At 41.6% G+C, this 288,358-nt stretch overlaps 2 protein-coding genes across 5 annotated transcripts; one reads left to right on the forward strand and one right to left on the reverse strand.

The window, feature by feature from the left end:
• Positions 1–20,419: 20,419 nt before the first annotated feature.
• rnf152 (ring finger protein 152) lies at positions 20,420–41,391 on the forward strand. Its single transcript, XM_061713424.1, has 2 exons — positions 20,420–20,511; positions 39,554–41,391. The coding sequence occupies exon 2, from the start codon at positions 39,718–39,720 to the stop codon at positions 40,336–40,338; it is 621 nt and encodes a 206-aa protein (XP_061569408.1). The 5' UTR covers positions 20,420–20,511; positions 39,554–39,717; the 3' UTR covers positions 40,339–41,391.
• A 49,164-nt stretch (positions 41,392–90,555) lies between these two features.
• Positions 90,556–211,172, reverse strand: LOC133423172 (cadherin-20-like). Of its 4 annotated transcripts, none has more exons than XR_009770808.1 (13): positions 210,872–211,163; positions 130,109–130,421; positions 124,844–125,138; positions 122,956–123,075; positions 114,907–115,074; positions 108,626–108,813; positions 107,142–107,395; positions 101,737–101,873; positions 97,594–97,715; positions 96,766–96,883; positions 94,420–94,671; positions 92,463–93,305; positions 90,556–90,840 (listed from the first exon to the last, which is right to left on the reverse strand). XR_009770808.1 is itself a non-coding variant. In XM_061713318.1 (13 exons), exons 3-13 carry the CDS (start codon positions 130,325–130,327, stop codon positions 92,785–92,787), a joined length of 2,394 nt encoding a protein of 797 aa, XP_061569302.1. In that variant the 5' UTR covers positions 130,328–130,421; positions 210,872–211,049; positions 211,135–211,172; the 3' UTR covers positions 91,550–92,784. The 4 variants fall into 4 exon arrangements, 3 of the variants coding, with proteins under 3 accessions (XP_061569302.1, XP_061569300.1, XP_061569301.1); XM_061713318.1 differs by lacking the exon at positions 90,556–90,840 and having other exon boundaries at positions 91,550–93,305; positions 210,872–211,049; positions 211,135–211,172; XM_061713316.1 differs by lacking the exon at positions 90,556–90,840 and having other exon boundaries at positions 91,550–93,305.
• Positions 211,173–288,358: the final 77,186 nt, after the last annotated feature.

Here is a 288,358-nt window from a genome sequence, read left to right on the forward strand (position 1 = left end):
TTTTTTTTACAAAACAACAACAAGCCCAGGACATATCTCACGTTGCTCCACCGGTGGCAGATTTCTAAAAGCCATTAGTCTGAATCCTCGTCAGCTATTGTACTCCTCCATTATTCTCATCCGCGGAGACTCGGAGGAGCCGAGGACGCTCCTCACAATGTAGATGGCAGGATAAAAAGAGAGAGAGAGAGAGCGGGAGGTGCAGGATGAATGAGGGAGGGGAGTGAAAGGAACGGGAGAAGAGATGGAAGGCGAAGCGAAAAGGCCACGGAGGGAGGATAAGCCATGCCTCCCTCGTCTTGACATTTCTCTCCGTCTCCCCCGAGGATGAACGCTCCGGTAGAAATGTTTCAGCCTGACGACGGAGGAAGCAGAGGCGCGGAGGACGACTGGTTTGATGTGGGTTAGTTGTCACGGGCCGAGCGTATCATTCGGTCCAGGTTGATGTAATTAAAGCTTCGGCACTTTTCTTGGGACTAATGTGTTTAGGAAGTGATGAGGGCGCCACGGCGACGGCGCTGCAGCTGCTGCTGGTGGCCATGGCAACAGGAGAACTCACAGGTGCCTACATTGATATCTTAGTTGAGCAAGCTGCAGCCGCCCCCCCCTTAACCCCCCTAGTGAGTTGTATTTGTATTCAACACCTTTCACCAGGTGTTGCTGCTCCTCGCTGTGGGAAAGATGTGGGTAGGATCGCATTTATGGTCTGTTACCACGGATACGTAGGAAGCTGAGTGGAAACCAGACAGGAGGCCGAGGATTAATCTCTCTCTGGCCTTTTAAATGTGGAGCTTGACCCGGTGACCTCCATCACCTGGCTCTCCTCCTCTCCTCCACAGTTCAGTCGTCACTTCTTCTTCTTGATCGGGTTTTCAGGCGTGGGTTTTAGAACCGGTTAGTAAATGACTATTGATCTTTACGAAGACAATGACGGAGTGGTTTGCGCTTCCACGTTGAACCCCACTCCCGCTCCCGAGAGGTTCTAGTTAACAGGCTTGTTTTCTGCAGAACATACTTCAAATCCGAGTTCCCACACGGACATCTTAAGTTGCGGACTGGAAGTTTGTAGTCAGAGTTTTTTTTATCCGCTAGCAGCCGTCATGGCTGATACAAACAAGAAACCGGGGGTTGAAGACCCTCCCTCATCTTTAAGGGCTCCTGTTTGGGAACACTTCGGTTTCCCGGTGAAAAACTACAACGGACAACGGCAAGTACTGTAGATGAATGAATGAAAAAAAATTTATTGGTCACCACCAAGCATATACACTTAGGTCACGACCAAAGGGGCAGGGCTGAAGCCTCGGCTTATGAATGCCCCCCCTTCTTACATATAAATATAATGAATACAACAAATGAATAATAGCTAACAACAACAAAAAACATATGCGTATTTACATGCATACCTAACTACTTACGTACGTACATACGTACCTACACATATATCCATACATGTACATACATATATACGAGCACATTACATATCCACATACATATGTACACTACACATGCATACACTTACATACATGCATGTATCTGCACACACACATGTTAAAAAAAAGGATTATTTAAATTATTATAAAAATGATACTCAATATACCCATCCTTTTGTTTCCTTTCTTTATGCCATCATTCCATTACCCGGGAACAAGTCTGTACTTATCCATCATCATGTCTTTATACCTTTTTTTAAAATTCAACACATTTTTGCTATATTTTAATTCTTCTGGTAATGCGTTCCAAGATGAGAGCGGCATGCCGACGTTGTTCACCAGCAACTGGATATGTTTCTGAGAACCTCCAAACGAATTTGAAACGGCACCACGTGAATGTGAATATCGTTGCTGCGAGGAAAGAAACCAGCACCGTGTCCACCCTTCTACCTTTGGCATCTAAACAGTAGTGTTGTTTTTGTCAGCCTGTTTCAATTCTAGTTTTAGTCTAGTCTTTGGGTGAAGCTATCATTTTAGTTTTTATTAGTTTTAGTCACGTTCATTCTATTTTTAGTCGTGTCAAGTTTCAGTCGACTAAAAGTCTGACCATTTTAGTCTTATTTTAGTCAGAATTGTCCAGGACCATTTCAGTCTAGTTTTAGTCAAAGATTGTATTTAGCCAAACCCATTTTACAATTCCAACAAGGTTATCTTATTATTATATTATTGTTACCTTATAGACCCAAGAATACATTCATTCCAGATACAGAAGACTCTAATTTGAGTTTACAACATATTTATTTTTCCGCATTTTTCCCCGTCTTTTTCTTTTTCCGCGACACATTGGGTTTTCTTTTCCACATCTATGTAGGAAAGTGTATCCAAAGATGGTTCTTCTTCTTCTTCTCCAACCCCAGAGCAGATCACTGCGTTTCTCTATGTAACTTAGTTTTTAATTGACGTGAACCTAGAGCTCTGCGTTAACGGCATCAGCCTCTAACTCTGCAGCTGCATCTTCTGGATCTGATTCCCCGCTGCAGCGACTGGGATGGAGGACGTGACGTCACCCAGCAGCAGAACTAAACCAGTGGAAACTACTGAAAACATGAACATTAAGGATCTTTGGTAGAACATTTAGTCTCGTTTTGGTCAACGAAAATGAAGACACATTTTAGCAGAGTTTTTATTTTGTAATCTACATTATAGTCTTGTTTTTATTCGTCTGCGATATTGCCTTACATATTTAATTATCGTTATCGTCACATGACCATTATTTTCGTTGCGTCTCGTCTCGTTTTCCTCAGGTGATAAAGGTTTCGTTGACGACGATATTTAGTCATAATTTTCGTTGACGAGAGCAACTTTAGTAAACAGGCTTTTCCCAGTAATTCAAATCAGACTAAAGCTATATAACTCATTGGTGTTTTTATAATGGCGGATTTGCGACCACTGAGTTGTTGAGAACACAGGTCTTACACACATGTTTTAGGTTTTAATTTAATTTGAGAATATTTTATTTATTGGAGGACTCGGTAATAGATTTAAGCAATATTCTTTTTTTTTATTCATATACAGTAATCCCTCGATCGAGGGGGGTTACGTTCCAAAAAGTACCCGTGAAGTAGTTACCTTTATTTTTTTTTTACAATTATTATACAAGGCTTCAAATTGCGGAGATCAGCACAGCGACCCGAGTTACTGGATCTGAACGGGAGAATCGGTGCAGAATGTTCTGTCGACATTATGGGTTTTGGAGAAAATTTGCAAACTTAAATTTGCCAAGCTGTTTTACGTACATGTACATATTAAACCGTAACGTTATTGACACACAGGAAGTGAAGAAGCGGGGAGACTGTTTAGCCAATCAGAATGCAGAACACAATGCAACAATGCAAATCTGTGATGCAGCGATACGTGAAAGCTGAAGCGTGTTATAGCGAGGGATTACTCATTTCTTTTTAATGTTTCATTTTTATAAGAAAATGTATAAACAGTTGTTTGCAAAAGTTGAAAATTAAACGAAAAGCAGTTTTTATGTTTTGTTTTTTCCCTTACTGTACCAAAAAGAAACCGAACCGTGACCTCAAAACCGAGGTACCGAACTTTACCTTACCGAAGTTTTTTGTGTACCATTACACCCCTACGACCTTGGGTGACCTTTCAGGTACGACTGGCTCCCGTGAGTTTACTTTTCCTCATGTGGTGAATTGGTTTTGTCAGGAGGAAGTCTCGGTTTCTGTTTGAAGCTCCAGATTCCTCCCGAACGATCGGGTTGTTCCAGAAAAAGCTCCGCACTTTGAAAAAAGGGCCCTATTTGAAAATTTCTACCATTTGCTTCTCTTTTAATTTAACTATTTTGCTAAATTAAGTCTGACAGCTCTGCTGCGCCAGGCTGTAGCTTCAGGGATTGGTTTTCTCTGTGTGGTGTTAGATAAGAAGAAAAGCTTCTCTGCATTCAGAGGCCAGACCTCGGCGGGCTGAGGACTGATCCTGCAGCTCTGCTTCCTCCCAGACGGCCCGTGATAATCTGTCAGCTCCTCAGGTGGGCTGGGTGGAAGCGGGAGCTGGCTTTCACATCAAACACACCTCCCCTTTTCATTCCCCTTCTCACTTTCTTGAAAAATAATTTATTTTCTTTCAGCTTTGATGCTCACAAAATGGGAGGAAAAACAGTAGATAACAAGGGGTGGGTGGAGTTTTCATTTTGCAGGGTGCAGGTTTGAAAAATCCCCGAATCTCTAAGTGGTATTGATTGTTTTTCTTGGATTTTATGGCAGGATGTTCTTGGATTTCCTCTAAGGAGGCACAGTAATGCCAACGTGCCATCTGTACCGGCTGATAAGAGGCTTTAAAAAATTTAATATTAGTCCCAGAATGAACATTGATATAGATAAGGTTAAATTGCTCCTGTTTTCTGCCGTCTCATTACCGAACCCGCTCAGGGAGAATCACCTTTACAGTTTTTTGGGTAATATGTTTATTTTCTTGCAGTGAGTCTGCACTTTTTTGGAGGCACCTTCAAATCTCCAGCTAGTGGTGTGGCGTCTTTACGAGAGCAGAGAAGCTCCAGCACGGGGGGGGGGGACTTCATGTGATGATGCATGTAATCTGCAAATAATGTTTCAGCTAAAAATCAGCATCCTGTATCTGTGATCAAGTCGATGGATATCAACCTTCGGCTCTGAAATGAGTGTTAATGCCTCGGGTTTTTGTATTTACTTGATGTCTGAGTCACGATACGATATTGCGATATCCAAATTTTGCGATATATTGCGATATTGCGATATATAAAGTTTGCTGAAAACTGTAAAAAGCTTTATAGATCTTAAAATCCGAGTTGCACGTTCATCAGATTATAGTGACAATTCATGGGACAAACTGAGTCAAAACAATGTTTTATTATAACTATACAAGCTAAAGTTACAACATATTTGTATATGTTTTTCATATTATTTACATCATATGAAATTAACATTACATTTAGTATGAGGTTGCTTTAATTATGTGGCAAATGATAATAAACACAAGAAAGATGGGTACTTCGATGAAAAATAGATATTTTATTCAACTTTGCCGCTGTTCATACAAAAAGTAAATAAAATGTCCTATCTAAAACCAAGGACAGGCACAGTGATCAGTCAGTATAGATATAAATCCATAAATAAATAAACCTCTGTCCATTATTTTTTCATTTTTTTAAGGACAGGCAATTGTGTTATATAAAAAATAAATTATAAAATGAAATAAAACGTGAAATAAAACCTGAGCTCAGTGCAGGGCCCTCCCGGGGTTGGTAGAGAGTGACAATGCCCAGGACTGTCACTTACGTAGGAGCACTGGGTGATATAATGGGAATAAATCGGGGATAAAAAAAATTTAAAAAATCGATATTCAAATTTTGAATATCGATATTGAATCAGCTGGAAAGGTATTGCGATATATTGCCATATCGATATTTTTGCCCACCCCTAGTCAGACCCCTCCTGGCTGACGTAGGTGGCCTGGTCGGCCCTAAATGTTATGTGTGATGCATCTATCTTAAAGCTCTCCTTAAGTTAAAGGAGGCGTATTAGGCCCTTTTAAAATAGCTGGTAGGATTTATAGTGTCTTATTAAATGGGGTTCAGTGCAAAAACACCCCTTTTCATGCATATTCCTGCTTCAGCCCTCTGATTGGTCCCAGTACCGTAATAACCTGAACCTTCAGCTGCTGCAGGTCCATCATTCAGCTGCTGCAGGTCCATGCTTGGGGTAGACCCACTGCTCCTCCACATTGTGACAAGCCAGCTTAGGTGGTCTGGACTAGGGATGGGCGGTATGGACTAAAAAATGTATCACGATAATTTCTGGCCTTTATCCCGATAACGATAAAAATGACGATAAAAAAATACCAATTCAACTCCACCTTTTTAAGTATAATATAGTATATATATATATATTTATATAAGTATATATAAATCTATTACCACATTCAGTCTTTGGAGCCCCCAAAACACTGCTCTAAAAGAATACTAAATGCTACTAAACTACACCAATTAAATTGAATTAATAAAAACCAATTAAATTAGTACACCTGTACTGCAAAACTGTGATGACTCAAATGAAACAAGTTTGAAATGTAACAGATTCAACATTTATTCAAACTGTATGGCTTAAACAGTGGGATAACAGTGCAAACAGCAAAAGTACCATTGTCCTTCAAGTTTTCTTAGCTTATAAAATCACAAAGTAGAAAAAAATACAATCTGATAAATAAAGAAAAAGGACAAATAAAAAAAAGTTCACTGAAAATAAAATCCAATCAGTGATGACCTCTTCTAATATAAATAAAATGTGCAAATTAACCTGTGGTTGGAACATGCCACAAATTAGATACTATTGCAATTTTTTTTCATAATAGTTAAACGTTATATCAAAATGTAACAACCATTTCCTTCTGTTTTTGCAGACACTGCACATAATAGATGATGTTTGCTCCTCGTCACTCTTTTTAAATCCAAACCAGTTCCAGAGCTGGAGCTGGAGCCTCGTTTAACAACGAGCTCCTTCCGCCATGTTTGTTACACAAAAACATCATCAACAGGAATTAATCGTTTTTACCGCGAGATGAAAAATTCTTACCGTGGGGAATTTTTTTGACGATATATCGTGAACGGTAAAATATCGCCCATTCCTAGTCTGGACTTCTTCTTTGCAAGGCACCCGGACACCCTGGGACCCCCAGACGGGTTATATGTCTCGTCTTTATCGTTATCCCACCAGAGAAGCCGGAGGAGGAGGTCTGGGTGTCTCTGCAAAGGCTGTTAGTCCCATGACCCAACGAATACATGGACGAACCTGATAACTCGTCTTCATAAGGCCTTTTATTCCTCTCCATGTCCTGTCCAACATTTAGGGCCTTATTTGTAAGAATGTCCCGAGCTACATCTGCTGCTGGTGTCAGGGTTATTTCCAACGGTCATCGCAGAAATGCCACGTGCTTTTGACAAATTACAGTGTTTGACCCCCTGTGGAGGCAGGTGTCCTTTGTTTTAAACAGTTAGGGGCTAAACCGTCTGCCAGGAGTGCACCATCTGTGATTTGTTTCTTGTTTTTTATTCTCTTTTTAAAAGTTTTTGTGGCTCTCGAGTGGCCAAGTGAAGACTTGGAGGATCTGGACTGTCACGGGTTTCATTCTTGACTTTTTAGTCGCGTCACACAAACATCTTGTATTTACGTTGTACTCAGATATCTGAGTCCGTCTGCTTCAGAATGGTTCAGATGCATTTCTCTTTTTATTCAGTGCAGTCCTCACTTTATGTCTGCCTCATTTTGTGATAACGTCACTTTGAGGCTAAGTTCAGGCTGAATGAAACTGCCAGCTATCAGCAAACTCCTTTCATTACCTTGGGAGCGACTCGCCGAGCCTCTTCTCGGAGATTCCTTTTTCCTAACAGTGAGATGCATGTCTTTTTACCTCTGTGTCACATTTCAATCAGCTTGCCCAGGTCCTCCGTCAGCGTGTTTCTCTGCTGTCAGGTTTCCCGCCGGCGCGTTGACCGAAACATGCCTGCAGTCGGGGACGTTTGATGCCCAGCAGCTGATTTATAGCCTCCGCTCCTCCCTGTGAGGGGATGATTTGCAGCCTTCCATATGACATCGGCCCCGCTCTAGTGGAGTTGGCTCCTCGTTGACTGCTCCTCTGTGTGTTGTCACACCATACGCCATCAGCAGGCTCTCGTTTTCTACTTGAAGAAGCAGTTTAAAAGTTAAAATTTCACCAATCGTTTAGTAGTTATTTAGTTTACGCTACTGAGAAGTTCATGTTGGTGAATCTTGTTCCTCCTGGAAGTAGGACTGGGGATCGGTTCAAATGTCGAGAATCGATTCGATTCCGATTCTTAAGATTCACAATCGATTATAACGATTTGATTCAATCCGATATCGATTTGGGTTAGTGTTATTGAAACTGTTTTTTGAGCTTTCACCTGAATTATGTCTATAGCTATGCAACATATTAATACTAGTATTTTATTGAGATTCAACAGCAAGTATTGCCAACTAATGATGCTGTAAGAACCAATCACCTCCCAGAATGCTGATATAATTGTTCAGAAACATTGTGTGGGTCAGAATGACCAAACAGATTCAGGGCAGCAAACAGAGGTGTTTATCTCTGCTGTCAGGACACTAACCTTATAAAAAATATGACAATATGAAGCTTATTTTTCACATTTTCTTTGACCGACAGGTTCATGTTTATCACCTCTTCAGAGAGACGTTTGCGAGACACCATAACGTAGTTTGGTTCTGTTACTTTAATAAGCCGTCTGAAGCCTCGTTTTAAACTACAGAATACGGGAGCATATCTTTGTAAATGAACCCCACAATCGCCTCGGTTATTTTAAAAGAACATGTAGAATTGGCTGGTAGTTGGAGAGTTTCCTTGGGTTTAATCTGTCTGTTTAATCTGCGGTGATCGGTTGTATTACCGCAATACTTCACTTCCGTTTGGCATTTCTTGCAAATCCCTTTGCTTTTGTCCAGCTCACTTCTTGCCGTCATTTCTGAACCCGAACTGGCCTCAGATACGAGATTTAAGCCTTTCAGGAGTTTTCAAAACCGGCGCTTTGTTAACCCTAACCCCTATTAGTGTTGTTTCTGTCAGCCTGTTTCAATTTAATTTTAGTCTAGTCTTTGGGTCAAGCTATCATTTCAGTTTTTATTAGTTTTAGTCACGTTCATCCTCCTTTTATTCGTGTCAAGTTTCAGTCGACTAAAAGTCTGAGAATTTTAGTCTTATTTAAGTCAAAGATTGTATTTAGCCAAAACCATTTTACAATTCAAACAAGGTTATCTTATTATTATATTATTGTTACCTCATAGACTCAAGAATACATTCATTCCAGATACAGAAGACTCTCGTTTGAGTTTACAACATATTTGTTTTTCCGCATTTCTCCCCATCTTTTTCTTTCTCGACGACACATTGGGTTTTCTTTTCCACGTAGGAAAGTGGATCCAAAGATGGTTCTTCTTCTTCTCCCAGCCCCAGAGATGATGTCTCGATTTTTAGGAATTAATATGAGAATCGATTTAGAATCGGAGAATCGATTTTGTTCAACACAGGCCTACCTGGAACCATTGGAAACTGCCTTAAATGTTTTCCACTTGTCAATAATCTTTAGTGTGTCCTGGTTTCTGGAGGCTCGGGGTTTGCGTGCCCTACGCCGCCGTCACAACTCTCACTGTCCGCGGCAGCTTTTACAGCTCTGTGACAACAGATAATTTCCTCGAGCCGTTCGCTGAAGCTTCACGGACGAGGGGCATTGCGAGGAAGAAGCAACTCTATCAGACAAACCTTGAAAGTACTTCAACATTTGCAGCCGCGCCCGTGTGTTTGGCTCCGGCAGACGCAGATAAAGGTCAGGCGTGTCATCGGTGTTTGTGCAGCGCGTCCGTGTGTTTTACGTTTGACATTTGTCGCCTCTCGGCAGCAGAGCTCCGGTCTCGTGTGTGCGGAGCTTCAAAGTGTGGGACAAAGCTCTGGGGATGATGCTGCAGAGGGAGGTGATCACAGGTTGGACGGCTACGGTGTCTGTGAAGTCTCTCCAAGTGGAAATGGAGACGATCACATGAGGCTTTTTTTTTTTTACACTTTCCAGCGGCTTTGTGGTCTTGACATTTCTGTGTAAGAAACGGACATGGCAGGCAGCAGAAACTCTGATCAGGGACCGAGACGATGATGTTGAAAGCAGTTTTGAGTGAGAAGTCAAGTTTGCAGCAAATTGGCCGTTATCGTTATATATGAGGTCTTCCTCATAAATGTGGCTCCGCCCAACCTTTTTTGGACCTCATTCCTATGCAGTGACCCATCATCGTTAATTTAAAAAAGTTTGTTTACAAAATTAGATCACAAAATTAGTCTTTATGCGGATGACGTACTACTCTTCTAATTTAAGATTCCTTTTTTTTAAGCAGCTCAATGTAAACAATGAACCATATGCATCACAAACATTGTACAAGAAGTGCATCGGTCAGTTAAATTTTCAATGTAATTATGTCTAAACTCATATGGAGGAAAATAAAAGTCTCCAAAAATATCCCCTTCTCCTAAGTGGGATCAAAACAGGGTGATACAAAAAATAAATCACAAATAAAGTGCACATGTAACAGCAGGGAGTGTAACTCAACCTATAAAGTGCAGTTGGGCTATAATTAGCTAATACTTCAGATTCTTTGGAACAGATCTCTCTTTACTCATCTAATATATTCAGGTGAGGAACCAGACTCCTTCCCTCACATCTATCCAGCGTTGTCTACTTTTGACGAGGGGGGGGGGGCACGCTCTGCATCGGTCGTGTGTTTGGCTGCAAGTGGTATTTGAGACTCGACGTACTTCGATGGTAATTCATTTCAAATTGACAGAACATGCAAATAACTTTAGTCTTGTCCAGCGAACCATCTGGCATCTTTTTGAATGTGAACTTCTGTTCAAAAGTCCCTTTTCATTCTCCATCTTTCAGTCCACCATACTTTTCCTCAAGCTATGGGTGCCGTCGCCAGAACATATTTTTTAACTTATTTTTTTTATCTTGCGCGTTAATCTTGCATATTTGTGCATATTTGTTTCAGCTCGTCATTTTAGCAGCTTCAAGGCTCACCATTGAGAATAACATAAAACTGTTATTCCTATAATGTTGCTCAGAAAAATGCATCACAAATGTATCCAGATCCAAACCTTTAATTCGTTTTGATTCAATGCTGAGTATAGCCAAGCTTTATAGCCTTTTTTCTGTCATAGTAGACCGCAAATAGGTCTTTATGAGCCTGAGAGTTGAAAAAACTTTGTTCCCAGGAAGCACGCGTTAGCTCTTGCTGTATTCAATGCATTTGGACGTCGGAGATTCATGTTCGTAAACTATTTCTTGATTCATAATTGCCAGCTGGGGTGGCAAGGCTTTTTTCTAGGGTGGCCGTTGCCATCCTATGCCACCCCAGTAGATCCGCCCCTGCTCAAGACCTCAACTGGTTCCTCGAATCCCAGCTTGTCGGTTGTGGAGGGGTTTGCAGGACTAATGAGAGTTAGATTGTCCAGGGACGATGCCCCTTGGGTTTAAATAACACTTATTTTCTTTGATCCAATTGTTTTTATTAATATAAATGGAGGAGGAAACGGCTTGAATCTATTATTTTAGATATAGCGGTAAGTATTATGCCATAAAACACAGGAAAGCTCTGGTTCTAACATTTGAGATTGCGGCAGAAGTCGGAGTTCCCCATCGATGCTGAATAATTGTCTTTCTGCAGCTGGTGATTAATCACTCTCTCTCAATAATTAAATAAATTTGTAATTAAGCGGCTGATTAGGAGAAATTTGGCAGCGTGAACAATCAGTCTGAGGGATCAAACTTCATTCGGTCTGACATGTTGGTGCTTTTCTGTCTGGGATTCATTATAGCTTCTCGACTGATTTGTACAAATTATTGGATTTAAAAGAAAAAAAATGTTGGTTGAGACCCCTGATTGTTTTAAGGGATTTAAAATTGCAGCTTTTTTGAGGATCAGTGCTGTGGTTCGATGACCAACACCTGACTCCAGCTTTAATCCTAACGTGGGTCCCACTCGAAATCCCTCCTATCTGGCCTCAAATGATCAGGTCCGAGGCTCATTCTGCATTCTGCTCCCTCCCCAAAGGAAGATAAGCCCTGCTCCTTTTCCTTCTTCGTGTACAACTAGGCGGCGGAGGTCATGGCAGAGCCGCGCTGTGTGTGTTTTTCTGTTTGGTCTGGTAACTGAGCTGATGAACCGCTGTCCTCGGTGAACCGCCTCGTATTTCTCTCTTCATGCTCGCGGGAGAGCTGCAGGGCTTTGATGGAGGAGTCGCCCATCATGGCAGCAGACAATAGCCTTCCTTCGAGGACGGCTAGCTTTCCCGGCAGGGGATAAGCCGTGCAGAAATATCAAAGCATATTTATTTGGCAACATTTAAGAACATTATCTCGAGGATGACTTGGGGAGAATGTTTAAGGCTGTCCTAAAAGTTGAGACTCGGTTCCTGTGCTGGTAATTCTCCCGCAAGAAAATTGCAAAGCTGATTAGCAGTCCCCTTCCATCACTCAGGACTAGTTTCTTAGTTCTCAGGCAGCCAGTAGTTTCACTTTCAGAGGAAGGTTGTGTTCAAGTGGGAAGTGAGGAACAAATGCTTAAAGGAATCGTCACGGCTGCGGCTCTAAAACTTTGTATCGTGGCAAGAAAAAGGTTTGCACGTTGCAAAAATACAGCCTCTAAAGACGTGCGATCAAGAGGAGATGATCGAAATAAGGCGGGAATAAGATCCAAAGCCACCTCAAAGTGTTCAGGGATCCATCATGGAGACGGTTTACTACCCAGAAGGAGACGTCCAACTAGGATAACAGAGTAAAACACAGGATCATCAGTGCAGTAAAGACGAACCGAGGTGGAGCAGATGAAGGCCTGAAGACATCACGAGACCTGGCAAACATCTGCTCAAGTTCATCAGTCTATTATAAGTAGGGGTGTAACAATATATCGTGCCATGAAATTTCGTGATACAAAAATGTCACAATACGTGTCGTGGAGGTGACAAACTGTATTGCGATATTGGGTTATTAATATTAATCTATTGTGTTGACTAGTAACGCGCATCCGACCACGCGTGCCGACCGCGCCTCGACCCGCGGACTATAGCGGGGTTTTGAGCTCTGAACCTTTACTTATGTAAGTCTGGTGTAGAGTTAAGCCTTACCTTATTAAATTAAACCTTTTTTGGGTCGAGAGTAGGATAAACACGGGGACAACTTCTGCTGAGTTCCAGTGTACTTTAATGTCCCTCAACAATGTAGGATTTTAGAACATCAACACAGCAGCTAGTGCCGTACTGTGGCGTATCACTCCGCCCAATCTAAAACAGACTAATCACTACAGATAAACTGACTAGTGTCATTATAGTCCCTGATTTACATCAGAATATATTTATAAAATAATGAACCCTGAATTACCAAAATAACCTTCTTAACAAAAATAAATCTCCTCTTACACTTATAAGGTGAGCATGAATCAATCTTTTTTATGATGTAAAATTGTATGTATTTATTTACTTTTATTTATTTATTTAATTTTAGTTGTTACATTTCTGGAAAAGAAAAAAGTCAAATCATACATGAGAGAAACTATTCATACTTTTAGTTCAGTTTGTGGAAAATGGTTGGCCTGGCTTTCTCTTTAAAACTTAAACAGTTATAAAGCATTACAAACTGTAACAATAGGGCAAACGTACAGTATTGTTTTGTATTTTGTGTCTTTCAAATAAAAGACCATTTTTTCCAGTCATATGTTCCTCAGTCAAGGTTGTTAAAAAAAATACTGCTATAATATCGTATCGTTATCGTGACCTCAATATCGTGTATCGTACCGTATCGTGAGATTAGTGTATTGTTACACCCCTAATTATAAGTCACTGTACGGATGGCGAGGAAATGATGTCACCATTAAAACATCCTCCCACTGGTGACGTTTGAGTTATGGTATTTAGCTCCCTTTACAAATGCATGACTGTGATTGGACAGGCATCCTGCTGTAAAGTCTTGTACGTGGGTGCAAAGCTCAATTTCTTTGCTTTGCAGATGTTTTTGAAGTTCCTAGGTATCATCAAACAGTAGAGGAGAAATATGCATGCCAAAGCCTGTTTGCAGCCACAGGGTTGTCATAAGAGGATTTTAACACTTATATTAGAGAGCCTGATATAACAATAGGGGAAGCCTGAGAACCTGGGGGGGGTGTCGTAATTTGGCCTTGCTTCGTTACTTGGCCGTCCCAGCGTTGTAATGGTGGCTGATGGAATAAAATCCATCATAGAATGGCTTCAGGAAAAGGAAATACACCTTTTGAAGTGGCACTAGACCTTAATACCATAGAGATGCTGAGGAATGACCTCAGACAAGCCCTTCACATCAAACAACCCGTCTCAGCTTCTGAAGGGCAGATATCCCCCAAGGTGCACTGGTGCGACCCTGCAGGTGAGTCAGAAGGTTGCTGTCCAAGTTCACCGGCTAATTTAGACGTCCTCAATCAAACTCAGGTCACTTTCACTACCTGCAGAGGTTGAAACTCAATCATACATGTTTGTAGAGCAGGGTTGGTCAACTCTGATGTGCCTTCGTCAGAGCGTGAACGATCAAATTTCCTCCTGCTTGCTACACAAGTAAGCTTGAAACCGCTGTGAAGTGGAAACGTTTGATATCAAAACGCTCAAAGTGAACAGACAGTGACGCTGGGGACTAAAGTTGCTCTTGTCAACGAAAATTATGACTAAATATCGTTGTCAACGAACCTTCATCCCCTAAGGAAAACAAGACACAACGAAAATGCTGGTCATGTGACGATAACGATAATTAAATATATAATGCAATATCATAGAGGAATAAAAACGAGACTAAAATGTAGATTACAAAATAAACTCTGCTAAAATGTGTCGAGATGAGACCAAATTTTCTACCAGAGATCCTGAATCTCCATGTTTTCAGTAGTTTCCTCTGGTTTAGTTCTGCTGGGTGACGTCACGTCCTCAATCCCAGTCGCTACAGCGGGGAATCAGATCCAGAAGATGCAGCTGCAGAGTTAGAGGCTGATGCCGTTAACGCAGAGCTCTAGGTTCACGTCAATTAAAATTAAAACAAAGTTACATAGAGAAACGTGGGGATCTTCTCTGGGGCTGGAGAAGAAGAAGAACCATCTTTGGATACACATTTCCTACATAGACGTGGAAAAGAAAACCCAATGTGTCATGGAAGAAGAAAAAGATGGGGAGAAATGGGGAAAAATAAATGTGTCGTAAACTAAAATTAGAGTCTTCTGTATGTGGAATGAATGTATTCTTGAGTCTATCAGGGAACAATAATATAATAGTAAGATGGTGGTGTTGGACTCCTCAGAGCAATGACCTCACCTTCACCTTTTAATAGCAAGTTGTTGTTGCTACAGGGACGAGCACAGGTGTTATACCACACCTCAGCGCACAAATAACTTTTTGAATTTTTTTGTTTATGTCCAAAAAAGGAATGTTTTATTGGACACCAGAATAACTAATGCCATGTTTTTGCCTTTAAATATGTTTGAAAGTATGAAAACATTAAAGTTTTCAGTTATAATTGCATAAGTTGTCTATATTTCATTACTTTATCTACTGTCTTGGGGTTAAATTTGCATAAAATGCTAAAAACCAAATTCTCAAAAATTAAAACCAGAAAAACACAGAAAAAAATGGAAAAATTAAAACGGATTTCATAAAAGTGATCTACTGTGGGATCTTTTTAAGCTTTTACCAAACCATGAAGAACTGAGACGGGTTACCGCTGGAGAAATGTAGGCATCCAGAACTTGACGGCCGACAGTATCAGTATGCGCTGCATCCTGATGGATTGGTCGTCGGAGGCCTGACCTGGGACTCGGGGAGCTACATGCCAATCACTGTATTGACCCATTTTGTGTTTTTACCCAGCGGAGTAAAGTGTCCAGGCCAACATCAGTCTGTGTGAAATATTCCTCTCCTCGGCTGAGAGTCGGACTTGTCCTCACCCTCGGCGCTGTCTGTCTTGCTAAGAGAGATGAACAGGCTGAGAGTGATGGTGTGAAAATAGCTGACGGAAGAATTCACGGCCATTTCTCAGACTCCGAACTGTACGAGCAGGTGGTCCGGCGTTTGCAGAACACGTCGTGCTTTTCTTACTTTGTTTTACAGGCTTTTATCCCTAAAGTGCCCAGTTAGTCCTTCAGGAAATTGCTTCTGTGTAGTGGTTGTAGGTATTTCACATCCATTTTTATAGTGTGTTTTACAACACAGCCCGGCTTCTTTTGTCCTTTCAGGGACAGTCCAGCTGGTACTGGATGATTTCTGCTGTCTGCCCTGCTGTTGCCGTGGTTTCCTCCTATTTAGGATTTTAATTTTCACTTCAAATAGGTTTTAATACTCTTAATTGGTTTATTCCCAAAAGGATTTGGAATTATAATAAAATATGTTAACGTGCTTGAAAGACCCTGTTAAAAAAAGCTGTTTTTCTGAAAGTAAAGGCATATCTCTAAGCAGACAGAGAAGTTTATTTAATTGTGGACAATATCTGTAACCTGCCTGCAGTCTCGGGGCAAAGCTATTGATTCCTAATTGATCATCTGGGCTCAGGAAGAATAAATTAAAATAAAGATTTTTTTTTTTCACCCTTTCCTTTTGAACAAAGCAGCTTTTTAACTAAATTCAAAGAGTCTGATTTTGGGCTCTGTAAATGTAAGATGTGGTTAGCTCATTATTCATAAATAGTAGGATGTCATCAGCAAAACAGTGAAAATGAGCCCAACATTTAATGATGCCGGTGCTCAAAGGACATCGGTAAACCAGTGTTGCACTATTTTGCAGTTGGAATAGACAGTTATGTGTCTATTGTGAAAATACATAGTAGTTGTGGGGCCTCTCTTGATCCCCAACATGCACTCAACTCCAATTCCCATGAATCCCATGACACATATATGCCCTGCTACATTAAAACCAAGAAAAATAAAGGTTTGCACATTTTGCAGGGGATAGAGTCTTTTACCTTGGTTAAAACAAGAGGACATGCACTGTGAAGGGAAAATAGAATGAGTCTAAGAACAGATCCCTGTGGAACACCATATCTAACTCTGGTGTATGCGGAGGACACGTAATTTACTCGCGCAAACTTAAATCTATCAGGACTTAGACCAGCACAATGCGGGACCATTGAGTCTGATGTTATGTCCAAGTCTTTCTAATAAGATGTTGTGGTGTCATAACATGACCACGGCCGTTATTGTTTGTTCTACAAAGGTGAAACTAGTAGTTTCCTAAAAATTTTTGAGGCTTTTACTAGGGGTGTTAACAATACGTTGATTATAGATTAATCACTATTCACAATGTATTTGCATATAATTCAGTTATATTTCAGTTTCCCCTTCCTCCTGGGGTCCAAGACCGAGACCAATTCTGGCCGTACGCCACTTTGGTCCAAAACTTTGTTTTCCTTTTGTCTTCTCTTGATAGATGCAACCTTCTCATTAAGGGAGTAATTTAAGTCGTCCCAAGTGAGTACTGAGGGATACGAAAGTGCAACAACACTCGGGTCATTTGTCAACTTAGCTACAGTACTAAAAAGAAATTAAGGCTTGTTCTTATTTTCCTCTATTAGTAATGAATTAGATTCAGTTCCAGCTCTGTTCCAGGCTATTTAATAGATATTTGAATTTATAATCATATCTTTAATTGTCCTTACAAGCTTAGTTGCGTTCTCAGTGTCTGTATAACAACAGAGGAGTCTGCCTCCTCTTAAGCCAGCGTTGTGGGATTTCCTTTCTTTAGTAATGCAAAGGTATCGAGTTAAATGCAAGAAGACTGCAGCACTTTCAAACCCGGCAGTTCTGTTGTGTGGGAGGAAGGTTTGGCAAGCTGGCCTTTGTAATGTTCCTGCATGGTGACGAAGGAAATAATGATGAAGAACAGTCTCTGCTGGACACCATATCACAACAATCCCGGAGTACGTGGTCTACGTGAGAGTTGTCACAGGTCCAGACTCTACAAACTTGGTCCCGAGCTGAGACCTCCCTCGTTCTTTTTGCTCTTGTGGACCATTAATTTCAATAAATGCAGTAGATTCATTATTTCACTACAAACCTTGTCTTATCATCATCTTCAAACCCTTCATTCACCATTTTTCTGGTGTATCTTGAGTGGGAAAGTATCCCAACTTGGTCTCACTCACCTAACAGTTACATCACGTTTGATTAAACTAAATACCTTTTATTTATATTGGTGGGAAAACAAAAGCCTTACCGATGCTTGGGTTGTTGGTGTTTGATTTTAAAAGCAATTAGACTACAGGGTTTTTCCTGGCTCTAATTGAGGCAGAGGTGGCACCATCCTGGTCATGTGCACACGCGTGCGGGTATACCGTGCCTTCAACTGGCTCAGGCAAACACTTTTTACAAGATATTTTGTATTTTGGGAGTTCTAATATGATTAAAAATGTATTTATTCTTTATTTCATTAATTGATAAAATAAATCAATTTAATATAAACACAAACCTTCCTAAATTCTGAATGAAAGAGAGCAGAAAGAAGAAGAATCTTATTCAATCTGCCCCTTTTTCCCAAGAAACCAATTTACAAAGAATGTAAATTATATGTAAAAAATATGACAATTATCATGTTAAAGCATTATTTTATTAACATAAAAATATAAATACAAATATAAGAACTCAATCTTACCAAAAATAAAAAAAAATAAATAAATTAAAAAAAAAACTGCCAATGGAACAAGAGAACATTTTCACTGAAATGAGTTTGAGTTTATTTCGATCAGCAATCATTGAAAAATGTCCATTCAACAAAACAAGAAAGGGTTAGGGCTGAAACTAACGAGCTTATAGATGCCCTAACTTTTATACCATCAAGACTGAAATGAGTGAAAATGGTTTTCTAGAACAAGTTACTTTTTAGGTGACTGTCTTATTTTAAATGTAATGATTTTTTGGGACTAGAAATAAAACATTTTGACTGGATAAGACAAGTAGTCCTTACGCCGTAGGTTCGGCGTCGATTTAACATAGAACCATAAATCAGGCTTAACATTATCCTCTCCTCGCAAATCGTCCCGTCCTGCACTCTGACCGTCGCTATCACCTTTCATGCATATTTGTTACCTATTTTCAGCCCTGACAAAATTGCTGCATCTCGTCGGTAACATGATTTATTACTTTTTAACTGCCTGTAACGTTAATTGCACTGTTTCACCGGCACTCTTGCTTCTCCTGGTCGCTTTTTAAAGTACCGTATCGGCCCGAATACAAGACAAATAAACAAGACATGCTAGGATGCAAAAGAAACAATATTTACCTGTTTGAACAGCCAGGGAAAACCAGGACGACGATTTTTAATACAACAAATAGCGGAAAAACACGGATTCTGGAGATTTCGTCTTCTTCTGCTGGTGCACTGTTGTCGTTACAGCGCCCCCATAGCGGCGCAATGCTGTAACTGCAGTCAAAATAAGGTCCATCCAGTGAGTCGAACGCCTGCCAGAAAATAACAGTTTTCATGACGACGAAGTTTTGAGAGGCAGGAAAAACCCTTATTCCAGAAAGAGGTGGTTTTACTGACGGAGGATGTTGGTTGTTGACGCAGCTATGATGGTTTGTTCCTTTCTTGCTGTTTTTAAAGGTAGGATGAGGAATCTTTACATGACTTCATGTCGACTGACTTGCTTCCTACCCCCCCTACTGCTCCCATGGAAAACATTACACATCATGAAGCTGGGCGTGGCCACCAGGTGTTTTTTTACAGTGTACTCATGCAGATATTCAGAGAATGTGATTGAAAAAGGTTCATAAAACCCCGTAGAATCACTTACCTACCTTTTTAAATGTGAGTAGTTTCCAGTAGCTGTAGGAGACAGAGCCTTGTTGTGGTGCTTGAAAGTCCTCCAGTCATCTCCTATAATTCAGAATAATGTCCCCGTGTCTAATTGCCTTTATAAGTCCTGATTGCAGTTAAGTGGAAAGTAGCTGTTATGTTTTCGGTTTCATGCGGCTTCAACTCGATCAAAGTTAATGGGAAGAACGTCGGTCCGAAATGATCCAGCGTCAGTGTATGAAGGTTAAATTCACTGCTGAATTATATAGGAGCTGTGAAGCGCTGCTCGGATTACTGAACCAATTACACCGTAGGTTAAACTATATCTGCAAGCTTATGAAAATATAAGGATGATTATTTTTACAGGGAGTTTTGCAGAACAGTTTTCCCATTGAATGTAATGTGTGTTTACTTGTTTGCTGTAATGTGGCGTCTTCTTATGAGGTCAACACTGATGCTAATGTTTGCCATTAGACCTGCCATTAGATTTCTAGTTCACATGAATGTGGGATGGATTAAATTAAGGCCTTTAAAGACTCGATTGGAATAAAAATAGGTCAGGAGCATCATCACCAGCATCATGCCATCAAAGTTATTTGATGGCATGTTTTAATGCACTAACTCTACTGTGGGCTGAGGCCAAACCATCTTTTTATATACAAATAAGGTTCTTTAAAACATTTAACTTAATTTCCTTTGAAATTTACCCACATTACAGTAAAAAAAACAAAACAACTAATAGCATAACTGCCGTCAAAGTTGGTTCATGGAAAACATCAAGTCAAGTTTTCTGTGTTTTAAGTTAAACATGTCTTTGTAGCGCCCCCTGCTGGGTGGAGTCCAGCATGTCTCTGCTGTGGAAAATTACAACTGTCCTCCATGTAAAGTTATTTGTTACTTAAGGGCAAAAAATATGATGGTTATGATTGATTTTTTCTTCATTAATTTTAAATGAAAATACTTCATTAATAAATCAAAGGTAATCAAGACATTTCCATGAGACTTCGTAGTTCTCCTTACACGTGGTCATTTCTTTTTACAGTTGTTGTTAAGCTGTTTGTCTTTTTTTTCTTCCCAGAATTCCCTTGGTGTCGTTGTTGAACCGACCTGAGCTGAGCTGAGCTGACCGGAGCATCACAGCAGATGAAGTCTGACCACTTTTATCTGGGTAGGTGGACTGTTGGAGGTAATCCATCCATCCATCAATCAATCCATCCATCCATCAATCAATCCATCCATCCATCAATCAATCCATCCATCCATGAATCAATCCATCCATCCATGAATCAATCCATCCATCCATGAATCAATCCATCCATCCATGAATCAATCCATGCATTAATAAATCCATCCATCCATCCATTCATTAATCCCAGGGGCGTCAATTGGGTATGGCAAGGTATGGCAGCCGCCACACCTTGGCTTCAAGGGAAAATGTACCCGTAAATGTTTGTTTTTTAAATACATTTATGGAATTACTCTGTGTCTATTTGTATTGATTATTCTATTACTTAATACATATAGAATAATAAGAATAACTATATATATAGAATATATATATAGAATAACTACAAATGCAAATCAGAACAACATGATCGATTTTACTAATTATATACTGCAAAAACTGAAAATCTTAACAAGAATATTTGTCTTATTTCTAGTTAAAATGTCAATTTTTAGTAAAAAAAATCTCATTACATTTAAGACAAGACTCAAAAACAACAATTTTCACCTGTTTCAAGTAGATTTTCACTTAAAATAAGTAGAAAAAAGATTTTTTTGCTTGTAATGAGAAGATAAAGCTTGTCCCACTGGCAGATTTTTCTACTTATTTCAAGTGAAAATTTACTTGAAACAGGTGAAAATGGTCAAATAAGTTATTTTTCTGGTGATGATTTTTGATTTAAGTGTAATGAGATTTTTTGACTAAAAATGAGACATTTTAACTAGAAATAAGACAAATATTCCTGGTAAGATTTTGAGTTTTTGCAGTGAGCGAGACTGCATTTGAAAAAGTTCCAATTTTCTTGACCACACAGATAAGCTCCATAGCAGACTTCTGTGATGAGTATTTGCTGGACGTGTTGATTGATATTGTAGTTTAGTTCTGTGACTCGTAACCTTGCCATACCTTAGCTTCCACTGAATTGACGCCACTGATTAATCCATCCATTAATTAATCAATTCATCCATCCATCCTTCCATAAAAACCAAACTCTGCATCTGCTCTGAAATACACTGCCTTACGAGACTTGAATGGAGTCATAACACTTTTATATTTAGGATTTAGTCAATTCTACTTTTCCATAAAACAGAACACATTTATGTTTTATGGAAGAGAAGCTGGAAGTGTCTGGATTAGAGTGTTTCCTGCAACGCTGGCGCCTCTACATCTTATTACTTTACCTTCTTGGGCCACATACAGAGAGGTGTGTGATGTATCTGCAGTTCAAGGTCCCGGTTGAAAAGAAGCCGATGCAACGCCTGAATAAATGATCTTTATTTCATTTCTTCTTTCCTAAGCTTTACCTCGTAGAGCTCGTTGTAAAGCTTGAGCCTTGTCTTTTTAAGCGGGTGCACTGGAAAGGCTGCAGATGCACGCTGACACGCCAGTGAGATTTTGAGATGCGTTCTCTGCAGCGACAAAGGGATGTAGTCCCGGGTTGTAACACACACTGAAGTGCACTGTAAACGATTGTCATGTAAATTAACAGTAAAATACTGGCAGCAGGGTTGCCAGTATTTTACTGTTAATTTTACAGTTCTCCTACTGTTATTTAGTTTACAGTATATTACTGTAATAATACCATGTACTGATTTACAGTACATTACTGTTTTTTCTTGATTTTACAGTAGACTACTGGCAGCAGGGTTGCCAGTATATTACCGTTTTTCTACAGTTTGCTTACTGTAAACCTAATTTACAGTTTATTACTGTTATAATACTATCTAGTAAAACACAGTATATTACTGTATTTTATTGGATTTACAGTAAACTAGTGGCAAGGTAGCCACAATATTGTTTTTTATATTAACAACCGAATTTTACCATAATCCCAAATAAAGTACCATCCAGTCATTTTTGTAAAGAGCATATTACTAGCAATTAGCAAATAAGCAAATTTAACGTGGTATTCTATACAATATACTGAATGATTCAGTTAACTTAAATGCAGCAATAAAAATCTATGGAAAAGAAGAGACTTAGAAAATATTAGATCAATTATATAAGTCAACATTTATTTGTAAAGAGGCAGTATGAACTTAAACAAACATTACAGTTGGAAATTTCAAATGTGCATAACAGAACAAGGCAGCCCATTCTTTCATCAACTGTGAACACAATGAACACTAATCAACTTTTTAATAAACTTCGAGGAATTATGCATCTTGCCATTGCAAGTAGTGCTGCCTTTTTAATACAAAATACATAAACAATAATTTTTCTGCAGTGCTCTACAGCATAAATAGCCACATCTTTTAATGTAGCAAATTCAGTAGAAAGGAGAAAGACAAAAAATGGGCAATGACCGTGGCTACACTGATGTGAAGTTCCTGGGTAGAGAGATCTCACTGACCTACATGAAATCCCACTCAAAGTCTATGAGGTTCTTCAGAAGAGAGGACACACGGGGGTTGACTGTGACTCTTCTGAACGACTCTCCCTGTCTTCTTGGAGACAATCTTGCCCCGGCTGGCCTTGGTCCCTTTTTCTGAGTTGATCCCAATGAAGCGCCTGAAAAACACAGTAGTCTGAGATTAGAGGTTGGAAAAAATAGTCTGCTGCTATATAAAATAGGGCTGGGTGATATGGACAAAATCAAATATCAAAATATTTTTTTTACCATTAGGGTGAGGAAAAACAATCAAGAAGCCTATAGCAAATCAAAACTCTAAACAAACAGTGCCAGGAACTACAGCCAATCAGATTACTTCAAACAAAGTGACAAGAACCATAATGGCTCATATCGCATGGAGATTTAAATTGTGGTTAAGTATATCCAAAAATGATAAATACATGTACGTTGAATAGATTTCTAATAGATATACAGAAAAAGTTAAACATTAGCTCTAAATGAAGATTATAAACCACATAATCTAAATATTCAATAAATTGACGTACTTTAGAAGACACTTCAGGTCATACTCTATATTCAGTCTGTGTCACAGGGTTTTCAGACAGTGTATCCAATGCATAATAGAAAATTCTGTGACCTCATGGATTGAATGAGTATAACATGAAGTGTCTTCCTTTAAGTACGTTGGATTATTGTATATTTAAATTATGTGGTTTATAAAGTTAATTTAGAGCTGATGTTTAACTTTTTCTGAATAACAATTAAAAATCTATATTTACATAAATATATATTTTTAACATTTTTTGGATATACTTAACCACAATTCAAATCTCTATGCAATATGAGACATTATGGTTCTTGTCACTTTGTTTGAAATGATCTAATTGGCTGTCGTTACTCTCACTGTTTGTTAAGAGTTTTGATTTGCTGTAAGCTTCTCGATTGTTTTTTTCACCCTATTGGTGGAGCATGATCTTGTCTAATCACCATCAGATATGTTATTAGGTATATTACATAATAGTGCCTGTGTTCCACTATTATTGATCTTGAAGATCTAAATAAGAGAAATGCATATAGAATCAGAGTGTGCAACACTTTTTTTTTGTCTCAACACATGCAATATCATGATATCGAAAATCCCAGACAAAATCTTGTCTCAAAACATGATATCAATATAAAATCAATATATTGCCCAACCCTAATATCAAGTGGTCATTAAGTTAAGGGTTTAAGATGCACATGAATGAATGTGAGAAAGAGATAAAATAGGACAATAGACCTTTTTCCGAGCAGCCATTTTGATATAAAATAGCAGGGAAACCCAGGTGTTACTAATATATTGTGGTTCCATTCCATTTAAGTGTAGCAGAGTCTTTCCACTAAGTTAACATTAACAATACCCGGACCCTGGCAGTGTAATGGAATGGAACCTTCATTAGGGTCATTAGTAACACTTGGGTTTAGCCTACAATTTCATGTCAAAATTAGTGCTTTGAAAAAGGTCTGTTGGACAACACAAGTCTTACCTTTGAATGAATTCAAGTGTACAGGCAGCCTCCTCTTGGTACTGTAGATTGCAGATGTAGTACACTGAAAACAGAGTAGCAAGACATGACCCTCAAGGCTGATCATCCAGTGTCCAGCAGTCACACGCTCTGTTCCACCTGAAACGTGAAATTAGAGTAATTTCAGAAAGCATCTTGACATGTATAAATATCTGTATTTGGAAGAACAGTCATGCTTTGCTGGGATATAGATAACTTTAAAAGCTCATCTGATATGAAAAATACAGTATGTCAATTCACTGAACACATACCGAGCAGTATTAGACGAGGAGTCGAGGGTAGGGTGAGGATCTTCTCTACATCAGCCACTGTTGCAGACATCTGTAGGGGACAGACAATATAAGTGTACGGAGCATATTAGTTCCATGAAATGAATTTTAAAATGGCAACAATTCAATGCAATAAAAATGAAGAAAGAAGAGAAACAAACTTACGTCTCCAAGAAGCTTGTGAATGAGAAATTGTCGGTCATAACATACTTTCAATATTTCTTAAACTTATGATTAAACTTGCTCTGCTAAAGTTAGTCTTTTGACGTTAGCTGTTAATGTTACCACTAAAGATATCCATGCAACTCAAACTCAACTCAACTTCCTTTTATTGCCACACGGCTAGGCCGGTGGAATTAGTTTCACAGTGCAGGTGGTAGCTGCAACAAAACACCACAGCAGTACAAAAAGACAAAACGTTTTCCAGAGGAAAAATGTCAATTCATGTGAAAATACACAGAAACAGAGGACAAACTCCAAAATCCCCAAAATAGAGGCACAATAATGCTTCTAGCTGCAAACCAACCAAACAAAAAACTAAACAAAAACACAATATGACTAACTTACCTACAATAATTATATTGTATACTAAACAACACTGCTATACTGTCCTGCAAGCTTAGGTCTACTGATCAAACACGGTTTAAAGATATTGAAATAATTGTACAAGAGTAATCACCAGACAGATAAAAGATATTTCAACTTACCGTGTGATTTGCTCATAAAGTGCAGGATTCAGATGGATAATCCTCAAAAAGAAAGTCCAGAGATGGCTTCAACTGTTCTGCATGTCTCCTCTAGAAATGCAGTAGCGTTCTGTTGATTCAAACATCACTCCCAGAATGCAACGCTATTTACGGTATATTACAGTATTTTATGGGAAACGGCAAACTGCCCATCGATATTGCCCAGAATGCATTGTTTTCTACAGTATATTACCGTTTTAATGAGAAACAGTATGCTACTGTCAGAATTTGACTGTTTTTTTACAGCATTTTGTTACAGTGTGGTAGAAATGACCGCCTGTCAATCATTTTTAAAAATACACAAGCTCGGATGCCGATTTCAAGCTTCATCAACAAGTTTAAGCAACTTTCTCTGATGTTTAAGAAGTGGATTTGTAGTTGACTCCATAGTGACATTTATTCAATTTAAAGATCTGCTCTGTGGTTTAAACAAAAAGTATATTATGGTCTGTTATCTAAACACTCCAACTTCGAGATACCCATCTTTGCTTTTGTAACATTGTTTGAACCTTTTAGGAGCAGCATGAAATGTTGGCAGTCCCGCTGCCCCCCAGTTTTAAATAATCCTCATTTGCATATGTTTCTGTAAACACCCCTTCCAGAGATGAGCTTAATTAGAAGTGTCAGTGGTGTTTGAAGTTTCGGCTCAGTTGCTCTGCTTTGCCTTATTTTAAACCTGCTGGATCTCTATTTAAAGCTGGAGATGGGGATCGAGCCTCTGGCTGCTGCAATCACAGCGTTCGTGGCTTTGATCTCCGTTTGAAGATTGCCGTTTCTCCGTGCAGAGATGTTTCTGTCTGCCGGTTTGTTTTCTGACTAGTTTTTTGGACTCTGTGTGACCTGGACAGCTGATGGAGCTCTGCACCGTCAGCATCATGGGTGGAGGTGTGTTGCAGAGAGTAACACTGGTCACCGAGTGATGGTCCAATGTGGATGTTACTGTGATCCATCATGTCCAAGTATATGATAGGGCTGGGGATCGATTTAAATGTCAAGAATCGATTCAATTCTGATTCTTAAGATTCAGAATCTTCAGAATCAGGATTTGATTCGATCAGATATCAATTTGGGTTAGTGTTATTAAAACAGTTTTTTTAGCTGTTGCCTGAATTATATGACTGTAGCTATGCAACATATTAATACTAGTATTATATTGAGATTCAACAGCAAGTATTGGCAGCTAATGATCCCTGTAAGGACCAATCACCTCCCAGATATAACTGCTTTCAGAAATATTGTGTGGCAGAATTATCAAACAGGCCGTATGAAATCAGTTTTATTTCTTCCCACATTCGGTTTTTAGTTTTTCCATTTTCTGTTTTTTCTCGCGTTTCTAATTTTTCAGAATTTGGTTTTTAGCATTTTACGCAAATTTAACCCAAAGAAAATAAATAAAGCTATGAAATATAGACAATTTATGCAATTATAACTGAAAACATTAATGTTTTCATTCAACAGTTATTTTTCAAAAGTTATTTGTATGAAATAAATAACTAAGAAATAAATAACTCAAATATGCCTTTCAATATCCATTTAAAGTGCAAAAAAAGAAAGAAATTGCAACAGCTCAACAGCGCATGTGTGAATTAAATGGCGTGACTACTGGGATTAAAGTTCACAGGGCGAAAATGTAATTATGAAAAAATTCGATCTTTAGACATACAAATCGATTTTTACGAATTAATATGAGAATCGATTAAGAATTGGAAAATCGATTTTTTTCAACACAGGCCTAGTATATAACTGCAGACCAAGCACCCCTTACCAATTATGTTCCATGCAGATCACTTCACCAAAGCTACACAGCTGAGACTTGGTCTTCCCATCGGATACGTCTCTCCGAGTCCTGCCAGAGCTGAAACTGGGTCTAACAAAGCTCCCCTGGGACCCCCTGAAATGATCCATCGTGGTTCCTGGTCCCCTCAGCTGTGGACCTTCTGTTTCAGAGGTTTTGATGTCAGAAATGACCCCTGCATTTAGCTTGGGTACAGACGTTGGCACGTTCCTGGTGAAAGTATAATTTTTTTTAAGCAAATACTTTCTTTTGCTGGATGTATTTCTTATTACTTATCATTTGGAGTTATGTTATTGCTCATCACTCCTGATATGATGGCCAAAAAAAGCTCTTATCTGCTAAATTAACTTGGAAAAGTGGAGAAAAACCTCCAAAATGCACTTTGCAAGGCACTTGCAGTGAGATGTGGGTTTGAACTCTTTTGTATGCCCACAGCTGGTTCCTACAGAGTTCATACCCTGAAGATATGCAGTCCCTTGTGGACCGCCGTTATCTACATGTCCCGGAGAGAATCTCCAGAACTGGTTGGTGTGAATTTATCTTATCACCCACCCCACAGAAATCTCATCCAACGAGATAGTCATATCTCATATTTTAAAGAGCCTTTTTTTCCACACTTCTCCAATTATTGTCTGAATGTAGCAAAAATTCAGTCTCTGGTAAAAGGGAAAGACTGTTGTCTGCACTTGTGTAAACGGATGTCTTCTTTGTGTTCTCCTTGATGTACTTGTCTGCGCTGAGTTGAGGAAAAGTTCTCCCATTGCCAAGTGTTAGGAATGGAGAATGACACAGAGTACCTGGAGAGATTACTGAATGGGCAGCGTCCCAACAGTGCAGGCGTTCGTCTGGCACGCCGCCCGTCCAGCAGTCCTGCCGACTTCAGCGCCGGCTGCTTCGTCAAGCTGGAAATGGTTGTAATGTGTCCTGCGGTGGTCGGGTGCACATGCATCCATCAGGAGCTCCATCTGCTGTGCCGACACACAAACGCATCCCACGTTGTGGCGGTGCGCAGAGACGAGCAGCAAGATGCACAGCAGTGTGCTCCATCAGCTAGCGGACAAGTAAAATACAAACACGGGAAGGTGTGTGACGGTTGAACATTTCCTTACAAACTACTGCTGGAGCACTAGAGAGGCGGAGCTGGAACATGTGAGTCAGTCTGGAAGGGTCAGGACCAGCCTGGAGGTTGGTTCGGCTAGAGGAGCCGACTGTTACAGCTGCTGCACATCTATTGGCCAACGAGATGGGGTTGTCTTCCCCTGTCTTTCCCCCTTTTCCACCAAACCGGTTCCAGGGCTGGTTCTGGGCCAGTGCTGAGTTTGGAACCGGGCTTTCTGTTTCCACTGACAAAGAACTGGGTCCGGGCCAGAAAAACCAGTTCCAAGGTAGCACTAACTCTTAGCTGGACTAGAGGAAAGAACCACTTACGTAAGCGGAGGGGGCGGAGTTTGTTAAGACCAACGGCAATAGCGGGAATGCGCATGACGTCACAGATGCAAGTGGCAGCGTAAACTTTCAGTTTGAGCAACGGGAAAACATCTCAAATGGGAAAGAGCTGTTGTGCGATCGACTGTACTCATAGATTTAGTAAGAAATCAGAGTTATCGTTTTACAGACTGCCGAAAAATAAGCTTAAGAGAGACAAATGGATCGCTGCAATTCGCAGAAACAACTGGATTCCAGGCACCGAAACGTGGATTTGCGAATCCCATTTCGTATCAGGTAATGTTGGATTTTTGGGTATCTAACGTTAAACGGTCACATCATAAAGTTCGGTGTCCTCATTACTTTAATTTCTACAACAAATCCTGCCTTGAAGTAGGACCAAGCATCAAGACTTTTGTATGCCTTCAAGCTTTGCTTCGTGTATTTCCCCGGCGTAGTAATTAAGTACAGATAAATATCAGGAAACTGGATTTGTGGCCAAATATTAATGTCCATGGACCACTGGTTGTTCAGGTAACTGTACGGGTCACTGTCAAGTCCAACTGCATTTAATTTAAGCCCATAATCAGCTGTTATCCCGCCTTTTCCACTAGTTGCAGCCATTTTTGCCACTCAGTGCAGTAAGGGGGCTGGTCCAGTGGGGAAGTGACGTCAATGCAGACCTTCTATAGCAAGACTGAGAGACGGAGACATTTTCAAATAAGAATGAATCTGGATGCAGTAAAGCATCATGGGTCTGAGGAGGAGACAACCTGTCTTTTAGAGATGTGTCCACGGAGGAGCTACCTGGACCAAGTCCTATTAGAGCAGATACCTTGTTGTTGCTTCAACTTTCATGCCAACGCAGCGACGTAACTGACGTTTACAGTGATGTAATGACGTGGCTCCCCTTAGCACCCGAACTATGGAAAAACAAACCAGTTCTCAGTCCCAGGAAACCAGGGACCTGTGGACAAAGGGATGGATACCAGGTGAGCGTCAACCCTTCCATATTATCTTTAAAAGAAGAACGATTATTCTCGGTTAGATCTTAAGTCACAGCTCAGAAGTCAACTGTCACTCAAAAAGCTCAGCCCCCTAACTATGGATACATTTTCAGCTCTTTGTTAACTGATGAGTTATATAAAAACTCACGTGCTTTACGGTTGTCATGGAGACTAAACCATTGTTGTACTTTGCTGTAAATATGTTTATTTCTACAGTAAAGTTTAACATGAAGGTTAAAGAAGGACGACTCAGTTTGGGAGTCGGCCCCTAGTGGTCATTTAAAGAAAATGCACTTCCTGGTTCACTTCAGAAACCAGACGTTGCCTCTCGGCGTAAACACCGGCTGTAATCAATTCCCTTTTATCTCTACGGTCTTTGTGTTTCTGAGCAGTTTCATCTCGCATCTCATTCGCTCCTTTTGTTCCTGCTGTGCCGGATCCTTTGGTCGTATCTTGAGTGTCTCTCTTGCATGTTTAATTTGCATTTCTTTCTTTTCTTTTGCATCTCTTTGTTGTTGTTTTGTGTCTGACTTCAGCTCAGTCATTAATTGTGGTTGATTGCTGTTATTTTTGCATCCCTCTGATTTTTCTGTTGCGGAATTCGGATGAAGAGGGAACTTCTTCGGAGCACTTTTGATCTGATAAGCAGCTCTGAGCCCTTTAAACCCATTATGTCATCTTCAAGCAAAATGTCGCCATAATGTCTGACTTGAAGGCATGAAAATGTAAAACGGGTCCTCACAGAGATGGTTATTACGGCCCAGAAAGCGCAGGCACACACCGCGGAGTCCAGCGCTCCTCAAGGACGGCGTGCTCTTCATCCTTCTCGCCAGTGCAGTTAACATGAAATGTGTATGAAAAATGGGCTGCAGTTTAAGTTAATTGATGAGTTCTGGATTAACACACACACTTTCACACACGGCGAGCTTTTTAAAATGCAGTGAGACGCTCGGTGGAGCAGCTGCAGTCCACCCTCCCTCCTCCGCAGCTCCTGCAAGACTGCTGTCGCGGTTAAACGTCCTCCGGAGGAGGTCTGACTCCGGGCCAGAGTTTTAATGTGCGTGAGGAAGTTCACACGCCAGCTCGGCCTCGGCCCGCTGCACGCAGACGGGTTTGTTGTTATTGGAGCTTATTGATGTTGCAGCCAGACTCCCGTGGGACATCAAGATCTGACTGTCAGGGAATAAAAAAACAAAAGATTCAGATCAATTTCGGATGAAAACTTGCGTCTTGGAGGACTTGTATCCTCTGGTCATTGTCGTGAAAATATTTGCGGTAAAAAAGGCTGAAAATTGATTAAAAGCGTCAGTCAGTCGTTTCTGGCACACGGATCCAGCGCAGATCAAATGGTCTGATTATGTAACCGGCGGAAATATTGGCAGCAAGGTCATAACAAAGACAGCCAGTCCATTTCCTCAGTAATGAAGGCAAAAATGTTCATTTTTCTTTGCTTTAAACCTAAAAATGGTTTCATTTTTTTAAAATGTGCTCGAGATCGTTTAAATACCAAACCTCTGACTTCATAACGCTTCAGAACGACAGATCTGGCAGGAAGTTGGAGCCCTGACACAACTTTTGGTCTCTTTAGGTTTCCATGGTATGCTGAAGGACATTTATGCACATTTCATACATTTCAAAGATTATAATCGGCAGATAGATGAGATTTAATGGAAGACAGAGTCAACCTTTCTTCTTCTCCTTCAACACTCCTGCAGTTGCTCGACTGGTTGGACGCCAGATTCTGAGCCAGATTCTGACTGATGCAGATCCACTCTGGTCGCATTAACGCCCCGGATCGATCAGACTGTAATCTTCAGATTGTTTGGCATCTTTCTGAGGATTGATCACAGGTTCTAAAGAGTCCTGTATCACATAAAAAAGGCTAGTTTTCATTTTCAGTCCCTCAACGGCCAATAAAGATATATAAACAACAGTACAAATTAAAAGCAATAACCTACTGATGCATGTACAGTAATTCATCTGGACTACATGGTATAGGTTAATATCTCTTATGAGGCCTGTAGTATTTGTTGTGTGCCTATCTTAATACTTAATTAGATCCAGAATGTAATCATGACATAAAGCTTCTTCTTTTACTTGCTTTATTATCTGACCGACAGTACAAGTGAACACTACCCGCGTCCGAGCTGCGGTCTCTATATTAACACACTTCCTGTTTACCCCCATCATGTGACCTACGTAACCCAATACATGACAGTATTGCCTGGTCAGGCGCAACCACTGCTGGGATGATTGAAAGCAGTCTTAGGCCCCGTTTACACATAGCCGGGTATTTACAAAAACTGATATTTCCCCCTCTACGTTTTAAAAAATTCCATCGTTTACACGAGATCGTTTTCAAAATCTCTTCGTTTACACGAATCCGCATAAATAGGCTGTTAACGTCATGCCAGCCAATCAGAATCCTGGAAAAAACATCAACAAATGACACGTGTAACTTCCAGTTAAGGCTGATTTATGGTTCCGCGTTACACCAACGCAGAGCCTACGGCGTAGGGTACGCGGCGACGCACACCGTACGGCGCGCATCGCCGTGTACCCTACGCTGTAGGCTCTGCGTCGATTTAACGCGGGACCATAATTCAGGCTTTACTTCCAAGACGGAACGAGAGTCTTTCGTTTGGAGTGACAGAGAAGTGGAGTTACTTTTAAGTGTGACGTTAGAATATAAAACAGGTAAAATACAAGAAAATATTGACGGTTGCCAAACTAATTGTAAACACAGGTCGCACACATGACGCTGGTGACGTGTCTGTTGCATAATGTGACGTTCTGAAGCCTAAATCTCCGTTTTCCTCTGTTTAGACGCAAACGTGAAAACTGAGTTTTTGAAAATCTCCACAGGAGTTTTCAGAAATTATCGTTTTTGGTGACTTTGAGCTCCGTTTTCGTGTAAACGAACGGCCAAAACGCATGAAAATGCCTCCGTTTTTGCTCCGTGTAAACGGGGCCTTAAATATGTTCCACTTGTGAATAATCTTTCTCCTTGTACAACGTTGAACTCCGATTTGCTTGGAAATGGGTTTTAATAACCCCTCCAGACTGAACCGCAGCCACGATTTCTTCTCTATGGTGCTTGTGTCTTTCCCTCTTGGCGTTGGGTTAACACACACTAATGGCCTCAAAATGCTGCTGATGACAGAAGACCTGACCGTGTCCAGCTGCTGCTTATCTCCGGCACTTTCTGGAAATGCTGCGCGCAGCAAATGAGCGGCGGCGCGTCCCCGCTGCAGCCCACCCGAGGGTGCGCGCTGCCTGCAGCTTCCACTTTCTTTGTCAGTTTATTTTTAACTTCTCTTCTCTGATTGTGTGAGGATGTGGTGAGGGTCTGCGTGCATGCGCCTCGGCCCGCGGACGTGCCTACTGGACCGATCCAGCGGCTCGTGTTGGTTCGTGTCTGAAGGTGTGCCAGAAAGTGGGTCAGCCAGGTTGCCCCGGTTACCGCTCAGCTGAAGCCATAAATCACATTTCCACGTTGCGCTCGTTCCTGCAGACGCGCAGCGATGTTTCGTGGCCTCGGAAACCTCGAGGAGCCGCTTTGTTTTCTAAGGGAGAAAACAAATGTATTATTGCTATTATTATTATAAATTATTATGATAAATTATTATTCATGGTCAGAAACTGTTAATAACACGAGCGACACTAAAACACCAAGAGATGATCTGTGCAGTGATACCAAACATTCATTTGTTTCTTTCTCAAAGGAAATTATGTTGTTTTCTTTATTTATTTTAGTAATAAAATATTTTTGAAACTATTTTCACAAACTTTTTGTAAGAAACTTTTTTTTAACTGAAAGCAACAGAACAGGAACTTTAGCTGAATATATATATATATATATATATATATATATATATATATATATATATATATATATATATATATATATATACACACACACACACACACTAAATCACTGCCAATGTTTTGTATTTAAACTGTTAAACTTAAAACTTAACTTAAATCTTGTGACAGTAAATTAAATAATTTCCTGTTAATGGAGATTTTGAATCTCAACTCAAAGCTTTTTAGCTTTTTGTCTTTTTTTGGAGACAATATTTATCTTTGGTTCATATAAATATTTATCACAATATGAGCCAGTCATGTTGCTGTTCTTAAAATAAATAATTAATCTGAAAGTGGCGCTGATACGTTTTTCAGAAAAACAGACTCGGGTTCATTTGAAGGATTATTCAATTGTAAGTGTCGTCATCCCTCATTTCTCTCAGGAAACAGTCAGAGTGGTCTTGTGTCCCCCTGCGATTGTTTGTGTGGCTTCATGGCACCACGTGACTCAACAACAGGGATGAGACCTGAAAACCATCTCCTCAGACACATTAATGACATCACAGGAGCTTCGCCTTCTTCTTTTACCATGTCTTCGTTCTCTTTGTCTTTTTTCTCATTCTTCATGTTCTTTGTCTCTGTCTTCCTCTTGTTTTTCATCTTCAGATTCTTCATCCTCTTCTTTTTCCTCTTCAACCTCTTCCTCCTCTTTGTCTTCGTCCTCTTCCTCTTCTACTCCAGCTGTCTGGTTGACGTCTCCCTCTGGATTCCTCAGACATCAACAGCGGAAACTCTCATCTTCTTGTTTGTAGTTTATTTCCTTTGGTCCTACGTCTCAGTACAGACGTACAAATAACATCGAAGCAAAACAAAAACAAAACTCTGACAGAAACATTGAAGCAACGGCGTCTTTAACCTTTCATACGCAACGGAAGAATAGTAGAAAATTAAACATTAAATGAACAAAACATGAATATGATATTAATATAAATGACACCTTAGGAAGATTGTACCATTTGTCTCTTTTGTGATCATTTTGGATCAATCAATCAACAAATATTAATGTGAGGAAAGGGATTTGAGTGTAACATCCTTTTGGAAAGTCATGTCGCCTGCGTTTGTCCTGCAGCTTTGTTTTTCATGCCGGCGCGTCGAGACGACCAAAGGAGCAAAAAGCAAGACTTCACTTGGAAAATGAAAAGTATAAAGTATTAATGCGGAGGAAGAAAGGCTTGGAAGTCGGAGGGGGAGAGCGAGCCGACTGTGTTCATGGGAATATCGAGCCGCGAAGCGTTTATGTCAGATCAAAGCTAATCCCCATCTTTGGGAGAAGCATTCGTTAAAACCCGGCGCTGCGTGTCTCCCTCAAGGGCAGGTCTCAGCCTTCGTCCCCCTCCGGTCGTCTTCCTCACTCATCCGCAGAGCGGTCCGGGCTTTTATGCACCTTTTTCTTTTTCACGACTTTGACTGGGTGAAGGGAAACTGGGTCATCTTCTGAGAGTGGAGGGAAGAGATGGAGGGAAGGAGGGAAAGAGGGAAAGAGGGAAGGGTCTGCGGTCGAGGAGAGACCGTCGTCCCCCGGGGACGTCGGAGCTGGACCAGGTGCAAACACTCGACAGTTGTTGAAATTTCTTGAATTAGTAGACTATAGTATTCTGAAAATTTTAAATTGTTTAAAGCTCATAAAAAACTTTACCAATCAACATTCAGAAAAGATTTGAAAAAAGAGAATGCAAGTATAACTTAAAGGAGCATGAGGCTCCTTTTAAGAAATGAGACTCTCTAGCGCCACCCTTCACCACGACGGCCGTCGGGGGTACTGCAGCCAACAGTGAAGCCGGCACGGGAGAACGGGGAGAACCGCTTCTCAATTCCCATCCCTAGTTCCTACTGATGTAGCACAACTGCATCGTATCAGTGAGGCCAGAAACAGCTGGAAACTCCAGCTACGTCACATCCAGCGCTGCCGAGGACGAGCAAATGTGCACAAAGCATTTCCATTACACTTTTGCTTATCCCAACACTGGATTACTGACACATGTTTTCGTGATATTTGGCAGTTTTGGGGGGGAATTAGAGGTGTTTCCATTACAGGATTTTCTAAGTTTTGCGCAGGTGTCGGGGTGATGGAAATGGGACTGTGCACCCTCTACTACTGGAAAGGCCGATTGACTGACAGTTGATTTAATTTATTTGAGTCACTTCTTATCACCAATTCCCTAATTACATCCAGACGGGGCCAAACCAGAACACATCCAGAAATATAAAGGCAAAACAGATCACAAAGATCTAACCCGGGACACTCTCTGTTTGCACTGCTGCCGTCAGGTAGACGGTACAGAGCAATAAAAACAACCCGCTTTAGAGACAGTTTTTATCCTACAGATGTAACAAAAAGGATTCAGTGGTTTTAATCAGATTTTATGTTGTGTGTAAATGTTTTATATACCACAGTATTTATTTATTTTTTTAGCACTGACTGATGATACTTAACTGAATAAAGATCTAATCTAATCTAATTCATCATCTTATAAACTCCTCCATCACATTTATTCCTAGAAAGGATGTATTTATTTCGTGGGGGTGAGGGAAAATCCTTGGAGTCTGATTGGGATTTTTCCAAGTTAAAGAGATTTTCTTGCTGGTTAATTTACACAAACAATCTTTATTAGTCTTTAACCCCCTGTCGCCCTGGAAACACTGAACCATTTAGATCAGGGATCGGCAACCCGCGGCTCTTTAGCGCCGCCCTAGTGGCTCCTGGAGCTTTTTCAAACATGTTTGACCTTTTTTTTTCCTTTTTTTCTTCTTTTTTTTTCTTCCTGTTTCCTTTCCTTTGTAATCTCAACATTTCAACTTTTTTCTCGAAATTTTGATTATTTCCTCGAAATTTCAACTTTTTTCTCAACATTTTGACTTTTCCTCGAAATTTTGACTTTTTCCTCAACATTTCGACTTTTTTCTCTAGATTGTACTTCAACATTAATCTCGACATTTCAACTTTTTTCTCAACATTTCGACTTTTTTCTCGAAGTGCATAATGAAAAAAAAATCTTCCCCTAGTTATAACTAATATAGCTACATGCAGCATGTGTTGCCTTCATTCTAAGGCTTATAAAAGACTTTTAATTTTTTGCGGCTCCAGACATATTTGTTTTTTGCATTTTTGGTCCAATATGGCTCTTTCAACATTTTGGGTTGCCGACCCCTGATTTAGATGAAGTTTTCCAGGATAATCTGTCGTTTCTTAAGCGTTATGGGCTGGATCCGTTAAACCACTGGCACCGTCTTGTGCAAGCATTAATTTATCTTCAGCCGAGGTAAAGCGGGGTGGTTTTTCTGACTCAACAAAGTAAACTAAGAAGAGCAGAAGTAAGGCGCCTTATCTGTCAGCGCCACATCAGGGCACCTGCCGGGCGCGTCGAGCAGCGTAATCGCTGAGATCTCGTTTTTGAGGAGGGACTGAGATGTGCGCTGCGGCGGGACAATCAGTGGTCACCTTTTCCATTCCCATCACCACCCTCCCCTCCATCTGTCTCCTCTCTCGCCGTTATGCCCGCGGGGACAGCAGCGTCGTCTTCCCTCCTCAGCAGTTCCCCCTCTTGGAGATGTTGACAAAAAAATAAGATACTGAAGTCGGCGGAAGCCCTGTTTTGTATTCATCGCCTCCACGGTGGTATTTTGACACGGTTTAATAATCTGTGAAAACGAACGATCACAGCGTCTGCATGAATTAACCAGGCAGATATGATTACGCGAGGAAAGCAGTAATCAAGTCTGTGGCCTGCAGGAGACAGAAGGATCCGCCGTACTTAACACAAATACTGATGCCGGGTGTCTGATGAGCTGCCGCTGCTGCAAACGCTGCTGGCTGAAATGTACGGCACGGGTGGACCGATGTAAAGACATCCTACTGTTTCCAGAATAGACGTGGGGGGGCTGCCCTGACCAACTTAAGTGTCAAGCAACAAAGATTTAGAACTGTTGAGCAGCTTCGGTCCTGTATCAGACCAGGATGGGAAATTACACCTCTAAAATCTCCTCAGCTCCCATTCGAGTCCCAGCAGACTTGGTTTGTAGTTTCTGTGTAGGGAGGGGCGATATGGCAAAAACATATCGATTTCTTTTATAAATAAAATCACGATTTCAATTTTATTAGGATCTTCAATTGGAAAAAGAAAAACAGACAATTTAGAGCAAAGGTTACTAACTGGCGGACCGCGGCCCAGGTCCGGACCCATTATAAAAATGTGTTGAGACAGTTAAAGAAAAAGGGAAATTCAATTCAAATTCAAAATAAAATAAAATCTATTTTATTTTTTATTGCAGTCCTTCTTTTATCTAATAAGAGAACAAAAAAAGTGTAATTCAAGTTACACATGTTAAGTGGCAAATACTTTTGAAATGTACTTTGTTTTATTTAACAGTTAGATGCAGATGTTGATACAACTATGAGATTACTTGAATATATATGGAAAAAGTATTTACGGCCAGGCAGCTACTTTAAAGGAGCTTGAGGCCGGATGGAGGCAGGATTTATGAAAAAAATTCATATACATTTTAAGTTTTCTAGTAATAATGTCAGATGAAGCGTTCCAAACCCAAAAGAATGATCCCTCTAGTGTATCTCTCCTTTGCCTTGAACAGACTGTGTGCTGCAAAATGTGCTGCAATTCGGAGGCCGAATTTCACGCGCTGTCCTGCGCATGTGACGTCACATGACGCTGCATGTGCGTTCTCCCCGTTCTCCCGTGCCGGCTTCACTGTTGGCTGCAGTACCCCCAACGGCCGTCGTGGTGAAGGGTGGCGCTAGAGAGTCTCATTTCTTAAAAGGAGCCTCATGCTCCTTTAAGCATGCGTTTGAACCCCTCGTCTTTAACGGTGCCATATCCTTTTGCGAGATAAAAGGTAACAGCTTCTGTTACGTCTTTCTATCGCTTGCTTGACTTGTCAAATGCCGGTTTATGTCGTCTGTTTTGGTCTCACGCTAGCTGCTGCCTGAGGTGCCACCGGGCCCCGTCTTTAGGTGATTAAACAGATCGTCGTGTTAGCAATCGACGTGTGAACAGTTTGCAAATTACATTCGCTAGATCTCGATCACTTGCTGAAAATCCAAACCAATTCCAGATAATTGAGGTGGAATATTTTCTGGGACCAATTCCGTTTGGATTTCAGCCATCGCTCTCCGTGTGCTACCGCTACACTCTATCAAGGCGGCAGGGAGGAAATCGCTTCACAGCCTGTAGTTTGCTATGATTGGTCGGTCAGGTTGACGACATCAGCATAGAACTACGATTTATAGAAAGTGTCCCAGAAGATCCCGCAATCTCTGCAGTTTGAAAGATCGTCTTTTATTGACATTCACGACAAGAGTTTACAATAATGATGAGATGTCGTATACAAAATTAATACACAATCATTATCAATCAAACCCGCCAGGGGTTGACAGCAGGACATAATAAAAGTAAAATTTACTCAGTAAAAGTATTGTAAAGCTTACATAAATCATATGTTTTAACAGCTTTTTTTATTGTCACAATCACAGAGGGAGGAGATATATTGTTTAATATATGCCGAAAGTTCAAAAAAGTTTGGTTTCTTACCAGAAAATTTAGATAAAATAATAAAAAAATTAATGAAATAAAACTGGGAATTCAGTTTATTATCATGTTCAGTGTAACCAAACAAAATATTGAAAGATCGTCATGATCCCGACGTTCTAATAACGTCATATCGCCCTAGTTCCTGTTGATGCATCTTAAAACAGAAGTTTCTGCACAGAAAACTCAAAGATTGTCGTCCCATGTTGTTGCTGTATCCTCCATCTTTTCAACAGCTCTCTCTTAGTGTGTTATTATTATTACTGTGTTATTACTTTTTCTATTGATGCCTCTTGTTTTTGCACTATCCACTTTGCTGCTGTAAACTGCAAATTTCCCCTCTGTGGGACTATTAAAGGTTTATCTTATCTTATCTTATCTTATCTTATCTTATCTTATCTCTCTCTCTTTCTTGCAGATGTGGGGCCATGCTGCCATCGACTTGTGACATCCGTGTGAAGTTGTGGACGGTTGTGGATCCCGCCGGGGCTTTCATCGCGTCGCTCGGAGCTGCAGACTCGTTTTCCTAGACCTCTTTCGTTGCCACTTCCTGTCGGTGAATACACCATTTTTTTTCCCAGGATGGAGACTCTTTCCCAGGATTCGAATCTGGAGTGTCAGATCTGCTTTAACTACTACAGCCCGCGCCGCCGGCCCAAACTCCTGGACTGCCGACACACTTGCTGCTCGGTGTGTCTGACCCAGATGCGCAGCACCCAGAAGGAGATCCGCTGCCCTTGGTGCCGCGGCGTCACCAAGCTGCCCCCCGGCCTGTCCGTCTCCCAGCTCCCGGACGACCCGGACATCGTAACCGTCATCGCAATCCCTCACACCTCCGAGCACACGCCCGTGTTCATCCGCCTCCCCAGCAACGGCTGCTACATGCTGCCGCTGCCCGTCGCCAAGGAGCGGGCGCTGGGCCTGCCGGGCGAGCTGGGGTGTCACATCCTGCCCGGCGGGCAGCACAAAGGGGTCACCGTGGTGACCGTGCCCGAGCAGCAGGATCTGGGCCTGGCCATGGGTCTGGAGGGCGGCGAGGGCGAGCGGAGAGTCACCGGCCCCCCGGGGGGGGTCAAGGGCTCCACGTGGTCCGGCGTGTGCACCGTGATCCTGGTGGCCTGCGTGCTGCTCTTCCTGCTGGGCATCGTCCTGCACAACATGTCCTGCATCTCCAAACGCTTCACGGTCATCTCCTGCGGCTGAGGGGGGGGGGGGACTAGGACCGCTGTGGACCCCCCTCCCCCTCCCCCGCTGGCCCTGCCTCTCCTCAGGGCCGGACTCTGCCGAGGAGACGGCACTGGACTCACATCGTGGAAACAACAGCAGCGTGACAGCGTTGGTGCCACACGCCGGTCTGCCATCGTGCTCCTTTACGTTCGGGGACAGAAATTAAAATAGAAAACATCCTTTCAAATCTTCACTTTCTTCTCCTCCGCTGGACCTCAGACTCTCTCTCTCCTCCGTTGTTTCCATGTTTCAAATACAGAATGTTTGAAAAATTGCTCCAGATGTGTTTTTTCGGTGGGCAGTTTGGACACTTTCAGACTCACAGTAGATGGATTGTCTGTATAGTCTGTAATTTGTAGAACTACATGAGTTATAGTGTTGATTAGCTGAGACGCCAGCTCTCCTGGATCTGCAGGACTTAACTGTGCCGGAGCTTCGGCCGGCTCCCGCCAGAATCATCCGGGTAACAGCTTTAATATTCTTGTTTCGGTTCAAGGAACCAGTTCACAACAAAACTTGTTTAAAAATGACGAATCTACATAGTTGTGATGTTCATCCATGACGGCATATTCGCAGCCGAACTGCAACACAGGTAGAAATGACTGTAAAAGATGCAGAAACTGTCCTGGTTGGAATTGATTTCATTGTTTTTTTCTTGTCGAGTAAAAAACTTTGTTGGTCCCAGTTTCCCGCGTAGAAGAACCTTTTTTTAAATGTGTTTTTGTCTGTTGGATGCACCCAAATAACCCTGAGCTGTGATTTACAGTTGGAGTTTACACAATTTACAGAAAGATAAACTTCTTTACCTCCATGTCTAACGGTTTAAGCGTGATGTGCAGCCCAGGAGCTTCTCACAAGATCCTATTATCCTTTCGGCCCGTTCCTCCTGGGATTGAGGTCAGGGCTTTGTGTTGGCCACTCCAACACCTTAACCTTTTGGTCTGCTCTGTATTTGCATCTCATTTGAAGGAATTATGACAGTATTATCCATTTAGTAGACCCATCCACGGCCCCAGTTTTCATTTTTTGGTCATTTATAGATGGTGCTTCAATGTTGTTGACTTCCTGCAGCAATGTTACCCCATATCATAATGCTTCTGCCCCCATGCTTCGCCATGCTGGGATGGTGTTTACACGAACTCCCTTGCTTTCCCTCCAAACATAAAAATGAATATGATTAAAGCGTTTGACTTTAATGTCATTATACAACCGGAAATGCCCCCAAGAATCAAGATCTTTTTCTCCATGTACAGCTACAAACTGTAATCTGGCATTGTTACAGTTGTTTGGGAGCAGTGGCTTTGTCATCAGTCAGTACGTTTACATGCACTAACAGAAATTAGTTTTAGTTTTAGTTTATTTGTTTGCACATATTAGAAACAATACAAAAATAGTGACAATACAATAATTAGTGCAGTGCAGGTGAGAAAAAAGAAACCCAAGGTGGGCTTATGAAGGATTCTCACCAGTGATAAATACAAATAATAAGTAAACAAGGTAATCAAACTTTACAAAAGCAACACATGAAGAGAGAGAGAAAAAAAAAGAAATGTAAATAAATAGCTAAATACATACAAATACACCATCAAATTTACAAATAAATGATTGCAATGTGCGTGTGTGGGTGCGTGCGCATACGCATACTCCCGAGCATGCACACAAAGCTACATCTTAGAGATTGTGTGAAAAGGGTTTATTCAAGAGGCTGGCCCTCAATCTAAGTTTGAAATTGCAGAGAGAAGATGAGGAGTTAGCAATAGTTATGTGTGAGTTCCATAATAAAGAACCTCTGACTTTAATGGAGAACTGACTAAGAGTGGTACGGCTGAAGGGAGGATGAATACTGTCAGATTGTCTAGTATTATAATCATCAACTTGAGAGTTAGTCTGGAAGTAATCTTTGAAAGTTGTAGGGAGGATATTTTGACAGTGAGTACATTAATAGATAAAAGAACAGGACTGAACTATGTTAATGTCGTAAATAGACAATACATTTAGAGCTTTAAAGAGGGGAGCAGATAGAGCCAAATAGTGAGAAGACGTAGCTGATCTTACAAATTTCTTTTGAATAATTAATCATTTGTGTAAATTTGATGGATATATACTTGCCCAGACAATATTGCAATACATGAGATATGGATAAATCTGTAATAAAATTTGAATTGTCTTAATCTGACCAATATCAAAGATTTAAAAGCCGTGTAAACACCTTAACTGGGCTCTAGTCGTACTGAACTGAAGCCCTTGAGCTCTTACTGCCAGATAATCCGAGTTATTCCAGCATGTATACCAACCCACGCTTAGCCGAGCTACTGACCGCCCCGGAACCCCCCCATCAGGAAGTGACGAGCCGCAGGAATAATAACAGTCACGGCATCACAAAAACACGGTAACAGAAGAAGAAGAAGACTTTGCTGCATCTAACCTCCAGCATTACCAGCTTAGTATGTACGACATTTACAGAGCTGCTGCATCATTAGCGTCCATTTTTTCATATGTTGTCCCCCTTCACTCTTGTTTACTAATTGTACTGGAAGAATGCCGTTATGTTGGCGCAGAATATTTTTATGATACTCAGGAGTCACAGAAGTCATCTCCTTCCTGATATGGAGACCCATGCGATTGATACTCGAGTATTATCGTGTGAACGGAGACACGTGGGACCTTCAGGCATCCTGTGAACATACCTGAGGATCAACCAGACCTCTGAAGGTCTACATTTCTCTTCTGAACATTTTAAAACAATTTCCCCATGATGTAAAGCAACAAGGCCCTTACATTTGATGGTGGGCTTTAAAGTTCATCGACAGCAGCGCCTCAAATCAATACCTTGCATTAATCCATCTGTCTGGCTGGAAGAATTGGAAATGTGTTGGAGTATGCTATAATATAATGCTATAAACCGGACCAGTCACATCTGTTGTGGTCCCCGTTAACTTGTTTGGCACTTACGTTTCTAAGAATTATGTCTTTATTCTGATATTTTAAGGAAAAGCACCACATGCTCACATGACTGCTCGTCTCTGCAGAAATCCCATTTGAAATTTGATCATGGATGTAAAGATCATATATTTGCACCTATTTATTTTTTTGCACAAAAGAAAAAATGAAGTCATCGAAATATGTTATTTGAAAAAAAAAAAGTGTGGGCACTCTCGGGGATTTGTGGTTCTGGCCTGAATAACTTCAGAACTTTATAAATAAGCGTATAGCAGCTGGGTCTGTGCTGTGATTGATCAGGTCTTTTAAAATGAAACGAGGCAATTCCTTAAAGCCACTCTATGTAGCAATACAACTTCTGAGCTCTTGGGGACTTGAAATCGCATCACAATTTATGTTTCAGCACCTGGAGTAAAGGAGAAAGATGTACGGAGGCTTTCGAAGTAATTTTTTCCGCCGATACGCCGCCGAAGGCGATTTCTGTCTCCTCAGCTGCACTGTATCCTTGGAGCCGTATCTGTCCAACTGATCCTGGAGAAACATCGCTGTGTTGAGGAGATCTGAACGGGCTTTCCGTCTGAACAACCGCAAAGTCCTCAGGTGTAAAGTCGACAAACTAATGGCGATACCATCTATACGGCTTAAATACAGGACTATCTCCCGGTGTCTTAAACCCAGATCAAAGTAAAACTTAATTAAACTAAACAAGTTGGTAATGTTTGCTTCCATGTTTGGGGTTACACTGAAAAACACGGTGGAAAAAATTACCACAAAAAAAAAGAAAATAATAACACTGAAAAACAGGATGGGAAAAATTACCACAGAAATCAGAAAATTACAACAAAAAAATTGAAAAAAATTAAAGCTTTTTCATTTTTTTTCCAAGTGAATATACGCTTCCATAAATAAGCGTACCTAGTGAGACAAGGTGGCATCAGAAAACGTTCCTAATTATTTATTTTGGGCTTTTAGGAAGGAAAATTCCCTTCAGCATGTAGTGATTGATGTTATTTCTATCTTTATATTTTAAAATCCTTCAATTTTATAACCCCCTGCAGATGAAAAACTCAGCTAAACTTTATTTTTATAGCATCCGTTCAAAACAATTTCATTTTCAGAGGAAGTAAGTTCAGAACAAATCCAATCTAAAACTGGGCCAGTTATGAACAATCCAGTCAAATTTCCATAATTATATTTATACAACCATAATTTTGCAAGCAGCCAGAATTTAAAAAAGGCTCACATAAAAATCTGCATTTTGATTTAATCCCGTGTCCTGAGTTCGTCCCACGTGGGAAGCAACTCCGGAGCTCCAGCAGAACCGGACGTGAGGCGAGTCGTCATCTGCCTCGACCCGTACGCAGCCGAGACGAAGACAAAGGCAAACAAACAAAGCTCGAGGCCCAGGATTCCTGCAAATCCCTAAGAGAAACGCAAAATTAATAAATCACTTCAACAGCAAATACATGGAGAACAAAAGCAGTAAATGTGCTGCATCTTGAGATGAAATGGGTACTTTTAGCAGCCTGGGTGTAAAGCAAACATGGCTCCGGGTCATCTATTCTGCATTTAACAAAGAGCCAATTAAGTGTAAGTTTAACAGGAGAAACGTCACCTCTTCTGTTTATTCTCATCAAAACTCAGTCAGAGACGGACCAGGGAACATTCAGGATGCGAAAGATCTGCATTAGTACAACCTTAAAAGGTACAAATACTTGCAAAAGTTGCATTACTGCATTACTCTGAGATGAGATGGTCCTTATTTTGGGGTTTCCGTCCTTTAATATGTGTCAGAATTTTATTTAAAAGGCAATCTGACCGCGTGTTCAAAAATTGGAAGAAGGAAGTGATCTGATCAAGATTCACCAGAAGTGTTTATTGTACAGAATCGTGAGCTCCAGGGTCCGACACCAACAAGTCTAAATGATCAAACACAGACTGTCATCAGATGCAATAAAAGACCCCGACCGCATGGCTAACATTTATACTGTAGGTGGCGAGGGCGGGGCTTAGACTTTGCTGCTCAGTGGTTGAGTGGTTCTGGAGGCTCGTCTCCTCATCCAAAAAATAAATATGTTGTAAACTCAAATTAGAGTCTTCTGTATCTGGAATGAATGTATTCTTGAGTCTATAAGGTAACAATAATATAATAATAAGATTGTGGCAACCTCGTGCCGCTGGGGTCGACCGACAGGACAGAGGACACAGGGTTTTGAGGAGGAAATGTTTTATTTTGACTCACCCAGACACAGCCGTGAACCAGCACCAGCTCTCCCTCAATCCTCTGAGCAGCCGCTGTTTAAACAGCCAGGCAGGGTGGAGAGATTGATTGGGCACAGGTGTGCCCGATCAGCTGAACCAGGCCCACCTGTGTGCCCAATCCTCCACCCTGCCATAAAGATTGTTTGAATTGTAAAATGGGCTTGCCTAAATACAGTACAATCTTTGACTTTGACTAAAACTAGAATAAAATGTCATCAGTTTTCGTTGACTAAAACTAGACTAAAATGGTCCTGGACAATTCTGACTAAAATAAGACTAAAATGATCAGACGTGACTAAAACTAATAAAAACTAATGACTATGATAGCTTGACCCAAAGACTAGACTAAAACTAAAATTGAAACAGGCTGACAAAAACAACACTAGCGCAGCTAGAGAAAAACTTATTGCCTACATGTATGATACAAAGTGAAGATGGCAGATGAGGAATAATTATTCAGACGTGAATATTGTATTTGACATGAAATATGAAGCTCTACTAATCAATAACACAATAAACCAAAGAAAATGGATGACATCAAAAGTTAGAAGATGGCATGGAAAGGTACTTTTTTCCACCCTAACATATGCCAGTAAAAGATATATCCTGGTCAAGACTAACTCCAAACTTGAAGTCCGTCTCTTTGGTCGTTTTAGTTCAGGCACAAGTGTGAGGGAGTCCTGTCTGCAGTAATAATTAAACAATAATAAAGTGAAACATAGTGGCTCGACTACAGAACCCTGCGGACTTCCAGAGCAAATCTTTTAGATAAATGAATCAGCCTAGTGGCGTTCTTGCATCTGTATGAAACCAAACAGAGATGTAACAGATCAACTAGCCCCGTCTGAGCTCATGATGTGGTTGTTAAAGAAGCCTTCTGGAGTTAAAACAACTCCACTTTAGTCAGGGATCAAAACAACAAGAGTCAACGAAGTTACGAGTGAGAATGGACACTTGAAACACTCAACCAACAGTAAACATTAAACCTCTAAGTGATACTGTGGATAAAGTCTCTAATCTACCTAGATCTCCAAATATGACTCTGCAAGAACGGCAATAGAGTGTCAAGATATTTCTTCATGACGCTCAGTTTGAACTTGAGCAGAGTATTTCATAAAGTCAGCACTCTTTTGCATCTTTTCCCTTGCTGAGCTTTTCCCACGGGGTCATTTTTCATCCAACGGAGCCTTTTCATCTGCACTTCACTCCGCTTTGACTCCTTCGTCCTCTTCCGCCGCGCCGCCAGCCCTGTCCACCATCAGCCCACACACTATCGACTCCTCGTCTTGAACAGGAACCGGGGAGGTTCGGCTCGGCGGTGAAGCGGCTCTGTGTGAGTAATGGATCAGGAACGGGTCAGCAGTGGGCGGCTGCCGACGGCTCCCTAATGAAGGGGATATCGATTTATTCGCCTGGGAAGATTTTACTTTTTCCTCCTCTTTTATATTTTGAAGCAAGCAATGTTGTGCAATATATCTCAACATTATAGATAAATAATAATAATAATAATAATAATGCATTTAAGAGAGTGCATGAAATTGCTCCATTAAACATTAGCATTGTATACAGTATTTATTTTACACACAAAGCTGTGAATCCAGTTAATTAAGGATGAAATTAGGGCATTCTTATCTTTTATTGTGAGATTTCTAACCCTAAAAGTATTTAAGCAAGCGCCAGAGACCTTTCTTCACTTGAAAATATCAGTTTCATCTTCAGTTTCACCTCCAACTGACCTTCAGCGATGCAGAAGTCAGGGCTTCCTCTGCAGATCCAGAGAGAGTTAAGTTGAGCCGAGTCGTTTTTTTGTCGTAGAGGCTGTTGGCTGAAACCGTGCTCAGTCAGATATTTGTTTCTATATTATTATATATTATATTATTAACTTATTTAGTGCAGGGCTGTTTGTCGATACAAAAAAGGAAGTTAAAGCACCACAAAGCACCTATGTTCACATTGAAATATTATCATCAGTGTCATTTGAAGAATTTTTGCTGACTTTTGAAAGCAACCGTGCAGCTGCAGTGATCTTCTATCTGTGATATTAGCAAAAACCAGCCCAAGTAAGTCCGAATCCGATCCTGCGCATCATTTTACAGCACTGCATCACCTTTTAACATGAGTGAAACCAGATCACAGACCTGCAGGGGACATCGTGTGGAGGTGACCGGAAAATGAGCTAATGTCGCTCTGCCACAAGGGCCAGGAAGCCTGGCCGACCTACAACTCAGAGCCTGGGCTGCTCAGGTTGCTGTGCGACTAAAACAAAAAAGAGGCATTATAGCACTCTTCAGAAAGCCTGCTGGTGACATCACAGTAAGTTTGTCCAGCTCTCTTCACACAGTCGATGCAGGAGACACAACAAAGTGCACCTCTAGTGGAGAAAAGTGGTATTACAGGGCTAGCCAGCGGATCAATGCGTTAAACGTGGCGTTTAAACAGTTTTTTGGATGATTTTTTATTTAATGTATTGTACTTTATTTATATAGAACCTTACAACAGCCTTTTGGTGAGCAGGAGTGCTTTACAGCAGGTAATAGATAAAAACGAGGACAAATAAGAACAATCAAAAACAATAAAATAACAAAATTCAACAAAATCTAATAAGACAAATGTGTCATCACACTACCGGGTGTTAAAAGCTATCTTAGATTTTCTGTTCTTAGTTCCCTGTTGGGGCGAACTATGCATGTTTTGGACAAATATTAAATATTATTTTAAGTGAAATAAAATTCTTACTGAAATGCTCTCCTTTTTATCAAGAGGGACCAGAGAGATACCCACCGAGATAAAAACGTTATTCCCCGTGGCTTTATTTGAATAAATCCCATATTTCACAGCTGAATACACTTAGTGGAGTGCAGCGTCCCTTTGTTTACCCTCAGGAATGTCTTTTCTCCTCAAATATTTATTGATATAGTGTCACCGAGGTAATTAACTCTCCCCGGGGGGCACTTGCAGCTAACTTTGCTGTAGTGAAACACTTGTGCTGCTCGCAGGCAGCAGCCGTTGTTAATGATGAGCCCTGCGCTCGAGTGCTGCACTGCTGCAGATACCTCTGCTCACTTTCTGCTCAGTTCTCAGCTTTAATGATCACAGAGTGCTTTTAACTCCAAGTGCATCCGTTAATGTTTGCACAGCTGTGCCATCAATCCTCAGACTTAAAGCTGAATAATGTTTCAAAGATTCCTTATTTTCCTGCAAATGTTGAAGACCATCCAGCCTTGTAACAATAAAAATCTGTGGCATATGAAAGGATGCACAACCTGTTCCACGCTAAAACTTCCCGTCATTTCAAGCTCAACACGTAAACTGTAGGACTTCGCAGCTTTAAAAAAATTTAAAAGGAAAACATTTAAAAGGAAAATCTTCTCAATGTCAATTAATTTTATGAAATCAAGCCATTTTGTTGTTTATGTTCAGAAAATATATCTACGAAAGTTGAATCATGTCCTAGCACACACCTAATGTTAGGCCTAGGTACAAAAAGCGGCTTTGAAAAGAGGCATTTAAAGAGTTGCATGAGCATTTTAAAGGTAACTGGGGAGTTTAATTTGCCATAGCCTCTGGCTAAGGCGAAAGGAATCACCGAAACATGTCAGGTATTTAAAAAACCTAAAAAAAGATGTCGTGTCCGACAAAAATAATTAGCAACTAAATTGTAACGCCATGGACAAAATTAACTTCATTAAATCAGTAACTGGGGAGGTTTAGGCACTGAAGACTGAAGTCACCTTCAGGTATTGAATTAATATGGTTAGGTTTAGTCATTGAAGACTGTGCTTACATCTGAGCATTAAAAATGTATTTATGTTTTAGTATTAAAACATTACTGGATGTCAGTGTTCAAGATTAATGGGTTAAGTTTGAGCAATGGAACAATAAATTAGATCGCGGTCCAAAAATATTGGTCATGTTTAGGCATTAAATTGTAATTGGTTAGGTTCAAGGATTGAATACTGAGCCTAATTCATAGAATAGAATTAGTTTAGTTGGATTTGGGCAATAAAAAGTATTTTGTTATGTTTTGGCATAGGGATGGGCGGTATGGACAAAAAAATGTATGACATTTATCCCGATAACGATAAAAATGACGATAAAAAAAATACCAATTCAACTCCATCTTTTTAACTATAAATCTATCACCACATCCAGTCTTTGGAACCCCCAAAACACTGCTCTAAAACAATACTAAATGCTACTAAACTACACCAATTACATTGAATTAATAAAAACCAATTAAATTAGTACACCTGTACTGCAAAACTGTAATGACTCAAATGAAACAAGTTTGAAATGTAAGAACAGATTCAACATTTATTCAAATTGCATGGCTTAAATAGTGGGATAACAGTGCAAACAGCAAAAGTACCATTGTCCTTCAAGTTTTCCTAGCTTATAAAATCACAAAGTAGAAAAAAATACAACCTGATAAATAAACAGGACAAATAAATAAAAGCCATCCTTTGCACTCACTGTTTTTTTGCAGACTCTGCATATAGTAGATGATGTTTGCTCCTTGTCACTCTTTAAATCCAAACCAGTTCCAGATATCGGAGCTGGAGCCTCGTTTAACAACGAGCTCCTCGCTCTCAGATCCGCCTTCCGCCATGTCTGTTACACCAAAACGTCATCAACGGGAATTTATCGGTTTTACCGCGAGATGACAAATTCTTACCGTGGGGAATTTTTTTGACGGTATATCGTAAAATATCGCCCATTCCTATTTTGTCATCAAAACAGTGCTTACATATCAGCATTACAAACTTATCGGTTTAGGCTTTAACACTTATCGGTTTAGGCTTTAACACATACATGACTGAAGGCTGCTGCTACATGGAGGCAGTACATAAATATTCAGTGTGGGCATTGGTTAACTGGTGGTCATGTGACACCTTATCCACCTGGCTTTCTGCTATCTTTACTACCCTCAACGGTTTGTTTGCACTATTTTCTGTGAGAATTCAGAAATGTCAGCTTTGTAATATCTCTGCCCTGCAAAGTTACTGTAAATGTTTGCCAGGGGAATTATTTTCTCATGTCACTGTATTCTGTGAGCTCTCTCAAGGATGTATCATGGGTTCTCAGCATAAGCTCAGCAGAGACTGTCATCCGTTTAAGCCTGGCAGCTGATCAGACTTCGTTTCCTCCTGCTGGAGGGAGAAAGAAAAAGTTATGGTTCCCATTTGTAGAAAGCAGCGTTGGGTGACAGTGTGCATCGAAGTGAATAAAAGCAATATCAATTTTTCAGTGAACACTCTTGCAGTATTTTTAAGCAGCTGAAAACTTAAATATTTGAAAGGATTAGAGGACAAAGTTCTCTGTTAACCCAAACAGAGACGTACGTGTTTAAACTCTGGAGGCTTGTTTCGTAAGTGAACGAAGTGTGAACTTGTCATGACAGAACTGCTCGAGTCACTGAACTCAGACACTTCAGCAGGAACTACACGGTCTCAAGACACTGGTATTCATGAATACAGTACTACAGTACTGTATACTCCCTTCATCGCATCCCTGATGTGAACGTGGACTACATATATAAATATATGTAAATATATATATATATATATATATATATATATACACAGATATAAATACATTTATTAGGGCTGGGTATTGCCAAGGACATCATGATACGATCTGATATTGTGATATATTGTGATGTTATATAGTTTGCTGAAGATTGTAAAAGGCATTATGCATCTTAAAATCCGAGCTGCACATACATCAGATTAAAGTGATAATTCATGGTACAAACTGAGTCAAAACAATGTTATTCAAATGATCCGTGCCATTTTATTGTAACTATAAAAGCTAAAGTTACAACATATTTGCATGTTTTTCATATTATTTACATAATATTAAATTAACATTAATAATAATATTTAACCCCATGTAAACAGTAGAGTTGTACTGAATTTACAATCTGTCTGAAACACAATTTATTATTTTGAAAAAAAAAAGAAAAGGATATTCATATTTTGAACATCGACATCAAATCAGTCAGTAAAATATCAAGATATATTGCCATATTGATATTTTTGCCCACTCCTAATATATAAATTAGGGCTGTCAAAGTTAACGCGTCAACTTAACCTCCTCTTCACGCCGACAATTTTTTTAACGCACGTTTAACGCGCAGAATAAAAAAAAGAAAAGCGCATTATATAATTTCTCTCATTCGACGGCACCTGTAGCCTGAGGAAAAGTATGGCGGACTGAAAGATGGAGAATGAAAAGGGACTTTTGAACGGCTAGTTCACTTTCAAAAAGATGGTTTGCTGGACAAGACCCGTCAAAAGCAGACAACGCTGGATAGATGTGAAGAAGGAGGTTCCTCACCTGAATACATTAGATGAGCAAAGAATCTGAAGTATTAGCTAATTATAGCCCAACTGCACTTTATAGGTTGAGTTACACTCCCTGCTGTTACATGTGCACTTTATTTGTTTGTGATTTATTGATTGTATCACCCTGTTTTGATCCCATTTAGGAGAAGGGGATATTTTTGGAGAATTTTATTTTCCTCCATATGACGTTAGAACATAGCATGGAACATTTAACTGACCGATGCACTTCTTGTACAATGTTTGTGATGCATATGGTTGATTGTTTTACATTGAGCTGCTTAAAAAAACAAGGAATCTTAAGTTAGTCTTTACAAGTGTAAAGTTGGGGACTACATTGTGTTTGTATTTATGAAGGAATGTTACATTCAGGTCAAAAGCTTTTTTTGTGGAAAGTTGAATAAACATTGGCATAAAGCAAGCATATTTGCCCTTTCTGATGTTGTTAACAGTATTAAAAACATTTAAAAAAATACCTTAAGGTAATTTAGAACAGCAAAAAATGTGTGAATAAATGTGCGATTAATATGCAGTAATCGCGAGTTAACTATGGACAACATGCGATTAATCGCGATTAATGGTTTGACAGCCCTAATAATAATATCAAAGCCCATGTAAATAATAGAGTTGTACTGAATTTACAACCTGTCTGAAACATAATTTATTATTTTGAAAAAAAAGAAAGGGATATTCATATTTTGAATATCAACATCTAATCAGTCAGTAAAGTATCGCGATATTTTGCCATATCAATATTTTTGCCCATAAATATACATAGAAAAAGAGACATGTTTTAACAAACCTATGATCAACCCTATTTTGAAACGTCTTTTTCCTCATATTGTTCCTTGTTATGAATGCATATGGAGGTCGATTTGTGTCTTAATTATTCAATCAAAAAAAGATTGCTTCAATCAAAAAATAAATTTTAAATTAAAAAAAATTTCACTTGAATCAAAAAAAAATGTTTCAATCAAAGAAAAAAAGTGGTTGAATGCAAAAAAATATTTGAGACACAAAAAAATGCATTTGAACACTGTTTTTCTTTGATTGGAAATGTTTTCTTTGATAGAAGTGAATTTTTTTTGTTTGAAGCAACCTTTTTGATTGAAGTAGTGTTTTTTTGTGTCTGGGCCATATTATGTGTAGGACATTTGTGTCTTTATCATTTAATTAAAAAAGAAGTTGATTCAAAAAAAAAAAATATTTTCAATAAAAAAAAATCACTTCAATTAAAAGAAAAACTTTTTCAATCAAAGAAAAAAAGTGTTTGAACGCAAAAAAATACTTGAGACCCAAAAAATTGCATTTGAACACTTTTTGGGGATTTAAGATATTTTTTTCGATTTGAAGTGATTTTTTTTTTTATTGAAGTGATTGAATCATTTTGACACAAACAAATAATATGATTTTAACTTTGCTTATTTAGCTTATTCTATGATTGACATTGTGATCAAATCTGTTCAATCATCCTAGTTTTAACTGTCAGTATCGAAACAAAATCTGAAATGTGCGCTGGCAGAGCTGAAATGAGGGCTAGTGAACCCACAACCACTGCTGCAGTCAAGTTTCACGAGATGATTGACTGCCAGTCCCAGCAGGCTGCCGTTGGAAGGACGCTGGGACCGACGCCTGCTCCTAGATAAACCTCGTCCTTGGACCCCCATGTTCTGTTAAAAAAAATTAACCGCCAAACACGCTCTCTTTAAAATGTGAATGACAAATGAGACGTCAGTACAGTGATAACAGCTAGCCACAGGCGAACCAGATGCCAATCAAAAGTCCATGCCCCTAATTATAGATAAATGTATTGCTTTATATAATGCAGTCAAAAGCCATTTTTTCAAAGTCCATCTGACAGCCTTCTTCCCTCAGCAGGGGAAGCATTATTAAAAATAATGTATATATTGAAGTTAGTGCAGCCGGCAAACGCAGACGACGTGAGGGCATTAATTGTGTTGCTTTGGAGCACAGGTGTGGGTAATGACAGGTTAATTAGTCGGCACATGTGAGCTGGTTCTACTCATGTGGCCGTCTGTAACTGATGGCTGCTGATTCTGAGACTACAAAGACGCTCATTTGCATTTTGACAGCCTGTGCAGTCAATCTCTGCTCATGAATTCATCTTTTTCTGTCCCATTAAAGGCCTGATTGAGGACCCGTATTTGGAGCAGTTTTCATCTCTGAACATTTACCCCTGAAGGTTTTACTCCCACTACGAGACCAGAATTTAGTTATATGATAATTTAAGTGGCCTGGGTGGTTTGGGCGATGATAGATGAACGAGTTTCCTTCCAAATTGAATTAAAAATGACACGAACACTTAAGAAATGACGGAGAACCAACCAAAACTGTTTCAACACCAGCAAATTCACGAGTTGTTTCGACACCTTTGCTTGTATAAGCTATCGATTATGACGTTTTATGTTGCATATTGACTCATGTCACTAAGGCCTCTTAAAATCCACGCTGGACATGACACATGCAAGGTACTGAATCATTTAAATTAGATCATCCGTCACCAGGAAATATTTCACACTCTGATTAGATCTTCCAAAATTACTTTTAGCATAATATAAAGAACTCCAAGGCAGCACTAACATAGCAGTTTTTTTAAGTTTCAGGTATAAAAGCCTCTGCTAACACATTTACTCCCACAGTTGTATCAGTGTGAGCATTAATTAGCAAGGATCCAGGATACAATTGGCGTCCGGAACTATAACAGAGCCAACTTCCTCCTTATCCCTTTTAGCCGTCGTGTTACAGTGTACTGTAGGGTTGCCACCTTTCAGAAATAGAAATAAGGGATGCCCTGATTTTCAGCAGCGCAGGAGCCAAAAAAAAAGCCCCAAAACTTCTAAACTGAATAAAAATGTGTTTATTTTATATGAAAAAACAAAATGCTTTGATTTAAAGTTTAAAGTGCTTTAATAGCATTGAACTTGCATGACTGTACAGACAGACAACCATATAGCAGCTGAACTAGCCTCCTATGCTACGTCCATATCAGCCCAGATGTAATATAGCCTACAGGTGAAGAATATGGTGTAAAAGTTAATTTATTTCAATAATTCAACTAGAATATGGTGTAAAAGTTAATTTATTTCAATAATTCAACTAGAATATGGTGTAAAAGTTAATTTATTTCAATAATTCAACTAGAATATGGTGTAAAAGTTAATTTATTTCAATAATTCAACTAGAATATGGTGTAAAAGTTAATTTATTTCAATAATTCAACTAGAATATGGTGTAAAAGTTAATTTATTTCAACAATTCAACTAGAATATGGTGTAAAAGTTAATTTATTTCAACAATTCAACTAGAATATGGTGTAAAGGTTCATTTATTTCAATAATTCAACTAGAATATGGTGTAAAAGTTAATTTATTTCAATAATTCAACTAGAATATGGTGTAAAAGTTAACTTATTTCAATAATTCAACTAGAATATGGTGTAAAAGTTAATTTATTTCAATAATTCAACTAGAATATGATGTAAAAGTTAACTTATTTCAATAATTCAACTAGAATATGGTGTAAAGGTTCATTTATTTCAATAATTCAACTAGAATATGGTGTAAAGGTTAATTTATTTCAATAATTCAACTAGAATATGGTGTAAAAGTTAATGAAAATACGGTACAAATCGTGTCCCGTATTAGTTCAATACGGGACGCAACATTTTTTTCTCCAATAAAGGACAATTCCGTATTTTAAGGGACGGGTGGCAACCCTAGTGTACTGGTAGGATCCACTGACTTCATACCACATGTGGCCGTAGTGCACCAGTTTTAATGTTTGTTAACCATTAATGAGTAAAAGAAAAGAGAGACTGCAAAGAAGAAGGAAACAAATGGAGATGAATATTAATTCACACCTATAGGCATTAAAAATGATTTACAAGATATACAGAGACAAAGATTGTGATTACATAAGAAGTAAAATAAACTATTTATGTCACAGTTTGGGGTTTTGTCATGGTTTTTGTATTTACATCCTGTTTTATTTTGAAATCCCATGTCCTTGTGTTTAGGTTTTGTCTTAACTTCCCTTGTTGCCATCTGCCCTGATTGTTTCCACCTGTGTCTCGTCAAGTCCTGCCTCTATATCTGGCCTTGTCTTTCTCCTGCTCCCTTCAGATCTGTACTGTTCTCCTTGCTGTGTGTCATGATGTGGGTTATGGGTTATGTCAAGTCTATACTCTTGTTTTTCTGCAATCCTGCTCAGCAGCATTTCCTGCCACCTCTGTCTCCTGCATCTGTTCTGAACCTTGACACTTTTTAAAAGAAAAGAAACAAGTTTCTTGCTTACATATCTTCATTTTATGAAATGACATGAAATGCTTTATACTCTAAACAGATGTAAAAACAATAGGTTTCTGGTGTCTTAGTTTCCAGAATTTTTATAACTGCTGAGCACAAATTACACTGAGACATTGCAACTGTGAATAATGCCAAGGCAAAGAAAACCTCACACCTAATGACTGAATGACTGTGAAAATCTCCCTGCTGTGGAAATATGTCTACCATGTTAAAATTGTTGGGTGTAGGGTCGGCGTATGAGTAGCCTACGTTTGTCAGACCACTCCAGATTTCTACTAAACCTCAATGGTTTAAATGGGGAAAAGAGTAGAGTGGGCATTTCTATGGATGGCAATCCTAATTTTTAAAAATCAGTCTGGTTCCTCTTTCCAGTTGGCATATTGGTCTAACCCGGGGGGTCGGCAATCCGCGGCTCTAGAGCCCTAGTGGATCCCTGGAGCTTATTCAAAAATGTTTGACCTTTTTTTTCTTCTTTTTTTAATCTCGACATTTCAACTTTTTTCTCGAGATTGTACTTCAACATTAATCTCGACATTTCGACTTTTTTCTCAACATTTCAACTTTTTTTCTCGAAGTGCATAATGAAAAAAAAATCTTCCTCTAAAATATTTTTATTTTTCTCCTGCCTATACTCTTCCATAGATTCATGTAACAAAAAGAGTCATGTGGAATAGACATTAGCAGCTACATTTGCAGCCGAGTACCCAGTTATAACTAATATAGAAACATGCAGCATGTGTTGCCTTCATTCTAAGGCTTTACAGATTGAAAAGGGTTAGAACAGGGGGTCAGCAACCCGCGGCTCTAGTGGCTCCTGGAGCTTTTTCGAAAAAGTTTGACCTTTTTTTTTTTTTTTTTCCTTTTTTTTTTTTTTTCTTTTTTTCTCTTTTACTCTTTTTTTGGTTCTTTTTTTTTCTTTTTTCTTTTTTTTTCTTTTTTCTCTTTTTTCCTTTTTTGATCTCGACATTTCGACTTTTTTCTCCAACTTTTGACTTTTTTCTCGACATTTCGACTTTTTTTCTCAAAATTTCGACATTTTTCTCGAAATTTCGACTTTTTTCTCGAATTTCGACATTTTGACTTTTCTCGAAGTGCATAATGAAAACAAATCTTCCCCCAGTTATAACTAATATAGCTACATGCAACATGTGTTGCCTTCATTCTAAGGCTGATACAAGACTTTTCATTTTTTGCGGCACCAGACATATTAGTTTGTTTTTGGTCCAGTATGGCTCTTTCACCATTTTAGGTTGCCGACCCCTGTTCTAACCGCTTGATCCATGATGGCATCTCTCCCATCTGGAGACTAAAAATTCTAGTGGCCTTTATTGAAAAAGTAGGTAGACAGGAAATGGCTAGAGAGAGGGGGGGCAGTGCAGTATAGAACGACAGGCTGGGAATCGAACCTGCGCTGGCCACACAAGGACTACAGTCTCTACAAATAGCACCCGCTCAACCCACTGGGCTTTCCAGGGCCCCAAGACTCAAAAACTCCAACGTTAGAATGTTGTACATCGACTTCAGCTCGGCATTCAACACAATCTTCCCCCAGCAGCTCATCCACAAACTGGACCAGTTGTGAAACTGACAGGGACAAATCAGGGACTCTAAATTTCACTTTCCCTTATTTGAAGTTCAAGGTTCAAGGTTCGCTTTATTAGTCTCCCGCGGGAGAAATTGGTCCCGGAGTAAAATGCTGCAGTACAGACGGCACATTAAAAACAACACCAATGACATTATCGGAAGCATGTGCAACACTTGCAATAACGCTGTGCAAAACAATAAATTAGTGCAAATTGTTACAAATGATGCTAGTATCAGTATTGTTAACCTTCCTATACATGATAGCAGCAGCAGTTTACCTGTTTTATATAGTATTTAAAATCCAAATACTGTAAATATTTATAAAGTCTGTCTTTTTAATTACTGTTTATTTTATTCTATTTTACTTGTTTTTTGGACCGTGGATCAGATAGGACTCTAATTCCATTGTGCTGCATGTCGAACATGCAGCATCTGATAATAAAACTTTGAAAACTTTTTGTATTCCTCTCTCTAACGCTCCCGTTAGAGAGAGGATGACAGTCACGAGCCACTTGAGGTACTTTGAGATGCCTCCTGAATACATCCCTAACTGTTGAACCATCCCAACCCCCTCACTTGTTTTTATAATTTTATTTTATTTAACCTTTTTCATTTATCCAGGAATTGTTGCATTGAGATACAAGATATCGTCTTCCAGGGAGTCCTGGTCCAGACAGCACACATAAGTTTCATATATCTATATCTTAAATGAATATTGATTTAAAAACAGCTACATGTTTCCTGAAGTTTTTTTAAACACCATTGTATGTACGTTACGTGGTAACAATTTCAAAAACAAACGCTTGGATTGTAATTGCAAGCACGCAGGAGTGTAAACACTGATTATATACCCGCCTTGATTCAGTTTCCTGCTCAGGAAGCCACCACCAGGGGAGGAAGCCATCACTCCCTTTTTATCCGCTGTGGAAACACTTGTGACGGTGCTTGTGGGGTAGTTAATGGTGGAAATTTCACTCAAACGTGCTCTGGGTGTGACCTCAGCCACAATCAGGCCAGGAGCCCAAACACATCCCGACCAGTTCCAGTTTCTGTCCTCCGGGGAACGAACGCCCCCCTCCTGCAGCTCTGCCAGCTCCAACACATCTCCCAGCCAAGACAGTTACGAGTGCTCTTTAGGGGATGGTAAAATGAGAGAAAGAGGTCTTTTAATTTGGATGCGTGTACTCGCTCCCATGTGTTCATCTTATTTTCTTCTCGGAGAATGCCCATGAGGTACCAGAGGAGGGTAAACAACAGATGGTTCAGTTTATCGACTGCGAGCACTCACCTCCTTCACTCAGCCCTCACGCTATTCTTTAAGCACCAGTATTGTTAACTTCAAGTGGCTTCCTTCCTCCTCATTCCCCCTCCCGTCTCGCTGCTGAAGTCCCTCACTGGTGCTGACAACAACCTGATTCCCAAGTACAAATAACTTGAAGGACGAATCCCTCTTTTTTTCCCCCCCTCTGAGACTCCTTGATCGACTCTCCTGCTCTGAAACGACATTTTATTTTCCCTCCTCGTTTGTTTCTCTCGTCTCATCCCTGAAAAGGGTGTCAAGGATTGCAGGCATCCCCCTTAAGAGGCGTCTTAATTACGAGTTTAGACAGCCAGAGTGGCTTGTTGGGACATTTCTTGGAGAGTTCTGTTAGTGTGTGTGCCATTTGCCCGAGTTCCTTTGGACCTGTTTTTATTAACTGGACCTCTTCGTACAACATTTGTCACCCACATCTTACCATGAGTAGACTAATAAAAATATATATAAATCTCATCCTATTATCACCATCATTTGAGTCATTTTTTTAATTATACATGATAAAATATTAATATTCAGCACAGCAAACAAAAGGGAAATGTTTAAGGTTATAAAGAGCATTTTTCTCTTAAAGGTAGGGTAAGCGATATCTGGATGATTTGGCAGAAAACAGTCCACTTAGATATTTACTGAATGTAACAGAATGAAAAGAACAAATAGTGAAAAAGACGCGTCTTTTGGACCGACTGGTTTCTAGTTCGATAGATAAACAAAAACAACTACTGACCAGCAGCTGCATTTTTTTTTTTTTTTCTTTTAAATCACAGGAACTTTGATATTAAAACATTGTTTAGGTTTTCACAAGCAGTTAGCTTTAGGCCATAAAAAGTAACTGGTTAGGTTTAGGCTTTAAAGCAAAAATGATTAGGTTTAGGTATTGAAAGCTGTTCTTACATCCACAAATTAAATAAATATTGACTGGCTATTCAAACAAAACTTAAACTTTTATATTTGATAGTACTTGGTACATTTCGTGGTAGACGTGGCACTACTGTTACACAGCATATAGTAATTTTACATTACGTGTGTAATCTTTAAAGGGGCATTTTAAAAGCAGTAACCTGTTAAACTTTTATATCTACATTCAAAGCTCTTCTGGCAGATGTAGATGGTTTAATGTCACAAAGGACACAAACGTAAGAAAAAGGATGAAAAAGATAAAACTGCTCAAACGGCAGATTCTCTGATCTGTGGACTCGAGAGCGGCTGCTGCTCGTCTTCTGGGGGGTATTCCAGAAAGCAGGTTCAACAAACTCTGAGTCTAACCCTAAACTCTGAGTTGATTTACCCTGGGATAGGAAACTCAGAGTTTTCAGTTCCAGAACAGCTGATATGAGTTAGTTCAATCCGCTCTGAGTATGTTCACCTTGGCTGAATTCCAATCTCCCCCCTCACAGACTCACACACTTACGTGCGCGCTCCCGGGACTTGCGTAAGGTTCAGGGCTGTCCCATTCCTAAAGTGCGCGAGGGCTCCCAGCAGACATTTTGAGCCCTTACTGCTCACATACCGTAAGTCTGCATCTCCGCAGACTTTTGGAAAGGGAATTACCCACAGTTCATTGCATTGTGACATAAAAGGATGTTACCAGGGAGAATGTAAACAAAACAGGATGGCGGAGGAAAAGGAACCATGTGCAACTGCGACTGCGGGACAAAAGAAGTTCACCTGTAAGTATAAATACATAGCTACGTGGCTGAAGGCCCGGGAGCCAGGCAGGCGGGCGAAGCCTTCTCCTATCCCCACCAGCTCATCTTCAGCAGGGAAATGGATGACCCTCTTCAGTATAGCCATCATGTTTTTAGCCACACGATGCACAATATCGAAGACTGTGCTCGTGGGCACGTTGAAGGCCTCCGACACCACCCTGTAGGAGGTGGCACTGGCCAGCCAATATAGGAAGATGGCCACTTCTATGTGTTTCCCCCAACCGTGCTCCTTGCTGTAGCCAAGGGACTGGATGAGGGCTCCCACACTTTGCCTTGACAGGCGGAAGTCTCTCTGCAGCTCTCCCTCTCCCAGGTAGAGGCGCATTACTGGGGTCTCAGCATTCAGCTCTGAGTAATGCCCTCGACGAGCATGCTGTTGGAGTGGGGGCAGTGTGTTTAATTAACTTTCTATTCTGTGTTTTTACTTTATAACTATACTTTTAGAGTTCACCTTTTCCAATAAACTGTTTTCTAACAAAGTTGTTTGTCACAGAATATTATTTACTGACTTATCTGACAGTATTTGGCTGTTAGCTTTGGAGTTTACTGCTTTACTTAGCCCTAATGAGATTAACCCTTAAAGAAAGTTTGATATACTTACATGGGAAACATGTGCACAAAGGATGGCCAACCTATATCGCCACCTGCGCCTCCTTAGGGCCACATTATAATCTGACATTTCTCTCTTGTCTCTACTCTCTTGTCTCTGTACTGTCTGTTGTCGCTACTCTCTCGTCTCTCTCCTCTGTCTGTTGTCGCTCCTTTATAGTGTCTACCCCTACTGTGCACGTGATATTAATTTTATTATGTTTTATACCAAGTACGTAGAGGTGCACTAAATAAAGACCCAAACATATGTAGCTTAATGACATGTAATAAAATGAAATTCGATTGACTGATGTGTTCATTTTAATACATTTATTAGAATTGTGACAGCTTTGATGTACCGACAGATCAGCGGCGCTACTTCTGGGGCGCCAGTGAAATCTTGAAGCTTCACTGGCGCAGTGATGCTCCACAGAGCTGCAGGTTTCTCCCCGGGACGGCGCCGTGGGTTGACCCGGCGATCGCGTCTGTTCTCCGGCCGTGAGCTGCTGATGCGGCCGGACCGGCGGCTCTTTTGATCCCCTGAACATCGGATCAAATTTCTTCACAGATTGACACAGTGAGATGTTCAGTAAATATACCAGGGTAATTCTGCATGTAACTGCAGAATTTAATGTCATCCTTATGTCATCTGGTTCCACAGTTACCAGTAGCTGTACAGAATGCATCTGATTAAAAAGATGGCAAAACCAGATAAAGAAATGTTATACTTGGACCGGCAGATCTGGAAATAGAAATACTCGAACACAAATTAGAGGTGGTGCATGGTCACAGGTGAAATATGTTGATTGTTGGAATAATACAGGTCTATGAATACTGACTGTTGTATTTGTAGGAAATAAAGAAGAAATTAAATGTTGTCTTTATTTGAAGCTTGTAGCTTAATCCCTGAAATGGTTGTGGCATATTGTGTCTCGGACCGCTCTTCCATCCTGGACATCTGCAGGGTGGATGGGCTGGTCTTCCTCGGGGTCATTCATTTGTATGGCAGGGTGTTGCCCTCCTCTAATTGTGGCAATATTATGGAGAACAACACATGCCACTATAATGTCACAAGCCCTCTCTGGGGATACCCTGAGTATACGCAGGCACTGGAACCGGGATTTTAACATGCCTAATGTCATTTCTACCCGGGCTCTAGTCCTGCAGTGGGCCACATTGAACCGCTGTTGGGGGCCCGGCTCAGGGTCAGGGTAAGGGGTCAACAGAGAGGGCATGCATGGGTACCCTCTGTCCCCAAACAGGTAGCCATCGAACTCTCCTGTAATTAATTATATAGTGAATACATTTTGAGTGTGTTAAGAGGGAGACAAGGGAATGATATTTGGACAAAGCTTTACTTACCATGTGCAAATCTGTTGCTCAGGGTACACTCATGATATATTTGTGAGTCATGCACGGAGCCGGGCCACTTGGCTTCAACATTTTGTTATGATGTGTGCTGCATCACATATGATCTTGGCAGTGCAGAGAATGAGACGTTAGTTGCAGTATATTGTGATGTAAAGGCTGAATTCCAATCTCCCTAATATCTCTAATAATCAGATGGTCATAACTCAGCTGGGATATTTAACTAAGGATACCATCAGTTTACGCGCTCTTACAAAACTAAAATTAGGCTACAACATGCTCATAATGGGAAATAATAATCAGATGGTCATAAAATAACTGAAATATAATGTCAATGAGCGCTTCAATGATATCTACTATAATTGTGGTCCAGTAATGGGGCCGTTATGTCGAGGGGTGCAGACACATGAGCGCGCAGCCTGTCCCTGATGTGCACTCCACTCTGCTCCTGGACGCTTTTATCCAGCTCTGCAGGGGGACCAGGTTCCTCAGGCTGTTCCTCCGGCTCGTCCATCACATCTCCATGTCTGAGGCAGATGTTGTGGAGGAACGCACACGCCAACACGACCTCGGAGCAGAAGTGGGGCCTCATCTCCAGTGCTTTGAAGAAGGTGGCACGCCACCTTGCCTTCATCATCCCAAAGCTCCTCTCAATTATGGAGCGGGCTCTGCTGTGCCTGGTGTTGAACCGCTCCTGAGTTCTCCCTTGTAATGGGTGCCTGTATGGTGTGATGACGGTGACCGGCAGCTCCAGACAAGGGTAACCGCCATCTGCCAAAAGAAAATAACCTGGTGGGGGGTACAGGGCATCAACATAAACAGGGCTGTTTTTAAAGATGCGGGTGTCATGGACAGAACCTCCATAACCAACAAAAATGTCCAGAAAGCTCCCATTGGAGTCACAGATGGCTTGAAACTGAATAGAGTAAAACTGTTTGTAATTAAAATAATCCGGTTTATTGATTTTGGGTGGTTTGATCCTGATTTGGCACCCATCCATAGCCCCCACAGCTTTATTAAAAGCCTCATGTTGGGCTAGATTGCCAAATCCTTGGTCAACTTCTTGGAGTGCGTCCGCACTGGGGAAGAAGATGGCTTTTGATTTGTTTCTGCGGATCGCTTTTGCGGTCCTGTGGACTAGGCGGCACACAGTGCTCTTCGGGACATCAAAGGCCTGCGCAGTCATTCTATAAGAAGTGGCATGCGCCAGCCAATAAACAAAAATGAGGAGCTCCAAATGAACCCCCCCATCCGTGGTCCAACTCCTGGGCCAAAAACTCGACGAGACCGGGGAAAGCCTGCCTTGTGAGGCGGAATACAGGCTTCATGTCCTACTCTACATCAAGGTACGTCCGGAGGACTGGCACTTGGCGATTGAGCCTGGCATACTGGATGCGCTGGTATGGGTAGATTGAAAGAAAGACAGTACATTAACAAGGAAATGCATATTGTACTGTGCGCATATTTAAAGTGTTCATTGTTGAATTGTATGCTCCTTCATATAGGCTACCACTTTGTTTTCAAATGTTAAATGAACTATGACTTAAAAGAATAATGGTTATTGTTATCATTATTAGTACTTTATTCTTGATTTCGGACCCAGGGGGATCCATATCACAATGAAAACAACGCCTCCGGGACCGACGCTTCCGGGACCGCCGTGACAAACCTCCGGCGTGGTGCCGGGGTGGGTCGCGCTGCGGGTCCCGCCGCCTCGGGAGCCGTCGCTAGGCGGCCTGCAGCCTCTGCCTCACGGCCTGCCGGCTGCTGCGCCACCAGCGCCTCCAGCGCTGCGATCTGCTGCTCCCCATGGCTGTGCAACAGGGCTGCCAGGTCGGCCTGCACCTGTGCCAGCGCCTCAAGGGTCCGCTCCCCGCATTCCTCCTCCATCCTGTCGTTCCCCACGTTGGGCGCCAGTGTAGCAAGGCTAGTGCTACGGGGGTCACCCGACAGGACAGAGGACACAGGGTTTCGTGAGGAAATCTTTATTTACACCCAAGGCACACGTGCCAGACTCAGCAGCTTCCTCCCAGCAGAGACCTCTTCAAATCAAATCAAATCAAACGTTATTTGTAAAGCACCTTTCATACAAAAAATGTAACACAAAGTGCTTTTCATAAAACACATAAACATAAAATGTACCTCTTGCTGGTGTGCAGCTGCTCTTTATGAAGCCAGGCAGGGTGGAGAGGTTGATTGGGCACAGGTGTGCCTAATCAGTTGAGTGGCTGCTCCTCCACCCTGCCACACAGTGCAAGAGACACTTTTCTCACGGCTCTACACACAGTTGCTTTCCCAATATGTTCTGTGTCGCCAATGTTGTATAGAAAACTGCCGTGCCAAAATAACGAAGCACAACACAAAGAATTTGCTCTGAACTGAGAGCACGTCCGCGGTTTGTAATGTTGGATATATATGGCTAGAGAATGTCGTACAGATAAAAAATAGTGTGACGAAAAACTGTAACGTTCTGTAAGGTACTCATCAGGGAACGAAAGTATATCTAATCTTGGTCTAAACATCCTGTCCTGACGTAAGGCATTGCAAATTAATTCAGCTTCGATGTCAATTGGATCCCATGTGGGATAGCCGCTTCAGGCTCTGCAGGAGGGATGAGACAGAGAGAAACTCAGGGTTTATTGAAGAAAACCTGCTAGCGAGCAGGTTAGGTTCACAGGGTCAGTTGCCATAGTAACAGATTTTGAGTTACATCGCTTTCTGGAACTGAAAACTCCGGTTTTCCCTCATCTCAGGGTTAACAAACTCAGTTTTCACAAAACCCGCTTTCTGGGGTGGCATCTCTTAGTGATGCATCCTCCTTCGATTCAACATCATCTCTTTACAGAGAAGCAAACAAACAGGACACAGCTTGGAGAGGGGACGCCGGGGCTCACGGCTCCATCTCGGCCTGTGATGTTTATTTATCATGTTTGACAAAGGGGAAAAAAGATTGAAAGCAAACACAAAGGACATCTGCTGACTACACAATTGAAACTCACTTGATGATCTGTCTCCGTTTCTCCGCTTTCTTTTTTTGTTTTGTTTTTTAATTGCAACATCAGCTTGGACCATTTGTAAATCTTTTTAGCTGCAGGGAGCTTTTGTTTCCATCACAGCTGCTATCAATAAATAAAAACCCAGTAGATGTTCAGCAAGCATACGTGGAAGGATGGCATCAATTGTTTTGACAACATTTAAAAGAATGTATGAACACAGAAGCAAAACTGCTTCTGTGTCTGATCCACTCGAATTTGATGACAAAGTGGACGCAATAAATTCTGGGGCCTGAAGTTTCTGTCAGCAAGAAAAGTATGAACCCAATAGTTTAATCACATCAATAACATGACTGTAGTATCCTGTTTAATATCTATTTAAGACACATTGGCAGCAAAACAATTGGTTGGGTCAAGTACAAAAACCCAGTTTATCTGTTTTTGCTGCATTTTTTCACAATACTGCCTAAACTGCAACATTTGGAGTTAAAAGTGCAATTTCGAGGTAAAAGTGCAACTTTCCAAGGTAAAACTACAACATTTCGAGGTAAAACTTCCACATTTCGAGGTAAAACTGCCACATTTCGAGGTAAAACTAGCTTTTTGAGGTGAAACGGCAGCGTTTTTGAGGTAAAACTGCAATTGTCATCATTGTTAAATCTGGTTGTAGTAATCTGAAACCTACAAATACACATAAAGCTGAAGCTGGACAGATTCAAATTTGCTGAATCTGAAGCAGTTAGTGTTTTAGCGTTTCATGAACTGAAACTCAGAAATTCCTACTTGCCAGTTCAAATGGACCAAAGTTCTTGGTTTTCCTCTCCTGAACAAACACCTCTTTCAGTTAAAAAGAAAGCTACCGCCGAGAGAGGGAAATGAAAACACGGGGGTGTTGTATCTCTCATCCCTCAAAATGATAGGATGAAGAGAGAGCTTCAAATTTGAAAACAGTGAAGATCGTCTTCAAAAGACTCAGCTATTGTTTTTAGGCCGAATATTTGGAGCTGGTACTTCTTCACTCTTCTTGTTTCCCTCCTCCTCCGCCCATCTGGGTGCAGAAATCTTCCTCAAATGCTTGATCTTCTATCCAGACTTTTGTCCACTTCACATGCAATGCATCCAGAGAGGCTCATTCTGCTGATCTGTGGTCAGTGTACTGTGTTTCAGCCATCGTTCTACCTGCCGGGAACCTGTTTTGACCAGGCGTTGATAAAAAGCCTCCCTCACATGACTTACATCAGACCTGACATCCATTATAGATTGTTTTTCTCGCCACATCCTATAGAGCCATCCATTATTTAAAGCCACAGACAACACATCAAATTTGGCTCTGCTAAATTCCCCCAAACCTAGTAGACTATCGATTTCCCATCTCCTGAGAGGACAGGTTTTTCTTTTCTTTGGTTTGTTTTTTTTATGAACAAAACACTTCATCCTCAATTAAGTTTGGTCTTAATTTGATCTGTTAGTTAAATCATTTGCTGTCAGTGGAGGCAGCGTCGCTGCTGCCCCTGAAACCACGCCGACGCCACACTTCCGTGTTTAGATTCATCAAAGAGGTTTGAACTGTGTGTCGTGCTGAAGCACATCACTTTTCCTCTCCCTTTCACCATTATTCTTCTCATTTGGCGATGCTTTTGCTCAACTCTCCCAGCCTAATTTATGCTGCTATTGATTCACATAGTTCCCAGCGATGCATGGCCCTGTACAAATTATTGGACTACGCTGGAATATTGACCGTTCAAACCTTTTATTGTGCTATCATCACAGCCAGTTTCTGCAAGTGGTGCATTTTTTTTATGCCCACAATCATAAAAGCAGACAAGCACAATTATATACACACACACACACACACACATACCTGCATGCCTCCGCCGTCACACCGTACACACACACCCCGCTTATTTCTTTCATCCCCTGTTGAAATGAAGCATGGAGTCAGGCTTGCTCAGTGAGAGACGGGACGCCTTTTTCCTTCGCTTCGGCTCATCTAATCCATCATATGTGAGGAAAACGCTGGGCAAGCCGTTTCCACTAAATCCTCAGCCGTCAACCTCGTCAGCCGGGCTTTCTGTCTGGCTGTCCGTCCCTCGCTGCCTGGAAGCGATTGCTCCGGTCACCTTCTCCCACTTTCTTGAAGTAATTGTTTCGATTTTCAACCAAGAAGTCACTCGAACGGTTCTCCATGAATCGCTCACCTCCAGTGCTCTTGAACCACGAGTTTGGTTTGTGTTCCAGCAGATGCTCCTGTTACCAGTTTTAGGTTTTTTTTGTGGAGAACATGTAGGTTGTATTGGAGAAAATACTAGCAATGAATCATCTTAGCCACTTTTGTAATTTCAGCGAGCCTGCTGACAGATTGCCACCAATCTGACCGGATCCTTATGTGTGAACAACTCAAAGACTCTCCAACACATAACCAAACCATTACTTATTGTCCACCTGTAGACGGGTGTTTTGGTCCACATGGACCCTTGTCCACCTGTAGACAGGTGTTCTGGTCCTCATGGACACGTGTCCCACTTCAAACGGGTGTTCTGATCCTCATGGACAAAAATAATAATTAAAGCTGCAAGCAGCGATGAACGAGCCCTCGCACCCTTGTGCACGTTCAGGCGTGCTGCAGTGGAAGCGCTTGTATGACTTGACTGAGAAAAGTAATGTGTGTCGTCGCAGGATCGAGACGCACATATTGATGTACAACACACCTGGGTGCACGTTACGGTTCGGGCCGTATTAACTGCCGAAGGAATGGCATAAATTGCGCCAAAATTACACGATTAATTCAAAATGGCCGACTTCCTGTTCGGTTTCGGCCATGGCGCCAAGAGACTTCTTTAAGTTGCGACATGATACAAGTGTATACCGATTTTCGTGCATGTACATCAGACCGTATTGTGGGGCTTGAGGCACAAAGTTTTCTAGGGGGCGCTGTCGAGTCATTTTGCCACACCCATTAATGCAAACCATTAAATATCAAATTTATCGCCAGGCCTGGCTTGCGTGCAAAATTTGGTGACTTTTGGAGCACGTTTAGGGGGGCAAAAAGGCCCTCCTTTTGTAGAAAGAAAGAAAGAGAGAAAGAAAGAAAGAAAGAAAGAATTTTTTTTTTTCAACACTGCATTTATTCGTCGTTCAATGCACTGTACAAAAAGACATATTACTTACACATTAACACAGTAGTAGTACCGCAAGGAAACAGTGCATCTAAACCAGCAGAAAAAACATAGGACTATACATTAATACCGTAGTAATACTGGTACTTACACCAGCAGAAAAAAAACATACCTCTACACAGTAACGCAGCAGTAATACTGGCATTTACACCAGCAGAAAAAAACATACCTCTACACAGTAACGCAGCAGTAATACTGGCATTTACACCAGCAGAGAAAACATAGGACTGCACATTAATACAGCAGTAATACTGGTACTTACACCAGCAGAAAAAAACATGGGACTGCACATTAATACAGCAGTAATACTGGTACTTACACCAGCAGAGAAAAACATAGGACTGCACATCAATACAGCAGTAACAGTGGTATTTACACCAGCAGAAAAAACCATAGGACTGTACATTAATACCGCAGTAATACTGGTATTTAAAGCAGCACGAGGCCAAACCTCAGCTGACCCTCCGTCACCGAGCAGAGAACCCCATTATAAGCCCAAACTTCCTGAAACGTCTCCAGTTCGTGGACCGCCTTGTAGAAACTAAACTCCAGCACCAGTCTGGACTTTACCATCTTTATAAAAACAGGAACCACGTCAACATGGAGCTCTTCTTCCTGCGACTCACGTACACAGCCATCTTTGCCTGTCCCAGTACAAAGTTCAGGAGCTGACACTTGTACTTGTGACGACGCTGCGCCCACTCAGTTTACCCTGATTCAGGGTTTTGACCATCAGCCGGTAAAGAGTCTTCCCTGAGGCGTCCCCCAAGGAAACGCCTTCAGGGCCGTCAGGTCCCAGTAACGGACCGGAACAGTTGTTGAACACAGGAACCAGTCCGATGGCCGGGTACGGGTCTGAAGGGTCGGGCAGCAGTGTACCGTCACAGAAGTCTGCCAGGAGAGAGGTCTCACGTTGGCTCAGTTGGTGTGTCCAATGTCGCAGGAGTCGACCAATCACCCGCGTGGACCTCACTCCCATCAGGGCCGCTAGTCTGACGGGATCGTCCAGCCGAGGTCCAGCCAGCTCCACCACCCGTCCCAGAGTGGACACTCCTGCGCTGTGAAGCCGTTTGAAGACACTGGCCCCCCCCCAGCTGGGACAGTCCAGGCGTCCCTCTAACAGCACGGGTTCCTCCAGGAGCCAGTGCAGCGAGTCCGCCTCTCCCTTCCTCTGCTTCCCCAGTAAGCTCCACACAGAGAAGGCACTCTTGTAGAACGCCGGCAGCGACGACGTGCTCGTTTTCTTCAGGTCCATGGAGAACAGAGACAGACCCAGTCCAACAAACCGCCGCAGGATGCAGCAGGACAGATGTCTCCACAGCAGGTCTGTGGGCCCGGTGAGTAGTCTCTGGACGAATTGAAGGCGGAAGGCAGCGCCTCTGCTGGCCAGATGGTTCAAGCCTTGTCCACCCTCCTCCTTCTGCAAAAAAACAGGACACACTGCGGCACCCAGTGCAGCCTGTCCCAAAAGAAATCCACCAGCACCCTCTGGACCTGTGATAGAAGGGAAGCCGGGGGATCTATACAGGCCAACGGGTGCCACAGAGCAGAAGCCACCAGGTTGTTGATGACCAAAGCCCGGCCTCGGTACGACATCTTGGGTGACAGCCACTTTCACCTTTTCTAACACGTCGTCCCAGTTTCTCTGTACGAAGGTCTGATTGCCCAGAAACACTCCCAGATACTTTAGCCCTCCAGTCTTCCAGACCAACCCTCCCGGCAACCTGAGCCGATTCCTCAACCTCTCTCCCACCACGACCGCCTCACTCTTCCCCCAGTTCATCCTGGCAGAGGAAATGCTCCCAAACTGAGTGACAATGTTCACCAACGCGTCGATGTCTTGTTGCAAGCTGACCAGGACGATGACATCGTCGGCGTACACTGACAGCTTGAAGGGGATGTCGCAGTGAGGAAAACACACGCAACTCAGGTCTTTCCTCAGTCTATGGAGCATCGGTTCTATGGCCAGAGAGTAGAGCATGCCCGATAAAGGGCAGCCCTGTCTGACCCCCCTCTGGACACTAAAATGAGCGCTCAGACCTCCATTGATTTTCAGAACGCTCTCAATGTCACTATGCATGACCTTGATCTTGGCTATGAACCCAGAGTTGAACCCAAAAGCAGCCAAGGTTTCCCAAATATACTGGTGTTCAACCTGGTCAAAAGCCTTTTCCTGGTCTATTGAAATCAGACCAGTATCTACGCCCAATGAGCTTGACACCTCCAAAATGTCCCGAATCAAAGTGACATTGTCAATTATCAACCTGCCGGGTACACAGTACGTCTGGTCTGTGTGGATGACGGAAGCCATCACCCCCTTGAGTCTGGTGGCCAGGACCTTGAACAGGATTTTATAGTCCGTGCAGAGTAAGGACACTGGTCTCCAGTTCTTCAAGTCCTGCAGGTCTCCCTTCTTGGGCAGCAGCGTGATGACGGCCCTCCTGCAGCTCAGAGGCAGCCGTCCCCTCTGCAGACTGTCTGTGACGACCTCCAACAGATCTCCACCCAGCACAGACCAGAAGGACTTGTAAAAGTCCACAGGGAGACCGTCCATGCCAGGAACCCTCCCACTCTGCAGGCTCATCAGGGCAAAAAACAGTTCAGGTTTGGATATCGGAGCCTCCAGCTTGGTGTTATCCCCAGCATCAACCTGAGGGAGACCAGTGAAGAAGCTCCCGCACTCCTCTGGGATCTCTGCCAGCTCGCTCCTGAACAGCTCTTTGTAGTAGTCGGCTGCAATCTTCCTGATCTCAGAGGAGTCTGAGATCGTCGAGCCGCTGCTGGATCTCACCGAGTGTATGATCTTTCTCTGCCCGTTTCTCTTCTCCAGCCCAAAGAAGAACTGGGAAGGTGCGTCAAACTGGGAGACGTGGAGGAAGCGTGACCTGACCAGAGCACCCTGTGCTGTGATGCCCAGCAGGTTGGCCAAAGTGGACTTTTTTGACTTGAGGGAATCTAAAAGCCCTCGATCTCCTGTAGACTCCAGCAAACTCTGAAGGTCTACCACCTGAACCTCAAGCTCCCTCAGAGATCTGGTTATGTCCCTAGTGACATTGCGAGTGAACTGTTGACACAGCTTTTTGATCTGTGTCTTCCCAAAGCCCCACCACTGCTGTATACAGTTAAAATGAGATTTGCAATCTCTGTGAATGCTCCAAAAATACTCAAACGCTACTCTAAAATTCTTGTCTTGAAGCAGGGCGCTGTTAAAATCCCAAAATGCACTCCGTACATGGACATTCTTGACATAGACGGAAGAAAAAACTAGGCAATGGTCAGAGAAGCCCACCGGGTTGATGTGACAACTCTTAAAAATGTTCAAATGGTGTTTAAAAGTGTAAAGCCGGTCCAGCCTGGCCAGGGATAACATTATCTTTGCAGCGACTCCAGGTGTACTGCCGCTCAGTTGTATAAAAACTTCTCCACACGTCTGACAGTTCATGTGCTTCAGTCAGCCGGCTGAACCGGCCTGACGAAGCAGGATGAGGCTCTTGGTGGTTTCTGTCCAGCTTCAGGTTCTCAGTGCAGTTAAAATCACCTCCTAAAACCAAGTACTAAGTTTTTGATGGCGTTGCATAAAACTTCCAGTGCTGCCATCCTCTCTACCGCGCTGTTTGGTCCATAGACATTTAAAAAGATAAGACATTTTCGTACTGGGCTTTGACCTTCAATAAAACCACCTGTATAATCTCCTCCACTTTACAAGAAGAAGGTAAGAAACCCTTGGAGAACACAATCCCCACCCCTCCACTACAGCTGGACTTATGGCTCAGCAAGACTTCCCCATCATGTCCTCTCCTCCAGTCACTTTTGTTTTCTGCGGTACTGTGTGTCTCCTGGATCAGCATCACATCAATTCCTTTCAGCTCCATCAACTTAAAAAACGCGGCTCTTTTGCTGTCATCTATAGCCCCATTCAGGTTTAAAGTGCCTATTTTGAACTTGCACATGGAGATGAAAGAGAGAGAGACAAAGAGGAGAAGAACAGATGAAGGAAAGAAAGAGACACAAGATCCCTGGTCTATTCGTCGTCATCATCATCAATGATTTGGGTTCGGACTCTGAGTAGCAGTTTCCTTAGCCGATAAAGGTCCTGATTGGTCAGGACATCGTCTACACAGCCTCCTGATCGTCTGCTCATGGGTTTGGCTGACTCAACGAACAACCTCAGGTCGGAGAAATGATCCTTCACCTTCACCAGCCTGGCCCCTTTAGTTTCCTGCAGAAACTTTTTAATGTCACCATGAGAGTAGTGGTTCTGCTGCCCCTCCTGTCTCATGTGGAAATCACTCCCTGACTCAGAAACACAAGCTGCCGCTTTTGTCCCCCTGTTCATTTTTATAGCCTTTGCATAATTCATCTCGGGCTCTTTTTGTTTCCTTTTCTGTGACAGTTTCAACAAGTCGTCATCATCATCAATCATTTCCTCGTCAATCTCACACATATCATCCGCAGCTTCTCAGTCGAGGTTTCTGCCCTGCTCGGATTCTCTGCCTGACTGTGCTCGGTGTCTAACGGTGTTAGACCCCCACCCTCCCCGACTCCTCCGCTCCGGCCGCTGGTCCATCTCCGTCTCCGCCACGAACTTCAGGCGTGGCGCCGGGGTGGGTCGCGCTGCGGGTCCCACCGTCGCTGGGGCCGCCTCAGGAGCCATCGCTTGGCGGCCCGCAGCCTCTGCCTCCCGGCCTGCCGGCTGCGGCGCCACCAGCGCTTCCAGCGCTGCGAGCTGCTGCTCACCCGGGCCCTGGAGCAGCGCTGCCAGGTCCGCCAGTGCTCGGGCCAGTGCCTCCAGGGCCCGCTCCGTGCCTCCCTCCTCCATCCTGTCGGGCCCCATGTTGGGCGCCAGTGTAGCAAGGCGAGTGCTACGGGGCCCAACCGACAGGACAGAGAGTTTAGTGCAGAATCTCTTTTATTTGCAATCACCGCAGACACACGTGCACCAACACCTTCACAGCAGACCCTCTTGCTGCTGTGCAGCCACGCCTTATGAAGGCAGGCAGGGTGGAGAGGTTGATTGGGAACACCTGTTCCCAATCACCTGAGTGGCTGCACCTCCACCCTGCCACAGTTTGTGTCAGTCGAATCTCACCAATTGTCATTTTCCAACGGCAACGTACTCGTTCAGTTCCAGCAGGCATGAAGATTTGGACGAGTGGTTAGTGAAGGTTAACAGCGAGCGATGCAGACTTGCAGCTTCACCTATGTTAGAAAAAAAACTGTAAGATGATTTTTCCTGGAGTTTAAGTTTCATTTGAATGTAAATCAGATGATGTGATGGATATTAGATGAGGGCACACGCATGCATAACTGCGGTAGCCATTGCTGAGCTCCTGAAAGAAGCGATTTCCTCACCTCATCCTCACCTTCACGCCCCGTTTCTCTAAAAACGCTGCAAAATCAAGAACTATCCCACCCGCAATACTAGACTGTAGAAACACAGTTCTCACCCACCTAAACATCTTATAAGAGACATATAATCACATAGTTGCATATCTGATAAAGATACACACCTGCTCGAGCAGTCGGCCTGATCTGTCAGCTCTGATCTAATCAGACCTGACTGTCTGAGAGTGAGCTGCTCTGACATTTACAGCACCTGATCACATCGGTACCAACTGTCAGTCGTGTGTGTGTGTGTGTGTGTGTGTGTGTGTGTGTGTGTGTGTGTGTGTGTGTCTGAGATAAAAAGGCAAGCGGAAGAGCTCTGCGTATTCAAGGTTTGACATTAACGGTTGACAGCTTGCCCGGGGCGGCTAAACTCTGTGGTTGTGCAAGTGGAAAGTTACAGCAAATGAATTCAAATGTCATAGCTCTGTGTATTCTCTAAGTTAATTTTATATGTTTCTTTGACACTGTGCATTCTTTAACAAAACTCCTGACGCTTCTACTGAAAGTTGGACCCAGAGCCACTGAGCTCGTAGCCTCTCCCAACGTCAGGTCCGTTGAGACCCCAGAGCAGGTCATTCAGAGGGGCTGCTGACAGGTGAAGGGTGTTGCCTTTGACTGTAAATACAATGAATGAGGCATCAATCACGGCACCCACCGCTTTTCTGAAGACCAGCTTTGAAGCCTTGTTTCCTCCATGTTGCCCGGGAAGCCGAACTGTCAATTACTTTGCTTAGCTTTATAGTATAAAGATGGGTGATGAAGAAGTGATAATGGGCTGGACTGTCTGTAACTCAGAAGTCCTTTCAGAATTGCCATGGAAGTAAAATCAAATAATGGAAACCAAAACGGTCTAAAGTTGGACATTTTAACATTGGAGTCAATAGAGATTGACTCACTTTCGTGGCCAGCCTCTAGTGGCCAGTTGAGGAACTGCAATTGTACACAGGTGAAGGTTTCATTCGCAGGATCAGAAACATATATATTCTTATACAATTGCATATATATTCTTGTACAATTCTTTTAACACAAAAGCTTGTCGTGTTACAAGCTGCACATTTATACTATCCTTTCTTTGACCATGAGCTGTTCACAAAAGCAAAATGAAAGCGGCCGACTATCCAGAAGTGAAAACCCAAGGTCCAGTCACTAACTAACTGAATCTGAACTAATGTCCAGATGCCTGAATATTTGGGTTCAGCCCTTGTTAATTTCTTATTATCATTATTTTTAAAATTAGGATTCAAATTTGAAATTAATTTCCTTTTGAACATAAGATAACGGTAAATCGTAAAAATCTTGATTTTTGGTTTACAGCGTTCGCTCGCACTGAGAAAGAAAAACCATTAAAAAATATTATAATAAAAATGGAAACAAATGGAGACGTAAAACGTAAATTTCCTTGTAGAAAGGCGCTTTATGAAAATAAGTCCATATACTTGTATTAGTTTACAGCGCAGTCTTCCACATCCAATATGGCGGCTTGTGACGTACGGCTCGGCGCTCGATGGGGCGTTTACTTGTATATGTCTATGGGTGTCGGTGCGCAGTGCAGCGCCGATTGGCTAGTCGGTAAGTGATGCAATGTGCTGATTGGCTCTCCAGAATCGCTTTGAAACCCGTCCCAAAGATCGCTGATTTGCTCTTATTATTGGCACGTCCAAACAGTGCCATAACTCGCCATAATTCGTAGTTGTTGTAAAAAAAGTTTGTAGCTTTTGTAAAAAAAGTTTGTAGCTTTGTATATCCAATGTTGCACACAGACAAATTAATTCCACAGCTACAAAAATGTTCTACACATGCACAAAATATTTCTACAAGTACAAATATTTTTTGCACATGTACAAAATATTTCTACAAGTACAAATATGTTTTGCACATGCACAAAATATTTCTACAAGTACAAATATGTTTTGCACATGCACAAAATATTTCTACAAGTACAAAGTTTATTTACAGATACAAAATATTTATGGCTTTAATTTGAGCCCATAGAGGAAGTGCTCGTCTGTGTACCGCTTGTACGTCAGGACAGGATCATGCAGCATGGCATAAGCTTTCATAAGTTTTCCTGGAGAAGAGAACACAATACATCAGCCATCTGTGGGGAACACGTGGCTTAAAGGCTTCATGTCAAGGTCAGGCATTCATACCCTTATATTATTCCACAAGGGGGACGCTTGTATTCAGAGAGGCTTCCTGTCACATGTATTTTTATCCGTTAGATCCAGCAGGAATCAAGTACCTGGATTCGGTTTTCCTTAGACCAGGGACGTCCTTACGTAACTTCCTTCCTCACACATGTTTCCTGAACACATGCTACCTGTTGTTTCACCATACGACTCACAACCAGACCACCAAGAATGTCATGAGCTCCATTCTGTGGAATGATAAATATAGTTAAAATAACTTTTAAGGTTTACAGTGAAATATCTTTTAACTCCAAGAGATCACACAAAATATGGGCAGTTGTTTCCACTGGAATGCAGGAAATGAACATTCAGGGTTTCCTCCCTTTTGGAAAGAAAAAACCCAGAGCACAACTACTTTTTCCAAAACTGTCAAAGTAGACCGCAATTATCCTTTGATCTGATGGAGCAACGGGAGATAACGCATGCAGCTAATGGCCTGCATAGCTTCCTTTGTAGATAAAGGCAGAGAGAGGAGGAGAATTATCCTGCCAACATTTGTCATAAAAAAACAAGCTTTAGTTCAGCTTCTGTAGCCTCAAAAACACAAAAATTTAAAGGAAAGAGACAGTAAATGTGGAAGCAGTAGAGATAAATGTGGTGTTAAAGTTATTAGGGATTCCTCTCCAGGAAGTAGGTTTATTCCACAAACGACGGCCTGAACGATGATGAAGAATGATGCTAAGTACTTGTGAGAACCTGGAAACTGCTTGGGCCAATTTGGGCTAATTGCACTGTTGGTTAGAGTTTAATCTGATGTTAACCCCATGTGTGATGGAAGAAAGCACTATTTGCCTGTCTAAATAGGCAGGCTTTCATTAACGGGGGTGCAGAGTAGTTTTACTGGCCCTCAAAGATGGTGCACTTCTCCATAATGTGGAGAAGCCCAGGAAAGATTATTTTCAGGAAGTTGTACTTGTGTGTATATGAAAAACACATCCCTGTCCTGGATTAGGTGCTAGAAATATCTAATTTCTTGGTGTCAAGTACTAACTGTCTCTTCATGCTTATTGCCACCACTGCAGTGTACGTAAACAGCAAACAGAAATGCATCACGCATCTATTGTGGAAAAACCCATCAAATGTTATCGAGGGACAGGGAGACTATTAAGATGGTCACCTGTGAGGGGAACCGAACCTTGAGGGAATTTGGTAAAGCAGAACATACATAACAAACTTTTTTCACGCCCAATTTACGAGCTGGCATCACCATCGTCCGGTACCAACTATCGCTCTGGTAAACTGTGTGACTGTAAGTGGCTTTCATTTCCCCGTCACTGGACAGAGGAATCAAATTTCTGGAACGTCTGGACAAAATATTTGGACATCCCAACAGCATTAACATTAACATAATTTTTATATTATATGAATTTTAATGTCTGTCTTTTATGTTTTGTATTTGTGTTTATTTATTTATTTGACAGCACAATGCAGTCATACATAGATACAAGCTTGCAGCTGATGTGATGCATGTAGATTTTAAAGCTAGTGCTAATTCTCAACTCCAGTCCCCAGTTGGGCTCTTCCACAACATTGCAGTACGATATAAAATTCATATACGTCAATTAAAAAGACCATACAATTCAATAATACAATAATGAAATATTGCATTTACATGATATAAAACCTTGCCTCACCCACTTTCCCACACAAATATACACAATATTTACAGGTGAGTACAGTTTTGATTTTTCCTTAACCAGGTTTTAGTTTTGGTGATGGTAACATGTTAAACTCTGAGATGGATTTAATTTCTGATGGCAGTGAGTTCCAGAGTTTACAGCTCTTATAGGAGAAGGCTGACTGTCTGAAAGTTGTCCTGCAGAACGGGATTTTGCAATTGTGGTTTGAGGAGGTTCTGGTGACTCTGTTGCTGTTTTGCCTCTCAACAAATTGACAAAGTGGCAAGTGTTCTGCTGCAAAATCTGCTGTTCTCTGTTGTTTAAATTGTGTTTTATGTTGTGATTGTTGTATGGCGACCTTTAGTGCCATGAAAGGCGCCTAACAAATAAAATGTATTGTTATTATTATAAACCCAGAAAATCATGAACACAATCCTTCTATGCCGAGCTTGTGGTTGCAATTTACATGTTTCTTTCTTTTGTTTAATGGCAGTGTAGCACTACCAGTACCAGTTGCTATGGGGCGGTGGTTTGCTAAGTCAGTGGATCCTACTGAGTCCATCACTTTTAATTTCTGTGACGAGCGCTTCAAAACCTCAGCAAGGACTGTCGGCCAGGACTGCACAGTTTGGCTGTTTTGAGGTTTGGTTGTCATTATTACAACTATAGCTTGTTGATGCTTCTTGAACCATGTCAGATTATAGTCTTGCATGATTTTAATTGGATAGAAGCCCTCCTGTGCTTAGCAGGGATTTTATTTTAATAAATGTGCATCATACCACTGCAGCATCGACCCATCCAACAGAATCACCATGAAAATGTCCCGTTGACAAATGCGGAAAAGATTTGAAAACAAAAGTAGGAGCTGAGAAAAAGGGTTGTAGCAAATGAATCGGACGTTTGACCTCATGAATACCTACAGCAGCATCGAAAAGCAGTTTTTGTGATGTAGCCCATTTATAGTGTCTGTGTTTGTGATCAGCAGCAACTCCCTTTGACCCCATTTGGGGAGTCGCGTCTACCTGTTCTGGAGCCATCGATCTGTTTACGCCTCTCGGCCTTAATGAATGCACCGGGGAGGCTGGGGAGGCGGCGTGACAGATTACAGGACGCCTTGCTCAGCCCAAAACTCAAAAAATGTGTGTAATCCGGGGAATATGCATTATGCAGCTGTGGCAACACGACGCCCTGGAGAGGCAGCTCCTCTGCGCCGTGGCTTTCTGCTCGCCTGACATCAGCCTGGCACATGCCAGACGCAGATTTGCTATGGACTGGTCTTTTAAGGTTATCTAGTCCGACAGATGGCGCGAAGCATCTCACGCTCTCACATGACTGTTGGAACGAGGAAGGAAATTGTCAGAAGTTGTGAGCTGGAGATGGCAGATTTCAGAGATGCAGGTCAGCCCAAACAGGCTGACATTCATCTCAGGTTGTAGTTTTGATTATTAGTCCTGCTCTCTGTAGTATTGTGGTTCTTCTGTAGAAGAGAAACTTCTCCACTGCTTTGGATGATGCAGCTCAAACGTCTGCAGCAGATGTTTCCGTTAATTACAGCCCTCAACAAGTTCACCTCGGAGGACCTCTTCATTCCTTGAATTGAATGAGGATTCATCAACGTTTTGTACCGCTCTTGATACTAATGTCTTGCTTTTCAAGCGTACAAGCATCAGCTCAGATCTGAGCACCGGCTGCATGAATCACATTAAGAATATAAGACATTGAGAAGGCTGATTTAAAATCTGATTCAAGGGTTATGGTTTTATATTAAAAGCTTTTTCACTAAGTCTTTTTTTTTCTTAACCGATAGGCCTATCTGAAACAAAAACAATGGTCTTGATAATCCTTAGTGTTTAACTCGCAGTGAAGGAGGATAAAATGTGACAAATTGTGCAGCAGAGCTGATCAACCCATCACAACATAACATCCGCTCCTTGAAATAGCACCATGATTTGTTGTTTTTAAAGTAATATCGAGGCCTAAATGTCCCCTGTTCCAGCATCTTCGGGAATCTGCTGTTGCCCTGAAATGCAAAAATTGAAAGAAAAAATGTGAATAAGATGCAAAATTGAAGCAAATGCATGAATCAGTAGCTTTTATTTTTTTTATTACCATTGTGAAAACAATTTATCTTTTGTGTACAAATGAAAAATAATTGCTTAAAGCAGCGCAGAGGCCTTTTTTCCCATGTTATGTTCCCATATTCGATTTGAATATTTAAATCAGTTTACGGATGTTTTCTCACCGTCTCCTGTCTTATTAACAAAAACCAGCTAAAGCAACTTCAGATTCATCCACAACGATGAGACGCTCTCAGAGCTTCGCTGGACATCGTGACGTCGGTGACGAAGACATTCACTGCTGGGAGGAAACCTCCACACCTGTAGGGGGCTCCACTGAGCTAAAACTGTGCACATTTTTTGTCCCGTTTTCAAATGAAATAAAATCCTGTGAAGTTTAACTTTTAGGTTTGATACTTGTTTAAATGATGCAGGCTGGCAGTTCCCGCCATGTATCCTGCATCTCCAGACCGACGGGGACGAGCCTCGCTCCACATCCGCCTCCTTCACGCCGTAGCCTCAGGCGTCCCCATCAAAGCCCCGCCGTCCTCCAGACCTGAGGACGGGGATGTCAGAGCTCATCACGGCTGACCTCTGAAGTTCTGCACCACGGAAAGCCAACGTCGTACTTTGGAAACCTTGTTGGACATGTTTGCTATTTGTGTAATTGTTTTCTTCTTCTTCTTCTTTTCCTTTCAAGGATCTCAAATGGGTTCATAATACAATTAAATGCCCAGGTAATCAAATGAGACGGGACTTGTATTAGTGTGAAGCAGCCGCAGGGCACTGCCTGCCGGACATCAAATATTAATGTGTTTAGATGCAGAAAGCAAATACAGGAGTCTTCAAAAATGTGCACCTGCTCAGAAAGTTATTTCATGTCCCAGAATCCTCCTGAAGACTTAATGGGTGGATGATAGCTGAGAAATCTCGTCTCCAAGGACAGAAATCGATGTGACTGAATAAAGAATCCTGTTCTAAGTAAATATGTCCAGAGATAAAGCTGAGGCAAACGGATGCAGAGCTGCAAGTGCTGTGTAATTATGTGTTTTATGTTCAGATTCTGGCGTAACGGTGACGCAAAACCCTGATTTCTGCCAGATACTATAACCGAATCATAATAATGGTAAATGAATCATGTAACTGTTAAGAAAGGACAGGTTTAGGACCTAAAATGTAGAGCACCTCTGTGAGGTTTAAAAGTTATTTACTGCAATGGTTTCTAGGAGACAGGAGACAACAGTCACGACTTGACATTTGATTTACCGGCTCGCAAATGTGACAACAAGCGTCCCTCTGGGTGACGACGGGGGAGAAGGCTGGTGGATAAAAACTGCACGGATGTGCAAAACCTCCCGAGGAGAAGCTGGAACCCGCCACACTGTTTTAAAGGAGACTGATGTCATCACAGGTTTCTGAGGAGCCTTTTTGAAGCCACTTTACAGAAGCTGACTCCAGCAAACCCAGTTTATCCAAAAAATAGGCCAATGAGTGGAGCCAACAAGCCTGGCAGTGAGATGACCGTTACCTCAGACCGCCGATGTCGACCTATGATGCTCATTAAAGCGGCGTCACATTGAATGAGGCTGAAAACTTGGACATTTTAACTAGGGGTGTCAAATTAGCACGTTAATTGCAATTAATTAATTACAGACATATTTAGCGCGTTATGTTTTTTATTCGCTTAATCTATTTTTTAATGTCCAACTTTACTTTTTCTGTTAGGGAGTTGCCTTTTGTGCTTGAGTTGTGGGTGGAAAACAACAGTCAGTCCCACCTTGAAGTGGACGTTGATTGGCTGCCCCTGTGTTTGGGCTTGTTTAGCTACGCTGGTAAGATTAAGATTGTCCTTTATTTCTCCCTCAATGGGGAGAACGGAAAGTTGTCGGTCCAGTGAAGGGGGAATTTACATTTCTAAAAAACCCTGATGGCACCATCGATAAAGGTAGAATAATTATGTGTTTTTTGTGGAAAGGACTCACCACCAAAGCAGCTCAAGTTTAGCCACATAAATGCAATCGCGATCGCAGCCACAGCTAACGTTAGCAGCAACGATGTTACCACAGCAACGGTGTTGCCACAGCAACGCTCTTCACCAAACTAAACCTAAAGGAGAGCACCGCACATGCGCACGTCTGCGACCGAGAAGCTGGCGAATGTTCTTGCCAAATGGATGCAAATGGCTAGGACTGCATCTGCTCAAGTCTGTTAAAATAATAAATAAATTACTTTATAAAGCCATTTTTTTTTGTTATACAAAAATCTTTTGATCTGCTACAATAATGTAATGAATTTAAAGGAAAACACCTCAAGTTGAGGGCTTTTCTCAGCAATGTTTAGATGAGATTAAAAAAGCGATTAATTAGATTAATTAAATACAGATCTTAATGAATAAATCTCAAAGTTTTTTTAATCGCTTGACAACACAAATTCAAGCGACAAATCAACTGACCCCTAGTGGTCAGTTGATGAACCGCAATTCATCCTAAATCCAGATGTTGACCCTCAAAAGCAACCTGAAAGTAGCCAATCACAGCAGCACATCCATCAAAAGACGCCCGCCAGGGGAAAGCCCGACAGTTAATTGATTAACTCGAAGCAGAAGTGTTTAAAAAGATCTATTGAGACAAGAGCTGTGTTTCCTAATTTCCCCAGTTTTACATTCGTCTTTGAAGATTTGCGACCTGAAGTCGTCCATTTATCATGTATCCTTTCAAAGTCCCCACAAAAGGTGGAGGTAAACAAAAAAAACATTGTTTTGCAGCCATTTATCCACGTGGAAACAAAATCTGTGGACGCAGCTTCTGCTCGCGCTGCGAGTTTGTCAACTTTAACTGATGAGAGCCGAGCAAAATGACTCAGAGCAAACAGAACTCACAATCTCTCGCAATCTGGGCCGACAGGCAGTCAACACGCCGAACATATGGGCGGTTTAGATAAGCTGACAAATGTCAGCACACGTGCCGCTTGTCTGAGAGTTTATTCCGTCTGCATCTGAATTGTTTAAGATCAATATAGCATGAGCTTGTACGGCTGTGATTTAGTGCTTTTACCGCGGCGGCGTTGCACAACTTGCAGAAACCCTCGAGCGCCGGTGGAGTGCTGCGTGGACGTGTGTGGATGGATGAACTGGGATAGTAGTTTAAAAGTGCTTTTGAGAGGTCAACGAGACTGAAAACATCACCCCATAGAGGAGGTCCTTTCAGCATTTTACCTTTCAGAGGAGTCACTTCTGAGTTCAACCGTGCCCTGGAGCTGAAAACGGTGCAGCGCAAATCCATCCAGAACAGATGGATGGATGGATGGATGGATGGGAGAGCCTTCTCTTCCGAGAGCTGACTGGGGTCACACACTCTGACCGAGTGGAGCTTTTTGAGCTCAGAGTTTCAGGTAATGCAGCGATAAAATACATAAAGATGTCTTACCCAACCTTTTAAAACTGAATAAAAAATAAAAAAAATGCAGTCACATGACACTTCTATTGGTTACCTGAGGAATTCAACCTGGAGCAGGATCAGTTTTGAAAGTAAACAACAAAAACGCTCACCTTCTTCCTTCTGACCTCCATCAAAACCCACAACACGTGGACACGTATGTACTTGTCATCCGCTGCACATCTGAAATGGGAGAAACACAGGAAAATTTCATCTTGTTTTGTAAAAATGGCAGGAGGTATTCGAATGAAGATGCAAATCTTTTTATCAATGACACAAAAATCAACCAAGTTTCTTCGACAAAGTTTTTAGGTATCATAGTTGATGATAAATTAAACTGGAAAGAACAGATTGATCATGTTTGTAAAAAAGCAATGAAGTCTCTAGGTATTATTAGGAAGGTGTGTACATTGTTAAATAGAAGTTGTTTCTTAATTCTGTATTATAGTTTAATTTTTCCTTACATATGGTACTGTAATATAATATGGGCTAGCACCTATTCATCCAATCTTCAAAAAATAATTTTACTTCAAAAAAGATTTGTTAGACTGGCTACCTTTTCGGATCGATTAGAACCATCTGCTCCTCTCTTCAAGAAGCTAAACATTTTGTCTGTCACTGAGGTGAATTCCTTGCAGATATGTTTGTTTGTGTACAAATGTATTTACAACTGTCACAACCTTCCAATTGGTTTTAAGTGTTTTTTTTCTTTGAATTCCGATATTCATTCATATCCCACTCGGCAAGCCAAGAACCTGCACATACCCTATAGTCGTACTTCTCTTAGGCAGTTCTCAATAAGACATCGAGGGTCCATTCTTTGGAATGCTACTGATCCTTGGCTAAAAACATCACCATCTCTGCTAGCTTTCAAAACAAACTACAAAAAAATGCTTTTGCAGTAGAATAATGTAAGGTCACTTAATCATATTAAGTTCAATAAGAGGTTATTATTATATGTATTGTAATAATCTGTACTGTGTGTATGTACTGGTATATTTGCATCTAAACATGTGAATCTACAACTGGTATTTTGATGTGTGTTCTTTTGGGAGAAGTTCTCGATAAGCCTTCTGGCTTCCAACTTCTCCTGCACAATATTAACATGTATGTATCTTTTTGTTTTTAACTTGTATGTGCGAATAAATAAAATAAAACAAAAACAAAAACACACAACGGGCACATCGACCTTTGGAGTCTGCAAGAGAAAAAACAAACAAACAGAAACGGGACCCGGCAGAGACACAAACAGCAACCATTCCAGGTCTCTAAAACTGGACTCCCAATATCAACGTTAATTTAAAAAAATAAAGTGAGCTTCATCAACTACCAACCTGGAAGAACGTTCTTTAAAGTCGGACAAAATGACGAAGGCTGGTACTCAGTCGGTCCTGACTGGATTTACCAGACCGGCAGCTCACACCGCTCACACTGCCCTCACACTTCAGTCTGCCTCGGATCAGCAGTCGGGGTCCCAGGTACCCAGCACTCCGGCGCCGGTGTCCAATTTGTCCGATTCGGTTTGTGTTCCCATTATTCTCCTTCGGGGACGAAGCAAACAATCAAATTGGTGGCTGTGAGGTGGATGGAAGAGGAAGTAGCGGAAAGCAGCGCTCCTTTAAATCTGTTTCCTGTGCCAAACGCGGCCAACACCTTCTGGGTCACCACAGACTCCCGGCTCGGCGCTGATGAACGAGCAGCCGGGAGGAGTCGTAGCGACAGAACTCCCAGCATGCAACAGGTCGATGTGTGGAGAGAAAGTGCTTGAATCTTTTCTGTTTTTCTTCTGTTCTTCTGTCGTGTTTCTGTCGTCTCTAAATACCTCACCGCCGACACGTTTGACTTCGTGCAAATGTGTCTTATTTTATTTATGAAGAGGTTGTCAGTTCTACTTTTTATCCGTCTATCTATGATGCAAAACATATTTAGCACCAATTAGAGGTGTTTTTACAGAATTACTAACTGTAAGAAACACTGAGGGACATTTGTGTCACGTCTGGGGTAAGGTGTGGACCCAAACGCAGGAGAGGAGGAGGCAGGAGTTCAACGAAAAAAGGGTTTATTTAACAAAAAAACTAACTAAAAGCGCTGCAGGGCAGGATGCAAAACAAGAACATGAACGTGGCTACAAAAACCTGACAAGGAAAACATGGAGGTAGAAACAGTACGGTCCGACAGGGAACAAGGGATTGACAAGACCAGATATACTCAGGGGATAACGAGACATGACGAGACACAGGTGCAGACAATCAGGGCAGATGGGACACAGGCGGGGCAAAACAGAAACTCAAAGACTGGGGGGGCAGAGTCAAACCCGGACAATTTGTGAAGCCATGTGACCTGGACAAAGATAAAAGGAATTGGAGAAAATGAAACACTTTCTTTCACCCAAAAATCTGAATTTGCTAATTGTGGTACCTCCCATCGGCCATTTGGGTTTGAAGTTGGTGAAGTCTTTCCAAATGTATTTATAAACAAGCCTATGAAGCCTCATACATTTTTAATTCCTGTTCGAAGCCCACGCTGTTTTGGAAATATGTGTAAAATTGTACGTTTTCTCATCCCGAGGTCTGCCGAGGTCAGCCAGCTACTGGTTTGTTGCTGCCTGAACAATTGTAGACCAAATTAAATACATTTCAAGAAAAAAACGGTAGTTGGAAGGATATCAGCTGCAGATGCGTGAGTCTGCAGCCGAGTGTGACGTTGCCGCTAACCTTTGAGGCGCTGATGGTGCGTGAAAACCGAAAAGCTCAGTTAATGTTGCAGAGGAAAAGCACTCGTGAACGGGGACGGGACGAAGGGAGAGAGTAAATGATGAAGATGTGGGCCTTTTTGAGTGAGTTTGAATGAAGCCAGGAGGAAATCGTAGCCTGGCAGCGGCGGTTTGCTCCGTCATGACTCCACGTGTCAGACGTCTCGCTCTTCTCTCCAGGCGCCTCAAGTTTTCTTCCCCCCCCTTTAATTTCCAGCCGAGCAGAGTGTGTTTTCCTACCTCGCGTTAGGGGATGATTCAGTGGGCCGGCCACGGTTTACCCTCAGCAGGATTAAAGCTGGAAGGCTTCTTATTATCCTCTACTGTTTGAGCTCCGTCGCCTGTTAGGAAGAGCAGTGGAGCTTAAGACAAATTACCCCCTCGGAGGCTTTGGGGTGGCGCGGCTCCCGCCTGCAAACGGCCGTGGGAGAGGCTGCTGGCGGGGCGACGGGGACGAGGAGGAGGCTGTGATGGGGCATCCGTGAAAATGAGAGGTCAGAGAGGCTGTTAAGGTTTAATTTATACGGCAGGACGGCGTGGAGAGGGCGGTGAGGAGAGAGGCTGGAGGACGGAAGAGGGATGCTGCTCGTCCCTCAGTGGGAAGAGAGATGCAATATAATGTTCACAGAGTGCAGGAAAGTGGAAACTCACGCCTCAGTGTGTATTTTAAGGCAAAGATGAGGTCCACTTCTTCGATTCAATTCAATTTTATTTATATAGCGTCTATTACAACTGAAGTTGCCTCTAGGATCTTTCCAGAGACCAGAACATGACCCCAGAGCAATTATTACATAAACAATGTCAGGTAAAAAAAACTCCCCTAGTGGGAGAAAAACCTTAAAACCTTAAAAAAGTGGCAAAAACAATCTCCCCTTTTGGAGGGAAGAAACCTTGAGCAGGACCTGGATCATAAGGGGGGACCCTCCTGCCAGAGGCCAGCTGCAGAGCAGGAAAAGAGAGAACAGACAGAGAGAATGAAGAACAGAGAAAGGAGAGACACAGACACAATGGCTAGTTGGTGCACTACAGGGATGACTATATGAACAGATGTAGACAGCAGACAGTGGTGTGGTCAGGGGGACCAGTGTCTACTTTTATGCCGCTGGTTGTTTGCAAACAACAACAAAAGTAATGCTACATGGTTTACAGAAGGTAAACATTAAACCAAGATGCTGAGGTCCTCTCCAGGGGGGTGAGGATTGACAGGCCATCAGAAAGGGTTTAACAGACACACTTGGTGACCTGAAGTCAGCTTTTGGTCCAACATGTATAAACTTGAAGCAACGGAGACGAGGACTTCCACTAAACAAGAACCCAAACTACCCCCTTCAAAGCTGAGGGAATCCTCAGGGCACCAAACTGGGCCCCCTCAGGTGCCCAGAAGCTCTGTCCTTATATAAAGGTTATGAACAGAAAACAACCCTGATGGACTCCACAGACCCTCCGAGTCCACACTAGTTTTGATTCTGTCCGCCTGTTTCAATTTGAGTTTTAGTCTAGTCTTTGGGTCAAGCTATCATTGTAATTTTTATTAGTTTTAGTCACGTTCATTCTCCTTTTAGTTGTGTCAAGTTTCAGTTGACTAAAAGTCTGAGCATTTTAGTCTTATTTTAGTCAGAATTGTCCAGGACTATTTTAGTCTTGTTTTAGTCAAAGATTGTATTTATCCAAACCCATTTTACAATTCAAACAAGGTTATCTTATTATTATATTATTGTGACCTTATAAACTCAAAAACACATTCATTCCAGATACAGAAGACTCTAATTTGAGTTTACAACATGTTTATTTTTTCCTGTGGTTCGTTGACGACGATATTTAGTCATAATTTTCGTTGACGAAAGCAACTTTAGTCCCCACTGGGAATTGTTTGTCAGTTCCCACACTCCCTCCGGGCCTCGAGGGTCCACGGAGTTATCTTCATGACATCACCGGGCCAGATGTTTCAGGTGTTACCCATCATGAAACATCTACGGGACTGCTTTAATCTCCTGAAGTTTGACCTCCAGCTGCATATCTGAGTAGGAGACCCGAGGTTCGCTCCCACTTCTACAGAGCCACCATTCAGAGTGTCCTCACCTCCTCCATCACCGGGTGGTACCCGGCTTTCATTCCTGCCATCCTGTAAATACTCCTGGTCATTGTACAAAATACATATATATTATATATTTTTTACTTACTTAATATATTCTTATTTCTAATTGTTGTTTTATTGCTCAGTGGTGCTGTTTTTACCAGGTCGAATTCCTGTGTATTTTGTACATTTGGCGAAAACATTTGGCGCTTTCGTGCAAGTCCCGTCTGTAAACTTTATTTATGGAAAAACATAACATGGCCACATTTCAAGTTTAACACATTCAAAGATATGTAAAATATTTTTGACATTTTTACTCCAAAAGATACCTGTGTGTTTGACCTCTAGAGGGCAGAAAAACCCCCAACAACAGTTGAATGATCCAAATCCTGATGAGGGAACTCAGATTTTACGCCGGATGAAGAAGCGAAAGGCCTTTTGTGAAAATGGTAAATGTTAATACAAAGAAGGATAAATTGGAGAAAACTCCCCGGAGAGTAATTGAAGGCCTGTGCCCTGCATGCAGAGGATATGAATCCATTTAAGTGAAAATTTAAATGCTGCCGGCTCATCCGCTCTGCAATTTCACTGTTGAATGCCACCCAGCATGGAGGCCAGCGCTGCTAATTTTACAAATATTTCTTCATTATTTGTAAAGACACTGGAAATGAAGGTTCAAAGTGCTGAAAAAAACCTTCTGGTGCAGACGGCCGGCCCTCTTCCTCCGTCCACCTCTCCACTTCTAATCCCGGCCCTGCTGTCGTTCATTGCCTTCCCTTCACCGGAGCACTTTGATTGACGTAAGCAATTAAGCAGCGAATCGCGTGTTTAATTGATTAATTCCCAAAGGTAATTATTCCGTCCGCTCATGTAAACATTACAGTGGAAGCAATCAGATGGAGGAATTTTGCGAGATATTACCGAGGCTGGAGGCTCCAGGTATGTCGGGTGGGGGGAGGGGGAGATGGGGCCTTTTAATCAATGCTGAGCATCAGCGCTGCAAAAAAGAGTCAAGCAATTTAAGCGCTTTGACGGGAAATTGTAATGAATACCGAATCATCTTCAATAACACTTTAGAGGACAATTTAGCATAAGATTGCTATTCGAAATAGCTATTTCCTCTTTAATATGTCTGCCGTGCTCCAGAGGGGCTGTTTACGCTCCGCGCTGATCAAATATGCTGTTTTGTTTTTTGTTTTTATTGCAAAGCGCACTTAGTGTTTTTTTTTCTTTTCTTCTACCAACTGCTTGAGGTATTTGCTCCTAAAAAAATAGTTTTTTAAACTCGTAACTGATGGAAAACTTCCAAAAACAAAGCTGATTAAAAAATTGTTCACTGAACTAGAATGACTAGAGAGTTGGCCTTTTGGATGGGTCACCATGGCAACAGATAAGTACACAGGAGACCCTTTTTTCTTGTCTTTTCACTGGATAATTGTGGTCAAGGCTGTTTAACCCTGATCAAATATGTGGACAGTGTTGCCAGGTTGGGCAGTTATCTTCCTAAAAAAATAACATTGGGCAGGTTGATAAAACTTTTTTCAACTTTTCAGACAAAATTTGCCCCAAAGTATTGACATAATAGATGCCAGCATGTGGCAAAAGGGGAAAAAACTGATACATTTCCTTGGTTATCTAATCATTTCTTTTATTTTGAAATGAGAGGATCAACTTGACATCATTATCAGTGATAATCAATGAAGTGGCAGCAACTGATTTTTTATTTTTTTTTGCAGAGATCTGGTTTAATCAGCTGATGGCTCTTGTAAAGTTCATTTTCTGTGGGTTTTTTTGTCGATTTTCATTGTTTTATTTTGAAGTAATACTTTCTGCACCTTGGTTTGATTTACTTTCTGATTTTATTTTGCTCTGTTCAGTTTTTCCTCGCCACATCTGCAGCGTTAATCCTCACCTCCGTCAGTGTTTAGACTCCAACGCTTCCTTTTTCCAGCTTAGCTCCTTTTGAACCACTTTGTCTCCATGGTAACTTGTCAACTGTCATCATGAATTGAAAAAGAGTGAAACAATGTTTTTTCTTTTATGTTTTTATTAACAAGAATACAAAAGTTATCTACATTCACATACCACCTCCTGTAGTATGACTGAGCACTTCACTCCCAGTTTCCAAAATCCTTTTTTCTCTTTTGGTGTTTGAGTTTTTTCCCCCCAACATTTTTATTTTGTCCTTTTTGTTCCTCTTTGTTTTGACATATGGCACTTAATGCAGATCATCAGCGTCTCCGTGGTCCCCAGGGTTGGAGGTTCGAGCCACTTCAGTGTGGCGGCAGAAAAGCAACACAGATCTCCGACGGGACGGATGGAGCCTCTGTGGTCGGACTCCGGTCGGCACGTCGGTGGAATCTGAAATGAAAGGCGACTCAGTCGTGTTCTCGTCCATGTGCAGACATTTGTTTTTCTTCCTTTTTTCTCTTTTGCTGCACATCTTAGGTATTTCTGCTGCGACTCAGTCATGTGCAAAAGTTAGTACCGCCTCTTTTAAAGTTTCTCTTTCAGGGTGAACACATGAAAAGCATCTGATTGTAGTGACCTCCTTACTGTTTCCATAGGATTTAAGGTACAGAGCAATAAAAACAAGAACAACCCGATTCAGAGACAGTTTTTATCCTAAAGCTGTAACAAACGTAATCTACTCAAAAACAAACTGTAAACTGACATGAGGGATTGTGTGCATGTATAGGCTATTTTTAATTATTTATTCTTTTAATCAGTTTGTTTTATTTTATGTTGTGTGTAAATGTTTTATATACTGTAGTATTTAATATATTTGTTTTTTAGCAGTGACTGATGGCACTTATAATTTAGACTGACTAAATAAAGATCTAATCTAATCTAACCTAAGATGGTAAACTGCTTCCAGGAGCTGATAATAACTACAATAAGGAGGTGTGCAGACTTATATGAATGCAAAAACATTGGTGATTTGCTGGTCTGATGCACACACAATGCCAAGAGGGAACGACATAATGAACATTCTTAGATTCAAACTATCTATTATTTTCAAACACTTCAGAGTTTAACGTTTGACGTTAATAAAGATTACCGGTATTCACAAGTGGACCAGGGCATCAAATGACCGGATCATTATCAGAGTCGTGTAATGGTGATTGGTTTATTTGAATCGGGGATTTTGGAGCAGGGAAGCGTCTAAAACCTGCAGGGCTGGGTCCATCTGGGACCTGAGGAGCCCTGGTCTAGAGTTTCTGTTATTCTGTTCTGTCGGGTCTATTTCTTTAGTTTTTTGATTTTGTGTGACCCTTTTTTTTTTTTTACCCTTTTTTGATTAAGACGATGCTACAAAGGTCTCAGAAATTCATGTATCAAATGACACATTATCGTAAACATCTGGCATTATATTATAGGGTTAAAAGGGTCCTTTAGCATTTCATCAGAATCTGTGCCTCAGTGATCATGTTGAAAGTCCAGACCTCAACCCGACGACGCATTCCTTATCAACCATTTAAGAGACTTGAACAGTAATACAGGAAACTGTTGCAGCTGTTGAATCATGGGAAATATGCTCACGGTGACGAAGACCCACTAAAATCAGATGATTTTTACAATTAAAAGATGAAGCGCAACGTTTTGCACGTGACTGAACATCCCGTTTTTATCAAAAAGGTCCTCCCTCGTACGTGTTTTGGGGAGATTATTGTGAGTTACAATACAAAGCGCTAAAAAAAAAGAAACATTATTACAATAAACACTTGGAAAAACCCACATAGGGTTACAACGTCCCCCTTAAAGAGGCATGAAAAGCTCCTCTCACACAGACCGACAGGCGCTTTACATCATGTATGTTACAACACATCCTTGAGCCAGACTTGCTCACGCGGCGGCGGCTTTAAGTACATCGTTGGTTTGAAGTACCCAAATAAGTTATCAAAACATAAATACAGCACGTGAAAGAAAGAAAGAAAGATATAAATAAAGACACATTTCCAAATGCAGCAACGGCTTCTCACTGATGCTGCCGTTTCCCCTCGGGCGGCGGCGGCTGCGCCGCGGGGTAGGTGGTTTCAAGTCCAGCTCAGATCTCTCAGAAACGCCGTGAGCCGAGGGGGCGGGGCCTCCGGCGGGGGTTAACGTGTGCTTTTGAAGTCGTTTCTCCGCGTGGCCCCCAGCGAGGCTCCCGAATCCGGCCCGTTTCGGAGTGGCGGGGCTAAAACCAGCTCACTCGAGGCTTCCACAGAAAGTCCATCAGTCACGGGTGTTGGGCGCCGGCACGTCCCGCCACGTGTGTTTTTAGTCTCTCTCTTGCGTGTCGCAGTTTTTAAAAACACCCTCCTACCACATGGGGGGGCTGTTCGTGTCCAGCACGCCGTACATCTCGGCGAGCTTCTTAAAGCGCGGCCCCCAGTCGTTCAGGTAGTCGTACTCGTGGTCGGTGTTGGACGTCCCCGACTGCAGCGAGCTGAGCGACTCGGCCACGGAGCCTTCGCCCTCGTAGGCGTAGGTCTGCAGCGAGTCGTAGGGCGGCGCACACGGGTCCACGTCGGCCTCCAGCAGCTTGGCCATCACGTAGCCGTGAACGTTGCCCTCGCCGCCGCCTCCGCCGCCCACGACGCGCGCCTGAGGAACGTAGCGGGACAGGCTCTCGATCTCCGGCAGCATGTCCTGCCTCAGCTTCCCGAAGTGGTGCACCTCGCGCGGGTTCCACATGGCGGCGATGTCGAAGGCCTCGGTGTCCTCCTCGCCGCCGCCCTCGTCGTCGTAGCGCACGATGTTCTCGTGGACGTTCTCCTCCTCGTCGCACAGGTAGGGCTTCTTACGGTGCGTCCGCAGAGACAGCATCAGCAAGATCATCACTGGGGGAAGACAAAGGTGAAGCATGTCGATGTTATTTCAACCCGGACTTCTGCACATCAACACTAAAGTTGCTTTCGTCGACGAAAATTATGACTTAATATCGCCATCAATAAACCTTTATCACCTGAGGAAAACGAGACGCAACGAAAATGCTGGTCATGTGACGCTAACGATAATTAAATATATAATACAATATCGTAGAGGAATAAAAATAACACTTAAATGTAGATTACAAAATAAAAACTCGAAACAAAATATGCTAAAAGATTCTTAATGTCCATGTTTCCAGTAGTTTCCTCTGGTTTAGTTCTGCTGGGTGACGTTAGTCCTCAATCCCAGTCGCTGCAGCGGGCAATCAGATCCAGAAGATGCAGCTGCAGAGTTAGAGGCTGATGCCGTTAACGCAGAGCTCTAGGTTCACGTACATTAAAAATAAAGTTACATAGAGAAATGGATCTGCTCTTTGGCTGGGAGAAGAAGAAGAACCATCTTTGGATACACTTTCCTACATAGACGTGGAAAAGAAAACCGAATGTGTCGTCGAAAAAGAAAAAGATGGGGAGAAATGCGGAAAAATAAATATGTTGTAAATTCAAATTAGAGTCTTCTGTATCTGGAATGAATGTATTCTTGAGTCTATAAGGTAACGATAATATATTAATAAGATAACCTTGTTTGAATTGTAAAATGGGTTTGCCTAAATGCAATCTGACTAAAACCAGACTAAAATGGTCCTAGACAATTCTGACTAAAATAAGACTAAAATGCTCAGACTTGAAACTTGACACGACTAAAAATAGAATGAACGTAACCAATAAAAACTAAAATGATAGCTTGACCCAAAGACTAGACTAAAACTAAAATTGAAACCGGCTGCCAGAAACAGCACCAGTCAACACGATAATAAGGTGAGAGAAGATTCTGCGGATGAAGTTTAACGTAACAGACACCGAAGTAAATAGTGATGTGTGATGAATCTGACTGTGATGCACCTTCTGTTTGAGATCACAGATCCATTTTTCAAATATTGCCTTTGCTATAATGTGAAAATGGGAAAATCAATCAGTTGTGGCCGCCGCCTGCTCGCCGTCTCCGCAGCAGCTCGTTACTCACCCAGCAGGACGAAGATGCAGGCCAGGATGGCGATGAGCGCCCCTCTGCTGAGGCTGGCCGGCAGGCTGTAGGCCTCGGCGTTGCACGACATCACGTTGCCCTCCTGGTCGCAGCTGCACACGCGGATGGTCAGCGTGCTGGTGCTGCTCCGGACCGGCTGCTCGCCGTCGGAGACGAAGATGGGCAGGTAGAAGACGCTCTGGTCCTGCTGCGACCAGCCGGCGCGCCGCGTCAGGATCCACGCTGTGTTGTCTAGACAGAGAGGTCGGGGACAGGGTGAGTCCGACAGGAGCTTGCAGAGCTCGTTAAACACCCGGAGTCATGGGATGAGGGTGAGAAGTCAGGAGGTGTGCAGCTGTGCAGGGGAAGTACACTCAGCAGTTTAACACCGTAGAGTCAGCGTTGGTCATCCAGAGACGTCAGCTGAGCATCTTATGACTTAAGCACCAACTTGCAGCTGGTTTGCGTTCAACTATGTGTCAATCCGTCTTTCTATCTGCCCCTATCTTTTAGTGCAAAGAAAAAAGCCACATCTACATACATACATACATACATACATACATATATATATATATATATATATATATATATATATATATATATATACATACATACATACATACATACAGGCCTGTCTCAGAAAATTTGAATATTGTGATAAAGTTCTTTATTTTCTGTAATGCAATTAAAAAAAAAAAAAAAAAAGTCATACATTCTGGATTCATTACAAATCAACTGAAATATTGCAAGCCTTTTATTATTTTAATATTGCTGATTATGGTTTACAGTTTAAGATTAAGATTCCCAGGATATTTAAATTTTTTGAGATAGGATATTTGAGTTTTCTTAAGCTGTAAACCATGATCAGCAATATTAAAATAATAAAAGGCTTGCAATATTTCAGTTGATTTGTAATTAATCCAGAATGTATGACATTTTTTTTTTTTTTTTAATTGCATTACAGAAAATAAAGAACTTTATCACAATATTCAAATTTTCTGAGACAGTCCTGTATATAATATATCTCACTCGCTCTGCTGCATTTTAAAGCCACCTTTCGTAGTAATACCACTTTTTTTCCACATGGGGGCCTCGTATCAAAAGAAGACAACAAATACCCCTTTTCCACCAAACCGGTTCATGGGCTGGTTCTGGTTCACAACTTATGGTTTGTGTTTCCATAGCTCGGGTGCTAAGGGGAGCCACGTCATTACGTCACTGTAAACGTCAGTTACGTTGCTGCGTTTGTATTGGCGCACAGCAACAACTATGGACGACCTCGCGGTTATACAGCTGCTGCTTCTTTACGCTACTCATTGTGATCAGAAAATAGCAGATCCAATGCCAAAAGACAAGTTGTCTCCTCCTCAGACCACTGGTTCTTTGCTGGGTCCACGTCAATTCGTCGCTTATTTGAAAATGTTGCAGTCTTGCTATTGCCGTTGGTCTTAATAACTCCGCCACCTCTGCTTACGTAAACCGTTCTTTCTTGTAGCCAAGCAAAGAGTTGGTGCTACTTTGGAACCGGAGCCAGTTCTTTGTCAGTGGAAACAGAAAGCCCGGTTCCAAACTCACCACTGGCCCAGAACCAGAACCAGAACCAGCCTAGAACCAATTTGGTGGAAAAAGGGTAAGAGTGCACCGTGTGGCCAGGACCGGTACTGCTACATAAAGAGGCTTTGATATAAATAATTTCTTAGTAAAGAAATTGTTTACTGTTTTCTCTCTTTTATCTGTATGAAAAATGAGTCTGGAAATGACGAAAAAGATGCACATTAAAGATGGACTAGATGAAAAGAAAATTAAGCCAATAGAAACACATCGGTTTTGCCAAAATTGCCCACTTATGTTTTTATGCTTTTTTTTCTGACAAATTGAACATTTTGTAAAACTGCAATGAGAGCATCTCTTCCAGATAATCTGGTCACATGATGCACCAAAAATATCCAGATTTTCTTGTGTGTGGGAATCAGCACAATGTAGCAGGCTCAACTACACGAGCTGATATTTTGCAAAACTGCAGAAAGATTGACACCCATCATAAGTTGCTCTTCCATGAAATCATGGACCTCTCTCAGATGTTCCAGGCTTCAAATATGAGGGACAAGTCTAGCAACGAGGTTGTAAGGAAAGGGAGGTACCCGGGCCAAAGTTAAAGAGGCTCTGGACATCAGTCCATATGTTCTTCCATCCTTGGGATAACCAGGATTCACCGCAGGAATCCCAAAAACCAGAACACGGTGGACTTCTACATCTGGACATCGTTCACCATGACGGAAATGTTGCGATAAAACCTGTGCAATACTATATTCAGCTACAACACTGTCAGTATTTAATCTAGCCTACCTTGGTTGTCCCTCAGTGTGAAGTTGGGGTTGTTGGCAGCTTCTGGAGCCAGACTGTAGTAGAAGTGCTGACCGCCCATCGGCTCATCAAGATCCACCGCCGTCACTGTCTGAATCAGCTGCAATACACAGGCCAACATATTTTATATGTGTATATGTATACATATTCACTTAGTACAGTTCTTCTCACGGCATAAAAAAACAAATCAAACAATTTTGTAGACTTTACTCCAGAGCTGTGATTTTTTGGGGGGTATACAAGGTTAATGGAATCACATTAGTTTGGTTTAGGTCATATATTTATGATAGATTCCTATTCGTCCATCTAAACAGGGAACATTCCTCACATACTAAAGTTACTCATGGCGTTCCACAGGGTTCTGTAATTGGAATGATAGTTTTCACTTCCTCTATGCTTAAATTGAAACGTACTTTCGATTTCTTGTATTTCATGTAAAATTGACAATAAAGATGACTTTGACTTTGACGCTGATGATACTCAACGATATCTATCCATGGTGGCAGGGACCTAACTATTAGCAAACTGAGCTTGTTTTATCAAATGTCTGGGGAAGAAAACAATCTATCAGGCTGATTTAAGTCATAATTGGAAACTTCCAAACGTCCAAAAACATCAAAAGTTCTTGTTTAAAGATGCATCAATTTACTACCGGTCATAATATCACAATAAAATTGACCACTATTGCCAATCCTTAAAAGTAAAATCTAAATTTTAACTTTTATCCTTGTATCCCTCAGCGATCATACAGACCACATGGAGTAAAGGCTTTTTCCTCTGGACTTCAGACGCGAGCAGCTGTCTCCGTACCTGTCCTGCTTTGGTGTTTTCACACACGTACGTCTCCAGGTAGTGCGTCAGTGAGGGAGCATTGTCGTTAACGTCCAGGACCTTCACAGCCACCAACACGCTTGCGATCTGCGTAGGGTTATCTGCAGGAAAACACAAGGCAGTCAGAGACTGTAAGGTGACTCTATTATTCTTCATTAGAGTCAGTAATTGGCATATGTTAACCAGCTGTGTGAAGGTAGACCTCTCTTTCAGGTTTCATCACATGATCGATCCATCACAGGAGTGACTTTGGCTCTGAAGGTCAGAGCTCTGTGGTCCGGTACCATGAAGTTTAAGCGTGAGAGCTGGAACTTCACTTATACATCAACGTTTCCATCAGTGGAGTAGAGAAATGTTTTCATGTTAGGCCACAGAAAGCAGCTCCATTAAAACATGAACGTTGGCTCAACGCGCCGACCAGAGTCTTTGTGAGCGTTTCGTGGGGTTGATAGTGATGAACTAGCTGCTCATAGATGGTTAGATGGTAGATATTTAGCATGAAGGATCTCCAGAAGGGGAGCACCATCATCCAATAACCAGCCTTTTGGACAACATGGAAGTGCCAGTCAGGCATCATGGTGGCCAAGATGAGGAATATACATGATGCCACACGTTAACAAGGCCAAGACAGGAAGTGGAGGCAACACTGGAGGTGATCATCAGCTACAATTCAATACCACACAAGGATGCAGGGACGTTTGGAGGACGTTAAGAACCTTCAACGAGAAACCCGGTTGTCAGGCCAGCGCCGTTGTGTATGGCAGCTCCGCCGACAACCGGTGTATGAATGTGTGCGTGTGTGGGTGAATGTTTGCAGTGTAAAGCGATTGGGGCTGTAGGAGTACAGCTGGAAAGCGCTATATAAGTGCATTTACCATTTACCATTTACCAAACACACCTGAATTGGTCGCTCAATGACAGACTTGTGGAAACATTGCTCGACGGAGGACCTGGATTGAGGACCACTTTTCTAAGAATTAAAATCCAAATCCATAAGTTACCATCAATAGTGGGATACATATATATATATTTAAATGATGCTCTGGTCCCACGGGAGCTGGAACCCCTCAGTCTTCTTCAGTCAGGCTGTGTACCACGAGTGATGCGTTGACTAATTGATCTATAGATAGTCATACTAGCTAAATGTGCTCAAACGGTATCAAAGAGCGAAACAATGATTGTAGACGAAGGGACTGAACAACCAGGAACATGATGATTTAACATTACCCATATACTGATCTACAGAGGTGCTGCTGACGGCTGACGTCAACAAAAAATAATGGAAGTGCTTTAGATGGTGCAACGACAACGCATCAGACATGCCCCTCACGGGGCCCTTTCCAAGTTGTCACTGGATAGTTGATAGTACGGGGGCCCCGACAGTAGGCAAATCTCGCTCCATATGATCGACACAACTCCAAACCCCCATAGACACTGCAATGACAGTGAGGAATCTCCCTAATGGGGCCCCCTTACTAGCCAGCATCGACATGCGGCAATAGTGATTCACAATTTGAGAAAATGAAGCGAACATATCCCTCTGGGCACACGAAAAGAGAAAAGGTGACAGTGGTAAAAAATTGTATTATAAAAAAGTAGTGCTGCTACTTTATCCCAAACTCCCAGTTATCCACCGAGCAAGTTTACTGCACATTAAAGTCTGTGTAAAGTGAATTCAGCCATTTTCTTTTAAACACATTCACAGCCACATGATAAGTTAGTGTGTATGTAAGGTTTGTGTAACAGAGTTTTGTTGTTGACTCCACTTGCCACCTATTACTTTTTTGGATAGTACCAGTATCGTTAGAGTTCATTGGTTGGCGTGATTTTCCTCCGTCTATAAATACTGGCTGTGACGTTGACACAGTACCAGAATGAGAGGATTGAGTTCACGGTAGGGTACACAAAGAACTGTGTTACGTTAACTCTGTCATAATCACATAATTCAGTAATACAACTGTCATGATATTATGTTTGTCTACATTACAGAAAGTGGCGACTGCGTTGTACTGTACTTGGTGCAACAAATTGGTTTATATCGTAGTTAGCTTCCTTAGCTTCTAAAGCTGAGCTAACTTTTCTAACTTCTCTGTAGGGCTGCGCCTCGTGTGTGTGCGCGCACGTGCTTATGACTGACCAGTGAATTCTCACGCTGTATGCAGGTATATATTTTTGTTGTGTACACATTTATTTTAATTTATTAATACATTGGACCAGAATGAGAGGATTGAGTTCACGGGCTGCGCCTCGTGTGTGTGCGCGCACGTGCTTATGACTGACCAGTGAATTCTCACGCTGTATGCAGGCAATAAATGTCAGGTGAAAAATCCAAGGAGTGTCGGTCCCTTACTAACACAACGCAGACGAAAGGAAGCTGAAGTGAACAACTGTTACATTTGCATGAAGGGAGTTATGTTATTTATTATTTATTTTATATGTTCATTGTTTAATAAATGATCTTTGGTCCTGGACTTCATTCATCATGATTCTGAGGGGCCCCATGGTCTCTCCTGCCCGGGGCCCCCAGGGGGTCTAGAAACGCCCCTGCTGATCTATGATCTATTTCTGGAGAGACCGTGCTGATCCGGCTTCTTCAAAGCAGAAAATCCTAATTTAAATGTTATACTGATCACCTAAACTGCAGAAGTCAACAATTTTTAATATTGTAAGTAAAAGCTTTTTCATACATAAAGAAAACTTGGTGTTTTAAAAGCTGAAGCCTGAAGAAAACCACTTATAAAAGGGACTAATTGAGGAGTATACTTACTGCGGAAAAGTTTGACTTATTTAAATGTCATTTTTTTGCCTCTTGGTTTCCTTCCTACCTGTGCCCTCCCCGTCTCCGTCACATGTTTAATTAGCCGCTGCACGGGGAACTTATTTAATTAGTCATTAATTCCATTAGCGTCTCCTTTAAGGTACACCGACCAAACAAAGACACAAACAAAAGCAAGCGCAGGAAGGATGAGGGAGTTATTAAACTTAGCCAGAGATCTGCAGGGCGTCTCCTGCTCTGAATTATCGTTGGGTTTTAATCTAATTTACCGGGTGCAGACTCAGCTGGCTGAACCGCCTGGTCATGGTTTATTAAAAGTGATAAACATGACATCAGATTGGTATTTGGAACTTTCTATTTCAGTAAAGTTTAATTAATTGATAATCAAAAAAAAGAAAAGTTTTAGCTGCAGGGCTCTTTTAGATTACTGCACCCCTGATTAAATCTTACTCTCCTAAAACGGGTGGAAAACTAGAAACAAATGGTGTTAATCATATTGCTGCCACCGTAATCCTTGAGGCTGAAACCAAGAGCATTCAGTTGAAAACAAGAATCTAATCAGATTTAAAAAGTTTTTTTTCTTGACGTAGTGGAAAGAAGAAAAAAAAAGGTCAAGATTTTAAGGTTTTCTGTGCTAATTTGCTGTAAAATGATCTGCTTTTCATCCCAAATCACCACAACAAAATGTAATAAGCTGATATGGGCCTAAAAATGATAATCCTTGTTCCTTTTGAGAACACAGGCAGTAACAGCTATTGTCCAGCTCACCGATGTGCACTTTGGTAAACATTAAGATGTACAATTTCATTAGCTAATTATTTTTTTCAGACGAATAATTTAGGTTTTTTTAATACCTGACATGTTTCGGCGATTCCTTTCGCCTTCATCAGAGTCACAAGAATGTGTGTGTGTCCCGTCATTTATCAGAAACATGTCTGGTAATTAAAAAACCTCAATTATTTATCTGACAAAAAGAATTAGAAAAGGAAATTGTAATGTATAGACAAAATTAACTTTATTAAAACATTAAGATGTGCAGCTAAGCGGCGGCTTCCTCGTGAACAGAGACGCTCGGGTCCAGTGATGTCTTGACGTCTCACCCTCTTCTAGAAAGACGCCTCACAACTAAATTGTCTCCTTTTTATAAACAGTTTATTTATAAACGAGTCTAATTAGTTCTCACTGAATTAATTAGTGGGGTCATTTGATTCATCCTCCAGCAATGTAAATTATTAATGGGTGCTTCAGTGTAAACATGGGAAATTGTAGTAATCTGTGTGCGTGTGCATGTTGTCTACATTTCCTCGCATAGCTTTTCCCGCCCGCTCTTCCCGAGTGAGACTCACTCATCTCCATGGCGAGGACGGTGATGTTGTGCCAGCCGATCTCCTCCCGGTCCAGCGGGCGCGCCGTCATCAGCAGCCCGGACGTGATCTCGATGTAGAAGAACTTGTCGGGGTCGCTGGACCTCTCTATGGAGTACCTGCGGGGAGGAGAGGAACTGAGTCAGGTGTTCTGGGTGCAGGTATTAGACCTGTAGTGAAGACCGCCTAAACCGAGACCAAGACCAGAGAGTATCAAGACCAAGACCAGTTCACTTCAAGACCGAGACCAAAATAAAACCTAGTTATTTCCTGATCCTGCGTGATTGTAGAACATCAGCTCCATCCTGGTTCAGCTAGTTTCCATATGAGCTTGTATTCAACTGCAGCACAATAACACAGAGAAGTGGATGATGAAGTTGAACTCACTATAAATGTTTTCATCCATCAGCTGAGATCAGATATGTGTGGCGACTGCACTACCGCTATTTCTACACTATTGCAGGATTGACTCCAGTGCTTTTAAGGATTGACACGACTACTAACTAGTCCCAAAGTCCTCTAGCAGAATAACCAGCTCCAACACCCCCCTCCACCTCAGAAAAGTCATGAATAGTAAATGTTACTGATTTAAATTGGACTTAATTTGTAGATGAAACCTACATTTTAAATATTAAATACTGAAATTACATTATTTACCATTATAGTAATCAGATTACACCGTATATCAGCATTACTGAAATCAATCACAACTATATGCAGATATTCATATATTTATTGAAACAAGACCATTATAAACCCAAAACTGTAATTTAATACAGACACATGCAGATGCACCAAAACATTAAATCAAATGCAAAACACAAATAGTTGACAATAACGATGATCTGAGCACCATCTGTCCCTGGTACCGAGGCTCCCATCAGGGAGAGTTTCATTTCTTGCAGCTAACCATTCAAATGGTGACTGGCGCTAAAAAGTAAGCCTCACTATAGTCTATATAGAGCAGGGGTGTCCAAAGTCAGTCCTGCAGGTTTTAGATGTTTCCCTCCTTCAACACATCTGATTCTGATTAAAGGTTGTCACCGGCTCATCATCGATGTCTACACAAGTCTGATAATGACAGCCATTAGAATCAGGTGTGTTGAAGGAGGGAAACATCTAAAGCTGCAGGACTGCGACACTCGAGGATTGCATAGCGTATTGATGCAAATGCAGACGACATGAGCAACGGTGGAGCTCTCCAAGTCTGGAAATATCAGAGTCTCTTAAATTACTGCTAGATTTCATACAGAGTAATAAAGAAAAAAATAAAGAAAACCTGTAATATTTCAGGCTGGATTTTGCTGGTTTCTTTATTACTGATGGTTTAGACCACCAGGGGTCTGCAACCTTTATCATCAAAAGAGCCATTTTGCCCCCACTTCTACAAAAAGAAATTGTTGGGAGCTACAAAAAATAACAGATTTTAAAAGTTGGAATTATTTTAGCTGTTACAGCCGCTAAATATAACAACAGAAGTGTATTTGTAGGCGTACTTTGAAATAAATGAAACTGTGAACTGTAGGCCTATTTAAGTCTATATTTGTGTAAAAGTTAAATAAAAACTAGCCCAACTTTAATATAAATAAAAAATGTAGCTGCAGCTTAGCAGCTTTAAAAATAAATATAAAATAATAGATGACTAAAAGAATAGATGCCCTGATATTTTTACGAACGAATCTTTCATATATTTTCCATCTGTGAACGGCTTCATCCTTTTGAAAGATAGTTGGCTCTCTTTCGCTCATCTTCGGTTGGGTAAGTGGAGGTTGGAAGTGTCTTTCAGCGTTAAATTTTTTGTTGTTCGATATCTTCTCGCCACATATCAAGCCCGAAAGTAAACCAGCGTCACTGGCGATGAAGGCAAACGAATATAACTGATGACGTTATGTGACTGACGTATATTTTCGTCGACAAATTAGAAATTAAAAATAGTTATTTTTAAAATTAGATGGCATCAACTCAGACTCCAAGATAACTGCCGAACAAAATAAACAATTTGAATCTAGAAATATCATTTATTCATGTTGGTTTTTTTTTCAAGGCCAAAGGGAGCCGCTACGATGAGGACGAAGAGCCGCAGGTTGCAGACCGCTGGTTTCGATGTCTTGAGTCGTCTGCTTCGCGTCAAAAGCATGGTGAAACCCTTAAAGAGGCGGCTTTAGCCCTGACATTGTTGATAAGACAGTACTCGAGTACTTGCACTCCACGTATCAGACACGAGAGCCTCATGTTGGCCGACTGTCTGTGGACGAGGGGACGGTCGTGACTGGCACATCCGCCGGTGGCCAGGGCCTCCCTCAAGGAGCTCTATTAATACCACCCGTCCTCGGCTGAAGGGGGGGGGGCTGCTGCACGTGTGTTTTATTCAGATATACCTGCCAGTCCTGCTGCAGGCGCTGCAGGACAGAAGGATGTGAAAGGGAAGCGAGGCAGACGGAGAAAGTGAAGGTCACCTGCTGCTCCTCGTTCCCCGTCATCTGTTGCCGCTGACGACTCAGCGATCTGCAGCTACATCGTACACGCCCTCCGAAAACATGCGAGGAGCTGACGCTTCCCTCCTCTGGGGATCTCAGTCATATTCGGGTGAATGTTCCAGCTGCTGTCATCTGTTTGTTTTTGTTTTTTTTTGTCATTAAGAAGGTGACGACAGGAAGGAAGGGCATCCAAATACAACTAGTTGTGGCTTCCTTTGCCCCATTCCACCTTAAAACGGTGCTGTTTTTAAACATTTGTTCATCCAGAGCTTTCCTGAACCCATGAAACAGAGTTTCAGTCCGGTTCAGGTCTGCATTTCGACCGTGACATGACATCGCCACTAGGGATGGGCGGTATGGACTAAAAAATGTATCACGATCATTTCTGGCATTTATCCCGATAACGATAAAAAAAATACCAATTCAACTCCAACTTTTTAACTATAAATCTATCACCACATTCAGTCTTTGGAGCCCCCAAAACACTGCTGTAAAAGAATAGTAAATGCAACTAAACGTCATCAATGGGAATTTATCTATCTTTCTTTCTTTCTTTCTTTCTTTCTTTCTTTCTTTCTTTCTTTCTTTCTTTCTTTCTTTCTTTCTTTCTTTCTTTCTTTCTTTCTTTCTTTCTTTCTTTCTTTCTTTCTTTCTTTCTTTCTTTCTTTCTTTCTTTCTGGCTCATTTCCTTCCTTCCTTCCTTCCTTCCTTCCTCCCTTCCTTCCTTCCTTCCTTCCTCCTGCTCTCTCCTTCCTTCTTCCCTTCCTCTTTTCTCCCTTCCTTCTCCCCCTTCCTTCCTTCCTTCCTTCTTTTTTCCCTTCCTTCCTCCTGCTTTCTCCTTCCTTCCTTCTTTCCTTGTTTTCTTCTTTCCTTGTTTCCTTCCTTCCTTCCTTCCTTCTTTTTTCCCTTCCTTCCTCCTGCTTTCTCCTTCCTTCCTTCTTTCCTTGTTTTCTTCTTTCCTTGTTTCCTTCCTTCCTTCCTTCCTTCTTTTTTCCCTTCCTTCCTCCTGCTCTCTCCTTCCTTCTTTCCTTGTTTTCTTCTTTCCTTCCTTCCTTCCTTCCTTCCTTCCTTCCTTCCTTCCTTCCTTCCTTCCTTCCTTCCTTCTTTTTTCCCTTCCTTCCTCCTGCTCTCTCCTTCCTTCCTTCCTTCCTTCCTTCCTTCCTTCCTTCCTTCCTTCCTTCCTTCCTTCCTTCCTTCCTTCCTTCCTTCCTTCCTTCCTTCCTTCCTTCCTTCCTATACGTTGTGCGTCAATTTAACAGAACCATAAATCAGCTTTACACCAAAACATCATCAACGGGAATTTATCGTTTTTACCGTGAGATACAAATTCTTATCGTGAGGAATTTTTTTGACGGTATATGGTGAACGGTAAAATATCGCCCATTCCTAATCGGCACCATGTTGTAGGCTTGCAGCTTCAGTTTGGATTCTTGTCTTGTTGTTCGTGGATGTTTACGTCTTTGGTATTTTAAGTGCCACCGTCCTTCAGCTGCAGGACAAACCCAGACCATCATCTTCCCACCACCATGCACAAACGCTCGGTCACCAAACCTGGCAAAGTGCATCACTTCAGCCCCACTGTGGTTTCCTCCTTCCAAAGTATCTCATTACAGATGTTTTGCTCGTCTCAAATATGATCCATAACATTTTGTTGCTAATATGAAGCTGTATTTATTACCTTTTAGGGGAACAGAGATCTGAGATCAGTCCGTCACGTTGCCTGGCACATGAACTAGTGTGTGTGATTTGCCGCCCCCGTGTGGACAGCAGTGGTAGCGCGACAGAGAGTGGCTTTAGTTTCACATCTTTGCATCTATATGAGACTAAGCAGCTGCTGGCCAGGCAGGAATAATGAGCTTTGGGCTGATAAAACAATATTGATCGAGTACAGAGCGGACTTCTGACGCAGCACTTGTGACGAACAGAGCACCACGCCACACAAAACCCCCGCTTCTACTCTCCGTCCTCGGTGCAGCTCGTGCTGCTGATGGCTTCAGATGATTAACAGTCTAATTAAAAGATTTTACGTCTAATTAGTTTATGAGAGGTGCAGCCCGGACAGTAAACCCGGTGTACATGTCTGGGATTGTTGGATGAGATCATGTGGGTTTGTCCTCATGTCTCTTGCTTCTATCAGCGTCTGCTGTCCTGCTGCAAACACGCGGGTTAATAAGCTGTCAATCATGAGTCTGTGCTGCAGAGGAAGTGTGGTGCCGCCCTCTGCTGGCGAAGCCTGGACATTACACCTGCCTCCTTTTAATCCCAGTAACTGATTCAGGTCATTATTATTCACTGTCAGAGGCATCTTTAGTTGATTTCTGTGTCCAGAAGTGCAGAAGTTTTTAATTTTTAAAGGGGACCTATTATGAAAAACAGGTTTTCTCTTGCTTTAACATGTATAAAGTGGTCTCCCCTCAGCCTGCCAACTCAGAGAAGGAGGAAAGCAACCAATTTCTGCAGTGTCTTTACAGCCGCCCGGATGAGCCATCCAGTGTGATGTGGATCTACGAGCTGTTCAGATTCTGCTCCCGTCGATACGTAACGAAAATGCGATTTACATCGGTTGGTCTCCGATGCGTGAAACCACGCCCACAACTAACTCCGCCGGCCGGAGCTTCCGCCATTTTTTCGTAGCGGTGTATCGCGTCATTCAGGCAGCCAATCAGCACAGAGCCTCATTATCATAGTCCCGCCCACTCAGAATCCCGCATAGATAATGAGGTTAGAGAATGGGAAGATAAATACATGGCTGAGAGGCTGAATTTCTCATTTATTTAGCAAAAACAATCAAAAGCTTGTTTTTAAGACATTCAAGGCCTGTTTAAAATAGGTATTAGGTGCCATAATAGGTCCCCTTTAATAAAAGCAACTTCGATCTGACCATGAAGCCAGGAGTGTTCGTGTCCTCACCTGACGGTGTTGTTGGCGGCGTCTGGGTCCCACGCCGACAGCGTCTTCACCACCGTCCCGGGCGCAGCATCTTCGGACAGCTCCACGAGGTACGCCGGCGAGTCGAAGGCCGGCGGCTCGTCCACGTCCTCCACGCTCACGTGGACGATGGTGACGTCCTTGAAGGGCCCGGTGTGGCGCAGCGCCGGGTCCAGGTGGGTGTTGACCCCCTCCACCTTCAACGTGTAGCTGCGCTTCTTCTCAAAGTCCAGCATCTGAAAGTCAGAGGATGGCGTCGTTAAAAATTATTTATGAACAGATCAGATTATCAATACCAGAACAGTCATGTACAATCCCTTTGTTGTTGTTTAAGAATGCAATAAAATGACTTGATCATAGTTAAATAAACAATGTCATGGGTGAAACATAATAATGATTATAATGTGACCAAAATTGATCGAGCTTTTGCAGTCCGGGCCCCCAAACTTTGGAACTGTTTACCTGCTGAGATCAGCTCAGCTAAATCCCCCACTGCTTTTAAACCTTTACTAAAAACAACAAACCGTTTTAGAAAAGCTTTTATTGTGGTGTGAATATTGTTATTAAATTTAGACTTGGTTATTGCTGTCTTGTGTTCTTATCCACTATGCTCTGTATTTTTATCTTGATGTATTTTATTGTTCTTGGGAAGCACTTTGTAACTTTGTTAAGAAAGGTGGTATATAAATAAAGTTTATTATTATTATTATTATAATGTGAGGAAGTATCCCCCATCCGAGGCCCCCTTGCCAGCCGGTGTTGTGCCAAAAAGTGATTGCCTGCCAGAATCTGATTTCTTCTGATTTCTGGCCGCGGGAGCGCGCACAGCAGCCCGTTGAACGATAGCGCTAAAACGTCAGATTTTCAGATTATGAAGCTCAAGAATGAGATCAAGTCATATTTAGGCAGAAACAACTTTTCATTAACTGTATTTGGCCTTTAATCAATTTTTGGCAGGTGAAAATGCCTATTTTGTGTTGTAATGGTCCTTTAAAAGAGTTAAAAGCAATCCTGTGAGCTCTAGTGTTTATATTATGAAGCTCAAGAATGAGATCAAATCATATTTAGGTAGAAACAACCTTTCATTAACTGTATTTGCCTTCAATCAATTTTTGGCACGACACCGGAGATCAGAGCTTTATAGCAGATGTGTGGCAACTTCAATGCCAAGAGGGAAAGATGTCAGCAACATTCTTAGAGGAACAGGTGTCAATCAATCTGAAAAACTATTTTCAAAATCTTGGAAATCCTGATTCAACAAATATTATTCACAATAGGAAAATGTTCCAGACCCGATGGACGAACAACCTTCCCAGTAGTGGAAACATGCTGTACAAATACCCTAAGAAGTGATGTTGTTGAGTGTTAAATGTTGAAGGACCGATGCGCAGCGCCGCTTTTGGAGAAACCCAAACAGAAGTTGTGCACAAACACCTGGTAAATGTTGTGTTTCTGACGTTCTGTACCTTTTTCACCATGATTACGCCAAAGAGGTTGGTGGGGTCCGTGGTGACGTCGAAGCTGTCCCTCCCGTCCCCGTCGATGATGCTGTACTTCATCTGGGCGTTGACCCCGATGTCCTTGTCCTTGGCCCAGATGCGACCCACGGCCGTTCCCACCGGCGCCGACTCCGGCACACTCATCTGGTAGAGCCCTGAGGAACGGGAGACGGGTCAATCACAACTCCTTCACCCTCTTACCCTCTAGAGGGAGCCAAAGCCCTTCCATCCTCTGCAAGCAGGGGGAACAGCTTTGCACCACCTCCCCGGTCGGGTCGGCTTGCATTTCAGATGCAGTTTAACCTCAAAGAAGAGGTGACGGACGCCCGGGCTGGCATTAGGGTTGCCACCTTTCAGAAATAGAAATAAGGGACGTCCTGATTTCAGCAGCGCAGGAGCCAAAAAAAAAAGCCCCAAAACTTCTAAACTGAATAAAAATGTGTTTATTTTATATGAAAAAACTAAATGCTTTGATTTAAAGTTTAAAAAGTGCTTTAATAGCATTGAACTTGCATGACTGTATAGACAGACAACCGTACTAGTAACTGAAATATCCTCCTATGCTATGTATGTCCACATCAGCCCAGATGTATAATATAGCTACAGGTGAAGAATATGGTGTAAAAGTTAATTTATTTGAATAATTCAACTAGAATATGGTGTAAAAGTTAATTTATTTGAATAATTCAACTAGAATATGGTGTAAAAGTTAATTTATTTCAATAATTCAACTAGAATATGGTGTAAAAGTTAATTTATTTCAATAATTCAACTAGAATATGGTGTAAAAGTTAATTTATTTGAATAATTCAACTAGAATATGGTGTGAAAGTTAACTTATTTCAATAATTCAACTAGAATATGGTGTAAAAGTTAACTTATTTCAATAATTCAACTAGAATATGGTGTAAAAGTTAATTTATTTCAATAATTCAACTAGAATATGGTGTAAAGGTTCATTTATTTCAATAATTCAACTAGAATATGGTGTAAAAGTTAACTTATTTCAATAATTCAACTAGAATATGGTGTAAAAGTTAACTTATTTCAATAATTCAACTAGAATATGGTGTAAAAGTTAATTTATTTCAATAATTCAACTAGAATATGGTGTAAAGGTTCGTTTATTTCAATAATTCAACTAGAATATGGTGTAAAAGTTAATTTATTTCAATAATTCAACTAGAATATGGTGTAAAAGTTAATTTATTTCAATAATTCAACTAGAATATGGTGTAAAGGTTCGTTTATTTCAATAATTCAACTAGAATATGGTGTAAAAGTTAATTTATTTCAATAATTCAACTAGAATATGGTGTAAAAGTTAACTTATTTCAATAATTCAACTAGAATATGGTGTAAAAGTTAACTTATTTCAATAATTCAACTAGAATATGGTGTAAAAGTTAATTTATTTCAATAATTCAACTAGAATATGGTGTAAAAGTTAATTTATTTCAATAATTCAACTAGAATATGGTGTAAAAGTTAATTTATTTCAATAATTCAACTAGAATATGGTGTAAAAGTTAATTTATTTCAATAATTCAACTAGAATATGGTGTAAAAGTTAATTTATTTGAATAATTCAACTAGAATATGGTGTGAAAGTTAACTTATTTCAATAATTCAACTAGAATATGGTGTAAAAGTTAACTTATTTCAATAATTCAACTAGAATATGGTGTAAAAGTTAATTTATTTCAATAATTCAACTAGAATATGGTGTAAAGGTTCATTTATTTCAATAATTCAACTAGAATATGGTGTAAAAGTTAACTTATTTCAATAATTCAACTAGAATATGGTGTAAAAGTTAACTTATTTCAATAATTCAACTAGAATATGGTGTAAAAGTTAATTTATTTCAATAATTCAACTAGAATATGGTGTAAAGGTTCGTTTATTTCAATAATTCAACTAGAATATGGTGTAAAAGTTAATTTATTTCAATAATTCAACTAGAATATGGTGTAAAAGTTAATTTATTTCAATAATTCAACTAGAATATGGTGTAAAGGTTCGTTTATTTCAATAATTCAACTAGAATATGGTGTAAAAGTTAATTTATTTCAATAATTCAACTAGAATATGGTGTAAAAGTTAACTTATTTCAATAATTCAACTAGAATATGGTGTAAAAGTTAACTTATTTCAATAATTCAACTAGAATATGGTGTAAAAGTTAATTTATTTCAATAATTCAACTAGAATATGGTGTAAAAGTTAATTTATTTCAATAATTCAACTAGAATATGGTGTAAAGGTTCGTTTATTTCAATAATTCAACTAGAATATGGTGTAAAAGTTAATTTATTTCAATAATTCAACTAGAATATGGTGTAAAAGTTAATTTATTTCAATAATTCAACTAGAATATGGTGTAAAGGTTCGTTTATTTCAATAATTCAACTAGAATATGGTGTAAAAGTTAATTTATTTGAATAATTCAACTAGAATATGGTGTAAAAGTTAATTTATTTGAATAATTCAACTAGAATATGGTGTAAAAGTTAATTTATTTGAATAATTCAACTAGAATATGGTGTAAAAGTTAATTTATTTGAATAATTCAACTAGAATATGGTGTAAAAGTTAATGAAAATACGGTACAAATCGTGTCCCGTATTAGTTCAATACGGGACGCAACATTTTTTTCTCAAATAAAGGACAATTCCGTATTTTACGGGACGGGTGGCAACCCTAGCTGGCATTCCCCCGCAGTCCGGCGTGAAATGCCTCCACATTGTTCTCATCGCAGCAGAGTCCCAGAAGCACTTCACAACCGATCAAAGCTCCATCATGTGACACCACTAATTGGTGAGGGACTAGTGACGGAGGTGGACGTGGGTGGTGGCTGCTCTCTTTGTCTGGGACTCAGACCGGCAGTCAGCCGGGCGGAGATGACCGCAGACATCCGGACGACCTCTGACCTCAGGAAGGGGGTAAAGAGAGAAATGGAAATGGGGATAATCAAAGCGACAGCGTGGGGTGTCTGCAGGCTGAGAGGAGGAAGAGGAGGATGTGGAGGAGGAGGCCAGGGGGTAAACGACTGGGGGCCGGTGGCTGGAAGTGGACAGCGTGGGCTAATGATCCAGGATGCTCGGAGGAAATGAGGTGCACGGACAAGTAATCGGTGTGATCCGGAGCCTCCGTAACCCTGAAACCCTGAAATACACCGAGGAAAGAAGCATTTGGAAATTTAATTACAGTCCCGGGTGATTTCAGTCCTCTCAGTTCGGGGTTTGTGGTGCATTGAAACCACTGAGTGCAGCTGGAGATTTAGCAGCGCCGTAAGATCAGACTCTAGTGCAATAAAACGTTTTAGAGTTCAGGTGAAACTTCTGATTATTTCTTGGATATACTCCTGATGGTTTCAACAAAGTGGAAAGAAACAAAGAAACTGAGTTCAGGGTTATAAAAAAGATAGATGTTTATCCTGCAAAGGAGAAAAAGCTTACAATGCTGTGGATAAAGAAATCTATCCAAAACATTCATCATACTGTTCTTTTTATCTCATTTTATAACTGAATTATTGCTTCCTCTTACTTTATAGTAATTTTTGAAGAGGATATGTTGCAGCAGCTCTTACGCTCGCCCGTGACTTGAATGTGTCCAAAAAGGTTCAAAACTCATTCAACTTGCAAACCAGCTGAGAACCGGTTTGTTTTTCCATAGCTCGGGTGCTAAGAGGAGCCACGTCATTACGTTGCTGTAAACGTCAGTTATGTCAGCAACGCTCGGCCCACAAATCCACATCCAGAGGTGGACAGAGTACTCGACCCCAGTACTTGAGTAAGAGTACAAATACTACTGGTCAAAATTTACTCCGTTACAAGTAAAAGTATCTCAGTCAAAATATTACTCGAGTAAGAGTAGAAAAGTACTTGCTTTTAAAGGTACTTAAGTATCCAAAAGTAAATGCTTTTAAATTTACTTTAAGTAAAAGTAAGAGTAAGAGTAAGAGTACATTTCTTATTTTCCACATCAGTAAATTACTATATTTTTTAATTTTAATTTAATTTTAATTTAATTTTTTAATTTTGTCTGTGGTTTGTCTGTGCCCTCGTTTTTTACTCGGTCGAACTCAAACATTGAGTTAAGATACGGCTCATTATCAGACTCAGACGACTCAGCGGATTGTCTTTCTTCTCCTGACGCAGGCGTAGCCATTGTTGCGGCTCTGTCTTGACAAACGCAGGCTACTTTGGCGGTATCGTTTTGAGGAGGCTTGACGTATTTCCGCTTTACGTACATCCCAGTGGAGAGCGTGCACTGTGATAGGTCTCCTCCTTTGACAAAAACAGCTTGTGTCCAATAGGATTTTAGGGAAGAAGAAGAAAGAGCAGACCTGAAAGTAACGAGTACTTTTCAGCCTTCCTAGAAATTTACTCGAGTAAAAGTAAAAATATTTGTCTTGGAAATGTATTCAAGTAAGAGTAATAAGTACCAAAGAAATCTAATACTCAAGTAAAGTACAAATCCTCTGGATATGTACTTAAGTACAGTACTCAAGTAAATTTACTCCGTTACTGTCCACCACTGTCCACATCCACCTCCGAGATTAGTCCATCAAAACCCCAAAAACTGCTTGGTCATTGCCTGGTAGAAGCGTAAACTTTCTGATGAAGCAAAATTGGATTCTTATTTGTCACAAAAACGTTGTATTTCATGAATTGACATGAATAATTGGGGGAAAAAACCCAGTCTTCAGAACCCACTGGGTCACATGACCGGATGCTTGGTCCATTGCTATAAAGAGTCTATGGTGGATAGAAGCCTCCTTGCCTCTGTGGATCGTTGTGGGTCAGATCTATCATTAACGATGACAAAAACACCCAAATTGATAAGGAATAAAGAGCTGGGCTGTCGAAAGAGAAGTTGTTTTCTTTCTTTATCGCTCTTCTTCTGTTGCTAAATCCATGAATTTCTGGTTCTCACATCGGTGCAATCACTGGTGTTTTCTTTGATCGCAGGTGTTTTGTTGTTGTGGCAGCTATTTACAGCTCCAGTTTCAAGAAACATCTACTTGCCGTTCTCTTTGTCTCATCTTTAGTGTAAAATGAGCATCTTTGGTCCGTTAATTAGGAGGCTCAGAGCCGTGGAAGAATAGTTGTTAACCCTTAATGAATGCAAGTCTTTGTGGTAGCACTCTTAACCTTGCTGTAAAGTGTTTTCCCGCTGCTTTGCAGAGCAACAATGCCGTGTTGTGCTCCTCGGCATTAATTGCTGCTCTTCAGAGCATCAGGAGGGATTAGAGAAGGTTTAGGAGGAGAGACGAGGCAAACACGAGTGGAGGGCGTCCAGAGCCGGCCCAAGGCATAAGCGGAATAAGCGGCTGCTTAGGGTCCCGTGACCACTAGGGGGCCCCAAAATAATATAAAAATAACATTATTTTTTTATGTGGGAGTGATGATTCATACATTATTATTTCAGAACTAATTATTTAACTTAATATTTTTTAAACAATTTTCGTTTCCTTGTTTCTGGTACCTCTGCTCATTTACATCATAATTTAAGTATTTGTTTGATTTTATGTGTTTATTCTATTTGATGATGTCTGTTTTTGTACATTTGAATTTATGCTTATATGGAGAACATATTGACGAGGTATTGTTTATCTAAGTTGAGGGATTTTAATTATAGTTCTAGTTTTTGAAGTACTCTATTGTTGCACTTAATTGTTGTCGTTCCACTTCAAATAGCTGTTGCACATTGCTGTTCCAGTTTATTTTAAATGTCTTTAAATGTCTTTTATTTAAAACCAAAAATAAAGTAGATAACGTGTTTACAGTAAATGGTTTATAAATTATCTATTTGACTTTTAGTAAGCCTACACTGTAGATGAAACTCAGTATCACACTTAGTACTACATCACTTTAAATATTAAGTGTAAATCAACCCCAGGCCGCTCTCGTAACTGAATTTTCTCCCATTTCAGATTAAAAACCATAGATGGTAAAAACATGCCAGGCTGACAGTAGGATGATGGAAACAACACTGCTGCAACTGTGCAGCTCTTTGACCTTTTACCTGTTGCCTCTCTGCGTGGCCAGTAGGGGCAGTTGCTGACTTCATGGTCTTAATCCCTATGCATTACAATCTAACTACAGCAAAACGTTCTTACATCTAGTTTTACAAGTGTATTTATAATGACAGGGAAGAACATGAAATAAGTGTATAGTGGGTGTGTGAATGATCAATAATCAGTATTATTGGCAGTAATAGAGGGCCCCGGCTTCACTTACTCTGGTCAAACACGGGCGGGTTGTCGTTGATGTCGCTGAGCGTGATGTTGACGGTGGTGGTGCCGGCGAGGCCCCCCAGCTGTCCGCCCATGTCCTTGGCCTGGATGACCACGGTGTAGTTCTCCCGGGTCTCCCGGTCCATGTCGGCCAGGGACACCCGCACCACGCCTGAGGAGAGAGGGAGGCCAGGCAGAGACGGAGGTTAAGACGGAGCCCGGGTGGTGAATTAAAGGTCGGCGACACGACCGGTGATACAGATTAGGGTCAAGTGTCTGAGTGATGGCGTCCTAAATGTCAACGCTCCGAATGGACAGAAGACCTTTCATCAAGGATTGAACTTTTAGGCACCGACAACCTTCACCCACCCCGGTAAAATACTAAAAACACCGTACTTCATTAAAGTCTGGATTCGTTGGAGTGGACCAATCTGAAGTTCTGGACCAAAAAGTGAGGAAGTCACAGAGCTTCTTCTGGTTTTCATGGTTTCAGATTTGTGACGTGACCCTCATGATGCGCTTGAATTTCCACTTTTCTTTTGTTTCGCTCTTGAGAATATAGGTTTGATTGTTTTTAAAGTGATAATCAAGTGAAAAAAATAGGAGAAAGCACAATCCTGTAATTCATTTGGATTTGAAGCGTGTTATCCATTTAGATCCTGAGGGTTTGTGACATCACAGATCCCGATCAGCAGGTTTATCTTATCTTATCTGATCTGATCTGATTTGATCTTCAAGGAGGAGGTTAAGACGGAGCCCGTGTGGTGAATTAAAAGTCGGCAACACGACCGGTGATACAGATTAGGGTCAAGTGTCCTAATGGAGAGAAGACCTTTCATCAAGGATTTAACTGTTAGGCACCGACAACCTTCACCCACCCGATATAATACTAGAAACACCGTACTTCATTAAAGCCTGGATTCGTCTGGTTCCAGCACATCCCACAAGCGTAGTTCTGGATCAACAAGCTTCTTCTGGTTTTCATGGAACCAGTTTCATAGCTGGATCAGCAGGAATCAGCATATTTTACCCGTTTTCATTTTTACCTCGGCCCGTTTGAGGTAGTTTCAGATTCGTGACGTGACTCTAGTCCAATGATCCGCTTGAATTTCCACTTTTCTTTCGTTTCGTCTTGAGAATATAGATTTTGGTTGTTTTTAAAGTGATTATCAAGTGAAAAAAATAGCAAAAAGCACAACCCCAACCCATCAGGGCGGAGGTATAGCTATATTTATACCCTCTAGTATAGCTCTGCTAAATAAATTATAGATGCATTATTAATTTCATAATCCACTAGGTTTGGTGTGAAGCACTTTAGGATCAAAGATTCTATTCATTGTGTTATGTTATTGTTTAGTGTTGAACTATACTGTACTTAATCGTTCTATGTCGAATTGTCTTCTATATTGTTCAGTTTTCTTTGTTTTTGACTATGTATTCTGACTGCCACAGATGCAAAACGAATTTCTGAAAGGACAATAAATTGAAACTAACTAACTAACTAACTAACTAACCCTGTAATTCATTTGGATTTGAAGCGTGTTATCTATTTAGATCCGGAGGGTTTGTGACATCACAGATCCCGATCAGCAGGTTTATCTGATCTGATCTGATCTTTAACTCCACCCTGCATGTTCTTTACCTCTGATCTGGATCGTAAAAACCTGCAAAAACAATCTTTGGAAGAGAGGGGAGGAGACAAGCTAGAAAGTTGACTCCACCTCCTTAAACCGGTTGCTATGAACAACACTGACGAGGTTGGATAAGGATCTGTGAGGAATTTTGACCAAAGCATGTCACATTTCATTAAGACCTCGAGAAATTGTGTCGACATATCAAAACAATTTCTACATGAAAGAGAGAGAAAATATATCTGAGAGAAAAAAGCATCTCAGATCCTGCAGTCTGAGTCCTTCACCTTTAGACAGCTGCGGCGTTCTCAGTTTGACTCTTGGCCCGCTCATTTGCTATTCGATTTTAAGTTTCTCCTGCTCAGGAAATTAAATCAACACAGGGAGCATCTCAACAGGACGGAAAAGTTTGGCGGATATATTCGTGTGTGTACAACAAACCGGGGATGTTTCGAGTCTTTTGGATCATATTTTGGTGTTTGCTCTGAATACATATCCAGTGATGAGAGCGCATGAATGTTGAAATATTCAATCACAACTTTCGACTGTTTAAAATGACTCCGGAGCTGGAATCCTGGAGAGATCTTTACACCTCGACCCTCCGGCTTTTTCCATATGTACCTCATAACTAAAAATACGACTTCATGTTGGCTCAATCACGCCTTTCTTTTTAAGTTTGGAGACGTCCGTTGTTGAGGAAAAACCCATTACACACTCTTTAATATGTTCTTTCCAACCAGGTAAACAGCTGGAGTGAAACTGAGTGTCTAAGTTACCAAGAATATTTCACTAGATTTAATTAAACAGTCCATGCAAAAGGGTCAGAACATATATGAGGCGTCTCGATGCAGAATGACGATGAAACAAAGGAAGAATAATGATTTTTAAGGCATAAAAGATGATCCATTCTTACGATTCGAGTAGACAAAAACATCCTTAAGGTCAGTTTTAATCTTTTTGGGACAGACTACCAGTTTGCACACTTAGCTGGGCCAAGGCTATATTTTGTTGCTCTCAGCAGTTTTGGTTTAATCAAGTGGCCAAAGCTGAGTTTTCCATCACAGCCGTGTTGAACCCTGAGTCCAATTCTCCAGATATCTCGTCTATTGGGCTGTATATATCCCGTCCTCATCCTGCCACGCTGTAGCTCCCCTGTTGTCTTGATTCTAGTTGCGCTGTCTGCTTCATTGGCGTCCCAAAGGGGGGTTTCTTAGGCCCTCTCTTTGGACAAAATATCATCTTCTTAAGGCGCCACAAAGGAGCTTTGGTACTTTCTAGCTCAGACGATCCCTGAAGGGATGAAGGTCAGTCAAGTTTACGACTCTGTCCCTCAGTCTGGTTTCCACTGTGGCCATTACTTTCTCTGTGCGTCAGCGTTGTTGTTGCTCAACTCTGATACGGCAGTTATCGCTAGAATCAACTGGGAGTTGATTGGGAGACCAAACTTCCTTCGGCTGGATTTTGCTGTTAATAAGGATGGGGGACTGCAAAAAGGGGGCAACACTTCTTATAAGGGTAGCCGCGGGTCCTTAAAAACTCTTGAAAAGTCTTAAATTCAAGTTTTGCTAAAATAAGGCCTTTAAATGTCTTAATCTGTTTTACATCTCAATCCAAGGGTCTTAATTTTAGAGCAAATGTATCTAGTCATCATTAAAAAGTTTATTTCATCGTTTTGAGGAGAATCTCCTGCGGAGGTTCTAAATCTTTGTTGCCAGGTTGGGCAAGTTTCAGCCCATTTGGGCTGAAAAATATATATTTGGGCTGCTTTTCCTGGTTTTTACTAAATATTTAGGAGAAATTATTAACAAAAAAGTTTCCATTATGGCAGAAAATAATAGAAAAGTACACTATAAACTCACTGATGTTTTATTTGCTTTAATCTACTCAATTTAATTGTAGTCTTTGTTTGGAGTCTTAACTTTCATTGGCTATTTAGTGGTGTTGTGGAGCTTGAAATTCATAACGCAATTAATCATTTACGGTTTTCACATAGAGAATGTATGATTCGGGCTGGTTTTTCATTATTTTGGCGGGTTTTACATAATGTCTGGGTTGGAACCTGTCAGCCAGATCTGGCAACCTCGACCTCAGCGCTGGATTTCTTAGTGACTTGTCTTTTTGGTCTTAAATTTAGTTTGAAAATGGTATTAAAAAGTCTTAAATTTAATTAAGTCAAACTTGTAGACACCCTGTGTTAGGAGTAATCAAATATTCCTGTTAAAAGTCTTTGGTGTGACGTCATGAGGATGTTAACTTTGACCAAAGTCCATTGGTTCAGGCAGGTGTGGGCGGGGCTTGTCTGGGCCGGTCTGAGCTGTGCCGGGAAGGCGTTAGGAGAGATAGAGAGGGGGCGGCTGAATCTTCATGGTTTATTCAAATATCAATAGGTATTACATCATCCACAGATTCCTTAACCCTTCCTTCAAATAACCTTTCATTTCAGGTTTTTTCTTCTGCTAAAATATCTTAAATATCACAATAATTTTTGGAGGCTTTCATCCACAGTTATATGAAATTGTCCCTCGCATTAAAAAGTAATATCCTGAATTCAATTTTGGTAAGAAGAAAAAAAAAAAAAGGATTTCGACAGCATCATCTTCACTAGTAATACAATGTCCTCCCTGTGTGAACACGTAATCCCCTGGAGATGGTTGTATTTGTGTATATGTGCCTGCAGGACTTAAAACTGAGAAAAGCACACATTTCTCAGTGAAACTGAAATGCAACAACTACATTTTATTTTCAAAAAGACAAAATATGTGCTCTGACATCCACATACTGGCAGTGGCGTATGGATCTGCACTGGAGAGAGTCTAATTTCTCAAAAGATATTTCACAGAAGACCCGAGAGGCAGTTTCTGCAGCAGCGATGGTGAAACAGTATTGAATGTGGGTGACCTTCACCCTTTGACTCAACCGGACTTTTGTTTTTTCATCCCCCCTTTTGTCTAGATCCTATCTGCACTATTTTATCAAAAACCCATTCTAGCCGACCAAACTCGTACTGAACCAGAAAATGTGCTGCAGGATTCAGTCAAGGTCAAGTGATGCTTTGTGCTGCCGAGGAAAAAAAGCATCTAATAAAACAATAACAGCACATATAGCAGCTCAGAGGCTCTGAGCTGTGAGTGCTGAAGTTTTACATCGTGCTGGCGCCCATAAAAGCCTCAGCGATGTGCTTCCAGTCGACTCGGGCAGGCTGATTGATAGCTGCAGAACGGCCCAAGAGAAGTCTGAGAGGTTTGGCAACATACAAGCAAGCAAATGAGACGCTGTGTTAAACAAAGGGCAGTGAAACTAATGTGTTTGTGGAAGTGGGAGTGAAATTATGAAGGTTGCTCCAGCATTGTTGCTTCGGTTACAATACTGAAGGTAAATAGTGTTATCTAACAACATGTGAGCTACTTGACTTGCTACTTGATTTGTATCATTCATATCTGTTTTGTTTTGTTTTATTTTTATTGGGCCATTCATCTGGACTCTTTTAGACTTTCCTCCATATAGTTGCAGAGACTCGCTCCCATATGTTGTCATGTTGAAACAAGAAATGGTACCTACCAAGTACCTTAAATATCCTCTCACCTCTTTTAGGGTATAAAGGAAACTCCCACAGCCTTAGTAAACATGTTCTACCTATTTTCTGAATATATAAGATCCCCAATTTAACAAAAACTCTGATCGCTTTGCAGAATACTACGGAAGAGTATTAGGGCCATGCAGGAGAAAAAATATTTGAGAGGGGAAGATTTTTTTTTATTGTGCACATTGAGAAAAAAGTCGAAATGTCGAGAATAATGTTGAAATACAATTTTGTGAATAAAGTCGAAACTTCGCCTTCTCAACATTTCAACTTTATTCATGAAATTTTGACTTTTTTCTCGACATTTCGACTTTTTTCTCCAAGTGCATAATGAAAAAAAAAATCTTCCTCTAAAATATTATTTTTATTTTTCTCCTGCCTGGCTTTAATACTCTTCTGTAGAATACAGATGCAATGACTTTCAAATCTTATAAACCTCTAAGTTTTTTTTTTTTTTTTCACAATAGTACACAGAAAACAAGTCAAACTGACTCATGTTATTACACTTCAAATATATTATGTATTATACATCGGCTCAGGAACGTACTGCTGCTAATTCAGTTAAACAGCAGCAAACCAGGGATATGTTTGGGTATAAAAAGGGGATGTCAGCAAGGCCGGTTCTCCTAGAAGTAAGGATGAGCTGAGGTCTACTCATCTGTGAACGACTATGTACACAAATGGTTCAGATTCACAATAATTCACCAACCCTTGGAGGCCCCTCACTTTCCAGGGTCGATCCCATCTATGTAAGCAAAGAAGCCGCTAGACATCCAAATGCATTAAACACGGTAAACGCTTTTGTGTCTCAGTGGGAGGCAGAAACCGTTTGTGTCGTCTCGAGCAGTGATTCTCAACGTTTTTGCTGTTGTACCTACTATGCAATATTTATCTAAGTCGAGTACATCTTAAGCTGTGGCATCAGCGTCTGGATAAACTCTCTAAACAAGAAATAATTTCTATCTTTTTTTTTCTTTTTTTAAATATTTGAACTTTTGACTAAATATGGAAAAGCTAAAATGAATGTGACTGAAAAAAGAAGTTTCAATTCCATTAAATGCAAAATGCAGATTTTGTGGCTTCATGTGATAACTTTGATTCAGAAGATTTTCCTCTTAAAAAAAAAACAATAAACTCAGATGGCTTATTAATAAGGTATCCATGCTTAGCGGTGATTTGTCGCTGGGAAACTACCGGCCTCTCGCTGCCATTGGATCATTTCTCCTCCTAGGAGAAAACAGCACAAAGCAGTTGATGGGTTGCACCTTGTGGACGTAAATCCCATTAAAACGTTCCCCAATATGAGTAAATAGAACAAAACCAGAGTTTGTACAATAATAATCCTATTTTTTTTTGGTTTATTGGCAATTTTTATAATAATAATATGAATAATAATAATAATAATTTTCCTTTATTAGTCACACAATGGGGAAATTTACTAGTCTAGATCTGGCTAAGTATTGGCTTAGACATAGTTGTTTATAGTTAGGTTACAACTAGTTGCTCAGTTTGTTGATGCGCCTCGTCTTTCGTGCATTCAGTTGCAGTCGGACAACAAAGTTACATTCAGGACATGAGCCTTTCGCAGAACTTGGACCTGTTTTCAAAAAGCAGTTTTTTGGTGTAAACTCAGAGTGTGTTGAACCTGAAATGAAGGAAACTCCTAGTTTTAAAGCGAGGTAACCTGAGCCAGAGAGAGAAGTTTAAGCCACGCATGTTTCAGAGACTGAGATCCCATGTTACCATGGTAACTGTGCACATAAACTGGTCAAAAGCAGGTCATGTTCCACAGATTCTGTACAGTCCACTTCATAAAGCTTAAAACTTATTTTGTGACGTCTGAACGAGGACACATCCTTTCATCGGTGAAGAGGTTAGAAAGGAGTCTTTTGTGTTGCCAAAGTAAAAGTTTATCAAGCGTATGAATATAAATCCTTGAGGGTTTTTGTCAGAGCGGGACCGTTTTTTACACATTTACATGACCTGTATACATGTTCGTCTCCATCTGTGCCACACAAATGGTAAAATAAGACCTGAAGACTTTTTCTTTCTTTATTTATCTGTGTGAGTTTTATTCACAACATGAGACACTTGACTGATGGAGCTCCTCGATTTATTCTCTCATCTCGGAGTTTATCGATTCTTAAGTTAGTTTTTTTAACCCGTTTTGTTGAGTCTGCCTCCTGAACTGGGCCCCTGGTCATGGCTACGTATTATTCTTTACTCCAAAGAGACTACACATCCTTCTGGACCAGATATTAAAGCTCCAGACTGCTTTTCGTCTTTCATGGCCAACTCGAAAGGAAATGGTTAACCGACTACTTGATAAAAGTGTAATTAAAAATGTCCCAACATACTTTTGCAGACACCCAGATGTTTAGGGACTTTTATATATTTATTTATTTTGATTTAAACAAGGTGTGAGTGCTGTGCTTTGGTAAACATCGGCCGGCGCGGCACATTTCCTGACTTTCATTGTCTTCTGTGTTTGCAGATTTCTGTATTGTGAATAAAATATGGTCCTCTGAGACTGGCAAGTCATTTCTTTCTGCTATTATTTACACTTTTTACACAGCGTCCCTGCTTTTTTTGGAAATGGGGTTGTAATTATTTATTTACTAGACCTGCATTTGTGTCGAAACGGGTTCAGTTCGTCAACTTTTCAGACTTTCTAACATCAGTCGGCTATTACAAATTCATCTGGAGCTCATGAAACCATTAATGTGGCTGGTGACGTTTCGGAGTCTCCAGCCTCAGTGTGGTGCGGATGAAAACTGTGGTTGCCGTGGTGACAGATGAGAGATATTAGACAGGGCGTTGGGCGGCATGTGTGGGGCGGTACCGGTCTTGGCGTCCACCGAGAAGTAGGGCTGGCCCTCCAGGACGCTGTAGACCACACGGGCGCTGTTTCCGTACGTGGGGTCGTCGGCATCTGTGGCGGTCAGCTGGAGCACAGATGTTCCTGGGCAGAAAGTGAGGAGGAGACGGCGCCGGTTGTCAAGCGAAGGCAACGTATATCAGGGTGGAGTGCTTTTTCTTTTTGTTTTCACGTGTGGCCAGGAATTAAGTAAGGGATAATGCCTGACGAGGTGTCCATTAACATAAATATATGGACGACACGCGCCGTTTTCCTCTGCGAAGTCCATATATTTATGTTAATGTACACCTCGAAGGGCATTATCCCGCTTATACCAAGGTCACTTACCAAAAAACATCAATATTAAATCAGTTATTCATGATTTAATGTGTTTTCAGTTGAAATCATTAGTTTTATAACAAGCCACAGCTGAGCGGCTGAGCGACTATTTAATCTCTCGTCTGGAGCCGTTGTAACCTGGTAAGTTACAAAGTTTTTTAGCAAGCCATAACTCAGTTTCCTTGGTTACACATGAGGGTTTGACTAACACCTGGAACAATCACTACCGTCCCATAAGGTCCTTATGCAATGGACACCGTGTTGACTTCTCCAGTAACTAGGACAGACCTGAGATATGACTTAGCAACGGGAGATATTCTAGTCCGCTCAGCTCCGCTCGCCTATGGTACAGTAACTAACAGTAAATATATTTGTTTCAAAGAATCAAAGTCAACAGATAGTTTCCTAAATCGTTTTATTAAGCTATTTTTATTTTGAAATTACAAAACCACTCATGTCACCGTCCTGCGGTAGCCGGCTCTGAATCTCCGTTGCCGTGGTTACCACCTGGCAGTTGATCCAGCTCAATGATATTAAAGATATCAGGCAATTTGACCAAACTTGTTTTCTAGGTGTCCATTAACACTTTTAATGGACCCCTGCTAGCCCAGGGGTCGGCAACCCAAAATGTTGAAAGAGCCATATTGGACCAAAAACACAAAAAACAAATATGTCTGGAGCCGCAAAAAATGAAAAGTCTTAAAAAAATCTTCTTAGAAAAAATAGTCTTAGAAAAAATATTAGAGAGGGGAAGATTTTTTTTTATTTTGCACTTCAAGAAAAAAGTCGAAATGTCGAGATTAATGTTGAAATACAATTTCAAGAATAAAGTTGAAATTTCGCCTTTTTTCTCAATATTTCAACTTTATTCAAGAAATTTTGACACTTTTCTTCAACATTTCGACTTTTTTCGAAATCGTACTTGAACATTGTCGACATTTAAACTTTTTTCTTGAAATTTCGATTTTTTTCTCGAAATTGTATTTCAACGATCTTGAAATTTTAACTTTTTTCTTATCATTTGTACTTTTTTCTCGAAATTTCAACTTTTTTCTCGACATTTCATCTTTTTTCGCGACATTTCAACTTTTTTTCCGTCATTTCGACTTTTTTCTCGAAGTGCACAATAAAAACAAATCTTCCCCTCTCAAATATTTTTTCTCCTGCATGGCCCTAATACTCTTCCGTACAATTATTTGTTAATCTTCGTTAAAATGTTGAAACGTAATATTTATTCTACAAATTTTTACAGCATTGGAAAACGTTAAGAATGTTTTTGTCATGTTTCTCCTCCTACAGAAACCATATTAAAACAAAAAATGTATTTCCCTCCCCCATCGATTTCCATTTTCAAACATTTTTTAAAAAGCTCCAGGAGCCACTAGGGCGGTGCTAAAGAGCCACTAGGGCGGCGCTAAATAGCCGCATGCGGCTCTGGAGCCGCTTGCGCGGGTTGCCGACCCCCGTGCTAGCCAATCAGAATCGAGTATTCACACAGACCGTGGTATAATGGAGTTTAACTTCTGCATCTTACCTATCTTGGACATTTCGGGCACCGACGCCTGGTAGGGCCCGTCCAGGAACTTGGGCTCGTTGTCGTTGATGTCCTGGATCTTGACGATGAACTGGGACTCGGGCTCCAGCGGTCTGTCGGTCAGGCGGTTCCGGGCCTGGGCACGGAGGACGTACTGCGACTTGACCTCGCGGTCCAGCCTCTGGATGGCGTGGATGTCCCCGGTGCCGTCGTCGATGGTGAAGGTGGTGCCGGCGCCCTCACCCGACAGGATGTACTTGATGGAGCCGTCACCTTTATCCATGTCGGAGTGGAGCTGCAACGTTTACAAAAGGTGTCAGTTCAGTAATCTGGGCATCTGGAAATACTTAAAGGAGCTTGAGGCAGGATTTATGAAAAACATTCGTATACGTTTTAAGTTTTCTAGTAATAATGTCAGATGAAGCGTTCCAAACCCAAAAGAATGAGCCCTCTAGTGTATCTCTCCGTTGCCTTGAACAGGGTGTGTGCTGCAAAATGTGCTGCAATTCGGGCCCAAATTTCCCACGCTGGGCTGCGGATGTGACGTCACATGACGCTGCATGCGCGTTCTCCGCGTTCTCCCGTGCCGGCTTCACTGTTGGCTGCAGTACCCCCGACGGCCATCGTGGTGAAGGGTGGCGCTAGAGAGTCTCATTTCTTAAAAGGAGCCTCATGCTCCTTTAAGTACCGCAGAAGAACGTCTTAATACCTGCACAAGGTGCAAGTGAGACACATTTAACATGCTGGACATTGTGCAGCTCAGTTGTTGTAAAACTGGGTACAATTTTTCATTTTACCCAAGTAATTGTGTGTTTTTGAAAAACATTATTGCATTTGCATCATCAGCCAGTAAGCCGACTCTATTATCAACGTTATTTCAGTAAGTGAGTATTGTCAAAAGCCTGGAGCGCCTAGTCTAATGTATAAATGGCATCCATATTTCTTTATTTGTTTAAAGATACCATTAAAGGTTCACCTTAATGCTGCAACAACTTATTATGTTTTTCTTTAATGATGATTATTAAAGATTGACCAACAATTGTCCATCAGATTCATTGGTCCACGCCTGATGTTACTGTGTTTTCAGTTTGAATCCCAATTCGGAGACTGAAAAATACATGTAATCGTTTACACTTTGATTAATCAGTGATAAGAGTTTTTTGAACGGGCAAATAATCCACAATCCATCAAAAGAAAGGTGGAATAAACTGTTAATCCGTTTCTTCCACCGGGAACCTTAAAATGATCCCACAGGAGTCCAAATCTCTGCAACCCCCCCCTCTGGCCACCTCAGTGTCCGCTCCTCTCTCTGTTCTTCATTCTCTCCGTCTGTTCTCTCTTTTCCTGCCCAGCTGGTCTTCAGCAGGAGGGTCCCCCCTTATGATCCAGGTCATGTTCCAGGTTTCTTCCCTCCTAAAGGGGAGTTTTTCCTTGCCTCTGTTTGGCTTAAGGTTTTTCTCCCACTAGGGGAGTTTTTACCTGCCAGTGTTTATGTTTATGTAATAATTGCTCAGGCGTTTATGTTCTGGGTCTCTGGAAAGATCCTACAAACAACTTCTGTTGTTATAAATAAAATTAAACTGTAATGAACTTGTTTGAACCACATAAATGAGCTTAACTGAATCAGACGTAAACATATCTACAGTGTTGATCATGCGGTACATGTGACATTTACACGTACATTACCATTAAAAAAGTTCTTGTTGCTCAAATAGAAAGTACTGAGAAGGCATTTAACCGTCAATAAGCCAAATGTTGAACCATGAAACTAAACTGCTCCTCTATATAAAGTAAATAATAATATTTTATATATTCCCTTCAAACTGAATCTGAAAGCACATTAATTGTAATCATCTGGGTGGATTGTGGTCAGATGTATATGACTAGTTTGTTGCTATGGCGGCAGCCCTGCAATCAGGAGCATTTTGTGGCCCCTAAGTGCAAATGTCAGCGTGATGATGTGCAATCAGCCTTCACTTTGCAGCATGAGAGTTTTTGCATACGGCGAGTACTTGCTGCCTTCCCGTCACAGTCACACTGAAAGCCCGTATTGGCGTCTGTCTTGCGAGCGCGACGTAACGCTGCGTGGGAAAAGAGTACTCAAGAGACTTGCCTGGCTTTTCATCATCGGCGGCGTCTGAGTGACAGAAGCGAGGCTTAAAAGTCTGAATATTTACCATTTAACAACCTCTTTAAACTCCATCTTTCATTCCCGAGCTGCACACAATGCAGCTTTCCTATCGTTCCCGGGCAACACGTTCACCTGAACTCTCTCCTGCAAAGCTCCCGCTCGGTCGCAAATAGATTTTTTTTAATCAAAACACCATTGAGAGCTTCAGACTCGTGTCTCGTGGTGATGCATCACAGGCTGGAGCTTTTCCTCCGCCTTCTCCTCTGATAATCCCTCCTTCCCTCCAAGGCCCTTTTGAAAGGAGAGAGTTTTACACCCGGGCTATCAATAACCGGCTTCATCTCCGGCCTAAATCCTGAACCTTCAATATCCCAGTGGCTCTGAATACGTCATTCCCAACCAGAGCAGCGGCGAGGGGGGAGACATTACGGAGGGAGGTGCTACGGCGGATCTCTCTGTCACTCTGTCATATCCTGCGGTGCTGCTCTGCTTTGTTCCTCGTCCTGGGTATCGGGTATAGCCCGGCCTGTCAGAGTCACTTACTCCATCCAGCCTGGAAAAATTAGGTTGGAAAGAATCCATAAGGGGGAGCTAAATTGGAAAGAGGAGGTAAAATGGATGCGAATACACTCCAGCGACTGAGAAAACGTTGATAGCAAACGAGGAGAAATCCGGCGGTCCTCCCAGGACTCGTCTGGCAGGTCGGGGAATTATCCTTTCAGGAATCCTGCATTTCCCTCAGTATTCCCAAGCGGAGGCGGCAAATTTGTTTCAGAACTCTAATTAAGCAGGTTTTCATCAGTCCCAAAGGGGATGGAGGGGATGATCTGTTAGTACAGCAGTGTTTTACAACCGAAGGCAGCGCCTTTTCTGTGTATAAGAGAAAACCTGCTTGATTACAAAAGAGAAGAGGCAGATTTTCAACTGCGAAAATGTAGGTAAAGTTTTCATCTTTCAGATGACAAGCAGAAACGATTTAGAGTTACACTTCACACACAGAAGCAGATCGACTACTGCTGTTGTTGCTTTTCTGCCAATATATAATACTCTTTTCTCTTTTCTTTACTCCTGTGGGAAAAATAAGATGCAATTTTCAATAAAGATTCATCTTATAGCAGTGAAGTGAATCCCGATTGATGAGAAATCGACCTTTTGAAACATATAAGCCCAGCAGCGATAGCGTGATGCTAGCAGGAGCCTGAAGACCATCAGTGGACTCCACTGTTGATGCACTAGAAGCCGTCACTGTTTGGGTTTCATCAATTTAGCTTGACAGTACATTATCGGGAAGTTCTCCAAGAGATCAGAAAAATTAGCCAAATGGGTACCAAAATACCATCGTGGGAATCGTTGTGGTTGACCTCGACCGCACGCCCTCATGTCCACAAAAAGATGTCACGGTTTGGTCAGTTCCTGTTTTATTTTGAAACCCGTGTCTGTGTTTCCGTTTCTGTCTTGACTTCCCTGGTTCCTGTCTGCCCTGATTGTCTGCACCTGTGTCTCGTCAACCCTTCTGTGCATGTCTGGTCTTGTCTTTTCTTGCTCCATGCTGTCCGTACTGTTTCTACCCTCCATGTTCCCGGTCTGGTTTCATGCAACCCTGCTCAGCAGCTTTGGGTTTTGTTTAAGTTCAAAAGTTGCAAAAGTTAATTTTGCAACTCCTGCATCTGGGTCCTATCCACCCAAGTCGTGACAAAAGGCGTTTATATGTCACAGGAATATTTAGGTTTGTTTGCACTCTTGTATGCATTTTATCTTGTTTGCAAAAGATAAAATGCATGTGAACTGAAAATCTGTTATAAATATCAATTAATATGACAAATTTGATTTAAAAACAGCATGGCTAGTCATTTATCATCCTTTCAAACCTTTTCTGCCGTTTAGTTCTTGTGTTTCCATCTCTCATATATCTAGTTGATTATGTTTTGTTTTTTATAATCATAATTTCATTTTCAAACACAGTTCACATGAAGTTAAACAGGAACCCTTTTAGTCGCAGCCCGCTGGCTTTTAGCTTCCGGGGCCGCTCCCTGCTGATGACGGCTCCGATAACAAACACTCACACTGCAAAAACTCATTTCTTAGAAAGTTAAAAAGCCTTGTTTCAAGAAAAAAGAAGACTGTTTTCAGACTATTTTGCTACTTTTAAGAGTTCTAGTCAAGAAAATCTTTCTTACTCCATTGGCTGAGATATTTCTGCTGAAAATAAGACAAATTCGACTAGATTTAGGAATATTAGGCTGATTTCTAGCAGGGCTGTTTTTGCAGTGCAGGGCGTTCATATGTACATCTAAATAAAGATATCGGCAACAATCTAGCTCAGGATTAAACATGTGCGAGAAGACGATTATTCAGTGAGGTGCATGCGACTCCACGACACTAGGTGGCCCCACAAGCACTTTTCCGGTTCCTTCTTTGTTCTTCTTCTTCTCTTACTGTGTTATTATTCTGGCTTTCGCTGTGTCGTCACTTCCAGAAGGGGGGGTCCCGGGGCATCGCTAGCTCGGCTAAGCGTGGGTTGGTATACATGCTGGAATAACTCGGATTAGGACGCATTATCTGGCACTAAAAGCTCAAGAGCTTCAGTTCGGTTCGAGTACAGACCGACTATGGTGTAAATACGGCTTTTAAAACTTCAATATCGGTTGGATTAAGGCAACAATTCTACTTTATGCTAGTGCATGTAAACATAAGGACTGATTACGCTCACGTTTGGTCCGCCTCTGTGGAACGCGGACTGAGCAAAGCGTTGGTTAAAGTCAGTTAACTCTACTGCGCCGGTCTGGCTACGGCTCAAAGTGGCTTTTATTCACAAACAGCATCCAGGGATTGAATCTAGATTTTTGTTTCATTCATTGAGGCTGGCCTTTGCCCACACGTGATCTACTCCTCTGCAGTCGTCCCTGCAGACTCCCGAGCTCCCCGATATATATCTCACGGTTTCCCCCGTTTGAAAGCCGGGAGGTGAAGCCTCTCTGCAGCACCTTCACTCAGGTGATCTTCAAATCAGTAACACCAAGTGAAAAGGTCATGCAGAAGGAGGATGAAACTTTAGTTTTTTCTCAGGTTGTGTTGGAGCGTGAGTGTGTGCTTGTTTGTTTGTTTGTTCGGTCGTGCTCGTGGCCAACACCGACCTTTCCAATATAAAGTGGCTCCAGTCCGGTGTACTCCTCCAGGACAAAGAACTGATTCCACACCCAGCCTCGCTTCACCCTCTGCAGCAGCGCCGAGCTTCCAGCGTTTCCCTCCTCTGCCGGGTTACCCAGGAGGCTTTGAGGCAGAACGGTCAGAATGCCAAGGGTCAGAGGGAGCAAAGTGCTCACAACGGCCGGGGGATGCGGTCGGACTCCCATCGTGAAGCACAGACTCCAAGCTGAAGACACTTTTCCCTCTTTCGTCACCAGTAGTTGGCTCCTGATTCCTGTCTCTCTGGCTGCTCCGGGCGTTCTAGGAAAAGAAAGAAAAAAAGAAAGAAGACAGATGAGTGTGAGACTCATGTCCTTTTGGACTCCTTCGTGTTCTCTGCTGGATGTATCAGCGCTGCTGGAAACCGGTGCTTGACACAGTCACAGCCTTCTCTGCTGCCTCCAGATTACCTCCCCACCACTGAGTTTTTGTTGAGTCGTAATGAGGTGTGTGTGTGTGTGTGTGTGTGTGTGTGTGTGTGTGTGTGGTGTGTGTGCGTGCACGTCACCCAGGAAGGACGAGAGACTTTTGAGAATAGCAGTGGACGTAACGTGAGAAGTGTTTGAAGAGAACTACAGTTTCCTTTTGCTGCCAGTAATTATGCAAACTTTGGGAAGTTTTTAAATCCTAAAATATTCCCGAAGTACAATTCTGTGCAGAAACTCTTTTAATATTGTCATATTTTGTGGAAAAACTCTAAAATACAGTTATAGGATAAGAATTAGAGGATAAAAATCTTCTAATTGCAATGGATTTATCTAATTATCAAAAGTTAAGTTACAAAAACACACATGTGGGCACCAATAAGCCCCCCATGGGTCTCTGAGGGCCATCAGCACTCAGATACTTAAGGAACCAATCACCAGCAGATGTGCAGTCCTTTATAACAGCAGACATCCTGGAAGTTTGCTTTAACACAATGCCAAAAGGGAAAGACACACGCAAAGGTGTTAGAGTCAACGATCTGGGAAGAGTTTTTTTTTTTTTAAACAGATGCCAATCTTCCCAGGACTGGATGTGACGGCATGGTCACGGTCAGGCCACCCAAGGTTCAAAGAAATACAAAAAAAAAAAGAGAAAAAAAAAAAAAAAAAACACACAACAACTACTCATACCCATATAAGATATTAAAGATCAGGAAAGTTAAATAAGAATCAAACTGTTCGAGTATGGGTTGTTTATAAGGATGCCAGGAGGAAGACCTCTTCTCTCGATGAAGAAAAAAGCAGCACGGCTTATATTATATTTGTAAATGTACAAAAACCTCACCGACCACTTTATTAAATAGTTAAATGATAACGGTACCAGTGAGTGTACAGTGGAGATGTTTGGTGACCTCACACCAGTTGTCAAGCATGGTGGTGGCGGGATGATGATCTGGGTTGTCTGGTTTTGTACCTGGAAGACTTTTGGCACCTTAAAGTTGACGAGTCAGCCGTGTATTTCTCTATATACCAAAGTATTGTAGGGTCAAATTTGTCTCCATCTGGCTGACAACTAAATCTTGGCAAACAAAACAAACAGTGGTACGTATAGAGTTTGTTAGAAAACAGAGGTTTGATTGAGGCTCACAAAACTGCATCTGAACAAACCACTAGACTCTTGGAACGAAGTCCCCTGGACAGATGGGACCGCCGTGGAGGAGAATTTCATCACATACCACAGGACGAACAACAAGCTGCTGTAAAGCACAGCATGGGAGGGGAAATGATTTCCTCCTCTTCTTCTTTTCGGTTGTTTTGAAGCCTCGTGATCACCTTGCAGCGACCGAGTCAAGCATGAAATCCTCTGAATGTCAGAGGCTTTTAGGGGCAAACGTGACGGCTCAGACGACATCGGGGTCATGCAACAGGGCGATGATCTGAAGCACACCAGAGATTCAAAACTCAATGGATAAAAAAGAATAAAAGAGCAAAAGTTCAGGCTGCGGCGGGACTTTACGACATTGACTCTCAACCGGGGGTCCGTGGACCCCTAGTGGTCCATGGTGTAATTGCAAGAGATCCGTGATAATAAAATATATATTTTTAAAAAAGATTGTCTGACATTTATAGAAATAGATTATTATTTTTCTCAAATGTGACCGAGACCTTTATCTACCTAAACTAGAGGGGGTCACATGACCTTCTTTTCCTCTTTAAAAGTATAATTCGTTGTATTTTAATAAGAAATCTTGCACCCATTTGCATTGTTGAAGTTACTTCACGACACTGTTGATACAAACGTATCCCCCCAGCGTTTCACTGGGCATACACACCCTTCATTTCTTTAAAATGCTTTTATTGTGAAATATTTGCAGGAAGCTGTTGGGGGAACGCTAACTTGCAAAGTTCAAGTTAGCGCTTGAAATTGCAATTATGTTAAAAAAAACAAAGAAGAACACTATAAGCAGAGTAACACAGAGAAGAAGAAGAAGAAAAAAAGTTGCTGATGATGGCTCGTATCAAAAAAAGACAGCTTGTTCCGAACGTAGCGGACTCTGAGTCAAGGGTAAAGAAAACAGATGGCAAAAAGAGACTTTAGAAAGAAGAATATATCATGTTGAGATTTACAGGAACTGATTCGGGACTAACTTGAACTTTGCAGGGGGTCCAGGACCTCAAAAAGGTTGAGAACCACTGCTTTACAAGACCTTTTTAATGAATCTCAACAAACTTAAAGCAACGTTGCAAAAGTAGACTGGACCAAAATCCTCCCAACAACCTGATTGTTATTGCTGCTCTACGAGGAAGTGACTCACGAAGGCGTCATGGCTGATTACCTTTTCCTTTTGGCTTCATTTTTGGTTTAAATAAATGGTGAAAAAAGTTTTGAATTAAAAGAAGTGGGACCAAAAGTGTCAAAATTACAACAATTCCTCAAAAATGTTTTAATGACATGAAAAATACTGCCACACTCTGGAGCCAGAAGCAGAAGATGGAAACGTCTCGCCTATCCCTCTTCTCGGGATGATCCGGCGTGTCACTTTGGAAATAAATGAAGTGTAAGCACACTCTTCTCCTGCCTCTTCCTGTCATGAGGAGAGGCGAGCTCTTTCCCACCTTCTGTAATTGGCCGGGGGGGGGGGGTGTGATGTTCTGGGATTGTAGTGCTTCTGTCAACGCCGCTGCTCAACTTTACTCACACCATGTTCTACAAGCTCCCTTCAGTGCTGCACGCCGCTCATTACAAGTGTACTCTGGGTTTTCTTCTCCCTCCTGTAACACAGGTTTTGAAAGGCCCTAAAATGTTACACCCCGACCGACGCCGCCTCCCTCTGCAGCGCTCTTCTTCAAACCCGGGGAGTCAATTCCATGCATTTTTTGCAGGAGATGCTTTTTAAGGGTATCGATCCGAGGTTAATCGATACCTTTTCACATGCATCGCGTACTCCATCTATCTGCATCTTGTTTTATGTATTAGGAGAAGGGCTGCATCTGCTTGCTCTTCTTGCATTAATGAGCTCGGAGGGGCAGATTTACGGTCAGGAAGCACAAACAGGTGGGAAAAAAGAAAAAGAATGGCTCGTAAGAAGAAGGAGGGGAGGTGGAGGAAAGTTTGGCGCGACAGAGGAAGATAAAACATGGAAGAAAGAGAGTGTTTGACTCATGGGTTGACTTCATTATGTTTTGTAAAAGGAGCATTGTGCTGCTGGAGACTCTCTGAATCACCAAAACTGAGTTAATCATTGTGCAAGAGGCACAAAAGGCAGAGAAGGGTGGGAGGCGTGGTTGCATTGTGGGTAGCCCAAGTGTGTGTGTGCATGCTAGTGTGTGTCCGCTCAGCAGGGAGCCTGACACTTGACCTAGCTGCACCCCTCCTTTTCACTCCATTCAAGCCGCCTGGTTTCCATTATGAAGTAAAATTAGCTCCCTGCTCGCCCCTCGCAGACCCCTCGGCCTCCAACTTCAGCTCCGCCCCTTTTAAAGAAGGTCACGACCCGCACCCGAGCTATTTTGCCCCATTTTGTTGAGCCTAATGAGGTGACATGCTAAGTAATTGTGCGAACAGAACGTTTCACACGTCTTTCTTCTGCTAATCTTATGGCATCCGGCTTGTTTAAGGTAACAGCAGCTGGCAGCTGAACACAGCGTGTGACGGCAGCTATAAGAAGATGAAAGGATGGAGGAGCAATCATATGAAAAAGCTTTGCCTGACTTAAGGTAAAAGGAGGGTATTTTCCCACCAGACTGAAACATTCCTGCTACTTGAGAGATGTTGCTTTTGTATTTGAGAGAAAAACAACACACTTTCAATAAGGGAAAGCGGCAAAGGAGATGTAGAAATAACCAATTTGCCCAACATTTATGCTGAAATAGGAGAAACCCTTGAAAGGCGAGGGTTTTGTTGCGAGGCAGGAAGAACCTGAGTGACAGCGGCGGAGGCTGTGATTGTCAGGGGCAGCAGCTGGCGTGAGAAAATGGTGCAGCATATTGTCGTATCATCATTTTCGGGTCCACCTGCTGCTCTATTAACTGCAATCTTACAACAACAGACTATATCAAACTGTTGATGGAGAGTGGTGAGCTTTTGCCTTGCACTGGGAAAAAAAAACCTCCAAGCAACTGCCAGAGTACAGATGATCGACAGAATCTCCAGCAGCTCAGATGAAAGAGTCGCTGCTGCTTTTTAAAACCCCAGAAACCAGTTTCATTCAGCTCCATCCGCACATAAAACTTGAGAATCAAACCTCCGCACGTCTAGAGCTGCAATACCTCTCTGGTATCAAAAACCTGCACAAGATGCCGTTTGATTTTAGCTCCTTAAAAGCCTGACGTGTGGTTTCTGTTTCTGCAGACTCTAAACTAAAAGCAGCTAATCTAATAACAAGATCTGCTCTGTTTATTGGGTTAACAAGAATAATGGAAAAGCTCAGAAGGGGAGACACCAAAAGCAGGTTGAAGCTAAATACAGGACGGACATTTGTACTTTTGTTTGGAGCACCAGACAGGTGTAGAGATTAATTGGTGACCCATGAGTCTTGCAGATGTGGAAATCATGAATAGTTAAGGTGAAACAAGTACAAGGTTTTTGGGTTTCAAATAAACTACTAGTGAAAATCGTGGACATGACTGGCAGCTAAACCTATGATACATCATCCTATCATATTGTGTTCCTAGATATAAAATACTTTAGAAGAGAATTTTTCCTTCTGGAAAAACTTTTTTTTATGAAATCTGCTCTCAATGACATCATAGTATTACATATGAATACATTGTATTACCTTTTTGGTGTTGTTGCTTTTTTTTTTGTATGTTTTGAATTTGTTTTAAAATCTTATATTTTTTTATGTGTTCGAAATAAACAATTCAATCAATCAATCAATAGAGGGCGGAATTTCCTTATATGGTCATGTTCTTCAGGAAGCATGTGTCAATCAGAGAAACAACCCCAGAAAAAGCTGAAGTTCAACAGTGTGTAGTTCAACACTAGTACTTCTTAGTAGGGCTGGGTTCAAAAAAAAAAATCAATTAATCGTTTTGAATCGATTTTCCTTTGAATGATCCGATATCGATTCATAAAATCCCCAAATCGGTCATTTAATGTCTTTTCTACTGTGTTTAAAATTCCAGTAATGAACTGGAAAACTCTAACCCTAACTGCTTTGGGCTCAAATGTTGATGTAAACATGAATAATTTTGATAAAGTACCAAGTTTGAGTTAGTTTCTACAATTTACAGCATTAGGTCTCTGAAATATCCTTACCCAAATCGAAAAATCAAATCGAATTGAATATAATCGCAAATCAAACCGGCTCGGGCCCTTGTGAATCTAATCAAATTGATTTTGGAAATCTGGATCAATACCCAGCTCTACTTCTTATGAACTAGCACTTCTTACTGAGTATTTTACTTTTGTTTACAAGATTTCTCCAAAAAAAAAGGACGTCTGCTAAAGAAGAACCTCCCGCTGCAAATCCTTATCTTTGGTTGTTCTGAAATAATTACCCATTTTGGACTATTGCTGGTTCACAGCTACTCGAGCGAGATTGAATTTAAAGGACTGAAACTGAGTCTAATTTGGCCATTTTGAATAATGTTAAACCCCTACTGCAAAAACCTTTCTGTGAAGTTAAGAGGCTAGCATTGCTGGAAATGTAAATAAGACATAATGGAGGAGAGTAACTGATAAAATTAGGCCCTAAAAAAATCAGTCTGTGTAGCTTATGGCACGTTGAGAATTGCAAATGAGGCTCTCCATTGACTGTTTCTGTTGTGAGATCATTAGCACATGTATTTGAAGATTTTGACAAAGGGAACAAACGAGTGAAAAGCAACAAACACGAGATCAGGAGGAAAGACTGTGAGGCAGCAGCTGATGTTTGAATTCAGTTTGACGGACATGAAAATACATGAAAACATAGTGCAGAGCCTCAGTTCTTCCATATGCTGCTTAGACTCTCTGTCTATCAGCTTTAAAAAATCTGTTTTTGAACTCGTGGCTACAGATGTTCTTGAAATTGCAAATGCATCATTACTGTCTGGCACAGTCCTTGCAATCTGGGGTTATAAAACGCTGAAGAAGAATAACTTGGACGTGTCTACGGTGAACAATTATAGCCCGTCCAGTATTTATCGGGACAATCATTGAAAAGCAGCCTTCAATAATCTAACCAAGAGGCTTTTTTTGGACCACTTAATGTCTGGTTTCCATGCCAACCTTAGAACTGAGACAGCACCGCTTCAGACTATATATGATATATGTATCAACACTGATGTCTACGAAACAACCCTTATGGGCTTGCCGGAAAAGGGATCAAAACATACAGACTGGACAAATGTTTCGGTCAAATCTACTGTATATTAGTGCGGTTTGTTGTTTGCCATTGGGAACTATACCTCGGTCAAAATGTCATTGACCTGTGGTGTCCCCCAGGGATCAATACTAGACCCTCTCATTCATTCAGGTTTTGGACAATTCGTTCAAATAAATAAATACAATCTTCAACCATATGCCTAGCTCTCTCTCTCACAATATGAAACTGCACTCTCTCTGTTAGGGTATTGACCAAATAGATAGATTGTTGTCTCAAAGCTTTCTTCAGATTAATAAAAAAAGACTTAAGACTGAGGAGTGCATCGCATCAAAACAGAAAAAGGTTTTTAAAGCACTATAAAATAACCTTTACCACTTTGGCTCAGTAGTTCCTCGTACAGATGTGGTGAATAAGTGGCTTTTACAACATTGTAAAATTGTATTGATCATTTGCTTGTTAACTTTTATTTTCTCTTCCATCATTATTTTCTTGAGTCTCTTTGTTGTCTCTGCCGTGATGTCCGCTGTAGCTCTATGAGCTGGTTTTATCGTGGTTGATGTGTGACGGTATAGTTAGGTAGTACACGGTCATCGTCAGAGAAACCTGGATGGCGTTTCGTCCACATCTTCAGACAATGCTTACTTACATAATGAATGTGGATTTCACTTATTAAATTGTAAAATGTTTCATACCTGAGTTGATGGATGAAAGGTTGAATAGATTTAACAACTGACTCTTGTATTGACTCTTTTCAATTGTTTAGAGAACCCCATGCTGTGGAGCTCTTTAAACAGGGTTTTGAGACAACACTCTATCTGTTTGGTCAATATCCTAACAGAGAGAGGGGAGTTTCATACTGTGAGAAAGCAAACTAGACATATGGTTGAAGATTGGATTTATTTAGTTGAAGGATTTGTCCAAAAGCTGAATGAGAGGGTCTAGTATTGATCCCTGGGGGACACCACAGGTCAATAACATTTTCATCGAGGTATAGTTCCCAACGGCAAACAGCAAGCCTGACTAATATACAGTAGATTTGACCAGATGAGATAAGTACAAATCCCCCCCCATGTGTGGTTGTCATGGATGTTGCTATGGAGACCAAAATGTTGTTTTAACCAAGTTTTAAATCTAGGGTCACAGGGGTCTGCTGGAGCCTATCCCAGCTCATTACAGGCGAGAGGCAGGTGTTCACCCTGAACCGGGAACCTTCATGCTGTGACGTTGAGTGCTAACTAATTAACCACCGTCTGAAAAAGTGCAGTGTTATTTCTTGGCTTGTTCTGCTTTTAAAACGTTTCTTTCAGCATCTAATGTACTTTTATGAACCTTTTGCATCTGTTTCGTCTGCCTCATGTCAGTGCGAGTCGTTAAGCACTTTGAGCTGCACTATATAAATAAAATCGATGTGCCTCGTTACAGCACTCAGATGCCTGTAAGAAGTCCGAAGCAGGTGCAACGAACAAACCTGCATCGCACCTTTCTTTTTGAAAATTCAAGACTTCTGTCTATGTGAAAATGGATTGACACTGACTTGTGGTTTTGTTAAAGCGCTTTACTTTTCTAGCACTTCCTAAAAAGACTTAGATTCATCCACTGAACTTTGATTCACAGGGTGAGGCTACCGAGGGCCACCTCAGTGTGTGGTTTCCCCATTTCAAGATCTACGTGCAGTATAATCAAGTGTTAATTTCACAGTGACCGTGTCTGAGCTCTTTAAAAAGAGACCTCCCGTAATTTGGAGAAAAGGGTCCTTAAAAACTGGGTGGATCCATGAAAATGGTTCCCGCCCACCCCAGCAGGGTGAAACGTCACGGCCAATTTGTTGACCACAATTGATTTTGCATGCTGACGATCGGCGCGGGGGGTCCGTGTTTGTCTGATGAGCGGCTGGGAGTGAGGAGGGGCGCATCAATAAGCCAAGTATGATAAGTGGAGCGGTTTTCTGAATCCAATTTTACATCCGGGGCTGAGTGCCTCAACGAAATGCAGATTTACTTACTCACACATGATTAAACCGAAACCCTCCTGCCTGCTACGTGAGCTTTTAATAGGCAGACCTTTCACACAGCTTGGCCTCTGGTATGTTTTTGTAAGTGTAGATAAAATAGCCGGGGCGAAGTGTACAGGGTCCACGCCATGGCCGCCCTCAGCAAGGACCCCGCTCCCTTATCTGGCTCGGGGGGGAGAAGGCAGCCTTCAAAGGCCGAGTCCAGCGCTGAGGGAGTGTGCAGCGCGGCCAGCCCTCTCAAGAACACTCACTTGTTTGTGTGTGGCTCTGAGGATGTGCTGGGCTCGTTCCTTGAACCCAGCCCCCCCCGGGACATGGCGCTGGCATGGGGGCAGGCTTTGAACCCGCCTCTAATTGCTGAGGCCTCGTGCAGCTGTGCACGCCGCCACCGCTGCGCCGCGATGAGCGTCCCTCCCTCCCTGCGGCTCCTTTACAGTAAGGTGTTTTTAATTATTCATCAATCGCCCTCCCCCCCAACCCCCCTAACCCCAACCCCAACCCAGTCCTGTATTTATCTGCCTTTGTGAGCTGGCTGAGCTTCAGAAGCTGCTTCTTGTTTTTACTCGACTCCAAAACAAAAGTATTGACTCACTTTTATTCCATTTCAGCATCTGTATCGCTGTCGTTCAGACTTATTTTTAGCTTTCTCTCGTCTTACCCTCCTTCTCTCTTCCCCTCAATGAACATTTAGTCCACTCATTCTTGCATGTAAGCCATAAAAATAGGAGCCTTGTCACTTATGGGGAAAATTAAATCATGAAAACTGGCATTCATCCCGGCCGCTGGTGCGTGGAAACGGTGTCGCCGTTCATAAGCGTCACCTGGAAAAGTTTGCAATCAGTGTCACAAATTAAAAGAGCGGCGCCAGGGCGCCGGATCCTTTCAGATTAATATCGGACCCATGATATCCTCCTGAATTCCGTCTAGGAGGAGAATGGCTGCAGCTGGATAATCCCTCTGGCTCACACACATGTGCTGGAAATGTCATTTAGGATATCTCAACCTCAAGCACCATCACAGGAACCTGAAAGGTTCTGCTAATGTGGAGACGCAACGCTCATCTTTCAGTGAATCCTTTTACCGTCTCTGCCTGATAATATCCAGAAATGTCTGCAGGCCCTGGCGGGAATGCACTCGCCAATCCAGCGTCTTATTCGCTGGCCTTCAAAGACAGACGATAGCTTAATGGGTTTGATGTTAAAAAGAAAAAAAAGGTTTCTCATCTTGACAGAGTGCAACTTTGGCTCTGGATACACAACCCTAACGTTAAAGAAGCCGGGGCATTTGGTAGATGTGAGTTACCTGTAAATCTCATGAACTTGGTATTAAAACTAGCTTTAAGAACTGGCAATGTGTTAATTTTGTATTTGGGCTCAACTGGAATGAATTTGATCATAATTAATGATTTACTAAGTAGGCTGAGCTAGAATATAATAGAGCCTAGTTGTATATATATATATATATATATATATATATATATATATATATATGTATATATATATATATATATATATATATATATATATATATATATATATATATATATATATATATATATATATATATATATATATATATATATATATAAATGGACTGCATTTAACTTGTTTTTACAGTTGTTTTAGGTGTTTTGTCATGCCAGACAAATTCAAATGAATCCCAGTTTGAGATCATTTTCGGATGATCATGGGCCACGGTGTGTTAAAATTTTGAAAAAAAAAAGATGAATACTGATAAACTTTGATTGTTTACACAGAAATTTGAACTTTTACACTGCAAAAAATATATGGAATATCCTTAAATATAGTCAAAATGGTCTTATGTTAAGCCAAAATATTGTTGCCTTTATAAGATGAGAAAAGTTTCATAGCAAAAGTAGTCCAAAGCAAGACATTTTTGTTTCTTAGAAATTAGTTTTTGCAGTCCAGAGCCAAGTACTACTCAAGAACCAAGTTTTCTGCACTCCAAAGGCAAAAAGTTCCTGTAGTATGCTCGGTTTTTCAGCGAAAACAGATTAAAAGCAGAACCCTGGTCTCTCCTGGACAGAATCTGGGTTATTGCTTGAGGCTACTGATGACTAAACCAACAGAAGAACGGAGGAATCTGAAACTCGAGGGCTTTGATTGACATGACAAAGCATAAGCCATCCCAGTCCAACCTGAGGTTCGTAAAATCAGCCTTGTGTGTACTATGTCCCTCACATGTTGCCAGTGAACTTTTTTAGCTGAATTTTCCATCCCTTTCTTGCCAATGTCCTTTAAAAAAAAAAAAAACATATTCCCGCCATAACAGTCAAAATAAGCTGAAAGTTTTCAAGAAATGGTAAAAAGTCTCACCTTTTAAACATCTGATATGCATTTTAAGTCCCATTGTGAACAGAATATGGGTTTCTGGGATATGCATGATGTTTTTATTTACATTTTAACCCTGGTAGTAACCCTGGTGGTAGGAAAGCCAAGGGGTAGTTAACCATGCACACCTGCAGGGCATACATGCTGTCAAAACCATTTACGTGCGCTAGAAAAAAGGCACAGTGACCTAAATTTCTTTTTTCCTGTCGAGTATGTTTGTTTCAGTAAACACTGTTTATCACTTAACAGAATGTAAGTGTCAGCTGGGCGCCGTGACGACGGGGCTCCCACCTCATCCCTTATTCATCAGCAGGCAACACCGCCTTAAATCATCCTACTCACGTCTCTAAAGCGTTATTGGCATTTCATATTGACAACTGTTGAAAGTATGACGAGTCAAAGTTAAAAAAAAATTAATAAAAAGATCCTTTACCTCTTTTCCTTTTCAACTCTACTTCTTCTCTTATTTCTTTGTAGTTCCTTTGCCTGCACACATGCTGAAGGCGGTAGAAACGTTTTCCGAAAGTCACCTTGAGTCCACGCTCTCCCTCATCGGCCTCTTTGTGAAGTTTCTCTTCTCTCCAACTATTTTGGAAATAATCTGTATCCTCTGGCGCTGCCTCTGCTCGGTCTGTGCTGCTCTCTCCGCCTCACGGCTCCCTGCCTGCTCTCATCTCCGGTGTTGCCTTCACGGGGGCCCAATCAGACTAAAGGACCAATTGTCCCTCTCTTTACAATCAGACGGACGACCTCCCCCTTCTCGTCTTCTAATCCCGCAATCTCCCACCTCGAGCAGTGGCTGGAGAAGAGGTGGAGGAATTAGAGGAACAGGAGGAGAAAGAGGAGGAGGAGGAGGGAGGATTGACAGCAGAATAGGGGTGAAATTGCAGCGAGGGGCCGGGGGGTTGATAGGGGGGGGGGGTGCAAAGTCAGGCAAGCATGGCATGGAGGAATGAAAAGGGAGAGGCATGAGGTGGTGGATGGTGAGCAATGGAGAGAAGTGCTCCTGCACACACCGCAAAGGCCAACCATTTCATCTCAAGGTATTTGCAAGTGGATAAAGTGACCAGTGTAGGGGGGGGTGGGGGGGCAGGGGTGCAGGATCACTGGCCAGATAGGTTGAAAAGGATGAGGAGTTTGAAAAAAACCCCACCTTACTTCTCACACCGGTGAGCCGAGCCTAATGCATTTTTATGAGCCGGCATTGCGCTCGTCTGGACCTGCAGAGCGACTCCCGGTCGTAAAAGATGAAGCTTTTACCTGCATTATATTCTGCTGCTTTCTCCCGTCGCAGTCAGAGCAATTAGTTTTTTCAAATTGGTAAAAAAAAAAAAAAGAAGGAAAAAAAAAAGAGAAAGATCCAGGAGAATTAGGTGCACACCAGCACACACAATAAGTGCAGTGGAAGATTAGTGGTGGTCACGGATATCTGATCTCTGTTTAGCGTCGGGCGGGAAAATAGCAAGTGTTTCATTTAAGCAATCATGGAATTAATGCAGCAAAAAAAAGGTTTTCAGAGCCAAGTCTCTTGAACATTTCTGCTCAGGAGGAGAAAGGACAACGGGAGGGAAATTATATTTGAGACGTAGTCAAGCATGTTCAAACAGAAATGAGGATACATTACACCCAAAGACTTCAAGGATGCCGCCTCGTATTTTTGTTCGCAGTTGTTTCCGACCTACATTTTTTACAGAATATAAAGTTATGTAGCTTCAAACAAAAGCGTGGAAAGTTTCTGGAGCCCTCTGGGATGGCTTGGGCCTTTTTTCCCTTTTCTTTTTCCACTGGCCACCCCTTTGACTCTCCCTAATCTTCCTGACAGAGTAATTTGGTGTGTTGTACAGCTCTAAAAATACAGATGAAGGCTCTCGTCACCCACTGAGGCAGATGGTCAAAAGGTTGGACTTCTCAATTGGTTCAATATGGTTTTTTTTCTTTTCTTTCTTCCACTCTGTCCCCTTCAATATGTCTTCTTTCTTGTTTGGCAGTCCATTATTCTTCACAATTGCCCACACAAACCTCCCCGCTGCCCTGCCTATCGTCTTTGTCTTTTTGAAGACCTGACTGGTTACCAATCTGTTAGCAAACGCTTGACTGGACCTCTGAAAGAGAAAGGCAGGGGCTCCCTCTTTGTTGGGGAGGACCCTGGAATGGTGGCATTCAGGGTCCGTAAAAAGAAAGGACAACGGGAGGGTCCGTAAAAAACACACTCCATCACCATGGCGGAGCCGGGGGATAATAATTGGCAGAACAAATTGGACCTAAAGGACTTATGGAAGGGCCCCTGTCCGTTAAATCTTTTATGGCGGTGGACGTCTGGAAAACAAGTCCCCTCGGGCCCCGCGACAAAGGCCTAGATCTGCCGTAGAAATAGATTGGATACAGTTGTGTTCGACACGTTGCCGGACATTGGTTTAGTGGTGGTACGCTGGATGTTTTAGGGATACGGTGCTTTCACGGATCAGATCAAATACACCTCCTCTTAAAGGCTGCGAGCCGATACGTTTGTAAAGGTCATGACTTGTTGGATCATTTCAGAGCAACTTTGACCATGACTTCACTGGGCGAGTTATGTAAAGTTTTGATTTGTTGTTCTTGTTAATTACTCTGACATCGTTATTTCAGGATACTTTCACACCTAAGTTTCTTTGCTCTGGACCAAATCACTCCAATCAGTGCGGTTACATTCACATCTAAATCCAGCTATTGGCAACGATCTAGTTAACGATTAAACTGGAGTTTCCAGAAATCTAAGTAAACATGCGCGAGAAGACAATCGATTATTGAGTGAGGTGCGTTAGACTCCGCGACACTAGGTGGCGCCACACGTACTTTCGTGTTGGCATTCTTCCGGTAAAATTAGTGAACAAGCTAGAAGGAGGACAACAATATGCAAAGAAATGGACGCTAACGATGCAGCAGCTCTGTAATGGCACTTTTCCACTAGAACCTACTCGACTCAACTCGGCCTGGTTTCTTTTCCACTACAATTCAGCACCTGGAGCAGAAGTAGGAGGTTGGAGAGAAGCTGCTGTGACGTATTTGATTGTGTATCTAAACGAAGAAGACAACAACACTAAAGATGTAGAACCTGGAGGAGATGATAGATGTGCTGCTGGGTCTGTGGCTTGTGTTCCATAAAGTTAAAAAATGAGAGTGAGAGAAGATTCAAGCGGCAACGCTTTTTAATTTTTTCTAGTTTGTCTCAGCGCTGCTGAAAAGTCCGTTAGTAGCCACGAGCAGCTATGAAGAGACAGAGTTCCTGGTGGATCTTGTCGTTCCTTATCGCCCGCCTAGATCCCTTTTTAATTTTCACCTCAGCCACCAGGTTTATGAACATCTGCACCTCAGAGTTGGATCACCAAACAGACTTTTGCACTGCCATTGCCTGTTGAATAAAATGAACAAGAAGCCGCCGTCAGAGTTGCTCTTTCTCTGATGTCACATCCTGACTCAGACGTCTGACCCCAACCTCCCGACTAATCAGTAGCCTGTAGTGTGATGATGTCAGATACAGCCGACTCAGCCGCTTAGAACCTCGGCAGACTAGTTACAGAGAAGTATCTACTCGGCACGTTAGACCCCTAGTGGAAAAGAACCAAACGGAGGCGAAGCGAGCCGAGCTGAGTAGGTGCTAGTGGAAAAGCGCCATAAAGTTCGTACATACTAAGCCTGATCATGTTGCATGTAAGATGCAGCAAACTCTTCCTCTTCTTCCTCTGTTACCGTGTTGTTGTGATGCCGTGACTGTTGTTATTCCCGCTCCCGCGGCTCGTCACTTCCAGAAGGGGGCGTCCTGGGACGGTCAGTAGCTCGGCTAAGCGTGGGTTGGTATACATGCAGGAATAACTCACAGCTCAGTTCAGTTCGACTAAGGTGTATACATGGCTTTTACAAATTCAAAATCGGTTGGATAATGGCAACAATTCAACTTTTTGTTAGCATATGTAAACATAGTGACTGCCAAGTTTATAGACTCAAAGGGTTTTCCATTTGGTTTGGTTTCTTTCGAAAATAAATTCCAATTCAACTCACCTGAAATTTGGATAACCTGATCATCACACAATTATTCTATCTTTGACATATGTGGCTTATTAGACTGCTGATAAGTTATCTGGAGCAGGTGAATCTTGCTGATGATGTCACTCATGGGAGATATTTACTTACCGAGTATTTTATGAAAAAAAAAAAAAATTTCTGACTGGGAGTCTGGAGCCAATGCCTTTTTTTTTGGCTTTACTTTAGACAGCAAACGACTTTATCACCAGCTTATTAAAAGTTGGAAGCCACACGAACATTTTGTGATGATTTCAGTAACACGGCTCTCCCTGCTGAGCACAAGCTGTGCTGCGTGCCACGTGGCCCCAGAAAATTAGAGGCAAGTCATTCATCAGGGGACGTTTCAAAGGTCAGGGACTGGAGGAAGCCGAGAATCCCCCACTTAATAAACTCTCCCGACCTGCGAGACAGAAAGTTGAATAAACTTTTTATGGATCTGTTCATCAAATGGACAATAATAAAAAAAAAAAACAAAACACAAACTTCTTTTCTCTCACTTATGTCTCAGCCTTCTGATGGAATAACCTAAACAAAAATTAGACGGTCTTATTTCTTGCGCGTCTTTTCCACCACGAGGGAAGGGCATGAAAGAGGGCTAGGTTTCAGAAGAAGGAGATGAGAGAGCTCCGGAGAGGGGGAGCAAAGCCTCCATGTCATCTGAGATAAGAGGAGCAGCTCTCTTCCCCTCTGCCCGAGATTAAAAATGGCATAGATCAGAACAAGTCTGACTACAAAGAACTCTTCTGTGGCTTTTGGGTGCTCAGTTAAGGCTTTTTAGGTCTGATTTTGGCTACAAGTAAAAAAAAAGAGACAAATTAGAGGCGGATATCATTGTGTCTTTATGGTTAATGGAAGAACACGAGCCGAGCTGAGCTGGCGTAACCTTTACAATGATAATGAAACGATTTCAGTTTTCAATTAATCCTCACACATCAGAAAGGGAACCCTGACATTAACTGCCGGCTTTGGCTTCATCCGGCTTCGTGTACTCTTGACTACGACAAGTGGCTTCTTTCAACGCCCCGTTTTCCAGGTGACCTTTTCACCATTTGCCCTTCTCCGAGGTGTCCAAGGCCTCGCCCACTCAGCGGGGGATCGACTCTCGCTCTGCTGTGTTAAACTTTGCCGTCCGCGTGTGGCTTGTTGCGAAGTCTCGGCTGTGACAGGAGGCGGCGTTGTGTTTAGGATAAAAGGCTCCCTGGGCTGTTTGATGCGGTGCTCCGGCGGGGATCGGCAGGGACGTGGCCTTGACGAGCTGACAGCCGCCGAGGAGACTCGGGGCCTTGAAGCGGCAGGACCACAAACCTCAAGAACAGCATGTCTTGCTCTGATATTTACCCCTCCCCGTTCTGTCATGTCTCATACGCCCGGCTCGGCCCTGTCCCTGTGACCCCCATCCCCACCGCTGAATCTGAAATGAAAGACTGGGGGGACTTTTTGAAGTCAAAATTAAGGACGAGCGCACACATTGTGGCTGATGCAAGCAGCAAACACAGATGAGCACAGAACGCCAGACGCTTGAATTATGGATGCGTTCCCTCTGTTAAGTTACTCTCGCTTAATTATTTACATTCAGACAACAAAACGGATTTAGACAGAAGAAAGGAAAAACATCTTTCTGCAAATTTAAAACAGCATCCCCGTCCAGAGTATTTTAACTCGCCATTTGACAACTTTCTCCAGGCACAGAGAGGCTTTCCAGTAATGCTCGTAGGCAGTTTAAAACGTAAATAAAAGCACAATTACATGATTATGAAATCTCATAAACCCATATTTAATTCATGATGGATCATATGTTCAAAATTAGACATTGACTCATACAAAGAGAGCCGATATTCAGCACGACGGCGGCGGCAGAATTGCTAATAACACCTCAGATTTCAAAAAGTCAATCAGCCGTGTTTTTACCCAACGACACGTCATCTTGGATGTGTTTTGTAGACACGAGTCTCATTATTGCTCCTACTGTTACTCATTTAGCAGATGCTTTAATCCAAAATGACTTATGCTGGCTGTCAGTCAAAAGATTATTCCCCTAATTATGCAGTTTGTGGCTTTATTACCTTCTAGGATGTGAAATCTAGCTATGGAAGAGAAGAAAGCTTTTTCTTTTTTTTGTTCCAGGGTATAAATATGCTCATTTCTGCTGCTTAGTTGGACATTTTAACACATTGATCAATGGACATTGACCCTCTTCTGGAGCCAGCCCCCTAGTGGCCACTCAAGGAACTGCAACCTTTCTTATTTCGAAGATCAACTCAACCCAGAAAACTAGATGTAGCTCCTTGAACTGATGACGTATGTCTGCGTAACTGTGCCATGACCTCCTCCCCAGAGACGTGACTACGAGTCCACTCTGCGCGGTACCATTGTATCATTTCCATCTACGCATCTCCAGCTGCTCCTGCACTTTAATACGTTTCAAGCCGGATACACGGACAGATTTCTGTGATGTCAGTAAACGTTACCCTTGCTCAACATTTGCAGTTGCTCTCGCATCACGTCCGAGCCATTGTGCACCACTGCACAATGAACAAGCGTCAAGGACTACGTAGGTCCTGCGTAGTTGCTACTTGGAGGTGTAAATCACTCTTTAGTGCCTATAGAAAAGGATAGCTTCCACATTTGAAAAGAAAACATTATCGGTGAAAGGAAAACTTGGGTTTTACAGCAACATTTGCCCCCATGTGACATCTTTTTCAGGGAAGACCTTGGATCTTTCAGCAAGACAAATAAGACCCGGGTCTACTGAGCTGCTTGAATCCTACAACAAAACTCAAACCTGCACCAATTGGTCTTCTCGGGTCCCTGTAGATATAAATGGGCTGTTGTTAAAAGAAGACCGCATCCCGGACAGGTACAGCTAGACCAGGGGTCGGCAACCCAAAATGTTGAAAGAGCCATATTGGACCAAAAACACAAAAAACAAATATGTCTGGAGCCGTAAAAAATGAAAGGTCTTGTATCAGCCTTAGAATGAAGACGGTGATGAAGATGTGGGGCGGCAGTAGCTCAGGTGGTAGAGCGGGTCGTCCAATGATCGGAAGGTCGGCGGTTCGAATCCCGCTCTGTCCCAGTTTGCTGTCGTGGTGTCCTTGGGCAAGACACCTTACCCACCTTGCCCCGTGTGAATGTGTTTGAATGTGTATGAATGTTGGTGGTGGTCGGAGGGGCCGTTTGGCGCGATATGGCAGCCACGCTTCCTTCAGTCTGCCCCAGGGCAGCTGTGGCTACAATGTAGCTTACCACCACTGGAGAGAATGTGTATGAATGAATAATGATTTCTGTAAAGCGCTCTGGGTGCCTAGAACGGCAGAAGGGCGCTATATAAATCCAAGTCATTATTATTATTATAAGACAAATGGTGAAAGGAGAAATGTCGAAAAAAAGTCAAAATGTGGAGAAAAAAGTCAAAATTTAGAGAAAAAAGTCAAAATGTTGAGATTAATGTTGAAGTACAATCTCGAGAAAAAAGTTCAAATGTTGAGAAAAAAGTGGAAATGTTGAGAAAAAATTCGAAATGTCGAGATTAAAAAGGAAAGGAAAAAGGAAGAAAAAAATGTGGGAAAAAGGAAAGAAAGAAGAAAAAAGAAAAAAAACAAGAAAAGAAAGAAAAAAAAGGAAAAAAAGAGAAAAAAGAGAAAATAAAGACAAAGAAAGAGGAAAAAAAAGAAGAAAAAGGGGAAAAAAAGGAAAAAAAGAAGAAAAAAGCAAAAAAAACAAGGAAAGAAAAAAAGGAAAAAAAGAGAAAAAAAGAGAAAAGAAAGAGAAAGAAAGAGGAAAAAAAGAAGCAAAAAAGAAGAAAAAGGGGGAAAAAAGGTGAAACATTTTTGAAAAGCTCCAGGAGCCACTAGGGCGGCACTAAAGAGCGGCGCTAAAGGGGGCCTCTAGAGCCGCATGCGGCTCTAGAGCCGCGGGTTGCCGACCCCTGAGCTAGACTTTGCTAACGTATACTCTGGCTCAAAACGGTAAGGACGTCCATCATATTCAAAGTCGTCGTCCACAACCTCAGAATTTGACAAATATTCAGACATGTTTCAAATAACTAACAGTAAACGAACTCCAGCTGTACACAGAGCTGTGTCTGGGATGCGCGCACAGAGATGACGTCATGAGGTAAGAGGTCTTGTTTACAAACTGATTTCCTTGTTACACACACAGCCCCGGATGTAGACAACAGGTCCTGGAAGACGCGCAGAAGCAGATCTAGTGATTCATAAAAGAAATGAACGAGTTTTGCGGCAATCATGTGTTATTTAGACACTGCATCGTCTGTGTCCCGCTGTGCCCCGTTCACTACCATTATATGGAGAAGCAGCTCGCACAAAACTCCTAATATCTTCCGAAGGACTCCAAATGACACCAAACTTTTCTGGGTGAGTATACGACCATAAAAAATGCCAGAAATAAGGTCCAGGCTGTAAAAAACGGAACTTTCCCTTTAATCTAAAAACGGCCAGAGCTAACCTGAAAACGGCCAGAGCTAACCTGACCTAACCTGAAAAGATTTCTTGTCAAGTAAAAACACCTTGCAACATGGAGTTACTTTCACACAGGATTTGGTGTTTATCTATTGTATTTTAGCGAGTTTACATTTATGAGAATTTTTTGGAAGCTTGTTTTTAACCTAAAGGGATAGATATCGCTGGTTTAAAGTGCTTGTGCTTGGAAGCTCGTGCACGTGTCTGCCATGATTAGACCTGACTGACTGGAGGTCCCTACCCCCACTTCCCAGGATCAATAGAATAACAATTAGAGGGAGCGTGTGTGCGCTCCGTTACACGTTCGGCATGCAAGGCTGTGTAAGCAGAGGCGGCCGCGGCTAACCAGAAACAAACACACGCAGAGTAAATGTCTCCTTTGTTGGTTCCCGTCTGTTTGTAGCTCCTCGCTGATCCAGTGATCAGAGGAAGAAACGGTAGAAAAACACCGCCACTCTGCTCTCCTTCCACCGCTGAATAAACCTGGCTTATCACAGCGGGAGGGGGGGGGGTCCATTTAAAAGCTACATGCATGAAAACCTTCCCCTCCTAGTTAAATAAACACGATAAATCCTAACGGGATTTAGCGGGAGTTACGGCAGCAGAGCACTTGGCTTAACCCATTATGACCGTTTCCTCAAACTTGTGCAGCACTGCAGATGAGGACGTCAGCTCCGTTACCCGCCGGTGCATGAAGGAAATCAATTAAGCTAGCTCTGCAGTCCTTCCTCCACCTGCAGCCAAACTTCGGAGATCTGCAACTGTGTGGGGAAAAAAAACTACTTTTTTTTTCCTCTGTCACCTGGCAACTAAAAGCTTCATCGGACCCATTCATCTCAAGGGGTCTTGACTCCAAGAAACCTTTGCTAAGATGCTACTTAAATCTTCCAATCAGAGAAACTGGAGGTCAGAGATGGATGCTTTTTTTCTTCTTCTCGGAGCGCTTTTACCCGTGACATGACTTTTTCATCAGTGCACTTTATGTGGAAGACTGCCATATTGATGATTTGGTTACAAAAGTACGTGTGTTTTGGGTTTTTTTGTGTGTGATTGTGTTGTTTTCTAAGCAACAGGCGAACTCTTGTGACAGGAAACAGGAAAAGTGTAAGCAGCAATCATCGTGCATGAACTCCAGGCTGGCGATAACAAGACAGCGATGGAGGAAGAGAGTGGTTTTAAAGACAAAAATACATCCTGAAATACATCTTGGAGCTCTGCAGTCACAACTTATATAACAAAGGAAATTCAGTTTACATTGAAAAAAAAGTTTGATCTTACATTTTGATATTAAAAATGTGTAATATCTGCATTTTAGACGAGGGGTTATCACTGACCCTCACTTGGGGTCATGAACTGTGGGTAGTGACCAAAAGAATGAGACACAAGTAGCTGAAATGGACTGAAGGCTCAGATATGATTGAGTCACCATTCCTCCATATGCTGACGTAGACTCCGAGTCATCCAGGTCACGGCAGCTCTGAACGGCTTGAAAAAAGGCAACTGGACTTCTTTGTCTTTTGTTTGATTTCCCATCCAAAAGGCAGATGATTTATCTTGAATCAAACCTTTTTTCAAGCCTTGAGAGACTCGGTTGAGGTGGATTTGGTACATGGTGAAGATGCTCCTGAACGCCTCGCTGGAGAGGTGTTGTGGGCGTGTCACACCTGGTGGAGGATGCAAGACAGATCCCAACACGGTGGAGAGATTGGTTTGAGACGCCTCAGTGGGGTGGTCTGCACTTCTTTCCTTAGATTGTGCCCTGATGGATGGATGGATGGATGGATGGATGGATGGATGGATGGATGGAGGGATGTATAGATGGATGGAGGGATGGATGGAGGGATGGATGGATAGATAACTGCATTTACTTTTAGGCCATGTTTACACATATTTCCCCCTCTACGTTTTGAAAAATATCCTCGTTTACACGAACCCGGATAAATCCACTGTTAAGGTGCTATGAGCATCCAAGCCTGCAGGGGGCAGTGTAACGAGAAGTGTAAAGTCATGCTAGCCAATCAGAATCCTGGAAAAAAACATCAACAACTGACACGTGTGAAGCCTGAATTCCGCATGAAATTGACGGCGTAGCCTACGTACGGTGCGCGTCGCCGCGTACCCTACGCCGTAGGCTCTGCGTTGGTGTAACGCGGAACCATAAATCCGCTTTGACTGCCAGTTACTTCCAAGACGCAACGAGAGTCTTTCGTTTGGAGTGACAGAGAAGTGGAGTTACTTTTAGGTGTGACTTTAGAATATAAAACAGGTAAAATACAAGAAAATATTGACGGTGGCCAAACAAATTGTAAACACAGGCCGCACAAATGATGCTGGTGACGTTTCTGTCTCATAATGTGATGTTCTGAAGCCTAAATCTCTGTTTCCCTCTGTTTACAAGCAAACGTGAAAACTGAGTTTTTGAAAATCTCCACTTTGGCCGGAGTTTTCAGAAATTATCGTTTTTGGTGACTTTGAGCTTCGTTTTCGTGTAAACGAACGGCCAAAACCCATGAAAACGCCACCGTTTTTGCTCCGTGTAAACGGGGCCTTAGTTTATTGAACCGCGGGTCAGGTCTAATGTAAACAGAACTAACGGGGGTCGTGGGAGGGGTTTGTTGATCACCTGACCTGAGTACACCCCATCAGGGCAGTTTTTTTAAATGTATTTATTATTATTTTATAAAATAAGTTAATAGCTGACGAGAGTAACAACAATAACAGGTGGGGTCCATATTTGCAAGATGAGTAACTGGGGAGACGGAGGAGATCCGGGAGCTGCTCAGCCTCAGAGACGAGGACGCCATGAACCAGAACCACGAAGGATGATGATCCATTATTTGAACAACTGGACACAAAAATGACCAAGAAGCAAAACGCAGACCCCAGCCCCACTCTGTAACCACTAGGCTACCACTCCCCATAAACGCGTAGATAATAAGGCCAAGACCTGGCGAGGAAAGCGTTGGTTAAACTCGTCATGTCACAGATCCAGTGCTGAATTTCACGGTTTTCTGGTCAAAAAGTTCTGCAGAAAAGCAAAACAAAAACCAATTTTTCAGCCATCTTGGTTGTTTTTGAAAAGTAGTTCGAGTCGATCAAAGAGGTGGAAAACGCACAAAAACTAATTAAAGATACATAAGTCATACCCAGAACCTCTGAACTAGAACCTGACGTGATCCGGGCCGAGGCGTCATGTGATCACAGACTTGATCAACCTTTGAGGTCCGGGTTGGTTTTTCTGTTTTCATTCAGATGTATTTCAGAGATTAACTTCACGCTGGCATCAAAGGAAGAATTAAGTGATCACTTAAGACATTGATATTCACCCTCAAGCTGCCTTTCTCTCTCCATTCATACGCTTTTGCTCTTTTCCTTTCACACTTAAACTTTAGAAATGTTTCAGAGCGGGAGCTTTATATTGAAATTATGCGTCAGGATGAGTAACAAAGGACTTTTGTGACAGCTGTTTTCATTCTGAAGTTTCAAAGAGTGTTGACATATGAGCCTTTTGTCTTTTATCTTACTAAATGATGATTTGTGATAGCCGAGGGTCTCGTATCATGAGCGAAAGAAAAAAGGCGGGAAGCGGATGAAAAGTGGATGAAACAAAGGTTTGATGCACCGTAAAACCTGGCACCTGTTTTTCGAGCTGATTTAATAATGTCTCTTATTAATGCAACGCTCGCCTGGCAGCACAGAAGTCGGTGACAGACTGATCTGAAATCATCCCTCCGACTGCTCTAATGACTCGGCTCCACGCCGAAACTCGATTCTGGGCTGCCGAGTCTGGAGGCGTCGGAGGAACGTCGCCACCACTTACTTCTAAAGTACAGCCCTTTTTATTTTGCTGGATCGACGGCTCCAGGAAGCAAAAAGAGAGTCACAATACCTCATTTATGGAGCTGACAAAGACTATCCCAACAATGTAGAAAAATATGAAGAAACCAGGTCGAACCTCCCAAAGTCTGAATTAATTGCCATCTCTGCTCCAGCTGGTATGAATGAGTACCGGAGGATGGATCGCTCTGGGACTAATCTGGGCATTATCAGTAGGAAAATTAATGTAAAACTCATCTTCTTTGCACGAAATGGGAAATGCGACACATTCCACCTCCACCGAATTGACATCTGCTAATTTATTAGAGATGCCGTAGCCGGAGAGTCTGTGTGAAATGGGATATGTGGGGCAGAGTGTCAGCGAGCGGCAGTAAGTTTTAAAGTTCACTGCTGGAAAAAATGATCTAGTGCTACAATATTCCACCTTAATGCATATTTTTACGATATCATTGTTAAAAATCAAGCACTCCAGCATGTAGTCAGGCCCGAGCGGATGCTTTAATATGTCTTGACCGTTACCCAAACCCTGAATATTACAAGCACCATCAGTGGATTTTTATTTGGGAAGAACTTGTCAAAAGAAAGAAACTGCATGTCCCTATCTGCCTCTCTGCATTTATATCCCTTGGTCAGACACACGTGCAAGGGGGGGTTAAAAAAAGGTATTGTGAAATGTGTTACCAACAACTAACTAAAGGTAATTTGACCATTATTATATGCCATAACTATCCACTAATTGTTGCAGCTGACTAGGGTTGCCACCTTTCAGAAATAGAAATAAGGGACGCCCTGATTTCAGCAGCGCAGGAGCCAAAAAAAAAGCCTCAAAACTTCTAAACTGAATAAAAATGTGTTTATTTTATATGAAAAACAAAATGCTTTGATTTAAAGTTTAAAATGCTTTAATAGCATTGAACTTTCATGACTGTAGAGACAGACAGCCATATAGCAACTGAAATAGCCTCCTATGCTACGTATGTCCACATCAGCCCAGATGTATAATATACATACAGGTGAAGAATATGGTGTAAAAGTTAATTTATTTCAATAATTCAACTAGAATATGGTGTAAAAGTTAATTTATTTCAATAATTCAACTAGAATATGGTGTAAAGGTTAATTTATTTCAATAATTCAACTAGAATATGGTGTAAAAGTTAACTTATTTCAATAATTTAACTAGAATATGGTGTAAAAGTTAATTTATTTCAATAATTCAACTAGAATATGGTGTAAAAGTTAATTTATTTCAATAATTCAACTAGAATATGGTGTAAAAGTTAATTTATTTCAATAATTCAACTAGAATATGGTGTAAAAGTTAACTTATTTCAATAATTCAACTAGAATATGGTGTAAAAATTAATGAAAATACGGGACAAATTGCGTCCCGTATTAGTTCAATATGGGACGCAACATTTTTTTCTCAAATAAAGGACAATTCCGTATTTTACGGGACGGGTGGCAACCCTACAGCTGACTAACTGAATGACAACCTCTCCTAACATGTCAGTGGCCTCATATCCAGAGCTACTCTATGTAGTAAAACCACTCCCGACCACCAGGGGGAGCACGTCGAGCACATTCAGTTAAAAGAACCTCTAAAGCTGTGAGTGAAAAATAGTTCTCTCAATTTTTCAACTATGTTCACGATGGAAATGCAGGCAGACGATGCACCTTCACACCTCCTTACATTCCCAGGGCGGGGATTTAGGCTACTTGATGAAGAGTGGGAGCACGCTCTCGACCTGAGATCAACCGTTATTCATGAATATAGACACGTTCCTCTGCTCCAATCTGAGTTTTTCCTCTCGAGCATGAGAACAGCCGATCCTTGAAGGACGGAAAGAAACACAACCACTAAAAGAAATATCAAACAATTGAGGTTCAATCAATAAGACGTGATGAAAACAAACCCACGTCTTATTGTCTCCACTGATATCCCCACACCGCCCTCTCCCTGGCCAGCTCCTCTCACGCTAGTTTTTTTCCAGTTGTTTTTAAAGGAGCATGAGGCTCCTTTTAAGAAATGAGACTCTCTAGCGCCACCCTTCACCACGACGGCCGTTGGGGGTACTGCAGCCAACAGTGAAGCCGTCACGGGAGAACGGGGAGAACGTGCATACAGCGTCATGTGACGTCACATCCGCAGGACAGCGCGGGAAATTCGGGACCGAATTGCAGCACATTTTGCAGCACACAGCCTGTTCAAGGCAACGGAGAGATACACTAGAGGGCTCATTCGTTTTGGTTTGGAACGCTTCATCTGACATTATTACTAGAAAACTTAAAACGTATACGAATTTATTTCATAAATCCTGCCTCAAGCTCCTTTAAGTTGACGTGACCAGGAGAAGGCCGCCCAGGCCCTAATTAGCTCACGGTTGGACTATTGCAACACACTTTATATAGGAGTCTCCCAATCTTCTCTTAATCGCTTTCAACTTGTGCAAAATGCTGCTGCCGTATTTTAACCAACACTAACACTAGCCTGTTCTTAACTCCCTTCATCGGCTTCCTGTCCTTTATAGAGTTGGTTTTAAACTTTTGATGTCAGTTTTTAAAGCTCTTAATGGCCTCGCACCCTCGTATTTATCCAAGCTTTTAACTGTCCATAATCCCAGTAGTGCGCTGAGGTCAACAAATCAACTTTTGTTGGAAGTCCCAAGGTCCAAATATAAACTCTGGGGTGACCGAGCCTTTTCCCTTGCCACCCCCCCAGGCTCTGGAATAACCTCCCCACGAGAAGCGGCTTATTTCTGACCTTGGCATATTTAAATCTAGGCTAAAAACCCAACTATTTAAGATCTTATTTATCCTCCTTTTATCTAATACTTGCTGTAAAGCACTTTGGCACACCAAAAGGCTGTTGTAAAGTGCTATATAAATAAAGTACACTACATTATATTACATAATGGAGGACACCAACGCATTCCCAAGCCGACAAAGAAACACGATCTCTCCAAGCAAGTCTTGCATTTCCCCAAAGAGGCACAAAACACCTCACCTGGAGGGAACCTTGAAGGCACCCTGATCCCACTCCATCCCTGAGACTGAGGACCAGATCTAACCAGCGTCCTGGAAATCCCCAGGAACTGGTGTTCCTCCGGAGGTTATGCTTGACTCTATTGGGCCGTTAATCTTGGTCATGAGAAATGAAATCTTCTCCAAGGACCTGGTGCAAACCCAGGCTTAGAGGAGCTCTGGGTCTAAAAAGTAAAACAATGCAGTCTCTCAAATAAACATTGAGGCAGATGACCCTGAAACCTGTTTGTTCTGAGCCTTTCATGAGCTCCCTCAGGCTGCCGCTTTTGGCTCTTTCCACTGAACTTCAGATTCATCAATGGCATTTTTTCCTCAACGCCATCTCTGAGAAATATTTGCAGCAAATAAAAGGAGAGAGTAAAAATACAATTATGCTCATAGGCTCAATCTCCTTTCCCAGGCAGCGGCGTATACGTCCATCAGCACTACGCGTCCCCGAACAAAACATGAAATCTCAACCTCCTCCATCATGCATTATGAATCGCAATGTAGGTATTCATTATCTTCACCCCTGATATTCTACCAAAACAAAAGAAGTAAACCAAAGCTGGAGTTGTTTTATTTATTTTCTCATGTCAAGTGGCTGTGAGGACAGCCGAACCTTCACAAGCTGCCTGGCGTCTGGAAGCGTGCCAGGCTCGGCGCTACGCCGTAACACAAGGCGACAAGTCTGTGGAGATGAGAAGAGAAACAATTGACAGAGCTTTTGTTACATCTTTAATTAGAAGTCTTGTGTATGTCTTGTTCAAAAGAGGGGCCTCTGGGAGAGGCGGCGCGCTCGCTCTCATCTGTTCTTGTTTATGCGAAGCGAAAGGCCCGACCTCGGATCTCCTCCAGTGTGAAGCTCTTGCAACAAAGCACATGAGTGGAGGTGCTTGATATCAGAACGACGTGAGTCAGTGTGCACAAGCCCGAAACATTCCTGCCATCTCTCACACGTGAAGCGTAAACCTCCGGAGGAACCGAAGGTGCTCGGCGTGTTCAGGTATGGATGCTCTGCCGCCGGTGAGATCGGCGGCTGTGTCGAAGGAGATGATCCACAGCTAATATGCAGCTGTCTGACCTTATTATCTTCAGCAGCAGGGCCAGACTGCTGCCTCCCAGGAGGCTCCTCCAGCCCTGCGCAGTGTTTAAGTCAGGCTCTGCATCTACGCCCGCCACTGCACTGTGTTCGGCCGACAATGAGATATTAGCCACGTTTCCACGACACTTTTGAGCAGAAGGAAATCAATTCTCTGGAAATTCGATGATTGTTTCCATTAAATGCTGTATTAATGAGGCCAAAAACAGATGGAAACTAGAGTCTGATGGCTTTAGATTGAATATGACGTCACATCCAGCGCTGCCGGAGGGTTTCCACGACACTTTTGCGCAAAAGGAAATCAAATATCTGGAAGTTCGATAAAGCACCTGTATCCATTGATCGTTGCATAATGCATAATGATTAAGTATTAATGTAGCTAAAAACAACTGGAAACTAGATTCTGATGACTTTAGATTGAGATGACGTCACATCCAGCGCTGCCTGAGACGTGGAAACTCTTAAAAGCGTTTAAAAGCAACACTTTTGCAAATAAGTGGATTATCGAGGCACCTGAAAAACCAACTCCTGGACGCGTAAAATTGTTCGATATTTGGTTTTGCAGAAATCTAAGGGTGATGGATACACGTGGAAGTTTAAATAAACTCTTGTGGCTTCATCACATCCAAAAGAAGTTATTTGGCTTTACGAACTCTCTGTTATGTGCGTTAGCTTTGCTATCTTAATTGATTTTTAAAGAAAATATCCCTACAATTTTAAATATAAGTCAATTAAGAACAAAAGCAACCTAATTAGCGATGGGTCTGATCCAATTCAATACCGGTACCGATACCTTGGGCTGGATATCGTAACGTCGGCACAAACCCCCCAAAAATATTCAAATTCTCACTTAAACAATGAAATAGTTGTAGCCGGGTGGAGAATCAGCTGAACAGCTGAATGTGAAAACAGCTGAATAAAAGGCATATACATACAATAACATAAAATAAATGATGAGTAAAAAATACAAGAATAGAATGAAATAAAAAATAAGAGAAAAATAATTAAAAGTTTGAATATGTTTGGAATAAAATGTTGCCAAAATCCACTAAAACTAATCAAAAACCTTTAAATTTCCTTAACGTTGCTCTTATTCTATTTTTGTTTTCTTTACTGAGCAGTCGAAATTAAAGATCCCAAAATATAAAGTTGTGTCCCGTGGAGTTTATTTCAACCGGCCACATAATTTCCAAATTGTTTACTAGCGATGGCCATCATATTTCTCTGGATTATTGTTATATTTCATCAGCAGAACTCGTCGCTTGTTTCTCACATTTGAGTTTTACGATGAAGGAAGTCACTTGTCTCCAAGGGTTTCAAGGTTTTTCAAGGTTTTCACGTGTCAACGCCACACAACACTTCCTTGAGATCAGGTTGCTTGACTCTTTGGACGCAGTGGAAGTGAGACGTAGCCTGTTTGCTCTTCTAGCCTCCGGGTGAGTGCAGCGACATCTCCAAACAAAAGCAACCTCCGGCTTTATTTGTTGAGTACCGGCTCTGAGTACATGCAGAGCAGGTACGCAGAGCCAGGTACTCAAATATTCTCGGGAGTATCTGTTTTGCTCTTGTCACGGTGATCCATCTCTTTCTCTTTCTCCATTTCCCTTGGGTGCGCCTCTACCCCATCTCCCCATGAGACTCCAAGATCTTGTTACGCTGCCTTTTCACTGAGCCACATTACAAACGGGCTACACACAAAAGAAGCATTATCAGATGTCCTACCCCCCCCCCACACACACAATCCCGACGGAGCACAGGGTGTCTGGGTGGAGATCTTGTTTCCGCAGTTATGAGCCATCCACATCCCGACACATGTGATGCTCAGGTAGACCTGCTGCTGCAGAACGATAAGTGTTGCTTCTGCCCCGGAGCACGAGCACGTCGCACATCCAGCCCTGAGCCGGAGACGTGCTTAAGTGTCGCCACACAAGTGAAGTGTAAAGTCGGCTTTAATGTGGTACTTTTTCGAGAGGAGAGGAAGCCTGCAGTGAATCATCTCTAATTTACTGTTTATGTGGCTTCTAAATGACAAACATATGGGCCGCACAACCGCTTGTGCTCTGTGTCAGTATTGCAGATTTACACATGGTGCACGCATGCTCCTACGTGACTGTACTGTATATTGGAGGCATTATGTTTCTGATTGCACCACATGCACTTTCCAGAAAGCTCCTCATTCAATGTGCTAATGTGACTCCCATCATAGAACATAAAATATGACAAATATAGGTGATACCTTTATTCTCTTTGAAAACGTTGGCTTAAAAGCAAACTCTGTTATGTTCCAGCTGTTTTAAACATCCCAATCTTTTTACCCACGATGGAAAGAGTTAGAACATTGGACAGGCCAACAACCAAGTCACGTATTCGCAGCAACAACCAGATAAACATAAACTAAATTCAAAAAACATCCAAAGTGGTGCGCAGGTGAATGTTTGTTGTTGGTTTTGCAGGAAAAACTTGTTGATCCGAAGTGTAATTAGCAACAAGGGCAACCTGAGGACTGCAAAACAGCACGCAAGGGCCGGCACGGCGGGGGGTTCGGAGACCCGGGTCTCACCTCTGAAGTTAGAGAGGAAGAGGAGTTTGCTAATCAACATAGTTTCAGAAAATCAAGGAGAGAGTTAGAGCACATTTTATACTGAAAGGAGTTATATGGCCTACTTATGGGAGGAAAAAAAACAAGATTTTGTGAATTAATTGCGTCTGTGGAGCCGAATCTGATTAAGAGCGGCGCAGCGGCGTGAGTGAAGTCAGCAGGTCTTCATACCTCCGCTCTGCAGCCACCACCCAAACCAGAACTGTATGACCCCCGTTCACCCTAAAAAATGTCCTCTGAATCTTTTTCATAAGATCAATAGCTATGGCTGTACTGTACGTCTATGATGAAGTGTCAGTGTGTGACATTTCCCCCAGTTTGTGTTTCTGTTTCGCCCCGCCTGTCTTCCATCTGCCCTGATTGTTCACACCTGTGTCTCGTTACCCCCTTGTGTATATCTGGTCTTGTCTTTCCCTTGCTCCTTGTGGTTCCGTACTGTTTGCTCCCTCCATGTTGTCCCATAGTTTTTCGCTCCCTGTTTCTGTGTTTTTTGATCCTGCTAAGCAGCGCTTTGGTTTTTGGTTCTTGCCTTTTTTTTTTAAATAAACCCTTTTTGGCTGAACTCCTGTCTCTCGCTCTCCTGCATCTGGGTCCTCATCCAACCACTCCGTGACATGAAGTACCACAGGTGTTGCATGTACAGTAGGGTTTCAGTTGGTTTGAGTTTATTTCAATCTTTCTCGGTTCTCCTGTTTTAATAAGATTTGGTGCTGGTTTTCTTGACCTCTTTTGGACTTCTGTTTGTTTTATTTTAAGTGTTTTTTCATCAGTATGGCTTCTTGTTTGACTTCCCCTGGTTCTTTGCCCTGATTGTTCACCCCTGTGTCTCTATTACATCCTGCAACTGTCAGTGTGTCTATTGTCTTGTCTTGTCTTACACCTTTACCTACTATTCTGTTTTGTTATGCCACTGGTTTCTATCTTATTCTGCTGTTCTCTCTTTTTGAAAGAAGTTCTTTCCCTTCATGGTTTTTGACTTCCTGTTTATTTGTTAAATAAAGGAGTTTTGCACGATACTCTCTCCTCCGGATGTCCTGTATTTGGGTCTCCTCCATGTCTCACTGTAATAATACCTCTATGAGAAGGGTGTATACTTTCATTACAAAGGGAGTCAAAGCACTTTTGAATGGGAGCAGAATACGTATTCATAGTAAAATGGGAATTGATGTTAGGGGAATAAAACTATATCAAAGTAACTTTCAAGCCTCTGACAAGACTCAAAACGTCAATCTAAGTATTTGATGGAGTGGATACAGTCTCTATAGACACACAAAAGTCATTTAAACTTTCTCTGCGTACAGAAGGTGTATAAATGCACAGGCACAGGCATCTCTATCCTGCCAAAAGTCTTCATAAATTGCTGAACAAATGTCAGATAACCTCTAAAGGCATTAACCCTAACCCTCCATCACCACTTGGGTATTTTTGACAAAGTAGAAAGTAAAAGGCCATGAGCTTATGATATAATGGGGCTAAATTGTCAACTGAGAACAACAACCTGAGGGTGAGAAGAGCAAGCAGCTGTCATAATTAAAGAACAAAAAGAAACACAAATAGTTCAGATAACATGAAAAACAACAAGGCAGTCAACGGCGAGTACACGGGGTATTATTTCAGACCGATAAACTGCGTCCTGCATGTACAAATAGACTTTAGACAAATAAACAAACAACAATGAGGGGAACGGGTTCTGAATTGTAGCTACAGGTGAGCTGATATTTTCTAATTCGTTGGCTTTAGGACAATCTAATCCAGGCTCTGAGAGTAATAAGCAATTACCGTGTTTTTATCCCCACATTTCAGAGAGAGCTAATCTGCACTCAACAGCCAGGGCCAAAAATAAGGAAATTAATTATGAGCATTAAAGCTATGCAACTGCCAGAGGAAGGTAGAAAAGTAATTATCCACTCTGAGACACAAACCTCTCTGTGTTTTCCCTCTGCCTCATTGTGGTTCTTTTTTTAACCATAATTCTCCCTTCCCTCCTTCTCTTCATAGGGAAAGACAACAAAAGCTCTATTATAAGTTTGGAAAGCACACATCTCATAACAGGAAATGTTTCCAAAAACTAGTTTAAGACCATTTTTACGAGTGCCTTCTCTCAAGTCAACAAGTGAAACGGCTCCAGAAACTCTTGCACTTCGGTTTTTATTATGATTTTACATTTTTCACGCCACACTTGACTGTCATTCTAACCATTTTTAGGGGGATAAGATTAGGTGTGAGAGTGAACACCTATTGACTGATTGCCTTATAATGGAATTATAATGTGCCGTCCTGGAGACGGGCTCCGGGGAGGAAGTGATCCGTCATCTCGAGGAGGGAAAGCCACTGAAATCCCACCGGGCTTTGAGCTCCCACCAACAAGCTGTGTCAAAGAGTTTAAACCGATATGAGTTCGCCGGTCTCAAATCATTTTTGACATGAAATAGATCCATGTAAATTATAATTAACGTTTTATTAATTTTTCTTTTTGATGTAATTGCTCAGTGATGTTTTCTTTATTGACGGGGCCTAACATCAAAACATCCACCAGGTCCCCGTGACTGAACCAACATTATGCATTTTTTAGTATTTTGAAATTGTGCATTTTTTCTCTCTCGCCTCCTGAGATTTTCTTTTTCTCCCTGGACACATCAGGATTGTCTTGTTTGTTTTGTTATAAATGTTTTAAACCTCCCAACGACACGCTCTCGTGATATGTCTGGATATTATAACAGTCAGCAGCGACGTTTGTTGCACTGACTAAAATAAATGACTGAAAATACGTGTCAACATGATACAAATTCACTGTTTATGTGAAAAGGACCACAAAAAGTAATTTCCTATAAAAATGGCAATATTTTATATCCTTTTAGTCAGCTGGTTGGAACCTTGACTACCTTTTTAAAATCAAGGTTTTAATGTAATTAAAATGCTTATTTTTTTCAAAGAGTTTAGTCCATCAGTGGGCAAACGTCTCAAATGCTAAATGTTTAAATTAATGAATTCAATTGGGCTCCTTTGTCTGGATTTAGCTCAGCGGGGGCCTGCACACATTTCAGTTTTTTGGGGTTTTGTATTTTTTGGTGAAAAACAATGTACGCGTGGGCCTTATCAGCTAGAAGTGGGCTACGAAATGTCTGCGTTTCCCCACATGGACTCCGAGTGAGATCTACCTGGACCATTCGATCAGGATTTGTCGTTTAAACCATATGTCAATCAGGTTTGTAAAATAGCCTTTTTCCATCTCCGTAATATTGCAAAGATTAGGAAAATCCTCTCGCAGAGTGATGCAGAAAAACTAGTTCATGCGTTTGTATCTTCTAGACTAGATTACTGTAATGTGTTGTTAGCAGGATGTCCAAGTAATTTGCTGAATAGGCTCCAGCTGATCCAAAATGCAGCAGCACGAGTACTGACAGGAATTAGCAGGAGAGACCACGTCTCTCCAGTGTTAGCGTCGCTCCATTGGTTACCCGTAAAATTCAGAATCCAATTTAAAATTTTATTACTTGCGTATAAAGCTCAAAACGGCTTAGCTCCGCATTATTTGCAAGACCTGATAGTGCCTTATGTTCCTGTCAGAGCTCTCCGTTCTCAGAGTGCAGGTTTACTCGTAGTTCCTAGAGTATCTAAATGTAGATTTGGAGGGCGTGCGTTCTGCTATCAGGCACCACTACTATGGAACCAACTTCCAATCTGGGTTAAGGGGGCTGAAACCACCTCCACCTTTAAAACTAAACTTAAAACATTTCTGTTTAGTAAAGCCTATAGTTAGTGTTTAGTAAACCTCTAGCTGGTGTTGGTAAATCTCTAGGTAGTGTAAACTTTAGTGTGTCAGAGTCACTCCTGTGGTTTCTTGTGCTGGCCCCCCCTTCTCCTCCCTTTTCTCTCTTTTGTCCATGTTGCAGCATCCTTTGCCGGACACCGGAACCTGCAGGTGGTCGTGGGTGGCTTGTAGCTTGCATTACGGAGCACAAGTCTTTCCCCGACCCTGCACCCCAACCTGGGACTTGCTGATTGGGCCGGAGCTTCGGGAGCTGCGTGCTGGCCTGCGGTCCCCACCCCTGGTCATCCCGTTGCTGGCCCCCCCTTCTCCTCCCTTTTCTCTCTTTTGTCCTGCAGGTGGTCGTGGGTGGCTTGTAGCTTGCATTACGGAGCACAAGTCTTTTCCTGACCCTGCACCCCAACCTGGGACTTGCTGATTGGGCCGGAGCTTCGGGAGCTGCGTGCTGGCCTGCGGTCCCCACCCCCGGTCATCCCGTTGCTGCTTCCACCTGCCTGCTGTGCTGTTGCCGTCCCTGACCCACCAGTCTGGCCCTCGGCAGGAGGGTCCCCCCTGATGAGCCTGGTCCTGCTCAAGGTTTCTTCCCTCCTAAAGGGGAGTTTTTCCTTGCCACTGTTTGGCTTAAGGTTTTTCTCCCACTAGGGGAGTTTTTACCTGCCATTGTTTATGTAATAACTGCTCGGGGATCATGTTCTGGGTATGGGTCTCTGTAAAGCGTCTAGAGACAACTCTGTTGTATTAGACGCTATATAAATAAAATTGAATTGAATTGAACCATTAACTACCAAAACTATGCGGGGTCCACACAATTTGTGTCTTTCTGAGCCGACGCCCATTTAGTGCACTTGAACCCCTCATGGGCCCCTTATACTTTGGATTAATGAGTTGTACCATTCGCCCATTTCTACCCTAAACCCGCTCTGCATCCAGTAACCAACTAATGGCGCTTTTCCACTAGTACCTACTCAGCCCGACTCGACTCGACTCGCCTTTGCGCTCTTCCACTAGGGGTCTAACGTGCCGAGTAGATACTTTTCTGTAACTACTCTGCCGAGGTTCTAAGCGGCTGAGTCGGCTGTATCTGACGTCATCACACTACAGGCCACCAATTGGTCGGGGGGTTGGAGTCAGACGTCTGAGTCAGTATGTGACATCAGAGAAAGAGCGACTCTGACGGCTTCTTGTTATGTCTGCTCCGTGGTCCAACTCTGAGGTGCAGATGTTCATAAACCTGGTGGCTGAGGAAAGAATTAAAAAGGGATCTAGACGGGCGATAAGGAACAACCAGATCCACCAGGAGCTCTGTCACTTCAGAGCTGCTCGCGGCTCCCAACTTACTTTTCAGCAGCCGAGTCAAACAAACAAAATTAAAAAGCGTTGCCGCTTGAAGCTTCTCTCACTCTCATTTTTTAACTTGGTATCGAACACAAGCCACAGACCCAGCAGCACATAATCATCTCTTCCAGGTTCTACATCTTTAGTGTTGTTGTCTTCTTCAGTTAGATCACACAATCAAATACATCAAAGCAGCTTCGTTCCAAGCCGCCTACTTCTGCTCCAGGTGCTGAATTGTTATGGAAAAGAAACCAGGTTGAGTTGAGTCGAGTCGAGCCGAGCTGAGATGAGTAGAGTCGAGTAGGTGCTAGTGGAAAAGTCCCATAAGAACCCAAATGAGGACTTGGACATGCTGGCTGGAATGGGACCGATACCCCCCCCCCAGTCACAACCATTTCCTCTGGTACAGAAAAGATCAAACCAACGGCAGGTTTTATGCAATGACTCATACAGGAGCAACAACTCAAAACAGCCAAGATGGAGGCAGAACTGCTAATAAAACAGAGGCTGTGTTTTAAATAGTCATCCACTGACGCTCCAGTGTCTGTTGTTGGTGCTAGCCTGGTTCAGTTGCTTCGTTTCTTCTGAGTGTTGGTAAGGTTGATACCTCGTTGTTGAATTGTGCTATACAAAAAAACTTGCCTGGCCTTACTGGCACTTGGAAGTCAAAGTCGAATTCAAGAAGACAATAATTGTGATTGGCTGACCGCGTGATTAAAGAGGTCCGAAAAGTTACTAAAGCTGCTAAAGTGAAGTTGGACGTTCTCCGTCTGTAAGAGCACAGAAATCCAGAGCTCAGCCACAGTTTTGTTAATTAGTTCCTGTTTTATTTTGTTTCAGTTCTGTCTTTACTTCCCTGGTTCCCATCTGCCCTGATTGTCTGCACCTGTGTCTCGTCAACCCTTCTGTTTATATTGTCTTACCTTTGCTCCCTGCTGGTCCGTACGGTTCCTTCCTCCCTGTTTCAGGGCAGGTTTTTGTACTTTTGTTATGTTCATGTTCCTTTGCAATCCTCCTCAGCAAACACTTTTGTTTTAAGTGGAAATTAAAACAGGTTTTCTGGAACTACTGCCTCCTGATCTCCTGCATCTTGGTCCTATCCTGGACAGCCTTGACAAGCCCAGGCCGGACTTTTTCAAAAAATCAAAAAAAGCACAAACTAAATACCCTCTTCAAGAACAAAAATGTATTTGATGTATTATTTATCCTTGCTCATCACATTAATGATTTGTAAACCTTTTAGAAATAAGAGCTCAAAGCTATGTTGCAGAAATCTAAGGACTTAAAAAGCTAGAGAGACGAAACATAAGTGCTGACAGGGTGATGAAAGCTGTGGAGAGCAACACGGAGGCTGAAGTCATTAACCGAGTTTTAACTGTCAGTTTTTGTCTCATTATTGGAGCTCTTTGTCTCTTCCTTGACTTCTCCTGTGGAAACAATGGGCTGTGGTTAGACCGGCCTGGACAAAACCTCCTCTTCCCGTGTTACCAAAGGCTCCCCAGAGTGTACGGCTTGGTTGTCATGGGAGACGGGATGTAGCGGCCTTGTGTTACAGCGGGCACCAATTGTGCTGAAAACATGACTCTGCCTTCAGTGGCTGTGGCTCTGATTCCTCACACCTTGCTCAAGGGGAAGTACCAGAACTCGGGGATGTACTTCTGCAAATGAACATCAGCTCTCCCACTCAGACTCGTACAATTTACCTGCTCGGCTGCTCATGTCGGGTTTCAAACCACTCATGCTCACAAATCACACACCCCTCTGATCTCTCCGCATCTACCTCCGGGCTGTCGTGATCTTCACAGACAAACAACTAATTTTCTCGGTGCATATTTCACACCAGCCTGACAATCTGATGTTGGCTCATTTTCAAAGCCGCTCACCCTCCCCCACCTCTCCACCTACATACTCTCCGCTTGCTTGTACTTCTGTTTTGTCTTGTAAAGGAGGAACAATCATGGTCCTATCAATAATGATCAACCCACCACTCTCCTATCGGACATCCGGACTGTCTGGATTATAAATATACGGTGAAAACTGAGATATTATGGTCTGTGAAAATGCTCCTTCCTGCAAAGCTAATGTGTCAAGTGCTATCTGACGAAGATGCAGATTGACTGATGACGAATATCACTGTTAATTAGTGAAGAATTCACGCCGTTGGAAAAGGTGCAACCGAGCTGCGATTTGTGATTCTTTTAGCTCAAGATAACAACTTCTTTTTCTTTTTTTTTACAATTATAACCATATAGATGTGCGTGCACTTAGAGTGAATATCAATCAGTGCATAAGTCAAGCTTCTCTCTGTCAGGAGCTCTGTAGGTGCTACAGTATTTAACTCAAAACATTTCTCTTATAATAACTTTGCACTTTTCAATGTTGCTTATCTAAAAAATTAAATGTTCATATTTGGCCAAATTAATCGAGAGTTAACTGTGGGACAATGTTATAATCACGGATAATCTGACACAGTGTGACAGGCAGACTACCAATAGCTCTACCAGCGTGGTATCGAGTAAACCTCACGTACATAACTTTATCCTAAGAGTGACACAATCCAGAAAGTGCAGAAACTTACAGTTCCTCTACTGGCCACTAGGGGCCGGCTCCAAAAAACGAGCCATTAACCTCCATATTAAAGTATCCAACTCTACAGCAGACAAACATATTAACAACCTGGTTCAAATAGCCTGGTTTTGTTCTCCATAACCAGGTTTTACCTCCATGACAAGTGCACAGGATGTTAATTAAAAAAAAAAAAAAAACGTACAGTATATAGACTTTATGCATAACTTGAAGCAGCTAATCTTCAACCTCAGCTGAAGGCTTCGATCTCCAGCTGACTGATAACACCAGTCCTTCAGTCATTGGATTCTGCTGGAGCTACCTTCACTTCAGACCATCTTTCGGACGTTTCCAGTTTGACGAAACCAGAACACTAGCTAATGAATAGCCGACCACGGAGCCCAGTGGACTCCCTGGTAATCGGTTGTCCACGTCAGTGGTTCTCAACCTTCTTGGGGTCCTGGACCCCCTGCAAACCTTTGGTCAACTCTAGGGACCAGTCTGCTACGTTTGGGAACAAGCAGTCTTTGTTAATACGAGCCATCATCGTCTACTACTTTTTTTCTTCTTCCTCTTTGTGTTACTGTGCTTATCCTTGTTTTTTTTTTGTTTTTACATGATTGCAATTTGGAAAGCTAACTTGAACTTTGCGAGTTAATGAGCGTTCCCCCAACAGCTTCCTGCATATATTTCACAATAAAAGCATTTTTTGAGAACTGAATGGTGTAATCCCACTGAAATGCTAGGGGGCTTATAATTTAATTAATGTGATTAAAATGCAGGATGTGTTAAGTTTGTATCAACAGTGTCGTACAGTAACTTCAACAATGCAAACGGGTGCAAGATTTCTTATTAAAATACAATGAATGAAGATTGTGAAAGAGTAAAAAAAGGTCATTTTACCATCTGTACTTTAGGTAGATAAAGGTCTCGGTCACATTTGAGTAAAATAATAATCTATTTCTATAAATGTCAGAGGATCTTTTTAAAAAATACATATTTTTATTATCACGGACCCCTTGCAATTACACTACAGACCACTAGGGGTCCGCGGACCTCCAGTTGAGAATCACTGGTCTCTGTGACCCACTGTCATCTGTGACTGAGTCCCAACTGAGCTCTTTTTTAGCTCTGACGGTGCTCATTTCAGACGAAATTTCGGGGGTGACGTCTGAAAGAAGGATGTTTGGACAGAGTTGATCAGAAAGAACCCAAAGTGACATCAGTGAACATCATATGTCACCGTGAGCTGAGAAAGTCCAGTTAAAATAGCTTACAGAGCTAAGGTGGGCGTGTCCCAGCCAGTTTCCAGGCCCGCTCGTTCCACCCATTTACCCATTATTTGGATTAACCCGGGTTACTCGGTGCGTAGCGCTCTGCAGAATACTTATGTATCACATCACAGAGGGTTCGGCAGGTTGTTTTTTTTTCTAAAACAGTTGCTACCGTTAAGGTGCAAACAGCAGAAACACTACCTATAATAAATACCTTTTTTAATTTTGGTCATCTGATTTAACTGGGGAATAAAATTCCTTCCTGTATATTTACAAAAAATAAAGTTCAGCTATGAAGTTCAAAGGTTCTGAGTCACAATTAGGGCTGTTCGATTAATCGATTTTAAATCGTAATCGCGATTATGTAATTAGAACGATGTTAAAACTTGAAAATCGTAAAATCGATTTTTCACTTTTTTTTTTTTAAACCTTGTCTGCACACATATTAATGATTGATACCATACTAATGATTGATGGAAATACCTCTCAATACCTGCGACAAGTGCCCCATCGGAGAGGCTCTTTAGTGTAGGAGGGGGCGTTGTAACATGCAACGTGTTCCTTGCAAAAAACTTGCAAATGTGAATAGCAAATGTAATGACTGACATTACACACCTCTACCTCCTTCATGGGTTGCATTATTATTTAGCATGCAAAGACCCAGTTTAGTTTAATTAGAAAATGTCTTGTTTTATTTAATTGGAAATATAACTTACTGTATGTTTGCAAGTGCTGATTTGCTGATTTTCTTTTTTCAGAGATAAAACTGTATATTTTATTATATTTTTTAAAACTTTTTTTCAACTTATTTTACAGAGTTTTGCACTTTATTCATTCCTTTTTGGTTTAATAAGAGCAAAGTTTGCACTTAAAGCCCAATGGGGCAAATGTTCAATAAAAAAACAGCATATTTGAAATAATTTCTTTGCCTTTTGTCAATTCACAAAATAATCGTAATCGAAAATCGGATTTTGAGAAAAAAATCAAGATTTTATTTTTGGGCAAAATCGAACAGCCCTAGTCACAATAGAGGTTTTTTGTTGTTAAACAGCCAAAGGGAATGATGATCACATTTTGCCAGTTGGACTTGACCCTGATACACCAAGGGTGGGCCGTGCGAGGCGGTAATGGTTCCTCCGACGGTGTGAGCGCCGTATACAAAGGTTTATATACACTTGTTTAACTCTGCAGTCTTCTCCCTCTTGCCTGCTGCCCATTTATCATCTTCCAGGTCTTCCACGCCGTGACTGAAGGTTCCTGAGCGTGCAGCGTGTGAATAATGATCCATCTTTTTATCTGGTGGGTGTAATGGTAGGTGTGTGAATCACTGTGAGTTTAATGGCGCGGGCCGTATTGTGATACCAATCAGAATCAGATGCAAGCTTGTTATTTAGCGGCTGATAAAAAGGAATAAAAAAAAAGCTTTGAAAGAAATTGAGTGCAGTTTCCCATTAACTTCCCTACATGGATGCACTCGCTGGAGGAAAAGCTTCATTTTTTCCTTTTTCTTTTCTCTCACTCGGGTTTTGAGGGGGTGGGAGCGGAAGAAACTGCGTGGGTGATTGAATTAATTATGTTTTATCACCTTTTAGCTGATTGAAGTCTAGCTTACTGCCTTTGGACGCCTCGTGTTTGTGTCTTCGCCCGCCGCGCCACACGGATCGGACGTGTCACCCGGTGCTGATGCTGCTTCTGTTGTCACATTTGGACTTTGAGATCTGAGGACCGGGTTGTCAGTTTGTGTCTCTACTGCTTTTGTTGCTTTGTTTGTTGCTTTCTGGCTCTCCGTCCTTTTCTTTCACTGTATTTTTCAGTAATTCATCTCGTTCGGAAAAACGGTTTGTCGTCATTATTCAAACCGACTCTTTATTGTTCGTGAGCGTTTGTGAGAGCAGCTTCAGGTTTTCTGTTTTCTGTAGCTTGTTCGTCAGATGAGAGGAAAAAGAAAAGGAAAAAACCCCACCGGCTCCAGGAATGTACTTAATCATAAATTCTTTTGGTTAAAAAAATATCATTAATATTGAATAGTTAAAGCAGTACAAAGGGACTTCAGCAATTTTAGCTCAGTCGGTTTCCCAAATCCATCTTATTCCAAGTCCGCAGGACACCTTGTGTGAATTATGGGTGATAATCAAGACCATGGACCACAACTCCAAACAACATACCTAGAAAAAGTAATAGTTCAGCAACATCAGAGAGAAACGATACACGTGTTTTCTTAAATACACGATATAAATTACCTTAAAATGAAAAGAAACCCTGCTTTTAGTGATTATACTCCCCTGAGACTGGCGCTTTAGCTTCCTCTCTGTCACCTGAAGTTGCACCAGTCATCACCTTTAGAGCAATGCTGCCATAAATAAGGTGGATATGTATGGAGACAGGGGTTGACTCGGTGGCGGATTTAAGAAATTTGGAGCCCAAGGCAAAGGCAGGCATGGGGCGCTCTGAAATGAGAACTTCTCATTTCTTATTTTCCTCCTATTTTCAGCACTACTTTTCATTTTTGTGTTGTGATGCGTTTTCTTTTCTCGATTTTGGTATTCTCCTCTTCCTCTCTCGCCACTTTGCGCCGTTTGTTTTCATTTTGCCAACGTTTTCTTGGATCCATAGTAAGATGCACTGATCCAATCTAGTGGAAACTGGGGGGGACACACACGATAGGATACGCATTCCCCTGGCATTTTAGTGAGAGGATTTTAATCATAAATATCACTAATACGCGCAAATAAGTAATAACTGTATTAACCATAAGTGTATGAGGATTTTACAGGCCCCTCAGGAACTTGGGGTCCTAGGCAGCCGCCTAGTTTTGCCTAATGGTAAGTCCGCCCCTGGGTGGACTTTAGTTTGGCCAATTAGGAATCACAATGTACCTGACTGGAAGAAGATGTGTGTGTGTGTATATATATATGAATAAATAAAAAGCAAGCACTCCTTACAGAAAAGCTCCTGCTGGGATTTGAACCAGGAACCCTCTCGCTGTGAGAAAACCATGCTAACCACCAAGCTGCCCCTGTGACTCATTTCTTTGATCATAAATTGCCTCTAAGCCAATGAAAACACAACATTTCTCCTTTCCACATAACTCTATAAGATTGAAATCATAGTATGATCATAGTATTATCGGTCGTCACAGATGTTAATAAATACTACATTTATGCTGGAAACTCTTTAAAAAGATAACAAATCATCAACATTAGTAGTTTAGTTTAACAGTTAATTCTTGATCTTCCTTCAGTTGTTTCTTCCAGAGCTTTTGGAAAACTTCATAAAGATACTAGAAGGCATGGAAAATATACATGTGGAGACCAGGAGACGCCGGTGCATCAATGCGATCGATCTGCTGAAGGATCACGCCTGGGGATGAATTACACGCTCCTCACAATCGCCGACAATTAGCTAAACAGGCAGGGGATTGATCTACAAGCAGCTAACCAGGGAGACGAGATGGATCTTCAGTCTCAGGATGGCAGGGAAAGAAAATGTCATGTGTGTCTGTAAAGCTTGTGCGTGGAAGAGAGGCAAAGAAGAAGCTGTGCCGTGGTGTGTTGCGTGTTGCAGAGGGCGACGGGGGGAGCACCGAGCCACCCTCATAGCTGACACATCCTTAACTCAAGACGACGCATCCCAGGTCCCAAACAACAGCATTCCTTTGTGTGCTTGGCACGCTATTATTTGACATGTAGGTTCATGGAAAGTATTGTTTACAAAGAGCGTCTGTGTGCTGTACAAGTCAGACTAAGAACATTTCTTTTTTTTGCATAGGACTCATAAGATTTGCCTGTTTGATGTGGCACATTGCACTTAAGCAAATATCCGCTTTTATGAGTTCTGCAGCGCATGAAAGGACAAACACTGTGAATGTCTCACTCTGACAAACTCATACGGGGGTTCTCGTACCATCGTCACCAGCAGAGTTATCTCGTGGTAAAGAAGCGGGCTGGGATCCAGCTGAAAGCTCAAGAGAAAAGCGAGTAATTGGACCTTGATAACAAGGTGGATGTACACATCAGAGTCACTGCAGAGCCTCTTCCTCCTGTTTGTACTCGGCTGTTCACAGGACTTTCCATAAAGGGCTCACGAGCTTGTCACTGCAGTATAAAAGTCAGCCGCCCCCCGAGGATGTTCTTTACTCCGGTAATTCGGTGGCCCCATCTAGCAGCATCGGTGTGATGCTCATATTCACAGTAAAGCGAACCCTCCCAGGTATTATTATGACAATGACATTTGCCAACAGAAGGGCACGCAATCACAATAGATGTTTCTGTTGCAGTAAAAGTGATTTACGGCAACTCTGGTAGACATGATGATCCGGAGAGGGCATGTTGTAACTATAGTGAAAGAGGATAACGGCACTCCTGTGTAAAGCTGCTCTACATTTGGTATGGAAAGCCTTGACTGGCTCGCCAACCCTACTCCCGTGCATGACTGGGCCTCCTGGCCTTCTGAAAGTCTATATCTCCCTCAGATAAACACTGCCATAAATAAGACGACACCAAGCCCTTCACCTCTCTGTTTAAAGACACAAAGCACCTTCCCACACTTGGTACCGAGGCTTCTGTGATCCAATCAGAGGATCCCTGGTTTGGGGGAAGTGCTGCCGGCACGCTTGACTGCTGTTGCAGTGGGTGGTATCGGCCATCAGAGGATTTTTTCAGCGCTGTAGCCCAGATGGCAGCCAACCTTGTGTTGATGTTGGAGAACGATGTTGCTAAGGTCACGTTCCTCATAGAGGAATGAGGGGAGTTAAACATGCTCGCTGCTAGTGCCTGGTTTTCCTCTAGAGGGGTTGTGCATGAGCCTGAAGGAAATGAAGTGTCCGGATCTCTCTTTCTTCTTCCTTTTTATTTAGTTGTTTACTTTTTCTTTGTTTTTCTTTGTTTTTTTTCCTTTTTATTCACTTATTTTTTAATTTATACTGTGTAGCTTTAATACTTAATTATTACTTTAAATCATTTTCAGTTATTTATCATTATTAATATTATTTTCGTTGAATTGTGTAATGTTTTGTCCTTAAATCAAGAAAAACATCCTAGGAGGTAGACTGTATATCTTTTTCTCATTCCATCGAGATGCACAGTATTTTTATGGTGTTAAATATACTATATAATGTATTGTAGATTGCCATACAGAAATAATATGATACTCAATGAAAATATGTCATTGATTCCTGTTCTACTGTGCCTTAAAATAAAAATATGTATAAAAAAAAATAGACGTTGTAACATGCATCAATCTGAAAAATTACATTATTCATTCAAAAAATGTGTTTCATGAAGCTTTTTCTACATAACATTAATAAACTGTTCTGACCTAAAAAAAGGAAATGAAGTGTCACGTACTGCACTTTCCCCTTGTTATTTCTACGTCCTTTCAAATAATGAACAAATAAACATTGTTGAGGCCACGTCTGCATCTTTTTAATTAGGATGTACTTTTATAAACCTGTTTGTTTACTTATTATCACCTCTCTCTCAATAAAATCATACACCACATACCCAAATTTACCTCCATCTGTCCTCACAACCTTTCCCCATTTAGTGGACGTGTACAAAGTTTCATATAAAAGTGACTAAATTATGCTTTTCTGTGTTTCCAGACTTGTATACACTGATGCTGTGATGAAAGAGCATCTTTGAGGGTCAAAAAGTAAAAGAGTAAGCATATGTTGTGGTATTCACATGCAGTTTTCTATCCTGAAGATCAGAATTCCCTTGTAAAGGTCCTTCAGCCATCATTTTGAAAGCCAGAGAGGATCGTGTCCGTTTTTAATCAAAGTGGATCTGCACGTAATCCTATTGCTGTTGTTCTCCAAGTTCTCTGGAAAGAAATGTGTTTTCAGTTGCAAGGGAAGGTTTGTGATCACGGCTCGGTAGATGCAGTTGGTTTTTCTGAGTCAACAATTGACCAAACCTGTTTGTTTAGTTTTTCTACACCAAGGGACTGCTTTTATGAACAATGTCCAACACATTGCTGGATTTGTTGAAAGAATAAACTGAAGGCTGCTGCAGCTCCAGCATCAGATACTCGCGTCTGAACCACAGCAGTTAACAAACTGAGTTGTGCATTTTACTGTGAACCGTCGTAGAAGCAGGGCGCCTCACAGATGCATTACCATTAGATTTTAATATAAACAACAGCAGTTTATGAGCGTAGCGTTTACTGAAGAGAGGCGTCCAGCTGAAATCTTTGTTGTATGGCTGCACAATATTTGAAAATTTTATTATCGCAAAATCAATATTGCAGAAACAAAGAGCATACCGCAGTAAATGGTGGTCTATTATTTTCCAAATGCCATGCATTCACGGTCTGGATGTCAATGATGCAGCGCTGAGAGGAAACCTCGCTGGCCGAGATGCCAGTTTAGATGTTAATTTAAATGGAGAGCGTTGTGATGGTGGAAGAGAAGGAGAGGGGCGAAGACGTCAGGGGTTGACTCTAGCCGCAAAGCAGAAAGACATTGACCCAGAATATATATATGGAATATATGAAAGGATTTGTGATGTAAATGATTATAATGTGTCTATGTTGAAAACGTGTGTGACCATCAACAGTAGGGCTGTTCGATTAATCGATTTTAAATCGTAATCGCGATTATGTAATTAGAACGATGTTAAAACGTGAAAATCGATTTTTCACTTTTTTTTTTTTTCCTTGTCTGCACACATATTAATGATTGATACCATATTAATGATTGATGGAAATACCTCTCAATACCTGCGACAAGTGCCCCATGGGAGAGGCTCTTTAGTGTAGGAGGGGGCGTTGAAAAAGCCACCGGGCATCCCTCAAGCCAGATGCCGTAGACCGGCTCGTGTTCCTTGCAAAAAACTTGCAAATGTGAATAGGAAATGTAATGATTGACATTACACACCTCTACCTCCTTCATGGGTTGCATTATTATTTAGCATGCAAAGACCCAGTTTAGTTTAATTAGAAAATGTCTTGTTTTATTTAATTGGAAATATAACTTACTGTATGTCTGCAAGTGCTGATTTGCTGATTTTTTTTTCAGAGATAAAACTTCATATTTTATTATATTTTTTAAAACTTTTTTTCAACTTATTTTACAGAGTTTTGCACTTTATTCATTCATTTTTGGTTTAATAAGTTTGCACTTAAAGCCCAATGGGGCAAATGTTCAATAAAAAAACTGCATATTTGAAATCATTTCTTTGCCTTTTGTCAATTCACAAAATAATCGTAATTCAAAATCGGATTTTGAGAGAAAAAAAATCGAGATTTTATTTTTGGGCAAAATCGAACAGCCCTAATCAACAGGAGCTATTAGCTCTGTGCAGAGGCGCCGCAACGGGCCAGGCAACCCAGGCAATTTCCTACGGCGCCAAGGGGGGCCTGAGTGACAGCTGACAACAAAATAATGGAACTACTTTAGATACTACAATGACAACGCATCAGAAACCCCCCTCACGGGGCCCTTTCCAAGTCGTCACTGGGTAGTTGATAGTAGGGGGGCCCCCGACAGACGGCTGATATCACTCCATATCAGCGACACAACTCCAAACCCCCATAGACACTGCAACGACAGTCAGGAATCCCCCTAATGGGACCCCCTTACTAGCCATCGTCGACATGCGGCAATAGTGATTCACAATTTGAAAAGATGAAGCGAACATATCTGTCTGGGTACACGAAAAGAGAGAAAAACAAGAAGAGGATGAAAAAAGGTGACAGTGGTAAGAATGTGTAAGATATGTGTGTTACGTTATAAAAAAGTAGCGCTGCTAGCCAGCCTGTGTAAAGTGAATTCAGCCATTTTTTCATCCAAACACATTCGTAGCCACATAATAAGTTAGTACAGGGGTGTCAAACTCATTTTGCTTGGCGGGCCGGATTTGACCAATTCTTTTCTCATGGGCCGCACGCTGAAAATAACAAAAACAGTGCGAAATTCTTTTTTTCTAATTCTTTTTTTTTTACTATTGTTATCTAATCCAATATCAGTTTAGTTAATTTTAAAGGAAATATGCACTTTGTTTACACTCTAATTATGTAAAATATATTTCTTCAGGATCTTTTCTTGAAATTTCTCGTTTTTTTTTCAAATTATGTAAGATACTTTTAATATCATTTTATAAAGATAAACAGAAACAAGTATGTTTTTTTTATATTTTGCTTTTTTATAGGAAATTTAATTAAAAGCAAAATCTTTCTTATTACATCCGAGAGTGTTTCTTTGTGATTTACAGATTTTTCCAGTACAATTAAGTGTATTTATTTTTAAAAATTGGCGCGGATATTTACGCCAGTGTGCCGAAAAAGTCAGCACTTCTCTTTTAACTGTTTTATTTTGTCACTATCCTCGTATTCAAAACTGAAATTCTCAGAATAAATATCTTCTATCATCTTTTTTAGCAGTGATATTTTTCCTGCGAAAAAATATAATAGTAGTCAGTAGTCAGTGCATTCTAGAAAACTAAAGAAATGTCAAAAACTGCTCTCTCACTGCAGTGTTTGTAATGCATTTTAGAAATCTTGTCTTATCAGAGTATCTCTGATAGTTTAAGACTACGTCCACAGTTCAACGTGGCCACTATTAACTGTGTTTATCACCAGAACCCTGATTTATTCACGTTCATATGATGCCTAGGTTCTGCATTTCCTATTTTTCAAATAACTTTACTAAAAAAACAACAAAATACCCTTTTTCAGTGTCTCTGAGAAAGTTGTTACTCTGACAATCAAACAAAAGAGCTGCAGCTGTACTATCATCGGCCTCTTCATCTCCTCCACAGCTGTCCACGCATGATTACATATTCACTCCTCACGCAGACCTCCATCCACCTTCCTCTCCACCCGACCGTGTAACAACTACATTTTCCAACAGATGCTATCTTTCAAGAGAGAAACTTTTAATTCAGTCAGGCTCTGGACTGCGTATCAGTGTGCCACTATGATCCTCTAGTTCCTCTATGACAGCCCACCCATTATCTGTCACCGTTGGCGGGATCCTGTGCAGCTGCATCCCCCCGGCGGACTGCAGAGCTGACCTGCACCTCTGTACAACAGGTATTTCTGACCCCCGAGAGGCCTCTCCTGTCCTTCGGATGTGGCTTGTAAACTATCTGGTAATTTGAGGTCCACTCAGTGACACTGGCGTGCTCCGTGGATGGAGGGATGGAGGGTGGCGGATATTGGATCTCAATCCCCTCAGAGCATGTCTGAAATCAAGAAAGGCTGAATAAAACCCAGCTGGACCTAAATGTAGTTATCCAAGTGCTCTGATTCTCATCTAAAGGAATAATCCCAGCATCCAGGACATGTCCAAGACGCAAGATAGACAAGATTGATTGTTAATGGTGCATATAAATGACAATAAAACCCTCCATAAATAACAATTTGACCCGATGCTGGACCTCAACAGTCAGTTTATTGTATGTGTTGAAAGATCTCGGCGCTCACGCTTCTCTCTCCGCCCCCGCCGGGGTGCAGCTCAGGATCTGAGCTAAATTACCATAATTTGGAGTAATTGTTTGTCTGCTTTCAACCTTCCCAAGAAACTTCATTTTCCCTTTGTTGTGCACTCGGACAGCCCCCCCTATCGCTCCCGAACGCTCTGATCTGACATGCACACACCTGCAAACAAGGCCCGGCGTTTCAAAAGCTTGTTTTTCTGCTAGTGAAACTGATGAAGAGGAGGCAGAGCAGATGTCAGGAGCGATAGCGAGCTTATCTAAACATCATTGATTTTCAGACGCTCCTGCTGAGAGGAGCACGGCTTGGTTTCACCATCTGACGTCGAGGCATTTGACAGAATAGCCAGGATGGTTAAAACTGACAAAAGCTGTCCACCCACACCTTTTGTAGAGCGCTTGCTCGCATTTCCTCTCCCTCCGTGATGTTTCCAAAAGCCTCCAACAACATAAACTCGCTTCCTTTATCTATGAAGGACTTGGAGGGTTTATACGTGTGAAAAAGAAATGGAAAGGAAACGGAAAATAATTGGCCGCCCTGGTTGTGCGTCCAGCTCTAAATCCTGAATCGACTACACTGCTGCTTCGGTTAATGTTTGACCTATCCGGTCATGTAAGAACCTCCATCTCCGGGCACGTCCACCCACTGGAGCATGGCATCCCTCCCAGGGAGATCATTACACAAGCTCTAACTTTTCTCAAAACAGGAGAAATACTCATCCATTTGGAAAAGATCTTATCACCGCAGGTGCATTTTAAAACGGCCTCAACGTGAAGATCGCTTTACCTGATAAAGACACTCGAGCTCTCTGATTTCACAATCGATTTCATCGTTTACCAGGTGCACAGATTTGTATGGAAATGTAAGTTATAAGGTTTATGCTTTGTTCTGTAAAATGCACACAACTTAAAGCCACTCTTTGTAGCAATACCACTTCAGTACCACATGGGGCGATCTCACCCGGCTCCGCCTCTGCTCCGTTAAAATGTCCAACTTTGGAGCAGAAAGAAATATATAGAATTTACTTTATTAATTCCTGAAGGGAAATTAATTAACAATCTGGTACAAAAACAAAGAAACAAAACAAAAATAGCGAGATTTCAAATCCATGACAGCTACGGGGAGTGAATTTATACGTACCTCACCAGGTAGAATTATATAATACAACAAGTTTATGCATAACTAGGGGCATAGTGGCTAACTGTCACTTTATCCCCTTGGGCGTTTGCATTGTCTTGACTTGACTTCTTAGCATGAGTAAAGGTGTAAAAGTATAGTCACTTTTGTTTTGAAAAAATGTGTTTTTTTGTGCTATTAACTGTACTAAGAGACCACTGTGATTAATTTTGAGCTGGCCTGAGAGGGTTCGAGGCTGAATCTAGGCAAAGCAGCCTGAAGCAGCTGTCTTCGCTCCCGTTTGAAAAACCTAATCCCAACCCCTAACCCTAACACCAACCACTAACCCCAAGCCTAACCCTAACCTTAACCCCAACCACTAACCTTAACCCCCAAACATTACCCCTAACCCTACCGCCAACCACTAACCTTAACCCCCAAACATTACCCCTAACCCTACCGCTAACCACTAACCTTAACCCCCAACCACTACCCCTAACCCTACCGCTAACCACCAATCACTAACCCCAAGCCTAACCTTTACCTTAATCCCAACCACTAACCTTAACCCCCAACCACTAACCTTAACCCCCAAACACTACCACTAACCCTACTGCCAACCACTACCCCTAACCCTACCGCTAACCACTAACCCTACCCCCAACCACTAACCCTAACCCTACCGCTAACCACTAACCCCACCGCCAACCACCAACTACTAACCCTAACCCTAACCCTAACCCCAACCACAAACCCTAACCCTACCGCTAACCACTAACCCCACCGCCAACCACCAACTACTAACCCTAACCCCAACCACTAACCCTAACCCTACCGCTAACCACTAACCCCACCGCCAACCACCAACTACTAACCCTAACCCTAACCACTAACCCTAACCCTAACCCCAACCACTACCCCTAACCCTACCGCTAACCACCAACCACTAACCCCAAGCCTAACCTTTACCTTAACCCCAACCACTAACCTTAACCCCCAAACACTACCCCTAACCCTACCGCTAACCACCAACCACTAACCCCAAGCCTAACCTTTACCTTAACCCCAACCACTAACCTTAACCCCCAACCACTAACCTTAACCCCCAAACACTACCACTAACCCTACTGCCAACCACTACCCCTAACCCTACCGCTAACCACTAACCCTACCCCCAACCACTAACCCTAACCCTACCGCTAACCACTAACCCCACCGCCAACCACCAACTACTAACCCTAACCCTAACCCTAACCCCAACCACAAACCCTAACCCTAACCCAACCACCAACTACTAACCCTAACCCCAACCACTAACCCTAACCCTACCGCTAACCACTAACCCCACCGCCAACCACCAACTACTAACCCTAACCCTAACCACTAACCCTAACCCTAACCCCAACCACAAACCCTAACCCTACCGCTAACCACTAACCCCACCGCCAACCACCAACTACTAACCCTAACCCCAACCACTAACCTTAACCCTACCGCTAACCACTAACCCCACCGCCAACCACCAACTACTAACCCTAACCCCAACCACTAACCCTAACCCTACCGCTAACCACTAACCCCACCGCCAACCACCAACTACTAACCCTAACCCTAACCACTAACCCTAACCCTAACCCCAACCGCTAACCACTAACCCCACCGCCAACCACCAACTACTAACCCTAACCCCAACCACTAACCCTAACCCTACCGCTAACCACTAACCCTACCGCCAACCACCAACTACCGCTAACCATTAACCCTACCGCCAACCACCAACTACTAACCCTAACCCCAACCACTAACCCTAACCCCCAACCTTAACCCTACCCCAACCACTTACCCCAAGCCTAACTCTACCCCCCTAACCCCTAATGCTACTCCTAATGCTAACCGAATCACTAACCCTAACCCAACCACTAACCTTAATGCTAACCCTACCCCCAACCACTAACCTTAATGCTAACCCTACCCCCAACCACTAACCTTAATGCTAACCCTACCCCCAACCACTAACCTCAACCCCCAATCACTAACCTTAATGCTAACCCTAACCCCAACCACTAACCTTAATGCTAACCCTACCCCCAACCACTAACCTTAATGCTAACCCTACCCCCAACCACTAACCTCAACCCCCAATCACTAACCTTAATGCTAATCCTAACCCCAACCACTAACCCTAACCCTACCCCCTAACCCTTACCGCTACCTCTTAATGCTACCCCAACCACTAACCCTAACCCTACCCCCAACCACTAAGACTACCCCCAACCGGGGCCCTGGATAGCTCAGTGGGTTGAACGGGTACCATTCGTAGAGGCTATAGTCCTCGTGCGGTGTAGGTTCAAGTCCTGGCCAGTCACTCTATACCGCAATGTCTCCACCCCCCTCTCTATCCATTTCCTGTCTATATACTTTCTCAACAAAGGCCACTAGTGCCACAAAAACATTAAAAAAATGTTTTTTTTTAAAAACCCTTCCGCTAAGCCCAACCCTACCCCCAACCACTAACCCCTAAACTAATGGAAGTAATAAAAGCTGCAGTCTCATCAATAAAATGTATCAATAATTGTATATTGTATCAATATATGAGTATATAAATGGTATCTTTTAATTCAACTTTTCGCATTTTGTAGAGCATATACAACTTTGTCGAGTATGGTTTTAAGCTTTAAGCTTGCACAACCAGCTCCAGGAGAGAGGACAGTCCTCAGAACAGAGTCTGGTGCCTCTTACCCCCCCAACACCACCACCACACACATGACAGCAGATAAAACGCCACGCTACCGCAGACGGAAAGAAGACAAGTGACATCTGGACGCAAAAACACTGTTCAACCTTCTAAATATTTAACTTTTAAGGCAAGAAAGTTTATTTATACAACGCAGCCCCAAGTACTTTACCACATATGCAGAGATAACAAAAGAGATTAAACAGATTAGTGCACGAGTAAATAAGAAGTCCAACGAAAAGTTTCAAAGAAACTAGAGCTTTGTGATCTGGTGTATCTACTACAAACACTATCATGCTCAAATCAATGCTTCATAGCGCTGCTTCTTTGAGTTACAGGTATTAACCCTTTCCTTGTGAGGCCTGCTTTTGAGATTTCTTCTTTAAAGAAAAGATACACACAATTTTAAATGAGTGTATCTCAGCACCTACAATCCGGTATAGAAATATGGGGGGGAAACTGTATATTGTGTCATGTGACGTGAGATTAAAAGATGGCTTGAATGATGGCGGCGCTTGCCAGGAACGGGGTGCAGGAAGATGAAAGAAACTAAAGAAAAGCTGCAAACAGTTTGACTTGCTTTGGAGGAAAATGTATTTTAGTTTTGTCCAGTTTTCTTTTAACACTAAAATTCCCAGACTTGTTTTACATACATAAAACTTGGACGCAATGAGCCCTTAGATGGTTTAATGCCCTTTGAGGAAGCCTGTCCATGCTCAGACACGAGCAAAGTGAGACTTTTTATGGCCCGGCGCCTCCAAGCATAAAGCTATCAACTGATTTTTGCTCTGTTTGTAAAACAGTCAAACAGACTCAGTAACTCTTCCCCCCGCAGGTCTGGCTTAAGCTCCCCTCCCCTCACCTGTCAGGATATTTATCATCTCTCTGCCGCTCAGATGATGGATTCTGGAGTTAAGACGAGTGCTCGTAGCAAAATGTCAAGGATTGTCGCTGCTGCCTGTTGTATTTATTTCCTCCTCCCTCCCTTCTGTTCCCGATCGGCCGGCCGCGTTGCCTCCAGGCTGAACGGCTTCTCACATGCCCCTCGTGACTCGTACCATCTTTAAAGAGCAGCTCTGGTGGCACTTTTGCTTGACATGAAAGCGGCTGCTCCCTAACCTCGGGGAAGCCAGTGGTTTCCGCACAGCTGCTCGCGTCTGCGTACACAAACTCACGATCATGAATCCATTTGATTAGCCATTGTTTATCCCACTGATTAAAGAGATCCGAACGGAACGGGGGATTTTTTTGGCGAGGTTGGAAACCCATAACTAAAAAAAAAAAAAAGGTTTCTTCTGTTACAGATGTTCAGGATTAGCTTTGTTTGCCAAAGTTTCCCGCGGAGTTAAAGCGAGATTCAGCAACAGTTCTTCTCCTAAGTGCACCCGGGGCTCCAAATCCATTAGCGGTTATCACCCCGATCACAGGAGGAAAAAAGGGGTTAATCGTCAGAGCAGTTGAGCAGATGAGGGCTGGATGGTGGGCCGAGATTCCTCCACGCTGGCTTTACAAAACGGTCGACAGACAAAATCTCTCAGCCACATTTTGTGGACCAAATTAGATACCGCTGCCACCCATCCATCTATTTCAGACGGCAGAGTTTTTTCCATTTTCATGTGTTGGCGACTGTTTTCCCTTTGATTTCGATCAGATTGCTGCAGATTAGCAGAATGAAGCCCATACGAACGCTCTCCTGATATGATCCTGAGTCATTATCAGTGTTATTTCTCTTCATTTCTGCCAATCATCCCCTTCTTACTAAGTCTGTTTGCGCTGCTGCTTTCTATTAAAACAGCATAAATGATTTATTTTTTATTTTCATACTAAAATATCAGTTTTGAGCTTTCATTTGAAGGAAAACTGGATTAAATTTAGGATATTTCTTCTTCCTTTTACTGACAAAAACCAACCAAAGTTACTTCCAGCTGCCGTCTTTGTGCACCTTGTGTTTTCAAGAGTGATGTGCATGTTCAGATGGATTTAGAGGCAGGAGGTCAGACTCGATTACTCAGTCCGATCACTTCTGCTCACATGTGACCAGCATGCTACTGCAGGATCTCAACCGGGTCTACGTCGCATATCAAAAGCGATCAAATCATGGCAGAGGTGGCCAAGAGATTCAAGGACGTAACGTTGGAGGAGCGAACGAGGATCACTGCACAAGAGACCGAACATGAGTAAATCAGCGCCATAAAACCACGTTAACCTCCACAACTGTAGAAGGACTCCTTGAGAGAAAAATTACCAAAGTCCCTTTGTGCTCCTATTGTTAGTCGTCACTTGAAAGAGTTGGTGAATCATTTCAATAAGCTGCAATGCTTTTTACTTGTCGACAGTCATGCGCCGTTGAGCACACTGGGGTCACTGCTCAAAACAACATTCCCCCAACTGAAGGACCATTCCTCCACCCGGGTCAAGTGATTTCATTTGAGAAAAACCACCTTGTCAAAGACATTTGTTTGGGGCAAAGTAAATGAGGTGACTCCTGGGAGCTAACTCTCCTCTACGTGGGTTATTCCCATTCCTCCATCTCCCTCATAGGTCGAGTTAAAGAGCAAGAGACACCCACCTCTTACTTTCCAACTGCGGTCTCTTGCCGCCAAGCTCGCCGCCGCTCTTACAATCCCTCTGCCTGCTGGCTCCGACTCTGTGGAAGAGGGATTAAGTCATTTCATTAAACCAAATATCTCTATATATCCTTTTAAAAGTGTGGATTTATACTAGATCGGAGCCTTAACCCCAAAACCGACGTTTTTTACTATCAAAGAGGCATTTGACCGAGATGGTAGGTTGCTACCATATTAAACAAATACGATGAACACTACGGTCTTTAAACATGACCATGTATCTCTGTCCATGGTACCGATAGTGCTACTGGAATCAATTTGGATTTAATCGGGGTTATTTTTGGTATGTCTGCTGCACATTATTGTATTTTTCACACATAAAATCCTTAATTTTCTTCAAAAATCGGCAGTGCGCTCTATAATCCGGGACACCTCATGTATGAATTTTGTTGTGACGAATAATTTAAAATGGGAAAGTATTTTTCTGTTTTAGTTACAACTGAACGATATTCTGAGGAGTTCAACTAACCTGACTGTTTTGTTTCGGTTTATTTTTGTTTTATCATGGGCCTTATGGTCCATAAAATACGATACCTTGGTTGAGACGGTTCCTCCCCACCTGCATGAGAACTCAATACTGATATCTGATTTTGATTGAATTTCTCCCAGAATCTGCTGCCTTTTCAGTTTTCCTCGGCCTTTCAGCCACTTGCACCGGTGGTAATTTATTCCCCTCAATCTTCCAGACGGGTCACCCCAGTCCAGCGGGGAAAAGTTCCTGGGGGAAGACATAACGGATCACCCGGCCGACTCTCGTATCCTTTTAGTGGCGGCTGAGAGGAGTCCGTTATAAACTTAAATAGCTAAACTTTAAAAGGTTATCGCTACTTCCGTTGATTGCATGAGCTCCGCATTGTTTTCAGGGAAGTTTCTCGGGGTATTGTAATTGCCTCAGTAATATACCCAGCCTTTTATTCTGCTCATAAAAGCCAGTCAAATTAATCAAGTTGTACGAGTGTTAGTGGGTATATTGGATGACTAGGGCAATAAGTGGTGCGTGTCTTTGAGAGATATACGTCATCCAAACTACGTTCCTAGCCATTAAATGTTATGACACCTTACCTCCATTAAAAGTGGGGATATTACTCATATTAGACTCCCGAACTGTTCCGGGAAGTTCATTCAGTGGTGTCATTCTCACATCTCTTATAATTGTTTAGCGGCGCATATATGGAAAAGAAGAGAGGGGAGGAAAAATAGCTTCCTCAAAACATGGCAGATTTAATTTGTCAGCTTGGATGAAAATTGGCCAGCGAGGAAAACAAACGACGGTTACATGGGCCGATGGTAGCAATTCGTCAGGGGAAGATTGAGGAGCCAGTCTAGAGATAGCTCACATCTCCATAAATCATGTTGACAATTGAGTTGAACTGCATGAGGAGGAGGTCTCCCAGAAAGCCGGCCTGAACAGGCGCTGATATAGGACGTCTCTCTCTCCCCGCTGCCCAGGAATAGAAACGACAGCTTGATGCATTGAGGATGGCCTGTGATGGCTCACTGAAACACTGTCTGCACTCAGTTTAAGTGGTAATTTGTGATTTCGTTCAACTTTGACGCTAACATTGATTCTGTACCGCAATTTGATCAGTTAATAGAACTATTATCCACTCCCAATCCCCCAACGCGATTTCAGTATCAGAACAGACTCTTAAAGACCATCGAGCGTGAGTAAAAGTGCCGTAAAAGGTGATTGGTTCATATCTTGGTGGATGCAACACCACACCTTGATTCCTTTTTGATGAATTTTAATTTAACCACGTGATTCACATATGTTTCACAAAAGATGTTAATTTTCCAACATAAATGAAAAGAAACCTTTTTTTTTCATGTAATAGTTTCTTTTCATTTGAATGAAAACATGAAAAGGAAATATTTCAACAAATGCAGCCTTGGAAAGCAACCTTCAAGTAGACAAAAAGCGAATCACAAATATTTTAATGACTTATACAATTAAAAAAGAGAATTCACTCCATAGCTCTGGGAAGCATTTGTCAGTGAGATGGCGAGTCTGGTGTTCTGAGTTACAGCTCTAATGTACGTATCACGCCACCAAAGCCGTCCTGACCAAGCTGTGGCTACCCTTGTTAAACTTGTGCAGTTAACATATGTGCAATTCTAATAAAGAGCACTTTGTTGAAAGCAAAGCATTGTGATTGTTTTATCATTGATAATAGACAACTTGATTAGCCATTAAAACACATTGATGTGATAATATTTCACACTTAAATGTGTTTTATTGGCAAATTAAGATCTTTTTAATCTAATTTTAATCTACAAGAGCTTTTGTTAAAATGTGGACCACATCTGTCTCGGATCCGGACCACATCTGTCCCATATCCGTGCCAGATATGGGGTGTAAACAGTTGTTTTTTGCGGATCCGGTTCAGATATGGTCCGGATCTGTAACTGAACTGTAAAGTGGATCTGGGCCGGATCTGGGCCGGGGTGCAAAAATCGTCTGGAGCGGATCCGTTTTCAGGATTAGTACCGGAAGTTGGACTAGATCCGGCACGGATCTGGCCCGGATCTATTTGCTGTCTGGGAAGTTGCGTGGTTGCAAAAAAAGTCTTCCACATCTGCGTTTCTACGTTGCATATCGTTGTTTTAGCTGTATTAGCATTCCAGTACTCATCACCACGCCTCGCGTCAAAGACCATGTGACTAGGGGCTGCTATTGTGGGACCCCTCTCTATTCCAACAAAGAGACCTCCTAACATTTAGGGCGTACTCTCACAGGGATAGTCTGCGGGACTCGTGATATCCTGGGGTGAAACGTTCACATCTTTCCCTGGGTTCTGTTCATTTCCACGCTGCAGCTCCTGGCTGCACTATAATCTTCAAGTCTGTTTAAACCGGAGCTCCAACTCCAACAAATGAGGCCAGTGTGAAAACAGAAAGTTTTGATCTGATCAAGCATCTGATCTCCCTCTCTCTCCATGCCCCTTCTGGTCATGCACATGTCTAAAATGTACAGTAAGCTAATAAGCAAAGCTAAGAGGCTGTTCAGCTCCTCTCATCTTTCTTACGTGCATCCTCTACCTGTGGCATCGAGACAGAAAACCTAAGTGAATAAGACTCAAATAGGTATAAGCTTTCATGGTTATTTACAATTCTGCACGTGTAATACGAGTCATGACCTGTTGATAGGATCAGTAGATGTAATGTGATGATAAAGGCGGAGCTTTAATATCCAGCATTACTCCATTAGGAGAAACAATAATACAATTACGGCGGGGCACCTGCCCTGTAATGCATTACTTCCACCAGAATAGACTGCTATGTGCAGAAAATACATTATCGCCAAACCCTGTTTGTTGTTCTCCGCAGGTGCCTTACAAGTGAGGCGCCCAGCCGAGTGCGTAAGCTCCCAGCTTCTCCCTCGCTGCCTCTCTGTCGGCAGCTCGGAGAGTTGTGCTTATGTGACTTCGCCAGATGTTGATCCAACCACTGAACAGATGACAGACGTAGCCAGCAGCTGCAGAGACGAATCCACAGTCCAACACTCGGCAGGGCTCCGGCTCGCTGTCTCTGCGCCTGCTTTGTTTACTTATGTCAGTCTGTCTCACTTTTGCTCTGCTTCTTTTTTTTTTTTTTCCTTCCATGATCACAGCGTTTACAACGTTTGTCATCCCACTGCTGCTTGGCACATTTGCAAAAAAAGAAAACTCCTGTTTTATATACTTGCCATTGCACAAGGTTGCAAAATACAATTTAAAAACTTAACCAGAATAAAAGGCACATATGGAGCTGTGTACAGTCATGTGCAAAGATTAGTACCCTCCCTTTTAGGGCTGGGGGTTTTATGTCTCTGCATGAAAACACACAATAAAAATAAAAACATTCATGATGAAAATACCAAGTACCCCCTTACAGGCTCCATAAAATTCAAGAAACTAGGTGCTGCTAATCATCGGCCCTTGACCAATATACAGGACTGTCTCAGAAAATTAGAATATTGTGATAAAGTCCTTTTATTTTCTGTAATGCAAAAATGTCATACATTCTGGATTCATTACAAATCAACTAAAATATTGCAAGCCTTTTATTATTTTAATATTGCTGATCATGGCTTACAGCTTAAGAAAACTCAAATATCCTATCTCAAAAAATTAGAATATTCTGGGAATCTTAATCTTAAACTGTAAACCATAATCAGCAATATTAAAATAATAAAAGGTTTGCAATATTTAAGTTGATTTGTAATGAATCCAGAATGTATGACATTTTTGTTTTTTTAATTGCATTACAGAAAATAAATAACTTTATCACAATATTCTAATTTTCTGAGACAGTCCTGTAAATGCAGATGTTTTGCCAGTTCATTGGTTTGGAGCATCCAATGCCAAGAGGGAAATACATCAGTAGTAGGGTTAGAGAAACAATCGGAGCTGCAAGACCAGTTTCAAACAGTTTAGATGAAAGCTGCCAGTCGACACAGGAGTGGACGTCTTGCCAGGGCAACATAAAAACAGGGAGGGATCACCGAGGCCAACCACAAAACATCTGGAACTCCCAGCACCATGTTCGGTGAAAACCAGAACCAAGCATTTTGATAGACTTACCCACTGTCAAGCACGGCCGTGGAGAGGTGATTATTATGGGTTTGCCCATGTAGCGCACAGGACCTGGACAACTAGCTCTGAGTTGATCGTGAACTCCCCTGGAGAAGCAAATCTGAGGCGATGATCTGAAGCAGACCAACTAATCTGCATGACTGAAGATGGCCGAGTCAAAGTCCAGACCTCAATGTAATGAAATGATGTTGTTGTGGTACCTTAAGAGAGCTGTGCATAATGGTCCAACCACCTCTGTTTATTTATGTATTTGCTTCACGATGTGAATGAAGAACCACGACGATCAGATGGTTCATACGCACCACTGGTGTGTAAATAATATAAACCAATAAAACTTTGCTTTTTCATACTCAGATGGTTTTTTTCTGGGTTTTTATTTTTTTGTCATGATAAACTTTTAAAATTCCAATCATGATACCTGTATAAAAGTGATCAAATGTCTTTTTCAGGTGCTAAAGATGAAAAGAGAGTTGTTGAAAATCTTTAAAAAGTTTTCCAACTCTCCGCCAGCACACTTTCTCTGAACTTATCTAACCTTTTAAATTATCATCTACAGAAAAAATAAATCCTGTAAAAACTTCATCTGCTTAGCGGTTATCTGTAATTGCATGCTGGTGTTTCTCTTCCCGATATCCAGATAACTATGGCGATAAAACTATTGCAACCCCAGTGGCATTTGAGAGCCATGGACAACATCTTCAGCCGTCTGAAGCACCAAACAGGCAAAAATCACATCCCGTTTTGTAGTTCACATATAACCTCCAGCTGCATACAACATGGAGTGTGGCGCTTTTCAAACAAACACACTCTGGGAAATGTCAGAAATGACAAACTGAGGCTGGGAAACGCAAAGCAGGGGGGGAGGGAAAAGTGGATGCAAAAAAGTGCAAGAAACAGCACACCTGGAGTAGACAGCACCTTTTTCTTCCCAAAGAGATGCTTCATTTTTTTCCCCCCGTCTAAATATTTATGACATGTGGGCGTTACATTTTTATCTCGAGAAAAACTGATGTCATTCCCATCACACGTTAAATGTGTTAAACAAGTTAGTCCTGTTCTCGCTCACAGCGCTCATCCGTCTCCAAATCTGTTGAGAGGGAGAACGGAGAGGCATTTATTATGGATGCGCTCTTATTCTTGCATGTGCTGCCACTCTTCTTCTTGTTCTTAATTCTTAGTTTGTCTCTTCAAGTATTTAAAAGCAGAACTTGAGAACTGAAGTGACGGCAACCGCTTGACGAAACAAGGCCGTTTTCTGCAGAAGAGGGGCGCTTACTCAAATATGGCCACAAGGATTCTCCATTGACGATAGGATGGGTTGCTACATTTTAGTGTTTTTGCTTTTGGCAAACCAATACTTGTTTTTATTTGCTAGATATCACCATGGCACCAGGGCCAGCAGCCAAAAAAAGATCCCCAGACCTCCCACTCCCTAGGCACGTCTTCTAGCTTTTATAGAGGCACGATATCCAACAACGGTTGAAAGATATAATATCTAGTGTGTCCTCAGTCATGTCCCGGGGCTTCCTCCCGGCAGGCTATGCCTGAAATACTTCCCTCGGGAAACATCCAGGAGACCTAATCTGATTGCTGAAGCACTTTTAAGAGGAGGAGCAGAGGCTCGACTCCAAGTCCCTCCTGGATTACTGAACATATTGCCTTATCTCTAAAGAGGATTCCCCCTGTAAACAAGTGGGGAGCCAGCACTTGTTCACATTCCCCCACTTTCCCTACAAAGAATCGTGGTTTCAGACACCGAGGTGCTAATTCTCATCCCTGCTGAAGCCAATGAAGCCAGAAAGGACAACATCATCTGCAAAAAAGCAGAGATGACATCCTGAAACCATCAAACTGAAAAAGTTGAACCATTTGTGAACCAGAACCAGCACTGGAACCGGTTTAGTGGAAAAAGGGTATGACTGAGTTTCATCTTCATTGATGTTTTTATTATCTAAAATGAAACACGTATTAAACGCGGTCTTGCAAGGAGAGTCTGGCAATCAGAAACTATTTTGGCTGTTTTTTGACGTCAGTAATGCAATACTCCTTCAAAGGTAATTGAAACTGACACTTTAACCTGAAAAAAGCCTCTTTTGCGGTGTTGGAACTGTTGTGCGACATGTTTGGAAGAGAAAATCCTTGCAGAGTGAACAGGTATAACTGGCAGCGTACTACTTAAGTGAAGTTTAAACCTCGCTGTCTTGACAATTTTGATCTATTATTCATAAAGACATGCCTACTGGTAAATATTAGCAGAATCCTCAAATTTAATTACATGGTTTCCACACCAGAGATCGAAATATCTCCTTAGGACCCGCGCAAAACTCTGAACACAGCAGGAGAAGAACTTGAGAGGCTCTGAATTTCTGTGGACAGGCAATAACAATCCCTAGCTCTGGTTTCTTCCCTTCTAAATTTTCCATTCTGTCTCATCTGCTGCTCTCCTAACCTCACAAAGAGGACACAGGTAATCTTATTTCAAACGAAAAATAAGGATACGAGGAGGGAGGGGAGGGAGGCATGGGTGATGGGTGTTGAGTCTTTCAGGGGAGGGTTGCGACTGCAGCCGATCTCTTTTGAACCTGGGTAGAGCGAGATCAAACGGCTCAGCCATGTTAGAGCACAGAGGGGGGAAGTGGTGGATGCTCCGCCCCGCCACTCCCACCTATCACTGCTACACGGCGGCGGTGATGTCGGCCGCATCAAACGGCGGCAACACGGGAGACTTTGGCTGCGTTTGAGCAAGATGTTACAACTGGAGCTCAGAAGCACGAATCATCCAACCATCTTAAACATGGTAAAACATTACACGTTACACAGTTTTTAAAATAAATATCCAGTAGGATGTTTTAAAGTTATTTATTCATTTATTTAGGTCAGATTTTAAATCTGATCTGAATAAATACATCAACCATTTGCTTGGAGCGGCCATTTTTCTAAGCTCATCATCCACCAGGGGGGCAACCCCAACTGACTTACCGTTTTTACCGTTTTTAAGCCCAATACTTGGTTTCAAGTTTTCAAAACCAAAAGTCGCAAAAGTGGACATTTAATTTTTTTAATTATATTATATAGGATCATTTAGTTCATCTTTGAAAAGTTCAAATGTTTAACCACTAGGAGGAGTTCTGTTAAATGTGAGCTACATGGCAAGTTTTTATTTTCTTAGAAGGTCAGGTGGAGGCGATAGTTTTCTGACCGACCCACCAATTATGGAACAACAAAACAGCTTAGACCTCAACTACTAAGGAAATAGAGCTTGAATAATTGTTTATTTTTTGTATTTTTGACACATTCTATCAGTCAAATTAATGCAATTTGAGGAATTTTTCACATCAGACTGGTTGTAGTACAGTGTAGTGTTAGTGGCATGCAGAGATTTTCCCTACAAAGAACCGTGTTTTCTGACTCAGAGGTGCTAATTCTCATCCCTGCTGAAGCCCATGAAGCCAGAAAGAACCACATCGTCTGCAAAAAACCAGAGATGACATCCTGAGACAACCAAACTTAAACCCAAACAACTTAGACCTCAACTACTAAGGAAATAGAGCTTTTATAATAATTGTTTATTTTTTGTATTTTTGTATTTTTGACACATTTTATCAGTCAAATTCATGCAATTTGAGGAATTTTTCACATCAGGCTGGTTGTAGTACACCCGCTCCGTTAGTGGCATGCAGAGATAGAAGGAGCTGCTACTACAGGAGCGTATAAACTTCTCCTGGAGAGCAAAAATAAGACCAGTAATGGAAACTACAACTTTGTGAGGAAAATCTGAATCATCCTTTAAATGCCACTGAAAAGATAAAGACAAAATGTCAAGATATAAAATGTCTGGGTTGAAAATCACTCTGAGTTACCTAGGTTTAATTATCAGTAATCAGTAAGTAAGCAATCATAATAAAACAGTTGTAATTTCCACAGCAACTGTACGAGGGTGAATTTTAATATACCTCATATGGTGAAATTATATAAAACCACAAATTTATGCATGGTGGTTAATGACAGGATGTCATCATTCAGCACAAATAATCCTGTTCTATTACTAGAAAATGTTAATGTCAGAACCCCTTCTAAAGACGAGTGGACAAGTCTTCTAAAAAGTGTATTTCCAGGAGTTTGAATGAATGAATGAATTTATTTCAAACAATTACCACAAAAGTGATTGATAAACAGTATTTACAAAACAACAATCCCAAACGTCATATACGTACATATTCACCAGTGTAGTAGTTCCAATTAAATAAAGTTGAATTAAGTTTGAAGCCTGAACGTGTAACACTGTCAGCTAGTGTTGCGGCATCGTAGAGTGATGACAACCCACCAGCCGCCACCGTTGTTGGTGCATTAATTTATACACTATACTTTATATACCAGATTCTGAGTCGGAAGTTTCTACTGGAACTGAAAATACGTCTCAGTGCTTTATGTTAAGTCAACAAAATTTGTAAAAGTGTGCAACGTTCCAGTATGACATCCAGGTATTTGCGGTGTACTTCCTGAAGACACACTTGCAGAAGTGAACTTATACACTCAAAATAGTAGCTACGGCATTCGGAACATATCAAGCCTGTTTGTTATTTGATCATCTCCTTCTCTTTCCTTTCTCAGTTATTAAGAAGAAGAAGTATCTCATCATTTTTCTCCATTCTTCTAGTTTGTCGTGCTGGTCTGCCCCCTCCTTTTCACTTCTGCGCATGTTTGCAGGCCAGAGCTTCAGGAGCTCCATGCTGGCCTGTAGCCCCCCCCTCTGACCACCTCAGTGTCTGCTGTCTACATCTGTTCATATAGTCATCCATGTACTGCACCAGTTAGCCATTGTGTCTGTTTCTCTCCCTTCTCTGTTCTTCATTCTCTCTGTCTGTTCTCTCTTTTCCTGCTCTGTCCAGCTGGTCTCCGGCAGGAGGGTCCCCCATTATGATCCAGGTTTCTTCCCTCCTAAAGGGAAGTTTTTCTTTGCCACTGTTTGGCTTAAGGTTTTTCTCCCACTTGGGGAGTTTTTACCTGCCATTGTCTATGTTTATGTAATAATTGCTCAGGGTTCATGTTCTGGGTTTTCTCTCTGCATGCACGAAATACAACATGCATCACAGTTATGAGTTAGTATCGCTAACAGTGTTTATCACCGACAACGGCTGATCCAACGTTTGGAAAGGTTCCTCCTCATACAAGAGTCCATGTTTGTTTCTACCCTGCAGCTGGAGTGTGATGTCACTGGTTCCACCTTTCAATATAAAAGGAACCGCAGCATTTTGCATTTTAACGAAAATTCAACTATGAATTCTTGCAGTTTATTCAGCTGAGAGCACCTTGAATCATGTCTCTATCCACCCCAACCAATCTCTAGTAACTATCTGGCCAGTCATCTCATTACTGGTTGTTTACATTCAACTCAAAACAGCTGATAAATCTGCCCCAAAAGCCCAAAATATAGTGTAACAAGAAGCCAGCAGCCCACACATCGGGGCTTGTTTGATCGTGGTGTGTGGTGGAGGATCAACCTAGCGCCGTGAGCTAAAAACTAAGGCCAGCGATTTTATAATTTGAGTGTCTCAACAAACATAAGCAATACTTTTTTTGACATGCTGCACTGATGGATTTGACAGAAACAGCAGTTATGTGGTGGGAAAGGTCGGGCGGAGGCTTTCCGGTCTGTCAGAGACCAAACTATATCTTAACTTAAAAAAGAAGATATGGCTTCAGTTTTGTCACGTAGCTCGCTCTCGCATGGGGAGCCTCTGTGAAATGTGTAAGGTATCTAAGTGGGATTGTGTGTGTGTGCAGGCAGATCAGGCCGCGATCTTCCCTTTCATCCCTGCATCTGTGGCAGGCCGCCATGAGCCCCTATCATTTACCACAATACACCTGTTGGGGTGAATTTGATACCTGAAGATAATGGATTGTTGTTCAAAGAGGAAAACGCGGACAGGAAACTTTTTCCAGAGGTTGTATTTCACGAGCAAATCTGCGCCGATGCGAACACACACACACTACGTACACCCACCCACACACATGTAGTCACAATTTAGCAGACAAAGGAAGCATACTGAAGTCACAGGTTTCACATCAAGCCAGGACGTAAAAAGAAGCTTCGGTTAATGTGAAGACGAGCTGAGAAAATGCATTACCTTTCCTGTTTGTTGTATTTAATAGAATCTGCGGTCACGAGCGAGGACGTGTGTGGTTTTCCTTCTGCACATCACCACAAAGAGCCTTTTCTGATGAAGCTTCACATTTATTCGTTCAGCACAGCTGAACTCCTGCAGAATTTTTTACGTAAAATCAATAACATTTGACTGCTCTTTATCCTCCAGCCAACCGATAAATTTAATACAATCTTTACTGAGTTAGAAGTTTGAGTTTGCTTATACAAACTCTGCAAATGTCGGCCCTGCAGCCGCGAGATACTGTAGATTTAAATCCCCATCACTTCTGCGGGCTGGCCGGCCATCCTAATTCTTTTTCCTCCCATTTGCGAAGAATTAGCCTGATTCCTTTGGGTTCCGCTTCGATTTTAAGGGGGGGCAACAACGGATGCTGAAGAAAAATGCCTCTGGACCCACTGGACAGACAACGCATCTGACAGAGTAATTGACTAAAATACTGAGTAATCAACAGACTAGTGTCAACAAAAAGATGTGGTGAAGTGGAGTAGGAAGACTGAGGGAATGGCTGTTGATTCCAGGTGTTATATAAACCCCTCCTTCTCGTTGCAATGGTCTGGAGTTACTTTAATTAAGTGAGCCATTCAGATGTGTGTGGTTCTGTGACATCAAAAACCCAGAATCATCCAGTTTCCTTGTCCGTACCACAGAAGTGGAGGTAGGTGGAGTAAAGTTGCTGACTCCGCCCCCTACAACCATCTACTATTACCACAGAAGCAGAGAGATTGTGGAAAAGGGACCTTTAATATTATAGTTTTTAAACATTTGCACCTCAAGAAGTACATAGATGTGTCTCCTTTTACTTATTGTCTCTATTACTAAAGACTTGACGCCTGGATCCAATTTATATTAAGTCCAAGTGAAGACGAAGATTAGATTTTTATCACAAGCACCTTTCATGGTTTGCATTCATAATCCATATCACGCATATCTGAGCAGGCTTTGCAGGGACACGGTGCACGTGAGGAGCAACAGAGGCAGAAGATTGTGGAAAATGTGATTTATCCGTTTGTTGACTCCAGATGTGACCCTGGTTTTGTTGTTAAATTAACTGCGGATTACCTTAAACTCCTGAGTCTGGGGTCACTTTAGCCAGGACTATGTTAAACTGCAGAGTCTGAGCCTGAAAGTGTTTCATAGTGGACATTTAATGGCAACATGTGCAGAAATGTACCCGTTTAAGTGTCTCAGTGGCAACTGAATCAAAAATTTTAACATAACATTTAGTTCGGGGACAATTAGGTCTGAAATATGTCATTTGGGGGTTCTGTGACATCACAGTCCATGATAAGCTCCAGATTCAGGTTCTATTTCAAACCAAATTCATTTCTTGAATAGCACAAAGCTACATGATCTCATAACAAAGGGAGGCAGAGTCGAGGCTCTGACTCTTTAATCCAGCTTTTTAACAGAGCTGTTAATTCATGAGTAAAAAGGGAGCTGTTGAACTGTATATGTCCTATTTTGACCAAAGTATGTCACAGCCATTTCTTTAATACCACCGGAAACTCTGTCAACTTGTTAACGGAAGCATATTCTTCCCTTTTTGAGGCTTCATCAACTGTCTACACTGAAAGAGAATCGTAGTCACATGGGTGATAGCAGCAGATTCTTTTAATGCATCACGTCACTCAGACTCTTTATGAAGGTGTCCCACTGGATTCCCACCTGCTTGTACTTGACTGACAGCTGTTTCAGTAAGCAGAACACGTCAAAATGAATTAATGCCTCCTGCTGCAAGTTGCCACTTGTATCATTTTTGTTCACTTGTTATCGGTCCTTTTGACCTCGGCTGCTTGCTAATTGATGTTGCGTCATGCTGTCAATATTAGGTTCTGTGTTTTTCTTTACTGTTTATTTTTCTTTATCTATTCTGGCTCTCGCCTTTGAGTCGGATCTAGTCATCCTGGCTTCTGGATGAGATCCGACTCTCCTTGGATCCCCTTCACATCCGATCGTTGCTCTGAGAGAATAAATTCAATCACAGATTTAAAAAAACTAAAACAGTTTTCCAGGCAACAATTCAAGTATTTAATTAGAAAAGCTGGCACAGACTCAAACAAACTCCACACTGCATGTTTGCTTTAAGAAAATGTGTTAAAAAAAAAAAAAAATGACAGAGACTAGCGTCAAGCTGCATGTACGGGAACCTAATGGATGTCTGGGTCAGATTTATTGCAGCTCATCCCCTCCTCCGCTATGTGATGGAAAAAAGTTGACTGGAGCTCAGCAGCTCAAGACGCTATAACTCATTCTCTGTCTTGCTCCATTTTGTTCAGCTGAGTACATCGTTGAGTATTTGGCTCCTTTTTCTGGGCTAATAAAATGTAATCATTGTCTGCCAGGACCAAGGGCGACCTGCTTTCCGTATGCATTGTGATGTTCATTTCAGCCTTCACTGAAGGTCGATGAGCTCCTTATTTTTTGCCTCTGCCCGGGAGATGGATATTGTAGGGGATGTTTAATTTGGGTGTCACTGCAGATCATAGTTGGCTCCTATATTTTAGGCGTTCTTCCAGATGGTTTCATCCAGCGGGTGATAACTGAGTGGGCAGATGTTTGAACAGGTTGAGGGAGAAAAACAGGAGTCGCTACATGAATTAAGCTTCACGAACGGTCCCGCCTCAGCAAGTTCACAACTGTTCTTTTATAAGAAAAGCTTGATATATCATCCTGGTCTATATACAATCTGTAACCTTACTTTGTTTGGCTTGTATGGGTGTGTACGTTTTTAGCCTTTAATAAAATTAACAATAATCCTCTTTAACTGCACGACAGAATTCTCTAACGAGCAGATATCTGTTCGTAGACAAGTCTGAGGATTTCAGGACGATTAAATGCTTCCTTGTAACTGCTGGTTTCATCAAAATGCGAGGAGCAACATCTGGCTCGCCAAAGTCCCAAATGTGCAGTTCCTGAAATGGCCACTAGGGGCTGGCGCCAAAAATTAGTCATATGTTCACCTGGTGGCCGTAGCTAGATTTCACATCCAGGGCTTCCTCGCTTTTATTTAAAATGATTTAAACCATGCATTTATGCATCATTAGGCATGTTTTGTCTTTGGCTACAGCTGCATTGCAGTGTATCTAGCTGTCATTTGGCACTTTGGGTACATTTCTGAGACTTAACAGAGAATAGTCGTTAAAATCTGTAAGCCTTCTTTGTTTGGGGTGTATATAGGTGGTTAAGTTTTTAGCCTTTAATAAAATGATCAATAATCCTCTTTACCTGCATGACATGCAGGATTTTATGAAATGCTTCCTTGTAACTGCTGGTTTCATCAAAATCAAAGGAGAAACATCTGGTTCGTCCAAGTCCAAAATGTGCAGTACCTGAAATGACCACTAGGTGCCGGCGCAAAAAGCGAGTCAATTCCAAATGTTCACCATTTCAAGATGATTTTTTGAATTTCTTTTTTTAAAGAGCGTATGGTGGCCATAGCTAGATGTCACATCCATGGCTTTCTGGAGTACACGTCATTGGTTAAGATGATTTAAATGTATACATATTTAGGCATGTTTTGTCTTTAGCTACTGGCTACAGCTGCATTGCAGTCTATTGCGATTCCCGGAAGAGGTCGGTCAGAAGTTCCAACACTCCCCATTTCAGCTCTGGTAGTGCTCGATGGTGATTGGTTTGTGACATCTGAAATGAGATTGATGAGCAAATTTGATCAGAATGAACAAATTATTAGAAAACGCTAGTTAGCATCATAGATTAGCATGACCTGGGGTAAAATAAAATAGCTAGTTTGAGGTAAAGTGAGAGCGTTTGAACCCGCTCGTTCCGTCCATTTGTCCAGTTTAGTGTCATCCATCATTGGTCGGAGTCAGCTCCTACCAGTACGGCGTCATCTAGAGCCCCAGTACTGAGCCTCAGACCACATACCCTTTATGAGGAGCACCGTGTTGGCAAGAACTAACTCCACCCACCCGGGTCTCAAATGGACAAATTCTTGATAGAAGTGGGAAAGAAAAGATTGCTTTCTTTAAACCGATTGGGACTGGGACTATTCACACTTCGGCTCATGAGAGCAGCTTAATGAAATGAAGAAATGCATCTTCTGGTGTGTCATCTCGCACGGGTATCTAACCGACACACAGTTGGTCGTGTGCGAGCTCAAACGCAGTTTAAAATTTTACATGTGTATAAAGATGGTGAGAAAAGGAGGCAACGACATGTTTTGGTGTGTTTAAAAACTATGAATGGTGTGAATTCGCTGTATTAGCTATGTTGGAACTAGCGGTGTAAATCGCAGCTGTATTTTTAGCTGCCTCGGTCCATTTGTCCACCATGTCCATGTTCTCTAAGTGCTATTCTTCTGGCAAAGTGGTGGTTGTGACTGCCAGCGAGCTGAAAGCACAGACGGTTCCTCTGTTCATGAGCTTGTATAAATTATTTTCTATTTGAAAGAGAGTACGTACACCCATTATCTCGGTGTATTATTCGATGCAGGCTGTTTATTTGTGTAGCAATTCTGCCTGTAACCTAGAAACTGCATGAAAATGGCATGTTAGGCAGTCAGGGTGTAACGTTGTTTAAAATCATCACTGTCATCATTGGTAAACCAAAGAGGAACATCTGGCTCGCTAGTCTGAGGCCAAACTGGTGGAGCGGCAGTTCCTCGACTGACTCTTCGGGGCTGGCACCAACAAGCAAGTCAATCATCATTGTTGAAGCAAGAACTGTTGGAGGGCCCAGATAGCCATCGTCAACCCAAACAGCAGACACATTTGGCCCTAGTCTGGGCTAGCATTGGCAGTTTGGGCACAATTATAGCCGGTTGTGTCCTAAAGTGCAGAAAGTTGGTTAAACCTGGATTTCGGCTTGTGTTTTAAGAGCCAGATGCGGCTCACATTTCATAAGCAAGGTTTTGACGCGGGATACAACAAGTCTTGGTCTAAAAGGCCAACAGAGAATAAAGAATTGACCAACGTCTGGTGGATACGTGAATAGTTGAAGCAGCTGTCAGTGAAAGCCAAATGTGAGTCAAAGAAAACTGTATGTATGGACCACACACAGACACACACACACATATACATATATATATATATATATACAGTATATATATATATACAGTATATATATATATATATATATATATATATATATATATATATATATACATACACACACACACACAGTACAGACCAAATGTTTGGACACACTTCCCCATTTGTTTGAAGGAGAAGGTGTACAGACTTTTGGTCTGTACTGTATATTTATTTTATATATATATATATATATATATATATATATATATATATATATATATATATATATATATATATATATATATATATATGTGTGTGTGTGTGTGTGTGTGTGTGTGTGTGTGTGTGTGTGTGTGTGTGTGTGTGTGTGTGTGTGTGAACATAAGGTTTGCAGATTTGGTTTAACTGTTTCAGCTAAACCTGTAACATGAAGTGAACTGCAGCAAAGGCGCTCCAAATTAGCAAAGCTCAGTGCATAGTGGTTAAAGTAAATATTTCATTGATTTTTTCTTTTTCAGAAAGTTGCAGAAACTGGGTGATGCAGTAGATGAGTATGTGGATGTGTGAGCCAAGCGTCTTAAATTCTGAATCTAACTTGAGCAGGTCCACTGAGAGTTTTCTCAGTTCCTGTGATGCGTCTTCGTGCATCAGATACCTGCATTTCAATAGGAATAAGGAAGATATTCTATGTGATGACGATGTGCTATACACAAATGATGACCTCTTAATTTGTTAACTAGCTAGTGTGGATAAGCTGGTTAACAAAGTAGTGGGTGACATTCCTCAGCAGAAAACAAGTGTGACCTTTCCGAGTTGTCCAGAAGTGTGCATTGTAGCCTGCTGCTTTTGTCCAAGCAGCAACAAAAGCCCCGAGGTCAGTCAATTCATCCCATCTGCAGCTCAGAAAGATGACTTACAGCTCCCACAAAAGGGTTAACACTGCTACACAATGCTGCTGGAAAAACGCACATCTTGTTGGGCTTCTGCTCTTAAGCCCTGAAGGTGATTTTTCCATTTTCACGACACCTATGCCACGGCTCCGCGGTTTCCAATAACACTTTGCTGTAAGGTCATCAAACGAGCCAAAAAAAGGGTTTTACCGAAACAAAAGCTAATCATAGGTAATGTGATACTAGCTTCGATTCAAGCGTAGTGTGACAGGTGTACGAGCGCCAACGCAGCCTTGCCACCCCGGTCGCCTGCCAGGCCTCGCTGATTGACATTGCTTCCCAGACCACAACAATGCCAGCAGGGCGCTTGTTGTTCTGTGCGCTCTCAAAGGCGCCTTCTGGTAGCCCATAAAGCACCATCAGGCTATGAGCCCTGCAGTCATTCAATTAAGAATTTACTGGGCTATTGATTTCACCACGAGAGCAGTGTCTCACATCTTAGAAACAATAAGGAGCCCATAAAGCCCATACCAGCCTTTTACCTAAAGGGTTGATGACTCGGGCTCCGATGCAGAGATGGGCATGAGAAGGCAAAAAGCACAACCTTTCAAGTGAGCAGACGTTAAATCCAGCTTTTCCCAACTTCATCCATCCCTTTTCTCATAAATCAGCAGCTATACAGTCCCCGTTAATGATTACAAGGAAAATTATTTTTATTAAAAGGTCAGATTCCATAAATCTTGAGATATTGATCTTAGATGGAGAAAGCCCAAAGCGGGGGGGCAAAAAAAATAAGTGTAACTTTCTCAGGCTATAATTCAGAAAGAGGCAGCAAAAACTTTCATCACAATTCTTTACTACTGCCTCAACATAAAGTTGGTCGTAAAGCGTTCAGCACAGTAACAGAGCAAAGGCACGTTAGTGCGTGATAATCAGAAAATGCAAAAAATGTAAATCAAAGAAAATAAAAACTGTAATACAAACTGCACTGATTTATAAAACAACTGGCAGAATGACATGTACTCCTGCATTGTCAGTTCGGATGATCTAAGGTCCCGCCTCCCTATTAACTCTTCACTTCAAACCACTTATGGTCTAATCTGCAAGACATTTAATTTACTCAACGTCAAGAACACAACTCATTTACTTTTGTTTTACATACTTGTGATTATATCTAGACAGTAAGGGGTTAAAATCCCAGTCGCCTCTCATTGGTCTTTCCCAGTGGCTTAATCCCTCACTGCCCATCATTCCGGTTCAGCTCTAGTGTCACTTGAAAGTAATCCCCCTCCAACTGTAGGGTCAACCGGTGTTTTTTAATGCCAACCATAGACTAGACAACTTTGAAAAGGCTTTATAAACATCTTTTAAAGGCCAACATGAAACACCCTCCCACATGTAAAGACTATAAGACAGAAGTTGATGCTTCTCCACATCGAGAGGAGCCAGCTGAGGTGGTTCGGGCATCTGATAAGGATGCTCTCTGGACGCCTCCCTCTAGACATGTTTCAGGCATGTCCACCTGGGAGGAGGCCTTAGGTAGATCCACACCACACTGTAGAGATTATATCCCTCAACTGGCCTGGGAACACCTCAGTATCCCCCTGGAGAAGGGACTGGAGGTGGCCAGGGAGAGGGAGGTCTGGGTTTTCTGCTTCGGCTGAGCAACAAAAAGGACATGTGGAGTTCCTCAAGGTTCAATTCTGGGGCCTCTGTTGTTTAACATCTATATGCTCCCACTCTCTCAAATTATGAAAAAGAACTAAATCTGTTAACATCACTATGCAGATGACACACACATCGTACCTGGTTGGAGTTGTATCTAAAAGACATCATTTTGTGTCTTTACGGACTACAAATCTGAGTAAACAAAAAGGACATGTGGAGTTCCTCAAGGTTCCACATTGGGGCCTCTGTTGTTAACATCTATATTCTCCCATTCTCTCAAATTATGAAAAAGAACAAAACTATGCAGATGACACACACATCTATAATACCATCTCACCAGGAAACTATAAGCTACTTCAAAAATCGATCAAATGCATTTAAATTTAAATTAAAGTATGGATGTGGCAAAATTGTCTTCATTTAAGAGAAGATAAAACAGAAATAATAGGATTGATGTCTCAGCAGGAATGAAAAGAACTTGTTCCTGCTTTTATCTGAAGATTGGACTACTGTGATGCTGTTATCACGGGTCTCCCTAGACCCTCCATCAACCAGCTGCAGGTAGTCCTAACTAAGACCAAGAGACCCGAGTCCTCACTAAGACAAAGAGACCCAAGTCCTAACTAAGACCAAGAGACCCTGAGTCCTCACTAAGATCAAAAGACCAGAGTCCTCACTAAGACCAAAGAGACCCGAGTCCTCACTAAGATCAAAAGACCAGAGTCCTCACTAAGACCAAAGAGACCCGAGTCCTCACTAAGATCAAAAGACCAGAGTCCTCACTAAGACCAAAGAGACCCGAGTCCTCACTAAGACCAAAGAGACCCGAGTCCTCACTAAGACCAAAGAGACCCGAGTCCTCACTAAGACCAAAGAGACCCGAGTCCTCACTAAGACCAAAGAGACCAGAGTCCTCACTAAGACCAAAGAGACCCGAGTCCTCACTAAGACCAAAGAGACCCGAGTCCTCACTAAGACCAAAGAGACCCGAGTCCTCACTAAGACCAGGAGACCCGAGTCCTCATTAAGACCAAAAGACCAGAGTCTTCACTAAGACCAAAAAACCAGAGTCCTCACTAAGACCAAAAGACCAGAGTCCTCACTAAGATCAAAAGACCAGAGTCCTCACTAAGACCAAAGAGACCCGAGTCCTCACTAAGACCAGGAGACCCGAGTCCTCATTAAGACCAAAAGACCAGAGTCCTCACTAAGACCAGGAGACCAGAGTCCTCACTAAGACCAAAGAGACCCGAGTCCTCACTAAGACCAAAGAGACCCGAGTCCTCACTAAGACCAAAGAGACCCGAGTCCTCACTAAGATCAAAAGACCAGAGTCCTCACTAAGACCAAAGAGACCCGAGTCCTCACTAAGATCAAAAGACCAGAGTCCTCACTAAGACCAAAGAGACCCGAGTCCTCACTAAGACCAGGAGACCCGAGTCCTCATTAAGACCAAAAGACCAGAGTCTTCACTAAGACCAAAAGACCAGAGTCCTCACTAAGATCAAAAGACCAGAGTCCTAACTAAGACCAAAGAGACCCGAGTCCTCACTAAGACCAGGGGCCTTATGTACTAAGAGTGCGGCGCACAAAAAACGTGCGTACGCCACTTTCAACGCTCACGGTCGGATGTACAAAGAATGACGTGAACGTAGAAAGCTGCGGTCCTTCTCTCACACATTAAGGCTTTTGTACGCACTTTTCTGAGGTTTTGTCCGTTGGCGACACTCACTGGTGATGCAGTGAAGTGCAGAATATGAGGAAACGTAACGTCAACAATAAGTTCACGACCACGTGAAGGACACGACAGTCCCCACATCACCAGATAAATTACACAAGAGTGAAGCTGCAACAATCTCACAATCAACCACATGATCTGAACATACAACTAAAGGAGTTCAACGATTGAACCCGCAAATCCTGAAGGAGCTTTGGCTCCGTTAGAGGAACCTGCTGATGGCAGGATCAGGAGCGAGTCCTCAGGCACCAAACTGATCTGCTGGTCCAGGACTAAGACTGGACCATCAGCTGGTTTAGTCTGGATCTGCTGGTCCAGGACTAAGACTGGACCATCAGCTGGTTCAGGTACCAAGAGGATCCTCCTGGATCTCTGCCTGAACTGGACCAGCTGCTCCGGTTCAGACCAACATGATGCTTTCAGCTGGAGCTGCAGGTCGGACATCTCTGTCACCATGACGACCGTATGGGACGACTACTGGAGATTAAAGCCAGATCTTAAACATCCCATAACTGTGTCTGGACAGAAAAACATTAAAATACATTTTGCAGCAAAAACCGCTTCTGTAAAGATGTCTTAAATAAAAAAAAGGTGTCACGGAAAGGTTGGTTGCGAACTGATGTGATTCAGCATGAAATACGTTTTTATTGAATGTTTAGGCAACTTTCAGAGTCTGATATGGGGTCGGCTGCAGGTTCTGCAGGATCCAGAAAGTGTTTCTCCCGTGATGGACCGGTGTTGTTGTGCCAAAAAGGGATTTCCTGCCAGAATCTGATTTCTTCTGATTTGTGGCCGCGGGAGCGCGCACAGCAGCCCGTTGAGCGAGAGCGCTAAAACGTCAGATTTTCAGATTATGAAACTCAAGAATGAGATCAAGTCATATTTAGACAGAAACAACTTTTCATTAACTGTATTTGGCCTTCAATCAATATTTGGCAGGTAAAAAAGACCCATTTTTATGGGAGAAATCAGATTCTGGCAGGCAATCACTCTTTGACACGACACCGGGATCTAGACCGGTCTCTCCTCCTGCGGATGAAACACTCGAGTTACAGCAATTTTGCTCTTTATTTCTCACGTTTGCACCTCGATAATCCCGTCGGCACAAATTGTCTTTATTTCTGCAGCGGAGGAATCAGATCGTGATGCTTCATGTTTTAAATATAAATCCATGTTGTTCACATTGTTATACTTATGAGAGAGGTGATCGCGGACATCCACAATGTGTAAGCCTTAATAAACGTGTACATTGGTCTTAATGCGTCAGCATGACAATAAAGCAAAACGAGGAGCCGTTTTTCATCCACCAAAAATTCTGGTGTCGGTTCTTAAAATACAAACAAGAAAAGCAGAGTGTAATGATGCACTAACGCTGCCCATAAACATTTACAAACCCGTACGATTATAATAAAACCAAAACTCTTCACCGAACGCAACGCAAAGCAAAGAACACCATAATGTAGGTGTCAAACTGAATCCCAGGAGGACCGGTGTCCTGCATGTTTTAGATGTTTCACTGCTTTAACACACCTGATTCTAATTAATCATCGTCACCAACTTGTCATCAAAGTCTGGATAGTTCTGTTGATGACACAGTCACTTGTATCATGGTGCAATGAAGCAGGGAAACATGTAAAACCTGCAGGGACACCGGCCCTCGAGGACTGGAGTCCGACACAGCCGATGTTTTCTTTTTTTTATTTGTTTGACCTGTTTTTGAACATTTCTTGTTAGGATGAGCAGTTTTTAATGGATAATTATGTTCATTATCATATTCAAACATATATTTGAGGGAGGAGACGGGGCGGAGTGTTGTGCTCCTGCATGTGCGCTCAAATCCACGCTGATTGGGATGTACAGAGAAACCTGCGTGGATTTGGGCGTACGCACAGCTTTGTACATATGAATTTTTGCGGTTTTGTTAATTCCACGCACGGATTCACGTTGAAATCCACGCACTTTTAGTACATGAGGCCCCAGGAGACCAGAGTCCTCACTAAGACCAAAGAGACCCGAGTCCTCACTAAGACCAAAGAGACCCGAGTCCTCACTAAGATCAAAAGACCAGAGTCCTCACTAAGACCAAGAGACCGAGTCCTCAAAAAGACAGAGATCTGAGTCCTCACTAAGACCAAGAGACCCGAGTCCTCAAAAAGACAGAGATCTGAGTCCTCACTAAGACAGAGATCTGAGTCCTCACTAAGACCAGGAGACCCTGAGTCCTCACTAAGACCAGGAGACCCGAGTCCTCAAAAAGACAGAGATCTGAGTCCTCATTAAGACCAAGAGACCGAGTCCTCACTAAGACCAGTAGAGTGGACCATATAACTCCAGCTGCTGGTTTATAAATATCTGAATGTTCTCAGACCAAAATACATCTCTGATCTCCTGGTTCATCATGAACCAACCAGAAACATCAAGTTGTCAGGGTCACGCCTACTTTCTGTACCCAGAGTTAAAACCAAACATTTAATCCTCACCCGTGGAACAAACTCCCAGAATGCATCAAGGCTGCTGAAACTCTCCATAGCTAAAAACCTTTTTTATTTACTGCAGTGATTCAGTAATCTCTGAAATGTACTACAACCTTTATTTGGTTTATTTGTACATCTGTCTTTAATTCTGCTTTTAAACTTTTACTTTTTGAGGCATTTTTTAAAATGTTTTTTTGTAAAGCAATTTGAACGTGTACATAAAACCTTCATTACAGATAAACTTGCCTGGCCTAAGATGGATGGATTGAAGCATGGATGGATGGATGGATGTAAATAAAACTAACAATGACAGAAGTCTCATTATCAGCCTGAGGTCCTGTTAATACATTCGGGTCAGCATCACATGTGTATGATTTGGGTTAAACACTAACCACCAGAAAAAGCAGGTTGAATCTCCAAATGTAAAACTAAAACTATAATCCAACAGTCCCAACACAGGTGTACCTACAGCACACTACAAATGCTTGACTTACCAGCTAAATGTGGACCTGTTCAGAAGTTAGCAACTGCCTGCCCTTTAGAAGACGTTGACAGCCAGTTTATACTTTTACGATGTTCTCATGATAGTTGCCATGACTTCAGTGTATCAAAAACAACCAAGTTTAAAAAGATGTAGTATATACCGTAAGAGTAGATTCTTAAGCATTTGGTGGCATTTCATTTCCTGCATTTGTGAGTTCTCCGGGTAGTGTTGGACGTTACATGATGTGTGATGTGGATAAAAACAATCTTTTACAGCAATAATCACAATGAGGGAGAAGTTAATTTGCCAACTCGTCTTTCAGTTTAAAGTGTGTCAGAAATCCTGTGTCTGAGCTTGCCATCATTCCCTGAACCGCTGACCTGAAGCATTTCTGCAGGTGCCGTTCACAACCAACAATAAGGGAGGAAGCAGCAAAGAAGGGAAAAAAAGGATAATCAAATTTAAAAACTAATGTCTACCTAAGAAACAGACCTCCGGATATCTGGGTATCCAGATCCATCCCTCGACTGCTCACTCGGATACAGAAGTTGGAGCCTCAGTGTTGCAGGACGCCCATCGCTGATGAAAGGAATAACATTAGGCTTTTGCAAAGGTGGCAAGTTTCTAAATTGCCAAAGCATTTAACTATTATCCTCCATGAATAAGCTAAATTCCCAGCAGGCTGCACATCCTCGTATGTCTGATCAAATTACGCTTGTCTTAATTACCACAAGCCCGTATTATCTTCTCCCATTAATGTAACGCGTAGCTCCATGTTTAACTTGACAGCTTTGTTCTGACTAATCCCTGAGGGAGGAGGGTACAAATCCCCTACTCTTAACCAAAACACACCGTACCGTCGTCACATCAACATCAACATCAACATCAATATTGACTCAGTGGAGATGTTAAACTTACACTAAGGAACACATATCCGGCTCCCTTAATGTGTGGAGGTTAAGCTGTTGTCCATGTTGGGTGTCTTGCTTGGTTACTGGCTCATATTTCCTTTCCTCTTTCTTCCATCATTACTTTCACCTCTATCGTGATGTCAACTGTAGCTCATGTGTCAATCAATCAATGACCTGGGCAAACCTGCAGTAACGCCATGTCGACGTTTTCGTGTGTCTCCTTCGTCGACTTTTATTTTGGTAACAAAACTGCTTCCTTGAAAAAGCCAAGCATGATTTCCTTGCAATAAAGTCTTTTAGCCTTTATTCAATGTTTGAGTTTCATCATTGACGCAAAACGTTGCACCATAACTTCTCAAAGATGACCTGGACAGGGGTCCAAATTTAAAAATCAATATTCCTGAAAAGGAAAATGAAACCTTTTATTCTAGCGTAAAAAAAAACCCTGACGTTGCTTTAATTGTCACAATTTTATCTTAGAGCAATTTCACTTTTGACCACTTGGGGGCAGCGAAAACAAGCTGCAAACATTTCACTGACATTTTATCACCTTTTTAATTTCTTTGCGAATATACACATATTCAGATGAGACGAGTTAGCAGCAGTCCATCTTATCTTTGCTTTTTACTTAGTCTGCTGCTTTTTGTTTAAATTATTTAGCTTTCATGAGCCAACGAATGATAATTCTGACCCAAAAAACCATAATTTTATGTGTTAAACCAAAATATTCAGCTAAGTGACTCTATAGAGTTCATTAAAACTTGTAAAAGTATCCATAATCATGAATGAGATAATGTTAAAGATAGCTGCTTCAACATGATCCCTTGTCTCCGAGGAAAAGGTTTTGAGACACACTCCATAAATCTTGCATTTCTCTGCTGCATTTACAGCATCGAAGTCTGTTCATTCGTTGCAGCCAAAAGGATTTCACAGCCCTCTCTGGCTTGTAAAATCCCCCCAAATACCCACAATGGCAGCAAAGTTGCCAAGCCGCCGTGTCGTAAATCTCCCGCGGACCCCGGCAAGCCCTTCTGGCATCCTGAGGAGAGAGGTCGATAAACTTTTGGTGCTGGTGCTGAGGAAAACGCTTCCTCCTGATATTAACGCGTCCCCCCCCTCCCCGAGAACCTTTCGAGTGTGTTTATCGTTTTTACAGCAGAGGCGTAAGGAAACAAAACTGTTGATGCAACTTGAGCGGTCGCTGATTACGGAGCCAATTTGGGCTGTAATGAAAGTGAGACGGAGCAGACAAGCCCGTACGGGAAGAGGAAAGGAGCAGCCGGGGGGGAGAGAGTACATGAAGATGCTTAATGGATTCAGTCGCAGCGACGCACAATGAAATCTTTGTCCGTGGGGGATGAAGCAGGGGACTTGGCAGAGCCCCGCCGTATCATGGCGAGGGTGAAAAATAGAAATCCCACTGTCCCCTGTTGGCTCCCCCTCACGTCAGCTGCCTTGGTTACCGAGCTGGCTGCCAGCGAGCCCCTGCCACTTCAGCCCTCCATCCCTCCTCCTCTTTTCATCTTTGGTCTTTTCTCAGCCCAACTTTCCTTCGCACTCATGTATTTCTTCCTCCGCTCATTCTCTCTAGCGCTGATCTCATCCTCTTCCACCCCTCTGCTTTCCAACTTCCTGCCACCACATGTGGCTCCCCACGACCGGTGAACTGCAGCTCTGACTCACCGTGTCACAGGTTGTCGCAGTCACCCTGTGGGTTTTATGACGTGGATGGTAACAATAAGTAATGAAGTCCTACCTTTTGAGACCCTCTCCAGAGTTCAGGGAGACGCTCAGAACTTCTCTCCCCTTGGAGCCACTGCAGTTTTCTCACTTTGGTCCCCCCCTCCCTCACAAGTGCTGTGTGGAGGCTGATGGTGCTTGTTTTGGTGAGAGAAGTCCAGCTGACACCTCTCCTCTTCACCCCAGCTCCCTTCCTGCACTCGGGGGCGAGAGAAGTGTGAGAAGAAGTGATGTTCAGGTGAAGAGAGAGCTCCTGCCTCCTGCCTCCGCCGCCTCTACCTGCTCAGAGCGATGTGGACGAGCTCAGCACAGCAGCTCTCCCTCATGTGTCTGAGCGCTGAGCTGCTGCTCCATCCATTCCCCCTCCTCCCCTCCCTCCCTCCTCGCCGACACTCCCTCCCTCCCTCCCTCCCTCCCTCTGCTCATGAATGTTTAGACACGGCAATTGTGGCTGAAAGTCTCCGTATTAACCCGCAGGACTCAAAAATACTCTCTTTCTCCAGTTTTTCTTGGGCTCTCACTGTCGCCACGACCCCGTCCCCGCTGCGCCTGTGACCCCCCTGAGTGCTACAATCAGTTCTTTTTAGGAGAGCTGATAGTCTATTAACTTTGTGGTCCCCGCACTTCCATCAACGGGGAGCACTTTCATCTGAGGCTGGGATAACGTTTGAAACAAACCTGCAATCAGGCGACGATGCTGCAGACATGCCCACAAACTTCACAGGGAAACTGTCTCATCAAACTGTAATCTATGACACCAAATTTGCATAAAAATATCTAAAATGACCATGTAGAGGTAAATGTGAATAATATTTCCCCCACCGTATATGGGCAAATTAATAATGAAACTAGTGATGTGGATCAATACTGAAATATCAATACTTCCAATACCAGGTCTGTATGCTCTAGAATTGATTCTCAAATGAAAATATCAATCATATCATTTATGGTGATGTATCTCATTAACAGGAATACGTGGAAAGTAACTAAACTATTCAGATTTTGTCTAAATGACACGCTGCTGGTAGGAACCACTTTTTATCATTTTCATTTTTATAGTAGTTCTTATTTTTTTTATTATTCTCTTATTTATTTTAATGGTTTTATTATTTTACTAAGGATCTTTTTTTAGTGTTTTTCAAACACTGGTTTTTCTGTTGTTGTAATAACTCGGCTACAGTATATTGTGAATGAGTCCGCTAACTCAGTATACTTCTGACTGAAATAAATAGCTAAATAAGTGACTCTGATGTCTTTTATTCTTAAGTTATGTAAAATACACCAATTTTTTTAGATTTACCGGGGTCATTAGAGGAATTTTAGTCAATATCGGATCGGAAAGGAAATCGGTGGTATCGACCTTCTCTAAATGAAACGCATTTTAACTTCTCCCTTACTTCTCCCCAGTTTTTCTTTGGTTGCTTCTTTCGTTGCATGAGTGCATGAGTCAAAACTCCAGATAAAACATTTGATTTGGTTCTTAACGCCCTCATTTGGAAGACTACTTCGTTTGCAGACGGTACACTTGACAACTTTAATTTCTAGTTAAAGACTTGTGCAGGATCACTAATTACCCAACTTCAATCAGATGCTCCTATTGGCTGTTGACGGTAATTATCTAATGCAGTAATATCATTTACATAAGGAGGTGAATATATTTGCTGTTTGACCCTGCATTCTCATCTGTTCCCGCTCACAACCAACTGCAACCTCTCTCGCGTACCACGTCATACCGGAGATAACCAGTTGGGGGCAGTCTGCAGAGCAAGAGTTGGAAAAGTAATAAAATATTTAGTGGTAGCGGTAGTAGTAGATTATAACAACGAATAAGTAAACAACATGACAACATTGGATGAAGAGGAGATTATAACATTGCCTTGGTTGCGAGAGATGGAGATAAGACCGTTGAACCAACGCTGTCGGGAGACTGGAGAGTTCGCCACCCTTGTCTTGCCGATGCAGGCAATCGATGATGAGAAACACCGGGAATATTTCCGTATGTCATCAGCTTCATTTGTAGATGTGTGGTCAGCTGGTCCTCTCACCTGGACCAGCACCCCTTCGGGCCAACGCGAGAACTGCAGGTCGGGTTCAGTGTTTTTTGGAGAACGTCCATATGGACGTGTGAAACCAATGCAGGATACACGTGTCGGCCAACAGCAAGTATATTCGCCTCTTCAGAGAAGACTAAACAAGAGAAATACTGTTGAACCATCAAGCAACAACCATGAACGGAGAAAAAGAAGCATCCCAGCAGTCCAGCATCTGTATTCAAAACTAACAGCTTTGCTACGAATGATCCAACAGGCATCTTAATGAATCCATAATGTCGGCAACAACAGCAACTATCTATTTTCTTTTCAGCAATGCTTTTGCTTTGTTTGTTCTATAATATAATATTCTTTATTCCTCGTAAAAATGAAAAATGTGTAACTGAATCTGTTTTATTTTTCTGCTTCACTTTGTCTGAATGGAACCAACATAAATTTGCACCATTGAAGTATTTACTACAATATTACTTGTTTTAGGTGGTGATTTGAGAAATTGAAATTAACTACTGCTATCAATAAATTAAATCAAATGGAAAAAGCTGAAGTGACAAAAAAGCATATGAAACAAACCAATTAAATTTACCGTATTAGTTTACATAATTTAACTTGTATAGTTATTCTTTGTATCAATAAATACTTGCTGATACAACTGTTAAACATGTTTGATTATATCGTAATGCCAGGATGTGGTTGGGGCCGCTTCCAACGATCCCCTCATGCTGACAATGCTCTTTATAACTTAGCAGCGACTTTAGATGAAAGGGGCTGTCCTCTTTGTAAAAACCACAAGCCAAAGTTTTAAGTCACAGAGTGAAGACTTCTGAATATCTTCCAGGGTTTCTATTTACACAACCAAGACCAGATTCCTTTCTGAACCCACAGACGGCGACGCTCCCATTGGTTGTTGGCCCTTATTACGATGGGACGATGCAGTTTGCAATGAGATACGTCTTCTGACTTGCAATAACTCTCGAAGCCTTGAACCTTGCAGGAGGATTTCTGTTTTAAGAGATGCAAGAGAGTTTTGCAGAGCGGGGATACTAGAATTCAGCAGTCCTTTTTAATCAAAAGGACATTCTGCTCTTCTAGGAAGAATTATGAAATTCGGATTGACCCTCCAAACTCCAAGCACCAATTAACTCAGCCTACACATCTACATCCACGTAGGGTTGAGTTCCATGTATATTCCACCCTTCTTATCGTTTGTGTGGCTGTTTAGCAGTTCGTCCACCAGGGGGCAGTGATGAGTCAATCATTTATTAACAAACAGCAACTGTTAGCTGTTGATTTAAACAAACACCTCTTCTATAAACAAATAATAAAGTGATATAAATGGCCATCTTTTATTAGTTTTTCTCATATTTGGTTAACGATTGAGTCGCAATGCTCAATACTGCCACCATGGCTGCCGGTGGTATTGCTCCGCTTCATCCGTACTATTAAGCATCGAGGCTCCGCCCATCTATGTGCCCGTTTCAAACGGAGAGTTTGAGTTTCGGGACCAGCAACTGATTACTAACAACAACAACAAAAGCAAGAAAAAAAAGTTATTAGTTACTAGTTACTTAATTCAAAAAGTAACTTAGTTTGTTGATAACTAACATCAAGAAGTAATGTGTTACTTTTAAAAGTTACTTTTCAGTCTAACTATATAGACTATATTTGAAAATATTCTCAAAACTTGTTCCATTAATGTTCTTATAACTTAATTTCAGTGTTGTACAAAATATAATACAAATAAAAGAAACCTTATTCAAATATTTAAAAGACCTCCAATAGCGTTACCCAGCACTGGGCGGGACAGGGATAACAACACTAGCGCCATCAGAAATGACATTAACCTTAAGGAACACATGTTTCACACATCGTCTGCAACGTTTGATGACTTTCTGCGTTGGAGAGAGCAGGGAGCAAAGGGAGACGTCGGTCAGTCGGTCATGGTGCTCACTGCAGCACACAGAAGAACAAAACACCTTATGTTGCACAACCGTTTCTTGTTATGCAATCAAATTTAAATAACTGATGTATGATCAATATGAATGAAAAGTTTAAGATCAGCAAATCAGACATCAGCATTAGAGTATGGCTCGTGAATTTGAGTCTTTTAATTAAAATAATACTTTTTTCCTCTTTTCCTCCCATTTATACTTAGTAATTGAAAAAGAAAACATTTAATGAGCTTATTTTAAATCCTCTAAGTGTTGGGAAACAACTTATGGGAAAGTAAATACAAGGCCAAAAAAACACGAAGAAGAAAATCTTGCAAAAGCATGACAGCAACAGAGGTGGAGAGGAGAGAGGTCCCAAACAGAAGAGAAATACTCATCTACGAGGTTATATGAACAGACACCACGCATAAATGTGAGAATGGATGCAGCTGAAACGGTTGACCTTTCTGCTTTCTCTGCTGAGCTAGATGGAGATGATCCAGAGTGTTTTACATGCATCACACGTCACACTCCATCTATTGGGCCTGAAGGCTGATTCTGGAAGCTCAACCATTGGATATTGATCCAGTTGCAAGCCATGCCATTACAGACGCAGCTTGCCATTTGTTTGTTTGATGTCGCGCACCTGCCTGGCAGGTGCACATTGTGGTGCACCGTCAAGGATGAGAGCCATCAGACAAACTTTCATCCAATAGTCTGTAAAAGGCTCTCATTGTCCTCACGCCATCGTCAGTCCAGCGTAAGATCAATAAGAGCACGCTGCGATCTGTGGTCAAGCTGACACAAGTGGGATGTTTTGAGAATTTTTTTACCGCTAATTATACCTTTAAAAAAGAAAATAACAGCAATTACCACGAAGCCTTTGTGGGAATTATCTCCACAGTTAAAGTGAATCCTGCTGCTCCTCAGGAGGACCAGCGTGATTATGTTGACAAGGAGGCCATCTGCATCCTGGCGAATCACTGCGTAGTGAAAACTAATCAGCATCATCTGGGGTAAGACACCAAGTGCTAACTCACGACAACAAGGCGTTTCCACTGATCAAGAGCACACATAGGTGCCATATTTTACCCCAAAAGTCCTGAGCTCCCAGGGTAAAATTGAGTTATTTGGTTTAGAAAAACCATTGAGATGCAGTATCTCAATCTGAAGAGCTCCTGTGCTGAGATAGTAGTTATCAGCTCTGGGTTGGTCCTCACATAGCAAGCGTGTGATGGATTTCTTCGATTTCTTCCCCCAAGAGATGAGAAAGTTTGCATGTCTCGCTCTTAAAACCTATAAATCACATCAATCAGCCCGGATAATAAGGCCTACACAGTCCCTGGGAGCTGGATGACAAAAACAGCAGGAGAGACGAGGTAGATGGACCAATGGATGGAAAATAAATGCAAAAAGTTTCAGACGCAGAAAGTGTTTGGGAGAGGAGACATTGAGTACAGGGCGGACCAGTTTCTGTGCAGTTTCTTTGGCACAGCCCAGCACTAAAACAGAGAAACAGAAACAAAGCAGTTAACTGTGTAATATTCTGAGGGGATCGTGTCTCTTTGCTGCCTTTGGGAATGGTGGGACTCCAGTCCACCGTAGTCTTCAACTCTTGGTAAGTCTGTGCACACACTTTTTCCCCTTTTCCACCAAACCAGTTCCAGGGCTGGTTCTGGGCCAGTGCTGAGTTTGGAACCGGTTTTCTGTTTCCACTGACAAAGAACTGGCCAGAAAGACCGATTCCAAGGTACTACCAACTCTTTGCTGGGCTAGAGAAAAGAACCAATTAAGACCAAAATAAAATCCAAAAAGTCCCATGTCATAACTTTTATCTCCGTTAAATACTGGAACAATTAGCAACCTGTTCCCGCGGAGCACCGCCGCGCTTCCCCATCGATAGCTGAGATACGCTCCAGAAGACGTCCGGGACCCTGACTGGCGTTGGTCTAGATGATGGATATTCAAGGGTTTCCTTTGCATAAAAAGTATATCATGTCATGGAATAACTCATCTATGAGCTATTTCCACTGGACTAGTATTTCCTGGGCACCCCAATTTTTATATATATTTTTTTTAGTACATTCACATATAAGCGAAAGCCATTTTCTAAATCACCAGTATGCAGGACGCAACCAACTTCACAGTCTTCTGTGCATTATGCTAAAAATGCCAGAAAATTTTGAGAACCTAAATGAGCAAACAACTTTGCATACTGTATCCCATAATGCAACGTGGCACTACGACGGAAGCTGGCGACAGCGGTCACGTGACCAGCTTCCTCTGTCACACCAAAATGGAGTACATACTGCTAAATCTAGACTATGCAGTATGCAGTTCTAAAAACGGTCAAAGTCTGTGTTTTATTGGACTTTATTAACATGTATAGATAGATAGATAAACTAGATAGATATACTTTATTTATCCCAAACTGGGAAATTGTAGTTATCTCAGAATATGGTGTGAGATTACCATGAAAATGTCTGACTAGACACTTTAATCTTGGACTTGAGTGACAAAAAGTCAAATTTGACCATCAAAAAGCTGAAAATGGGGTCATAAAATTTCCATCTGAATTTTGAAGCATGTGCTTAGTTGGAGTTGAGCATTACCTTTTTTCTGCTTTAATCAACAATTGTTCATGGTTGGTGGTACAAACTAACCTAACTACTAACTTACTCTTTGTCTAACTTTTTTTTTTTTTTTGCCATATCGTGGACATGGCTTTCCACTTAAATTTCCAAACTTTAACATCTATGGAAATCTATTTGTAAAAAATGCAATTGAATATTCCTCCCGTTTCATGAAACATGCAACGTATAGAGACTCTTGTAGACTTGAGAAGCCAAGTGCTAGGATGCATTTCGCATGAATGTGGAGAAGTAATAGCAGGAGACAGTTCACAGTTCCAAGTTACAACTTTAAAATGTTGCTGTTGTGCAGCTTGCATGAGTCTTCAGATATTTCTGTGCATTGATTATGGTTCGTCTGAATCAATTCTGTTTGATTCATCGAGCTGAGCTGCAACGCCACTACTCCAGTAACAGAGAGACTGAACTGCGTCCTCCTGTCCTCTGAAGGAAGGTCTCTTGAGTAAAAACTTGCCAAATACAGTATGAGCTGCCAAGCGTCCAAGTCCCAAACCGACCAACCCCCTTATAGGGATAAGCAGCCACCTTCTCTCCAGCAGGCTTTTCCTCCGAGGTGCCCCATTATTTGGTTACTTGCCATTTGTAATTTAAGATACAATATTTTTCCATAGCTGACACCCTTGGCCTTTTAGTTATATGTAAGATTAAATCTGACTGTGAAAAAGTTTCCTTTTTTTGATGATGTGATTACCTGGGTCCATTCTCTGTATGTTTGATGGAAACATCAAGAGTTTGCAGATGCAGCTCTAAAAAAAATATTTTTTTTTTTTGTACAAAGTGACCAAAGATTATTTATTGTGAATTGAAAATAAAGATAAATAAAACTAAGAAAGTAAAGAAAATAAACACATAAAAGAAATCCAGTCTTCAAACCTACTGTGCATTTTGATTAGTAAAGCTGGATTCAGACTAATACAGCATTTTGCATGGTCACTTGGGTATATACTGTATGCCGCTGCAGAGGAGATTAGTAACTCCTTGATTGGAGGAAGGGCAAATGAGGGGATGGAAATTTCAACTTCTGCAGAGCCAAAGCTTGCGAGAATGCTCTGAGGTATTTAGTGAGATGATTTAAGCTGAAAATGGGCCTGAGGAAGCTGTAAAAGACGAGACCGCAGGGGAGGCAAGCGTAACAATTCTTCAACCAAAGTTCAGATTTTTCTTCATGAACTGTTGATGAAGCAAGAAAAAGAAGCAAAAGAGTAACACAGCAACTCCAAGGACAACACCGAAACCAGCAATAAAGAGAACAATATGAAACCAAACAAAAATCTGAGTCGAAGAATCCAAGTAAAAGAGTGTTAAACAAGTGAATGTTAAACTAAATGTAATGCAGACCTGCAGGTGACTGTAGGAGTTTGGAGTTTTTACAGAGACCTTTCGTCAGCGCCTACCAGTGTGATGACAGAAACCAGGGAAATTCACCCCCACAAACTGCTCTGTTAGGGAGTATTTCTTTATATAACTTTGTGAAGCATGTCATGTTCTAGAGTTTCTGTTATTTTTCACATGTTGTTTAGCTTATAGCATCTATGTTTTCTTGTTTTGCTGTTGTACATATATATGCTCACTTGTTTGTTTGTTTTTTGGGGGCATCTTTGGTTTTCTTGCTCTGACTCCTTCCTGTTGTCTTCCCTGATTATTGTCACCTGTGTTTTATCGTCTTTTCTCATTATCATAACCTGTGTCTCATCATCTATCCTGATTATTGTCACACTTGTCTTATAATTTTTCCCTGATTTTTGTCACCTGTTTCATTGTCTTTTCTGATTATTGTCACCCATGTCTCATCATCTATCCTGATAATTGTCAACTTTGTCTAATGATTTTGCCTGAATATTGTCAACCCAAAGTCATTGTCTTTCCTGATTTTTATCACCTGTCTCATTGTCTTTTTCTGATTACTGTCAACCATGACTCATTGTCTTACTTGATTTTTGTCACCTGTCTCTTATTGTCTTTCCTTATTGTCTGACCTGCTTTTGCATCTATATTACTTGTTTTTATCACATAACCTTCCAGTCCACCATCCTTCTATCTGTCTGTCATGCTTCCACATCATTTTTCTCCATCATACTTTCTCACGTTCCCCATGTTTCTTGCTCATTCTCCAGCTCTTAATTATAGCCTCATCCTGACACCTCCCTCTTCTCAGGTTTGGTTTTCCCTTTGCTATACAATCTTCTTAATAGTTGTTGATGATAATCAGACATTTTGATTAATTCTGCTCATTTCGGTCACCTGAGAACAAACACAACATAATATAACGTGTACTGTGAATTGCGCTGGTCAATTGAGCTCCAGAATAAATGAGGAGAATCACAATTGTGACAAGAATAATAAAACATTCACTTTTGATTGTTTCACAGCAGTTTTGCTCTAAGGCCAAAATAAAAACTCCCACAAGCCATAGGAATGCATAACAGTTTCGGCATTAATATAGATGAGGCACCCTTCGTGGATTGATTGCTCTGTAGACCGCTGTGACCAGCACTGCAGTGCCAGAACTCCAGCAAGGAACATTCCTGAACTTCAGACCTCAAAGGAAACACCAAAGACCCAGCTCCCACAGTTGCACAAAATACTTTTAGCTTTACTTTAATTTTAAGGGATGTTTGATTCCTTTTGAGGAACTATTGTTAGTTTGACATCAAGAAACGTAACCTTCACACCTATAGGTGGACTCGGACTCTTTCAGGCCAACAAAGAGCCGGTCGCTGTGGTCTGTTGATATTCGGTCCAGGAGAAAAAGTCATATTATCTCTCAAAATAAGGGTAGACAGCTCACACGTCAAGACTGCAATGCGACTAAGGCCGTGACTTTTTACTTTAAAGAATAAAAGACTCAAAATACCTCCACCATGTTTTGAAAGACTGATACACAAAACATGATAAAGTGATGCAGGAACCCCCCCTCCCCCTCCGTCGCCCATCTCAACGGTAGCTGTGTTTTATTAAGACATACAGCATCCAAACATCCTTTAGGGGTGAGTCCCTGCGCTCGCCTCAGCCGCACTGCTTGGCGACTGTGGAGCAAGGGTTGAGATGGGAATGAGGCCATTAAAATCAGCCTACAGGCAAAGCTTCTGTCTCCAGCCAGGACCACATCATCATTGATGCATTTTTACCTATTTATATAAGATACAGTACACTGCACCCTGATCATTTTGTGCGTGTGGGCATTTCTTCGCCTTATTCCAGATTTGAGTAAACTTGTGACTTCTTTTAGCTCAGGCAGTGACCCAGGTCACGTTTCTTCCGCATTTGTGATGATGGAAGATGAAATACAGATCCTGATGGAATCTAGAAGTATAAATGTCAGCTGGCCTCATGTTATTATGGATATTTACAAGCTACAGTACCATCATATTTATGGTGTAGCAGCATTTTATGTTCAATCAGTCACAAAACTGCCATCATGCTTTCAAATGTTCAGAGTTCCTTTTCCATCTACATGTTGGGACAAGCTGAAGCTTTGGTACACTGTATAGCCTCAAACATGTTCAGTTAATGCACATTTACAGGATTAAACATTGATAATAAAAGGACAACAATAATAAACATGACCTGCCTGCTTATTCTGTACATCTGAAACCTTTGAAAGTAAAGAATATATGCTTTTTTAAGTGTAGAAAAAGCAGTTGTCAGAGGTAAAACCTGGAACTCGAGTCATGCAGATGTCCCAGCCAACATTTGTGTTAATATAAATTTACTAAAAAAGATTGGGGGCGCCATATAGGATTGTCTATGGGTTCCATGTGATGTCCTCTCAATGTTAAAATGCTCAGATACTCGGGTGATGAGGGGGTCTGAGCCAAAAATGGATCCCAATTGGGCCAAACTCATCAGTGAACGCAAGTAGGGAATTCACATGGGGCCCCAATGATATCCCAGATGGACGCCATATTCAAATGTTGGACGGGTTTACGCCACACTTGTCTGAGTATCCTCACGATTCATACCCAAGTTAAAAAAAAAAGCTGGCATTTTATGAAAAATGTAATATAAAAAGTTCAGGAAAAATGGTGGAAAAGAGATTCTAAAGAAACACCTGGATTTTACAGCTAATTTGGTCAATGATCAATAGATCTACGATATTTCTGGGTATAAAAAGAGCATCTTAGGAACATTGCTTATTCATCTTTACTTCAAAGAAAATCGGTCTGCAAATTGCGAAATAATTTCAGAAGAATTTTCACCAACTTAACATTGCAAGTACGTTGAATATCTCACCTTTCATCGCACAAATCATGCAAAGATTTGAGAATCTGGAGAAATCTCTTTTTCACACAGAACTAAGCCAAAAATCAATACTGGATGCTCTCCAGCTGAAACACTGTCATCTCCTGTGGGCCAAGGGTCATTTAAAATTGAAGCAAAGTAGAAAACTGTCCTGTAATAATGATAATAATGGTAATAATGATAATAACCTGTATTTAGAAAAGGAACCATGGGGCTCGTTATCAGGGCTCAGTTGAAAAGCCTGGATGGGATAGAGGTGCATTAGTGCCTGTTGACTGGACAGCTTGCACATCTGGAAAGGAAACACGCTTCACTGGACCTTTGATTTACCCAACATTTGATGTTTGAAAGGCAAAATGCAACAATAGACTCAGGATATCAGACTCGGCTCAAATCCTACATCCCACTAGGGTGGGACAACATCCGTCTTTCAAAACCCTCCGAAATCGGCTTGTAATTAATTGGCCGAATTTATTATGTGTCCCATTTTTCAGCTCCAGGCCTCTGAATTACAGCAGCGGTCCGGTGTCCAGTGACTGTTTGCTCAGTTGAAACAACAAGCCAACCAGAGCTTTGTAGGTATTAACAGAGAGGATGACATGGCCCTCTGTGCCAGAGCCAGATTCCTTTCCAAAGCGAAGTGGAGATAAGATAAACATGACTGTACACTGATTTAAAGAAAAATGACTGTTAAAATTTAATTCACTCCCACTTTAATGACATTCTGTGGCATGTACCGAGCATGTGCAATAAAAATGTCATGAGGTCGTTCGTCCAAGTGCAGCAGATTCTGGCCTCAGGATATAAACTCTGTTTACAAGAAACACGTCTAAAAGGAGAAATATGGAGGAAACTGGTAAAGTACTGGTTCTACTCTCTGTTTCAAGAGCAGCAAAGCAGGTTAATGCTTTTGGAGGCTGAGAAGGCACTTTTTAAGTTTTCTGCACATGTCTTAAAGGGGTGGAGCCAACAGTCCCAGGGAGCCAGGTGGGACACGCCCACTATGTCAATCAAACGCCCCATTCACGCAGGATTAAAATCATCTGGGGACCTGCGGTGGTTTGATTTTAATCCCGTCTGATTGCGCCATGTCTGTGAGTTGTAAAGCACAAATTCCCCCCGCTAATTACTTTCCCTATTTCAGCAAACGCCGAGGTCAAGGGATCATTTTACTCCCATCCACATTTACATGTCAGTAATTCGGTGAAGCGCGTGCTGAAATCTTTAAAAAATAATCTCCCGTTATCCTTTTCTGCCTCTTTCCCGGCGTAATTTTGGCAGTTGTGGAACATGGTGAGATATTCTGCCACAACGTCAGCCTGCATCCACCCCATGTAGTGTAATAATCTCATATTTTTGGATCGTAATTGTACAGAAATTAATCAACGTTAAGCTTCACGTGGAGACTCATGAAACAAGGCGTCCAGATCAGCGACGATGAGACGATGACCAGGGGCGGAGCAGGGGTCCCAGCCTAGGGGGGGCGAAGCATTCTAGATGGGCCCTTGTGGTCTAAACATCCCCGTTAAAACATAATCGCTAAAAAAATGCCACAGATCAACGTCTCTGACACACAACCACAGCAGCAGCAACACGGTCAGAACCATCACATGAGGTTTCAGCACCAGGGATTTACCAGTCATTATGTCAAACCTAATTATAAGCCTAATGCAGACGTAGATATAACTATCAAACTGGAGATAAAAATCAAATGACATCCAGTGATGTCTATGGAAGCCCATTTCCACCAGTAAAAGAAAAAAATAAGATGAAATCTTAGCCTTAAAAATAAAAATATCCCCACGGTAAGTCATAATTATGACATAAAAAGTCATCATTTCGACTTTCTCTCATTATGACTTTCTATCTCATAATTTCGATTTTTTTTTTCTCATAATTATGACTTATCGTGGGGAAATTTTTATTTTTAAGGCTAAGTTTTCATCTGAGCCATAGATGTCGGATTCGCCAAGTAGCACAATTCAGACACGTGTTCAACCTGCACGACAACAGTTGGGTCAAAGACGTATAAGGCCTTTGAGTAGCCCATTTTTAAAATACTTAAAATAAAGATATTTTTGGCCATTTTCCAAACATTTGAAATGTAGTGTACACATACATGTATGTGAAAACTTCAAACAAAGGTATTTTAGTGTTTTTAAACCTTTAAACCGTCATTCGGGGCGACCATTTATCTCAAAATTAATAGATTTCCATAACAAAATTTATATTTTAATAAGTATCAGTAATTAAATTAACTGTTCAAGAAAGATAGACACATTTTTCCTTTCATTTTTTGAAAACCATTTTTAAATACATTCTATCCATAATGGCAGTGTCACCCTCTTACTTACTCTAAAATTCATAAAACTGATTTAAAATGTGTACAAGGTGTATCCACTTATGCATGCTATACCAATAATTTATATTTGAACCAAAACTGATAGACATTCAATTTTGAATTTGATACAGAATTGCCATTTGTTGGTTACCCCACATGACAGGTGGTCACCCCACATGATGCTTTCAAGTTTAATCAAATATAACAGGCTAACAGTTAGCTATATGATCTAAGCTAGCTACTTCTCACCACATATCACTAACAAATTTACCTTCAAAATATAGATTTGCAAATAAAACGAATTATTTACAGTTTTAGGGTGGTCACCCCACATGATATCAAAATGTGACGTATACACTGCAGCAGTTAGAAAGAGGATTTATTTGTAAAGGAGAGAGAGACTACTGACCTGCAGGTTGTCTCTCTGGGACCCTCATGGAGTAACTGGCTGATGCAACATCCTCTTTGAGATGATTGTCAATATAAAAGTCCCTCAATTGTATTTTTTTCATGGTCACCCCAGATGATAATTCAGACAATGAACATATTCGGACAAGATTAGTTTGTGTATTATGATTGAAATGTGTGTACAAATGTTCCATAACTTTGTCAATAAATCTAAAACAAGTTTGAAAGTATGCCCAATAGGGCAAGCATTATTTTTAAATTGTTTTAATGTGATTTAAAACCAGTTGTCCAAACAGAAGTCAAGGCCGGACGGTCACCCCACATGATGTTTTCACACTTCAGATGGCAGAAAATGACCAATAACCAACATGTTTAAATAAAATAAGAGTGGGCACATGTAGAAGGAACGTATTAGACATACATGTTATATTTTTTATTCATTTTTATGTTTATTATTAGGTAAAAAGTTCCATCGGACAGAAAAAGTAAGCGTCACGTCTTTGACATGTAGGCTATTTAACACAATCAGACACGGCGGTCAAACAGCAACAAACAATATGAAAGGCCATATATTCAGCATTATGACAATGTTATCAGAAAAAATTAATATTATGACAGCTTACCAATGATGGTTTCCTCCAGCGGTGGGCAGAACCACAACAAAACATATTTCCATCTGGGGTGGGGGGTAGCACATTGAACGATCCAAAATGCAAAAACCTTCATTTTAAAACTTTTTCAAATCCGAACTATTTCCGAACCATCAGCCGGTTCTTCATCGCCGCAAACCCTTCAATCACTTTGCTCTTATCAATGGCGAAGTCTCTCTCGATTGAGAGCAAGGTGAGGTTTGATAGTCATCAAATCCTCATCCATGCTGCCTCACCCTTAAAAAGTCTCAAATTCAATTTTTGCTAAAATAAGGCACTTAAATGTCTTAATTTGTCTTAAATCTCAATCCAAGGGTCTTCATTTTACTCATTAAAGAGTTTATTTCATCGTTTTGAGGAGAATCTCCTGCGGATGTCCTAAATCTGTGTTGCCAGATTGGGCAGGTTTCAGCCCAATTGGGCTGAAAAATATATATTTGGGCTGCTTTTCTTGGTTTTTACTAAATATTTAGGAGGGATTACTAACAAAAAAAGTTTACATTATGGCAGAGAAAAGTAGAAACTTACACAATAAACTCACTGATAATGTATTTGCTTTAATCTACTCAATTTTATTGTAGTTTTTGTTTGGAGCCTGAATTTTTTTTTTAGGTTATTTAGTAATGTGAAGATGAAATGTATTATGCATTTAATAATGTATGGTTTTAAGAGAGAATGTAAGATTCAGGCTGGTTTTACATTATTTCGATGGGTTTTACGTTGCATTTGGGCTGGAACCTGTCAGATGTGGCAACCTCGACCTCAGCACTGGATTTCTTAATGACTCGTCTTTTTGGTCACAATAAACTTGCTCTTATCAACGGCGATGTCCCTCTGGATTGAGAGCAAGGTGAGGTTTGATAGTCTGTCCCCATCCATGTAGCCCGGAGAGAGTTTTTAATCAACTTCAGCTGCTGAAACTCAGCATGAGTTTAAGGCTCTGATGCGACAATTGGCTCGACGCATTGCTACGGCGTAGGTACGGCGTAGGTTACGCGGCGACGCGCCGTAGGATCTCTGTTGGTGTTAAGCCGCGTTTATACTTGCAGTTCAGAACGCGTACGCGAGACGCAGGATACGCGTGACGTCACGTCTCGCGTATCCTGCGTATCCTGCGTACATTTGACGCGTCGACGTGCACGTTCTCAAAAAGACACTGAACGCGTACGCGACCTGCAGTTCTCGCTCTGTCTGCTAGTATCGCTGTTCCCGGTCTGATCCCGGCTGGCACGATTATGCTGCTCTCCCCTGGAGAAAGTTCCCCGTGCATATATTTATGCAATATTTAACTTCCCCCCAGGGTTTCCGTTGTCCGGTAAAATATGCCGAAGTCCGGTATTTTATAATCTCTCCGGTCAAAATACTCACTGGTGCTGCGGGACTAGAGTCCCCGGGAGTACCGCGGATGGCGAGCCCCGGCCGCCGAGCCCCGGCGACCGACCCCCGGCGACCGACCCCCGGCGGAGGTACGCGCCGAGCCTCGGTGCCTCCCGGAGCCGGGAGGAAGCGGAGCCGGGAGCCAGGAGTCAATTGACGGGACTTATTTTATTTTAAATACTCTGTTTTTCAATAAAAATACTATTGAATGACTTGGAATCATATTAGGAACAATACATTTTTTGACCATGTTAATCTTTCTTATATATTGACATCTACTTCTCCATATGAACCTAAAATTAACTGGATTTATTGTTTCGTCATTCTTGTTGAGATGGGTGAGGAGAATGCTGGATAAATTAGTCTGGAAAGACTATCCACTTTTGATAATAAGCAATAATAATAAGATAAGATAAAATAGTCCTTTATTATTACTCCCTCAACGGGGAAACTCACGTAGCAGAAGTACACACACACACACACACACACAGGGAAGGGGGTAAAACAGTAATATAAATAAGTAATACACATTAAAAAAAGAGTAATAATAATAATAATAATGTTATGGTTTTCTTTAGCTTCCTTCTAGGCACCCAGAGCTTTACAGAGATCATTATTCATTCACACACATTCTCCCCGGTGTTAGCTCCGTTTGTAGCCGCAGCTCAGCTGCCCTGCAGACTGACGGGAGCGTGGCTGCCATATCGCGCCAAACGGCCCCTCCGACCACCACAAACATTCATACACACTCATACACATTCACACGATGTTATAATCTCCTACATCATCCAATATTGTCCTGTAAAAGTGTTCGTTTTTCTAATCTGCTACCGCTGCTGCTGCTACTACTTCTGCTACTTAATATAAGTAGCTTTTCCAACTGTTGCTCTGCTTACTGCCCCCTATCGGTCACCATCGGTATGACAGGCTCTACTCGGGTGTTACGCGACGTACGCAGTGGAGCATGAACAGACACAAAGCAGGCTACGCAGGCTACGCAGGTTACGTGCGTAGAGTATATCTCCGGCTTAACGCGGAACCATAAATCAGCCTTAAACAGACAACATGCACGTGCGAACCCGTGCATGACAGGCAGACACACGGGGAGAAGAGACTATTTCTTTAATTTCTATTTTTTAAACAACTTTATCCTTATGAACGCAAGTGTTATACTGTCCAACTTTCCTTATGTTATTCAGATCACTTTTTTTTTCCTCTTCGGAGTGGGCCCCCCCGGAGCAGTGGGCCCGGGGCGGCCGCCCCCCTACCCCTCACGCAGTAAGAAACCTTTTTATATTTCATCAATCTGAACTTCAACGAAGTTTACCGTTACCATGGCAACTTAAAAAGACACACCGAAAAGGCATTTTTCTGATTTTGTCACTAGTCCAAATGTGACATGATTTTCACTCAATTTTCGACTTTAAATGTTGAATAGAAGGTAATGGTTTAATAAAACACAGACAAACACCAAACTCAACACAGATGTCGGGTGTGGTTTCATTGGCAAAATCAAAAAAGACATCCGCATTTAACAAACTCTCGGTAGCACAAGCAGCCGGCTGCTCAGACAGAGGAAGATAATGGCTAAGTACTGTAAAGTATTGGCCGAGCCAGCCGCCAACCAGACCTCCACACTCCTAATTATATATAAATGCATTGCTTTATAGCTATACGTTTACCTGAACTATTGTCATGGACGTGAAATCTGACTATGAGAACAAAACCAGTTTTAGAACCACGCTGTAAACATGTTTTATTTCTGCTGCAAAGTTTTGTAAAAGACGTCGGCTCACTTTTGGCTCCAACCCCCAGTGGTCAGTGGAGGAAGTGCAACTTTTCTTATTTCCACGTTGGCTTCAATTCGGAAGTTAGCTTGGTTGACCTCTTAAATATTGGGGCTGAAACTGTTAAATGTGAGGTTTCTCTAAAGTTGATGGCCACATCTTCGATTTTTTGTTAACAAATGATTGTTACACACTCTTGAGACAAACGTCTTCATCCTGAGGCAATGACGGAGAAACTAAACTATTAAAAGGGACAAATTATGAAAATCTAGCTTTGTTTTACCTTCTTGAGTGCAAATACTTGTGTGTCCGACAACAAACTCTTGTTTTTTAGGGCCACATCACTCTAAAAATGTTATTTAGTGAGCTTTTACAAGGAGGTTTGAGTAATAAGGCGAATCCGATCCGTCCGCCTAGACAGCACACACAAACGCACGTATCTGATTAATAACTCAGTGTTTTTAGAAGCATGCACCCTTTTTATTTAACTGCTTGCACATCCACTGGTCATATCTGATCTTTGCAACCAGGAGGAAACCAGTCGTAGTCGGATCAACTGAACCCTGCAGTGGAAATGAAACTTCAAGGGATTCCTTTGTTTTTGTTCTGTTGTCTTTACACTATCATGTGATTCTCGGACACGTTTGCTCAGAAACATCTGACTTGTTGAGTGAAGATTCATGAAGAGCATCTTTGTCTCTTAGTGTTTGGTGCTGGGGATTTCTGCCTCACAGCTTGAATACAACCATCCTTGCAGAGTTTGCATGTTCTCCTCGTGCTTGCGTGGGTTGTTTTTCCAGGTACTCAGTATGTCCGACCCTGAAGGACCGGTGATCCGCCCAGGGTCGCCTGACGAGCGCGAGAGGCTCCAGCAGATTTACGTGGACCTGAAATAGAATAAGTAAATGGGCTTGAACTTGAATAGATGTATGAATAAATGTTACAATAAATGGAAACCTTTTTTTTTTTTTTACTTCATTTGTTTATTCATGTTTTATTTCCATTGATGTTTTCAAAATGAACATAGAATGACCAACGGAAACCTAACTCATTACTCCGTTAGGACTGAAAATATAAAGATATATACAATAAAATCAAGTTCTGAAGCACCCAGGTCTCCGAAAAGCCGCAGGATCTCCAGAAAAGCTGTCCTCGTCAAAGCTCTAAATTTATTAGTTTGCTGTTCTTACGCCTGGATTAGTTTCCGTGGTAACTGAAATGTTCCCGGTGTGGGATCAACAGTTCCCGCTCTAGGCAGCAAAATAGCTTTTTCTTCAGTTTGCAGCCGAGTCTGTGAATTTCTGTTAACTTTCAATAACTTTCCGCTCCTGAAGCCTCCTATTGATTGATTATTGTTCTTAGTTATTCCTTTTTTGTTAACATTTTAAATCATGCTTTTTATTTCTACTATGAGATGTTTTAATGTCTCTTGCCTTACCTTGAAATAAAGACAAACGTCATTAAAGCCACATCATTCCAGTTACCATGTGAGGGGGTTGAATTGGTTCCAGTAATCAGCTCATTCATGTTTCACAGCAGCTGATATAACCTCTTCAAAAATAATAAAATTCTCTTTCATTCTGGGATTTAACACTGATCTTATTAGGTGACATCATCCCCTCAGCTTCCTGTTTTTTTCCTAGTCATTGCTTCTTTTGTGCACGAGCGCAGCCGTGTTCCTGGAACTTGCGGGGAAGGACGACCCAGAACTGGCCAGAGGCCGTCTGAGCGTCGGGTCCATATCAGATCCATTGGTGACTTAAGTTTCTGTGAAGCATCAAATGGAGATAATTGGAGAAAACGTGAGTGGATGAAGTCCGGCCTCCGTTTCTGGGATGCTGCTCATTTAGGCCGGGCAGGGATTCAGGGGTGGAAGACATGGACTTTGTCTTTGCTCTCGACGGCGGCCGGTTCTGCTGCAGAGCTTCAGGCCTTTTCTTTGGTGTCATGCATTGAACACGAGCCGCGTCCGTCTGGTTGGTGAGTCAGCTGTTTCTTTTGTTCACATGAAGCAGCTAAAGAGTGAAAAAGAAGACAAACTCTGTCAAAAAGAGTCTGGAGTCTCTTTCAGTCTGAATAAAAGAAAAACATTAAAAGCGGCGAGTGAATGAAAAATGAAAAGATCATTGACATCTTTTATTTCGAACATAAGCACAAAAAAATAAATGAATAAAACACCAGAGCAATAAATCAATAAAATAAATCATCATAAACAAAGTAGACGAGAATTAATAAATATAATAGGAAATGTCCTTGAAAAAAGGAGGAAAAAGTTAAAAACTTAGGAACTTAATACAGTTTTTTTCAGTTGGACCCTCGTTATTAAATATGAAAGAAAAGAAAAAAGAAAAAACTTGACATAGTTAAAGGTTGCACAAATTAATAGTGAGAATTTTGTAAATGTAAATTGTAGTATACCCGAGTATTAATATTAATTAATTAATTAATTATTAATGAATTATTTACAATGTGAATTTATATAATCCCGTGTACAATCTTATTCATTACAAACATTCTTAATCAATTCAGACAGGAAATGGGCCTCTCCTCCTTTAGTTTCAGATTAGTGCAGAAACTAACTAATCAGTTGTGATTGGGAGCTTTTTGAGGATTCATGTGCGTGTCACGATCTTCCAGCGACCAATCAGATCGCCACGGTGGTCGTCTTAGCTTTTTTCTTTCCTTTTCTAAGAAATAAAAGGTTAAAGCTGTATCAATGCTGAACCCTTTAGGAGCTATTGCTACTATTGGATATCGATTGGTTCAAATTGCTGCTGGAATCACGGCGGGACGACTTTTCTCGTGTTCTTGCAAGTCCGGGGAAACTGGTAAACTTTAGGAAAAAAGGTGGACGGCACTAATCTCTTTTAAAAAATCAATCAATAAAAATCAATAGGAATTGTGGATCAAGGTCCTGCTGACACCAAAGGCCAAAGTGAAGGTGTATGACCGTGTTTAGTGAAAAAATAAATGGAAGATTTGAGCAGAAACCCCTCAGAATCGTTCAGGGTTATGTTGCAGTCGCAGGACCTGGACACCTCTCCGTCACCGCGTCGAGCTGAAGCTCCTCTGAACCTCCCAGAGCCGAATGAGAGGCCATCTGTTCCACAGCTAAAGCTTTGGGGAATCTGGGTCACCAAACAGGACAATGATCCCCAACAGAATCTAAACCAGAAGGGCCCAAAAAGATGAATGACTCAAGGATCTGACCTCAGCCTGCGCTGAAATGCTGTGATTTCCGCTGTGAAGCTTTTCATAGCCATTGATTTGATTGCCATGTTTCATTGTGTTTCTTTTTCCTTTTAAAGCCGAGTCTAACGGGTTCTCTGGTCTTCAGGGTCCATATATCCCCCTCGTTGTTACATCAACCCATTGTTACGCTCTGGGGTTTCCTTTCTTGGGTTTTTCTTACTTCTCCTTTTATTCTTGCTTTTTTGTTTTCCTTTTCACTGCTTTTGTCTTATTTTGTTACTTTTAGTTTGAAAATCTACTTCGTGGCCTGGTGGAGTCGGTGGAAACCTAGTTTTGGTTTGAGCTCCCGCCTGATTGTTTACACCTGTATCTGGCGTCTGCCAGTGGTTGTCCATATTTGTTCCTGCCTGTCTGACATCTTTGTCTTTTTGTTTTTTTTTTCAGTGTGTGTGTGTGTGTGTGTGTGTGTGTGTGTGTGTGTGTGTGTGTGTGTGTGTGTGTGTGTGTGTGTGTGTGTGTGTGTGTGTGTGTGTGTGTGTGTGTGTGTGTGTGTGTGTGTGTGTGTGTGTGTGTATACACGCAGTTTTTGGTTTACTAATAAAGGACTTCAGTGTACCATTACTCTCTCCTGCACTTCTTGAACATAAGTCTTGAACATAAAGTTACTTTCGTCAACGAAAATTATGACTAAATATCGTTGTCAACGAGCGTTTATCACCTGAGGAAAACGAGACGAGACGCAACAAAAATGCTGGTCATGTGACGATAATGATAATTAAATATATGATGCAATATCGTAGATGAATAAAAACAAGACTAAAATGTAGATTACAAAATAGAAACTCTGCTAAAATGTGTCGAGACGAGACTAAATGTTATAACAAAGATCCTTAATATCCATGTTTTAAGTAGTTTCCTCTGGTTTAGTTCTGCTGCTGGGTGACGTCACGTCCTCAATCCCAATCGCGGCCACAAAATCACAGGAAAAAATAAATATGTCTCAAATTAGAGTCTTCTGTATCTGGAATGAATGTATTCTTGAGTCTATAAGGTAACAATAATATAATAATAAGATAACCTTGTTTGAATTGTAAAAGGGGTTTGGCTAAATACAATCTTTGACTAAAACTAGACTAAAATGGTCCTGGACAATTCTGACTAAAATAAGACTAAAATGCTCAGACTTTTAGTCGACTGAAACTTGACACGACTAAAAGGAGAATGAACGTGACTGAAACTAATAAAAACTAAAAGGATAGCTTGACCCAAAGACTAGAATAAAACTAAAATTGAAACAGGCTGACAAAAACAACACTACAACGATATTAACAATGAATAACCTGGACGAAGAACAGTTGGCATGTATTGTTCTGCGTGTGGCTTCAAGAACTCTGAGGAGAATCGTGGGATCCAGCTTTTTGTGATCTCAGCTCCGGTGTGGGATAACCTGTTGGGTTGTCTCCTCAGCGATACACTATCAGTCTGTTCTGGGCGTCTCAGCACGACCGACTGAATCAGCGTTTGTTCTCCAGTGCATGTGTTTCTATCAGATCGCTGGAGGAGCTGCAGCATCCCACCGCGGGGACCGTCGCCGGCCTCCCAGAGACTACAGATGTGTGAAATGGAAGATGCGAGAGGAGCAATCCGTGCACGCTGTGCACACGAGGACGCACATCAAACCCCATATCTGAGATTTCACTGGAAATAAATGATGCACAGTTGATCGGACACAGTGAGCTCAGCAGCCGTGGCCTCGGCAGATACTGGGATGCGCTTCATGCCAAGACAAACCTTTTTAATCCTGCCAATCCAATTCATACATTTTGCTTTGTTGAGAAATTCGGATCAGCTTCTTTTTTTGTGGTTTTCTGGCCATATTGAACCAGTTATCCAGGGAATTTGGCAGTTTGTGGGTCCGAGAGGGCCCAGCGGCGACCAAACCCCCGGGTCCTGCAGGGTTCACCCTCGGCTCGGCTGGTGACCTCTCTCCTTCTGTCTGTAAATGGTGTTTCTCACATTAAACCCATAAAAATTGAGGTTTTTTGCAGAATTCGGACGCATCCGATATCTCTGCATCATGACCATTTCCAAAAACGGGTAAATAAAGAGATTATGGTTCCAATTGCTAATTACAGACACCCTTCCCCCCGCCGCCGTCCCAGCCATCGTCTGCCTCCCGGTGTTTTCCACACTGGGAAGAGCAGATGTTGACCTTTGGTTGTTTTGCACAGGGGTTTGGGAAATGAGGTGTTGTTAAGCCACTCCATGGGTCCACAGATTGTATTTGTGGATATTTAATGAGAGCAAAACACAAATCTACTGAAGTAACTCCCGTAAAATGGATTTAATCATGTAAAAAAAGGAAAACTCCACCAGGGGGTTATCTGTTTCTGCACAAAGGTTTCACTCCGAACGGCATTATGAGATAAATTTTAATTATAAGTGTTGGTAATCTCAGTAATGCCTCAGCTTTTTTTTTTTTTTTTAAATAAGAAATGGTGAAATGAATCGAGAAAGGAGCAGTTTTACTGGGAAACAGAATCAGCATTTGTACGTTTGGCCACCTGCAAGAAAACGATGTAATTTACCATTTATTCAGTTCAATAAATCTTTATAAATCCCAGAAGGTAAATTATTGAAAACATAGGCCTTTTTCAAAGGCTACTGTGGTTTTTATCCAGCCCTTAGGTTCGAGCTGATTCCTCCCGTCTCCGCTTGCTGAGCAGACTCTTGGCTGTTCTTGCAGCTCGCTGGTGTTTCCTTTTGTTTCCGTTCCAACGCCCGGCGTCCGATTCGAGCCGCGCCATGTTTCGTGGCCAACCTCGCGGCCTCGGCCCCGATCAGCCGCTTCGGTGAGATTAGTCTCGTAGCGATTGTTGTACTTCCAAGATGCTTTGAGTAATGAAAGGGTGCTTCTGTGGCATAATCGAGGCCGGTGGACGTTAACTGTTAAATGATTTTGCTGCAAGAGGGAGATGGAGGTGACGGATTAGTGGGGATCCGGCGTGTGTTCGCCAAATGTCACCAAATGCCCCCGTGTCCGAGTCGGGGTGGGGGGGATGGAGCCCCTCGCTCCCATCTCCTCTCGGCCTCCTCCAGTGGATCAGCTCTCTGGATTTTCTGACCCAACAGGATTTGAGGGGAGAATTTACGGTACAGTTGAGCTCCCCTTTGGGATTACCCCGGCTTGGGTTTTTGGCGGGGCTTGAGAGGGAGCCCTGGAGGGTTTTCTGGTCTGTGGATGATTCTGGGGGGGGTTGGGGGGGCAGGATGGCTCTGTGCATCTGCAGCTTCCTCCCGTGGAGCCGAGGGCCAGAGAGGTTAACCTAGTTTCACCTCCATCAGAACACTGCAGGAGTCAGGAGTTCTGACTGCACTGCATCTCTGTAGTGGGGAAACACAACCTCGGGCAAACAACGACTTGCACACATTATTTTCACTGTGCAGTCATTTATTTAACAAATAAAGCAGAATAACAATCACATGGGCAATACTAAGTACCGCCTCCCTGCTTCCATAAGGTTCAGAGAGTAGGTTGGATCATCAGAAAATGTGCTGACCTCTATAAAGTGGACAGTCTTGATAAAATGCAGAGATAATAAAAGTAAGGTAAGTTAAATATAAATATAGATATGTAAAAAATACAAATTTTAATTTAATAAAGTTAATTTTGTCGAGGCGTGAGGTCAGACAGGTGAGTCACGCTTCGACTTTCACATGAATAAATGACGGGTCACACACACCATCTTGTAACACTCTAATGAAGGCGAAAGGACTCGCTGAAACATGTCAGGTAATTAAAAACTTCTGGCAGCAGAAAACGTCTCAGGAACCCCGACATCACCCCACGTTCAGAGAAAGCAGTACATCTCGCCAAGGGAAGGAGGGTGAAGGGTTGCAAGGAGAAAAAACTGCCTGAAACCGACATGGAAGTGTGACTGAGGTTTGAAAAACTGATATAAAGAGGAACTGATGGCCAATTCAGTGACTGCAAAGTATTCAGGACATTCAGGTTCATGACATCCAAACGGGTGAGACACAAAACATTTCACGTTTCGAAATGATCCTGGTTCAGTCTGGATGCCAAACTAGTTCAAAAAGCTGTGACGGGACATTGAGAGCCATTAGACCTAAATGAATCTCATTGATACTGTAGAAGTTAACGGGCCAGATTCCTCCGGCGATGCTCGAGTCTTACGGGGTCAAACAGAAAAGGGCTCGTTCACGCTGGATCTGCAAGCAGCTCGCTACAGGAGCTTGTTCTTTTTGGTAAATAATTAAGGAGAAAAGTGATGAATTGTCATCCAGTGAAGGTGAATTTTCCTTTTTTCTGTCAAATTGCCTTATTATTTACTTTTATGGAATTTGTTAAAAGGAATATCTAATACCTCTGTGCATATATTTTAATCATGAGTATCTGAGCAAGACTGAAGATGATAACCTTAAAATAATGAGTTTAGTGAGAGGAGACAAAACAACAAGATTGCAGCTGAACCAAACGCTACCGACACGACACCGTGTGACCTGAGAGGACCTGAGAGGACCTACGAAGGAAATCCTTCATTTCTGTCACTGCTGATGGTCAACTCATCTGGAGTTGAGGTTCATCAGCGTCCGACTGCAACTCTAAATCTGATGTAAGCAGGAAGGGGGTACTTAGTATTGCCCTTATGCTTTTTACCTGAAACAAGTGAAATATCATCATTCACCTGATGTTGTAATTTCCTCATTTAAAGACCTACTATAATGTTTTTACACAGAGTATCGAAAATTAATTGCGAGAAAAACAGAATGCTCTGCACTCTTCCCATTAAGGGTTTAATATCTCTATGAATTACCTCGCCCAGGGGGGTCGCAGCTTGTTGATTCACCTCATCTCAACCCTAATTCCCGACATTCCCTCTGGAGGATTATGGCTCGTAACTGTTTTACTCCTCTCAACCAATCTCTAAGGAAAGTTTCAGTCATGCCCCTTTCACTGTTTTCATTGTTTGTTTTGTTTTTGGCTTTTCAAACCCCTCACCTTTTATTTCTGGCGGCAGAAGAAAAAGTCACAATGAGCTACCGGCTCACTGAGAGGATTGTTCGGCAGAGAAAGAGACGGACATGGAGTCAGCGGAGACATAAAAAGAAACAAAAAGAAAAAAAGAAAAAACAACTCAACTCAAAGAACAAAGTTTTCCAGAAGTTGAAAAAGTGACGTGGCTCTAAGGAGTTGGTGATTTTCTTCTCTTCTGCACTTCAGGATCACTAATCACCAAAAGGACCTTTGTAAGATGGAGTTCAACATTGGTGCGACTTGTCTTTTTTGCTGAGAAAGTGGTGATTAAAGTTTAAGAGAGCATGTTGTACCATCCCAGTCGGGCTCATACTGCAGTGAGCTATTCAGCTTTAAGGTACGTACAAGGTTGAGTGAATGAAAGTGCCATAATTCCACATTAACGGAGTCACTGTCTCTCAGACAACAGAGGAGAAACACCTCTGTTCCTCAACGACATTGTTGTGTAACACGGTGACGAGAGCAGCTGCTTCCCCATCATCGTTGTGGACGAGCCTGAACAGAGTCGGTGCTTTTGGGAGTGAAAGATGAGACGATTCCTACAGGTGCATCTTCAGGAGGTTCATACAGGTGGTGCTGAGAGCAGCTAATGCTTTTAACATCAATCTATGTGAACCAGGCTTCTCCGACTCGGTGCTAAGTCATGTTGACAACATGATTAGGGTTGCCACCCGTCCCGTAAAATACGGAATTGTCCTTTATTTGAGAAAAAAATGTTGCGTCCCGTATTGAACTAATACGGGACAGGATTTGTACCGTATTTTCATTAACTTTTACACCATATTCTAGTTGAATTATTGAAATAAATGAACCTTTACACCATATTCTAGTTGAATTATTGAAATAAATGAACCTTTACACCATATTCTAGTTGAATTATTGAAATAAATGAACCTTTACACCATATTCTAGTTGAATTATTGAAATAAATGAACCTTTACACCATATTCTAGCTGAATTATTGAAATAAATGAACCTTTACACCATATTCTAGTTGAATTATTGAAATAAATTAACTTTTACACCATATTCTAGTTGAATTATTGAAATAAGTTAACTTTTACACCATATTCTAGTTGAATTATTGAAATAAATTAACTTTTACACCATATTCTAGTTTAATTATTGAAATAAATTAACTTTTACACCATATTTTCACCTGTAGGCTATATTACATTTGGGCTGATGTGGACATAGGAGGATATTTCAGCTGCTATATGGTTGGCTGTCTGTACAGTCATGCAAGTTCAATGCTATTAAAGCACTTTAAACTTTAAATCAAAGCATTTTGTTTTTTCATATAAAATAAACACATTTTTATTCAGTTTAGAAGTTTTGGGGCTTTTTTTTGGCTCCTGCACTGCTGTAATCAGGGCGTCCCTTATTTCTATTTCTGAAAGGTGGCAACCCTAGTGCTAAGTCATGTTGACAACATGATGAATTAGCTGGAACTGGGGTTTAGGCCAGTAAGACACTGGATGGGACAGAATCACAGTCTGGTTAGCTCCAGCTACCAGCCTGCTTCATCCCTAACCCTCCCAGACCAACCAACCAGCCGCTGAGACCTCCTGATACATTTCACAGCTCATGCATTTACATGCAGTCAAAATTTGGGTTATTGCTAATATTCCGGTTACTGAAACATTCGGAATATTCCGTTTAGATTCGTGAGCAAACAGGGTTATCCCTGTATACATGGTAATTAATCATTCGGGATATCTGGATCAAACCAGCAACGCGCGGAGAATGTGATGACGCAATTACCTTCATTTCCGCTTCTTCTTCCTGTATCCAAATTCAAAACAAATACTGCTTCGCGCAACTTTTCGCTCACCTTCTTTTAAATCTCGCTATCTCGTACTTTCTGCCGTCTACAAATGCCAAAAAGTTCATATCCTTCATTACATTTATGAAGTGATTAGTCTCCTCCTCACTCCAAAAGTGTGGCGTGGTGTTGCGTTTCTCTGTGTTTATAAGAACTTCCTGGACTCAAAAGACCAAGATTCCTTGTGAACAGAGCATGCGCAGAAAACAAATTCATGTTCCGTTTGATCGGGATATTCCGTTTGGCGTTTACATGACTGAATATTCGGGTTTTAAAAGGAGTAACCCAGGGGTCATATTCGGGTTTTTAAAAACCCGAATATGAGCAAATCCGGGTTATTCAAAGGGTTTATTGGTGTTTACATGGCCGTGCAAATTCCGGTTATTGCCAATATTCGGGTTTTAAAAGGGTTATTGATGCATGTAAACGCAGTCACTGTCAAATAAGCAACAAAGCATTGATCCAGCAAAGTGTCAGGGTTTTTTTGAAGGAAACAACCTGTTTTTTGGCATTGGATGTTGTGGAGTGGAAGCTTCATCTCAATAACCAGAACGTGTGTCTTTAAAACGGAGCATTTATTCTCCTCAAACAAGCTGCAGTTTACAAAACAGGGGAGAAAACAGCGGATCTTGCCTCGACATTTTGAGCATGCACTTCTAATCTAAAGCTAGCGATGAACACACGCTTGATCATTTCCTGGAAACTTCAAAATAAAAGCATTTCCTTCTGTAACCGGAAATAGGGTATTTTCAGTAGAATCTCCATACTAACATATGAATATTGACCATTTAATGTTTATCAGGACATGTTCACTTTACTGTAAATAGTTTAACTGTAAATACTGTAAATGTAAATAGTGCATCTTACACATTTTAACTTACAGCTTTAAGTAAACATGAATTATTTGTTTCAATCCCTTTTAATAAAACAATTCACAACATTGGATCTGCGGTTTTCTGATCACATTGTAGCGTAAAGCCAGAAGCAGCTGATGTACAACCGTGAGGTCGCCCATAGTTGTTGCTACTGTACGTGCCAATGTAAATGCAGCAACGTAACTGATGTTTACAGTGACGTAATGACGTGGCTCCCCTTAGCACCCCGAGCTATGGAAAAGCAAACCGGTCGCCGAACGAGTTGTGAACCAAGACCAGCACCAGCTCTGGAACCGGTTTGGTGGAAAAGGGTCAGTCTAAAAACACAACACCCCTAATTATGCATCAATTTCTAGTCTATATGAGTTTACCTGATGAGATTAAAACTTCACGCCCTCTACAGTTGCCATACATGTGAATCTAATGGAGCAGACCCACATTTATGGAAATTTTAATCTGTAAATAGACGTGGGAATGACTCGCCCCTAGTGGCCACTCAAGGAAGCGCTCCCTGGTTCACTCCAAAGAGGAAAACCAGATGTCATTTTGTCAAAAAGGGTAATTTCGCTGCAAATAAAACCAGATTTTCTTCCTGAACGACTGATGCTTGTACCTCTGTGGTAAATTGATCCACATCAACATTTGGCCTGTGGATGTCATCCAACGTTGTTGCTTGATTATAATGTGTTTTCCTGCTAAATGTTTTGACACATTGTGTAGATGATTAGGTTGGTTTATGGGTCCACCGAGAGCTGACGTGCAAACTTGTTTTGACCGGAAAGTTGCAGTCAAACCCTTCTACCTATCACCATTTCAAGCTCATAATTGGTCCGATCAATAATGGGCCTCAAATATATATATTCTTTACTGAATTTATTTCATGCACCTCCATCAGGAAGTCAATGAGTCTGATATAAATATGGATTATGCTAAAATTACCTACTTTCAGCTTCTCAGAGATGACTTTTAGGTTATCGTTCTCCTCAATAATTAATATATCAGCGTTAGTTTGACAAGATAAAATATTTAAAGGCCTCACTTTGGGGTTTTGGAAACTGTCTGAGGTGTTCTGTCAGCTTCTCTTGGAGCTCACTGAACAATACTGAGCCCACAGATGGAGCATGAGTCGCTCTGCAGGGGTCTTCAGCTTTCTCTATCTGTTTTGATAGTTTTCTGTGTTTCTAAAGTTTCATTGCTACCGACATGCTTTAAGCCACCGCTGCTGTTTTCTATCAACCACCGACCAGTTGAGTGAGTGAACTTTTAGAGGAGTTTTGAGCCCTTTTTCTCCACCTCCACTAAACTGGCGTCCAGGTCATTCTGACCTGTTCGATGTGTACTTAAAGAAAAAATCCCACAATAAATGATTTTTTTTGAGGCCGAGAGGGTTTGTTGGGTTACTTTTCTGTGAAGAACGAACAAATGTGTTTGGGCTCAGTAAAAACTTGATGACCCATGAGGCGTCTGGGTCACTTTGACCTGAGAGTGATAAAAGTGTAAGAATCGCAGGTGAAAACAAAGAAAAGTGGTTAAATTGTCGAGAACGGGTTTGATTTGTAGATTCACTCTGTCCTCCTGCCGCATGGCCTGCTGTTAATGTTTGTGAGTGTTTTTTTTGTGTTGTTTCTTTTTAATTGCCCGGTAAGTTTAATGGCCTGAACATGATCCTCTTCCCTGGTTTTATAGTAATTGCTAAATGTCCCAACGTTAGAACCACAGCATGCCCACTTGGTTGTTTTAATATTACAATAATTATATGGCAGACCAGTTATATGATGCTAATAATAATAGTCATAATAATAATAATAATAATAATAATAATAATAATAATAATAATAATAATAATAATAATACAGATATAATAATCATACATATTATAATAAAATTAATAATATTAATAATACTAATAAAAAGCCCACTTCTAGTGAGACTAAGTGGCATTAAAAGTGGCATTACAAAGAGGAGACCACATTTAAACAATAATAGTTAAATGTGCACATCAGAAAGACCCATTTAAAAATGCCCGTGGAAACAGAAATAAATTCATGTTTTATTTGTTTTTGGCAAACTTGGCCACCCTAATACTGGGATCAGACAAGAAAGTGTGTGAAGCACTTGATCCAACAATTCATTTCCCTTTGGGGATTAATAAAGTATTTTTGAATTGAATTTGCATTGAAAACAAAGTATAATCTATCTAACAGCTGATCGGGACACTAATTTGTTCATAAGGTCTTTTCTTTATCCTAATACCTTACTCCTTTTGATCTGTGGAGTATAAACAGTATATAAATATAAAAACACAAACAAAACAAAAAAAAAACATTCAGTTAACTCCGAAGAACAAGGGCTGACCTGTCGGGGATGGGAGACTTTGACTGCATTTCTGTGTTTACCCAGCCTGAGATCGTTCTTTAATTACTTCCCTCTTTGCCTGATTCAAAGTTTTAAAGACCGAACCTTCACTCCAACTCACCCTTTATTAGATATAAAAGCAAAGTAGCAAAGAAAATTCTGTTCAAGCTCTTTGTGACATGGAGAAACTTTCATGAAACCAACAGTTTCATGAGAGTTTCACCTCTGACAACCTCTTGGAATCAGGTTGTTTTCCATTACTGAGCCACATCACAGTGAACATCTTTCCCATGACAGTTCAAATATGTCCTTCTTTGCTTTGGACCACAGACTCTATGAGAACCGGACAAATCCTGCGTTATATGTGTCACCTGGAGGTTTTCTGAAGAGTGTGCACCATGTTCACTGCAAAAACTCATTTCATTGAGAGTAAAAGCAAGCCGTGTTTCAAGAAAATGAAACTGACTTGCCGTCTAAAGACAAGAGGAGACTATTTTTCTTATCATGGTAGAGTTATCTTTGTTTTATGTATGATAGTTTTACTATATTTAAGAATATAAGTGATCTTCTGCCAACTTCAAAACCAGCTGCTCTCATGTATGCCAATAACAAATAGGCAGTAAGAGTAAGAAAGGATCTGGCTGGAACAACCTAACCTCAGTCATACAAGTTAACTATTTAAACCTGGCGTAGCTTGTTCTGAGCTATTATACCAACCTGATCTCACAAAAATCCGTGAAATGCCCACGACCTCTCACCACTATTTTCCGTGGTACCAACACGGAAACTGGTAAAATTACGTGTGGGCACCACGGATATTGTACCATGCAAAGTCAATGGGATCCGTGGTCGTGATATATACACGGATTATGACATTATTATTATTTATATATTATTCTTTGTTATAGTGGCTAAATTATGCGTTTTTGTCGCGCAAGGTACGGTTTTTTACTGTCAGTTTGTAAAAACATGTTTTTAACGCTGTTTTAGCAGTGTTTTAATGAGGTTTTAATCTGAGCACCACGGATATAGTACTATGCAAAGTCAATGGGGGCGTGGTCGTGATATATACACGAATTATGACATTATTATTATTTATATATTATTCTTTGTTATAGTGGCTAAATTATGCGTTTTTGGCGCGCAACGTACTGTTTTTTAATGTCAGTTTGTAAAAGCCCGTTTTTAACGCTGTTTTAGCAGTGTTTTAATGAGGTTTTAATCTGAGCACCACGGATATAGTACTATGCAAAGTCAATGGGGGCGTGGTCGTGATATATACACGAATTATGACATTATTATTATTTATATATTATTCTTTGTTATAGTGGCTAAATTATGCGTTTTTGTCGCGCAACGTACTGTTTTTTAATGTCAGTTTGTAAAAGCCCGTTTTTAACGCTGTTTTAGCAGTGTTTTAATGAGGTTTTAATCTGAGCACCACGGATATAGTACTATGCAAAGTCAATGGGGGCGTGGTCGTGATATATTCACGAATTATGACATTATTATTATTTATATATTATTCTTTGTTATAGTGGCTAAATTATGCGTTTTTGTCGCGCAACGTACTGTTTTTTAATGTCAGTTTGTAAAAGCCCGTTTTTAACGCTGTTTTAGCAGTGTTTTAATGAGGTTTTAATCTGAGCACCACGGATATAGTACTATGCAAAGTCAATGGGGGCGTGGTCGTGATATATACACGAATTATGACATTATTATTATTTATATATTATTCTTTGTTATAGTGGCTAAATTATGCGTTTTTGTCGCGCAACGTACTGTTTTTTAATGTCAGTTTGTAAAAGCCCGTTTTTAACGCTGTTTTAGCAGTGTTTTAATGAGGTTTTAATCTGAGCACCACGGATATAGTACTATGCAAAGTCAATGGGGGCGTGGTCGTGATATATACACGAATTATGACATTATTATTATTTATATATTATTCTTTGTTATAGTGGCTAAATTATGCGTTTTTGTCGCGCAACGTACTGTTTTTTAATGTCAGTTTGTAAAAGCCCGTTTTTAACGCTGTTTTAGCAGTGTTTTTATGAGGTTTTAATCTGACCACCACGGATATAGTACTATGCAAAGTCAATGGGGGCGTGGTCGTGATATATACACGAATTATGACATTATTATTATTTATATATTATTCTTTGTTATAGTGGCTAAATTATGCGTTTTTGTCGCGCAACATACTGTTTTTTAATGTCAGTTTGTAAAAGCCCGTTTTTAACGCTGTTTTAGCAGTGTTTTTATGAGGTTTTAATCTGACCACCACGGATATAGTAGCCTACTATGCAAAGCAACCTGATCTCACAAAAGTCTGGGAAATGCCCACGACCTATTTCCGTGGTACCAACACGGAAAGTGGTATAATTCCGTGTGACCACCACGATATAGTACTATGCAAAGTCAATGGGATCCATGGTCGTGATATACACACGGATAATGCCCACGACCTATTTTCCGTGGTACCAACACGGAAAGTGCTATAATTCCGTGTGACCAACACGGATATAGTACTGTGCAAAGTCAATGGGATCCGTGGTCGTGATATATACACGTTTTTTGACATTATTATTATTTATATATTATTCTTTGTTAAAGTGGCTAAATTATGCGTTTTTGTTGCGCAAGGTACGGTTTTTTACTGTCAGTTTGTAAAAACATGTTTTTAACGCTGTTTTAGCAGTGTTTTAATGAGGTTTTAATCTGACCACCACGGATATAGTACTATGCAAAGTCAATGGGAGGCGTGGTCGTGATATATACACGTTTTATGACATTATTATTATTTATATATTATTCTTTGTTATAGTGGCTAAATTATGCGTTTTTGGCGCGCAAGGTACGGTTTTTACTGCCAGTTTGTAAAAACATGTTTTTAACGCTGTTTTAAGAAGAGACAGGCGATATTTAAAGTTTCTCCCATTTCGTCAACCACAGGGGATTCCCTGGGCGTCCCCTCTACGTCATAGAGTGACGAGGGGGGATCCTGATCACGTGACGGATCCCCCCGAATAATAATGATAATGCTAATGATAATAGTAATATTAATAATAATAATAATAATAAGAAGAAGAAGAAGAAGAAGAAGAAGAAGAAGAAGAAGAAGAAGAAGAAGAAGAAGAAGAAGAAGAAGAAGAAGAAGAAGAAGAAGAAGAAGAAGAAGAATGATAATAATAATAAGAATGATGATAATAATAATGATAATGATACTAATAATAATAATAACAATGATGATAATAATAATAATAATAATAATAATAATAATAATAATAATAATAATAATAATAATAATAATAATGCAGAAATTAATTAATTATTTATATTAATCATAATATTAATATTTAGTATAATAATAAATACACCTGTAGCACAAACCAGTGTTTATAGCAAACATTCAGAGACATTATCAGACAATGATTAATGACGCAACACAGTCTCACTCCGGAGGCGCAAATAGGCTCCTATTGGCTGCAATGTAATCCCGTCTGCGGCTAGATTTGACGCTCGGAGCAGGTGATCACCGCGAGCGGCTTCCCCATTCCTCTTTTTTTTTTTAAATGCATATACTTCAATTTAAAAGATGGTTTGATGACATTTCTAGCGAGAAATTTTCAGACACAAATAGAATACACCAAATTGTATGACACTTCCAATGTAATCCCGTCTATATGTGACGATCAGAGCAGTACTTCAATTTAAAAGTGTGGTTTGATGACACTCCTAAATTAAATACTTACCTGCTGTATTCTACTGCCCTTATTTTTAACAGCTTGTGCTCTTACAACGCCATATTAAAACAAATTATAAACCACATTAACACTTCATAGAAACAAAGATCGAGGGATGAGGTCTTGAAACGTTGTTTAATACGTTACGCCACTGAACGCAACCCTTCCTGTCGCCGAGATAGGCAGCAGGACAAAACGTTAAAATAGCACTAATAAATGCATATATTGATCTTTTCCATCACATACATCTACTCACGATATAAATATACATTTTATGGTCACACTTTGTCTGTTGAAAAATGAGCGGATATATGATTTCTGAACCCTAATGTCAACATCTTAACCCTAAACCGGAAGAGGTTACAGAACTACAATTTGCGCCAAGTTACAATACACAGCATTGTGCTACGTCATAGCTTTTGTAGTTCCAATGAATTAGCGCTTATATAAAACTGTGATCACGAACTTTGCAAGCTTATTATATGTTTTTAAGGGTGGGAAGCACGCCTGTTCGGTCTGATTTTGACTTTTGTATTGGTAAGAGGGTGAAATCATGTTTTTTATAGGTTTTGACCCTATTCAGTGGCGCCCCCTATTGGACTACTGTCGGGCATGATAGTAGAGGTGCAGAGCTTTCCAAAACTGTTGACCCCATGTCTCTAGCATATTTTGTTGTTGAATTATAGGCCTTCAAAAGTGTCACAGGTACAAGGTTCAAAGGGCACACCTGGGTAGCAGGAATTGCCCACAAATCTCATATTGACATATGTTGCTCCTGAGGTTAAGACCTTTCCAACGATGTCTTCACTGTTGTCCTACGACAAAGTTTGATTTTCTTGTTGGTACAGATCATGGATGTTTGACTTGTATATTCAGAGACCTATTTAAGGGGCTGAGCTGGAAACAATCAGTCAAAATCTTTTAACGAGTATTTTGTGGCCAGATTTCTTTAAGATATCGATGATAGTATTATACACAGTCATACTATTCAATTTGGACCAGTTCTGAGTTTATTTTCCCCTTTAAATACTGATTGTTTCACCTTTTGAAATTTTCCCATTAACTTAACATGGCTATTTAGAGACCCTTTAACCGCTTCCCCAGTCTGACAGGATGATCCTGGATGATCAAAGATGATCAAATGTATAATATATCATAGTGCTAATACATTTCTGTGTGTTTAAGTTATGCAAACACATCTTAAAAAATGTTTTTAAAAAAAGTTCAAAAGTTCTGGTAACCTCCTTCCGGTTTAGGGTTAAGATGTTGTTTGTGTTCAATAAATGGAGAGGAGACATGGAGCGTTTCTATCACTTCAGCAGTACTTTAATCAAAGATACGCTATACAGTTTATTGAACGTCTCTGCTTTAATTAACGTTCAACGGTTAACGTTCGAGACATCAGCTGTACAGCACTTCCTGTTTAACAGTCGGGGCAAAACGTTACCATGACAACACCGGAGGGGGCGGGGCCTCCCACTATAACAGAATCTCATAACAGATGTTGACATTAGGGTTCCGAAATAATATATCCGCTCATTTTTCAACAGACAAAGTGTGACCATAAAATGTATATTTATATCGTGAGTAGATGTATGTGATGGACAAGATCAATATATGCATTTATTAGTGCTATTTTAACGTTTTGTCCTGCTGCCTATCTCGGCGACAGGAAGGGTTGCGTTCAGTGGCGTAACGTATTAAGCCACGTTTCAAAACAGATCTTTCAGACCTCATCCCTCGATCTTTGTTTTTATGAAGTGTTAATGTGGTTTATAATTTGTTTTAATATGGCGTTGTAAGAGCACAAGCACATGCCTCCGGAGTGAGACTGTGTTGCGTCATTAATCATTGTCTGATAATGTCTCTGAATGTTTGCTATAAACACTGGTTTGTGCTACAGGTGTATTTATTATTATACTAAATATTAATATTATGATTAATATAAATAATTAATTAATTTCTGCATTATTATTATTATTATTATTATTATTATTATTATTATTATTATTATTATTATTATTATTATTATTATCATCATTGTTATTATTATTATTAGTATCATTATCATTATTATTATCATCATTCTTATTATTATTATCATTCTTCTTCTTCTTCTTATTATTATTATTATTATTATTATTATTATTATTATTATTATTATTATTATTATTAATATTACTACTATCATTAGCATTATAATTATTATTCGGGGGGATCCGTCACGTGATCAGGATCCCCCTCGTCACTCTATGACGTAGAGGGGACGCCCAGGGAATCCCCTGTGGTTGACGAAATGGGAGAAACTTTAAATATCGCCTGTCTCTTCTTAAAACAGCGTTAAAAACATGTTTTTACAAACTGGCAGTAAAAACCGTACCTTGCGCGCCAAAAACGCATAATTTAGCCACTATAACAAAGAATAATATATAAATAATAATAATGTCATAAAACGTGTATATATCACGACCACGCCTCCCATTGACTTTGCATAGTACTATATCTGTGGTGGTCAGATTAAAACCTCATTAAAACACTGCTAAAACAGCGTTAAAAACATGTTTTTACAAACTGACAGTAAAAAACCGTACCTTGCGCAACAAAAACGCATAATTTAGCCACTTTAACAAAGAATAATATATAAATAATAATAATGTCAAAAAACGTGTATATATCACGACCACGGATCCCATTGACTTTGCACAGTACTATATCCGTGTTGGTCACACGGAATTATAGCACTTTCCGTGTTGGTACCACGGAAAATAGGTCGTGGGCATTATCCGTGTGTATATCACGACCATGGATCCCATTGACTTTGCATAGTACTATATCGTGGTGGTCACACGGAATTACACCACTTTCCGTGTTGGTACCACGGAAATAGGTCGTGGGCATTTCCCAGACTTTTGTGAGATCAGGTTGCTTTGCATAGTAGGCTACTATATCCGTGGTGGTCAGATTAAAACCTCATAAAAACACTGCTAAAACAGCGTTAAAAACGGGCTTTTACAAACTGACATTAAAAAACAGTATGTTGCGCGACAAAAACGCATAATTTAGCCACTATAACAAAGAATAATATATAAATAATAATAATGTCATAATTCGTGTATATATCACGACCACGCCCCCATTGACTTTGCATAGTACTATATCCGTGGTGGTCAGATTAAAACCTCATAAAAACACTGCTAAAACAGCGTTAAAAACGGGCTTTTACAAACTGACATTAAAAAACAGTACGTTGCGCGACAAAAACGCATAATTTAGCCACTATAACAAAGAATAATATATAAATAATAATAATGTCATAATTCGTGTATATATCACGACCACGCCCCCATTGACTTTGCATAGTACTATATCCGTGGTGCTCAGATTAAAACCTCATTAAAACACTGCTAAAACAGCGTTAAAAACGGGCTTTTACAAACTGACATTAAAAAACAGTACGTTGCGCGACAAAAACGCATAATTTAGCCACTATAACAAAGAATAATATATAAATAATAATAATGTCATAATTCGTGTATATATCACGACCACGCCCCCATTGACTTTGCATAGTACTATATCCGTGGTGCTCAGATTAAAACCTCATTAAAACACTGCTAAAACAGCGTTAAAAACGGGCTTTTACAAACTGACATTAAAAAACAGTACGTTGCGCGACAAAAACGCATAATTTAGCCACTATAACAAAGAATAATATATAAATAATAATAATGTCATAATTCGTGTATATATCACGACCACGCCCCCATTGACTTTGCATAGTACTATATCCGTGGTGCTCAGATTAAAACCTCATTAAAACACTGCTAAAACAGCGTTAAAAACGGGCTTTTACAAACTGACATTAAAAAACAGTACGTTGCGCGACAAAAACGCATAATTTAGCCACTATAACAAAGAATAATATATAAATAATAATAATGTCATAATTCGTGTATATATCACGACCACGCCCCCATTGACTTTGCATAGTACTATATCCGTGGTGCTCAGATTAAAACCTCATTAAAACACTGCTAAAACAGCGTTAAAAACGGGCTTTTACAAACTGACATTAAAAAACAGTACGTTGCGCGACAAAAACGCATAATTTAGCCACTATAACAAAGAATAATATATAAATAATAATAATGTCATAATTCGTGTATATATCACGACCACGCCCCCATTGACTTTGCATAGTACTATATCCGTGGTGCTCAGATTAAAACCTCATTAAAACACTGCTAAAACAGCGTTAAAAACATGTTTTTACAAACTGACAGTAAAAAACCGTACCTTGCGCGACAAAAACGCATAATTTAGCCACTATAACAAAGAATAATATATAAATAATAATAATGTCATAATCCGTGTATATATCACGACCACGGATCCCATTGACTTTGCATGGTACAATATCCGTGGTGCCCACACGTAATTTTACCAGTTTCCGTGTTGGTACCACGGAAAATAGTGGTGAGAGGTCGTGGGCATTTCACGGATTTTTGTGAGATCAGGTTGTATTATACCAACAAGTTGGTGCAGCCCATTGGATCTGTGCATCGTTTTCAGATCCTACATCTTTGTAGGTGTAGGATCTGATCTATCTGGCTAAAATACGGTCTGATCATAGTCCAGTTTCTAATCCATTTAAAATCCATTTCATTCCAATTGAATTGTTAGATCTCTTACTCACCACTGTTCTTTGTATGCCTGCGTCGGATGGTCTGCTCTGGCCACCCGTAGACTTTATCATTGGTATCATTGGCATGTCTTTGTTTATAAAGCCATTCTAGGCCTGCTTCCAGCGTATTTGGGGAGGTATCTCTCTCAAAAAAGCACTGGGAGTCAGAATCTTCGGTCGCAGGACTTATTTTTATTGACTGTACCAAGGGTCCCCACTGGACAAGCTAGTAGCTTTCAGCTCTGCTGCCCCCTCTGCTTGGAATGAGTTGCAGAACATCTTAAAATGGAATAATCTGGTGTCACTTGATGCTTTTAAGGTTCTCCTGAAAGACTTGGAAGCAAGTGCAACTGGCTGTAGATGCTTTGACTGCTGATTTTGTTTGTGACCTGTATTTCTGATTTGTTTTTAACTGTTATGTTATTGTTTGTTTATGCAACTTTGTGTTTGTGATGCTGCCTGTCTCTTGTAAAAGAGATTTTTAATCTCAACAAGACTTTTTTTCCTGGTTAATTAAAGGTTATATATATATAATCCTCAGTGGGGTAAACGAGGACCCACGAGCAACTAAACGCTCTGATACCTGTGGAAATGTCCAAACGGGTGTTCGTTATGCGGATGAATCACGGACCAATCAAACAGCTCTGATTTCAGGGGGACTGAAAGGACATGTATGATATAATCGCTGCCAAAGGAGGTTCAACCAACCATTAACTCCAAGGCCCCACGGAGAGTAAACGGAGATAAAAGGCCCATTTTTACCACATACACTGTATGATAACCGCAATGAAGTCACCCTTTGTAAACTGTTAAACATAAATCCAAGCCATGTTGCTGGTCTGACAAACAAAGACAGAACTGTCAGAAAACCAGGGATTAGAGACAAGGCCCATCAGGTGTGAATGAGGCTAATTTCATAAGAAAAAAAACACCAACAACCACAACTCCACTGTGTCAATTTTCTGTGTAATTACTCCATATGAGGAATATGTGTGTTTATCTTTTCTGAAGCAGAAAGTGGAAGAAAATTGTTTTTTTCTTCCAGTAATTATTTGTAAAGCATGTCTCACTCCTCGGTTGTGTCGGAGGAGACTGGCAGGGAAAATGAAGCCACTGTTGTTGTGACGCCGCGCAACATTCGCAGGCAAACAGCGAATCCTCAGCAATTAGAGCGCACTGCTGAGGTGAACGTGGCATAAAAAAAAGAAAAAGGCAGTTAATTGACAACATAAAAAGAATCTTCAATTATTTCTGGAAGGAAATGCTTGAAGAAAGAGCTTGTGGAGGGAGAGCATTTTAATAATTTGCATCATTAGGCAAAGGGGAAGGCAAGCTGTGCCGCGCTCACTTGCAGAGTTTCAATGGAAATTTTGGTGATGCTCAGCGGGGGGGGGCACATGAAACGCCACCTATATGTGTGTGTACACACATTTTCTGCTTTCTTATCCATGTACTATGCATCAGCCTTGTTCAGATTCCCTGCAAAGATATGCACCTCCATTCCGCAGCGGTGGAAAGCGCCTCTTTTGTGCGGCGCATCCCGGGCGGCCGGCACAAACCGTCTCTCTAAACAGTTCGGGACGCCGTCCATAAGCAGCAATCTCCCTCCATCTTCTGTCGGGAAGAGCAAAGCAGTCACCTGTGAAAGTAGGAGAAGAAGAAGAAGAAGAAGAAGAAGAAAAGAAACCTGCATCCGCCTGATGGAGACGTGAGATTCTGTCGGCTGCCATGTATGGTGCAAAAGTGTGAAGCCGAGCCGCAGCCGCCTCAGACTGACGTGGCGTTTATCAGCCGAGCAGAGATTTTATAAACAAATGACAAAGTTGCGAGGCTCCAGCTTATACATTTATCTCACCTTTCTGAAATAGTGTTGCAGGTAACCTTTCACAGGAGGGAATAATCAGCTTGTTTTTTCTTCTTCTTTATTCTCTTACTTGTGGATCCGGCTGACATTTCCTCATATCAGTCAGATGGATTCTGACAAAAGTGAACTGGAACATCTGCAGGGACCTTTTTTTTCCTCGCCGTTGTAGGAGATAAAAAATGAATAATAATGAGGAGGGGAAACTCCAAGGCTTTTTAATGTGCAAATACGAGCAGAGATGTGACTTTTCTTCGGCATACTTTCACAATTCACTGTAGATACACCGTAATAACAACGGCGCTGCACAACAAACAGCAGAAAACACACGCGGGCTGGCACTCGGTCGCCTGTCTCACTTATTAACACGCACTTCATGTCGCACCAGAAGGCGGGAAACGAGGGGAAAAAAAACAACAAACATGTATTTGTTTTAGTCGCTTGTGGAGTCAGATAAAACGCTTCCTTTCGAATCCTTGTCTGCTTATGTTGTTTGAAACACGGAAAGTGGGGGAGGAAGAGTCCTCCCGCCGAAGAAAACAAGACTGGAAATAAAATAGAGCAGCAAACACTGAAGGTACAATCACGTGAATTATTTAACAAGCGAGAACTGGATAAGCTTAACCGCCTCGATCACATCTACAAGACAGCGCCGAGACTGCCGTCCCGTGAAAACATGATAATAAAGAAATCAAACAGCGACTCCAGAATAATTTCACCTTTTCATGGCAGCTGCTACCCATTTATCTCTTTCATTCAGAAGAAACTTTTTGGGCCGGCTTTGAAGGACACACACACACTGGAAACCCTCAAAGGGGCCACTATGACTTTGTTTTCTTTAAGAAAAGGGATAAAAACGTCATGGAAATGACACCGCAAGGAAACTCAATCTGCATTTTTAGGGAAGAGACTTCTGGGAAAGGGAGCTTTTGACAGAAACAGAGAGTGTAAACTGTTCCTTCTGAGTAAATAAAAGCAATAAATGTGAGGTTTGGAGCGTTTGTACATCCTGTTGTCTGTAAGTCACTGCTGGTGACCTCTTGCCTGCAGATATTTTAAACAACTGGGATGTCTGTTTTATAAAACCAATAAATACCAATAAAACCAATCTGAAGATGGCGAGGACATATTTACTGAATCAACAATTTTGTAGAATCACTTACTTTCCCTTTAACCCGTTCCCCCCGACGGACCTGGTACTGGGTCAGCAGCCGTTTGCACCAGTTCATGTGTGGAAACAAGTTACTCAAGTGCTGTCAGGGTATTTTCTATCAACTGTTTCTCAAACAAGAAGCCCTAAAGCCAATATGTCAAAACTCCAAGTTCGTTTTGTCAACAAAGTATTTGATTTATAACAACTTCAAAATACATATGCAACAAAGATGGCGCCCCCAACACGAGCAACACCCGCAACAAAACGCAACCGTAAGCAACATCCATTTTCTCCACCCCAACGTAGTGGGTATCATAGGAAACTACAAAAGCTTCCAGATGATACCGAACATAATCTTTTCTGGGCCGACCACTTCATGCCAATCTCAAAACAAACAGAAAGCCAAAATTCACATTTCACAGCACATCAGATTGTTCATCACACACTATTGTCAGCAAATCCCAAAACTACTCCAACCAAAAGCAGTGTATTTTATTTCCTTAACGTTTCGTTGTTATTTTCAGTCTATCCACACCTTTCTTTGACCAAAATTCACGACTTAATCCTTCATAGTAGTGAACTGCTTCATCCGCCATCATTTCATATCCTGCAGATCGCGGGCATTTTGTTGACTCCTCGTGGCTTTTGGGAATTTACGTAAACTTTGTTGACATTTTGCATGTCGCAAACTTTCAAACGAGATATTACACTTGAACGAGACTTCATCCATCTGGACGTTGAGCGTAAACTCTGGAGCGCGGCAGCCATCTTGGATCAGCGCGGTAGCCATCTTGGTTCGGTGACGCACAGTTGCACAGCGCATAGAGCGACACCCACAGAGAGACCCACACAGAGCGCAGGGATTTTTGGATTGAGATTTTACATTTACAAAATCATGTATCATCAAAGTATTTTATAGCCATATTCCCTTCAAAAAGGGTAAAAAACACATTTGGCACATTTTGGCACAGTATAGGTATCCAATTGCCCAAATAGAGAGTCCGCCTGGTATTATCCACACTAAAACCTTTATAAAAATCTAGGTGCTTTAAGCTATTCTCATGTAACTTGGTACAGTTGTAGTCAAGGAGTTGCTGAATCCAGGCAGTGGTGTCTTTATAATTATATGCATTGCTATCATGGTGTTTTCCACTGTGCAAACTAAAAAATAATTTAACGAGAATAAAAATGTAATTTGTTTTCTTTGGTTTATCACAATTTGCTCAGGCATGTGAACATTCACAATTTTTCTGATACTGGAAATGTATGCTGTGAGGTCTTAGCTATCCATTGAGACCAAGATTATGCATATTGTCCTTATAATTGTGGAGATATTGTTGATTTAATTTGGATAGGCCTGTTCAGGCGAAATTCACCTCCAAAATCCCTAGGGGTGAAGAGGTTAAGAAATCCAATGATTGTTTTCATGCAGTTGTGGCCCATAATGCAGGAAAGGGCAGTGGGAAAAAAAATCTGGGATTAGAAAACCCACAAAACCCTGTTTCTTGGGCACGCTGGTCTGCATGTTTAACTTGTTTCCCTGCTCAAACACACTGATTGGATCTCGGCCAGCTTGTCATTGAGGTCTAGTCTGTTAATGGTCCGCTAATATGTGAAGGACCAGAGCAAAATGGAAAACACGCAAGGAGGCGAGCTCTAGGGACCAGGGTCGGAAAACGCTGCTCTCTTCCTGCAGTACAGAAAGTGAAGCTCTTGAGTTACACTGATTGGTTCCCACTTTTAAGTCTGTTTTCTTTCTCCACGTTTCGTGGGATAATACCTTTTTAGATTGTCAGGATGTGAGAGGGGGAGGAAGCCCTGTGATGACTGGTGTCCTGTCCAGGCTATACGCTGGCGACAGAGTCCAGACGCTCCGAGGACCTGATCAGGATGGAGCAGGTGAGGAAAATGGACGGATGAAAGAAAGTTCCTTCCTCAACTAGCGGCCGATCTGAAGCTAATATCTCAACTCTGCTGAAGCGTCATCACATGGAACGATCTTTTCTGTGTGTTGAAAACAGACTGAGCAGCATGAAAGCAGCAACAATTAGTTGATTTGTTCAACTTTCCATCTTCCAGGTTGAAGCCCGAGCAGAAAATGTTCATCTCATAAATGTTCATCTTTATGGAATAAATTAGATATAGATTTGAAATTATGTAGAACTTTAACTTTATTTAAAAAAACATTGAAAAGAAAGGATGATTTCCTTATATTAAATTAATGAGTGGCTTGATGTTGATTTGGGTATTTATTTAATTGGTGATTTGCTTTTATTTTTTAAGGATGAAGGTAACATGTAGACTGCACCTTTATTTTAAAAATCTTTTTTATTTTTTGAGGAATGTTTGTTATCCCTACAGAGGCAATTTGTTTTACGGGCAGTCTTTCTCTTACTTTTTGCTTTTATTTTATTAATTTAATTAATCTTTTTGAGGGTAGGCAAATAATAAGCTTTGCTTCAGCCTACCCCTTTTTCGGACTAGATGTTATTTGTTTATTTGTATACTGGAAACTTTTTTGTTATGTTTTCTTTGAACAAAAAAAATCTCTGCAGTAGAAATAAACATATTTATGGCCTGGTAAAAAAAAAACGACAACTTCTTTCCCATCTATGTCCAGGGAATTGAATTTCTATGTAACTCAGCAGTTAAAACAGTATAAAACATGCAACAGCAACCACGGGTCTCAGCTCTGTTGGTCCTCGTTTCCTCGCACTTGCTTTGGGAGTCATTTCAGTGGAGACACTAAAACTGCGGATGTTTGGACGTAATTGATCCGACTGAGCATGAAGTGATATTAATTAGGTCATGTCATATCAGCAGTTAGCGTAAGCCTAGCCAGTCAGGCCTGAAATAAGGCTCGTTCCACTCACTCAACGTGGAAACGGACGCGGGTGTCGACACAGTGGGCTTGTCCAGTTCTTCCTACACAACCTAGATGTTAAAGTGGCAACGCAGAGATTTTTCTCATGACATCAAAGTCTCACCGTGTCTTTACGTCTCCTTTCCCCTGCTGGAGATAATTCTGTCAGGCAGAAATGTACTTTTATTACTTTATCCCCTCAGATATGGAGGCTACCACATGACAAATGTCTGACTCCGCTTTTAAAACCTTTTTGTTATAAGAAAAACCAAAACCTCACTGTGTGCATTGTTTTTTAGTGATAGGATAAGTTTGTTTACGTTCTCAAGTCAAACCACTTCTGTGTTTTCCCTTCTTCTGGATAAAGATGATGATCTTCTTTTGACTATTAATTAAGAGGACAGAAAAGGAAAGAATACATAAGTGGACTTTTCTCAATTTTCTGCTTCAGAAAGATTTCCAAGCTGTACTCAAGTTCCTAGAAGCCAGACGTGTAATTTTGGTTAATGACATCACCTTAAACACGACGGTATCTTAGCTATTGCATGACTTGGACTTTCCATCCGTATTCCCATCAACATGTTGCTGGCCGTAGTCTGACTAATGACCCACACCACATGTCCAATTCAAGGCCTGCGGGCCAAATCCGGCCCGCTACTTTATTTTATCTCCTTCTGAGAGCATGCAACGACTATTATATACTCATAATTCAATTCTATGTCCAGTGACCACAACTATGCGTCCCACAGTACGTCTCAGTTTGGTGTAGATGCCACGATTGCATCTAATGACAGGAAATCAGTGGTCCACATTGAGCCATATCCTGCGATCGTCTTGAAGTGGACTGATGTATTATGTCCATTAAAAGTGACATTTAGGGTCACGTGAGCCATTAGTTTCTGTTTCCAGGGTGCAGCCATGTTCCCCGAGAAGCTGATGGGAGCCCTGCCCATTGTATGTCAATCAAAGTTGGCTTTGGCGCCCAGCTCCTTCAGCACATCCCCGCTCGGATAGCTGCAGAGCCTCTACAGGTCAGTCGGGGAACTGCAACGGATCTGAGATCTGCATGAATCTGCGTGAACCTCAACCCAGCGCTTGGGTCTTGGTCTTCAGCTGTTGAATCCAGAGGAGGATGACCTGGTGTATCTGGTTTTGTCCACGGGCCAGACCCCCGTGGATGAAGGTCCGGCTGGTCCCCCAGGACTGTTTCAACGGTGGGGCCCCAGTAACCTTTTTCCTGGTGAGAAACATCAGATTTCCAATTTCAGAAGATCTCACTGTATACTGTAGATCCATGGAACTAAGCTCAGTCTGTCTCGTCCCTGAGGACTAACTTTCTACTAACTCTCCGGAGCCCACCAGGGCAAATGGCACCGACAACAAAGCTCCTGGGTTCTTTGGGAACGCAAACCCCTCTACCATGATGAGGTGGCGATTTAGGAGGGGGGGCGGGGGGGTTCATTGCTACTGAAGTGAGTCAGATCCAGAACACAGGACTCCAGGACTGGAGAGATCATATTTGGACATGTCTTTCCAGAGGAGCTGGGGGAGGTACATGGATGGATGGATGGATGGATGGATGGATGGATGGATGGATGGATGGATGGATGGATGGATGGATGGATGGATGGATGGATGGAAGGATGACTGCATTCGCTTGCAGATGTTTTTTTGTACATTTGTCTCGTTTCGGGACCATGTCAGAACTCAAACACACAGTTCCCTTTGATGCTCCGACACCAAACAGGGAACTAAGTTTTCTAACTTCACCATTCAGTTATGTCGTGTTTCATAAGCAGTCAACGATCGACTCACTTGTTGGCAGGTTTTTTATTGATTGTGACCATCAGGAAGTTAAATGCTGCTGCGTAGTTCCCCGTCTGTGACCGGTTGTCTTCAAGGACCTGATCCTCTACTCCATCTCTATACTGCGACCTGAAGACCCCGTTGGACGGTGTGGCAGGGTGGAGGAGCAGCCACTCAGCTGATTGGGCACACCTGTGCCCAATCAGCCTCTCCACCCTGCCTGCCTTCATAAAGAGCAGCTGCACACCAGCAAGAGGTCTGCTGGGAGAGGGCTCTGTTGAAGGTTCTGCTGGTGCACGTGTGTCTGGGTGAAATAAAAGAGTTCCTGCACTAAACCCTGTGTCCTCTGTCCTGTCGGGTGACCCCCGTAGCACTAGCCCTTGCTACAGACGGGTTCTGGTCCATTTTCCCAATCCTGGGTTCACACAGACCTCTATAAAGCCCCTCTTACCCATTAGTGTTGGCTTTGATTGTGATGGGATATCACACCCTTCTGTTTCTTTAAAGCTGTCCTCGTTTAAACTCGGTGTGTGTTGTACTCTGGTGTCTCTGTGCAGCACTTGCTTGGTTTGATTAGACAGTTTATTTGACGAGACTGTTGTTCGGAGCTTGGTGTGTAATTTCAGAGCTGATCGATCTCTTACATAACCATCTTTTATGCCTCCTCCACTCGTCGTAGAGTGCAGTAACCTGACTACACGGCTCTGGTTTATGTTGTGCCTCCTCCTCACCCCAACGAACCAGGGCGTAACAGGCACGTCTCGCCCGTCCTTAGAGGCCTTCAGGCAGTCTTGTCTGTTAGGTGTCTGCCACACCACTTTTAACGTCATACATTTGTTTATTATAATCATTGAAAGTTCGAGAAGTTACTTAAAATAACCCCAAAAATGAGAGCTCCAAACCAGCCGTATAATTGGCCCGTTGGAAATAACTGTAGCTCGTACCGTTGCGACTTTTGCAGCCTTTTTATTAAATCTAGATTGTGTAAAATACACTGTTTTTTTCTTCTTATCCTGAAAGCTCATCCGTGTCTGCAGAGACTCAGCTGGAGGCCATGCATTGTAAAGCAGAGCTGTGGGTTGCAAGATGTCTGATAGGCCATTACAATGCAGTTAGATGTGTATATACATGATATATATGTTTATAAAACTTAAGATCAACATGCACACATTGAACATGATTATTGCTCGCTTCAAATGTGGCCTCGCTCTGGTTAATGTAATCAAAAACTGCAGTTTACAAGGCTGTGTTGAGTTAATATCAGGATACTGTTGGAAGCAGCGATGATCCTTAAAAACTAATTTTGCATCTATGAAACATCTCCTTCTGTACGCCTCATTGAGAAAACGAGGGAACCAACGGTAGCAGTTTTGTTGTTTTCCTTTCCAAGCTGTTTGGTTCTCCATGAAAAGGTCCTGATGGCGGTATTGGAGCGAGCTGGCTGAACATTCTTGACCAAGGATAAAGTATGTCGCTTTTTCACGGCCAACAGGAAGGCTGGAGCTTTTCACGAGTCCCTCTCGGGTCCGTGCATAATAAGCTAATTATTCAAACTGTATTCAACAACTGAATAAGTGGTTTTGCTGGGAACGAGGACTCGCTGTGGAGGATGAAGAATATGTTTAAAACTACAATAGAGCTGCTTTTATTTATAAACTCATTTCTCCAAGGGGGAAAAAAAACAATCTTGCCATTGAGAATACATTTCACCTTGTCAAAATCTTAATATGCAGCTCGCAAATGCATGCTTTAATTTTTAAATAACTTCCTCCACATTTCAATGCTCTTGTGAGCATAAGCAGCAGGATGGATGGACGAATCAGTGCCAGTGAAGGACAAGTCATCCAGAGCCACTGTGCGGCTGAATTGGAAACCGTTAGAGGTCCGTGGAACAGACAAAAAGGCTTTAGCACAATATTCAGTCACAGCATACATTGATATGCATCATTGATCCATATCTGCTGCTTGTAGGGGAGCAGCCGGCTGGAAAATCTGTTGAATTCTGTTTCATCCGTCCACGCGTTAACTTCCACTTATCGGCGTTCAGGCTGCAGGGCCAGAGGCCCCGACCTCGCTTTCTCCCAGCCAGGGGGAGAGCCGCCTTAAGCCGCCCCAGAAATAAAAATCTCTCTCCAGCATGTGCTGGGTCTGCCTCAGGGCCTCCTCCCAGCTCATCAGAAAGGGTCCATGGGAAACGCTGGTCAGAAGGCTGAGGTCCACGCCTTGGGCTGCTGCTCGTGCAGCATCATAGCCGACCCATACGGCCTTCAGGAGGTGGGGCCACTTAATATTGCATACCCCCCTGTCTTTACGGCATACACCAAGTAGGATTCACACCACCACTTGTCACGTATAGTCACCGCTGAAAGAAGAGGGTTATTTTTTGTCTTTGATCATAAACGTCTCACGGTATTGGCTTCTTATCTGATTCTGAATTAATTTGTAAGAGTTTTCTCACCCTTTTAAAGGTCCTGTGTCGTACCATCACTGCACTTCCTGCAGTGAGCTGCCGGTGTGGCCTCCCACTCCTTCTTCTTTTGGTATGACTACTTTCTGTAAACATTTGTGTACCCATATGGCTCTTGCAATGGAAAAACTGGTTATGTTACAGATTTAAGTCAGTTTTTCTTTAACGAACCTTCCACGTATCCAAACACTGGAAAAAACATCAGTAAACCAGCCAGTTGCTCACTGACGTTCAATGATTCAAGCGCTGGCAGAGAATATGTGGATTAGGTCAGCTCTCGTGTTCGGAGGATGGAGGGATGGAGGGATGGATGGATGACATTTGCTGACGATCCACTGCTGTTGAAGTGATTTTAATAAACTGCAACTTACCACCTTCATTCCTGTGAAAGATGTTATGGTGCATTTAGTCTTTCCCACACTATTAAGACCATGATTTGAACATTTTGTAACTTAAACACTGTTTACACAACAACTGAATGGTTCTGAGGATGAAAGTATGAGAACTAGCGTTGTGATAGATATCAGAATCTAAGGCCGGAACAGTTTTAACTGATTTTGAGTCTAGTTACGAATCAAAAAACTTAGTTTTAAAAATGTCTTGGATGTAACATGTGGATGGTATTCATCGCTTCCTTGTGGAAATCTGTTGGTTTTGATTCTGATATTTTTAAACAGATGCCGAAAGCCTGTAGGTCCGAGGGCCGAGGTTGACCGCACTGTGGGAATGAGTGCGTGGAAACGGCAGTCCTGCTGTTCACCATCAGCATAAGGAGGATTTTGAACAGGTCTGGCTGCAGGAAGAACGCTGATGCATGCCTACGCGCTCAGATGTGAGCAGATGCTGAACACCTGTTTAAACGCTCCACTACATCGCTGCTCTCATTCTTCAGGCATAAAAATAATCAGGCAGGCGTCACATGTCTGTATTTAATCAGACAGTTTGAACATCTGCCAGCATGTTAGCTTTTACTAAAGTTCTGATCTCAGAATTTCACTGTCATAGAGGAGAAATCCAGCTTTAAAGTGCGATTGCTGCTTATAGTCAATAACCCAGAAGGATATATGTGAAATGACATTTGAAGAAAGGCAGAAACAGCCGCTTTTGCTACGAGGTCGGAGTAAATGTAAGACTCTACTGGTGCCCTGTGATTCAGTGTCAGCGCAATGTCGTCATATGTGAACTGAAAGCCTTAATTTAAAACATTAGGGGGTCTGAGAAGTCGTTCTGGACAATATTTAAACAGCGGGGCTATTTACGTTCCTCTTTTTGCTCCATTTGACCAGAGATGCTGATTTTCATCAGCCCACTGCCCTGCCAAACGATGAAGGATAATTTCCCTTAATTGCACACAAAGGATGCCTCGAATCTGACCGTCCGTTGCCTTCGTCAGTGTAATGACACCCCTCGGTGCAGCTTGTCTGGTCCCACTGGGGCGTTCGGGTTCTGTCATAAGTTCAGAGGCGCTGCCTGGTAAAACATCCATCTGACAAATGCACATGTTGCTCCCCCCTGCTCTCTAAACTGCAGACTTCTGTCAGTGCGTGAAGCCTGCAACCTCTCAATGGACAGAAAACAGCACAACTGCAAGGAAGGAAAAGAGGCTTACAGTGATTTTTAGCAGAGGAATAATCAAATTATGATGTGACAACTTTTATTTCCTTAAATCCCCCTTCTCCAGTTTGTCTGTGTCGGAGAAAATGGTTTCATTTCCTCCGCCTGGAAACTGTAAACTCGAGTCAGGAGCGAAAAGTAATTCAGAAAATAAACAGTTCCATTCAGAACAAAAATAGAGCATGTCCGAGAAAGCAAAGAGCAACGCTTGAGCGTTCTTGTGATTGCATTGAAGAAAATTTCCATATTGAGTGGAGTTCTCTTATAAAATCTTATATGCTTCTAATGCATTATAGTCACTACTCTTCCCCACATAATACAAGCTCAGACACTTATATGTTGCTGTGGGGTTGTTGTTGTTTTTTAATCTCCTTAGAACAAAAGGCTGGTGTTTCGTCTATTTTTGAGTAAGGAAGAAAAAAGGATAAAAGAACGCAAGATATGCTCCTCATGTAATATTTTCATCTTTCCGAGGGGGGCTTTGAAAGCCTCTCTTTTTCATCCTACTGCACAGCGCCATGTTAGTAAGAACCGGCGCCACAAAGCGGGCCAGGACACGCCCACTTTAGTTCAGTTAGTTGTTCTAGTTTGGCTGGCCTGGCTTATGCAAACTAATGTTACAGATTTAAATCTGTCCAAACATGTTCATTCCTAATTCTGGTCGGGCGAGCTGCAGACGGAGCGGCAGCAGGTCCCAGCAGAACTCTGCAGGTTCTTCTGCAGCTCTGGCAGCGCTCATTTTGAACAACTTGTGGTTGAGTTAGTCGACTTTTAAATGGTCCTGAAATGAGTCAAGGTGGAAGTTGCTCACCCATATCCCTTTTTTACGGTGGCCGACAAGGGCCAAACGCACTGCAACGGCCTAATGCGTCTCAGAAAACGGCTTCAATTACAGAAACGACTCAAATTTACAAACTCAAAACGAGGTACAAAAAGAGGAACGTGGTGCAAATGAAAAAACGTGATGCAAAAAACAAAGACAAATGCAGCATCATCAAACGCGCTGCAAATAGAGAAACGATGCAAAGCACAGAACAATATAAAACAAGAAACCATCTTCAAAAGAAAAACGCTTCATAACCGGTTACCAAACCTGCAGGGGGCGCTCTTGGCCGAGACCGAACAGCTGACTGAACCACAGTGTTTACATCCATGGTTTAAACATACAGCCGGAACGGTAATGTGATTTTTATCTGACTATATTTACGATGTTTATATCAATGTTCAACGCTGTACATCACGAGACGTTTCTTTATTATATTTTAACGTTACACCAGACGATACAAGGCTGCACATAATACACATATTGATATAAAGCACCTGTTTTAATAGTACATTAAGAAGCCCTCTTGTCACAGTCTTCCATAACATAAACCCTGTCCTTTTTTTCTTTCTGTCATTAACAAGCATAACATGTAATGTGCAGCGCTGTATGTTATGTAAGTGATAAGAGGGCTTTTTAATGTACTATATGTAACGTTAACAGGTGCTTTATGTCAATCTCTAGTCATGATCTTATCTTATTAATATTATGTGCAGCCTTGTATCGTCTGGTGTAAAATATATTAGTGATATAAACATCGTATATAAATATAGTCAGATAAAAATCACATTACCGTTCCCGCTGTATGTTTAAACCATGGATGTAAACACTGTGGTTCAGTCAGCTGTTCGGTCTCGGCCGAGAGCGCCCCCTGCAGGTTTGGTAACGGGTTATGAAGCGTTTTTCTTTTGAAGATGGTTTCTTGTTTTATATCCTGCATTTGTCTTTGTTTTTTGCAGCACGTTTTTTCATTTACACCACGTTCCTCTTTTTGTACCTCGTTTTGAGTTTGTGAATTTGAATCGTTTCTGTAATTGAAGCCGTTTTCCTTAACTGAGACGCATTAGGCCGTTGCAGTGCGTTTGGCCCTTGTCGGCCACCGTACTTTTCCACCAAAACGGTTCCAGGGCTGGTTCTGCACCAGTACTGAGTTTGGAACCGGACTTTCTGTTTCCACTGACAAAGAACTGGCTCCGGGCCAGAAAAAACGGTTCCAACGTAGCACCAACTCTTTGCTGGTCTAAGACGAAAGAACCTTACGTAAGCGGAGGGGGCGGAGTTATTAAGACAAACGGCAATAGCAAAACTGCGACATTTTCAAATAGGGCGACAAATTAATCTGGATGCATCAAAGCATCAGTGGTCTGAGGAGTAGACAACCTGTCTTTTAGAGATGTGGTCAACGGAGGTCCTACCTGGACCAAGTCCTATTAGAGCAAATACATTGTTGTTGCTTCAACTTTCGCGCCAACGCAAACACAGCAACGTAACTGACGTTTGCAGTGACGTAATGACGTGGCTCCCCTTAGCACCCGAGCTATGGAAAAACAAACCAGTTCTCAGCTGGTTTGCAAGTTGAACCAGTTGTGAACCAGAACCAGCACTGGCCCAGAACCATCTTTGGAATCGGTTTGGTGGAAAAGGGGTATCAGATGATACAGCCGGCCAACAGTCTCCAAGCAGGAGTAAAGAAGGTCACTTGGCAATCGTTATGGTGGCCTCTGAGTAGAATCAAGCTCACGATAAGACAAAACTATATTCAGTTAGGTCATTATTCACAACTCATAGGTCATAACGGCGCTAAACTTGTAGCCAAAGTAATTACAGTTAGCCATTGGTATAGCCAGCCATAAATCAAAAGACCACACCCCGAGTCATGCAAAATTCCTCTACCGTATTTGACGATGTGAAAAGTCAGTTTTTTCCCGCTCGGTACACCACTAAGCTACAGTACATGTTTTGAACCAGTCCTGCTATTTTGTTCAGTGTAATTAACTAGCACTGGCTACGGAGCTGCAAAAGTTGAACTTTCTCCAAATTCTGAGTGTATTCCTTGTGTCGAGCTGCTTACCTTGATGCGGGCTGTTTATAACTTTTATTCACAGCTCAGACGTCAGCACAGTGCTAAGTAGGAATGGGCAATATTTTACCGTTCACGATATACCGTCAAAAAAATTCACCACGAGAAGGAAGGAAGGAAGGAAGGAAGGAAGGAAGGAAGGAAGGAAGGAAGGAAGGAAGGAAGGAAGGAAGGAAGGAAGGAAGGAAGGAAGGAAGGAAGGAAGGAAGGAAGGAAGGAAGGAAGGAAGGAAGGAAGGAAGGAAGGAAGGAAGGAAGGAAGGAAGGAAGGAAGGAAGGAAGGAAGGAAGGAAGGAAGGAAGGAAGGAAGGAAGGAAGGAAGGAAGGAAGGAAGGAAGGAAGGAAGGAAGGAAGGAAGGAAGGAAGGAAGGAAGGAAGGAAGGAAGGAAGGAAGGAAGGAAGGAAGGAAGGAAGGAAGGAAGGAAGGAAGGAAGGAAGGAAGGAAGGAAGGAAGGAAGGAAGGAAGGAAGGAAGGAAGGAAGGAAGGAAGGAAGGAAGGAAGGAAGGAAGGAAGGAAGGAAGGAAGGAAGGAAGGAAGGAAGGAAGGAAGGAAGGAAGGAAGGAAGGAAGGAAGGAAGGAAGGAAGGAAGGAAGGAAGGAAGGAAGGAAGGAAGGAAGGAAGGAAGGAAGGAAGGAAGGAAGGAAGGAAGGAAGGAAGGAAGGAAGGAAGGAAGGAAGGAAAGATATGAGCCAGAAAGAAAGAAGGAAAGATATGAGCCAGAAAGAAAGAAAGATAAATTCCTGTTGATGAGATTTTTGTGTAACAAACATGGCGGATCTGAGTCATTCCAGTTTTGCAGTACAGGTGGACTCATTTAATTGGTTTTTATCAATTCAATTTAATTGGTGTAGTTTAGTAGCATTTAGTATCTTTTAGAGCAGTGTTTTGGGGGCTCCAAAGACTGAATGTGGTGATAGATTTATAGTTAAAAAGGTGGAGTTGAATTGGTATTTTTTTTATCGTCATTTTTATCGTTATCGGGATAAATGTCAGTAATTATCGTGAAACATTTTTTGGTCCATACCGCCCATCCCTAGTGCTAAGTAGCTAAAGTGGTGACAGCTAGTCATTCACCATAGCAACATCAGTCAAAATGACACATCCCTAAACATACATGATGCACGTAAAAGAAATCACCCTCTGTACCGTTGTCCTGCAAAATCAAATCCATCTATGGAGACAAACTTGGCATTTTAACGTGGGGCTGAATGGAGACTGACCCACTTTGAGTCGGGCCCTAGTGGTCATCTCAGACTTGGACCAGCGAGCTGGATGCAGCCCCTCGGGTCGACGCTGATTCTGTGCAGAACTTCTGCCTGCTTGGAGCATCCTGCTCCACGTTGCAGACAACAGACTGCATGTGCCCTACTTGTCTGGAGACTAATGGGTTTCACAGTTACAACTTACTGTGGAATCGGCTCTCTTTCTTCCCCGCTGCTTGTTTAATCCTGACGCTTGCTTGTATTTATGGACAAACATTTTTAAGTAATGGAGTCCAAATCTACATGTATCTGGCTCGTATGAATTTGTGAAGGGCTGCAGGGCGTCTTTATTATCCCTATTGTCGGTTTCCTGGCGTTCACCTCACTGAGTGTATCATTTTTAATGAGTGCAAACACTCTCCGTGTCTCTTAGTGTATAGCAGCTGCATCTCCTCTTGTATATCTGTGGGGCATGGTGTAAAGAGGCTTAACAAAACGGAGAAAAAAAAACAACATATGCCACCACAACCATTGCCACCTCTGGAGCCTCTTTCTTTTGCCTCCTCTGCTCTTATGTGTTTTTTAAATCTGTTTTTGTGCATCAGAAGCCATTACGAGCACAATAGCGGTGCTCAAAAACTGGAACAGTGAGAAGAGTGTGAGGAGGAGGAAATTATGTTAAGCATTAGAAAGGGTGAAATCTGAAAAAGGCCAGTGAAAAGACTTCGAGGTTCAAGCTCTGCATCCGAGCTCCAGCTGTGCTTCAGAACAGGCTCGCGTTTTTTCCCACTCTTGACTAACCCTTCCGCTGGCAGCCTTTTTCTTGCATTTTCCGTGGCTCTGTCTGTCTTTGTCCCAACCACCCATGCAGCTTAGCTTGCATCAGTGGTCGACATGATAGTGTCACGCAGTCGAGGCAGCCTCGTTGGCTGCACACATCCCTGTCCACCTTTCCCAAAGTTTGCTGTATTGGATTGAGGTTTGGTGACTGTGAAGGCCATTTAAGTATGGTGACCTCATTCTCATGTTCAACGGAGCAGTTTGAGAGGATTTGAGCCTCCTGACGTGAAGCATTATTAGACTAGATGGTGAACTCATGGGAGGATGGGGACACTGAGGTCATGAAGGAGGGACATGTTGACCAACGAGCACTGACCAACATATCATCCCCCCACACACCACCGATTGTTGATGCAAGGAAGATGGATCAATGCTTTCAGACTGGTTGTGCCGATGGATGGAGAGTTGGTTGGTTGGTTGGTTGGTTGGTTGGATGGAGGGTTGATGGATGGTATGGAGGGAGGGAGGGAGGGTTGGATGGAGGGTGGATGGATGGTATGGATGGATGGATGGAGGGTGGATGGATGGATGGATGGATGGATGGTATGGAGGGAGGGAGGGAGGGAGGGTGGATGGATGGTATGGATGGATGGATGGATGGATGGATGGATGGATGGATGGAGGGAGGGATGGATGGATGGATGGATTGATGGATGGAGGGTTGATGGATGGATGGATGAAAGGAAGGTTGGATGGATGGATGGAGGGATGGATGGATGGATTGATGGATGGATGGATGGAAGGAAGGTTGGATGGATGGATGGATGGAAGGAAGGTTGGATGGATGGATGGATGGAAGGAAGGTTGGATGGATGGATGGATGGATGGATGGATGGATGGATGGATGGAGGGTTGATGGATGGATGGATGAAAGGAAGGATGGATGGAGGGATGGAAGGAAGGTTGGATGGATGGATGGATGGATGGATGGAGGGATGTAGGTAGGGGGGTCGATGGAGGGTTGGATGGATGGATGGATGGATGATGGATGGATGGATGGATGATGGATGGATGGATGGATGGATGGAGGGTTGATGGATGGATGGATGGATGGATGGATTATGGATGGATGGATGGATGGATGGAGGGTTGATGGATGGATGGATGGATGGATGGAGGGATGGATGGAGGGTTGATGGATGGATGGAAGGAAGGTTGGATGGATGGATGGATGGAGGGAGGGAGGGAGGGAGGGAGGGAGGGATGGATGGATGGATGGATGGGTGGATGGATGGTTGTAAGGTTGGTTGGTAGGTTGGATGGATGGATGGATGGATGGATGGATGGATGGATGGATGGAGGGTGGATGGATGGATGGAAGGAAGGTTGGATGGATGGATGGATGGATGGATGGACGGACGGATGGATGGACGGAAACGAACACTAATGCAGCCCAGTAGGAGTCGGTACCTGAACGAGGTCAGAACACGAAATGAAAGCAAACCAAGATGACGAAGAAGCCAACTTCAAAATAAGATGTAAATGAAGTTGAGTCAGAAGATTATAAATACAATCAAATTTTCTTTCAAATGAAAACTGAAACTGATATTTTACCATAGAAGAAAATTTACAAAACTTTCTGACTACATTGTCATTCGAGGAGGCCTGAAAACGAGTTAAATCTACAGAGAAAACCTCCGAATTGGCAGCATGAGGTGAGTTGTGGGGTTTGGGGAGCAGCGGAGCCACCACCCTGCAGTCTCCTTAAACACGACTACGAAGCCCCGCTTACACCGTCAGCTCAGAGTTGCGTGAGTTTGGCAGGAGGAGCATCTCTGGCAGGCTGCTGTACTTCGCTGAGACATGGAGGTCTGGCCCTGTGATAATCCCAGTCCAAATGTCTCCCTTTTGTGCAAACAAATACTACCAATTGGGCCAAATGGGAGCTTTTTGAAAAACCGCAGGCAGCAGATTTCTCTAAACCTTTATACGACGGAGAGGACTGGAGGGACATGAAAGCACTGGCTTGCATCCTCGCTCGCTTCATTCTCCCTCTCTTCTTTGTCCTATCACCCCCCCTCCTCCTCCTCCTCCTGATTTCCACTCAAAGGTTTGCCCAGCATCCTTTTAATTTGATGTGTTTTGTGCCCGTCTCAGCCTCAGTGAGGGACAGCTCAGAAGGCTCTCCAGGATCCTCTGAATACTCAGGTTTATCCTGTTTAAAAAGATCCAAAAGAAGCACCTTCATCACATCATCTTGTTGGCAAACGCTGTCTCCCGAGAGAAGATGGCAACAAACAAAACATCACGGACGGGGTTTGTGGCTCTGCACGCTGACACGTTTTCATAATTTATCAGCCATAATTGGTAATTGGATTCAAAATTATTCTTATTATTAGATTTGGAAACAAATCAGTGTTTGTTTTTACATCCATTCATTCGAATCTAATTTGCATTCCCCAACTGATGACACTCAGATAATTAAATACAAAAGAATAGATTTTGTTTATTAAGAAATTGCAAATGCAGACAACAAAAGGAGGGGAAAAAATCACCCATTGTGTCTTTGACAACCTTCAGCTCAGGGACTTGGAAATAGACAAGCTTTTTCATTGTGTCTTAGTCGTAGTTTATTGTTCAAGAACTGCACTTGTTTTTTTTTACGTAAAAAGTTAACAAATTCGATAAATGAGCCTTGGAAAGCTTTGTAAACTCAATATGATGTTCTGACAAACAGGCTGAGTTAACTGGAGGCACCTGTGGAGATATTTGAAGGGAAAAAACACTTCAAACACCAGAGCCTCGTTGCATAACATCATGGGAAAATCAAAGTTAATCAACCAAAGAAACATGAGTCTGGTTCATCCTCAGGTACCGAGATGCCTGAAGGTCCCACACTTACATGTTCAAACAATAATGCACAGATATATACGGAGCATGGGACCACACATCGTTCAGGGAGGAGGCTTCTGGGTCCCAGAGATGAACCAGCTTTGTTGTGAAATGTGCAAATGAACCTTCAGAACAACAACAAAGAACCTTGTAGAAACGCTGGATGAAGCTGGGAGCAGAGAGTCATTATCCACAGTGAGCCATCATCTGCACAGACAAATCTGTGCAAAGCCCAAGCTGCGAGAGAAGCTGCTGCCCCAAAACCGACGCTGCAAAGCCAGATTACGGTTTCTACACGAAGACAAAGGTCTTTATTTTTGAACTCAAGTCCTGTGGACTGATGTGACTAAAATACAACTCTTTGGTGGTAAAGAAAAAGTTATTTTACACAGAACCCCATTTCAATACAGCCCAAAGGCGTTTCTCTCTGTTTTTGCTACAGCACCCCTAAATTGAACCCCAGCGCCCCTAAAACTTAAGACTTTTATTTTTTGATGTATCTCCATGTTTAACAAGCCGGTGAAATGTAAAAACCATATAAAATATATATATGGTTTAAACGTAATATTTTAAAAACAAAAGTACTGCAGCACCCCTCATGCTTCCAAATTAGTTTGATGTGACGGTGTAATTTTTTTTTCGATAACAATGTTTTTTGCTTTAACACTAATACACAAATCCTGTTTTCAAGTGAACATTCCTTGGCGAGGTCATGCTGCTTTGACAATCCATTCATTTAATGTTTTTCTCTTTTCATTAAAACTTCAGAAAAACAGCTGAGTGTATCCTGACATTCATTTTTGAACACCTTTATCGAACGAACAACAATTTTTGCCACCACAATTGTCAACACGCAACTGGTTTTCAACATACTACTACTATTACCACTACTACTACTACTGTTACCCTGTTACCCTACTGTACCCAACCATTACCACTACCTCTGCTACTACAACCAAGAAATCCCTTCATCACCACTCAAAAAAGAACTTCAATAAAAAACAAAAAGGGGAAACAGACTGGACTTGCATTGACCAAACTCTTTCAAGTTGGAGTAGAAACTGAGGGCAAAATCAAACAAAACACCAAACAACTTGACAGTTTGGCTGGCGCAGTTAAGTGTCAGTGCATTTAATCAATCATAACTCGCAGAATACAAAACCGGGGGTGGGTCATACATATAGGCATGATACCAGACACATGTTTCAGCGCAATAATGTGCCTGGTTCTTTTGAACGCCCAAGGTCCAAGTTGATTTTGGTAATTAAACGCCTGGGCTGTTAATGAAATATCAAATATATTTCTTTTATGGTTACAATCCATTGCTCTTTTGCTGTGGCTCAGCATCTAAACAACTTTTCTTAGATGTATTGGTTCATCTACCCAAAATGTGTTATGTTTTTTTTTTTCACAAATGTGGGAATTACGGTCCAAAATTGCGTTAAAATGTATAAAACAGTGAAATTTATCTCGCCTTGCCGGCCAGCTCTATGGGTGCTCTGAAACCTTTAAGCTCACCCCTGATACAATCCAATCAAAGACGATCCAAATCAGTTTTCTTATATTCCAGTTATATCCAAATCGCGTTAATTTAGTTATTTTAAAGTCATTTAAACAGATTCCAGATTCAAAACGTATGTAATTACGATTAATTTCAACGGTCGAGCGAAGGAACCCAACAGATTGCTTCCAATCTTGATTTCAGTGAAACAACCCCTCCTGATCAAGTCTGAGGGAAAGCTGTTCAATTCTTGAGCAGATTATCTGTGATTATTCTGTCATGAAATAATTAAATTAAAAAAATCCTCTCTAACTTAAAACGGTAAAAAAATCACTCTTCAGGAAACTATGGTTGTTAATTAAAAAAGTAATTCAATTCTTCAATTTAAAGATACCTTGTCCAGAGATCCTTGGTTCATAGTAGAGCAACTGCACTTCATCAGGTGCCTTGCTCAAGGACCTACTGATTTAAATAGGTGCCACCTGAGATGGCGAGAGCGTTTTCGTATTTATCGTCCTCGGTGAACGGGCAACCTCGCGGCAGACGCCTGTAATCTGCAGTCTTGCCCAGTGTGAGTGTTGAGTCCATTTGTGGAAGCCACAGAAAAGTAATTGCTGGGCATCGACTTGCACGATAACCCGGCGGTCTGCTGAGACCGCATCCTCAGTCTGGACCAGCTTCATCGTCTCTCCATCAGTACTCTGCGTTCTTAGTCAGGGCTGCAAAAACAAAGTCCTCCTGATAATTACTGCCACTGTCGTTTGTTTGTCGGGCCTTGTGTGATTCATCTCCTCTGAATGCTTTTGATTCATCATTGCTCCAAAACATTAGATTAATTCCCTGCTCTGGCAAGCAGCCTGCCAATTACTTTTAGGGTTAACCTTAATCAGCACAGCACTCCGGCGCTATTGTGTAGATTAGATGAGAAGCATATCATTATGTAGAAACAATAGACAATTGCCGAGCGGCCAAATCAGGACGGCTCTCCTGGTGGATTATTTTAATAAACAGAAGTTGAGGTCATGTGGAAAGTTTTGCAAAGCCCACGCCAACCCACCGGGTCTGATGTGGAGGTTTTCCTGTTGCCAGCAGCTGCTTCATACCGGTAGCGGTTTTTATAATAAATCCAGGGTCTTTATTTGATTCTGACAAACGAGAGAGGCTGTCCAAGGCCCGCCAGGTTCTGAGAATCCTAACGAGACATCAGAAGAAAGAGGAGAAAATGAGCTGGAAGGGAAGTCAGTTTTACCATCATGACAGTTTCTTAATCCAGACTTGTCTTTTCAAGTCATCCCTTCTGAATTAAAGATTGATTTAATGTGGAACAGCGTTGAAGAGCACTGAACATTTAAACCAGACACTGTTATTACAACCACTGAGTTGGCATTGGAGAGAGATGTTCTGCTATGTTTGTGGTTGACGGTTGAAGAAGGAGCAACCTTGAGATTACTGAGAGCTTTATATGTGATTGCAAAGTATTTAATTTGTAGTTTGAATTTGTCAGAGAGCCATGGCAGAGGAAGAGAAACTGCAGAAGCATGATCTCTCCAGTTTATGCCTTTCAGATCTCTCACTGAAACATGCAGTCGTCATCATCGGGAGCTTTTCATCTCCTTTTTAAATATATAAATATAAGGAATTAAAACACCAGTAAATCCGTAGATTAATTATTTTCCTTTTTACGTGACTGAGACAGGATGCCCCTGATTTGACAATATTGCACAGATAAAAGAAGCCTGTTTTTTAAAAGTTGTGTTGAAAAATGAAATGACCAAGACAGCTGAAAGGTTCTTCAGTGCCATCAATTAACGTTTGTGTCTGGGGCCCATCTGAGGCCACGTTTACACATAGCCGGGTATTTACTAAAACGGATATTTCCCCCGCTACATTTTGAAAAATACCATCATTTACACGAACCCGCATAAATACTCTGTTAAGGTGCTATGAGCAGCCAAACCTACAGGGGGCAGTGTAACGAGAAGCATAAAGTCATGCTAGCCAATCAGAATCCTGGAAAAAAACATCAACAAATGACACGAGTAACTTACAGTTACTTCCAAGATGAACGAGAGTCTTTCGTTTGGAGTGACAGAGAAGTGGAGCTACTTTTAAGTGTGACGTTAGAATATAAAACAAGTAAAATACAAGAAAATATTGATGGTGGCCAAACAAACTGTGAACACAGGTCACACACGTGACGTTTCTGTCGCATATTGTGACGTTCTGAAGCCTAAATGTCAGTTTCCCTCCGTTTACAAGCAAACGTGAAGACAGAGTTTTTGCAAATCTCCACTTTGGCCGGAGTTTTCAAGAATGATCGTTTTTGGTGACTTTGAGCTTCGTTTTCGTGTAAACGAACAGCCAAAACGAATGAAAACACCACCGTTTTTGCAAGGTGTAAACAGGGCCTGAGATATAAATGGGCTGAAACTGTCATGATCCTTTCCTGGCTTTCCTTTCTGCCACTTTCATCAGTGCAAACACATTTATCTGTGTTCCCTCACCTGACCACCTTCCTGCCACTCCCACCTCATCAGTGCAACCAGCTTCACCTGAGCTCCCTCACCAGATATTTACCCACTACTTCCACTCAGTCTTTGCCTGGTTGTTTTAGCTCCATGCAAAGCCTTCAAGCAGTTTTCTCTGGATTGTTTTGTTGGTTTCGACCCTTCCTGTTCCTGACTACTCTGCCTCCTCATCGCTTGTCTGGTTCCTGGTTGCTCAGATTCCCTGCCTGAAGGTTTCTGCGTCTAAGAAAGACTGATTTTTGCCCCGTTCAGCTTGTGGAGTACCACGTTCAGCTTTGGCTTGGACCACATTATTTTTGGCTAATAAATTGAACTGGTCCACCAGCCTCGATCTGTGCTATTCTTGGGTTCAACCTCATGACCATCACAGAAACATGATTGTGCAAAGGAGGATACTTCATAAAATGAAGATCATCATCTACAACCTTTTGGGTAATGACCAGCAGGACAAGATTGCGAGGTGACTTTCCTCCGCAGGGTGACTGGACATCCATCCAGATGGATGAATGGATGGATCAACAACCCTGAGCATCCTATTCAGTGACTCAGCAACAGAATGTCTTCAGTCAGAGGTTTCTTCAGATCCTTCCCGCCCACAGCAATAAACCTCTGCAACAGAGACTGAAATCATGACACTACTGCAACAATTAATTTCCCTTTGTGGATTGATAACGTACTTTTGAATCTAAATTTACATCTCAGATGGGCCTCCGACACAAGTCTTGGCTGGAATTGAATGCTGAGATAAAGTTATCCAGACTGGTTACGTGGGGTATTTCTTTCCAAAGACAATAGTTTCAGTTCAGGAGTTACCTTTTCGAGGCCTTCATGTCTCTCAGACGTCCCTGTGGTCCGACTGGCTGCATGTCTTCTTGGATGGAACTGAAGGTAATAGACGGATGTATTGCTTCATGGTAAATCTGAGCATCATCTGCATATTAACATAATCGGATATTATAATTGTAAGGATATTTTATAATTATTTCCCTATATCTCTTTCTTTTATGAACAGTTTTTACCTGTAGAGAAACTCGAGAAATCATAAATCAAGGGTCTCAGAAAAAGGCTTCCTGATGCCCCCGCTCTGGTTGATCTACTTGTTTTAAGACATAAACTAATTAAAATATCCATAACTCTCAATCCCATCATGGTACTGCATCAGATGTAAACTATTAAGCAACTCTTTTAAGGGTAGGATAAAAAAAGTGTAAGTCTTTGAACGTTCAACAAAGGTCACGTCAGTCTCATGGAATCAAAAGTGATATTTACAGATTTCATGTTCAACTTCTACACGAGTATTAACCTCTTCCACTAAAACTGTAAGCTCACCTTGTATTCGGCATAAAGGGAAAGAAGTTGCGTATTAAAACAAATAGTACGAGCAGAAGTTTACGTGTTTTTTACTCTGATTTAACTCGTTCAGGAACTTTTAATTAGTTTTTCAGCCAATTTGTGAGTGTTTGGTTGATTTAGTAAACATCAGTGGTCAGTTGCTGCCAGCCCTGCTCCTCAGGCTGCGCTTTGGGGAATATGATCATTTCAAATAACTAACTAATTAAGAGATAATTGAATCTAGCGTGATCTTCCTCTTGCAGCCAGGTTTCTGTAAATAAATCAATGTGATGATCAGTTAAGAAGTCACTTACCAACAACGTTGCACAAGAGCTCCGGTATTCAATGACGCACATTTAATTACCTTGTTTTTTTTCTTTCTTTTAAAAATTATAGTACTCATTATTTTTATCAAGTTCCTCAGGTTTAATTTCGGTTTATTTAATTTAGGCTGTCAGGAAGCAGATGCAACCTCAGCGGGATTCGGAGAAGAGGCAGCAGGTAGGAAAAATCAACTCCAACACCTCTGCATGAACTTCTGTTGTAATCTGTCCCGTCGACAGTTTTCTTCAGACAAAACAACATAGATGTGTAATGGTTTTAAAGTGAACAGACAGTTTCTTCAGCTGCTTGGAAGTGGTATACGTTTGAGATAGGGATGCCCCAATACCATTTATTTCACACCGAGTATGAGTATTTTAATTTGTGTACTTACACCGAGTACCGACACAATGCTTCTACCACAAAAATAACTAGGATAAAAAATGCAATGAAAAATGCAATGAATTGGAAGACAGGTTTTATTTGCAACAGATACATTCAATAAAAATAAATAAAATGAGTAGAATAACTATTTTAAACAAAAAATAATCTTTTTGTGCAAATAAAAAGTCTCCACACTGGCACTGTCTTCACATTTAAGAAAATATCAAACATATAACATCAATGAAACATCATATTGCGGCTCGAGTGCGTTGAGAAGAGAAATCCTTCGTCTTCTCCAGCTGACAGTGGCTGCTCATCCAGCGCTATATAACGGGTTAGAGCCTCGTTATTTTAACGGCCCATAGGTCGTCTCTTGCCTTTGTCTCTCGCTTTTGCAGAACCTGAGCTAATGTTGGCTGTTGTGTTCTTGCAGTAGCATTAGCAAATTCCGTATACTCAGCTTTATGATGCGCCTTGAGATGTTTTATCAAGTTGCTGGTATTAAACGACATATTCTCCTTTCCTCCTCTTGACACCTTAGCAGCACGTAGCTTGCAGTCTGTCTTGCTTCTGTTGTCGTCCCTTATTTTGAAATATGTCCACACTGCTGACGTCCTGCTTGCATTAATTGTCGCTATCTTGCCTGAAACGGCGCTGCCAGTCTCACTCATGTATCACTCTCTTCTCATGACCGCCCTGACTGTGGCTCATAATCTCCCCCTAGAGTCGCTAATCAGTAACTACAACAACAATGAAGTGGTATCGGGGAATTTTTGCGAAAACGGGTACGAGTATATGAGAGCAGTATCGATACCGGTATCGGGGCATCCCTAGTTTGAGACCTCCACAAGACACCGTCACACTTCAAATATTTGAACAACATGAGCAGCATTATTTTTCTGCTGCGTCTCACATGATGGGTAACTTCCTGGAGTCTCCTATCTCCATCTGGAAAGGAAGCAACTAAACCTATTTCCTTGCTGAATTTATTATAAGATCACCGGTTCACGCCACTTCCACCTGTTCTGCATCTCTTGAAAATGACTTTGTGGGACCCAGCATGACATGAAGTAGGGGGTGTTTGAATTAATCCGATTTTGGTTCGGATCTACGGTATCGCAGAACCACATTTGGATTTTAGCACCCGCCACTTGGCAGGGTATTTTGCAGTAATGAAGGGGCAGTTTTCTCAGTCCACTAGCTGCTGTGGCTTGTACATGAAACAAATAATAGGAATAAATAACCCAGAAGTCTTGAAATATCACAATGGAGATTGCATCCTGATCGCCACCAGGTTACCATGGCGACTCAGTGACATGCTGGAACTATTTTGCACGATGAACTGGGAAAAAAAAACACAGTCTGCACTTTTTGACTAGTGCTTTATATGAAAAATAAGAGTAAAAAGAGATGCAGTCTTCTGTGGAAGTATCAGAACTGTCTTTGTGAGCCGTTCGGTTCAAAGTCTGTGTTCCTCTTCGCAATAAAGATTTGAGAGCTCTTCTTTGGTCCCATCATCAGCTCAGCGTTCTTCCGTCTGTTAAAGAGCTGAAAGAGCCATGCTGCTCATAAACCAGCCTGGTGGTTTTTATTATTTTTTCTATTGACTTCAGAGAAAATGTTTGATGTCACCGGTGGCTTGTGACTGGCCTGACTCTGGTTTGTTGTTGACAGCTGAAATATAATCACACTGTGTTTTAAGATGTTGTCTCCAGATCTGCTGCAGTCGTTGTGCTGCTGTTCCTCTTTAAATTTCTAAAAACCTTTTTTATAACTGGAATCATGGCAGCCGATATTACAGGCTTGTATGGGAGCAATGATAATAAAGTCTGTGTGAAAACTGATGAGAGGAGAAAGACTGAAGAGAGAGGGTTTTTATTCTGTATTAAAGTTCTTTAGTGCTTCAGCGCAGATCCGTAGCTCATATTCAGTTATGCAATGAAAAGTTTGCAAAGTTCCTTCACTTCCAACACGCTGTAAGTTTCTCAACCCATGTCTGACCCTCCTTTATCGCACCCGTTACCCCCCAAAACACATACATACTGTATATACACACTATATTCTTGTCAGTTGTTTGCCAGAATTTCTTACTGAAACCACTTCTGCCCGGGTACAAACGGCATCCTGTCAGCTGACTCTGCAAGAATTTTAGGATTTGTTCAAGAAAAGTTCAATGTGAGTCAGGATTGGGGAAGATTTTTGTCCCACACATCTACCTGAAACATGTTTACTGTTAGGTCTGGGGTAAAACCTTGGAGGCTCAAAGTGTAACAGGACCGATCTCCCCCACTTCAGCTGTCGGACCTCCATTTACCTACGGTAGGATCCACTGACGTAGCAAACTGTTGCTGTGGTTCTGTTTTCATACATTGCAGTAGTGGAGATACATGAGAGGAGGCGGCTCTCATGCGAAGGAGACACTGGGACGGCTGAACATTGTCTGTTATGTACAGAATACCCAACTAGCACTTAGGGCCTGATTTACTAAAGGTTTGCGTGTGTATAAACGTGTGCAAACTTGACAGCACCCGCAAACCAAAGTGCCAGCTGATCTACTAACAGTGTGCAAAGACGACTGCGTCTCTCAAATGCGCAAAATAGCACACGCAATTCAGTTAGTACTTTTGCCCTGATGAATAATCAATATGGGGCGTACCCACCAGAAATCGCTAAATACTGGGAGGGGAAGATGCAAATTGGTCCATTTACCACGCGCAATGAGATTTACCAAGCCTGAAAGTTTTTGCGTGGATTGTGATTGCGTCTGTATTTAATACGTTCGAAAGGAAGGTGCTAATCTCCACATGCAAAAGGAGAAATATTTTATTTGAATGTTAAATCGAGTATTATTCAGCAAAAGGTTGCCACAGGAGGCACATTCATTTTTTTATTTGTGATAATAAATAAATCACGTGTTTTCTGAATACGGCACAACAATTTGCCTCTTCCACTAATATCTCTAACTCCAACTCGTCAAATTTCATTTTGCACTTGCGACTATATCCTGCTTTCCATCCAGACTCTCCTTGGCGCAAAGTTTGCGCCGCAAACCGTAAGACGCGCAACACCTCATTTAAATACTGCTGTTTGCACCTGTTATCAATTGCGCACGCAATCTTAGTTGATCACCCGCAAAACACACAACAACAGCACGCGCAAACTTTTTCAGTGCACACGCAATTTAGTACTCTTTATTTAGGATCTTAGTAAATCGGGCCCTTAGACTACGTTCACACTGCAGGCCTTAATGCTCAATTCCGATTTTTTCCCATAACCGATTTTTTTGTGTGGCTGTTCACATTATCTTTTAAAATGTGTCCTATATCAGACTCGAGTGTGAACGCATCGTGGCCCTGAACTGACCCGCATGCGCAGAGGAACAATAACAAAGACGTCACACGCAGCACGCCGTCATACGGCAGTAAACATGGAGGCAACAGAAGTGAGCGTACATGGGTATATTTTGAAGTTGTTGTGTGGTGGAAGCCGACGAAACTGTGAGCAAGTGTTAATGAAGAGGAGAAGGAGGAGAAAGAAAGCCGCATTTTTAATAATGGCTTTTTGTGGAGCGATGGCTGCCTCGTCTGTAGAGAGGTGTGTGTGGATGCGGACTCGGAGTCAGGAGTGGTGGGATCATGATGTGATGAACATCTTTACAGAGACAGATTTCATCCAGAATTTCAGGATGGCGAGGGCTACCTTCCAATACATCTGTCAGCGCTTCTCCACAAGACTCTCAAGACAAGACACTTCCGAGTGACTCCCGCCCCCGCCAGCGCAGTATTATGACAACGGTCGCTCTCAAGTGACGTCAAAGTCGCATGAATTCCGACCTGGCTGTTCACACTGAGGTCGCATTGCAAAACATCAGACCTGTATCCGATTTAGAACCACATATGGAAAACGACCTGAATCTGATTTGAAAAGATCAGATTCCATGAGACTTGTGCTGTTCACACTGTCATAAACAAATCAGATCTGAGTCACATATGAGCAAAAAATCGGATTTGGGTCACTTGGGAACTGCAGTGTGTCTTAGTTTAAGGGCCAAGTGTGGAAAAACACCCTATGACTGATAGCCCTTTTCCACCAAACCGGTTCCAGGGCTGGTTCTGGGCCAGTGCTTAGTTTGTAACCGGGCTTTCTGACTGGCTCCGGTTCCAAGGTAGCACCAACTCTTTGCTGGACTAGAGGAAAGAACTGATTACGTAAGTGGAGGGGGTTGGAGTTATTAAGACCAACGGCAATAGCGAGACAACGCCATTTTCAAATAAGCATCTTGTGCAGAAAACCCATCGATGACAAAGACATTGGATCTGCCGTTTTCTGACCCCAATGAAGCAGCGTAAAGCCAGAACAGCAGCTGTACAACCGCAAAGTCGTCCATAGTTGTTGCTTCGATTTTCATGCCAATGCAAATGCAGCGACGTAACTGACGTCCCGAGCTTTGGAAAACCAAACCGGTTCAAAAGTTGAACGAGTTGTGTACCAGCACTGGCCCGGAAACAACCCTGGAACCAGTTTGGTGGAAAAGGGGTATGTGTAGCCTATTCTATGGTTGACTTGGGGCAAGTTGGCAGAATGCTCAGTTTTACTTATTTAACCAGTTGTTATTCCTGTCCTGACAAAACTAGTGATTCTTATTCTGTTAATTAAAGATAGTTCTAATAGTGTTATAGTTCCCTTAATGTGGGCGGTATCCAGCTGATTCCAACAAAATCAATAAAAAAAATGGCTGGAATACCGTCATAAATGTAAAAGTATTTGTAAATATTTTGTAAATATTATCCGTTTTTTTTTGGTGTTTACTATTTTCTTTTCTCTCTTGTACATTCTCTTTTTGTACTTTTTATATTGCTCTTTTTTATTATTTAACTATTTATTGGTTATTTCTATTTTAAATTTTTTTGTATAAAGCGTGTGTGTGTTTTGGCTGCTGCACGACTGAATTTCTCCTCTGGGAGATCAATAAAGTCTTCTATAAACCACAAATTATCAAAAAAGAACATTTTCTTAAGGGATTCTGAAGCTGTTAGTCCGATTCCCAGGGCCCACTATGGAGAATCAGGGCCCCCCGTGGGTTCCTGATCTCCTTTTTTCTCCTCAACCCAAATACCATTCTTGAAATTAACAGGCTTCACAACCTCATAGTTGGATCATTTCCTTTTAGAGAAATACCAGTGACACAATAAGTCAGGATGTTATACTGTTACTCGTCTGGTTCACCCAAAAAGAGCTGTGATGGGCCCCAACAGACCCCCGTGACCCTGCATCAGAATAAGCAGGTAGATAGATAAAGGGTGGATGGATGCTATACAGTCATAAAACATTATTACTAGTGCATATCATTATTGCTGAATTGAACGTATAATATTTAATGCTTGATTACCTTAATGGCTCCAAAGACCACACAAGCAGTGACTTAGCTGTAATTCATGTCACTGATCCGCCATTAAGTGCAATTTAAGCCTAATTAATGTCATTTATCTCTAACTACACGACCTTGGTCAGTCCTTTTGATTCAAACTGGAAGCATTTCAGAAGCCAAGCATATTGTCTGCCCAACTGTACTGTTGCCGTTTGGCTCATCAACAAATGTAAAAAAGAAGTGCATTTGTAGCTTTCTTGAATTTCATTAGTGAAGCACAAAAAAATAACTCCCAGTACAGTTGTCACCAAGAAAATAGTTTATTTGTGGTGGAGATTATTTGGACGGTGGAGACTGAGCCACTTTTGGACCCCAAGTGGCCAGTCAATGAACTGCAATCTGTCACTTTGGCTTCAGCTCGAAAAACCAGATGCTGCCACTTGATAACGTAGAATAGGTCAACTGACACATTGATTTTTTTTTCTTTTGAGCTCCAGCAAGTCTATGGAGCCAAATCAAGGCCAAAAGTTTTGCTAATTTGAAAATAAAATTTTCACCTGAAAATTCTTTTTTACAGTTTCAATTTTATTTTTTTCAGTATCAGATCTTTTTTTCAGTTTCAAATCTTTTTATTTCAGTTTCAAATCTTTTTTTCAGTTTCAAATCTTTTTTTTTCAGTTTCACGTCTTTTTTTTCAGTTTCACATCTTTTTTTTCAGTTTCACTTCTTTTTTTTCAGTTTCAATTTTTTTTTTCAGGTTCAGACTTTTGGCCCCGATCTGGCGTGGGGGGCGTGGCTTCAACTGAGAGGGGCGTGGTATCATGAGTGACAGCAGAACAGAGAAGGCGGGGGACCTTCCTCAGTCATGTTGCCTTCAGGAAACGTAGGTTGCAGAAGTTATCAGTAGAAGTATGATTCAACACTGTATATACACCATATTCACGTGATTGGCAGTGGAAAAAACTGATATTAGTGACACATTTCTGTTTAAAAAGCTGTTTTAGACCGTACTTGGTAGTATGTGGAAGTGGGAAATGTCAAACTTTAAAGTGTGTCTGTTGAACTGTACAGTCTGGCATAGTTTATTGCTTTTATACTGCGATTGGTGCCAAGTACGGTCTAAAACAGCTTTTTAAACAGAAATGTGTCACTAATATCAGTTTTTTCCACTGCCAATCACGTGAATATGGATACAGTGTTGAATCATGCTTCTACTGATAACTTCTGCAACCTACGTTTCCTGAAGGCAACATGACTGAGGAACGTCCCCCGCCTTCTCTGTTCTGCTGTCATTCATGATGCCACGCCCCTCTCAGTTGAGGCCACGCCCCTCTCAGTTGATGCCACGCCCCCCACGCCAGATTGGGGCCAAAAGTCTGAACCTGAAAAAAAAATTTGAAACTGAAAAAAAAAGAAGTGAAACTGAAAAAAAAGATGTGAAACTGAAAAAAAGATTTGAAACTGAAATAAAAAGATTTGAAACTGAAAAAAAGATCTGATACTGAAAAAAATAAAATTGAAACTGTAAAAAAGAATTTTCAGGTTAAAATTTTATTTTCAAATTAGCAAAACTTTTGGCCTTGATTTGGCTCCATACAAGTCTGCATAGTGTTAGTTTGTGTATTCATGCCACTTGAAGTGGGATATAAGTTTGAAATCGGACATAATCTTGCATATTCTGCAGAATATTCTTGACCTCAGTCCGAACCAACGGGCCCATTTTTGCATCCTGGAGGTTCTTTCATCCAGTCGCTAGAGGAAATAAAGAAGAACCAAATCAATGCTGGACTCCGCAGTGAAACCTATCGGGACCGGGTGGGCATCACCTCTCATCAGTATTCATAATCATTCACTGGGTCCAGAACTGAGCATGGGCCTTTTTAATTGTCCCTCTGCAGGCGAAAGTTTAAAAGGAAGAAAAACAGCACATTCACTGAGCTGAGAGTAAATACGGCCAGCCATCACCCCTGTTCCTTACACATCCCATTATTTATTGGCCTTGCAGATGCCCTTGCCTCCGACGGCTTCTTCTGCAGCGTCTCTGCTGTCTGCTCCCCGTCGCCCAGCTGAGCTTCTTCCTGGAGCTGCTGGCCTCAAAACATGCTAACCCGGGGAGTCGTATTTCAAGCTGACACGTCGCCCCCGGTGCTGTAATCAGGGGCTCGGCGGTGCCAGGCAGCTGGTGCCAAAGCCGCCACCTCCCCAACCTCCCCAACCTCCCCTATTCTTGACACACTCAGCATTTGAATATGTGCTTTAAGCAAACATCAATCCAGCACGGTTTTGAAATTCAAATGCAGGGAGACACCTGGTCTTTGGCAGTTGTCAATTATAACTCAGCCAGAAGCTCATTAGGAAAACGAGTTCTTCTAACAGACACGAAATAACATTTCCATAATAGAACAATCGCGTTTCAAACGCCGCAGTTCAGCGAGCACGGCAGCAGAGCAGATCCGCGCTGCGCTAAGCTCCATTTGGATGAAAACATTCGTCTATACAAAACACAAATTTGCACACACACACACACACACACACACACACACACACACACACACACACACACACACACACACGTATGGAACCAGATTTATTTTGAATGTATAATTTTGAGAACATGAAAATCACAGATCAAAAGGAATTCTGGAAAAATGCAGAACAAAACTACTGATTATTTCCTTTCAGCGAAGAAAAAAGCTCAGTCATTTCGTGAGTCGATACCGTAAGCAGTCTTTTTCTGCGGTGAACTGAACAATGTTGCTGATTACAGCCGGATTCAAGATTATATTAAAGGTCTGTTTTTTTAATCCCCAGGGTGCCTTGAAGGTTTTAGAGGGTAATTTCTAACTATTATTTATTTCCTACATTTACTTCAATAAGTGCTATGAGTACATATCCACTAATTCTTGGCTACCAATCTTTGTGGAAACGGTATAATTGAGGTTAAACTGTAGTATTTGTTGTGGATTTCATCTTTTTTCTGTTAAGTTCAAAGGTCCCCCTATTTATACTAGTCAATGAACAGTCGTTTTGTTTTAATTGCAACTCAAACTTCTCTGGTTTTGTTAGATTGTGAGGCCGGAATCCTCCGGTCTGTTTTTCCATTAGCTCCTCCCATCAGCAAGCCTCCAGGAAATCAACCAATCACAAAAAGACTTGGGACAACTCGAGCCTTTCCTTGTAAATCTTGGTCTTTGAAGTAGTAATGAGAAATAATTACAGACTTGAAGGAATAATAGCTCTTACAATGGCCCCAAAATGTACATAATATGGCATCATTTGAGGATTTTTAATATTTTCAGACTTATATAACCCACCGTAGCCATTTATTCACCGATGAACAGGAGCAACTCAATCAGTTTGAACTACCTTGTGATTGAAAAGGAGCTTCCCAAAAATTCAATACAAATCAATTTTATTTATATAGCCTTAGATAGTCTATTACAACAGAAGTTGTCTCTTGGCGCTTTCCAGAAACCCAGAATATGAACATGACCCCTGAGCCATTATTATATAAACATAACATAAACAATGGCAGGTAAAAACTCCCCTAGTGGGAGAAAAAACCTTAAGCCATAAAATCAAAACTGATGCAGAAATCCACACATTACATATACAAACTATTTAACACAGTTAAACCGGTGACTCCTTCACCTCCGGTGCTGTTTGGCTCAAGAGATCAGATTTGTTGACGGTCTTCCCTCTCTCAGAGCTGGACACCGAAGTAGACGGCGGCTCATTAGCTTTTGGCCGATTAGCCGGGCGGCCTGCCTTCTTTGAGGTCAGGTGAGGGAGAAAACGACTAACGTGGCTCCTCATTAGTTGTACGACTAAAAGTATTTCCTTTTTGTGAAATAGATGTTTCCCCCGTATAGGTGTTGCTGCTTTCATCTCTTTGGGGTCTCAATTACTGGTGCGTAAACGGCAGGTACCGCGGAGGGTCCTAGGTCTAGTTGGCGCCGCAGATCTGCAGAAAACCTGTAATTGTCAGGTGCGAGTTAAGATCAATTACACAGCAGAGAGCAACATTTAGTTTCATTTTCATTAAATGATTTGAGGTTGAATATACTTTGAGCCTCTCCTGTTCATCATGTGAGTAGTTTTACATCTGTCTTGCTGAACCCGTGCGAGTAAAACTATATAAAATCACTTTATTATACATAATACGTACTTTTTCTTTGTGTTGTTGTTTTCCAGCGGCATTGCGGTCTTTAGCTTCTGCTATCACCGGCCTGAGACACCCAGCCTGGCTGCTTTCACCTCTGGCAACTCCTCATTCCACCCTGACCCAAACAACAGACGGTAAGGAGCGTCAGTTGGCATACTTGATTAACACGAGCTACCGTAAAACTTCAAATAATGGCCGAGTCTCAATTATCGGCCGGGTGTAGCAAAATATTTTTTATATTAAACATCCCAAATAAAGGTCAAACATGGTTCTTCTGGTGGCCAAAAAAATTATCTACCATAGGCAAATACTGTACAGCCGACCTAAACACAAACAAATAACCTTAAACAAATGTAAAAGTATGACCTCACTGATGACGTGTTATGAAGTTTACCGGCTCGTGTATCAAAGAGAGGCAAAAAAAAGAGAGGGGAAAAGCTCTTCGATCACCTCTTTTCCATCCTTTTTTCTTGCCTCTCTCTTTTCTCTTAGCTTGGATACTTCACAAATGTGCCAAACACCAGCGTGAGTCGCGGATGATTATACGAATAAAAAGAAAAGAGTTGTATGAGACCATAACTGACAACGAGAAGCCGTTCACGGTTTGAAGATGCACAATAAGATTTGGGTTGAATGGAGACACACAATTAATAAACGCAGGTCCTACTGTAAATAAACACCTGTTGATTTGAGCAGCCTTTATGTAGTGTTTTACGGTAAGTTGAGCTAAAGTAGGAAGTTTGAGGTAACCAAGTTAAAGTGGGCGTGTTCCAGCTGACCGCCAAACTTCCTCCTTCCACCTCTAAACGCCCATTTTTGGATTAAAGTTAATGTTAATTTCACGCAGTATTTGATTCATTTACACGTGAATGTTTGCAGCAAAAGCAACTAACAACTAATCAATTCAGATGTTTTCAGTAGTTTAGCAAAGGGATTATGTTTTGTATTCCTCTTTTAGGGACAGAAACACATGAAACATGACGTCAGTCGAGAAGTGAGCGAATCCAACACCGCAGTTTTAATTTAAAACAACCATTAAAATAAGACGTGTGTGTTGTAGTTGTCCTGTAATTATGATTTTATGTTGGCAAAAAGAAAAGACAAAAATCATGCATGGAAAATGCGTCTTTTTTTTGTATTTGATATCTTTTATTTCGAACATAAGCACAAAAAAATAAATAAAACAGCAGAACAATAAATCAATGACGTCAAAAAGAACAATATTAATCACTAAATGATAAATGTAACCATTGCAAACAAAGTAGACGAGAATTAATAAATTACAATCTGCTCGAAAAAGGAGTAGGAAGAAGTAAAAAAATGTTTGAACTCAATACTATTTTTTTTCAGTTGGACCCTCATTATTACCCTTGTGTTAAAATATGCTTGAGTCCTCTCTTTATGTACGTGTTTTGTTGAACAGGAAGCTTGGAGGACCTTCCGTTTAATGGTGAAGTGTTTGGGTGTTTGTGCAAATACAATAAAACGACATTGAAATGCAGCGTTTCAAGGAAAATACAGCATTTTCTTTTAATTTAATGCAGTTTTAATAATTTGCCCTCAGTGTTCTGGGTTTTTTCTTTTTTTTTATCTCCGAAGCTTTATTTTTTTAAATAATTTGCCCTCAGTGTAATTGCAGTGCAAACACTTGGGAGCTTTTATTGCCCACACTGAAGATGTAATTACTAATTAAGCTGATTCCTTAAATGAAAGAGTTACAGTAGAGATAACTGAGTATTTTAAGTGCATGTGCTGGGTATTCTGTGCAGTAAATATGCTCTTAAACTTAAACTGAATGTGTGCCGTACAGGCTTTGTTTTCGGAGCGGTCAGCTGTAAACTCCTTTGTCGTTAAATAGTTACCTTGACAAGTTTCATGTGATCATTGTTACCCTTTTAACAAGCCACAGTCTGAATGTGAGAGTTGTAGCTCCAGATATTGCGGCCGTCCTGGGATGTCACTGACTCATTAACGTTACTCTGCTGAGGCAGCAGTATTGAGGCTCAAGATAAACTTGCTTTTAATTAAGCACTTTTGAAGGTTATAATGCCTGCCATGCTTATTCTGCATTTGTTTGAACTGTCAGTTGTTGCACACCCTCAGAAATTAATGCTACATAATTGGAAAACACAATTTCTATGTGTTTTGTTGACAAGTCACTGACGGTCTCGTAGCGTGAACGCAAACTCAAGACTGCCAGTTACAAAAATGACGAGTTGTGTAATCTGAAATCTGCTGATGCAGAAAGTCATGTAGTGTGAAAGTGGCTCAAGTCCCGTGTCTCTCCTCAACATGACCTCAGGACTCAGTGGGAGCACTTCAGAACGCCGCCCGTTCAGCTGGATTCACCAGATTACGAGTTTACTTGAAGGGTTTGAGATTCATACGTGATCTGCTCCTTTGAAGATCTAAAACATCTAAAACCCGCTGAGCCTCCACCGGTAAACATAACGTACGGGTCGGCGCCCACTCCCGGTGTTTTATTTTGAAAACAATAATCTCTAGTGCAAAATAGACTGGACCAAAAAAAAAGTCACCACCTGGATTTAACTAAGCAGATAAATAAGAGCTTCCCACAGGAGAATGGCTTCATGGATGGTTGTTTCAGTTGCAGACGAGTTATTTACCCGTAACTGTTGCAGAATGAGGGGGTCAAAGGGTCAAATTCTTGGTATCGATTGCGCAAAGAAAACTGAAGCTACTAAAACTGTCCAACGCATTACTACAAACTGGAAGGATGATGAAGAAAGATGGACCGGCGATCACTCAAACGTTTGGTGAAATCAAATCACAAACGGCAACAGTAGAAGTGATGGTGAGTAAGAATATTTCTCCAAGCACGATGCAAAGGTGACCAAGCCTTTTTTTTACCTATTTAAGATGGCTTTTAACACCCAGTAGTGTGATGACACTTTAATCTTATTAAATGTTGTATTTTATCTTTTTATTGTTTTTGATTGTTCTTATTTATGCTCCTTTTTATCTATTACCTGCTGTAAATCTGGATCTGGTTTGTTGTGGTTCCCAAGAACCAGAACCAAGCAAGGTGAGGCAGTGTTCAGTTATTCTGCTCCTCACCGGTGGAACAAACTTCCTGTAGACCTGAGGTCTGCTCCAACTGTAGATCCTTTAAATCAGGCCTAAAAACATTACTGTTTACTGAAGCGTACTCTTAAATTAAATACTTACCTGCTG

The sequence above is a fragment of the Cololabis saira genome, chromosome 22 (assembly GCF_033807715.1).
Source record: "Cololabis saira isolate AMF1-May2022 chromosome 22, fColSai1.1, whole genome shotgun sequence".
Lineage (NCBI taxonomy): Eukaryota > Metazoa > Chordata > Actinopteri > Beloniformes > Belonidae > Cololabis > Cololabis saira.

What these genes read in the sequence shown, in the direction of transcription:
- LOC133423172 (XM_061713318.1), bottom strand. Translation starts at nt 130,327, where the DNA reads ATGGGAGTCCGACCGCATCCCCCGGCCGTTGTGAGCACTTTGCTCCCT. An exon ending in AGCCACTTTATATTGGAAAG is followed by an intron (nt 125,139 to 130,108) that starts GTCGGTGTTGGC and finishes TAAACGTTGCAG; the next exon opens with CTCCACTCCGACATGGATAA. An exon ending in AAAACACCAAAGCAGGACAG is followed by an intron (nt 96,884 to 97,593) that starts GTACGGAGACAG and finishes TGTGTATTGCAG; the next exon opens with CTGATTCAGACAGTGACGGC.
- rnf152 (XM_061713424.1), top strand. Translation starts at nt 39,718, where the DNA reads ATGGAGACTCTTTCCCAGGATTCGAATCTGGAGTGTCAGATCTGCTTT.